The sequence below is a fragment of the Hippoglossus hippoglossus genome, chromosome 10, assembly GCF_009819705.1.
Source record: "Hippoglossus hippoglossus isolate fHipHip1 chromosome 10, fHipHip1.pri, whole genome shotgun sequence".
Taxonomy (NCBI): domain Eukaryota; kingdom Metazoa; phylum Chordata; class Actinopteri; order Pleuronectiformes; family Pleuronectidae; genus Hippoglossus; species Hippoglossus hippoglossus.
Window position 1 is genome coordinate 23,376,176 of NC_047160.1, and position 288,358 is coordinate 23,664,533.

General features: G+C 41.7%; 9 protein-coding genes across 29 annotated transcripts; 5 read left to right on the top strand and 4 right to left on the bottom strand.

The window, feature by feature from the left end:
• Window positions 1–23,984: 23,984 nt before the first annotated feature.
• ldb2a (LIM domain binding 2a) lies at window positions 23,985–109,351 on the top strand. Of its 4 annotated transcripts, none has more exons than XM_034598432.1 (9): window positions 23,985–24,274; window positions 44,118–44,220; window positions 79,167–79,339; window positions 89,389–89,511; window positions 93,898–93,981; window positions 98,104–98,227; window positions 100,616–100,681; window positions 101,383–101,531; window positions 108,653–109,351. In XM_034598432.1, exons 1-9 carry the CDS (start codon window positions 24,143–24,145, stop codon window positions 108,881–108,883), a joined length of 1,185 nt encoding a protein of 394 aa, XP_034454323.1. In that variant the 5' UTR covers window positions 23,985–24,142; the 3' UTR covers window positions 108,884–109,351. The 4 variants fall into 4 exon arrangements, with proteins under 4 accessions (XP_034454323.1, XP_034454324.1, XP_034454326.1 ...); XM_034598433.1 differs by having other exon boundaries at window positions 101,383–101,525; XM_034598435.1 differs by having other exon boundaries at window positions 100,628–100,681.
• Window positions 109,352–112,787: 3,436 nt separating this feature from the next.
• tapt1a (transmembrane anterior posterior transformation 1a) lies at window positions 112,788–132,898 on the top strand. 2 transcript variants are annotated; one of them, XM_034598337.1, is made up of 15 exons: window positions 112,799–113,003; window positions 114,686–114,816; window positions 116,153–116,271; window positions 117,685–117,717; window positions 120,589–120,751; window positions 120,868–121,003; window positions 121,621–121,718; window positions 121,919–121,988; window positions 123,263–123,343; window positions 124,128–124,237; window positions 124,353–124,412; window positions 124,536–124,604; window positions 124,730–124,806; window positions 126,064–126,236; window positions 130,026–132,898. In XM_034598337.1, exons 1-15 carry the CDS (start codon window positions 112,814–112,816, stop codon window positions 130,358–130,360), a joined length of 1,845 nt encoding a protein of 614 aa, XP_034454228.1. In that variant the 5' UTR covers window positions 112,799–112,813; the 3' UTR covers window positions 130,361–132,898. The 2 variants fall into 2 exon arrangements, with proteins under 2 accessions (XP_034454229.1, XP_034454228.1); XM_034598338.1 differs by lacking the exon at window positions 117,685–117,717 and having other exon boundaries at window positions 112,788–113,003.
• Window positions 132,899–135,976: 3,078 nt separating this feature from the next.
• Window positions 135,977–201,650, top strand: prom1a (prominin 1a). Of its 16 annotated transcripts, XR_004615171.1 has the most exons (30): window positions 135,977–136,598; window positions 159,194–159,252; window positions 159,881–159,907; window positions 165,806–166,011; window positions 182,629–182,749; window positions 183,349–183,412; window positions 183,693–183,782; window positions 186,032–186,261; window positions 186,512–186,586; window positions 186,725–186,788; window positions 187,146–187,305; window positions 187,674–187,826; window positions 188,141–188,264; window positions 188,601–188,704; window positions 189,513–189,597; window positions 192,110–192,256; window positions 193,142–193,213; window positions 193,676–193,768; window positions 194,425–194,442; window positions 195,288–195,341; window positions 195,428–195,508; window positions 195,592–195,660; window positions 196,083–196,172; window positions 196,769–196,884; window positions 197,511–197,534; window positions 197,938–198,006; window positions 199,276–199,367; window positions 199,556–199,606; window positions 200,284–200,309; window positions 200,841–201,650. XR_004615171.1 is itself a non-coding variant. In XM_034597981.1 (29 exons), the coding sequence occupies exons 1-27, from the start codon at window positions 136,364–136,366 to the stop codon at window positions 199,343–199,345; spliced, it is 2,700 nt and encodes an 899-aa protein (XP_034453872.1). In that variant the 3' UTR covers window positions 199,346–199,367; window positions 200,284–200,309; window positions 200,841–201,650. The 16 variants fall into 16 exon arrangements, 8 of the variants coding, with proteins under 8 accessions (XP_034453876.1, XP_034453877.1, XP_034453881.1 ...); XR_004615173.1 differs by lacking the exon at window positions 159,881–159,907 and having other exon boundaries at window positions 135,978–136,598; XR_004615175.1 differs by lacking the exon at window positions 197,938–198,006 and having other exon boundaries at window positions 136,364–136,598.
• A 4,553-nt stretch (window positions 201,651–206,203) lies between these two features.
• Window positions 206,204–207,385, top strand: fgfbp2a (fibroblast growth factor binding protein 2a). The gene is made up of 2 exons (XM_034597992.1): window positions 206,204–206,981; window positions 207,107–207,385. The coding sequence occupies exon 1, from the start codon at window positions 206,303–206,305 to the stop codon at window positions 206,972–206,974; it is 672 nt and encodes a 223-aa protein (XP_034453883.1). The 5' UTR covers window positions 206,204–206,302; the 3' UTR covers window positions 206,975–206,981; window positions 207,107–207,385.
• Window positions 207,386–207,803: 418 nt separating this feature from the next.
• Window positions 207,804–209,991, top strand: fgfbp1a (fibroblast growth factor binding protein 1a). Its single transcript, XM_034597993.1, has 3 exons — window positions 207,804–207,943; window positions 208,246–208,348; window positions 209,136–209,991. Exon 3 carries the CDS (start codon window positions 209,155–209,157, stop codon window positions 209,794–209,796), a length of 642 nt encoding a protein of 213 aa, XP_034453884.1. The 5' UTR covers window positions 207,804–207,943; window positions 208,246–208,348; window positions 209,136–209,154; the 3' UTR covers window positions 209,797–209,991.
• Window positions 209,992–215,896: 5,905 nt separating this feature from the next.
• On the bottom strand, window positions 215,897–230,527 carry anxa5a (annexin A5a). The gene is made up of 13 exons (XM_034597991.1): window positions 230,523–230,527; window positions 230,401–230,435; window positions 227,856–227,940; window positions 225,793–225,887; window positions 223,251–223,364; window positions 221,297–221,387; window positions 220,199–220,278; window positions 219,810–219,860; window positions 218,380–218,473; window positions 218,011–218,106; window positions 217,797–217,855; window positions 217,448–217,570; window positions 215,897–216,475 (listed from the first exon to the last, which is right to left on the bottom strand). Exons 2-13 carry the CDS (start codon window positions 230,401–230,403, stop codon window positions 216,416–216,418), a joined length of 951 nt encoding a protein of 316 aa, XP_034453882.1. The 5' UTR covers window positions 230,404–230,435; window positions 230,523–230,527; the 3' UTR covers window positions 215,897–216,415.
• A 5,247-nt stretch (window positions 230,528–235,774) lies between these two features.
• ccna2 (cyclin A2) lies at window positions 235,775–239,886 on the bottom strand. Its single transcript, XM_034598573.1, has 8 exons — window positions 239,280–239,886; window positions 238,285–238,543; window positions 238,059–238,165; window positions 237,720–237,943; window positions 237,410–237,614; window positions 237,197–237,310; window positions 236,496–236,629; window positions 235,775–236,399 (listed from the first exon to the last, which is right to left on the bottom strand). The coding sequence occupies exons 1-8, from the start codon at window positions 239,493–239,495 to the stop codon at window positions 236,348–236,350; spliced, it is 1,311 nt and encodes a 436-aa protein (XP_034454464.1). The 5' UTR covers window positions 239,496–239,886; the 3' UTR covers window positions 235,775–236,347.
• Window positions 239,887–241,468: 1,582 nt separating this feature from the next.
• On the bottom strand, window positions 241,469–246,963 carry bbs7 (Bardet-Biedl syndrome 7). The gene is made up of 19 exons (XM_034598643.1): window positions 246,487–246,963; window positions 245,939–246,004; window positions 245,770–245,832; window positions 245,494–245,669; window positions 245,222–245,408; window positions 245,066–245,138; window positions 244,858–244,965; window positions 244,542–244,672; window positions 244,261–244,345; window positions 244,074–244,176; window positions 243,757–243,949; window positions 243,587–243,661; window positions 243,435–243,503; window positions 243,079–243,218; window positions 242,770–242,934; window positions 242,454–242,563; window positions 242,260–242,363; window positions 241,927–242,050; window positions 241,469–241,807 (listed from the first exon to the last, which is right to left on the bottom strand). Exons 1-19 carry the CDS (start codon window positions 246,520–246,522, stop codon window positions 241,674–241,676), a joined length of 2,142 nt encoding a protein of 713 aa, XP_034454534.1. The 5' UTR covers window positions 246,523–246,963; the 3' UTR covers window positions 241,469–241,673.
• Window positions 246,964–247,685: 722 nt separating this feature from the next.
• tmem33 (transmembrane protein 33) lies at window positions 247,686–253,804 on the bottom strand. Of its 2 annotated transcripts, none has more exons than XM_034598534.1 (8): window positions 253,684–253,804; window positions 252,505–252,596; window positions 251,409–251,503; window positions 251,090–251,277; window positions 250,382–250,449; window positions 249,943–250,076; window positions 249,419–249,502; window positions 247,686–248,700 (listed from the first exon to the last, which is right to left on the bottom strand). In XM_034598534.1, exons 2-8 carry the CDS (start codon window positions 252,571–252,573, stop codon window positions 248,571–248,573), a joined length of 768 nt encoding a protein of 255 aa, XP_034454425.1. In that variant the 5' UTR covers window positions 252,574–252,596; window positions 253,684–253,804; the 3' UTR covers window positions 247,686–248,570. The 2 variants fall into 2 exon arrangements, with proteins under 2 accessions (XP_034454425.1, XP_034454426.1); XM_034598535.1 differs by lacking the exon at window positions 253,684–253,804 and adding an exon at window positions 253,090–253,162 and having other exon boundaries at window positions 247,692–248,700.
• Between the last annotated feature and the right edge of the window lie 34,554 nt (window positions 253,805–288,358).

Here is a 288,358-nt window from a genome sequence, read left to right on the forward strand (position 1 = left end):
TAAGCAGAGAAAATAGAACAATAAAAATAAATATGTATATATGAAATAAATAAACATAATTAGTTGTTATTATCAGTGTAGATAAGAGCCAATGTCAATCGTATGTAAAAGCTTTCATAAAAAGAAAAGTTTTGGAAGGGATTTAACACAAGCTATGGAGAATTTGTCTGAGTTCAATGAGAAGCAAATTCTAAAATGTTTGGGCTGCGACAGCTCCGTCACCCTTTTGGTTACGACTACACACAAATTCTAGTTTTTCAACAAAAACAATTGTTCCTTGCAAATGTATTGAAAGTGCTTCAAAGGGGCTTCAGAGATCATATCACAAACACATGGACCTCGCAGGTTGCTGCCTGCTGTGTCTGCAGCTCCATTGTATTCTGTGCTTGATCCTTCTAAACAGCAGGTTGTGAGTCTGTGAAACCAGAGTTCAGCATGAAACTGCTGCTAATTTGAGGTCAAACCGACTCCTGACTTCTTGCATATCATCATCTCCTTTAAGCCTCTTACTCTCTCTCTCTATATTTATGTATTTGTTGTACATATAAATGTATTTAAAGCAGAATAAACATGTCACAATGTTATTCACCCAGTTCAGCCACATCATTATCACAGGTAACTGGTCCTAATGTTGTGCCCGGTTGGTTTTGATGGTATTCTTCATATCAGACGCTGGTTTATGATTTCTTCTTTCTCTCCGCATGTCGCGTGTGAAACCCTTTAATAGATTGCACTGCTCACGGAGAGAACCTGTGATAGCATTAGCTTTGTTGACAGAGGATTGAGGCTTTTCAAGCACAGGCTGTCTCAGTGATTCATTGTGTGAAGAGAACAGGGAGAAGAGCAGCGTCCAGTCCGGCTAAGACGAAACCCCTAGAGGTGAATTTCCTGATTAAAGCCCCACACCCCCCACCCTCCATTCAAATCCATGCAGTTCTCTTTGTGTGTGTGTTTATGTGTGTGCATGTGCCGGTGTACCCACGTGCATGTGGTTTCACTCGTGTGTCGTGTTACTCGTGTGAATTATTGTGGCTTTATGTGCAGTCTGGGTTCATGTTAGTGTGAGTCCGCATGTGCTTTTACCTTGTACATGTTTGTGTATACATGTGGTGGTTGCATGCTTGCTTGTGCGCACTGTGTATGCATGTAGTCGTGTTTTATGTATCTTGTGTATTCAAGAAGCCATAAAAACACACCTTTACCTTATAGCTATGGGGTTTCCTTGCTCTTGACGTTTTATATTGTGATCTGCAGATTTATATTAATTGCATTGTTAATTTCCACTCTCTTATCACGTCTGTTAGGAATCTTGTAATCACTGTTCTAATAAGTTCTATATAAATTAAGACTAGATTGTTCTTCCTGTCCGGGCCTTTGTATTTGTGTGTATTGTGCTTCAATGTTTTAACGTCATATGTGCAAATGTTTGTGTTCATGCATGTTGACCTTGTGTCAGTGTATTTGTGTATACCTGGTGTGTGTGTGTGTGTGTGCATCAGTTTTATAAACGTGTATCCCCGTGTGTTTGTGTGTTGTAGAGGTTATGACTGAGATGGCGGGACGCCATGTGGAAGCCATTGAGACCTGGAGCGGCAGTGAACATGGAAGGTGAGGCCAGATGGTAGTGGTTATCCTTTGGCTGCTCTGGGTAACCTGACCTGCAGGGGAGGACCCCTCTGCCTCCCAAGGACCGGCCGCCACATGTGTTGCGTGAGAGTAAGTCGCCCAAAAACTCAGGAACCGCCTCTCGGCTTCCTGACGGCCTGTTCTCATAGCCGGGGCTGTTTTTTTAACCGAGGATCTAAAACAACAAACTAGAAAAACTGGATCAGACGGGAACAGTTCAGGGACAGGACCAGGAGGTCTGGAGAAGATGTTTTCAAGAGTGTTTATCTGGAGAAGCACTTTGAACAGTCAGAATTATATAGAATGCCCTCGTCATGAATTCTCACTGTGGACACGTTTACCTTTTACATTGAATGTTGATGAGTGCAGTGGTGGAATGGAAGTTCATTTCAGTACTTGAGTAAATTTTTCCATTTACTGCACTACTTTATCTACAAAACAAAGAAAAAAGTTAATTAAATACATTTTGCTGGTAATACTTGCGTTTGAATGCAGGATTTTCACTTATAATGGATCGTTTTCACACGGATAGTTTTACTTTTTGATCCCCTCAAAACTAATTTTAAGACATGAAATGATCTGCATGTAATAATAATGTGGTTTTCCCACCAAAAACCCACTTACCTCATGAGTCACTAACATCTGCTAACATCTAGAATGGCATCTTAACTACAAGCGGTATTCACCATCTTATCCCAAAAATATTCCTAAAATCCAATTTACTTCTCATAAAGAATAATTTGTAAATCAAAAGTGTGACTGCCGGACAGAAGATGTCCCCCACGTGTCCACTTTACGTTTCCCACAGTTTTAGTTGCGTATTGGACAATGATTGTCTCTAATTAAGTTGTGATGTGATTAAATCCCATTCATATGAACTACGTGAAGTAACAATAAGTAAAACACAGTCTGCAGCAGCTACACCTGTAAACAATGGTATCACAGGTTTAAAGACTATAAGAGGGAACAGTGCACAGAAGGAAAGTCGAATTCATGGAGAAGTTTTCCTCATCAGTCTATTTCTGTTAAAATTAAAATCATCCGGTGTATTAAAACATTTATAACCAGCTGTATTTCCACATAATGAATGTTTCATGCTCTTGTAAATCCAGTTCTCAGAGCTGTTGCCAGCTCGGCCTCTAGATGGCACTAAGTCATAAGTGAACCTGGGAGACATGGCAGCATAATTAAAATTTGAGTGATAAGTTTTTGATTTAATTAAATGCCCCTCAAGCCAGTAACTCACAGCGCGGGGTCGGGCGTGGATAGAGAATTTATTTTTTAAACGGGCAACATCAGGTCCAGTGTCTCATAAGATCAAGGCGGCTCGAGATGGTACTCAAACATCTGCTCAGTGAGAGGTGAGCCACTGCTTGAAAAATCCATGTCGATGAATAAATGATGGGCTGATGAAGACCTGCTCCAGATATTCGTTCAATGCACACAATAATGGAGCCTCTGAAATTACTCAACACAAAAAGAGAAAAGGCAAGAAAAAAGTGGAGGAGTCTGACAAATCCTGCCGCAGAGAGAAAACACAGAATGTAATCGCACACACGCAGGCGGGAAGCAGCCGAGGCTCCAGTGTCTTTGGCTTGTTTTGATTTGTGATTACACTGAAGTTGTGTGGGAACGTGTTTTTCCTGGTCTGTCAGGAACAACGACGCTTTCGCAGGAACGACGGCGACTGACAGCGAGGTTTCTGTCAAACCCGGACTATATGTACTGTATATTACAGTTTCCTCTCTGAGCTCAGTGTATGTGCCGCAGCAGAAGTTGCAGAATCTGACAGTTCACTGTACATTCAGAGGGAGACGCGGCTGCAGACTGTTTGTATGGGTGCTGGCTTTGTGGTGGATTTTTAACCACTTGTGAGAAGTGGAATCATTAGAAGTAAAACCTGCTGCTCTTTACATTCTGAAGATATTTAATGTACATGATCCAAACACATATTTACTACATTTTAACGAGTTTTATAATGTATTTACACATGCACTTGCAGTATCTTTGCACCACCCTGCAGTTTCTTATTGTTTTGCTCCACACATCTTCACCCTGTCACAGCTGTGTAATTGCAAAGTTTTGTCTCAAATATATATATATATATATATATACAGTATATCCTTTTTAAAAGCTATATTCTGAAAACCACACACTCATGTGGGGCAGAGCTGTCATGCTCGCTGCCGGTCGGGCCACTGGGGCAATTTGGGGGTTCAGTGTCTTGCTCTTTGACAAGTGAACAGGAGTCGCTGGCACTTAAACCACCAACCCTGCAATTAAAGAGGCACCCTCTGTACCTCGTGATCCTCGGCTCCGCGACAATATATAAAGCTCGAACGCCACTCAGTGGAGCGTGTACATCCACCAGGGCCCAGCAGTCTTCTTATGAAACCACATTTAAATTGACTTGATTCCGGATTTTTATCTGGATCTTCACCAAATTGCTTTCACTCATCGATATCTGTCCCCTCAACTTGCCTGTTTTTTATTTTAGATCAAGATCTATGAATTATTCTCTGAGAAATCAAGAAAAATGTTAATGTAATTGTAATAAAAAGATATAGCTGATCTATATCCACAACAGAATTGAATGGGTTCTTTCCTGACCCATAGTTCATCCTTCTACCAAGTTCCCTGATAATCCGTTCAGTAGTTTTTGCAAAATCCTGCTAAATATCAAACCGACGACCGCAGATGAAAACATAATCTTCTTAGTTGAGGTAATAAAATGTTTTTATTTCAGAGGAACTCGTTGGTTCTACCTTAAACCAGTCGATTCATCAGTTATTGGACGGACTTAAAATTGATCTACACATTTATTAAGGGGATCTATTAGTGGAAGTTTATTATACAGTTGCTCTGGGTAACGCCCCAAAATATCAATACAGGACAATGTAGGAATAAGTCATCACAGCCAGGACGTTAAAGGTATGAAGGCAGACCACCTTAAAAGGTAATCGCCTCATTATTGGGATGGTAGCTGGGGTGGGATGGGATGAATGGGCTGGGGTGGGCTGGGTGGAGGGTGGGCTGCCGTCACATGTGACCCACCTCATCTCATCTCGTCTCTTCTGGGACAGCAGACACATCTCACACAGGTTTTTGTCCCTGGTTGTTTTCTAGCCAATTAGAAAGCAGGTGGAGCGTTTGTCTTTCAGATGAGGGACGAGCTCGGCTCTGTGATGACGGAGGAAGTCGTTAGAAGAAGGGAAAGGTTTAACCAAAGCAGGTGAGCTGCTGCCTTTACAGTACATGTGATAATATAATGTTTAATGACATCCTCGATGTACGTGGAACGAGGAAGCAACGTTTTGATGTGTACAGCTTCTCCCCTGAGACCCCCCCACCCCCACCCCCACAAACCCACCCACCCTGAATATACTGAAGAAAAGCATTGTTACTGCACCGTGAAGCACAACCTGGTTATAGACTTTGTGTTTTCTGAGGTTGTTTATGCACCGTGGATGAACGTGGAGGCCTTTGGGCTCTCAGCATGTCGTCGAACTTCTGTTGAGTAACTTAGTCAAATACACGTTAGCCAACTGGGAACATAAATATTCACGTCTCAGCCCCGATCTGTAATTATCATATTCATGCAAAAATGATTTGATATGAAGGTCTGAAAAGTCAATCTGCATTTAGTAGGTAGATATTTATTTAGACATGCTGCTGTTTCCTGCCACTGATCAGTGATAAGAGTAATAAAGAAAACTTTAATTGTGGTTTAATTGTGGTAGTAGACATATTCACCAGATACTTCACAGGTTACAATTTTATAGAAGGAATCTTCAAAGTATCCAAAGGTAAAGAATGAAATATCATAAAATGTACATTATGATGCATTAAGGTTACATAGAACTATAGATTTAACTGCATGTAAATTATGTTTCTGTTTGAAAAAAGGAAATACAGTGGTTTCATGGCTCCCACATACTCACATCATCATTACCATAAATTTAAATTTATTCAATTTGGTTTTACACCTCAAATACAAATGTTTTCAAAATCTATACAAAATAATTATATTGAATATCAATATAGACAAAATGTATAGATTAAGGGAAGCATAGTTTAATAAAGAGAATTTCTCAAGTTTCAAGTCCATGCAGATGAGAAGTATTAGAAAATGTAAATGTTCAGGACAGTTGAGGAAACTGATGATGATGAGAACAGTGTGATTTGGATGAAAAGCTCCAGAAAAGACAACAAGAGCTGAAACTATCAAAACTCACCAATACAACTAACAAAGTCAGTTCTGATATTACTTCATACTCCTACAGCTTATTCGTCCAATATTACAGTTACTACTACTACTACTGCTGCCACTCCGGTGGTGGCACTAATACCTCAAAGTCTCATTTCGTATACTTTTTAATAAAGCCACTGGTTTTTACAGCTCATGCTACTTCTCCATTTATCTAAAATACTTCTGGTTCCAATAACGGAGTTTCCATTTATAAAGTGTATTAGTATGAGAGTTATTTGCCTCTCAGCGAGAACATCCAACAGTCAGTCTGTCAAAGTAGATGTGGGCGGATACTGCAGGCAGCAGCCAGTCAAATCCAGGTCAGCGGTGGTGGGGGGGGGTGGGTGTGTGTTTGTGTGTGTGTGTGTGTGCTTGTACAGATATCTTTGTGAGGACCATTTTGAACCTCCAACCTACAGATTGAGGACACTTTGGGAAAGTGAGGACATTGTTTCTCACTGTTTCTGGTTGTTTCAGGGTTAAGACTTGGTTTTAGAGTCGGGGTTACAACAAGGTTTAGTTTAGGATTAGGATTAATGGGTAATATTGGCATTAGGGGCAAGGGCTGCCAAGGAGGGTCCTCACTAAGATAGATGTACAAACGTGTGTGTGTGTGTGTGTGTGTGTGTGTGTGTGTGTGTGTGTGTGTGTGTGTGTGTGTGTGTGTGTGTGTGTGTGTATGTGTGTGTGTGTGTGTATGTGTGTGTGTTGGTTAGGGGAGGGGGGGGGGTTTACTATACACTGGGCAAACGATGTGACTGAATTGAGAGTTTTCCATACAAGCAACAGGATCTAACCAAGATAAGCCTCTTGGGAGTCGTGCAGTCCTCTCTCAGGATGGATTATGCACACACACACACACACACACACACACACACACACACACACACACACACACACACACACACACACACACACTCCTCTCACAGTCTGGCTGTGCACACATCTGTCCACATGTTAGTTTCCCTGTCTGTGCGTCTGTCTCTGTTTTCCCCTGTCGACTTCCTGGGATGGCGCCTCATGCAGAGAAACGGGTCCAAAAGTTCCCAGTTTGGAGATTTTCTGGTTCTCTCAGGTCTTTGTGGAAACAAGCCCCCCCCCCCCCCCCCCCCCCCGACTCCTCGCACCCTCCTAAACATCTGTTTCTCATTTACATCCTGGGTCTAAGTTCAGTTAAAGATGGGGGGAGGGAGGGGGTGTTAGGTAGGTGGGGTGGGGGGGCGGAATCAGAAACATCTTACGTCTCCACCAGAAGTTTTATTTTTTCCCTTTTTTTCACAAATAATTAAGAAGCTGTTTCCAAAAATGTCAAATGCAACTTTTTAAAAACTTTACGAAAAAAAAGAATAACGTTCACAACAAATGTGTGCAGCGTTTAAAAATTAATTTACATCTAATATGAGACATTTCTTACAATTACAATCATAATAGTCTGGAATTTATTAGTGACTGATAATAATATAACAACAACAACAGATGGGTTATTAATCAAAATTCTATATATCTCTACTTTGGATTTGTCAAATATATATTTCATTATAAGACAATGTTAGATTTTATGAACCCAAATGCTGTGACCAGTCAAACCTACAGTAAAGATTATGAATCACGATTACATCTCCGAAGTTTTACTGATTCTCATTGCTTTAAATTTAGTCCAAAGCCACACTAGCATCTTTGACCTACATGCTAACAGGTGCAAAACAATGTGCTTACAATGGCAATACCCATATAGAGAAATGAACATCAAAAACCAGCAAAAACTCTGAAATTGAATCAGGAATCAAGATTTTTTATTATAGTTTATGATTTTGTATTACTTTAATTGGGTCTAAATCCACACTAGCATCTTTGAACTACATGCTAACATCTGCATAACAATATGCTTACAAGGACTACGCCAACATACTTAAGTTTAGCAGGTAGCTATTCACTTTAACACGATCTATAGCTGAATTTAACTGATTCTGCAGGTATTTGTTCAAATTGGACAATAATATTCATATTTTACAGGGTGAGGGGAAATTTTGATCTGCTGCTGGTGTCGAGACCAAAAATGTCAAGGCAGCAGAATTTAATGTGAGCTCATCCAGTCGGCTCCTAACGCTGATCTATTTCTGGACCGAAAGGCAACGGGCTGACATGGCCATCCCATAACTAAAAGGTTAAGAAGATCTATGAATAATATTTGTGTACTCACTGTAAGATACAGACTTTGATTAGATTACAATGTGACATATTGGTCATTACTAAACACTGAAATAATACCAGCTGACACAGCCCGTATCTAAACTGCTGTCAGTCATATATAGTAATAAATTGGAGATGTCTGAAATTCAGTTTTGGACTCGTTAAAATGTCACTTTCACTTCTCGGACTAAAACAAATCAGCGGTGTGTGACCTGACTCTGATGCAAGACCCTGCAACGGACCCCGGCCCTGCAAACTCAGCCCACCGGTGGTTTTCCTGCCACTGTGGTGGTGTCTGACAAGAGAATATTACAAATGTCATTAAGAAACAAAAGCCACCATCAGTATTTTAGTCAGAGTTGAAGCATTGTGTATATTTATTGTCTGTAGATACGTCCGAGGAGCTGAGTTCCTGCGGGGTTCAGGTGGAGCTGACATGGCGGTCGCTGTCGGCCACACGGTTTTTTACTGCCTTTGTTGCACCGAGGACCACCGAGTCAGGTTCAGGCGGGTCGGAAATAAAACAAAGTAGAAACAGCAGCGAGACATAATGAGAATATTACATCAGCGACATGTTTTACAATATTCTTTTTTCAAATTAACATTCACTTACTGTATGTATCGCATGGCTGCATAGTCCAAAAACCCTGTAATGAAGCGCACTGCACCTTCTTTAAATTATAGATATGGTTAATATAATACAGTATCCACACTTTAATTTGACCAGTCCTGTTCATGATGCAGTATTTACAGTTGCATTAAAAGAATAATGTGTGGAAAGTGTGAAAATACAGATGTTTGGAACACGGAACAGATAATAAAAGCAGAGGTGTGCTACTGTAATGGAGGTTTACTACTCAGAGTGTAATCTGAGAGAGGTCTACTGTAAATTAGGGTTTTTATTATCATATTCTATTCTATCATATTATAAATAGAGAAATCTTGTTCACACATATGTGAAACCTATTTTGATATTTAAAAAAAATATATTTTAAGAATAGGTTAAAGGAAGAATACTGCTGATCTCAAGAAAAGACGAAAACCAACAACATGTAAGTTCACCTCTCTATATCTTTCCAGCTTCTCCAGCCTGTGTCTGTCACTGGGCCTGAATTCAACCTTTTCCCGACTTAACCTTTAAAAGTGAGTCTCAAATATATTTTAATTTTTTAGAAATAGGCAAAGTTACTTTATAGACCAAAGGGGTTCTATGGATTTGAGCTAAACTTTCCCAAACAGGAGTAAAAGGAGCGTTTGTTGGGGACTATTTTCAGTTGTGGGTTTATACATATTTGTACAAAGTAATTTTTTAAGTAAGGATTTCAATTGTCAAGAAGACAGAAGATATAATAAATGTGTTTGATTGTTATGAATAAAGTGAAGATATAATCGATATAGTAATATACAGTACCAATGGCCTGATGTAATATGAGACATCATTGTCCTCACATGGCTTTAAAAAGGTGTTTTAACCTGTACATTAATATTTGAAAATATTATAACTTGAATTATCATTCTGACTTGTGGGTTTTAAAGGTGTTGGCTCTTACAAATATTTTATAAGACTAAATAATTTCAGTTTATAGTGGTTTGGTAACATATAGAAGAAAAAAAAACCTTTTAACTTCGACTGAAGCAGTGAAAGATCAGAGATGAAAATACAATGATGCAGAGCAGCAGCTATTCAGAGTATTTTCAGTCGCAGCTTCAGTAAAATACACTTAAACATTTCAGTTGTTCTGGAGTCTTCGGCCTGTTTGACCGCACAAAGGCTTTTTTTCTTTTATTTTCCTAAATGAGGCGTTTCTTTGACTCGCGACTTTAAAGGAGCTCTCGTCCTTCATTATTCATGTTAATTTATGCAACAGAATACCCAACTAATAAAATTTTGGAATATATAAGTGTGTCTTGGTCCAGAGTAATGAGATATGCCAATAATAATATGTAAATTCAGTGAATTATTGAATAGGAATGACTGAGGATTTCTTATTAGTTTGCATGTTTATCTCTAAAATTTCCATCAATTTTTCAGAGTGCTTCTCGTGGCCCGGCCAATAAGTAAATCTAATCAAACACTGAAATCAATAATTCAGGTGTTTATGTGCTGTTGTGTGCGTGTGCACGTGTGTGCACGTGTGTAGTACAGTAGATTTAGTTTTGTCTGGTCTTCATTTAGAGGCTGACGTCCCCCAAACTTTGTGAATTGAAGCTTTTGGCGCCGACTCCACTCTAATAAACTCATGAATGATCTGAAATCAATGCAGCTTATTAACCGCTCACTGCTGATTATTGCTAAGTGCATATTTTAATTACTCTGCCCTGTCATTAGCTGTTGTAGCAGTACTGTAAAAACACTAGTGACTGTACACTGGTGAATGCATATACAGTATATATATATATATATATATATATATATATATATATATTTATTTATATATATATATATATATATATATATATATATATAAAAGAGCAGCCTGTGGTGATCTTGTTAAAAAAAACTGTGCCAAATGTGCTTTTTTTTTCCTTCTTCCTCTTCTTCTTCGTTCCCCTGCCTCATTTGCAATGATTATGTTATCAGGGCAGCCAGGCAAAAGGGTGGAGCAACCATAATTTCAGTGCGGGATTAGGCAGAAATAACGAGGTCACCAAGTTACAGTTGCCATGGCAACGACACATCCAAGAACACAGGATGCCATTGCTTAAAAAAAAAAAAGAAGAAACAGGGCCCAGGATTTTTCCTCTCTCTCTCTCTCTCTCTCTCTCTCTCTCTCTCTCTCTCTCTCTCTCTCTCTCTCCTCTTTCTCTCTACCTCTTTTTTCATACCCCTCCCTCTCCATCTCGCTCTCCCTCTCTCCCTCTCTCTCTCTCCCATCCTCTCCTCCTCCCCGTCTCCGTTTTTATTTTTTTTAGGCAGCGAGGAGCGGAGGGGAGCAGTTCACTTTCACTCCCCTCTGTTTTCCAGAGCCTTTTGTTTCTGAACATATTCAGAATAATAAATTCACTGTTGAGAACATTTGCATCTTTCTGGTATTCATATTTTGGGAGAGGGGGGGGGGGGGTCTGTGTGTGTTTCCTATCATTTTAACGTGGCTCTACCTGCTCTATAAAGCTCATTAGAGAAATCCCTTCCTCACTCTCCTCACCCCGACCACCCAAACCTCCCACAGTCTTGAAAAAAAAAGACACAACTCTGAGTTCTGCTCTTTTTTTTTTGGGCTGAATTTAGTTTTAGGGGGAAACGAAGTCAGGAAATTCAGAGAAATAAGAAAGAATGGCTTTTTTTCAGGGGAAACAATGGATGTGCAGCCCTGGTCCGAGCATTGATTTGGATTGAAGTTGCCAGAAGCTTTTGGGCTCCTGTTCAAACACACATCTATTCCCATGTTGCACCTGGTTGCTGGTAAGACCGGAGCCCAGCAAACCCAGTCCACGCCATGCAAAGTCCAATAATAAGCAGGCCTCCAGATAGCGTCCAGTCCGAAGCTGTAATTTCTGAAGCACTATTGATCGTCTTTTTGGGACGACGCCGATTACACAAAGCCTCAGAAAAAGAAGAATAGTTGCAGATGATACAAGGACACTGGCTGAAACTGGCAAAGGAAACTCTGGGGATGAAATAAGCAGTGAACCGTGATGTGTGTGGGTCCATTTGGCTGGAGACACTTAATAAGTCTGAATGATGAATAATATTGACAAAAAGGTGAGAACACAATCTGCTCAGAAACATTCTGCAGTTTTCTCTTTCATTTTACATATCACATTAGTCATAGAGAACAGTGTAGAATACACATCATTTTATAATGTAGAAGATAATATGAATAAATACAAATACATTATAAACTGTACATGGTTCAGGATGATTGTTTAGTTATGAAACAATGTCAAAAATACAAAATTACATGTAAAATATCCTGGTAATCTAATATTCTTTGATTGTTATTAATATGAATTCCTCTTTAGGTTTTGCATTGGTGGAAAATGCAAATGTAAAAAATCTCAACATATGTAAATTTGTGCTGGAGGTCAAAAGTATAACACAGCATTTAATGATATTATACACATTATCATTTAATGTAGATAATATAGATTATATGTCATATGGGCTATTTAGCACATTTCACACCTACACTGAAATAAATATCGTATTCTGTTGTACTTTAAAAGATTATATAAGATATAATATGGGCAGTTATTTTCTTTTATATTTAACATATATAAGCAGTAAACAAATATCCTGTAAAACAAACTATGATATAGTTTTTCCAAGTGATCATCAATGTGCAGTTATATATTTGTTTTTATATTATTACAACCATGTTTAACTGTTGTCGTTATTATTGTTTTACCCACCAGCCTCACACATAGTTCACACATATGTTACAAACACTTAGATCTGCTTAAACCCACATTATAGTGTGTGAATATACTGCTAATAAATGGTAAATATGGAAACTCAAAGCAAAGTATTGCCTACATATGTGTGCATGGTATTATAAATTGTACTTTATACATTGCAGGCTTCATATCGCATCAGCACACAGGAGCCTGTGGCCTGTTAGAGGTCAGCTGACCTGCATGTTATTGGACGTTGGGAGGAATCCAGAGCACCTGAGGAAACACACGCACTCAGCAGCAGAAGATACAAGTTCAAAACCTGAGTAGTCATAGTTGTCAACTTTTTGACACGTTCGTTCTCCTGTCATGTGTTCCAGTGTCTCGTAGCAATAAAAGTTACAAGAACAAAATAGGAACAATATTAATCTAAAGAAGCAAAAGTAGTGAGGTTGTTTTCTGAGTTGTACAACCAATATTTAGCCAATATTTGTGGTGGAGCCCGACAGATACTAATGTTAGGGTGGAAAAAAATTGCGACTCCGATATTTAGGCCAATGCTGTGTGTTTATATAATAATTTCCAGTAAGTTCTGTTGGTCTGGATTCGAACAGTCTGGCTTAGTCTCAGTAAAACACTGGTGAAACAAGGCACAGACAGTCCTCACTGAATCTGCCTCTAAACCTCATTATAGTTGTTTCACGTCATGGAAAAGAACTATTATGAATTCTGGATTAACTCTCTGAAAGAACACACTTGTGCTCAAAACATTTTTTTTGAAATTGAAGGAGAAAAAAAACAAAAAAATCTCCTCAAATCTCCAAGAAAAAAACCTTGAGCTTTTAAAAAATGACTCATCCCTGAGCTGCTGTGTGTGTTGTATTATAAAGGTGCGGGGCGGAGCGGCAGGACCACCACAGGTCACCACAGCTGCTCCCCGCCTTCAAACGCTGCTCCAGTCTGCCTCTTAAAAACACTTTACTTATTCAGCACTAAAACCCCAAACTTTTTCCCCCCCAACCCCTCTCCTCCCTTCTCCCTCTCTTTCTTTCTTTCTCTTTCTTTTCTTTTTTACTCTCCAGCGGTTTGAAAATTGATCCTTGAGACTAAATAGAGCAGCTTTAAATACATGCGTGGATTTAATTTGAATTAGGATGGTTGCGGCGTGATTCTCTGTGTTGTATGACGAGCAGAGAAGCGTTCATTGTGTTTGGTATCTGGAATATTCTCTGTGCCTCACGTCAGGTAGCAAAGAGAGATGGGCTGTGTGTGTGTGTGTGTGTGTGTGTGTTTATGTGCGTGTGCTTTGTATGCTTGTGTATTTCAGTGTATGTGTGTCTGTGAGCGATTGTGTGTGTGTGTGTGTGTGTGTGTGTGTGTGTGTGTGTGTGTGTGTGTGTGTGTGTGTGTGTGTCCATGAGCAAGCGTCTGTGTGTGTGTGTGCAGGCGCTTGTGTGCGAGGCTGCTGCCATGCCTACGAGATGGGGGATGGTAGCAGCACAGCCAGCTATTTTTCTTTCTTTCTCTCCTGAACATCAAGTTTGGTCTCCCATCAGCCGCGTCCTCCACAGACGTTGTTGCCGGTTAAAGACGTGGAACAGACATGTATCGATGCACAAGAATATTGGACACACGTGATTACTGATCAATTCTGCACGAAACAGATGTTATTGATCGATAAAAATACAAAACACAGCGATTAACCGAAATACGGTGGATGTGGTGGACAGTAAACTGAGCAAACTAATAATAACTAATACATACGTGAATGTTACCTGACTCGTAGAAGACCGGTGATGTTTCCTGACTGAAATCTGCTCCAAACATCAATTCACACGCTGCAAGAAACACACAGTTATCTTGTTCTTAAAAAGTATATTATTATTATTGTTATTATTATTGTGGGGCCTTTAAATAGCTGGGTGAAATATTGGAAATAGAGCCGCCTGTCATCGGCCCTGATAGAATACAGACTGTTGTTGTCTGTCCACCTCCTCCACATCGTTAGCTCTTGTCATCCTTCTCTCTGTACCTGTATGTTCCGCGTCTGTCAAAGTGCTGCACAGTAAATATCTCAAACAAACTGATTTGTACAAAATTAAGGCAAAACATGGAAAAATGCAACACTCACATTCAGCTTTTTTGGGAGTTTTGATTCTGAGCTTATGTTTCTTAATTTGTTACTTTCTTTTTTATGGTTAGTTAGACCGACACCAGATGGTGATTGGTTTTGATGACGGAATGTTTTTTGGACAAATGTAGAACAGTGCAGACGATACACGGATGAACATTATTCTGATGCCAATAAGAGAAAATGTTAAAAAAGTCTGGATTCTGACAATCATTTCTTTTCATTAGTTAGTGAGATGGTGAATGAGTCTGAAGAACAGACGTTGAGTCGATGAACACAGATGAAATGGTTCAGCTAACAAAGATATCAACACTATTTTTATGCTAATAATGGGAATTAAAAACAACGGGGATCTCACCTGCTGCTCAGACTCGTTGCTGTTCCGGTATTTTCTGAAAATTCAATCGTCATCAGAGTCAATTCAGGACTTTCAGACAGTTCGGAACAGTCTTCCAGCTTCATCCACTTCACAAGAGCTTAATCAACACTCAGAATAATTGTCACTGAACAATAAACACTTAAGAAAAACTGGGAAATGTGCTGTGTGGAGCTGGAGCCCGGGGAGCGTTATCCCCTGTTAGGAGCACAACAACAATTTCCTCTTTTCTGTATCTGTATGTGTGTGCGTGTGAGAAAGGTTTTGCACCTGAGTTGCTGAGAGGCCGTGGCACAGAGTGAAGCTAATGAGCTGGACCTGGTGCAGCCAAACTGAAGCTGAGATCCCATCAGTAAATGTTTGTCACATTGTGGAGCGAAACCCACAAACACTGGAGCCCCGCGCGTTCGAATCCAGCAAACCACCACACCGATGGACCCCATTAATGTTTGTTCGGCCGCTCGTTATGCTGCTCGCTCTAATCACCCATATCCCCTTGCAAAGATTCTCTTGAATATAGCCCACCAGTGCCCACGTTTTGCATTGGCAGCCATTGGGGCTAACCTCCACATGACCCCCCCCCCCCCCCCCCCCCCCCCCCCCCTGTCTGTGGAATGTTGGCCGCCATTCACGGTAGCGTCTCGCTCACCAGCCGTTGGCCAGCACCGCCGCCGCCGCACCAGCGGCTGCAGGAGACAACCGAGGGGCATTTTGTCGGCACTTGGCAGTTGGCGCAGCTTCCTCTCTAAGAAAACACATCCAAAACATCTGCAGCTGAGTGAGCTAGAGCGAGGAGAGGGGGAAGAGGTGCAGGAGGAGGAGGAGGAGGAGGAGGGGTGGTGGTTAGAGGGATGGGGAGATGTGGTTGAGGTGCTGGTGGTGATGGGGGAGCAGAGATGTGGGGGCGGCAGGCAGCAGAAGTACGTCTGCGCTGCAAATCTGACGAGGACTTTTGAAAGGCTAAATCCCAAAGAGAGCGCTGCTGCCTCGGCTTGCCGCACTACAAACAGCCAGAGCTGAGACAGGCGGGAGGTGCCTCACGAGAGGGAGGGGGGGGGGGGGGGGGAATCATAATTATGATGATAACCTCAGCGTGCGTGTTCCTGACAAATGTTGCTGAGGGAAAATATTTACAATGGGAAAAAGTGCAGGAACATTTCGTATGTAAAGTGTCGGTGTTATTATTTGAAATGTTTTCATGGTGTAAACGCTGCCGTGGCTTCAGCATCTCCTGGCGAGGCCCTCGTTGAAGGTTGTGGTTGTGTTAGGTGTGTAAATGTGTGTGCGTGTGTGTGTAGCTACATTTTATTTTTTCCTCCTGAACCGTTTCCACTGTTTTTCCACCACTGTCATGGTCCATATGGGGGAGGAGAATAACATTTAGTCAAAAAAAAAATCTCATTTACAATTAGGGTGTGTGTCTCCACATTAAACCTCATATCACCTCCCTCATGAATATGATTTCTGTTGATCATATTTCCTTGTTGTGGTGGAGAAGGTGCAGAGGAAAATGAAATAGAATTGTCGTGTGTATCATTGAGTCCAAACCGCACTGAACACAGCTTGTAATTGCCTGTTAGTCAAATGTGCCCTACGAGCCAAGCTCTCCCACATTTTGTGTTTAACAGCGAGAACCCGAGACGGGGGTCTTGTCTGTGAACAAAGCCGATCCTGCAGCGACACCGGTTTACAATCTGTGTGACTGCTAATCCCACTGGAACAGTGAGGGTAATCTACACATGGAGGGATCTCCCCTCACTCCGGATCCTCACATGCCGCGACCGCCGGAAAATGGGATTTGGACCCCCTCAGCTAAATCTCATCAAGAAGACAAAAAACGTCACAATCGCTAATACTGGGCTCACTCTTCACCTTCCGTGATTCTATGGATAGTTTGATCACATTGCTCTGCTGCGCCTGGGTTTTGTGAACATGTGGGCGCTCAGTATTGTTTCTGTTCATTCTACACAACCCTGTTGGAGGCTTGAATACTCCTCAGCATCGCTGAGTCATCAGACCTCTGGCATTTAGTCCTGAAACCCAGTCTCTGAATCTGAATGTGTCACGATCACAGTTATTTTGAATGGCACAAAAACGTTTAATGTGCAAAACCAAATTAAAGGTTAAAGGTCACCAAGAGAAAACATTCAGTCCTTTGTGTCCCTCTGCATCTGCTTATTCTCCTTATACTGCAAACATGTTTTCACCCACTCTCCTCATTTACAGAAAAACTTGTTTACGACCAACTCTCTTTAATTCACATGGAACAGTTGCCTGCTCGCCGGAAAGGTGATCACAGCATCCAAACGAATCCTTTCCCCTGGTTCAGTTTTGACTCTCCATCGCCTGCAGCCTCTAACGTGCAACAGGGACACCGATAGATGGAGCTGTGGGTTTGAGGAGGAATGGAGGAGGAGGAGGAGGAGGAGGAGGAGGAGGAGGAGGAGGAGAAGGAAGGGGGTGACTCTCTCAGTACTTGAAGTTAAGACAGAAGTGTGGAAAAGCCACTGTTTCCAAATCTGCGGGGCAACTCATTAGCGGCACCGTGAGCACTGATGTCCCTTCGTTCACAGCCGTGCCTGTTTACATTTGCAGGAGTGAGATGGAGGATCCTGTGCTACAGCGACTATCACGGCGTGTCCCCGAAGACTGTGTCACCATTACGTTAATGATGGCTTCTTGATGATTCAGGGGGAAATAAGTGTTTTTTTTTTTTTTCTCTTAGGTAGTGGTCACTTTACTTGAAGGGATGGAAAGCATCTCAGGAAACACACTCTTGGGAGCACTGTGTGTGTGTGTGAGGATGTTTGTGTGCTGATTTGCAGCACGTGTTTGCGTGCATGCTCGTGCACTTGTGTGTGTGTGTGTTTGTATGTGTGTGTGTGTGTCTGTCAGGTTTCCTGCTGCGCTGTGCGGCTGGGAGCCCTAGCAAGGGTAAAATTCCATTCTCTCGGCGGAGCAGCATTCTGCATGAGCCAATTCCCAGGAGACACTGCTCTGCATGTCCTCCAGACAGCCAAGCTGAGGCACAGGCTCAGGCTCGCTTATTAACTGACCTGGGGGGGGCGGTGGTGGTGGAGGAAGAGGAGGAGGAGGTGGGAGGAAGGAGGGAGGAAGGGGTGGAGGTGGTGGGGGGGGGGGGGGGGGGGGCAGAGATGGAGAATGGAGGAGGAGGAGGTGGTGAACGAGAGGAGGAGGAGGAGGAGGAGGAGGGGGGGAAGGGTGAGCCCAGGGAGGCAGGAGGAGGCGGTGGGTGAGGAGGGAGAGGGGGGGGGTGGAGGGTGTTGGGAATTATGGGTTTGTGTGTGTGCATGTGTGTGTGTGTCCGTGAATTTGTGCGCGTGTGTATGAGTGTGTGCGTGAGTCTGAGTGTGATCAGGGGTGATGGGTTGTGGGGATACGAGCGTGCGTGTGTGTGTGTGTGTGCGCTCTCTCGTGTGTGTGTGTCTGTGTGTGTGGGTGTGTGTGTGCGTGTGTGTGTGCGCTCTCATGTGTGTGTGTGTGTGTGTGTGTGTGTGTGTGTGTGTGTGTGTGTGTGTGTCAGAGGCAGAACTGGTTGAAAATATTAACTCTTTGCTCGCTGGGCTGCTTTTGCTGCAAAAAATTCAGCTTAAGAGAAAGAGCAGTGTGGATGTCTAACAAGCCGCTGTGTGTTTGTGTGAGTGTGTCTCATACGTGGACGTGTGTAGCCACCTTGTTAATCTGCAGGTTTCACAAAAGCCTGGTTAATCACTTTAAATATGTAAATTGGCATTTTCTGAACTTGGAACTGTGTAATTTAACCGGCTCTGGTAGCTCTCCCATCGTTTTCTCCAGTTTTCTAACCATGGGCTCAGTAATGGCTTCACGTCGTGTCACTTCACCACCAGAGTTTAGTTTATTGGTGCAAAACGTGATTTTAAACTCCACCTCTGCGCACACAGCCTTTTTCCTGAAGTGGAGCTAAATGCCTCCACTTCCTGTATTAATCTATTTACATTAATTTGTCATCCCTGCGTGCAAATATTAGTTTTTAGTTTTGTGTGTCTTCCCATAATTGCTTCACACGACTGTGAGACTCATTTATCACCAGTGTGAGGAAATAGCATAATTGAAAAGTGCTTTTCAATTACAATTTGTTTAACTTAAATAATGAAATAAAATATGGCGCTTCAAAGTTTTTACTTCTTTTTTTTAAATTTATTATTATTATTCCATCCAGCAGCAGAGAGGAAAAGAGAGAAAGAGAGAGAGAGCAAGAGAGAGAGACGGAGAAAAAAATCACTCACGGCAAAATGCAAATGAGCCTGGAAGCTATTACGATGCTAATGAGATTCTACCATAGAAGTTGCTGCTCCGGCATCCGGGGTTTATTTCATCCATATTTGGAAAACAGTTGTGTTCTCAAAATAGGGGACACACTTCCCGGTGTTCACGGTGCAGTTAGTGAGTTGTGACTCTGTCCACGTGACGCTGGGACGCGGTGAGACAGGAGAAGCATCAGGCTACTTTTAGTTTTTACTCAGCAGAATACAGGGGGGTTTATTTGCCGGCTCCACATTGTGTTTCACTCTGAAGCTCTGCTCTATTTTTAGCAGATCTGCCGTTTCATCATCTGCTTGTCAATCACCGGCGAGCTGCTTTTATTAATAACACTATCAAACTCTTCCCCTCGCAGCTTCAGAATATCACAAACATCCTGCGTGTCGGCACATGTTCCCTCTCAGAAAGAGAAAGGCAAATGAGTGTGATTGTTTACACCGGCAGCAGGCACATCAAACACGGCTACAACTTTATGTTTTCACGCTCCGCTGTGAAACAGGATAAGGCATGTTCCCGGGATCTCTCCAACAGGAGCGGCATCGGTGCGTTCAGGTGCAAAACCTGTAGCACGGCTGCCATGGGTGTGTGGTTTGTGCGCTAAAGGCAGGCAGGTAGGTACGTAGGGAGATAGGGTATGTTACCATAGTAACACCAAGAGGGAACCCAGCAGAAGCAGAGTGTCTATATGTGTCCTGACCCATTTCCATTCTCATCCACAAGTGTTTTGTCTCCCTCACCTTGCTGTTTCACAACTAAAAGCACCTCTCCTTCCTCATCCTTGATGCGTTTGCTGCATTTAACAAATGGTGGAGGCTGGAAACATGCTGCGAAACAGGCAGGATCCAACGCTGCGAACTCTCCTTGGTGCTTTTGTTTTTTCCCCGTTCAGTGCGATTCGATTCTATTCAACTTTATTGTCCCTGAGGGTACAATAAAAAGCGCCGATATGAACAGGAACAAAACTTGAATGTAGAAAAGTAGTGAAGTCGTCAATTAGGAACATTTTCTCACAGAGAACGCAGAGCGGAGATTCACTAATTATCAGCTGCAAAATAAAGGCTCACCTCACATTGTTAATTCTGTCACTTACTGAACTCAACCTGCTGCAAAAAAGGACAAAACGCACATTTGGCGATGAAGGTCAGAGGAGGAAACACAAAGCTGCAGTGAAAAGACGATAACTGGTCCGTTCAGTCAAAGATCATCAGTGATTAACTTGTAAAACAGCGTTAATAGGCTGAGCGGCATTCTTCAGATGTGAGCTGTGATCTGTGCCGGTTGAACTGGACCAGTTATGAGGAGGCGTCCACAACAGAAACACTCATTTTAATTTCTCAGTGGGACGCAGCTCAGTTCAGAACCCGACTGATCAGCTTTTAAAACGATTAACAGTTGAAAATAAAGCAGCAACAGACAAGTTTGAACCTCAAATTATGTTGTGACATGATTCCACCATGTTTGTGGTGAGAGGAATTTTTCTATTCCAGCCGCTGCTTTTGTTTTTAACTCTGTGTCCCGGAGCAACGAACAGTTTATGTGATTCAACGTGCTGAGACAACTCTCTCCTTTTAATTGCTGCTCTTTTAATTTCCTTTCTTTTTCTATTTCTGTTGAGCACATTGTTGCTTTGCCAAGGAAAGTGCCCCTTAAATAAAGTTTATTATTACCATATATATTTAATATATACGTTTGGCATCACCACAGATGGGATTTATCGTGAACATTTTACAGTTCAAGGTTTTTTACGACTTAACAAACATGTAAGTTCACAACATCTCCTCGTCATGTTAATAGAAAACGTAACGCTGATGCAATTGCACTTCCTGCAGAGCATGTTTCTATTCACTGAACGCTGGACATTTTCCAGAAGGGTTTTATGAAAGAACGCAAATGTGAGACCTTTTCATGAAGAGGGCGGATGTCGAGGTCAGGAGCAAAACTGTGAATTCATACGTTGCGTTCTGCCTCCTGCTGCTCTGCTCAGGCTCCACCTCTCGCCTGGATGTTCCGGACATTTCCCCCGTTGTTGTGAACACGTCGGACTCGGACCGTCTCCTGCTGCGTCCCTCCCATGTGAAAGACCAACTCCAGAAAATGTCCAGACCCAATTTTCCAGATATTTTCCGGAGCTCATGTCGGAAAATGGCTCCTGAGCCGGGGGATCTTTTCTTCTTGAGTTATTATTATTTTATTTCATCTGTGAATACTTTCCAGTTTCTCCCCCCCCCCCCGTCTGTGGCACCGCGTCCTGATGTAAATCTTTAAAAGCTACTCACAAACACAGAGCCATCGTTTAGAAGAAGCTCCATCATTTCTCTTCCACTCTTTTTAACATTAAGATATGGGGAATGTTTTCGGGAATATCTGATCTGGAATAATGAATTAATCTTTGCTCTAATTAAGGGATTGATATCTATGAGTTTTTTGTAATATGGTGCAGCTCGGGGGTGCTGGGCCTTGGTGAAGGTATCTGCCTTTCATTCATTATGTTTGGGTTTAAAGTGAATCGTCATCCGAGACTGAAAAAACCCTAATGTTCTGTTGGTCGTGGTCACAGAGACACACATGACACCACCAGCGCAGCCTCGCACGTGTTGTTCCTGTTTACAACCCTCTGTACAATGCAACCACGTTAATATTGAAATCTGTTAAATGAGCTGTTCTCTTCCATGTATTGTATTGCAGCCACACTCGAGTGGTAAGCGCTTTAGGCGGCAACCAAATCCTGTTAGAAATGTCAATTGAAAAGGTCTTGAGATATTAAAAATGTAGTTTTTAATTAAAGGTTTATTAATAGATTTTTCAAACTTTTTTTTTTAATTACCCGACCAGATGCCTGAGGCATTTGGATTACAACTTTTATCTCACTCGATTCAGACTGCCTCTCCCCATTCAGCCATTTTGGATTAAAAGTCAGACTTCATAAATGCTGTTCATTAATTCCCAGTGTGGGCAGTTAATGTGTGATTCGGGTTGTAACGTTGCGGCTCGTCTGAGTGTGTATTTATTTTTAGATTCTTGTGGCTACTTTGCAGCCCTGATCTGTCACGGAGGAGCACGTGGAGGAATCTCAATCAGTATGCACAAAGCGTCTGGAGCCAAAACTCTACATGTCACAGTACGTGTGGTTGTTGACATGTGTTGCATGGAACACACTCCAAATATTTAATGACACACAGGACATGACAATGTGTTATTTAATGCAAAGCTACATACAAAAATTCTGTTTGTGTTTATGTTCATCTAATATTGAATGTAAAAGCAAGACAATTAAATCACAAATGAATTATGGGCAATTTGTGAGAATTGATTCTACATCATTTTCCTCATTACTGGATTCAACACTTTCACCTCAATTAAAAGCGCAGGTAGACACAAGCAGTCCAGGTGTATCCTCACGGGGCTCCTGGAGGGAACCGCACAGTACGTAGAAGCACATATTATATAAGGTGAAAAAATACATATATATAACTGTGTCTTGTCGTTTGTTGTTTTTTGACACCATCGCTGGACGACGCTAAAAAATTGGAGATTCTCACGTTCTGCACACGGTGGCTTTGAGTCTGACGTTTAAAACGAGCACTTTGCATCGTTATTGAACTCAATAAAAGTCAATGGCACGTTGGTAAATCGGTGAAATTGTAGCATGGACTGAGACCGCAGCAGACGAAGCAGCGAGTATTTCCCCATTTTGCTTTAATCTGAAATGTTGCCTCTTGGTTTTCTAAGCAGCCTGGTATGAAGATGCTGTCATTAGCGCCATCGACCAGCGGCAACACAATCAATACGGTATTAGGAAAACATACTTAACATAAAATAGACTGTTTACAAGAGCTCAGCATAACTCTTCAGTTTTAGATCGTAGGCTGACTCCCAGGAGTGAGACCAAATTGTCTTTATCGCCCCCTGGTGGCTGGCTGCAGTACAGGTCATCCTCATTACTTTTTTCCCCAAACATGATTTCTGTCGTTTTAGATCGTTCTTATCACACAGATGTTTATTATACGTCTTCATGTTTCTGTTACGTTTGGTTTTAATGACTATATTTGATGCTATCGATACCTCGGCTCCGCCTCTGCGCCAGCTGGCTCCAAAATGACGCCCACAGTCCAAGATGGCTGCACCAGTATCCGGGATATTTTGACTTCAATGTGTAAAACAGTCGGAAGTAGAGAAGAACACCGAATATATTTATTTGTTTAAGCCAAGGTCAGTCTGAGTGAAAACAGTTTTAACGCTGAATATATCGACCCTCATCTGAAATCACCTCTTTGTATGAAAACAGGCGATGCAGCGTTGGCGTTTTATCTGATCTGCGTGAATTGTTCCATGCATGTGAACAATGGATGTGACTGGAGGGTTCCGTCAGTATTTGGGACGTTCGTGTTTCATATGATTAAAATATACACATGTCTACATTTGTCTTTATTCACATCATTCTTCATCCCACATTTACAAACCATCAGGTGGACACTGGATATGACAACAACAGACTTTCCTCATGGATCAGCAACTGTGAATTAAAACACACACATCAAAACAATGCATCAACTTTAAGGGCAGAAACACACACACACACAATGCAACACATGCACATGCACATGCACACACGAGATCTGACTTGAACTTTGCAAGAATGCACAACTGAGTGTGGGTCTTAAGGGAACAGGAAACGACTTCCCTCCTCCCCCCTTCAATCCTGCTCCACCACCACCACCACCACCCTTCCTCCCATCCTCCCCTCGCTTCCTCCTCCTCCTCCTCCTCCTCTTTGCTATAGCAGAGAAGCAGGCAGGCCAACTTGCAGAGTGCAGCTCAGCCTCGGCAGCGGCTGCTTCCCACTGGGGGTCTTTCGGAGAGCATCGCACTCCCATGTGCGCTGCCGTGCCCGCTGGATGTTGAGATCGCGCCGTGCGCCTCGCCAGGAGCCACCATGTCCACCCCGACCCAAGACCCGTTCTACTCGTCTCCGTTCGGACCCTTCTACCGGAGACACTCGCCCTACATGGTCCAGCCCGAGTATCGGATCTACGAGATGAACAAGCGGCTGCAGGCGCGCACAGAGGTGAGGAGACACGGTCCCGAGTAGAAGTCGCGGTGCCGGGCACACGGGAGCGGAGCCGGGAGGGGGGTGGGGGGGCCGTGGAGGTCCCGGTGCCGGGAGGTGGGCAGGGATGTGGGGCTGAGGGACGGGGCTCGGGTCGGTGTGAGGGTCCGTCGGTCCGGAGATGTGATGTGATGCCAAAGTGCCAAACATTCCAGAGGTGGAAGTAAACGGACTCTGAATATCCACCTCTGGTCCAGATGTGTTGGGATGAGTCTTTGAATCTCTCATTTGTGGGAAGAGATGATTTACACGTGGCCAATTAAGTTGTTTTGACTTCACGACTCGAGTCCCCTCCTCTGACAGGAGCTGAGGGATCCACCTGAAGTGGACCCGGTTGTTCCAAAAAGTCCCAAATCCAATGATTCTGCACCGGAACACAGGCAATAATCCGTTTTTAAAGGTCTTAATCTGACATTCACCTTGATATGAAATTAAGATTGAGACAGTGAGATGAATCCACATGATGAGTTAAATGTAAAAGGAGAAGCTGGTTCCAGTCTGACCAGGCTGCAGAGACTGAGGCAGACTGACCTTTTCTCTGTGCTTTCAATGCATTTGCACACATTTACATGTCACCTGTTTTTTTTTTTTTACACATTTGCATACTGTGCGTGGTTGATTAGAGAAATGCAACAGTTCACGTCGAACAAGCCCAACAGGAACACACAGAGTTGTTCCCCAGACACTTGTGTTGTAGAGCTTCAGGAGCTTCATCCGCATGATTCATCCCTCTGTGTCTGCATGAACTTTCCTCAATGAGAGTCATGATGGTGGTGATGATCAGAATGGGACTGTGAACTCACTTCATGACAGTTTTCCCTGATGCTTCACTGAGTGGCGTGCACGTGTCTCTCAGCCTGAACCCTTCTGCTGATCCCACTGGGAATCGTACAACAAGCATCTGTCTCCGGCATCTGTTCACGAATGTGTAAACTTGCAGATTAAAAAGTTCATTCATCGAGCTGCGAGACGTCTTTTCAGAGGAACGTCATCGAAATCCAGGAAATAAGCATCTTTCAACAGTTTTCCTGTTTGTAGCTTTTATGGCTGCAACTATAAGGATTATGAATAATTAATCTGCCAATTATATTCTCAATCAATTGATTGATCGTTTGATCTTTAGTGTCCCAGCAATTAACCAATCACCTCTTAACATGTCTTGATTTGTCCCAAACCTGAACATAGATCCACATTTATATAACAAAAGATGAAGAAAAGCAGATTATTCCCCTTTGAAAAGATGGAACCTGTAAAATGTGCTGTCATTAGTTTTAAAACACAGTTGCTTCTAAATTTTGTATCAATCGAACCCATCATTTCATCTCTAATATTCTAAATAATTGGTTGCTGTTGGACTCTTTTAGGAATTGTGCCCCCGTCTAGACATAAAAAATGGAGGAGTTTTGGAGGAATATGTCCATTAAATGATTTAATGAGACATTTTTTGGTAAATCTTATTCTGGAACCAGACTCCAGCTGAGTTACTGCGGCAGCTCGCCGAGCGATGCTGACTTTCCCGAGGAGAAACTTGCAACTTGAAGCAAACCAAGGCGATGTTGCTGAGATGCAACGGCCCGGTCTGATGCATTATTCATACACAGCGGTCCAGGCCCCGGCGGACCTCAACTCCCGTACCACACATACCCCGACACCGAGTGCAATCACCATGCACGCTCACACACACACACATGCACACGCACGTACACACACACAGACGTTATAAGACGTATGTGCTTGTGTTAACTTAACAGCAAAGAAACAAACACACCACATGGATAAGATACAGTTTAAACTATTATCTTCATCTCCTCAGTCTAAATGATATAATTGCATGATAATATAATTAGTTTTTTGTTCCCCTTGGTGTTCATGTCCTCGTCTCCCTCGTCTTTTCCTTTCTTTCCTCGGCAGCCACACAGTCCATCGTCTCCTTGGCGATGTGGTTATTGTTTGATTAAAATGCAGGTGGCGAATATAATGAGGAAGAAGTAGGGGAAATAAATGGCTGGAGTTTTTTGCAAATTGTTTGCATCCAGATGCACCGTGCAACCGAGTTCAGCCTTTTCATGAAATTATATAGTGATTATCCTCATGAATGCAAAGCTGCAGCCGTGAATTTACACAAAAAAACCCACTGTGTGTATAGAAACAGAGATTGTGAGGCAAAGAGAAAGTATTGTAGCAGAAATCTGCTCGTTGCAGAGCTTGATTGTACGTTTCCCCTGTGAAACAGACGTATTGAAGCTGTTTCCTTCCTGTAAATTGAGGTTAGGTGTTGGTCCCTTAATGATGATGTGAGCCTGAGGGGTCATTCGGCTGCTGCTTCTATCACCGAGCCGCTGCCGACTTTAAAAGTCAGCTCGCACTTAGAAACAAGACTGTGTCGGCATCAGCGCACGGGTCAGGATGGTGTTGTTATAAAAACAGGAAGTTTGGCCTGTTTCTTTACACACACACACACAGACAGACACTCACACACACACACACTTAAAGACACTCACACACACACACACAAACACACTAACACACACACACACACACACACACACACACACACACACACAGTATAGATAGCTGGACTCTCCTGCTGGATGGTTCTTTAATATTTCATCAAGGTTTTTGCTGCTAGCAGTGGTTGCAGATCCATATCCACGTTTTGTATTTGCTAGCTTGGCAGTGAGCTGATGCTACACGGAAGTATCAGTTTAACAAAGACAGTTGTGACGATATATTACAATAATGTTTTGTCGACAGACAGTATGATGAAAATTATTCCAACAATAACTAAATGTTTTTAATTTTATACTTTTTTCTGACCCCTTTAAAAACTCATATGGAGAGATGAACTAATGTGGTAAAAAAATACAAACAAACATACGTTATCATTAAGTTTTGTTCTTGCACAAACTAAGGAAATCGATTGATATGTTAACTGCATGAAAAAAATATAGTTATTTGTTTGTCGATAAGCAAGAGACCAACAAACAAATAGAAAAATCTACAGTATCTTTTCTTGCATAGTGATGCAACTTAAGTTTGATCTTAAACTTTCTATCCGACCAGTTATTAGCTAATTCTGCACTTTTTAGGATTCTGGAGGCTGTTGCTGCCTTAATATTTCTGTCAGCACCAGACACAGTTAAAGACTCAGTTCAGTTGTTTTTAGATCTCGAACAGAAGCGTTATTTTCTGTGTCAGACTCCTAAAGAAGTTTAAATTCCTACTTTTATCCCATTCATTCATTAATCAAGTTAAAAGTAACAACTTCCAAGTTCAAACAAGGTTTCATGTGTATAGGATTTAGTAGCATCTAGTGGTGACGTTGCAAATTGCAGCCAATAGACTCCATAGAGGAGGACCCACTTAAATAAAAAGGGTTTATTTTTAAGTAAAATCCTTTTATTCTTCGTTTCAGGTGATTATTCACAAATAAAAACATAATTATGAATATTTTATTCCATTTCTTCTGATGATGTAAATCCTCCTTTATCCAACACACTGGACCTTTAAGTTGTTCCAGCTGTTTGTAACGATGGCTGAGGCTTTGAATCTTGAAATCCTTTGACCTGCCCTCACGTCTTTTTGGTATTTAACTGTACAGAGGAACACAGAGAGCATCTCAAACAAATCCAAAGGAAATCACAACAACAGTGACTTCTTCTGTTGTGTTATTTAGTGTGAAGGGATGTAACAAAGCCATTATTCTACTGGGTTTGTTGTTACGTTTTGTTGATCCAGTCAGAACGATTTGAAGCCTGCAAACAGAAAGTCTTGTCAGAATTATCACCCGAGTAAAGATGCATAATGTGGTGAAGGAGCTGCCATTGTTGAGCATAAGAATAGCTCGCAGTGTACTTAACACGGTGCTGGCTGGCAGGCCATCCGAGCCAAATGACTCACTGTAGCTCTCGTCATTCGGGGTATTTTTCTAACAGGGGAGCTGACTAAGCCTCGATATGACACCGTGTTTTAGAAAAGTCGACTGAAGTCACTCTCCTGTTAGAGACTCCTCCATTTGTCTTATTCATGAGTGTGCTTTTGAATCTGCTTGGCTGGTGGTGCCGCTCGCACTGAGGCGCAGGACTCAAGGACTTGACACTTGCTGGAGACTGACTTGCCCCCAAGAGGAAGCTATAATCTGTAGGAGTTAAATAACAAGGTGTCGGAATCAAGTGTGCTTTCACTCTTTTTGATTTTAAAATATCTTGTACACGGTTGTTTGTGTGGAGAAGATACTTAATTCATCTCTTGATTCATTTTAAGAGTTTGAGAATTTAGCTTCACCAGGGCGGACACTCCCTCAGATGCTCCAGTGCCATTACAGACGGTTTAAAGTACAGTTCAGTGTATTACAGAGGTTGCTTATGATGTTTCGTGGTTCATTTGATCGTCTCAGACCAATATCCCCGTCCCACTTTCTTCTGAACCAAAGTCACGCCTATAAATGTCTTGTTTTGTCTGAGCAGCACTCGGAAAGCCAAACATGTTCCAACTACAATCATATAAAACAGAGAAAATCTTTAAATCCGCACTGTAGAGAAGCTGGTTGGAGTTTGTAATCTGCAGATTATTCTCTCCAGGAATCATTTAATCAGTCAAATGTCAAAAAAATACTCAAAGGTCATAATTTTTTCCTGATCTGAAATTCCTAGAGTCCAAGTTTCCTTTGTTACATGTCGTCAAACCGGTTGTTCAAAACTCAAAGACATGTTGAGATGTCAAAGACAGCTCCCACTTATTTAGAAAGAGAGAAATCATTTATTTAAATAGTTGCTGATACATTTTCTGAAGATTGACTCTTGGATTAATCACCTAATCCCCTCAGATGCACTATAGTGTCGGTGAGATCAGGGCAGTGATTCATTATTTTCACAGTTAATCTTTCAGATATATTTTCTCTAACAAATCAATGAACTCGTTTATCTTACGAAAGTCAGACAATATTCAAAAGTCGCACAATTTCCTGAAGATCAAGGTGAATTTCTTACAAAAATACAGACAATAGCCCAAAGACATGAAATTTACTGTCACACAGGCTGAAGAAAAATGACAAATCCTCACAATTAACAAGCTGAAAAAAATCACTCGATCATTATTGATAATTAAACTAACCGTTCATAGGAATATTGATTTAAGTTGTGCAATTCATTATTAATCTGAAGATTGCTTTTTCGCGAATAATCAATGAATTGCACTAAAAAGTCACAGTTTCTTAAAGAACGAGGTTTGGACTTTAAACAACTTGTCTTGTGCAACAAACATTTGAAAAACACAAAGTAAGAAAAGCAGCGAATTCTCACAACTCAAATCTGAAAATTCTAGAATGATGGAAAATTGTTTTCTGATTTTGAAAGTCAAGAAATCAACCATGTTTACATTTGAGAGAAGTCGATTGTGATTTAAATCATTAACACTGATGACGTTTTGCCTCCAGATTCCGCTGTAGATGGAAATGATCTCATGTTATTTACTTAAGACCCAATAGCAAAAGGATTAAGTCTATTTCTAGGGGCCTCTTTCTCTGAAGCTTGCTGAGGGAACCGGTTTTTTTCGCTCTCACCTGCCCTGCACTCAGAAATAAGAAGGAATAAAAGGACACAGTGGGACCTGTGTGTGTTTGTCTGGGATCAGCGCTCACCTTTGAACTGATAACTGTGCTGCAGCTTAAACAGCCGTGCCCCTGTCATGACTCCAGGTCTGTTTCTATCTCAACCTTATTACCTCGCTCCATTCATACTTATTACCTGCCCGGCTGTATTCCTGCACCGGGCTGACTGCTATCCCATTACCTTCGTTTTACACACGCGGACCCGCTGTGACCTGGCAATCTAAACAGGCTTCGATGTGGATTTGATGCCGTGCATACGGTTGTGACCACATTGTTTCTGTGCTGTCAATTGGAGAGGAGGCTAAGGGGGGGGGGATACTGGCCCCGGCGTACTCAGCTGCCGGCGTGCGGCGCGGAGATGATTTGTGGGGGAATTTGACACTTAAGCGTATGCAAATGAGACGGCGGATTAACATTCAGAGGAGGAGCTTGGTCGACCTCAGCCGGTGTAAGGGCCATTAGCATAGGAGACATTAATATTCAGCGGCAGAGAGCGGGGACACAGAATAACACTGTAAGTAACACTACAACACACGGGGTTGAAACAGAAGGAAAACAAAAGCATTTTAATGGAGGCACCGTAATAATACCCAGAGGGCCGCGGCGTTCAGGAGCCTCTGCTGCTGACAGTGTGTCTAATGGTCACAAGCTTCCTCAGCAGATACACACACGCAATCAGCCGCAGTGATTGGCGGCCCATTCATTGTATTCTCGCATCCACGGCACATAGTTAGTCTCATTCTCATTATTCAAATGGGCCCACAGACCTGAGTCAGAACTGGAGTGTTCATTATGGCACAATCCCTTGTTCCTGTCAGGGGCAAAGTGGATCTGTTCCCCCCAGCGCTACATGTCAGATTGACATGAATAGGCTTATGATGTAGAGGTCAAGTTGGCTCTGAGCCGTTAGGTTCGTCGAGGAGGATTAAAGATGAGCCACCGAGGCACCGGGAACTCAGCGGGAGATTCCTCTTCTAGTCGGAATCTGCGTTTAACTTCACAAGGCGTGAAAATGGACAATAATTATTGTTCTTGTCGTGAAAATTATCTAAATATGATTTCTCCCTTAATTGTCGGTAAATTGAGATAAATGTCCACAGTGACTCAGAGCCCGGGGCTGAATTAATTTATTTGTGTTGCACAACAAACTGAGATAAAGAAAAAGCCGCAAATCTTTACAGTTGACAAACGAGAACCAACAATGTTTTGGCCTTTTTAAAACAGTGAAAATAATAATAATGATAAGAATAAGAATAATATATTCATTTTTATGGCACTTCTCAGAGTTACAAAGTGCGTAACAAATAAAAACCCAGTCACAGAAGAATAACAATAAAAACATTAAACTAAAAGTTTAAGCATGACCAGCGATAACAATAATAAAAACTAGAATTAGGTCAAATTTAAAAATGCGTTTCCAAATCTTTTGACCATAACTTCCTCTGGACTCAGTAAGAGTTCATGTGTGTGAGTGCTTTGTAGCGTGTGGGGAGGGGGGGGGGGGGTTCTGCAGCGTGTCGAAGAGTAATTACCACACAGGTGTTGAACATCACGCCATCCTTATCTGAACCATTACTGATTTATCTAGCATCAGGGAACACAAAGCCACTGGAGGTTTGTCACTGAAAGGACTTCGAGTGCCTCACACCTCAGGTTTATTCACTTTTCTTGATAAATTACACTTTTTATATGAATTATTGGAAATGTTTTAAGCAGAATGTGGGTGTGGTCAAAGGGTAGCATCATTATTTGCAGTTTAAATCCTCCTCTGTGATGTTGCATCTCTATAAATAAGAAAGCAGCCGCTGACTGGACGGTGTTGACTTTAAGATGTCAAATACATTTGAAATTAAAGTTGATTTTCATTCAGAATAATGACGGTTACTTCATGGACATGTTAAATTCTTCTTCCCACATGTAAACAACACACAATAATTCTTAAGCGAGTCAATGTGTTATTAACGTGGATTCACTGACTAAACAGTGTTATTCCTTATTTGTGTTGTTTGTGTCTGTCGTTATTTACAGACCTGGCATACGTACAGACGTCTGGTTCTGTGGCGTGTGCTCGGAGCCCCTCACATTAAAAACAAGAAGAAAAAAAATACATATTTTCATGTTTTCATAATGCTGCCAGTCAGTGAAAGGACTGAATCACATTATCTTCTGCTTTAACTCCCTGCCAACATCCCCCACGCTAAATTAAAGAATAATGCTGCTAAAAGGTGAGCGGGCAGCCGGATAGTTTCAAAAGGGAAAAGAGAGAAACCTTATCCCCCAGAATGCTGTGGTCAGAGCGGAATATCTTTACCTGTTTATCGTTTTACTTCCTCAAAAAGCTTCTGTTGGGGGTAAAATAATTAAATAGAAACAGAAAAAGTGAAACGATAATATATTTATAATAAAGTATTTGCAAAAATTGCAGTTTTCTTGTTTAGAGGTAAATTCATTCCAGGACAGTTGCATATTCACAGGTTAAAACACTGGATGGTCTAATTCCTATAGTTTGAAATGACGGTAACTAGTGTTGATTTATACAGACCACAGTGACAGATATTTAGATAACACTATCGAGCTTCGTACCAGAGGTCATTCAGGTCACAAGAGACAACTTCAAATGATCACTGGCTCCACACCAAATGGCAGAAAGATGATTTTGTTTGATTTAGCAAATTCCAGATGTTTTCCTCAGGAGCTGGTGGAGGTAAAATAGAGTGAAAGACTCAATTGCTTTAACTTTTAGAGAAATAATCCAGCAGATGTAAAACTTGTGTCACAAAGTACAACCCGTGTCTCAGGACACTGTCATTCAACAGTTTCACAGCTGTCAGCCCGAAAAGACCATAAATCAAGGCTGGAGCATGTCAGCATCTCTAACTGGTCACATCGATGCTCCCAGACAACACAAGACAAGGGTCCTTCAAAATCGTCTGAACTCAACCTTTGGTTCTTTGTGTGTTAAAAGCTCTGAGTAGCCACCTCCTCCAAAGTCCCACCCCCCGTCCTGACCTGTGAGTGGGTTTTAATTTCAGGTATAAACTGGCGTACCTTTTTATTCTGTCATTTCACGAGGCTCCAGCCTTTAAACTCAAACTCACATATATCGTATTAATGCTATATTCCACATATTCAGTCCAAGAAGTATAAATAACCTCACACAATATAGTCTCACTGTCACTTTGTTGGTCCAGTAATGTCACACTGTACATGTGATGCCCTGAGAGGATGTTTCCATAAAACCATATGAAAAAAAAAAGAAAAGCAAAGACCACTGGTCAGACAATGAGCGTCAGTCCCCTCCAGCAGGAAGCCCGGACAATAGACCCACCTTTTTCCTGGCCCTTTCCCATGGTTCCTTCCAGGCTGCTCTGCGGCTCAGATAACAGGGAAGAGCGACGGGGCCTGTTGTCCGTCTATGTCCTGTTGTTCCCTCTCCCCGATGTGGTAACACCGTCTGTCCTGAAGCAGGGAGGTCACGGGCTGGACCCTCGCATCCAAACAACTTTCATAGGGTTGCTGAAACCCCCCCGGGCGATTGTTTGCATTTGGTCTATTTTAAAACCAGCGTAATGCCCTTTAACGGGATTTTCTACTTGCAAGACCATTTCCAAAGACTTATATTGAAGAATATCTGGTTTTAGCCTGTGTTAAGCGTTGTTTGAACTTTTTAATACACGTCTTTGATATGGTTTTACGATGTTTATGCTCTGTTTTGAATCTCTGTTGTTTATCTCTAATGACGTTTGCTATTTTCATTTATCTGGTTTTCATGCCAACAGTTGTTAACCAGTATTGAATAAATGCCATTAGCTTCTTCTTGAATTTGGTGATAAACATAGACTGTTTACAAAGAAGCATGACGCGTGTAATCTTCCTCCCACTGTATAAAATATGAAACCAGTCTCAGCTGTCAATCAGGATGTTTTTAAAGCATAAAATCACTAATTAAAACCAACTTACCAGAAACACTTGATCGTACATCGGTGTGAAAGGAACTGCTTAAAATGACGGAGACCATCTTTGGGAAGAATGTATGTTTCATCTGCTAACACGGAGGAGGTGGGGTTTATGATGTGTTTATGTGTAATGCCACCAGCCACTAGGGGGCGATTGAGATGATTTGGCTTCAGTTTTTACCACATTTCACGACAATCCATTCTATAGTTGTGGGAACATTTTGCACAAAACCTCCTGGTGTCTTGAACGTCTGTATAAAATACTTTACTGACGGTAAAGCCGGCTTCAATTCTGAGTAAAAACAAACCATTGAAGGTGAAGGAGCATTTTTACCGAGGAGGAAGTCCGGCTTTCAGGTTCCACTTAGCGTGCAGAAAGTTGTGTGACTCCTTACATGCAGCAGAAAAAAAAACAACATTCAAGCTTATAATATTTCATCATTGTGCAGGGAAAAAAAGAAGTGGAGCAGTGGATACAGTGCAGCCGGCGGAGGCACACTGTACTTCACATTCGTTACACCAGGATCCCTGCCTCCTCCGCTCTGAGCTGGTTTCTGGCTGTTTCATCATTTTCACTGATCAGCTGTTTCGCTGTGATGTGGCTTCCTGCGAGACGAACTTCACTGCAACTATTTCTCACCGTGTGGGAAAGTGAAGAGCCGAAACATCAGCAGCACCAGACTCTTTTTGTTTACTTATTTATTTTTAATGTAAGTTTAGTCAGAAAACTCCCGCTGAGCAGTCGTGCTCCTCCTCAGCTTATATGTGATCGTATCCTCCAGGCACGGCTGTGAAGTAACATCGCTTTAGTCAGTTGCAAGCTCTCTGCAAAAAAAAATACATCCTGCGTGTATTCAGGCATCCGCCTCACTGGATTGTCATTGAGCAAGGCACTGAATGCATACCAGCTCCGGGCATTGCATTATGGGAGACTCTGAGTTTATGGCTGCGTCATTCTTCTACTACAGAGAAGATGTAAGTTTACATGGATCAGAGAACATCAGAGTCACCACTGTCGTTCTCACTTGAGATATGAACTGAGCTCCAGATGATAAATAGATTTTACTCTTGAGTCAGTGAATACAACAATAAGAAAGGTTATATACAGTGAGGCAGCACTATAATATATCATAATTTAGATATTATAGCTTCAGTTAAATTCACCAATTATTAACAAAACATATTTATTTATTTGTCGGTTTGGTTCACAATTTTCAGATTTTCCCAAACCCTACCAATATTTAGTTATAATTAAAAACACAATGTGTGAAGAAACCATTAAAAGGTCATAAGATGAGTCGAAAAAGTAATTTTTAAAGTTAAATTTAATAATACTTTCTTCATCGCCTCCAATCAGTTGATGAAATAAAGTTAAACTTGTTAATTTTGCTTCTATTCATCATAAATTTATTCCACATTTTACTCAAACAAAAGTTAGTTTTAAGTATATTCAGACATTTGCAATATTACAAAGAAACTAATGAGGATATTTTGATAATACTCTGAAGCATTAATATAAATATTTGATGCAGCAATTCGATTAACACTAACCGTGGTTGTGTTCTTAATTACTCTCCTCACCTCGACCAGCGCGGCCCCATCCGTCACCGTGACGATCCACAGGTGAGGGTGGTGCTCACCCAGCGGAGCACATTCAGCCCAACTGAACTATATCAGTGGATTTGATGAAATCCGGTATTGATCGAGCTCCTTGTTAAGCTGTGGGAGGAAGTGTGCCATGCGCTGATTGTTTATTGGTCTAATTAGCCCAGCGATGGGGATACGGGCCGCGCTGGTAGAGCGGTGTTAGTGTGTCCGAGTCTGAATCCCTCAATTTCCCTTTGATTGTAATTTCTCATGGGAGCAGGGAATGATTGTGTTTTTGCTGCTTTGTCATTCATGCATTTTGTTGTTGTTTTAGTATTTTCCTCCTCATTGATATTTGTTGTCACTTAACACGGTGCCATATTCGTGTGTATCTGACGGTGATATTGACTCTTTGCTGTTTGTGTTCATCGAGCGGAGACACTTTTTAAGTAGCTGTGGACTTTATTGAACCTGTTCAGATCTCACATCTCTTTTCTTTTTATTGATAAAAAGGATGAAAAACCCAATTTAACCAATGTGCAGTTGTGCCATGTTTTCATTTGATATTTGTTTAAACATTTATTGTCGGAGCTCAAAGTTTCCAGATTCCAAGGTGACATCTTCAGAGAGTTTTTACTGACTAACAATCCTGAACCTAAATATGTTTATCATATAAAATAAAGAAAAGCAGTAAACTTCTCATGATCACAGATTAATCTGATTAGATCACAAGTTGATTAACTAGTTAGGAGAAAACAAGCGCGTAAAATAGAGAATATTATAAGAAATGTATGTTTTCTTGTAAAATATTGGAACGTTTTTACCACTTCAGGCCATAAAAATATTCTAAAACTTACATTTTATAGATTCCTAAAGAACTTGCACTGCATAGATATATTAAACTTTTCTTGAATGTATGGGAGTTCAATTTCTTTTCAAAGCGGTGCAACCCAGAGAGTCTCATTTGTCTGTGTGTATCGTGATCAAGGGCACTTCAGCACAACAATGATTTAATTGCTGTTGTGGGATCAGTCCTGCAACCTGCTGGGTGAGAGCCAGCAGACGGAGTGTTGCACACACTCTGCAGTCACTGCTCCTCATGCATGTTTCTCACTCAGCCGCTGTGTATTCACTTTGACCTTTAACCTTTTACTGGAACACAAACACTGCTCTCTGCCTGCTGCTTCCAACTTCTGACACTGAGACAAAGGGGAGAGAAAGTGGGAACGCTGCCCGAGTAAATTGGCAGACGTGAAATCTAATGTGTGGAACTTCTCTCCTGACTTCATTTGCACAGAGAAACTTCATCTCATGCGAACGTGCACGTGGCTTTTTTTTATCCGGCTGCATTCATTTCCCCTTATTTGCATAATGCCTGGCTGGTGGCTCCGCGGCCACCAAACACAGGAACATGTTACGTTTGCATTATACAAAAAAACACTTAGGGCCCAGGAGGATAAACCTGCGCTGATATGAAACATTAGTGTGCACTGAATCTGACATGATTAAAATGGTGTTATCTGTGTAGTCTACAGGAGCGGGTGCTGTACTTTGTCATCCTAAGGAGCCTTAAATAGAAACAGTACCTGGGGGTTAGGATAAGGGACCACCCTATCTCCGTATTTATTTAGCATGGGATGCATACTTTACTGAAAACAAAACTCCAGTTATAGATTGTGGTCTTTTATAACAAAGTGTATACGGCTGTCAGATTTATTCTAATTAAAGCTAGGGTTGGTAATCCTGCCAAAATGCAACCGATACATCCACCCCCCCCCCAAAACTGCAGCCAACTTTATTACAGTCGTGCGAGGGACAGAGACTCCAGCCTTTTTCTTTATTCATTGATGGTTAGTGACAGTAAGTGATTGTTCAGTTTAAGCCAAATTTAAAAGGGCCCTTAAATCTCCTAAAGAGCAATTTATCATCGTAAAAAAATTGCTTGTTTTGATCAATCAAGCGTCCGAAGATTTACAATTTACAATCGTAAAAAAGCAGAATTTTAAATAAAAATTGTTATCCGATAAAATTAGCTGTTGATCAAATTCCTGATGGATCACTTTACTGATTCTGGAATAATATAATAATTAAAGACTATAACAATTATGATTATGGCTTATTTGGCTTTTTAGATTGAGCCCGACTTCAAAATTGTGAAAACATTTTACACATAAGAGTAATTTCTTGGAGTCAAGATGCTGCTTAAAACTCTGTATGTCCCCGATTTTGCATGTGAAATGTGATTTTCTTAGAAAAAAAGTCCAGCTTTATTAAACTTCTAATAACCTTCACCGCACAATCAAGCCAGAGCTACCTTTCTAAAGCTCCTTTCCAGACATCCGGAGAGTCTCTCCTTCTGATAAGTTGCTCTGCTCCCCCAATAACCTGAAGCTGTTTGAATCTTTGACAACAGTAGAACTTCCTTGGCCCACCAGTCAGCCGGGCCGCGTGCTATTCAGGAGCTGAATGGGGTTTCAGACGCTGGTAATTCTCCAAGGTCAGGCCCCAGACACGCCTACACTCTTGGAGGCTTTCCTGCCACAAGAGGCTGGAAGCAGACAGACTAACAAAAAGCTCGCTGGGAAAATAGTTCATGTTATACATCGAGACATTAGTGGTTCATGGAGTGTTAGAGAGATGTGCGATCTTCTTTTTCTGTGGCTGCAGTTGTGTTGTGAATGCAAACAGTTTCCGAACAGTGATTAAAGGTGGTTGCAATTGATTATATCTGTGTGTACATACAGTGCACAGCAGTGTTGTGCGGTTGTATACACTGTAAAACGTATCTTTGTGTTTCTGTCGTCTGCCTGTATGGACATTTCTATATGCGAGGACTTAACCCCTCGGCTCTGTTGCTATTTACTGAGGATCCTCCCCATGCTGTCCCTCCAATCCTCTGGATTTCCTGTAAATCCCTGGGGCCCGAGCCAGTGCTGGTGATTTGTGGTTGGCTAGTGAGCAATTGACACATTGATAAATCCCCCTCCGATGGGCCGCGATCCGTTTGAATCAATAGAGCCTTATCGGCTGACGGCCTTCGCGCCTGCGACGGCGTCGGTTCACCTCGGGTCCCTCGGAGTTGGCCTGATTTGTTGCATTTGACAACAGACATCGTCACGGCACGTGGTTCGTCAGAGAGTCCGCCGGCATAATTGAAGGCAGGACGTTGTCTGTCAGTGAGCGGCGGCGGCAGAGAGAGGAGAAGAAGAGACGGGCAGAGATAAAACAAAGAAAGGCTGATAGGATATTGGAGATGGAGCAGTCATAGTCAATACGTGTCATTTACAATTTTATTTAACCCGCTGCCAATCACAGAATAAAAGTAAAGCTCCCAACATTTGCTGCTGTAGTCGAGGGATTGAAATTGAAGACAACATCGACAGCGCCATGAGCCTTCGGTGTGGTGGGTTCAGCTCCAGCCAGAGGATTCGTCTGGCTGGTGTCCACTGGCCAGGCTTTAGCTGTTCTGCAGCCCGTCTGGCTCCGGTCCACCTTCTCCTCTGTCTTTAGATCCGGGCCAAACCCGGCCTGCCCGTGGCCCAGCCAGCCGCGCTTCACAACTTGGCGAGACGCTGCCCGAATGCTGCACCAGCTCCAGTTTGGAGGATTAATGGTCAGTTTTCTATAAATTAAACTTTCCCTGGATTGTAATGGCAAAGTTTTGAGCAACATTTAGCTTCATTACTACAAAATAACGTGTGGTTAATTCACAAAATAAGTGATTTGAGAGAAGTGCAACGAAGCCGCCAAGAGCCTTTTGTCTCACTGTCATGGATGCTGCAGCTAAATACCGTTCACGTCACATGTGCTTGTTATTTTCAGATTCCTCTGTTGTCTGGGTGGGAGGTTTTTCAACAGAGATACCGACTTAACCGTATAATCTATGGTTGAACCCTGCTGGGCTGAGCAGAGACAAGACAATAGACACACCGCTGTCAGCTCTGCTCTTTGTCAAATACACGCTCTTTATTTATTATTTTTGCGGTGGTTTCAGGCGCATGTGAAGTATCAGTAAAATGCCAAAATCAGTAGTAAATATTATTTTTTTTAAATCACAAAGTTGAAAGAAAAATGCTTGAAAACAAGGAGGGAAAAATTGCACAGAGACTAATAATTGGAAAATGATAGAGTGAGTCTGACAGAGTCACCACAACAGGAAGCAGGAGGGAAGTCAGCGTGTGAGGAGGGAAATGATGTGGAGGTTAACTAACCCTCTTCTGTAACAGTGACTAACAGGGATTTTAAAGAAGAAGTGGGAGCTTAGGTAAAACACTTTTCATTAAAACAGAAAGAGGAAGTTTAATGAATACCAGAGTCTATAAAACACCAGAGATGGGAAGCCCTTAGGATGACAGCACTTGAAAAATTTATCTCGAGCACTAAATCCAGGCAGTTTATGTCAAAAAATGGGGATCACGCTTATTCATGAAATCCTTCAACCTTCTTCTAACAGCAGAGTTCAGCAGAGTCACTCAGGTGAAACTCTGTTGGTGAAGTTGTTTAAGTGCAATGATGAGGCTGTGGATATTCTGTGTTTTCAGAGTCTGATCAATCCTATATTCTTTGGTGCCACAGACAGTGGTGCAGGAAGTACACACGCAGTACTTGTACACAAAAGTACACATTTTTCATGAGGCCATTTAATCTCTACTGCTGTGGATTGTTTTAGGGGAATATTAATACTACGCCCTACGGATCAACAGGGTTCCAACATAATGGTTTTAACCCAGAGTCTCTTCATGATAGATCTGGCTTTGTAAACAGTTATTAAAAGAGTATGCTTCAATAATATTTTTAGATAATTTGTTGTTTTCACTTTAGATGTTTTCAGAAGCTCATCTTATTATTTGTGCATGTACTTACTGTTTGTTGGGGCTTTTATTTTGAAGGTGTAATGGTGATGCTTTCTGTTGATTGCAGCTCTCAACACTAGGGTGGTGGACGTATAGAGTAGCATGACATGGAAATATGCAAGTGAAGTATCTTAAAAGTTCTAGTATAGAAATTGACTGTGTGCAGCAGGTAACACGGTGACATTTTTAAGAGCTGCCATGTGTGTTTGAGTGTGTGTGTGTGTGTGTGTGTGTGTGTGTGTGTGTGTGTGTGTGTGTGTGTGTGTGTGTGTGTGTGTGTGTGTGTGTCTGTGTGTCTGTGTGAGTGTGTGTGTGTGTGTGTCTGTGTGTGTGTCTGTGTGAGTGTGAGCAGAGAGTGTCTTGTTCACCCTTCGCTTGACTGTCAATCCCCAGAGTCCCCGCCCCTGAACGGTACTGGATTATGTGTTGAACTCGATCTGAATGCTGAGCAGCACCAGAGTCCGTCTCTCTCTCTCTCTCTCTCTCTCTCTCCCTCTCTCTCTCTGTCTGTTTAGTCCCGGGGTGTCACTCCTCTCCGTCTCTCTCTCTCTCTCTCTCTCTCTCTCTCTCTCTCTCTCTCTCTCTCTCTGTCTGTTTAGTCCCGGGGTGTCACTCCTCTCCGTCTCTCTGAAATAGACGTACTCACATGAAACAGACACCACACACGTGCTGCCGGCTGTTCACACCTGCTGGTTCCCACTGTAACACACGGTTAGACAAACACACACACACACACACACACACACACACACACACACACACACAGAACACCAGCTGAGTTCCACAGTGCACAGCTGGTCAGTGGTGAGTGTGTTTAAAACGTCATATTTCTGTATCAAATTAAAATTTTCAGGCAGAGATTGTTTTGTCTGGATGTTGTGCTGCTGTTTATGATTCTCGTCACGACTGGACCCAGCTCCATGTAAAACACACACTCACTCCCATACAGCTCCCACAAACATACAAACACAACCTGGCTTGTATTCATACATCCATTTGTTTTACAGTGAAGCTTTTCTTGGGGGGTGCTATAATTACAAGTTCACTTCTTTATGCAAAACTTCAGATTTTGGTGCAATTGACCATATTAGTGATTTTGGCTCAGTTCCACGAAGCTGACAACTTCCTTTAAGAGAAATTAAAGCTAAACTGTACAAACACTGAGAGACAAAACAAAACAAAACTTTAATCAACTTTCAGCTCTTCAGTTTTATTTAATCAGCCATTTTGAAAATCAATTATTTAATCCAACATTTGCTGCGTCCGGCTTCTAAATGTGAGGATCTGCTGCTGCTCGCTCTTTGTCAATGTACAGAAACACAGATGACATTTGGAACATCGTCTGGACTAAACAAGCAAGTTCAAAATGTCAACTTGGGTTCTGGGAAATTGTGATAATATAATTAAATACTTAATTAATGAGATAATCAGGCTTGTGTTCGCAATGAACCAATTTGTTATATTAATTATTATGTTTCACTGAATCTATTAATCATTCGATCTGTAAAACGGGAAAAAACAAATCACCTAAAAACAGATAACAATATAGAAATAAATCACATTGTGTGTTTGAGGCTGGAAAACAGTATTTGTTTGATATGTTCCCTTGAGCAATGACATCAGCGTTATTGTTTAGCAACGGTTTTGATAATTGGACGATCAATTAATTGGCTAATCATCGCAGAGCTTCCTCTCAATGGTCTGAATGAAGGATTGAAATGTTGCAGCTCTAATTGAAACATGAATTCATGTGTTGGAATAAAGATTTGTGATTTATAACAGTTCACAGCATCATCTGAGGTTTATTTGAACAAAACAGATGCGACAACGTTGTTTGAGATATTTTCTTCCATAAAATGTGATTCTTTTGAAATAAGAAATATTAGATTTGGGTAAAGATGGAAACATTTAGCCTCAGTCTGAAATGCTTTTATACAATAAATCACGATATCAAAAATGAAATCTTCAGTTCAGTGTGTAGTCCACAGTTCAGTTTATTGGTGACCAGCCAAAAGATCACCGCACTAAATCCTGATCCCGTATTGATTGAGCAGCGGGATGGAGGTCCGGGTTCAGGTCCTCCTCGCCTCCTCTGTTCCTCCTTGCATCAGTTGCGTTGGGGACACGTTGACCTGCAGGGGCGACCTGGTCGCTGCTTATTGGGCTTGACGCTGCTCGATGGTGACAACGCTAATTGTCAACATCTGGGGAGCGCTCGCCGTCCCTCAGCGCAGCGCCGAGTGAAACGTGGTGATCTGTCACAACGTGTCAGAGGAAATTAGAGTCAGTTGAACGTCGTTGGGGGGAGCGTGGGGGAGGGTGGGGGGGAGCGGGCACAAGGGGGAGTGGGGTCATCCCACCGACATTATCAGGGGCATTAGTGAGGTGGAGGGGGGGGGGGATTAGAGGAATCATCTCAGGGCAAAGACATTTACATGAATTGGTTTCCTCACTGAGTTGTTACTGTTAATACTGTGGCTGTTACTAAACATCTGATAGTGTGTGAATACTATTACTACTATTACTAATACTACTGCTGCTACTACTACCATCAACATCCCTACTACTACTACTACAACAACAACTTTCACAATAATATTATTGACGACTGCAACTAATACCACTTCTATTACTCATAGCTTTTATACTTTAGCTAAGACCACTAGCCGACTGTAGCAATAACAATTTTAGATACTGTTATTATTGATATTACTACGACTGCCGCTGCTGTAACTACGATTAGTACTGTTACTACTACTACTACTAATTCTACTGCTACTGCTACTACTACTACAAGCAGTACAACCACCACCACTTCGACTCCTACTAGTATTACTACTACAAAAATAACAATATAATAACAATACTACTACTAATACTAATATACATTGACTGTCATAGTTGATGATGATAACAGTACTTTTACATGTTGTATGTGTCCTCACCTGCTGTCAGAGATACAAGCAGCAGTCGGATCTAAAGCTGCAGGACCTCAGCTTGTATTTCAGACTTGTAGGAGCCTCGGGCACGACTCCCCCCCAAAGTCTGAGCTTAAGAAAAGTGCCGGGTGTTACCAGACTCTGGCTTAACATCGACCTGCATCCGAAGCTCTTAGGCCAGCGGCCAGCGTTTCACTTTTTCCTCCTGATTTATAGACTCGTTTTCATACGTGTGTTATTTATTTTTGTAGCTGTAAGACCTTTGTTCGTATCTCTCCGCTGTGAGCTGTCGTTTTATGGCACCGTCATAATTTGTTTTAAACGTCTTAAACCTTTGACTGTTTTACAGTCGATCATTGAAGCTCTTAACTCAAGCGTAAACACCATGATTCATTTCAATAAAAATAAAAACAAACAAAACAATCTACAATAAAGGGATTACTTGCCCTGTGCTGCTGACTTCATATATACAAAAAGAACAATGTTCTTTTTTTATCTTGTCTCCGACAGAAGCCGCGCGGCCACAATATCTGCGTCTTATCACAGTTGATCAATATTGAATTTATGTAAAAAAAACGAAATGGCACAAGAGCAACAACCTGGATAAAGGAAATTCACTGGGTTATTAAATAACAGAAGAAAGTCAAGAGTTTTATATCAAACCTGTGGTTCTTCCTGAGGCCTGGAGGGGGGGGGGGATTAAAGGACGTGATTTTACACACTGCATATTTTAGAGATGCTGAGGAACTGAAGCCAATTATTCTTTATCTAAAAACAGTAGCTTTTTAAAAGAAATAATGACTTGTTTTTGTGTTTCTGTCCTTGACTCTGACCTTTGATTCTGTTCCTCTCCGACAGGAAAGTGACAGTTTGTGGTGGGACGCTTTCGCCTCAGAGTTTTTCGAGGAGGACGCGACTCTCACGCTCTCCTTCTGCCTGGAAGATGGACCAAAGAGATACAGTAAGACTCCTCAGTATTTCAGCAAATCACAGACCTTGTAATCATCTTATCTGTTGATATCTAAGAGTATTAACTTTTAAATTACTTAAGCAATTCAACGCTCGTCTATTTGGAGCCAATTAGAGGGATATGGACTTTTGGCAACAGATGTTATGGACATGTTTTCCTCGGCCCACCAATACATTGGTCCGGCTCTAGTTCAAACCAAATATTCTCAATGTGTATATGTGAGCAGAATATCTCAATTCTTTCACATACTGCTTTTTATTGCATGTTTATTTACACCATTTTACAGCACATCAACTTTCTCAGTTATTTGTTTTAATAGTTAATATGAAGTTGTGCCTCTGACTCATGTGTCCTACGTTCAGCTGAGCAGAGACGTTTTTCAGGTGTTGTCTTAAATCACTACCTCACTGCTCCTTCTATAAATTTTACCCTCACTATAATGGTAATATTCACATTTAACATTCGGACACCCAGCGTTTGATTGATGTTGTACACTCCGTAGTTAATAGGGAGCGGGTTTGACCGAAGCCACTGAGCTCATGAGGAAAAGCGAGCGTGCTCTTTAACGCCACATTTCCCTGACTTTGCCAGTCAGAATTTATCGTATTTTATATAAAACTCTGCTGTTTCATCCACGTTTTCCTTGAAATGTTCTGTCACTGAATCCTTGTTATTACATCCGTGGCTGTAATTGACAAACCATCATTATGTTTTTACAGAAACCTCAGACACTAGAGTATTTCCACTTTGTCTCGACCTGTTATATTTACTTAGTTACTCTGATTGATTACGTCTAACTTTCCCAAATTCCTTTTAACACCTCTCAGAATTGAATGTGTGAACCTTTTTTCTGCCAAGTCAAACATTTCTTGTTATATCAGTGAGAAAACTGATATCTCTTACTGTTATGACAATAGATTTTTTGTTTGTGAACGATGTACGTTGATGCAACAGGGTTAGGGTTATATTTTTAATAAAAGTCATTCACAGTATTTTATGGCATTTACTTAATTTTGAAGAAAAAAAGTAAAAGAATTCAGTAAATTTAGACAAAATGTCATTTTTACATTCTTAGGCTGCCGCCAGTTGTTTTCTTGATTAATCGATTCACACATTTAAACATAATAAAGAATCAGAAGTGAGTGAAAATCCTCTATAATTTCGTTTCGTCCATGGTTATCTCTTCAATAGTCTAAAACCCAAAGATATTGATTTTGTTGTAATGTACAAATATGACCAAGAATTGACCGTATTGTTCGGTTTTCTGAGAAATAAGGTCAATAAAGGTAAATAAAAGTATTCAGGTTAAATTACCAGTTTGATTTTTTATATTCTTATTAGCTCCTGTTTAGATTTTGCTTTTTAAAGCAGGTCTGAAAGGCTCGAGTTTCAGGAAACGTCCCTCGACACCTGATTGTGTGAACTTTGAACTCCACAGACAAACTGCAGCGACAGTGAATGTGGAGCTCGGCAACAAATGACAGATCACTGGCTCTTATTAAGTTTGTGATATTGTCCCTTTAATCTCATCTGCATAGGTTCATGTTTTGATATCTGAAGCATATTGAACATCACATGGACAGAGATAAGGATGTGGTGCTGTGAAACCAGCCGATGTGTGTGTGTGTGTGTGTGTGTGTGTGTCTTGTGTAGCTGTTTTTGTGCGTTTGTGTTTGTGATTCAGCTCGATCCTGGAGCAGGAAGAGAGGGAAGAGGGAGAGAAGGGGAAGAAGAGAGAGGGAGTGGAGGATTGTTGTGAGCTGGGCCTGGGTTTGCTTTTCAAATGTAAAAATAAAAATCCCCAGTGGTGTAGAGACGGTAACCCTGTTCCCCCGGGAACAGGAGGCTTAACACCATGGCGATGATGACTCACCGTCAGTCGCAAGCCTTCCTCCATTCTCATTCAGGTACTCGGAAGTTACACACACACACACACACACACACACACACACACACACACACACACACACACACACACACACACACACACACACACACACACACACACACACATCATCCAGGAAAAATCCACCTACCTAGCAACAGATTTGGCTCAAAAGAGAAACTAAGAAAAGACACACACATCCTTGAAGCCATGTTGGTGTTTGTCGAGGTTTCGCATCTGCTGCTTATGTATAGGAGACGACGGTAGAATGTTTATATAGGAACGCTGATTGAGATACGTCTTCTCTCCGAGGAGCTCTTTGGTCGTCTGTTGTTAAGTTTAGCCGCAGCTTCTGAACAAGTTGCAGTGATTCAGTCGGTTTGAAGGACTCCACTGCTCAAGACTCGAAGGTTTTTTGGGGGAGAATGAGTCTGTCGGTGAACAAGTGAACGACAAACACTCTGTTCAAACTGTTCAATAGGCTTTTATATGGATATTTGTCTTATGTATTGTGAGGAGATATAAAATGTAACTGATCTCCCTCAGATTAGTAACATGTTTTTAAGTGTTTGTAAATATAAGAGTTGGAACCACAACCTTCCCTGAGTAGCAAAAAAACTGTTCGACTTTTCAGTTAACAAGGAGAACAGATAGAAAACATTGTATTTTTCAAACATGTTTTCGGACATCAGGCATTTATCTGATGAGGTAGAGATAAGTGTGAAAAGGGGGGGAGAGAGAAGATGAAGAACATGTGACCTCTGCAGCAGGACACCAGCCTCTGTACATTCAGGAAAAACATAGACCATCAATATCTCACCTGGCTGAGCAGCGTCTGTTTGGATCAGGGTGGCACTAACTAGAAGGTTGTTGGTTCAATCCCCTCATCCATACAGAAGTCTGTGTCTGTTCTGGAGACAACGTCCACTTTAAATGAAGTTATATATATATTTCTAGAATAAATATAAGCTCCCACAGACGTTTTCCCCTGTTTCACTAAAGAATGTGACTATATAAAGAATATTATATATGTCATGTAAATATACTGATATGTGGCTCAGTCTCCTCAGAGTGTTACACAGAGTTTGAATTTGTGAGAACAACAGAAACCTCTCTACATTTTCTCCCAGGAGCTTATTTCTCCACCTTTTCTATTATACAGAATCATTCTTGTGGCACACGCATTTCTGTCCCATCTCTTATCAGGGGGGCCTTGGACTCTGGAATCCTTTGCTTTTTTTATTTTTTTATTTTATTATTTTATTGTAGGCAGCGGAGAAATGTAAGCTCACTGCTGCCGCTGCTCATTGTTAGTCACTGTTCGAGAGCGTCGGCTAACTGCCGAACATATAAAATGTAAATGTGACCCGCAGTGGCCCTCACTGTGAGATAATCCTCGCTCGCAGCTCCCGTGGAAAAAAAGCGCAGATGTATGTAGTTATGGTTGCACGGGTCAGAACAGTGCTGACCACTGGAGGTGTGAGGGTGGAGGGGGTGGAGAGTTGTTACCACTGGTTAAAAGGACCGTGCGTGCATGTCAGAGGAGTTACAGCTAAACAGGAGGTCGCAGCAGTTTACAGGGAAACCGAGTCTCTTCAGACACTCGTGCTGCTCAGGACAAGTTCTCAGCCGTGTGGATTTTACATGTGAATCCTGAGGCTGAAGTGGAGAATCATAATGGTGCACATCAGTTGGAAATAACACTTTCTATTTCTATTTATTTCTATTTTTAAAGCTCAAACCAACTACCTACAAACCTGCATAGCTTTATTTGTTTGGTAATCCTTTATATTTGAGGTTATTTCTGTCTAAATCCTTTATTAAATAATAATGTAATATGCAATAGAGGTATTGCCTGGTAAAACATGATTACTTCTAATTTAATATTGAGTTAAAACAGTCAAAATGTATGTTTTATTCATCTTAGACACTCTCTGTGTAATGCATTGGGGGTGTAAGTGTATGAACTCAAATCCTCATTGAAAGTGAATTATATAGTTTTTCTGCCATTCAGTAGCTTATAGGACAATTACAGTAAAAAAACAAAAAAACACACACAATCCTTTCACTCCAGTGTGAGGTGCTTTAATTTTATAACGTTCAGCGGGAGAAAAATTAGAAAAGCCAATTTACTTAATCTGTTTTTTTTTTCCTTATGGCACAGACCTGTGTGTAGGTGTTTTGTAACCTATCTCCTGCTGGTGCTCACTGAGGCTGCTCACAGGAAATACATGAGAAGTGTCTGTGTGTGTATTTATCGAAGGCTAAAACATGTGTGAGCACATCTGTTCTGATCATTAACATTATTGTTACGTGACACTATTGATTAATTAAACAAACTTGATCGTCAAATCTGTTAGTTTTGGAAACTGATCTTTCATTTAAGTGTTTTTATTCCATTTTTCTATTGGGCTTCTCAAGATGTGATGACCTGATACTTTTTTGTCTTTTTAAATTGAATATTTTTTAGGGTTTGGATGTTGCTAAGACAAAACCAGGTATCTAAAAACTTCATTCTGTTAGAAATTATAATCAACAGATTCATCCATATTGAAATAAATCCCACAGTTTCTTCCATTTAATATTATTGTTAATATAATTGAGTCTCTGGGAAGGTATGATGGACATTTTTCACTATTTTTCTACCCTGTCAAAGAATAAATAAATATCAACAACTTAATCAACAATGACAAATAAATCCTCAGTTTCAACTGTGATCAACAAAACAACATCTCCGCCATTTTTACTCAACTATGATTTGATTGAATAATAAGTAATCAAGCAGATTCCTTGATAATCAGAATGATAATTTGCTGCTAATCTCAAATGCAGTTTATTTGTTCGCAGGCTGCTGTGACTCGTAAATCTCACAAATTGACAAAGTGATCTCACAGTTTTTAACCAAACCACCTCAGAGTGAGATGTTAAAAAACCTTCAGGCGTCACTTTGCTTCCTGGTGGAACGTCTGAACCCCCCCCCCCCCCACCGCCCTGTGTCAACTAATGAAACGCAAACTTCAGCAGATCATGTGTTGTGTGTAATTCTAATCTACATGTATCAGTAACAATAACCGTGTCAGAAGATGACATAAACAGCTTATCCAGACAGATTGCATTATTGCTCTGCCTCGCCGTGTCCTCGCCCGGATCTGAAGAGCCACTAAACGCGCGCCGGGAGAATCTGCGGTCTCAAATATGTCGTAATATTTTATGGCGTCTTTGGCAATAGAACTTATTAAATTTTTGTACTGCAATGACTGTATATTGCTTTGATAAAAGAGAAAAGTGCACTTGTTGCTTTTATGTTTCCTCCTTGGGAGCAGAGGGTGTTTTGGTGCACGTTTGTGAATCCTAAAATCTGTGGAAAAACAATTCTCCATCGGCGCAGGGCAATTATTGTTCCCTACCTTGAATATTCAGAAACTCTGTCTAATTATACACCCAATTGCTGTGGCCTTAACGTTCGCCCCAGTACCTTGTCTGGCTCTGCAATCTATGAGGCATCTGATGAAAGCAGCGCTCCATGATGCAATCAAAGAGCAAGGCTCATTTCAGAAGTAGTTCAAACAAGAGAGGGAAAACTCTGCATGTTTAGTGGGGCTGGTTCAGGGCAAAACGCGAAAAGTGATTCACAACACATTTACAATTCATCTACTTATTCTTGCATTGCGGCGCGCAATAATTGCAGCGATAAAATGACCACAGCTAATAATCTTTAAGCAAGCATGAGGACATAATGAGGAGGAAGAAAACAGGGGGAACGGCTCTAATACGTGCGGAGGAAGGAAGACGACTGCCTCCGCCGTGAAGTAGAAGCTTAACAAGGAGTCCGCTCGCTGCTGTGAATTAAAACCGGGACATTTTTTTAATCAATAAACACATTATGTGCAGTTTTGCAAGCGTGATGATGTTTATGTCTTTTCTCCGGCCACTTTTCAATAACATCGTAATGAGCAATTTCAGCAATTCGTAGATTAGTCTTATTGTATTAGCTGATAGTATCTTTTTTTATATGCACAGTGCATTAAAACATTATTTTAGTTTTAGTGATAGACATGAAATACTTTTCATTTGCAGCTTAATTTATTCTTCTGGCTTTTATTTGGTAAAAAAAAAGCTGTTTTGTATCTGGACTGGTTTCCTCTGCGGTAATGACGAGCTCTTTGTACATAGTCATGGTTTTTTACTCCCATTTGTGAAGCTACGTTCGAAAGACACTGAACATTTAACTCAGCAAACTGTTTTAAATGGTTCCATCACAAACACAAAACCTTTTCGGTGGAGGTGATAATATGAATTTGGAGAAAGCTGATACGAAACTCTACCACCTCAACCACAAGCATCATTAGCTAAATGAATATGCCCATCTTGAGTTTGTTAAGTGGAAAATGTGCCCTCAGTTAGGTGAGTGCAATCCCAAAACCTATATATATTCTATTTATTGTCAGAGTATTAATTGCATTCGTTATTTGGCAGAAATGCAGACAAGCTCACCCACACAAATCTAAGTTACTGAAGTCCTTTATAAGACTTTGACTTCTTGTACATTCAGCAGACGCAGAACATGATCGTCTCTCTGGAGCCAAAACAAAGTTGTTCAATCGCCTTTTTAGTTATTTTTTGGTCTCCACCGTGTCCTGGGGGGGGGGGGGGCTCGGCTGTGCAGGTCGTACACGTTGGGTTTTTATTGGAGCTGCTGGGAAAAAAAACAGGTCTGCGAGGATGGAGATTTAAACTAAAAGTAAATAATCTGTGTGATTAAAAAAAAAAGAGGCTAAAACACCCTTGTTATTGGCTCATGGGCACAAAGGAACCCTCTTCTATCCCATGTAGTCAAATATAAAATTTAATTAATTTGATTACAAGCCCCTATGATGCGCCACATAGCCGTCACTGTCCATTCAGAAACACACAGTCAACAAAGCCGCGTAATAAAGTTCATTTCCAGCTTCAGCACCCGTCCTCCCAGTCCTCGTTATGTTATTGATATCCATCGTGTCCTTTTGTATATCGTTTCATAATGATGTTAGCGGCCGGGCCGAGTCGTGACCTTCACATATCTTCAGTGTTTACAGCCGGCGCCGTCTCACCCCCGGTGTTAAACGCATTATTCCTCGGTCGCATACATAATCAGAGTGGTGTTTATACAGACAGAGTTCATACAGTATCTGGGTGAAAGGACCTGAATGGAGGTCTGCGATGGAGGGATAAGTCTACTGCTGTGATCTGACTCCCTCTCCGTTGAATAAAAGATTGACAATGGAGGGCTGGGGAGGGCTTGTTGGATGGTTGGGGGTGGGGGGGGGGGGGGATGTATTATTGAATTGGGTGGTGCGATGAAGAGATGGAGAGGCGGAGTCCCAAAAGAAGGTAAAGGGAGTGGTGCAGTGTTGGTCTGCCTTGTCTGTTTGTGTGTGTGTGTGTGTGTGTGTGTGTGTGTGTGTGTGTGTGTGTGTGTGTGTGTGTGTGTGTGTGTATCTTTCTCCTCCGTATCTGTCTCATTGTGTGTGTGTGTGTGTGTGTGTGTGTGTGTGTGTGTGTGTGTTTTCGGTTTGAGCGACATGCAGTGTTTCTATGTGGACGTGCATGTCTGAGTGAATGTGTGTGTGTCCACGTTATATAGGCTCGGAGTTGCAGAGGTATCTCGGCGCTTCTTGCGGAGAGGGGTTGTTTTGAAAGGAGGAGCGTGGGGGTGGTGGTGGTGATGGTGATGGGGGGGGGGGGGGGGGGGGGGGGGGGGGGGGGGGTCGGAGGAGGAGGAGGAGGGGGTGGGGGGGTACGCCGGAGCTGCTTTACAGAGAGATGGATAGGATGGTTTTGAAGGTGCAGAGCGGTGATTGGCAGGCGGGATGATGCGGCCCTGGCTCAGCTGCAGCGCCGAGATGTAGGCTGCGGCTGATTGACAGTCGAGCCGAGCCTGGGAACCGCGGCGCTGGATCGGCCACAAAGAGAGACGGAGGCAGGAGAGAGGACGGGAAGGAGAGAGAGGAGAGAAATTATAGATTTAAACCCCAAGAAAAAAAAACTATATAGCCTTATAACTATTCTGCTGCTGGTGGATAGTTCGACACTGCCATCTATTGTGAACTGTGCTGGTGGCATTCTCACATTTTTCTATTTCTCCCGGTTGACAGTGTGCTAATCAAAGCTTCTGCCTGTTTAACCGGGATTGGGGGAAAGAGGGAAGTGGAGGAGTGCAGAGGGTTGGAAAGACGACAGACAAACAATGAGTGCAGAGAAAAGCACTGGGAGGATGTTTGAGTCTTTATGAGCAGGTACAATATCTCAAACATTTGAATAACAAACATCTGATGCAGACAACAGGGCTTCACTTGTGGCTACTTCTCGACAGTTTCTAAGCCCAAGGTAGCAATTAATGTTGAATTTGATTATTTTTTATTCCCTTAATTGATTTTTGTTAATGAGAAAAATAGTTAAACAACGTCCCAGTATATTTTCCCAGAGCCAAACGTGATAAGTTCAAACCAAACTCCCCCTAAATATTCAAAGTTGTGCTTATCAAACAAACAAACTAATCATCGAAACTGTTCTTTATTATTTTCTATCAATAACTAATTGATTGATTGTTGCAGGACTGAAAGAGATGATATTCAAATGTCTTTAAGCAGTAGATGGATGTTGTTGGAAATCCTCTATAAAATGAAACATGAATCCGTGAGGCCGTGTCAGGTGTTGACTCCATGAATCTGCGTTTTGCTCGTCGTATGTCTTTGCGTCTCCGTCCCCGTGTTGTGAAACTCGGCTCTCTGGCCCTGGACGCAGGCGGCGTCTGAGCGGCGGCCCCGTGGTGAAAACCAGCTTTGTGAAACCGGCGGCACACAGGATTTGATGAGGCTGTTTGACAGTCTGAGGTGCTCGTTTCGTTCTGTGCTAACACAAGAAAGTCTTTGTCTGTCTGTCAGTAAGTTCTGACCTAGAGGTCCACACAGGACTTTTTTTTCTATTCCTCAAACCACCGCCCGCCCGCTTGGTAGGCTGTCCGACCATTACTGCCTGCTCCCGCAGCTCCGCGCTCCCGCTCCTGTCTGCTCCTGCAGATATTCTGAACACTCCCACTCGTAGCAGTGCTTCCCTCTGAAACCCTGTCTGCTCCGTTTTGCAGGAAAAATAAAACACGCGTAGCCCCATGTATGTTCCTGTTCTCAATCGGAAGAAATGCAATTCATCAACAATTTTTAAAAAGCCACTTTTAGAAGCCTGCGTTGAAAATATGACGCAATTCATGTGTTTTTTTACGTTTAAACAAAAGACAGATTTCTGGTGTAAAGAAATAAAAGTTGCATCGTGTCCTTTGTCCTTTGCTGCTTCACTGTATGTTGTTGCCAATAGCAACAGATACAAACAAGACGCTGGACTGTTCAATGTCAGAGAACTGACCTTGTGTGGAGAACTGCACAGTGAATCTGAGGAGAGAGAGCTGAGGGGGTCTAATCACTGCGCCACAGTGGAAAACTAAACTCAAACCAAACTTTATCTGCTCTTTCATTCTGTGGCTCAGGTGTTAAAGCGGGACGGGCACTGTTTCCTGTGGTCGGCGGTTCGATACCTGGCTCCCGTGAACTCGGCATGCACAGGGCTGATGATTTGTTTTAAATATTATTGTTCGGTGTCAAAAATGTGCTTATCGTGCACAGGGCACAGGAAGCCACAGGTTAATATGAAACAGAACCAGAGAGCAGCGCTTACATTCACAGACGATATTAGAAAAATCCCTAAAACAAAGAATATCAGCTTCTTTCAGATTTCACACTCTCACACAGACCTTCAAATTACATAGTTAGGAGAAAAAAAACATTCAAGCAGCGGATTCAGAAGAGTTAAACATTTAACTTTTCCAAGGTTTCCAGCTCTTTCTGTCTTTAGAGACACACAGAGGAAGTTTTATACTAAAAAGTAAAAGACAAAAAAGTTCACTTCTTGTGACTCAATCTGCTGAAGCTTCACATTAGCTTTAGAAAAGAGTTTATTAACAGAACAAAAACTGTGGAATTACAGAATAGTTTCAATGTTTTTTATATCCAACTGAATATATATAAAGATAAAGTCGACATCACATCTCCTCAAAAGTGAAGCCGACTGGTGAACCCCGCCTCCTCCATGTAAGCAGATGGGACATGACACAAACATTTTTTAAACTACACGTCAAATCAATGTTTTGGGGGGTCGGGGCATCATGGATGTTATCAAACTGCATGTGCAACATTTGTGTTCCCCCTCCCATTGCTACTACTTATCTTAACTAATGCAGTTTGCCTAGTTGCCATTTGAAGTTTGATCAAAATGTAAATAAAAAGTAGAACTTTAATCTTACGAAACAAATGTTAAAGGCTTTAATGTCCATTACAGGTTGTGATTTCATTATGTTATAGACTTTCTAACTACAACATTTAAGACAGTGATTTTGCCCAGTTGGTTGTTTAATTGGAGCCAGATGAATCTGTTATTGTCGCCTTGTTGCTGCCGGCGTCTTCTCTTCTGACTGTGTAGTTAGTGAAACCAATCAGAATGGATACCACCAGTCTTATTGATTTAAAGTTGTGCAAAAAGTAAAGTTTCCTTTTGCTTAAACAGATGAATCCGTCTTGTCGAGAGTTGTGGTGATTTCTGAGCTATGCAGATGAAGGCATCTAATTCTAAAGGCTCCAACAATCATTAGAAACAGTCACTTGATCGTGTCTGTAGCTGACAACCTCCTATCGTGTCCCACTAATGTAAAGGGAGGACAGGAGGAAAAAGACATGTCCCTGTCACATGTATTTATCCATTTAGTACCTCATTTTACTGCTTGTAACATATAGAAGAAACTATTAAAACAGATAGTTTCTGTACTTTAAAACAATGGCTGCACCTTCACTACTACAGCAACGTCCCAATCATATATTTTAAGTGCATCCATCATCAATAATGTATTTATTTTATTGTTTAATTTCTTGTACAGTACATTAAACATCTTAGGATGATTAATATTTTAAAAGATTCACTTCCCTTTATGAATGCGTTTAGAAAAAAATCATTCCGGCTGCGAGTCCAGCGCCGACTCTCTCTGCGTTAAAGTGGAAAACAATTTCTAACAATGCCCCCCCCCCCGAGTCACAGAAACAACTGACGCAGTTAAAATGAAGTAGGAGTTTCCCCTGAAAGTGAACAAAAGACAGAACGATGCTTCTCCTGATCAAACCTGGTGATTATTGGTTCGTGACCAACGTGTGTGTTTGCACGGTGCACGTTTTTATCTGAGGCAGCAGCAGCAGCAGCAGCAGCAGGCGGGAGCAGCAGGCGGGAGCAGTGGTGCGGTCGCACTGTTTGACCAGAGAAAAGAGAGACGACCCAACGTGGTTCTTCTGGCTGCCGGGGGAACCGGAGCCCTTTTCCTTTCAATATATAAACCAAGTGACGCTCGCTGGCATGAGGGTGAAGCACTTCGGGAGGAATATGTTAAACAAAAACAACACAGACGACGCCGTGCTTGAAATGTGCCGTTACAATTTGTCTCCTGTGCCGTCACTTCACTCGCACTGAGTCAATTCTGCTCATTGAGTGCTTTCAAACAAAGTGCAGACAACGGAGGACGTGAAGGACAAATAATAATAATAATAATAATACAAAACACTAAATAAAAGAACAGACATCTTTGTTTCTATGAGATAGAATCAGTTTGTTTACATGTTTGTTAACTTAACTAAGAAGGATGTTGGAAAGCAGCACATTAAAGCTTCCTCGCCTCGACGTGTATCTGGAAGGGACGTGAACCCGACCTAGTTTCTATAGCAATAATATCCAGGAGGACCTTTCCTTATTGGGATTATGGGCATGACAGTGAAGCAGTGAGCTATGATGTTTAGCCGCTGGCAGGAGGGCCCATAATTTACCATAAAAAATGTCCTATTAAGGGTTCAGGACTTTTTTTTTCTGTTCTTTTTTTCTCACAAGATGGATGAAACTTTCCTTCATTGTGGATGATTTCAAAAGCACAAAGAAATTAGCAAGAAAAGAACTAAATATACAATTCAACTGCTTTTTTTGAACAGGGTCGTGTTTATGCCTGTTTTCATGGGTCAGACTCCAAACTGACACGGACCAGACTTCATGTAGCACATCATCTGTGTGGAGGGAAACATCTGACATATTGGTATCTGCGTTTATGTTTTCAGATTTGAAAACGTTTATTTGACATATTAGGAGTGTTTATGTTTACATTTTACATTAAAAAAAATCACATTTTCTTAATTGAAGTTCTTTATCTTTAGTTGCAATAATGGTTTCTTTTTATTCATAGTTATTTGACTTCATGGTTAAACTCTAAAATATCAAGCCTCCATTAAATTATATTTATCATCAGGGATTGATAACGACATCTTAGGAATCATTGCCAATTTTTTGAAATATATATAAATATAAATTGTTATGTAGCCTAGATTAAGCAAACACTTTTATTTAGGAGGTTAAGTGTTAATACTACCGATGAAGTTTTTCCCATTTTTCCTCTGCATGTTGCCAGTGAGAGTAACTTTATCTTTACAGTTAGAATTTGTACTCTCTCATTTAAAAAGTGCTCATGTGTACTTATTTAAATTTATTTGACAATCCATATGTGTCGCAACTCCTCCAGTTTTACCTTCTCTTTTGTTTTGGGTACGTTCACATTTCTGAGCACATTTTTAATGCGTCTGCAACATAAATATGCTAATGTGTGTGGAGGCAGGTGTGTAGCAGGGCTGCTGGGTGGTTTGCGATGCTGTATTGTGTTACAGTGTATTGTTGAGACCACATGCTGGCTAGTGTGGGTCATTCGGTGTCTCTGTTCATGGTATTAAACAACCACGGAGAGCAATTATGCAGCAGGAACCCTGTGATTCCTTCCTTTCTCTACAGTTGCAGGGATGTTATGCTGCTGACTCGCAATAAAGGGCTGAAAGATAGTCTCGGTGAGTGTGGCCCCTATATAGCACCAAGCACAGAGGAGGAATATAGCAGCAGTTTTTTTTATTGGAACAGTTTTAATCACCTCTAAATAACTGGTAGCGGAAGCGGGACCTATAGGCAGGCAGGGAAAACCCCAGCAACGCCAGCCCAGCTCACACGGCTCCTACATTCTGCGTTATTAGCAGGAATAAGACGCTGCAGAGAGTCGGGTTGGTTTCCAGGTGGCCTGCATCAGGGTGGGAACCATTTTCGAGCAGCTAACAGGAAGGGGGAACAGCTATCGCAGGGCACCAGCTGTCAGTGAGGATGGGCAGGTCCGCCGACTTCCTGTTTCTCAACACTCTGGGCGCCCCGGAGCAAAACAAAACCAGCTTCCCATTCCAGTCCGAGAAACAATAGATGCCGCAAACATCCCTCCTCTGCTCATATCGTGTGCTCTCCCTCCGTCCTTTCCTTCTTTCTCCATCTCTTCCTCTCCCCCGGCTTCTCCACTGCATCCTTCCCTCTTATCATCTCCCCATTCCTCTGTCCCCTTCTTCTTCAATCACTTGACACCTTCATCGTTTTCCATCTTCGTCTTCCTCTCTCCCTCTACCCTATTTGATTCCTTCATCCTCTTCCTTATTCCCATCCTCTTTCTGTACCTTAACCTCTTTCTTGTGCTGCCTTTCTGCTGGTACCCTCCTCCTCTTTCTCTTTTACTGCAGGTTTAGTAATCTTGCATGATAAAATGCACTAGATTTTGAGTGCTGGTTAAGCTTCTTTCAGACATGCACTGAACTCCGGAGAAGCTCCAAACATTCAGGAGATCCTCCGCAGGATTCACCACGAGCGGTGGGTGTGTTGATGACGTTTCCAACACCAGACAGGCGCAAAAAAAGAAAAACAGAAACCCAAAAGACTGCACTTCCTCTGGAGTTCATGTCTGAAAACGGCCATAGATTGTTAAAGCAGTCAGGAATTTCAATTCAATTTGAATTGCTTTCTGGAAAAATGGAAATAAAAGGTAAACATATATATTTTGTGCAAAAGTCACAATTTGATATGAGTATTTGAAATTCTGTGTAGCACTTTTTCGGGGGGTAAAATACAATTTCTGTTCTCGGTATTTGAGAAACGAATATTGCAGAATAATATTCAGACTTTGGAAATAGTTTCACCTGGAATAAGTTTCCAAATCACTGTGCACCGTACATTTTGTAACGTATGAATTAAACATGAAATTACATCTAAAGGGTCCAGGGACAGTCTCCCCCCCCCCCCCCCCCCCCCCCCCCCCCCCCTCCCATTGAGCTCTCTTACTCTACACATCTACGATTTGTTTTGCTGAGAGGGAACTTGTGAATGTTCCAGTCTTGATGATGAACATGCAGTTCATGAAAAAATGAAGAGTGAAGTGCAACACGAGCTTTTAACAGTGGAACATCCCAGAAAGGTCAACAAAATGGGTCTGAGCGAGCGAGAGGGAGAGAGTGAGGGAGAAAGTTTTATTAATAATGAATAGAGTTTTCATCCACACGCTGGAGAGTAGAGGAAGAATTCCACCTGGGAGAAAACTGGCTCACACACACACACACACACACACACACACACACACACACACACACACACACACACACACACACACACACATACATACACACTGTGGAAGGGAGAGTAAACTCAAGTCGATACACAACACGCAAACACAGCAAGCCAGCGAAAGAAGCACACACATATTCAACTGCACACACACACAGAGCACACATCTGGACTCAAAAACAAAGAAGACGTAGCAAAAAGGTTTGTGTGTGTATAAAACACACACACACACACACACACACACACACACACACACAGTTACGCACGTTCATAATGCAGAGTTATTGACACATGGAGAAATCCATATTTATATATAATACAGTGTGGCGGAGGCCCATCAGTCTCCATAGTCTATGAAAGGGTCTGCACCGCTTTACTTAAGGTATTAAATGTTTATGTGGCACTTTTTCATCCCTCAGTAACCTTTCTTTCCACACACACACACACACACACACACACACACACACACACACACACACACACACACACACACACAGACGCACACACACACAATGGCAGTAGCAGCGTCCCAAATCAGATGGGAAGTTCAGAAAGTCAAAATGAAAAAATGCATCTTGTTTCCTCCTTTTGTATCTACGGCATCTTTTTTGATAAGATAAGAATTACAAGATTTTTTTCCTCATATTGCCAATTTTTCCTCCTCCTCTATTCAAACTTCAAACGCAGTAACAATGAGTTACGTTCTTATGCAGCCATCGACATGTCGTGTAAAGAAATGGATGCAGACTCCGGGTCTCGAAAGTGAAGCCAATGTAGAAATGCCTGAAACCTGTAATCTCTCAAACGACCACCAGTTTCTCTAGAAGTCTGAGAGGATTTATATTGTTTATGAAGTCAGTAAACACTTTCATATGTAGCTAATGGTCTCAAACCCTCAGGAGGTATAGTGTTCTTCCAGTTAAAACCAGTCCTGCCAAACCTTTTTGGCTTGAAACCCCTCAAAATACTTTTCATTACTCGTAGTAGACAAAGTGAATCTTTGCCTCTTGCATTGTTTCATTTGAAACGTTTTTTTAAAGGCTCTGAAGGTTTTGTTCAAAACCTGCATGGGGAAGTGTCCTTGAGCAAAACACTGAGCCCCTGCGCCTCCTCCGTGCAGATGTGCGTGTGAATGGCTGAATGGGAACGTAAAACGCTTTGAGCCGATCGATAGACCAAAGAGAAAAACGCTGTAGAAATGAAGTCCATTTACAATTTTTGTTTGGTGAGCCAAGGTGACGGATTCAGTTCCTTTATAAATCAGCACAGCTTCAAAACAGACGGTTTATTTTCACATCCTCGCAAGTAGAATTATAATTTAGATTTTTTTTCATTCATACACTTTTTATATGTACAGTAATTGCATTCATCCATATTTACATCACTTACTTATACGCATAATGAAGCTTAACAAATATTTGCTCATATATGCATGGATGTATATCTCGTCACATACATTTTTATAAAATGCTATGACTGGTTTCTACATTGAGTTTTTGAGACGACCTTGTTACAGGTTTCAGAAAGTTAACCAATGGCAGCGTTTATTTAACTGATATTGTTTGAAAGATAAGTTAATATTTATGGGGAAATTATTTGTGGCAACTCGTAACTAAAGACTGGAAGATTTTACCGTACCGTTGATTAGCATTCGTGACTATGTTTGAATATATCATATCTTTTTTCTGTTTACAATCAGATTTGGGTCTTTTACGTATATTTTCTCTTTGACATGTTATGTCGTTGCCTTCACCTTTTTCCGGAATGTTGAAGTTATGTTGTTTTGTCTGGACTTCATGGAATTCATGCTTTCAATCTCGTTTATCATCAGATGTTTGATGGATCGCATGTGAGAAACTTGCGAGTCGTAGATTTCGCCGACCCTGAGAATCCATTTCGTTATTTCCTGCCACAACTCAGTCATTTACTCTTTGACTTTCTTAATTTTCGCACTCCGTTGTTTTGAATTCAGCTTGAGGTTTTTAATCTCTCTGCTGTTTCGGGAGATGAGGCTGTGACTCACTGTGTTTTTGTTGTTTTCTTTTGTCCAAATTACTAATGTTGTCTTGCGTGTTTCCCTGTTTATGAACTGTGCATCATTTGTGTCTGTAAAGACTGAACGTGTTTCCATGGTGGTGAATCGATGCTCTGCACAGCAGCTCCGCATTAAAAGCGTTTTTTTTCAATTTGAAGTGGAAAAAAGCAGATAAACAACATTCGGCAGGCAATGAATTGAGGTTGATTTTTCCCAATCGTTGATTTGTTGATTTGTTGCATATGTCTTTCAGCTCTTTATATGAAACTGTCAGGGGTCAGAGGACGTCAGATGAGTGGGTGGATCTTTAACGGCCACGTGTTTCCCCCAGACCACCTCCCAACGTGAGTGAGTGGATCTGAACTGTGTCCTCCAAGCATCCGGGGTGCGTTCACACCTGGGAGCTGTCCACTTTGTGATTGGATCAATCAAGACAGACGTTAACGCCACGTTTTTTAACAGGGTGCTATGGGGACATGTTTTCGATTTTATAGTGGCTTTACTTTAGGGGCTCAGAGGACGCCACATTCAACCTCCTGCCATTAGTCGCATGAATTGATTCATTCTATGTTCAGAAACAACGCCACCCCAAGATCCTTAAAGAATTGGAAACATTGTCTCTTTGTTTTTCATCTTACTCCCACATACACCCGGAAGTGTGTCAAACATAAAACAAAATCGTGCACAAAATGAACTCTCCAGAGGCTGAATATGTGAAGACACTCTGGGAACAAACTCCTCACATGCCCCCTAATAAACAAATTCATCCTGTGTGCATTTGCTTCCTCGACTTCCAGGAATCCCACATCGCCCGACCCCAACCTCCCCCTGTAGGTGAGCTGCTGAGAGCCTGGCAGATATCAGTGTCTCCCTTTAGATCAAGACTCGATTATCAGAGGCCAAACGGTGCGAAGCGATGCTCATTACCAATAATTCAGGCTCACCGGGAGTCAGAGACACACAATGGCTGCGCGTGTGTGTGTGTGTGTGTGTGTGTGTGTGTGTGTGTGTGTGTGTGTGTGTGTGTGAATGTGTGTGTGTGCGTGCGTGTGCGTGCGTGTGTGTGTGTGTGTGTGTGTGTGAGTGTGAGTGTGTGTGTGTGTGTGTGTGTGTGTGTGTGTGTGTGTGTGTGTGTGTGTGTGTGAATGTGTGTGTGTGCGTGCGTGTGTGTGTTAATTGTGTCTTTGAGGATCCTAGATCAAGTGGATATGTCGGGTCGAGCTCTGAACATCCTGCAGCAGTGTGATGCTTTCTCACTTTTGTTCTTTAATATGTGTGATTGGAGTTTGACTCGACTTATTGGAGAATTGATGAGTCTCACCTCTGAGTCGTGGTATTTTTTTTTTTACGGTGTGTTTGGTGGTGCTGGTGGAGGGGGAGGAGGAGGAGGAGGGGGGGGGGGGGTTGTCTTTGTCTCTCCCTCCTCTGCATGTTGTGTCTTCCCTGTGGAGCTGCGCCCTGGGGGTTGGTGCGACTGGGGGGTGCAGGCGGGTTTTGAATTATGGATGGAGGTGAAGAGGGGATGAGGGCTGGCCTCGAAGGGACATACCCCCCCCTCCTCGACCCCCAACTCTTCCCAACCCCCTACCCCCCCCCCTCCTCGACCCCCAACTCTTCCCAACCCCCCCCCCCTCCGTCAACCCTCCCCCATCCTCTCCTTCCCTCAGGCTCCCTCCTCCTCTGCCTAAACAGTCGCCATCCACGCGTGGCGTGAGGTTGGATGAGGGTGACTGGAGACGTGTCTCTCTCCCTCGCTCTCCCTGACTTTCTGCTTTGCCGTTTCTCTTTCCCTCTTGTTACACTTTCGCCCTTATCTCCCCCTCTCTCCCTCTCTCACACTCCCTCCCCCCCCCCAGATTTCAGCCTGGGAAAGTCAAAATGATAGAGGTCCATTCAGGTGAAACTGGTCTGCAGATCCCCAGAGGACAAGACAAAGACATACAGCGGTGGGATTTTATTACACTGTGATTTAACCAGCAGTAATCAGCTGGTGGTCAAACCGCTTCTGAACGCTGGTTGATTTACTGAATCTTCTTTAAAACCTGGAAACCATGATGTTTGACCAACACATAATTGATGCTATAGTATATATGTTCTATTAAGATGATGGGCTAAAATCAAATCATCAACATAACAAAGAAAAATGTACTAAATATGTTAATTTAAGTAAACAATGTGTTTTGTATTCTATGAACTAGCGATAGCAAATAAGTTCTCAACAATATAATGATTGTTTTTCCTGAGATATTTTGGGGCGTTTCACCTTTATTGACATAATAACATATAATGGAGAGAGAGAAACGGGAACGATTTTTTGAATGTCCCATATCTGTAAAAGATTCACTTCTATTATATTTCAGTTATATTCCCTGCATGTGGTCTTGTTTGAGCAGCTGCTGATGGTCAAGGGCAGGTTGTGTTCACAGTTAATGATTTAAAAAACCAACAGTGACTTGAGGCACATGTCAGGTTGAGTTTACTCTTAGTTATCAACCATAATCACAAGCTTTTAACCAAATTGCTGCAAAAATAAATCAATAAAATGGAATCACAAGATACAAATGATACAAAATGCTTATTTATTTTTCTTATATCAAGTGTTATACATGCTTCTTTTGGGGGTTAATCCAACAACCGTCCAAATAAACACAGGTTAATTTCAGTATCGATGTGGAGTCACGACTGACATTCACGACTGCACTGACTCTGCTGCTCGGAGGGAAATGGAATATAAATGATGATACGGACGCTGTGGGAGAACGTATGCAGAGGATTTACTGCTCTGATTCAGCACATCATCTCTCCATCATATACTGTAGTTGGTCAAGCTCTGACCCGTGTGGCCCTTGTTAAAATATTGATGGTGTTGAAATTAAACCAAAAGCTGCTCCGGACTGTGATGATGCAGCATAAACCTGCTCCTGATTCTCCTCTTCTTTCATATCGAGGCTTTCGGAATCGTGTCTGCGGTCGAATATCACAGTTTGAGTGACAATAACTTCGATAGCGGGGGACCTCTAAAAAGTCCGGTCTCACAGTATTAAAGGAGGACGGCTGCTCGCTTTGCCACCAGGCCGCAGCCCTCCGCTCGGAGAGGTAATTTTGAACTGTATGTGAACAGTGGTTTCCAGCATCTGAAACGAAGCAGCGTCTTAATGACGTGCTTCGGCTCATGTGCTTGGACAGTTGTGCAGAAGTTTTTTTTAATGAAATCTATTATTGTTTTTCATTGCAGGGGCAGTGGTGGTGGTGGTGGGGGGGGGGGGGTTACCTCGCATAAGTAGAAAACAGCAGCCCCCCCCAAAATGACAGGAAATACAGAGAGAGAGAGGGAGAGAGGGAGGGAGAGGGAGAGAGTGAGGGAGAGATTGAATTAAAGTTTTATGACTGATGAATATTTCATGTTCTGGGCAGTGATTCCCACATTCTGGTGTGTGTTTGTGCAAGTGTGTGTGTGTGTGTGTGTGTGTGTGTGTGTGTGTGTGTGTGTGTGTGTGCACTTATACGCACAGGCTCCAGTATATGTGTCCTTCCTGTAGAATATATGCAGGCTGTTTTTAACCCGTTCTCTTCAGTATGAGGAGAGGAGAGCTACTGTAAAGTGTTTGTTGTCAACATGTAAACTCACACTGGACTTAAAGGACGTTAAAGGAGAGGCTCAGGTTTCAGACTGAATACAACATCCACCATGTTGTTGGCCATGTTTACTCTGAGGGGGGGTCTCTGGCTCCTGTTCCTCTTTTCCACACTGTTCCAGCGTGGATATGGAAAATGATCTGTATTCATATGAAGCGCTTTACAGTACAGTGCATATATATGGGCAGCACTTTTTCTACGAGGGGCAATTCGGGGGTTCAGTGTCTTGCCCAAGGACACTTCGGTGTGCAGATGACGACCCGCTCTACCCCCTCAGCCGCAGCCGCCCCGATACATCTCAAATATCAAAATCCGCAGTCTCTCTTGTGCTCAGTGAAAACAAGGACACGCCATCACCCTGAGTTAACTGAATCAACTGGGTTTCATCGTTCTAAAATATCCGTAACTTTTAAAGATAACCTCCTTATTTTGCCGAAGCTTAATTGATGGTTGACATAAGTTTTGAATGGTAGAATCCCTCCATAGAAACCTATGGCTGCTGCATCACACAACGCTGAAGGGCTGTGTTGTTGAGATGCAACAGTTGCTCAGTTAACTCATTAATTAACAAACAGCTATGTTGAGAATCCAGTTGGTTTCTTTAAGTTATAATAAACTTTAGACTTTGGATTCTTCTGGAATATTATTCGTAAAACCCTGGCAACACTTGGATCGAAACCCTGAAACCCCTGGAAAAAACACTGTTTCTACCACCGTGACTGAACAACTTTCTGAATATCATCTTCTCTCTAAATAATTTCTACCAGCACCAGAAGCTTCTGGGAGTAAACACAAGAAGCTGAGGCTGACCAATCACAGTTCACCGAGTTATTCCCTCGTCGGCCACAGCTCTGACAGGGTGACGTTTCAGGTGAGCTACTTCTGAGCTAGTGGCTATAACCAAAATCTCAATATATAGATGGACAACATGACCGTTCCCTAAAAATCAAGTATCTTGATTGCCCCCTGGTGGCTGACTCCAGTATAGTTCATAAACCCTGCCTTCTCCATGTTAATGAATAGGACGTGGACCAAAACTGAAAAACGTTAAAATACATCTTTAATTAACCTTTCCCAAAGACGGTTTCTGTCATTTTAAGTGTTCATTATTTAATGCTATGAAAACAGACTTAGACATCATGACTTATATTTAGTTTGAGAATCATTTTAGGACGGAATGACGACTGGATTTTTTTTCATGGTGCAATAAATATAAATACTCTCTCTCTCTCTCTCTCTCTCTCTCTCTCTCTCTCTCTCCCTTTCTTGAGCGTGTTGTCAGTTTGTTCTCTCGCCGGCATCTTACCCGCGTCCTCTGTGAAGCACCGTGCCGTCTCAACAGTTAACTTGAGTTGACTTAATTAGTTTGCCAATGATCTAATACCCCTCCCTGTTGACCCAGTAATGGTAGCTCATGATGGGTATTTAGATGGAGATATGAGTCGATGAAGACAGACATTTGTTTGCCAAGTACTGCGGGCTAGCTCCCAGATCAATATGTCAGCCTGGTTTTCATCCGTGCATCTCTTCTCGCACCGATCAACAGTAGCTTACACCGAGGGGCTAATAATCGATTTCAATAGTATTTTTAGCTTAGCTTATTGATTGCAGCGCATACTGTAGGAGGGAGTGAGCACTGGTTTGTACACACGTCACAGGTTGAAAAAAAAAAAAGAGAAATCAATATTACCTATCTGAGGTTTATCTGCTCGTATCTGCAGGTCCCACAATCTGTTTGCTTTATCCGAACCCTATGTTTGGGTTATGAGGCGGGTGTACGTGGAGGGACGGAGTTAGTTTGTTAAGGTAGAACAAGTCACTCGTTTTTTAAACGCTTGGGACTGGATTCACCTGGGAGACGGCTGAATGTCTTCAAATGTAAAAAAAAACAAGTGTTAAGGACGAAGAACGTCCGCTGGGGAAAAACACGAGACGGTGAAGTGTTCAGATCCCAAATGTCTGCTCATGTTCGCTCTGTATTCAGCTTGACATGACATCATGTGTTTTTTACAACATAATGCATCCGTACAATACATCATCATAACTTAACATAACGTGACACAAAATAGGGTTATTATGGGAAAAAGATATCATCTCTGGAGAACATTTGTTTTAACTGTTTCATTATTAATTATAATGACTTTTTTTATCTCTTATTTTATGTCCCAAGGTGATTACTGTAATGTGAGTGTTTTCTTTTTTTTTGTTCCTGTGTGAGGATACAAACAAATAAGCTTCGTTAAAATGTCAAAAAGATATTGAATCTTTAGGATAAAATATTATGGATTTATTTCTTAAAAACCCAGTATTTTAATGTCTGGCTTCCTGAGCATCTTTTTTTAAAATATTGGATTTATTAATTATTGATTACTTCACTATAATGTAAATGTAATGCCACTGTATATTATTATACTCAAACATTGCAATTATGTATAAGAGTTATTTTACATAGGTTATAACTGAAGAAAGATGAGGAAACCTGAAAAAAACTGTAAATATGTATATATGTATATCAAATACATTAGATGTAACATAGGTAAATATGAATATGAAGTTGTAGACTGTAGAAATTATGTTTTTTTAAAAGTCAATATTTGAGTTAAGAGGATTTTTTTAACCAATTAGATTAAAGAAATTGAATTATGTTTAAATTCTCTGATTTAGCCAAAAACAATCGCTCACATTTGCTTTTAAACTTGCTTCCTTATTAAAATCCCAGAAAACTTGTTATATCCTGATACATACTGATACACATATTAAATAAATATATTATTATTTCATCAATATCACCTGTTCCTTATTCAAATAGGGAATTGAAACTGTATCCACATGAAGAACTACAGCCCCAGTCTTAGCAACATTAGCACCTTGATTTGTTTCCCATGAAGCCACACAGGGAATTGAGTCTCTCCCATTGTAAATGTTTGTGTCCTCTTTCCACTGAGCCACACAGGGAATTGAACCCCTAACCTTGTAAGTGCCTTGTCCTACTGTCTGATTTATATTTGCCAGATGCACGCATTATGGATCATCCACCATTTCTTCTTGCTCTCCCCGCCCTCGTTTCCGTCCCTTTTCTCTTCTGCACTGCAGAGAACTGCATTTGCTGCATAATCGCCCACCGAGTATCTCCTGACTTTCTCGCCTCTCTTTTTTTTTTTCTTATTCCACCCCCCCTCGCTTTTTTTTTCTTTTAATTTGGCTCCATTCTGCCAGCTGTACTTCACAAGTATGCGGTTTTAATCATCACCTAGCTTGGACGGGTTGGACGAACGGCGCTGACAAGTCTGAGTGGTCTGGGTTTGACTAGTCTCATTCCAAATTGAGATAATGTCAGTCAGAAAAAAAAGAAACCCGACAGCATCTTTTCATGCACAAAATGATTGATGGCACAAAATTAGACACAAATGGTGGTACTTTTCAAAGGGTAGAAGTAGCTTTAATCTGCGGCTCACAAAATGATTACCCTTCAACACGGTAGATTGTCTATATTTTGCAGATATTGAATGATGAACTTTAAGTAATGACTTCCAGGTAATGACTTTCCTTTGGAGCAAAACTCCTTTTGTGTTGGCCGCCACTTTGCGGGTGTTTAGTGACAGCCTGCTAAACACTCTCTCTGTTATACCTATTATTATTTCAACCGGCCGTGAATCCAGCCTTCTACTATATCAACTTCCTGTGGATGTTGGTGACGGGTTCAATCTGGAAGTTTGGAGCTGCAGAACCACAGTATTTTACTCTTCCCGGGCCACATTGACACATTTGACATGAAGTTAAGGCTACATCCACAATACTAAGTTTCTAGTTTGAAAATACATCAACTCTGCTACAGATACTTCTGGCGTCTTTTTCGGTCATGGTCATATCACATGACCATCATCCAAAAGAAAACCACCAGCATCAGACTCGGCTAAACCAGTTCAGATGGATAATCAACTCCGAGTGTTTCTGACCCTGTTGTCTTTGCTAACAGCTAAATTCTGCATTTTACAATGGTACAACTTTTTACATGTGTAGGAGACGAGCTATTGTTCTCTGCAACAATTCTACAGCCAACGACCACATGCTTCCTGCCACACGCATGTGCAGTGTATGTGAGCGGTCACATGGTTTGCGTTTTCAGGCGTGTTAGGATATGGACGAGGGATTAAAACTGATACAGAACCAAAACACTGGTGTGGGCAGAGGTCGTTTTAGTTTGAAAACACCGTGGTCAAATGAAAAACGTAGTAGCAGTTGTATAGATGGTGGAATATGTGCCTTGCTTATGGGCTTTTGGATCAGTCACATCTGTAAATGGACACACGGACATCATAAAGAGTGGCCCAACAATCTTTCTGTTTATTTATTCATTCTACTTCTTTCTCCTTTCATGGTGATAAAGCAGTGATTTCTTTGTATATGGTCTATACACGAAGTAATTGTAATAATTGGGTTTCAGTTTAAACAGTCGTGAATGGTCAGTGTCTTTACCCAGGAGGGATGGAGGAGGTGAAGCTGGAGTTCACTCATGTTTTCTGGCACATCTCCGTCTGTTTGTCTTTGTTCATGTATGTGGGTGTGCATATAGTTTACCTATGGCTACATCTGTCCTCCCAGCCAGGGATGTAGCTCCCTTACTCCCTGGGCGCATCATTACTGTACATGTGTATGTTGAACGTGTGAGTTTCTATATATATGTGTGTGTGTGTGTGTGTGTGTGTGTGTTGGTATGACTGTGGTAGTGGACAGACGTTGTATAGATCTTCTGCTCTGCTCTATGAAACACTTACAAGCACAGGCAGAATCACTTAGACTGACAGCGTGTGCAGTAACACACACTGAGAATCACAGGAGCGAGTGCATGTGGAGTAAAAAGCTTTGCATGTATATAATATAGTTTATTGTAGTGGAGATAAACCACTCGCTCCACCTCCTGCACCTCCTGAGCCAAAAAGGAGCAGAGTCGAATCACCTCCTGAGCCAATAAGGAGCAGAGTCGAATCAATATACATTTTTTAACGCTGATACCAATACTGATATTAGAGAATACAAAAATACCATAAAGAAATAGCAGCAGATATATGATATGTGTGTATAAATATTTGCCAATGATTCCTAAGATGTCGTTATCAAATCCTTATGATAGATAAATATAATTAAAGCTTCATATTTTACAGTTTAACCATAAATAAGTCGACATAGAATGAAAATCACAATTACAACCAAATATATAGAACTTGAATTGAGAAAATACACTTTTTTACCATTAAATGTAAACACACATGCACACTTTTCTGCTCTGTTTATACTGTAAAATAAAGGTTTTCATATCAGTCGCCGTTATTAGTGTCAAAATCTGGATCCTAAATACAGACAGTCTCTGAAACTGAAACTGTCGTAGCCATCAAAGTGGCAGCGCTACTGAAATATTGAAAGAGCCGGTCCTAACAGTTTAGAAATATTGTCTGTGCATCAGCCAGTCAGTCTGTTTATATTCTATATTTTCCTCACAATAAACAAGTTGCACAAAACAACAATGAAATGATCCCGTAACAATTATTTTGCGAGTTTTTCAAATCCCGACGTATTCTCTCCTTTGTGCGTTCCGGCTCCTTTGTTGTTCGATGCCATTAAAAACTCATCAGTGAGTCACACTGTTGCTCCGTGTGACCTGTTCTCTCATTACTATGAAAATGGGAACTGTAGTTTTATTTTTACTCAAACCTAAATACAACATCCTACCAGATCACCGGATGTGTATGAATCTGCAGCTGAAAATAGTTCCAAATGCACAATTTAGCCCATTTTTTGTTATGTCCGCTAATAACTCCACTTGACACCTGCTTAAGTAAATTATTTTGCCTTTTTTCAAAAGAGAAATCATTGGTTTGTGACTTGTTTTGGATCCAGTGACTCAGAAGTCAGAAAGTATCGAGAGACGTACTAATGCATTGTGGGTTTTTCAAGTTTTAATGGCATTCGAATAACGGTAGTTTTATACTTTAAATTATTTATATAACGTGTTTATCTCGAACATGAGCACATGCATCTGTGCATATTGTTAGTTGTTGGGTCCACGTGTAGGTGTGCACGTCCATTAGGGGGAGATGAAGGCTCCACTTGAATACGTGTAGCTGCCCGTGTGGAACGTGTGTGTGTGTGTGTGCACCAGCCAGCGGCCCGTCTTTCTTCTGATGCCCCGCGCTCGCTTCGGAGCAGAGAAACCGCGCTCGCCGTCTCGCTGGCTGACGCTGTTGGCAGGAGTCCTGGGGACCGACAGGGGGGAAACAATCCCGACAAAGTGGCATGAATTAATGTGACTAATTAATACCATGGTAATTATTTGTAAATTGCATGTTTGGGGTAACACGTTACTTGAGAGGCATATGCTCCTTGTCGTGTTCGCCCCCCCAAACGAGGGCCAGCTAATCTGGATCTCTGTGGAGCGCCCGGCGACTGAAGACGGGCCAATCAGCACAGTGCAGGAAACAGACACAGGGAAAGAAAGCGGGAGAGAGAAGTAGGGGGGGGAGGTAAAGAGGAAAGAAAAATAAGTAACAGCCCCAACTGAATGTTTCATCTCACGCGGGATCCGTGTGAGTTCTCTGTCCCTCTGCAGTTGTGTGTCTGAAGTTGTGTTTGGCTCGTTGCTCGGTTGGTGTGAAATCTTTCTGCCCATTAACACAGAAATAATAGACTTTTCAGCGTGGCTCTACAACGCGGGGCCTCCTTTTAGCGCCGGAGTGAAAGATTCTGCCGGAAATGTTCTCACCGTGGAGCTTCGCCCGTCCGCACTTCACACGTCTTCCACGTCGTCTTGTATTTTATTTTTAAACAGCGTCGTTTATTGTGTTGTTAGTGTGGAGCTTGTGTGTCTCCGACTGGCTGAGTGGCAGCAGCAGTTTCTGCTTCTCCTCTCTGGACTGAACATTGTTGTGTTCTGATGAAAATCTGGCGGATTGATCAATTAGAATCTAATTGATTAATTGGCTGATTTCTTCAAATTAGTAGATCATCAGCAGAAAGAAAAACGTTTTAATTTAATTAAAATGTTAGATTTTTCAGAGGTTCTCAATAAGTTTGATGTTCAGCTGGACCAACCGAACAATATGAAGATATCGAATTTCATTTTTTTCAGGGCTAGTGATTCTTTTCATCGATTACCTGGACGACAACTGTTCTTAAATATTTGATTAATCATTCAATAAATCATGATGTCGCATGTGACTTATTTTATTATTCAGAAGTTTCAAACCTAAAGATATTTACTATTCACAATGACATAAAACAGATTCAACAGAAGGTTTTCCCATTTGAGAAGCTGGACACTTTATTATTTGACATGTCTGCATCCCTGCTTGATTTTACAACCACAAAAGATCAATCCACCCAAGAACATATTGACTTTTGTTGGTAGACTATGAATCTATTAATTATATTTACCAAGTGTGTGATGGGTATTTTTCTTTAAGTTTGCAGACGTACAGTCGGTCCACGTATCACCAAGGCAAAACCTACAGTGACACACAAAACAAAATGTAGATCCATATGTGTATATCCATTAAAGACATGAGGGACAGACCCACTCTTTATTATCACGGTTCTTTATTTGACTCGACTGAGAGATGCTGGTGATATTGGATCATTTCAGGATGTGACAGAGCTGAAGCAAACAGAGCAGAAGTTTAACTGTAGTATCAGTACAGTTCATTCTAAGGGGAACATGCCCATTGAAGTTGAGGAGACATATCAAGTAGATCATTTATTTCCTGCATTTCATTCGTAATATCGAACTTTGTCCTGTGAACCATCCTGTCACTTTGTATTTGTCGCTTGATGGAAGTTAAGGGTTTTATCTTTGTCTCTAAAATATAATCTATAATCTATCTGTCTAACCTCAGGAAAACTTAAGATTAATTCAGACTTAATAAAACCTAGAAGACAAAACATTTTTTTTTACCTTAAACCTTTAAATATTTGAATATTTAATTTGAATTAATCGATCATTTTTCCGACGAGATAAAACTGTATTTCACCCCATCACTGTAGTAATGTTCTTAAAAGACATGGAGGCCTGCTGTCACGGGTACAACCCCCCCCCCCCCCCCCCCCCCGTTGCTGACTGGAAGCTAGTGAGTCAAAGTGTTTGCTAACGTTATAAATAGACGATGTAGAGCGTAGAAAATGTTTTAACCTCAGAAACTTTATGAGCAGAAACTCTTTGCTTGAACTGAGGCAGGACTTGCGTGAGCATCGGCCACTGTAACATGTTTATCTATTACACTGTCACCCCGGGCTCCTCACGCCGCGTTTTCTTTTACACAGTTTGGATTAAGGAGACGCAACCGAAACTCCTGCGTTGGGGGGTGGGGTGGGGGAGAGGCAGACCTGCATATCACCTGAGCACCCCCCCCCCCCCCCCCCCCCCCCCCCCCCCCTCTCTCTCTCTCTCTCTCTCTCTCTCTCTCTCTCTCTCTCTCCTGCTGTCTCACCCCCTCGCTCACTCATTCTCCCCCCGTCAGCGAGTCCTCGTTCCCTCCATTGACAAGCTTATTTTTTTTATTCATCTTCCCTCCTGGTTTCTCCCTCCTTCTCTCCCTTTTTTCATCCCTCGCTCGTTTCTTCGTCCCCCCCCCCCCCCCATCCCAATCCCCTCCACCACCTCCCTCCACCCTCCCCCTCGTCTCCTCAGAGCTTCTCCGCATTAGCAGTCAGCTCCACTCCTAGACGTACTTTGTTTTTCAACCGTGGTGGAGACCGAGCGAGCGAGCGAGGGAGGGAGGGAGGGAGCAAGATACAGAGAGAAAGAGAGAGAGAGAGGGAGTGTGGTGCAAGTAATAAAGGGAGAGAGAGAGAGAGAGAGAGAGAGAGAGAGAGAGAGGGAGAGAGCATCATTTAGACAGTCATCCACAGCAAGCGGACCCTGCAGCTCAGCCTCCCTCCCTCCTCTCCTTCCCTCAGCCACTGCTCACGATGCCAAACATTGTATGTGTTATTTAGTCATGCCTGACTTTATCGAATTTGAAAAACATGCCAGTCACGGGTACACCCCCCCCACCCTCCATCCTCTGCACCCGACTGCCAGCATCACCCTCATCCCTCTCTCTCTCTCTCTCTCTCTCTCTCTCTCTCTCTCTCTCTCTCTCTTGATTGAGACTCCACCATCTAGGTCTGACCTCAAGAGCCTCTCGAGCCACTGTCTTTGGGGACATTTCACTTCTAAATGAAGTTTTATTCCCAGGCTTCATCCCCCTTTCCTCCTCCTCCTCCTCCTCCTCTTCCTCCTCCTCCTCCTCCTCCTCTCCCTGCTCCACACACACACACACACACCTCCTCATGACCACCCACCCACCCTGGGGGAAGGGGAGAACGAGCATAATTCTAGCCAACAGAGTGTTGACTCTAAGATGGATTATTTCTGCTTGAAATCAGAGGCCATGTGCTGCTGGATAATGTGGCTGTCCCGATTTTTTTTTTTTTTCCAGCAGTGCTCTAATGATGGAGATTTGACGGGCAGGAAAATGCAGAGGAACAGAGAGCCTTGTTCCACTAGGCGAGGAACGAGAGGCTAAAGGAAATCCCAGCATGCTCGCCTTCGTAATCCCAAAGTCAGGATTTGTGCTTGTTTTGTTTTTCGCTGTTATTTAACAGTGAGGCGTAGCTCAGTGGGTAGACCGGGTCACTAACACTCGGCGGGATTAGAGGTTTGATTCCCAGTTATAGCGCTGATGCTTAAAAAAGAAACAAAGGACTAGAGGAAAGTCTTTAGTTTTAGGGTTTCTTACAGTGATTCTCAACCTTTTTCTGACCCGACGTCCTCCAAAGCCCTGTCAGACAAGATCAAGTACTCCAGCAAGGTGTCGTAATTCAAAATTCATCTGGTTTTAAACCCATATTTTGCACTTTTCACCTGTGATGGTGCTGGTTGCAGCTTTTCTTTCTGAAACTGTAAACGTGACTTTGCAGTAATAGAGACGGTGCAAATAAAGAGGAGGACTAAGTCCACGGAACCTGAAGCTGCTCCACCGCTGCTGCACAAACAGCTGTTCACTTGTCAGAGAGGAAGCTCGATTCAGTACGAAGAACCTGGACTTGGAGAATCGGTTTGCGCTAAGTTGTTACGTGTCATTTACATTGATGAATCTCAGCCGCCGCTGCCGATCACCTGTTAATTCAAAGTAACAGAAATTTCTAGAATTATCAGATAAATGGATATAAATGGATATTGTTACAGTTATTTTAACGGAAGACACAGTGATCGTGGAATAGTTTATATTTTAGATGAGGCTCTTCATTTTTTCAGTCGGGTCGGTAAAGTCTTGACTTCCTGGCAGAGGCGGATGTTTCACTACTACTTTAAACTGTTATTCACCTTTTCTGCTCACACTCACTCTCTCAAATGCAGCATGTGGAGTGAAAGTGATCAGGTCGGTGCGATTGTGCAGCAGCTTCGTAGTTTAGTGTTTTTTATTAAGATAAATCCTCCTGAACACAAATATTTAGATGTATTACAGAAAAAACAAGACAAATCAGAATCATTTGTTCAAATGAGCCGAGCTTCTCCACAATCCCTTAATGCCAGAGTTCTCCCATGGGTCCAGGTGCACCTCAGGTTGGGACTCACAGCGTCAGACTGACATTCAGCACCGCATAGAACAACACACATCAGCAAAAAAGGAATCACACAACAAAGAAGTTGTACCTGGCTCCGATTTAGCAGAATGAAATGTGACAACATCTGTCAAGGTGCTGCATTGGCAGCAGCACACTCACGGTCACTGCGTCAAAAAAAATAAAAAAAAGCTGCTTCCAGTTAGACTTACCGAAGTTGTTCAGTCCTGTCTCGTGGTGTAATAAACCACTGTGCAGTGTTTTGGCATCTAACAGTCCTGCAAACTCACAGACCTCCTGAATTGCATTTTATTGTCTCCCTGAAGCAGCAGCATGTCCCCAGCAACCCATTTTCAAAGCAGGGTTGTTTCTTTTGTCCTTCTAACATATTATATAATCACTGTATCTCGCTGTTGTCCTGAGAAACAAGGGACCTCGGTGTACTGTTACTGTAAACAGTGTTTTGTTACAGTGTCAGGTGATCTCTGTGGAGGCTGTCCATAAGATGTGTGGACGTAAAGTTAAGATATGACACTCAGAGCCCAAATAATCCTAAATATGTATGTAAAGTTGTTTTAGTTCCATGGATTATTTCCTGAGAAAGTGACAGAAATGTTGAGGAAGTGATAGAAACGCTGCAGAAAAAAGAGATGTGGGTAAAACACAACCTCCTTGGTGGAGGGAATGATATTTAAAAAGAAGACTCGGATAAAACGGGACATGGAAAGTTTTCAGCCAGAAGTAAAAAAAAAAACGCCAGTTACAGTCCAGACGGTTGCTGGTTCAGATCCCCTGTGCATTAGAGTGAATGAGTAGCACTTTCCCCTCCAGTAACTTCTGGCCCTGCCCTTGAGCAAGTCAACTCGCTCATGTGGAACTGCCCAGTGATATTTGGATGAAGCCAGCGGTTGCACTGCAGCTCAAAGGCGTGTGTGTCTGTGTGTGTGTGTGTGTGTGTGTGTGTGTGTGTGTGTGTGTGTGTGTGTGTGTGTGTGTGTGTGTGTGTGTGTGTGTGTGTGTGTGTGTGTGTGTGTGTGTGTGTGTGTGTGTGTGTGTGTGAGGCAGGCTGGAGCTGAAAATGAGTGTGTTTGTGTGTTCAGCAGAAATCCTAAAGCCGTAGAAATAAAAAAAACAAGGTCTTTAAGGGAGGATGTCCTGCAGGATGAGGTTTGGAGACGGTATGAGTTGTTCTGCTCAGCCGCTCGACCAGAAGCACAAACTGTAATATTGAGCTCTGCAGTTACAGGAAGAGGTTTAATATGTTTTTGTCTCGTATAAAAGCTGTTTGACGCAGCTGCTGCTCTGCTGCTGATGCTGATGCTGTACAATCCCTGATCTACATATGCAGTTGTGCACTAAACACAATCTTTCATTATATTCTTAAATACGATGCATTAACACCTCGTTTTCTCTTTGGACTGAAATAAAGCGGTGACAACACGACTAAATTAAATAAGTCACAATCTAGTCTTTAGACTGGAGGAAGCCAGAGAACCCGGAGAAAAGTCAGACACAGGGCGAACTTGCAAACTCAACACAAATTGTGCTAACAACAAAGTTTTGTTGGTTTAGTTGTTCACGATAATCCAACCACAGCCTCTGACCAGTCGGTGCCGCACTGGAACCAGTTGTCCCTGCTGTCGAAACACAAAGAACTGGTTCGAGCTCAGGAACTGGCTCCGAACCGGTCCTGGAACTATACCTAGATGGAAAGGTGGTAACACAAAGACCCCCGCCCAGTCTGAAACTACCAGGAATCTGCATTCTGTGAGGTGCTATCCCACTGTACCACTGTACCACTGTGCCACTGTACCACTGTGCCGCCCTGACACAATGAATCACTTTCTAGAATAAGGTGACTGAATCTTGGGAGATTTCTCAGTTTACACTCTTGTTAACAGAGTATTCTTTAATTTAAAGCACCTCAAGTTGATTTTTTTTGTAGATATCATGAATCTCTTGTCTATTATTAAATAACTGAACTTGCTTCCATCAACTGAACTTCCTTCCATCTCTGGTGGGTAGAGAGCGTTGCTAGATTTCCGGTTCTTAGTTACGAGGTGCAGTGGGATTTTCACAGAGGTAAAGAAGCTGTAAAGCTCAAATTTAAAAGCCGATGGTGTTGAAGTTGCCGAAGGAAAGACGCTCACAAAACCCTTGATGAGCCAAATTAAATACTGTTAATGTTTTCATCAACAAAAAAACATTATTTCATACTAAAAAGTATTCATCACAGTGCATCCATAATGTGATGGGGAACTTAGCCTCTCTCTGTGTATCATCCATCCTTCCTCTTGAAGCCAGCTAACACAGTAGAGATGGAAACCAGACGAAGCCCGAGGGCGATAAAACACCGAAGACAATCTCTCCCTCCCTGACTCCTCCTCCGGTTTTCATCATGCAGCCTCTTCATTGTCTCTTTAGGCTCCTGCAGAAAGTTTGCTCTGCAGAAGTTGTCCATCTTAATAATTCAGTTTAATACCTGAAACTCAGTCGTGGAGTCGTATTATTCTGAAGAATGTGTGAGAATATGCTCCGATTTGAAAGTGAGTGTGTTTGTATGAAGTGTCGGAGGAAGTGGATCGAGAGGCTGGAATTCTTGATGCTGTCGGTTGTTTTAAGAAAATCTTTAATCTTGGAAAGAAGTGAATTTACCTCCCTGCGCTGGAAAAAATGTATTTGACACTTGTTTCAAGGAAAAATCAGACTCAATCTCAGAATAAAGTTTTTTTTGTACTTCTTTCCTGAAGGCAGCTCAGTGTTCGGTCCTCGGGCGATCGATGGGCTTCAGGACAATCCAATAGTTTGTGTGAATCTGTTATGTGCCTGTTGCATTGAGGGTCTGGGTTCATGAAATAACCCGGATCATGAGGGCGGCTGCTAATCAATAACACACATTTAACAACAAGTTCATCTAGATTACATAACAGCCCTGCTTAAAATGATTTGGTGGTGAGATTATTGTTTTTTAACGGCCGAAAATGTCTGAACCAGTATGTTCCCGCAATTACAGTTGGACATATTGGATCATGCACCGTACCCACAATGCTTTGCAAATTGCGGTAACTAACTGTGCAGATGTTTAAAGTTTTTCCGACAGGAAAAAACAGAAATATCTTTGCTCTCAAATATTTGAATTTCAATCCCGTCCGTTTGAACATCTGATCAGTTTATGCCAATATAATGTTTATCTTGATTAATTAATCTGAAGCAGTTCTCCTTGTTGTGCAGTTTCTGTTCTTTCTCATTTTCGTTGACTTAAATTTAACTTAAATATGATATAAGTGTAATTATTAGGTATTAAATGCAACAAATTAGCTTTTGTAGAAGTTTAATGCTGCAATTGAAAGAATGTGAATTATTATTGGTTGTTCTCTACTCAGTACTTAATATCCTTTACCCTTTAAGGGTTTTTAGAACTGTCCAATGTTAGGGACTGAACTCTTCCACCGAATCTCCTCAGATTCATATTCATTCGTTTTTTTTTTTTTCTTTGTTTGAACTGTTCTGGATTTCACAGTTTTGCCAATTTAATTAAAAGGAAAGTGTTTGTACAACTCTCGTGTTAAAGTAGCATTTAACATTTGAGACATTCGACTTCACATGTTGATTAAAAAAGGTGATTTAGAAAATGTGTGTTTACTTAAAACTTGACTTTCCTCCAAAGAGAAATATTCCTTATTTTTTGGGAAGTGTGTAATTTCACTTTCTTGCCCAAAAAGAGAATGATTTTGACTTTATTCTCAACATTTCAAATATATTCTTGAGATCCCATCTTTTCTCTCCTCACTCCAACTTTTTTTTCCCAATATTTAAACTTTTATTGCTCTGAATTAGTTCGACATTGAAACATTTCAACTATATTTTTGACATTTCAACATAAATTCTCGACATTTTGACATGTCTTTCTTGGCATTCCGACATTATTTTTGGTATTTTAACATTTTAACTTGATTTTCGAAATGCAAAAATAAATAAATCTCATGCTCATGACCTCATATGCTTCCATACACGTGTCATACTGGCACCAGTAGCAATAATTTGAAACACCATACAGATGTAAATCTTAGCAGTAGCATTAGCAGCCTGTAGCTATAACCAGCAGCAGCAGTATCGGTCTTATATCAGTGGCAGTTTTTGAAGCTGTCACCCTCTCCTCTCCTATGTGTTGGCCACTAAGCCCAGTGTCCCCTCTCCACATCATTTCACATGTGCTCTCCTATATTTAGCAGCTGTGCCCTCTCCTTTGTCTCCCCGCAGCGATCGGCCGGACGCTGATCCCACGATACTTCAGCACGGTGTTCGAGGGAGGGGTCAGCGAGCTCCACTACATCCTCAAACACTCCAAGGAGTCCTTCCACAATTCCTGCATCACCCTGGACTGTGATCAGTGCACCATGGTCACCCAGCACGGGAAGCCAATGTTTACAAAGGTAACACCTGACCCCTCCGCGCGTCTCCCACCATGAATAATTGATCACAAGCTATGATAATGGACCAGACGAGGTGTTTAACTGGTGAAAGATCAAATCCATTCACAGCCGTTGATTCTCCTTTTTTCTGTTTCATCCCTGAGTTTTCAAGTCGTGGCTGGTGGCTCCACAGTCGGATATTAGAAGATCTATGTGTTATCTCATACGTCTGTTCACTATTTCTGAAGCAGTGGATCCTTTTGGGAATGACTGCATCGCAATTTAGTGAAATTTAAAGAGTAACTCAACACTAAATCCACTTTAGGTAAATGTGCATTTATTTAATTCATGTCCCTTTCTCTAGTTTTCATTTTTCCACCCTTTCTTAGAGAAAAGTGAGTTATTTTGTTCTCTAGACTCTGAAAAACACCCATTTTCATGTAATTCTCAGTTTGAATGCATTACATGAATTTATGCAGATGGCGTGTTCAAGCTGAAATATCGTAATCAGGTGCTTTATAAGGCCGTAAAAACGTAAAGAATTTAACGCTTAGCTCCTTAACTTCAAAACCCTCCTGTTGAAGGTGTCGACCGGCTCTTAAAGTCGACACCTGGTACTGAAGGACAGGGACACGAGTAAGATCTTCGGGATAGCACGGGTTTGGTTTTGCCGTACAAGTGATGCACAGACAGGAGCAGGAGAAAGCAGAGGAAACACAAGTTGCTCAGGTGAGATAATCCGAACCTGACACCGAGGTCTTCTGAACGCGCCAAAGCTGAGCTCATCTGCTTTTGACTTCGGGGAGCGAATCCCCCAGCGAGCGGGAGTGAATATCTGCTCCACTACAGTCTGATCCAGATGGCTAGCTGACTCTTAGTGTTCTTCTGCTGACTCTCTAAATGAATCTGAGGCCAGATACCTTGTCAGCGGCGAGCAGCCGAGCTAAAGGGATTCCATGTTCCCTGTACCATGAACCCTGAGCTACAGCACCGGACCGGATTGTTCTGACATTAAACAGCTATACGCCGCCTTGTTTTCAGGATTGACAGTAGGCTCTCACTTGTGTGTGTGTGTGTGTGTGTGTGTGTGTGTGTGTGTGTGTGTGTGTGTGTGTGTGTGTGTGTGTGTGTGTGTGTGTGTGTGTGTGTGGCGTGCAGAGTCTGAAATTAACTTTGTGGCTGACCTGCCAAGGGCTGTGAGACTAAAAAGGAATTAAAAAAACATAATTGAGAAAAAAAGAAAATTTTTAGCAAGTCATTTTGTCCTGTTATTAAGATCTGAAATCTGATTTTGTGAAAAGAAAATGATCAAAATGTGCCACTGGGTTGAGATCACATGACAAGTTTCCAATGCAAATGACCCTAATTCAAGAATTCCTTGGTATCGGGTGTCATTCCGGGGTCGTGCTTTGTCTTTTCTTGAAAATTCCTTGTGAAATAGAAAACAGCACCAGCGACGGATTTACTGCATATTTTGTTTTTTCTCGAGTTCTTTGTAAAAAAAAACGAATCTGAGTCAGAAATGACTTGACGCAGATGTTTTCAGTGTTAAGTGGTTCACAGGAAAACAATAGAGGATCTTTTTTTTAAAGGTACTTTTCGGCAAATGTCAGTGTGATATTCTAAGGATTGAATAAAATCTAAGAAACTCGATGTTGATATAGTCGCAGTTAATGTTTTAACGATGTCGTCTCGTCATCATCTCGTCTTAGTTATCGGGAGAAAAAAGTTATATTCTGCCCTGACGTCAAGATGACTCATCAAAAGTTTCACAGGAAGAGAGAATTTTATTAAAACAAAACCCATTGCATGTATTCTCGGATATACAGTGTATTTAGTAATAGACTGTTTGTCAATATAAACATATTTGGTCATTGAAGTATTAACTTGTATAAGAGATTAATATTATTAATCGTGATATGTAATAGTTTAAAGTCGTTTTCTATAACTAAAAACATTTGCATTACTACATAAACGTGCAAATGTGCCACTTTACCTGTGTTGAACTCTGACCTCCGTATATTAAACAAACAGCTGTAATTCATCACATTTCAATATGACTTCCTGAAGAAGCCCCTTTGCGATCGTTCACACGTGAGACGTCTTGTAGTTGCAGGACCTTTATTTAGCAGAGGCTCGGTGTCAGTTCACGTGAGGCAGGTGTGTTTACACGCTGCTGCATATTCACACGCATGAGCGCCTGCATGTGGGGATCCTGAGGTCACGTCGCTGTACATTTTCAGCAGAGGTGGTTTTGAATCCATGCAAGGGGGGGGCTGGAGGTTGGGTGGGGGATGGGCACGAGGTGTGTGTGTGTGTGTGTGTGTGTGTGTGTGTGTGTGTGTGTGTAAATTGGTAAAGGTGGAGCAGGGAAGCGGGGGTGGGGGGCTCTTTGTGTTATCATATTAGTAAATGAAAACGTGAAACATCCACAATAACGCACACAGGACATTTTTCTTTAAATGTTGCTGTTGTTGGATTTTTGTAAACAAGGCTCCACCTTAAAAAAAAAAAAGAACATTATATAAATATAACGAGTGTCAGATATTAACCGAACAGGAGCAGCAACACAAACGGTCGAGGCCCCGGTCAACAACACACACACACACAAAAAAAAAAAGAAGCTAAATTTGATGCTGCCAGCGCTGCTCTCTTTTCATCTTCACCTAAATTGGATGAGAAGAATTAATTCATTAGAAAAAGAAAGAGGGGAAGAAAAAAAAAAAAAGAAGAAGAAGAATTCCAATAACTGCGCGTGTTCTCCCTGAGCTCAGAGCAGCCGGGAGCCTGCAGCTCTGGAGGCCCGAATCTCAATCAGCTCTGCCTCGCCTCGCTCTCCTCCACCCACCCCCCCGCTCTCTCTCATTCCCCTGCCCGACTCGCTCATTCTCCCCTCGCTCTCTACTCCACCGCTCTCTCTCATCCTCCCCTCTTCTTCTTCTCTGCTCCCCCCCCCTCAACCCCCGCACCCTGCACCCACACACACACTCGCATCCTTCATCCCTAGAGAAATCATCCCCAGCTCCCAACTCGCTCTCTTGCTCTCCCCCTCACTCCTGCTCTCTCTCTCTCTCTCTCTTTCTCTGCCTGTCTCTTTCTTTGCTTGTCTCTCACCCTCTCTCTCTCTCTCTCTCTCTCTCTCTCTCTCTCTCTCTCTCTCTCTCTCTCTCTCTCTCTCTCACTCGCTCTCTTTCTCAAAAACTCTAATTCACATTTGCTTTACAGGCAAGAGCACATTTAACGAATTATTCTACTTGATTACAACTTGGGTCTCATGTTTTTTTGTTGTTTTTTTTTAGGCTAAAGCTGTTTTAGCCATTGTTGTCCGTCAGAAATAACGACACTAAAGTCCGTGTGATTTGAGACGCTGAGAAAAGACGGATGTGAAAACTGTGATGATTTCAGTTCAGTTTATTTGACATCAAATTTATAAATAACAGGATTAAAGGGTAAAACAATACAGATGATGAAAACATAGCAAATGGCCTATATGCTTTGTCTAGGTCACAGCTATAATACATGTTTATGTAAAAAACCTGCAGCAAATATATGTAAATTATAATTTATAATCATTATAAGGATGTTAAACCTACACGTCCATGTTTTCTGCTGTAAAAACCTCGCAATGACTTACAATTTTTTAGCAGAAATGAAACTGGATTCGTAACAATCGTCATTTCTCACCATCTTTTTGCTCTGACACGATTTCCCTGTGTAATGAAGGATAATAATAGAATTTGTGGGTGTTCTCAGTTTGAGTTTTACTTCCAAATAGCCTTGTTTAAATAAGTCAACCAGCAGCAACGAGCTGTCGTCAATCTCATCTTCAACATGGTTTTTAACTTGGTGTTTGATGTTATTATGGTTTCACGTGTTTATTGATAAATGTGACCTGAACAGAACAGAACATGCAGATGAATCTGTCCTTAAGTCACCTCAGGCTGCTGCAGATCTACCTGAGATGTGGGTCTGATCCCACTGAACCTCATCAACATGATAACACTGTGTTTTCTGATCCCAGCGATAAACCTGGTGACTTCAATGTTTATCATCACTGAGAGAATGATCTTTACCTCAGGTCCGACTCTCTGAACTGTGCAATATTCATTTCTGTCGGTGCAATCCAATGGAGCATCAATCCATTTCACTTTACATATATTCACACTGAGCATTTTCTATTTACACTGTATGTATTAGTTTGTATTCCATATGTATTTTTCTATATTTTTATATTTCTTACACATATAAGTATTGCATATTACTTATTACTTTACTGATGTCAAATTTGTACTGCCCTTGATGCTGTAACACTGCAAATGTCCCTGTTGTGGGACTGATAATGAATTATCTTATCTTATCTTATCTTATCTTATCTTATCTTATCTTATCTTATCTTGTCTTATCTTAGAAAACAATGGACCAAACTGCAAATATAGGGTTCAACTTGTAATAAGTTTAAAGGGACTAAACTCTGAGAGAATAAAGTCATAGTTTTATTATAATTTTGTCATGTGGTACGTCATCATTTTGTGGAGCATCTTGTTAAATTATACTTTAGTATTTGTCTCACAAATAGCAAAATACTTCATCTTTACACTAATCAGAACCACAATATCATAAGAATCAGGAGTTAGAAAATATCGTGCAAGAAATTGTCTTTTCTGAAGAAAGAACCACACGGACTTGGAGGAAATTGCCTCTGTTAAGGAAGAGGACATTTTTGGTATCGGTGAATATAGTTTTTTTTACATCTGCGTATTACTCAAGGTTTCGTAGTTTCTCAAGAAACAATGACACTAATGATCAAGATTCTGGATCCAGAAGGAGTGGATGTCTGGCGAGCAGGGATTTTCCTTGTTACTTATTCCTAAAAATATATATTTCTCATAAGCATGGCCTTAAATGTCAAAGCAGGTTCTTGCTTTTCTGAAAACAAAGAAACGATTGATTAACAAGTTGATGCTACAATGACACAGATGGAGAAAGTGAAAGAATATGATAAATAATTAAATGTAATGTAACAGTGACAAAACCATTTTTAGAATTTCAACACAGTTTCTTGTCTTCTGGCTCCATCTCCACCTCATCGCTCGGGTGCTGCACGCTAACGAATGGGTGGGGTTACGGCGAGGGGGTGCTAAGAGTGGGTGGCGTTCTCCAGGTGGCTGCGAGACAACGTGTGAGCGTTGGCAGGTCGGCGAGGTGTTGACAAGGTGACACGGGGCGCCAATTTGACCCGAAAGCCCAGCGGCCTCCCGGCACTTCTGTTCACTGCCCAGCAGGCCCCTCTTTCCCCTGACCGGTGTGTGTTGGCTCACAGGCCACGGCCCTTGTTACCGGTGCCCAGTCGGGGGCCGCTGCATGCTGGGAGGCGAGCAGGGAGCAAAAAGGCGAGGCAAGTTTGTGACATCGTGATCACAGCACAAGAGAATTTAATTCCCCGGGTGGATTTCTTTTTTTTACCAGTGGATGTGTTATCAGCGGCCTGAGGTTTCTGGGATCTGCTTGGATTCAGGTTCCTTTAATTGCAGACACAGTCGAGATGTAATTCTTATATTTCTGTGATTATAGATATTCAATTATATTGATGTTAGCATTGCATTGAATTGCCTCTATTACTGAACACGTCAATCCTCCTGCAAGGTGTGACAAAATCCTAGTTGTCTTAAGTGGTTTTATTACCAGTGGGACTTCTTGTGTTTATTTTGTGTTGTCTGTGCCCTATTTGTCTTCACATAAGGGTTTGGATTGCGACAGATGTATCATGAGATGTGCGATTGCTCTGTTTACTTATGCATTGATAACATGAATCAGATTATTGACTGGATATCTACTCGTCTCAGGTGCTCCTCTAATTTAACCCCACTTGTTTGATTTGTGTGATTGCTTATGGCCGCCTGCAGTTATTGCTGCAGTGTCTGTTTAACGTCTAACCGGGGACTCTGACATCCCTGCTCGGTGCCGACAGCGTGTGGAGGCACGTGTCTCACAGGTGTGCGTCACTTTATTTCCTGACTCTGAAATACTTGAGGTAGATTATTAAATGAGGTTCTCGGCTCCGAGTTAATTGACAGTTTGACTGATGAGTGAGTTTCGGAGCATGAGACGAATATTAATGCTTGAGACAATTAAAAGAAATCTGTTAACGATATAGCAGCAATATCATTGTTTATTCATATAAACCGTATCAATAAGGACGGTAAGATACTAAGATATGTCTGTGTCTATAGTTTATTTTACTTTTTGTTTGGCCTATACACAATATTGATGTATATCTGCTATAATAAGCCGATGTTTCCACCTGAGGTTCAATGTTTCAGTCGTCAACTGGACCCATTTGCTGTAAACACCATATTTATAGCATCCTTCACTTATTTATGTTTGCAATAACCATAAATAACAATTAATGCTGTGATCTAAATATGAATGTCAGGCTCCTCTCTCTGTCCCTGCAGCGGGCCGTGTTGAGTTACTGTGTTTATAAGACATGTCAGCACCTCCTTGCTATATAATTGAGGATATTTAGTCAACTTTGAACCTATTTATATGCACCGGAGGCGGTCATGAATGCTCACGATAATCGATCTAATGACCTTCGGCTCCTCGGCTGTTAATAGATTGTCATGTTAGAGTACAGTATTGAATAGTGTCTGAGCAGCGGGGCGCTGTTATTCTTTCTGGCTCTTTTGAGCCGGAGATCCCTGATCTCAGCCCCGATGGGTGGAAGATTTATGACCCCGCTCTTAAATCAATGAGGGACTCTCTGTGAGGGGCCGTACCGTTTAATGGACCACTTTTTTAATTTGAGGGGATATTCCTCCTTTTTAGTTTCCACGGGGGAACGGTATTTAGCTAAAACAAAATATGCCAGTATTCTATTTGAACCAGTTGGGGGAATAAATAGCTTTGTGTGATGGAATCGACACTGGAAGCCTCAGTCGCATCTGTGTGGTTAATATATCTCTGCAGCAGTTTGCCACAAAGACAAACTCCTGCACATTTGTTGCAATTAAAGTGATTCTTATTGCTGGTCTGATTCAGGCTGCGGGACAATTAATTCACCAGTTTCAGAGAGGCAGAGAGAACTAAGAGCTATAGTTGAGGCTATGAGACACAGTCGGTACTATATGGAAAACAGAATCAATAGTGCTGCGTGCTTTCACTGAAGTGCTCCAGCACCTGGAGAACATCAGGAAACGCTGGTTCACTGGTGAACACAAGTTATTTCACTGCTGCTGGGTAAGACCACAGAAGCACTAAAAACACACATGCTGGAATTATGTAAAGGATAATTTATTTCTTCATACATGCCCGAGTGTTTTGTCCTTTAATAGGTTTTAGTGGCTCAAGGGGGAAGAACCTCTAATGGCCATGATTTCATTCCAAGGAGGAAAAGAAAAAAGTACAACATGGGCTGAAAACCTGGGGGTCCATGATGATTATTTAACTCACCATACAGGGAATATGTATAAAATGCTCCTGTAAGAAAATGTAGCTTCATCATTTGGCTTAAGTTTATTTTCTTTGGAAAATAATCAACATCTTTGCTTCTACAGAGAGAATAAACTCTGGATAATGCCGTTATTAGCTCCGTGATAATGCTTCTTTTTCTTTCTGACATAATCCAGTGGGTTTTAGATGGTTTATTTATCTTAAGAAGTGGAGTTTAAACACATGAAGGAGAACTTAATCCTTCTGTCCTGCTCATAAATCCAGAAATCTCCGTCAGTCTCCGTCTGTCCTTCAATTTTTCTCAACAACTGCTCATCCAGTAAACGCCAAACTTGGCAGGTGTGTTGCTGGGGACTTGAGAAAGTGGAGTATTTTCCACTGGGAAGTACTTTGTCGGAACCTAACCCGAAACCATTAACCCCATTTATCACCTGCGGCAGCGAGTTTAAGCTTTCACCCCTTTGAACTTGGGACGGATTTCCATGAGACTTGGTGGTATGAGTATGAGCATTTACCTTTATGGCCAGGATAGTTGGGTGAAACGGGGGAGAGAGAGTGTGGGAAGGCATGCAGCGAAGGAGAACTGCCTCCTATTCACTGGGGAAAAAACTAGTTACTAGTTTATCTAAAAAACTTAAGATCACCAAATGTTGAAATACATATTCTGGTTTACATCCACACTAGACATCGTTGTGATTCAGATGTCGAGGTGTTACGAGTCTTTCTGTCACTTTCAGTCTGAACTCTGAGGTCAGCTGTCAGACAAACTGCTGCTGGAATTAGAGTAAATAAAAAAAAGATTTTCATTGTCCATTAAACACCAGGGATTATTTCTAAATATTGCTTTAGTCTAATCCACACTTATCAAGCTGAGACAAGCCAAACGTCCGAGCAGGCAGCAGAGCCCAGATGTGCTTGGATGTAAAACCACTGTATCAGCTCGGAGCTGAGTCACAGTGAATAGAGGTGTTGATTTTCCACAACATTATGTGTCTACTGGTAGAAAAAGTCAAATTACAACCAGAAGTCTCTCATTTATAAGTTTTCAAGATATAAAAATGTATTGACCTGAAGAATTATTTGGATATAAGAAGGAAAAGAGATTAAAAAGTTATAAATAACATAAACATTACAATATTTTATACTAAATAAGTGAATTGGGCAAATATTGATGTGACGTGTGTACGATATAGTTAGAATAGAAGTATTAATAATATATAGAGAGGTGTTCTGTAGTTTGTAGCACTACAATGATGGGCGGCCAAAATTAGAGAGACTCCTTCCACAATAATAAAACACAATTCAGCTGCACCACAAACTACAAAATGGTTTTACAGTTCAATCAACACTTCTATAAAAAGGCTGCAAAATAACAGAACATGACAAGATAAGATAAGAAGTCCTTTATTAGGACTCACTGTGAATTGTTAAAACCAAATAGAGACGTCCATGTAAAAATAATAAAAGAGGAACCAGTGTCTCCCAGAGGTTGCCGCTGTGTGTTTTTTGCCTATTTAACAACACCAGTAATAACTGGTGCCACCTTATTTCATGTGTTTCTTTAACCGTGGAACCAAACTCTCCCTCTATACGTACTCATTGTGAGCTCAGTTGAAAAACTCCGGAGACGCTCGGCTGCACAAAGACTGAGAACATTTTACATTTTCAGTCGAGGCAGCAGCTCCAGCCTCTATTTATTCGGCTTCTTTTTTTTTTTTTTACTCAACGTGTTGGAGTTAACGGTGGAGCACGTGACCAGCAGGGGTGGGGGTGGGAAGGGGTGGGGGGGTGGGGGGGTTGCAGTATGGCCGCTAGCCTCTTTCTTGTTGATCCTCAGGAGACCATCTGCGCTGGGGGCATTGATTAGAGTGTGTCTGGTGGGATTACATCTTTGCCGTTGCCATGCCAACTAATCAGCTGATTTTTTTCCCCCCCCTCTCTCTCGCTCTCTCTCTCTCTCTCTCTCTCTCTCTCTCTCTCTCTCTGCCTGTCTCTCCATTTCTCTCTCTCTCTCTCTCCTTTCTCTCCTCTCGCTCCCTGGTTGTCACAGCAACGAAATACGGGAGAAGCGAAAGGGCCCCGGCAAGCGCTGAATTCAGCTAAAGGGGCGAAAAAATGTTTTCTCCCCTCTCTCTCTCTCTCTCTCTCTCTCTCTCTCTCTCTCTCTCTATTTCTCTCTCTCTCTCTCTCTCTCTCCCTCTCCCTCTCTCCCTCTCTCTCTCTCTCTTCCTAATTGGCAACTCTCTCTGACCTGAAGTTCTTTTGTCTCTGGCGTAAACACACCCCTCTCCAGATTACATTTATTTTCACATTTTAGAAATAGCGGGATGGTGGAGAGGCCCAAGGACAGATGCTCTGAATGAGGGAAGCGAGCAGAGTAAATATTGGGAGCATAATAGCTCACTCCCTGCAACAGAGTCCTTGAACAAATTCCAAAACGGACACAAAACGCTTCCAGGGTTGTTGTTTTTTTATTTTATTTTTTTGTTCTGTTTTATTAAAATCACGCCTGGCCAATAAACGCTGATCCCTGGTCAGCTGACGGTGGCATTAAAAGCCAGTTAAAAGATCGCTGGGAGGAAACAAACGCTAACGACTTGTGTGTGATCTCTGTCCAGGTTTGCACGGAGGGCCGGTTGATACTGGAGTTTGCCTTTGACGATCTGATGAGGATCAAGACGTGGCACTTTACCATCCGGCAGTACCGGGAGCTCATCCCTCGCAGCATCCTGGCCATGCACGTGAGTGTGACATCACCAACACGCGACAAAGACAAACACCCGGGTTCTCGGGGTCTGTTTTTCCTGAACCCCAACGAGGGTCCCCCACTCTCGACCAAGACACTTTCTCTTTTCTTTTTTTTATCTCCTCCTGAAGTTATTCATGAGGATATGAGGTTTAAACGCCAACAAAGCAGTTTGGAAGGGATTTTTGCAAACCAATTTATTTGCAGACATCAAAGGGCACCGAGGATAAAAAACAGGGCCCTTGTCTGAAAAAGGAGAGAGAGAGAGAGAGAGAGAGAGAGAGGGAGGGAGGGGAAAAAAACAAGGTCGAATGAATAATCTGCTTAATTCCACTAAGTGTAACACACATTTAGTCACTGGAGCTGTGGAGTGCAGCCGGAGCAGAAGGGGTTTCTGCTGTCTAATGATTTTGAACTGAGACGGCACCATATAGCTCTGCTGTTAGGGAGAAAAACACATTAATGAAAGAATTAAAGAAGCCACATATACACTGGCCCCTGCATTACAATGTTATTCTGCTTCTCCCCTTTCAGACACACACCTCTTCAGTTAAATCGAGTAACATGTCCCCTCCACACACAGGGCTGAGAAATGAAATGTACGTATAGATCAACGGATTAAGATCAGGTTAATACATACAAGTGTTATGTCCTATTATGCTTAAAGATATAACATGTGAGAATCCTGCGTTAAAATGTCTAAAATGACTTGACAGCTTCGTGACACCATCAAACTGTAGGTCTTTTGTTCTTGTTTGGATTGAGAGACAGACGTTACACGTTGTACGTTTAAAAAATAGGAAATTAAAACAACTTATTGCTGTAGGGAGATTGTTCACATGTCAGAAAACTGTATATTGTTCATATACCGTTAATTAAAGCTTCAGATATTAGAGTAAAAGTAAAATGTGTGGTTTTAACAGAGAAGTCAGAAGGTTTTGGTAAGAAAACAAAAAAACAGCGACGGTAGAATATGCTCTACATGCATCTCCTCCCTTTTTGCTTGATGAATAAAACTAGATTTTTAACTTCAACATGTTCTCTTCACCCAAACGGAGCTAAAGGTGCGTGAGAGGCTGCTCTGCCTCCATCGCCATGTTTCTTTTTTGGCCAAATCTTCGTATGAATTTCACTCACCAATAAATTGGCCCCTGTGGGTATTCACACTAATTCCTAGAGAGTGGGATATTTCGGGGGGTATCGTGGGTCCTGGCCAGATCTTCAGTGATTTGTGTGTGTGAGTTCACTCTTTTGATCGCTGCCTGGACTAATGAAAGCAGAGACACACTCGGGAGCCAGAGTAGGAAAGTAGAAAATGCAGCTATACCAGAACACACCTTCTGATTCCAGCTGAACTACGGCTCTTTCTCTATTTTTACCATTAATTATTTTGGTTTTGAGGAGTTCATAAAGAAGAGAACTGTAGATTGTATTTACCACCAGTGACTCATGACACCACTTTCATGGTCTGGGCTGGAAAAATACATCAAAAGTAATTAACTGAATAAAAGTACAGGACTTTAAATGTGTAAGCTTCAAATTCAACAACAACATGAAACCTGAACATTTATTGGACCTACTAGAATCCTAATGGTAAGCAGAATAAAGTGGGTTCCTGTATTCAGGATGTACAAGCAGTATGCAGCATTTAAAGGTTTATTCCATAATAATATGGACAAGTTTAAATGTTTTTTAATGGACAGTATTTGTCAGTAGTAAAGTAAAGATTCTCCTATGGAAACATATTTCATTTTATTACAACATCTGTTATGTAGGACAAACATCTGTTATGTCTGTTATAACATCTGTTATGTGGACAAGACAGAGGCAGGTTAACACCTGCCACAGGAGATGATGTTAAATACATTAATACACAGTTAAACTGCTCTTCACTGCATTATTAACCATTTACATATTGTATGTATGTTGCTTATAAAGGATAAATATGGGCACTTTTGCTTTATACTCAAGTCAGTGCTGTGAGTACTGCAGTTCTTGTAATGGCCACTAGATGCTGACTTTAGAAATGTATCTGTATTGAAGTCTTTACTTATATTTAGTTAGAATCAATTTAATTTCTTCGACAAAACAATCTGGTCTGAGTCATTTCCAGTCGTTACAACGTGTTTTGATGATGCTCCACTAAGCAGAAATATGTTTGAGGGTGTGATTGCTTTGATTGACAGGTGTCTCAGGTGTTATTACTCCATGACAGTGGAGAAACTTAAACTTTAATACGTCCCTTCAGAAAACTCCCGGTAACTTTGTGTACAAGTACTCCAAGTTAAAGTCCAACCAAAAGTACTCCCAGCAAAATGTAATTCAATTATTAAAATCCTCTCAATATTGAGAATAGCCTCCAGAGTCACTGCTGTGAACAGCATTTTAAAGTTGTAGGGTTTTTTTTACACTATACTGTTCTATCACATGGGTTTTCTTTTTTTATCAGCTGATCATGTGTTGAAGAAACATCTCAATATGCAAATTACCTAGTACTGTAAAATAAGTAAAAAAGTTGAATAACCTATTTCCCTCTGTAACGAGGAGTAGGAGTACAAAGTAGCAAAAAAAATGCACAAACACAAACACCCTGCAGGAGCTGCACATCATTTCAAGTGACATTACGTCTCCCTCCCTAACATCTGCTTCACCCCCTCCCCTCCTCCCCTCCCAGCCACCCACACACACACACACACACACACACACATACACACACACACAGACACACACATACAAATCCCTTGTACACACACGGCGTGTCGAGCAGTCGTGTGCAACTCAAACCCTGATGTAAATATACATTAAAATTTATGGCAGCAAAACACAAAACAAACAAATAATACATCACGGTACCGATGTAACAGCTGTTACAGTAAACACAGTGATATTAGCTTAAGAGACGCATATACACTGTAATGCATCATATTAGTGTTTATATAATGAATCCATAGGGGGGTAAGACATCACAATCTTTTTACTCTAGGTAGTTTAACTTGTATAGTCTCATCTCATCATATAAAGTAAAGTATAACCCTGATTGAATAAGTTGTATTTAAAGTTCTTCTTGACTCCTCTTACATTACGTTTGATACGTGCACTATGGCCGCCTGCCTCTTATTTGGAATGGCCGCCGTGCATCTTGAATTCCGAGAGTGTGTCTCCCTGCAGCTTGTGCTCTGTTGTTTGTCTGCCTTCGGCCCCTTGAACCGAGCGTCTCTGTTGTCCCCGCGCCATATGTGCCAGTGTTTACTCGCACACTCTACAAATTGTTGACACGTCTCTTGCACCGTCGCTGCCAAGACAAATTTCTGTACAGTGCGTTTAGCCTAATTCCACTTGATGAGTAAAGTAAATTCAGATTCCGATCTGCCCGGGCTGCCAATAACGCTCGCTCGCCCGATCCCCCCCGTCACTCGCGTGGGGGCCTGCTGACGGTACAGAAGGGCTCCCTCGCTTTTCCTCTTGACTCTCCACCGCACAGAGAGATGCGAGGGGAGATAGAATTATGCATTTTTCATGAGGCGCTGAATGCAAGCGAGCTCTCTGCCTCGGCTCAGGCTGGGCTGTGTTTTGCTCCGTCAACACCTACAGCTTTTTCTATAAATTTGACTGCTTATTCCTGGAGCGGCAAACAAGCTCAGTGAATAATCATGTGTCTTCATGGGATTTTTTTTTCAATCAGATGTCTTCCTATAATTGGTACCTTTGCTTTTTTTCTCCCCTGCTTAGTTCTAATTTAATATTTGTTCTTCACTCCTACACGTTCTCTACAAACACACGGTTTCAATGCACTTTCTATTTCACAATTAATTGTGTCCAGTGCTATTTTCTAACGAATTTGACGTGTGAATAATACAGCTCACATATATTAATGATTTACATACATTAAGCATCAAACTGAAGGGTGGGTCACATGTGCAGATTTTTGTATTTGCTGGTTTTTCCACGAACTGAACGTGATTGAATTATTTTCCCCCCGCAGCTCAGACCCTGTTCACCGACATCATCGAATTCGGTCGAGATAAGAAAATCGTAAACGTGTGGAATTTTAAATGGGATGACAAACTAATATTGATTAATTAGCCCACAGTTTGACAACAGCGTGAAATGAAGGCCAGAAATACTTCCATTCAGATTAATAGAAACTGCAATAACCGTTAAACAGTTGCATTCGTGACTCGGGGGTGTGAATGTGTCGATTGTGCATATCCGATGGAATTAGCCAATTAGCCTTAATTGCCTGTAGACAATCCTTTAGTTGTAGTCAGTTGAATGCAAACATAACAACATATAGACGTGTTATGACACACGTGTTTGTATGTGCTGTGTACGTGTGTAATACTTTTCTTTATTTTTCATTTCTCTGCTGCTGACTTTACAGGCACAAGACCCTCAGGTGCTGGAACAACTGTCCAAAAACATCACTCGCATGGGTTTGACCAACTTCACCCTCAACTACCTCAGGGTAAAGACTCAGTGTGTGTGTGTGTGTGTGTGTGTGTGTGTGTGTGTGTGTGTGTGTGTGTGTGTGTGTGTGTGTGTGTGTGTGTGTGTGCGTGCGATGTCTATGACTGTCATTCTGCTTTTGTTTTGTTCTCGTCTTCTCACACTTACACACGGAGGAACAATTCCTGTCCATTTTTAAACCTATTGATTCATGTCACTGATGTTTTTCAAACAAAATCTCTGATTCTAATGTGTCTAGACGTCATGAAGCTGTGTTTAGTATGAGGAATATTACATTTCTTTGTCTTGGCTAATATGGTTCTTAAAGTGAATCGGTAATTCTTTTGTCAAAGTTTTTAAATAAACAGGTATTTTGCAATGTTTGAATATTCAAATTCCGTGTTTCTCTCCTCTCTCATTCTCTCTCTTTAGCGTATTTGAGGTCATATCATGACTGTGAATGTGACTCTTTGTCTCTGTCTTACAGGAATTGAGAGCTTATGTGCAGAATGCGTTTTATCACTGTTGGCTGTTTGAAAACTTGAGTGTATAATTTCCGAAGTGCACGGCATCAAAACAACAAATAAGCACTTATTTTTTTCTGCTTTGCTCTTCTGCATATACATGTTTTTCTACCTGACCGCAGCAATATAATTTACGGAAATGGGAAGTATAAGCCGGCTGAATACATTAGTGATTATTTCACAGGCTTTTATTTGTGTATGTATGTGTGTGTGTGTGTGTGTGTGTGTGTGTGTGTGTGTGTGTGTGTGTGTGTGTGTGTGTGTGTGTGTGTGTGTGTGTGTGTGTGTGTGTGTGTGTGTGTGTGTGTGTGTGTGTTCTCCGACGCCACAGTTGACTGACAGCTACGCTTTCCAAATGGGAGAACAAGAGCGAGCGCGAGAGAGACGGCGAGAGAGAAGAATTAATTGGATACAGAAAATTAGCATAACATTAATGAACGCTCCCTGTTGAGACTCATAATTGTGAAATGGCGCGCGAATCGGGGAACGGCACCTCTGCTGCTTATAATAACTGAGCGAAGAAAGACACACAGAGAGTGGGAGAGAGGGAGAGAGGGAGAGAGGGAGAGAGGGAGCAGGCGCTTTTTTTTTGTTTTCCTCTAACAATGATTTTTTCTATATGCAGAAAGCCACTGAAATGCCACCGACACGAGAAAAAGGAAGACACGTAATTCAAGTATCTGTAATTACACAGTGAAGATTTAGTGTTCGTCCTCTATTCCAGGGACTCAGATGGTCAGTACTCCGCTAATAAAACAATGACACGGGGATCAAGCCTTGTGTTTTTTGCTGTTCGCTGACAACGTTCGTTTTTTGAGAAAGAGGTTAAGTTGTTTGTGTCTTTGAAGAGTTTGGAGAAAATTACTTGCACCGCCTCAGTGGCCTCCTGAACCGGAGATATTCCATAGGAACCCCCCCGTGTGTTTGGTAAAATTGGTAAATTGGTCGACTTTCCCAGAGCAAAAATCTGGTTTAATTTTCATTTGTACAGAAAATATTCCTCTTAATGATGATTTAACCTTGTTTCTGTCTTTTTCATTTCACACCTTCAACTAGAATCTACATTTGAAACAAGACTTTGCCAGAATACGACACAGAAATTTAAGATTTAAAATTTTTTTTGGGCTTTTGATCGAATTTCATTTAACGACTCACACTTCAATTAACAAGTGAAATGTTCCTTTAAGCAGCATCCTTTTGAAACTATTCTGAGATTTTAAAGACATTAACTTACACTGTTGCACAAGAACAAAGCAAATATCACAAGAAAATCTGAAATTACATATTTTGATTCTAAGCAGAATGTAGATTTTTCTTATTTCTGAGTCCAGAGATCCCAGTTCCCCTCATTGGGAACCGCTGGAGTTTAGTCGCTGTTATTCAACATGTCAAACATTGTGCAAATGATACTTCCCCCGACTGTTATCATGGGTGTCAAGGTAAAACACACCCTTTCCTCACATTAAACTGGCAGCGACGTGTCTCTGGAAAAGGCCTTTCCCAGTGTTTACCAGTCCTTCCAAAGGAGACTGACAGTTTCCTGGCTGTGGGGTTACAACCGACCTTTCTCACACACGCACGCACACACACACACACACACACACACACACACACACACACACACACACACACACACACACACACACACACACACACACACACACACACACACACACACACACACACACTCACTATCTTTTTTTTTTCATTTGGAGTATTTAAGCCTTTCCATGTATCGGAGCTGCCGGCTTCCTACTATTCAGCCTGAAAATAGCCCTTGTTTTCAGGCTGAGAGCCAGGGCTTGTTGGCTGCGCTGTGGAGGGATATTACTGTGTCAGGAGGGAACTATCAGAGGAGAACACGGGATTAGTCTGTTGCAGGGATGTTCACTTTACCTCGAGCTGCGTGGCATCAAAACACAGCCGTCCTAACGGAGGGAGCAGCGGCAGACATTGTGTTTGTGTAGGGTAATTTGACGTAAGCAGCCCGGCCCACGCTTGTTAGCAGGACTGGTTTAAAAAGCCCCCCGACTGCACGCCAGAGCGTTTTGAACATGGGATTCCAGGTGTTGTGAGGTGATGAGCATGCTGATTAGACCTGACATCAGAAATGTGGAGGTGGCGCTGTGATGCTGAAGGTCGGGCGGGATCATTTGAGCATGCAGGGAATGATTAACAGTGTCCTCTCTCGCAGTAATGACTATCAAAGTGCCCTTGAGCAAGTTACAGCTTTGACCTCGCAGTTACGCTCACTTTGGGAAACACTAACAGTAACTTTTCGACGACCGCTCACCTGGTTAGACATTTCCCTGAGTCCCAGCTGTCAATCATGATGTTTCACACCGTTTCTAGATCGTCGAACTCTGGATTTGTTTCCTTAAAATTACGTTTTTTGACACTATCACCGATTCCCTAGGGAATAATTCATAAATCAAAAAGAAATAAGGCAAACTTAGGGGACTGATCTCTATGAGTTTGTGCAATTAGGTGCAGCTTGATTGATTGAATTGTTTATTATATTAAATTATCATTATATTTGTTTATTTGTAAGTAGTTGAATCTGACTGAAAGACAGATCACCATGTGTGATATTCATATTAAACCACCAGGAGGCACAATCCTTAACATTCTCACATTTGTTCTGTGGAGTTTGCTAATAGGTCGTCACCTCCGCCAGGGAAATTCTGTATTTGTTTGTCGTTGGTTTGAAGAAAGGGACTAATTTCCACTACATTTTCTGGAGGGTAAGAACCCATTCAATTTTTGGAGAGGATCCAGGCTCACTTTCTGAAACGTGCAGGGATCGGGGCATTGGCCTTGGCGGAGTTATGAACTCTCCAGGTTCCCTTTAGTTGTTGACGTAGTTTCGTTACATAGGCTGAAAAATGGTGTATTGATCAGCGGTCGTCCAATCACTGTCCTCTGACTGGATGATTTCTGCTGGTGAAGAAGTCGGGCTGACCCGCTCCTAACGTTATCCAGATGTTGAATCTCTGGATAAGCTAAGCCTGACGTATTAAAGATGACAGGCTGACCCCTGGTTCCTCTCGCCGCAGATCACCAGAGATTTACAGTTTTTTCTCCTGACTGAATATTGTACTTAAGGTCTTTTAGGTGGAGAATATTGTTGGAGCGCAGTGTGGGAATGAGGGAGAGCGCTCTGTGTGTTCGCTGTGTTTAAGGAGAGAGAAGCCAGACAAACGTGTGTGTGTGTGTGTGTGTGTGTGTGTGTGTGTGTGTGTGTGTGTGTGTGTGTGTGTGTGTGTGTGTGTGTGTGTGTGTGTGTCTCTCACATTTTACTGTGAGTTGTAAACAGCTCAACAAAGACAGCTCATATTAAAATGTATCGTCCTGCCCATCTTTCTCCTTCTATCTGTCTCCTTGTCCTTCTATCCGAAGCGCTTGACAATAAACCTGTTTTTTAAAGCTTCTTTATTAATAGTGTCCATAAAAAATAGATTTACTACAAAGCTAATCACTCAAAGTCAGCGTGCTGTGATTAATTAAGCAACAAACTCTGTGTCTTTATGGCCCCTGTTTCTGTTCTCTCATCAGATGTTGAGAGAATTTGGCTTTACACTGACACGCTTGTGTGGTTTGTCCTGTTGTGTCCGCAGTTGTGTGTCATCCTGGAGCCCATGCAGGAGCTCATGTCGAGGCACAAGACCTACAACCTCAGCCCCCGGGACTGTCTCAAGACGTGCTTATTCCAAAAATGGCAGAGAATGGTAGCCCCACCAGGTAAATACCTCAAATCGTTACTGTCTAATGAAAGAACAGGTTCACGTGGATCAGCTTTTCTGCTTTTCGCTTAAACTCCAGATAATTGTCTTGTCTCCCTCAACAGTTCAGGTCTAAAAATCTTTTTATTTGATGACCACATAACAAAAACAGTTTTAACCATTTACTGTAAATAAAGATGGACGACAAGTTTCCACTTCCTGCCACGATGGAGAAATGAAGCCAAACTATCCCAGATACAAGCGCTGCCATCTCCTGCATTTGGAGTCGGTGCATTAGCGATCGGGGGGGTTGGAGCCACGTTAGCGAGATCCCACCGATACACGCGCTCGACCAATCTTGAGTCAGTCTCAGCTGTCAATCATGATGTTTACACACCTTTTTTTATAGCATCAAAAAACGAATTAAAACAAAACCTATTAGGAACGTGAACACTTGTATAATAATCAATCAGTGTGATAAGAACTACACAAAATGACAGACACCATCTTTGAGAACAATTTATTTGACCTTTTAGTTTGGTCCGTGTCCCGTGCAGCGACATGGAGGAGGCAGGGTTTCTGACCTATACCGCAGACAGCCACCAGATGGCAGTCGAGATGCTTTGGCTTCACTTTTTATGTACAGTTTATGGTTTAAACAGACATATTTACATTTTCTAAAATGCTGTGAATTCAGTATTAAGTGTAAATCATTTCCTCGACCAAGATTTATTTTTAAAAAACTGTATTTTTCTCTCAGACTATGTTTCTATTGCGTCACTTATGTTTCCAAATTAGCCTTTAAATTTGTCTTAATCCCTGGAGTATGTTTTGTCGGTCAGGTATGTGAAATAAATCAGAATTCCGGGGGTCTCCTCTCGAATCTCGCCGATCTGAACGCGCCTCTCAGTTTTTTTTCTATGATTGATGTTTTAAGGGCGGTTTCTGAAAAGTACCAGGCTTAAATTGGCTGTGAGGTCTCAGGCTGGGAGAGAAAAGAGTAGGCCGAGTTTTTTTTTTTTGTTGGACACATTGGAGTGGCTGCAAATTACTGCAATGCTTAGCGAGCCGTGACGAGATGTCTTTAAAAACCAACACCAGTCAAAAAGCCTTTGACTCAGACCTGTGTAACTTTAATTAAGAGTGCCGGGTGTAATCAAACTAGTGGATCCAGCTCCCCGGCCAGCGGCTCCCTAGTGTCAATGACGTTCTTCAAAGAAAAGGAAAAATCATGGAAAGCATTTTATGAATATAAAGTCAAAAGGAAAAAAAAATTACTCCTGTACTGATGGTTAATTTTTCACATGGAAAGAGAACACATGAAATGGCTGATGCACGTTTATATCATACTCAGCTTTCAATGGTATTGTGGTGTCTGCAGTGCTTGTTACCCTCAGCTGCGTATTAGTATTTTTATTTTACATTCAATTTATCTCAGGTTCAATTCGTCCCTTAAACCAGAACTTAAGTTTGTTCGATTGTTTAAGACGAGTGTTTTTTCAGGGTCGTCTCATGTCATCCGTCTTTATTTTGACTTTGCAGTTTAGCTGGAATTGCAGTTTTCTTAATCGCGAGCTTGTTATTCCCCTTTTTCCTGCAATTCTTCTCCAGCCTGGAAGCTGGTTGGGATCTGGCCAGGAAGGAAGCCACAGGCGCATTTATGCTCCGATAAGTCCTTTTGGTGGAAATGGAAGTGATTTTAGTGCGTCACCGGCTTCAGCATTGAAGGAAACCGGTTTGATAACAGAAATGATTGTCTCTGACAATAGGCCCACTTTTATTTTTGCACACACGTCTGTCAAAGTCAGGAATCAAAAGAAGAAAGATGCTGATAACAACATTTTTTTTTAAAAATCCCCTTATTGTTTTGGCTCTGATTTATAGTTTCAGTTTTGTTTGTATCACCAGTCGCTGGTTGTTCTAACTGAATATGAAAGCATCTCCCTCGGTGTGATTAGTAAGAAAAATGTATTTCATTTTCAGACATCTGTTTGAAGATCACAGCAGTGTTTTCTTGTCTCACTTGAGATTAAAAGGAATAATGTTTTCTAACAAATGTTGGCAGAATTCGCAAAAATCATGTACTCGTAAATTATGCACTACATAAAATTCCTTTATAAATACTAGAATCTCCAAGATCTCTATTAACCTGTGTCATCACTTTATATCTTTTTTTTTTAATAATAATGACTTCACTCACGGTGTAATTGCACCTTTAGGAATTACATATAGCTCATAATTGGAAAAGCATAAGTTTCCCCTGGTGTTAAATTGCATCTGTATCCCACTGAATGCTCAATTATGTCTTTGCCTTTTTCCCTGTTGTCATCTCTGGGTCTCATTCTGTGTTCACTTGTTTTAAAATGATAATTATTCTACAACTTGGATTGAATTAAACTGATTCTAGCTCCGGTTTCAGCTGGACACCCACAGAACTTCAAAACGGAAATATTTCCCACAAATCACAAAAAAGGTATCTTCCCTCTTACAGTGTTGATTGTGCACGATTACCATGGATGCACGTTGGAAAGATATGACTAATGAATGAATGAATAACAAAAAAAAAACATGTTGCATATGCTGGTGTAATGCATGCAAAGACAGATTCTCTCCAGCGCCGGCTACAACTAAAAATGATTAAACCAATAACATGGTCATGCTCAGGAAATCGCAGCTATAGAAATGCAAGAAATGTGCAAGAATGGACGCGGTGGTGGGAAAGAAAAAAGCACATTCAGTAACACAGACGTGCTTCCTGCCACAGCAGAGCAGTTTTAATCTGGCCCGTGCTATCGAGGAACGTGGCAATTGGTGCAGCACTGAAATCATTAACAAATTTGCATTACGTCGAGCGTCAGGGTCCATTGTTGAGCATTTATGCAAATGAGACAGGGGTTATTTCTTACTAGTGCATGTCTGGGAAGATGCTAACGCTCCTGCGGTTTCACCTCTGCAGAAAACAAAGCACGGATCGTTGTAGTCGGTTCTGTGTTTGTGCGTTTGCTTTCTCTTATGAGTATTTCAAATTAAGTTTGTCTGCGCGTTTAATTATGATGTTGCATGTCCAAGCCTCTGCTGCATGACCTCACACACATACACACACACACAGCCCTACACCTTGTCTCTGTATGTATGCGTTATGTTCTTTGGCATGGCCTCTGTTTCTCCCTGCAGGTCGCGCCAAGGCTGAGCCCGCCCGACAGACGACCACGAAGAGGAGGAAACGGAAGAACTCGGCCAGCAGCGCCAACAGCAGCGTGGGCACCACCGCCAGCAAGAAACGCAGCCCGGCCACCAACTTCAGCCTCTCCAGTCAGGTACCTGTAAGCATCAGCTCCACTCGGTTTGCCTCCTCTTCTACTCTATATGTCTCCGCACACGCTTGTTTGCTGGGTTACACAAAGGCAGGAGAAATTCCTAATGGTATTGCAGCTATTAGGTTTGATTTATCTGCACGAATGAGAGAGAGAGAGAGAGAGAGAGAGAGAGAGAGAAAGCACCAGGAGGAGAGGGTAGGAAAGAAAGTCGAACCCGTGCAGTGAGACAAAGAAACCCCGAGGGACGTGTATGAAAACATGTCGCCCCACAAGACAAAGAGAGAAAACATCAAATATCATAAAAAGTGACACAACTGACATTAAAATCATCAAAGCAGAAAAATAGTACAAGAAGAGCTAAATTTATAAATAACAAGTGAAGAGGGTGAAATTAAAAGTGTTCCTCTCGCTGCTTTGTGTCAAATCACTAAATGGTTGCTACTCGCTTAATTTTCCCGGCAGTGTTTCTCGGAGTGAAACTCTCAGAATATGTACGTTAGAAAGACCCAGCTGACCCCCGGTGCTCGAGCAAGTGGCCGTAGCCTCCGGGCTCTTGGATAAATAAATAAATAAAAGGTTTGAATCTCAGGTCCAAGTGGGAAAATGTGGGCGGGGGAGAGGAGTGACACATTGCCCTCTCTCCGCAGCCACCGCGCTTGAAATGCCCCTGAGCAAGGCACTGCACTCACAGCAGCCCACAGGGATGGTAGCTTGTATTCAGCAACTATAGAACTGTATGGATGTGAAGGGGCGGTGCTGCTGCAGATATAAATACACAAACCAAGTAAAAATAACTACATATACAATCTGAAAATGTCCTGTTGTATTTTAGTGACATTGACTTACTTGATGAAATATTCCACAAATTTGTTAAGAGTACATTTTAACTCCCCTAACGAATATCTATGATTTGACCAACCAATAAAAAGTGCATTCAAGTGTATGACACCAGATTTAAATTCTCCTTATCTGAATTTTTGTTTGGATCTGCACCAAATTTCACACACACCAAATATGCCTGATATTTAACATCAATAACCATTTATATATTTTCTAAGTGCTGCTAAACACCCTCTTGCAACGTTAAAGAATGAGAATTAAAAAATCCTGGATCCGATCCCTGATCCGGATCTGCACCAAAAATGAAATCCTTCCACCAAGTTTCGTGGAGATCTGTCCAGTAGGTTTTTGCGTAAACAGACGTAACCTCCTGATTTCCCTTAGATTCAATCAAGCTGCACCAAATTGCAAACACAATCATATCAGTCTCGTAAATGCAGATTCATTTCCTAAAGATCTTTGAATTATTCCCTGGGAAATTGGTGAAAATGTAGAAAAAATGCCTCTCACAATGTTAAAGAAAGTAATAAAACATTCCTTGACTCATCCCTTTTGTCCAAATCAGCACCAAACTCTTATGGGTTTCATCTCATGGGCCAAACTCAAACTCAAATTTCACGAAAATCAGCTCAGTAGTTTTTGCATAACCCTACTGACGGACAGACAAACAGACATAACAAACCAATATCGATCAGTTATATTCCATCTATTCATTTTCCTTCTGCTCAGGAAACTTAATCTACATAAAGACATCTGTCCTTAAAACTGTGTGTCCTGTGTGTCCTGAGCATGAATTGTGTGATTTCCCTCCATGACTCCATAACAGGCCACTTGACACAGTCTGAGGTTAAACAGCCTCTTAAACAGACGAGTGTTGCACCACGTTTCCCCCCCGAGGATTCGCCCGCCGCCGCTGCTGAGTTTATTCCAAACGCTCTTCATTATACACATACTGTATTATATTTACACTACTGCATCCAATTTACTTATTTATCCTGCGCCCACTCGCTGCACGTCGCTCCATCTGCGTTAAAAAGTGTGTTGAAACCAAACATGACGTTAAAGGGTCGCTGCTCGGCGTTAATGTGTGTTCGTCTTCTACGCCAGGACTAATTCTGCTTAATGGGATATTTAAAGGGTGCTAATGCTTTTCTATACTCACACACCGGGTTGAGTAAAGCAAGCCTGTCTCCACAGAAATTAAGTGTGTGATTACGGTTTGAAGCACTTTGAGATCAGGGAAAAGGTGCGTGAGTGCGTGAGTGCGTGCGTGCGTGAATAATACAAAACACTTTATCCTTTAAGGTTCATGACGTCGGTGTGAAGTAAAACAAAAGCAACACAAGTACAGTAAATAAAAACGTCAGTATATGTTTTGACTTAAGACGTCGAGTTCTTCGTGAGCCTAAACTTAACAATAAAAACCACATGTTGTCGTCTAATATTGCAAGAATGAAAAGAACAAATGAAATATGTTGTTCTCTTTTGGCAGCTCCCGCGGTGATTGACATAATTTCCCTTTGATTAAAATTGTAAACAAGACTTTATTTTTAGTTTTTTTCCCCAAACATATTTGTCGTTTATTAACATGGCCTAATATTTCTATGTATTTTCCAGTCGTAGGCTATGGGGACACCATTAGGATGTGTCCTTTTATAACTGGATTGGACTTCTTCCTCTGGTACAGGTCGTTCTTCTCCACTTTTGCACCCTCACGGCTAGAAAATATCATTTACCTCACGTTTTTGAGCAGTTTAGAAGAACGCACTCTTTCTGCACACACCTATGCAACACACACACACACACACACACACACACACACACACACACACACACACACACACACACACACATTGTCCTGTCCCTCTATATTCTGTCCCGCAGTTAACTGTCCTGTCATCTTTTGAGATTTGCTGCCATCACTCTCTTCATGTATCTGCTTCTCTCCATCTCACACATACATAATGTAGATCTCACACACTCACACACACACACACACACACACACACTCACACACAAACACACACACTCACACACACGGCATGTGCAATTGTTTTCTCTCTAGAAGGCAGTTTGGCTCTATTCCAGCTCTCATTATCACTGATATCTGTATATACCCTCCACCCCCTGCCCTCCTTCACATGCACAAAGTATACTCCATCAACGCTCCTCCCTCCCTCCAGCCCCCACCCACCCACCTACCCCAACATGCACACACACACAGACACACACACACACACACACACACACACACACTCATGCCTCTTGCATTCACACGCCTCTTAAAGACTGGCAGCGGCGTGGCTGCTAACATGCTGGTTACATATGTTGCGCGCCTGCTGTCTTTGTCTGAGAAGTTGTTCGTTTGTGGCTCAGCACAAGCCTACGTGAGCCCAATGACAATAAGGAGTGGACCCTCACAAGGGGAAAGGGGTGGGGGGGGTGGTGGTGGTAGGATGGGGGGTGGGTGGGGGGGTTACCAGCGGCTGGAGGAGAGGAGGTGTGGGTGAGGGAGGCGCAGGGCGTTTATAGAATGATCAACACTGACCTCCAGTGGCTCAGATTGAGTGTTTTAACGTGTGTTGTTTCTCATTTCAATGTTGTGAGTTAACTCTGGTGGAAGAAGTACTCTGATTGTGTACTGAAGTAAAAGTATCAATACCACAGTGTAAGAAGTAATCCATTACAAGTAAAACGACTTGCATTGAATATTCTGTTTAGTTCTTTCTGTCCCTCAACTTTTTTGACAACCCTTCTTTCGATTAAGTTCAAACTTTGGTGTATTTTTCTGAGGAGCTCAACATAAAAACACTCATTTGGTTCTTCCACAGAAATCACATGACACTGGTGTCAAATTGTAACACAACTCAAAGTTTTGGGTTTTACTATTAATTGGCGAAGACATAAGTCTTATTAATGTTTAATATTTGTCTGTGAACTTTAAAACTTGGCCTTGTTTCTAAGTGATTTAATTTCTGCAGTGACAGAATTGCTCTTTAAACCGAGCACCACTTGGATTTGAAGCTTTAATGTATTGAGTATTATAGACCTTAAAGGATATGGCTTATTCCTGATGAATACAGTAAAAAGACTAAATCTGTCAGATTAGCATCCAAAACCTATTATATCTTATTATCGAGCTCAAGTTCTATCTAAAAACTATTAAAAACACATCAGTGAACCAAACTGTTGCATGAGTTGATTCCTTCTTTACCAAAAACACACACACTAGTGGACCAACACATTGTTGAATGTTGTCTTTTCAAAGGTTTTGATGTATGTTGACTAAAAAAGAAAATTATTCCAAATCTTAAGATTGCTGTATTTTGTGGCGTTCTTTTTTCTCTTCTTTTTCTTGATGAAATTGTCAAGAAACAGATCAACAAAAAGAAGAGTGACTTAGGAGACAGACGTACAAACAGATAGCAGGAACATGAAGAAGATGTTAGCATGAAGTCAGAAAACAAAATAGCACAACTAACTAGAAAAGAGGAATATATTCTTTATTTAAATAAGGACAAGATGAAGGGATGTTGAAAGCGTTGACGTGCATCAGGCTAGTTGGCTAAAGAATATTTTTTTATCATCTAAATTCTGTATCAATCATTTTTGTCCTGTTGCTGCACAAGCGACTGCTCCGTTCTCCTTTCCCGCCACATTGTGTTAATATTCCCACTTGTTGCCTCGGAGGCCCCGAGGAGCAGATATGTCCTCCAGGCTAACGCTAATGACACAGCAGTGAATGGAGGCGTTCATCATCGCCGCGTTGGCCCATTCATAGCCACACCGCTTAGCTAGCGCAGAGGCTAACTCTTAACGAGATGAGTAGACGAGTAGACAGTGTTAATTAGCTGACAATTAGCACACCCCAGTCCCGGGCTAACCGCCAGCTGTGATTGTCGGAGAGACGTTTTTTTGTTGTTTTTTTTGTGGACCCAAAATTGGCCAGAGGTGGGTTGACAGGCCTCCTCACAGGAACAGATGGCGAATGCAAGGCTTGTTGGCAATCAGTACGTTTTTAGCTAATGACTTAATTAGCTATGCAAATTGACAAATCAGTGTGGATATTGTCATTTAGTTGAAAAGCTCACCTAAATTAATTAGCCTGATTAAGGCATAGTGGGGTGTAGAAGTGGTCGCTAGGGGGGCTTCGGGGACGGCTTGAATACATAAACCGCTTCTCCCCATTGGTGGTCTTCTTCAGAGTGTGTGTGTGTGTGTGTGTTGCAGCGTGGGGGGGGCGTGTGTGTGTGTGTGTGTGTGTGTGTGAAGTTGTCTCGTCTTGTTTGTATGTTTACATCAACGCCTGCCGGATGTGATCATGCGTGTTTGTTCTGTGTGATTTTTGTGTACAAATCTTGGGTTTCGCGTGTGAGATTCCGCATCTTGAGGCTTATGATCGTTGTGTTGAGTGTTAATCTCTGTATGCATTCAAGTGCTTTTGCCTGCGTTTGTGTGCACGTGCGTGTTCGTGTGCTAAGGTGTGATTGTACAGTAAACTTATCTGGGTTTGTGTGCCAGTCAGCGCATGTGCATGTTTGTGTGTCTGTGTGAGTGTGAGTGTGTGTGTGTGTGTGTGTGTGTGTGTTGCAGAGGAGATGGTAGAGGCGAGCGAGATCTCCCGAGCCAGGCAGCGTTGACACACATGACCAGTGAAGCATGCGCTCCATTTAACTGTACAGCTTCTTCCCGGGTTGCGGTGGGTGGCGCCGGGGGCTCGCCGGCAGGGAGATGCTTAGTCAGTCACAGGAAGATGAGATCCACGGACGTGGTGTAAACAAAGAAATCCGGCCATGATTCAGAGCTGATTGACAAATATTAGAATTCACAAATTACTCTCCAGTGTGCGTTTATCAACAGAATCGCTTTGTGAGTGAAACGTAAAGGAATTAATCTCCAACGGAAAAAACTACACAAGCTTCTAGTCGTGTTTCTGCGTCTCGGAGGAATTGTCGGGAATCCTTCACGCCACAGATATCAGTGGATAATGGATAAATCTCTCTCCTCTCCTTCCTTGACCCGCTGTGAGACGACCATCTCTGTGAAATATGTCTTACATGATGAGTATCGATTGGGTGGGGGGTACCGAGCGCCGGGGGAATCCACTCTGTGTTCAGGAAGGTTTCATTTGCACACAGCGCTTCCAGAGGGGTCGACCAACCACACGGTCGGGTTCAGTGGATTTACCGATAAATACACAAACACGCCGAAACATGCACACACACACACACACACTCCGACTGTTGTTTCCCCACGAGCAGGGGGTCCGTGTCGATGCAGGGAAATATCCTGCCCCCCCTTTGTGGGGGTTTTGGACCGTCCCTCATACAGCTGGGAAACAAAATGGTAAACACACATAAATAGATCAGAGTCAAGAGGCGAGAACTGGTAAATATCTTTATGATAACGTGTGATGTCTCTATTTTAAAAGCCAACTAATTAAATTCACATTTTTCTGCCCATGAGGATGAAAGTTAGACAATAAGCATATTTACTTTTATTTGAAATAAAGTCAATGTTATCATAAAAGTATTTTTGGTTGGACGTGTGTTTACTTGATATTCAGATGGTAGTTCAGTGTGAGGACTGGATGAAACAGATTAATTTCTTCTCTTGCACTAACTTTAGCATATTCATTCTGAATCCGCCCAAGGCGAAGTGCGGACACTCCGGCAGAAATATAAAAACATGTCATGTTGGCCAGCGTTAGAATTGATTGTATGTTTATTCGTTTTTAAACTTTAAAACGTTTTAAACTTGGGTTTTAAGAAAGCACGACACAAATGTAATGAAAAATCGTCCTTTTTGTACGTGTTGCTAAATAAGTGTAGATATGTATACATGTATACATGTATACAAGTCAAATCAAGTTTATTTATATAGCACTTATAAAAGTCACTTTTACAATAAAGTAATAAAAAAAGTAAATACAGTTTTAGACTGTTTCCCACTCACTAAGGTGCCGTCACTGATTTCACTTGTTCACAGTGAGAAGCACTTTGTTTAGTTGAGAAATCCATTCAAAACTCCACTGGACAAACTCAGCTGCTTTCCACTGCAAAGGTGATTCACACCATGTAAAAGCCAACATTTAAATAGCATAAGAACGTAATTCATTAGTAAAATGTGAGCTTCTAAGTAGCACAACTACATGTGTAAAGAAAGGAAGCAGCTTGATCACGATGTGACCTTTTGAAAAGTCTGTAGCCACAAACAACAACATCACACGTTCTCTTGTTTTCCCTCTTTTCAGTTTGTAAACTTGTTGTCGGCCTCTCTCTCTGCAGGACGTGATGGTGGTGGGCGAGCCGACCCTGATGGGCGGCGAGTTCGGGGACGAGGATGAGCGTCTGATCACCCGTCTGGAGAACACGCAGTACGACGCCACCAACGGCCTGGACGACGAGGATGACTTCAACGGCTCCCCGGCTCTCGGCAACAACGCCCCCTGGAGCAGCAAACCCCCCGCCACCCAGGACAGCAAGCCTGAGAGCACGGCGCCGCAGCCCTCACAGTAAAACCAGAGAAGAAGAAAGCAACAGATGGACTTTTTAACCTCTCCCCCTTCCCCTTTGGGCAGTGCTTCTATACGCCTCACAACATTTTACAGAATCAAACCCCCAACCCCCCCCCCCTGTCTGCAAACTCAAAAATCTGTCCATCCTGGATATTTTCTTCTTCTATGAATCACTGAAACATCTGGGAGCACACGGAGAACTGGCAGCGTTGCACAGCAGAATCCACAGACATGAAATGCATACAAAGAAACTCAAAAAAATCTAAAAATACATTTTGTTTTTCGAGAATGCAGTGGAAAATTCCAGATCAAATCCCCCCACCCCCCCCCCTCCAAGCCTCTCGTCTAGTGGAATACCACAGCTGTGATTGGTTGACCTGCAGGTCGCAAGTCATCACGCCGTCAATAGACAGTGAAAAGAAAAGAAGAGGAGTAAAAAACAACAAACAAAATGTCTCAAAAAAAAAAAGAAGAAGAAATAGTGAGCTCAACGTGAAGAAGGTGTTTTTTAACCCGAGCCAATGGAGGCGTCTCACACCACAAGCGAAACACTTGTTTGAGGCAAATTAGCTTTTTTCATTGAGAAATTCTCGCGGCTGTTTGGTTTGTTTCTGCTGTTGCTGTTTATTTCCATTTCCAATTAAGAGGAAACAAAAAAGTTTCTCAACCTGCTCTCGACTCCCTTTTTACAAACGAGGGGGAAAATCACGTCCCGGGATTGTTTTCTCTCCACTTTGCTGCGGTCGTCACAGATTGTGATTTCATGCAAACCAGTTTGATTGTGTTCGTAGTCTATTGGTATTTTTGCTTCTCTCAGAATCCTTTGCAATCACGTTGTAATTTTGCCGATCAGTATGTGAACTTTGCCGACACGCGTTGATGCATTAATGTTGATTTAGTTTTTTTTGTCTCTCTCTCTCTCTCTCTCCCCCCCCCCCCCCCCCCCTCCAAATTGGACTTGGTTCCCTTTAACGACCAACTCCCAAACTGATACTAAAGCCTTTTTCCTGCATGATTTTATAGGATTTTTATTTTTTGTTTGATATATGTACTTTTTGAAAAATGCATCAGTCTGATTTTCCTTTTTTGGGTTCATCAGTTTGGGAACACTGTTACAATGGTTTGTAGCTCTGTAAATAGAAGTGGAGTCTCTTTCGTCCACTGTAAATCAGCCCCCTGAAACCAGTTTGGATATGGCAGCTGTTTTGTTTTTGTACAGGAGGTTCAGATTTCTGTTGGGTGGTTTGGATGGACGCTGGTTTGCCTCTGTCAAAAAAAAAGAAAACTCTTAAATGTCCCCCCCCCCCCCCCGGTCCTCCTTAGCTAGTGCAGAACCAAAGCCACAAATTTACTAAACAACCACAGTCACACATTCATGCTTTCTTGTATATTCTGTGACATAAGTGAAGAATTTTACATTTTAAAAACAGCGCACAGGTAAAGTCCCATCCACCCCACAGAAGTGATCCCCGTGTTTTGTGTTCACGATTGTTCTTTAATCTTTGAATTGAATTGATACTATATCCCTGATCTCTTTTGTTGGACTTTTGTTTGAAAAATGGGCAAGAACGCAACAGCGGACGTCTTTATACAATTGGATCTTATGGGTATTTATTTGTGCATTTGTAAGGAAGCTAACACATTTCTAAATATGTTTGAGCCTAGTATTATTAGACACCATTTGTACATTATATAGCAGAGGTGTTCAGTGTCATATCTGATGTCTGGTATGTATGCTTTACCATTATGTGTGCCAATAAACCGTGCTTACAAAAGGAGCTACATGATTTGGCCACGTGCACTAAGTCTGCATGTGGTCGACTCTTTTTCTGTCTCTTTTTGATATTCACTATCACCGATTCACTGTGATTGTGTGAAGAGTCAATGGGAAGTTCGTTCTTAACCTTGGAAACACAAGTTCGACAAAAACAGGGTCTACTTAGTGGCTCTTCAGAGCTTTCAATCAAACCCACCGACCTTCCTCCGCAGGTGAAGTTGCCCTGTTGTCGTTTTTTTTTTGTCTTGTCCAACCTGCGTGAAAAGTCCTTGAAGTGTTCAGGAAAAATCTTCAATCTATATTCCCATGGCAACTGGATGTCTACAGCACGACTGAAAGCTCCAGAAAAAACAAAGAAGTGGACTTGTGGAAAGTGATGAGATGTTTTTTTGTCAGATGTCAGGGAGATGTCACGCTGGTTGGTTCTGTGGAACAGAACAGTTTCAGCCCCACAATGGCATCTATCTAGAAAACCACATGTCTGGACTAACGCTGTATTTTCCTCTTGTTACTGTTTATATCAGGTGAAAGAAAACTATTGGAAATCACATCCCTATTATCTTAATAAGCGAAAACGATTCAGAAAATCAAAAGCAGATTCTGACGTTGCTCAGAACGATGACGCAAAACATATTTTTTCCCAAAGTTTGTGGTTCTTCAAAACACCAGAATGCATTGCAGCCAGTTTTCAAAATGATCATGTAAAGTATTCAAATACCAACTAACTCCCTGTGTCCATTTATATGCACTTACATTCATTTTTGATTGAATCATGCGTCTTCCTCTCGACACCTCAGAATGTATGAAAAGCATTCTGGGAAATGTTGGAAACCTCACAATACAAAGCATCTCAGTGTGGATTTAACCTTTAATATGTTGCCCATATTCAGAACCCTGCATCTGTTCACCGGCTAATCAAGCAGGTAAATGTCAGTGTTGGTTTAACAATGCTAAAAAATGTAAATATTAGGATTTTGAAAATGAAATGTTGACGCTAGATGTGATAAAAGTATTTTCTCTGTGTTTTTCCCTCGACATGTCGGAGCCTGCTTCAACCAGAAAGTTAGATGAGTAATTATTAAAAGCTGGAACATGAACATAAGTATGGACTCAGTCCTCCTCTGCAAAGTTCTGCACATACTCCTCATCTTCATCAGGAGAAATCAGCCTCAGTGCTGTTGTTGGGTAGAATTTAGATCCAGGGCGGTTTGATGGAACTTTGGCGACGCCAAGTGGAGAACATGGTACTGCAACAACATTCAAACAGTTCTCTGACTGTAGATCATCGTGTTACAGAGAAAATTCAAACAAGACAACAAACTGTAAATATCAAATCATTTTTTTTAAAAGCTTCATTTATTTGTGACCGGTTAAGTTTCACTGCAAAGCAAACAACAATGTTTATTATTATTATTAACATTATTATTAGTATGGCTTGAAATTAGGCATTTTTGCTGAAAAATAGATTTGGCTGTATAAATAATAATAATACAGAAAAAATTATAATTTTTATGCAAGTATTTGAAAGTAACTTTAGACTTATAATTAAACCCCTGAAGTTCATGATTTTGTTATTAAACCAATATTTTTACTCCATTTCACAAACTCTTGCTGATTTGTCAACATTTGTACACCAATAAAAATAAGTATTTATTTTTTAACCAACTTTTCAATCTTTATTTAAAAAATATATATATATATAATTCCTTCAACACGGTCGAGTATTTATTTGTCTGAAATAATAATTTGGTGATTATTCTTTATTATTTAAAAATTATTCAATTTTGATATATCTTTTTAAAAAAAAGACTTTTGAACATTATTTATTTTCTCAATTTTAATAAACCATTGACTTTTAATTTATTTTTAAGAGATTTTGATCTATTTCTGTTGATTAACATCTTTGAATGATTATTTTGTTTTATCTTTAAGAAACTGTTAAATGTATTTATGTTGTTTTATTATTAAACCAAATGATATTTAGATTTATTAAACCTTTACTTTTTTATCTATTAATAATTTTATAATGATGATTTTAAACCCAACCTGGTGTCACGTGACGCTGTTTACGCCGGTGACGCTGTTTACGTTGTTTACCTGTGACCGACGCCGCGATGACGTAACACAGAGCGACGCGGCGGGCCGGAAGTAAAGATGGCGGACGTATCGGGCAGCGAAGTGTCGGAGGAGAAAGAAGCAGAAATGGAGCCGAGGAGGAGGCCGAAGAGGCCGTGGGAGGACGCTCACAGGTCGGGCAAAGCGGGCCTGACTCCCGGGCTGCCGGAGACTCTGGGAGTTTACGACATTAGCGCTGTCAGGAGGGAGCAACGCGACATGTCTGCAGGTAACCCGACGTGACTCCGCGGCCACGGCTGCTGATAAACACTGAGAAATAACGCGATTTATCACGTTAACTCTGCGCGAACTTCCGGGTTTAACGCAGAGAAGAATGCTCCTGCGTTAAAAACACTGGATGCGAACAGCTGCTGTTGTTTACACGCAGACGTGTTGCTCAAACTCACTCAGAATGAAGAAACACACTTTAAAACCCACGTCCAGGTCTGATTCCTCACTTCAGCTCCTTCAACTCTGTGTTTGTTGTTTATCTTCTGAGACACTGAGGAAGTTAAGATCATTTAAAAGTTACATTATTAACTGAAATGTCCTTTTCTGACAAGTTCTGTGTATAAAAGATGATCAGAGACTTCAGGTTTGTTTACAGGAAAGGGAAACGTGGGTTTTATTTTCTAATTGAGGGACGGAAAATAAAGGTGTTTGTTTGCACTATAATGTAAGAAGTCATGTTTTTATAATCCATGACAGTTTGCATGTGTTTGTATGTGACACACAGAGTAACACACAGATGCAGGTAGACAACTCTCTCCACAATAGTAGTACAATCACCCCGAAGAGAGTCGCACACAGTCCTTTACGCCTGTTTTGTGTCCTGCACTCTCCTGTGATTCTCATCTGACCGTGCACTTTGTGGTTTTATCTAATCAACAACAAGGTCACACCTCAGGCAAACTCTACTAATCTACATGTTCGACAGTTGAAAGTACAAACAGAAGTAAACGTACAGTTGCTGAGATAAGATGCATATGTGCACAAGAAAAGTATGTAGATATGTCTTTGTGCGCTTTATATACTTGAAACTGTGAGATTGGACCAAAAAATCCATACGTCGATATTAATAATTATCTTGATGAATTCCACATGATTTATTTCTTTAAAGTTTTAAAGCCTGTGTAAAAGCACAGTGAGCTCATCCTGGTGTTCGGGTTTATGAAGCACGACAGGTTCTCACAGGATGAAGTCAAGTGGAAAGGATTAAAAGACCGTATGGGGCCATTTGATGTAAAACTCACACTGAGATGATTCAACAAAACCAGCAACTGTTCTACAAGTTTCCCACCACTCATTGGTTATGTTTATGACTGTAATTAATGAACTGCAGATTTCCATTACAGATTATTATTTCCTTAAATTAGAGCCCAAGGTGATGTCTTCAAATAATAATATTTACTCCCACATATGCATTTTTCTACAATCTACAATTGGTATAGATTAATATAGTCATTTTATCTCTTAATAATTTAACCTGTTGTTCTGTTTTAATCCTCCAATAATCCAATGATCCCTATGATCTGAATTGAATGATGTTACAGGGCAACAGACAAAACTGCTTTGTGTTATAAGTTTTCAGCCATAGCAGCATAACAGAACATTTATATTTGTTACGTTTCCCTCATTACAGATGGTTTAGTTTGACATGAGAAAAACCTTGTTACGTGACAAAGATCTTGATTTTATCATAGCCAGGTTTTACAAGATGTTTTCTTGATGCGCTGAATCCCACTGAGCTAAAAAACAACTGTCAAACCCTCAGTTTCTATCATCCAGAGAAGTTTCCCCCTCGTTCACGTCTCTCCGACGGCTGGCGCCCTCATTGTGTCGATAGCGGCGGTTGTAATTGTTTCAGACAATGGCCCTTGTGCTAACACCGTTGCTCTTGTGTTGTTCCAGATCCGTCGTTGACACGTTTCATCTGCACAGAGCTCACCAGAGGATACTTCCTGGAGCACAATGAGGCAAAGTACACGGAGCGCAGAGAGAGAGTTTACACATGCATGCGTATTCCCAAGGAACTGGAGAAGGTAGCGTACATTACACACCCCCGACCTCAGCTGACCCCTTCTATCTTCAGCTCTCTGCATCTGTGCAATGTCCGTCAGCGCAGACAAGATGCTTACAGACCACAACAATCTATCAAAGATACAATATTGATATTATTTTCATAGTTTGTTTATTAGTTGTTGATTTAATGAGGACCTTATAGATTAGTAAAAAAAATTAAATATGTGCTTTTGCATGCAGACACAAAAATGTGCCAATAATTGGATTGTGTAAAACAATATTATACCAAAACAAAAAAATATCACTGGTGTCAGGAAATGTTATGAGGTACTGACAGCAGTTTATTTTTGTTGTTCTTCACATCAGTCAGAAGGGGGCAGTGTTGACTCATAAGACGTGTGTATCTCATATTTCAGTGTGATCTCTCTGAATAACTGATGCATCTTAATTTACTGTCCTCAGAAAATTATAAAAAATGCCAATTTTAGTCTCTACAATCCAAGATAATGTCTTGAAATAGCTTGTGTTGTTTGACCAGCAATCAAAAAACACAATACCTGTATTTTACTATTATGTACAAAACAGATAATCCTCACTTTTGAGAAGCTGTGAACAAGTTTGAAAATGCCAAAAATGATTATTTGAATATCAAAATAGTTGTTGATTAACAAACAATGTGCAATTGTTCACAGAAACCTAATTTATGTTTCCAATTATGAAGACCTAGACATATTGAAGATATTGTGATCATGCTTTACGTTTACATTTAGTATAAAGGTCATATTTTTTAAGAGTTGAGTTTCTCTCTGCAAAAAAAAAACATCTAAATAGACGAAGCCCTCACTGACACAGCTCCCACTGGGTTGGGTTTTTCTTTTGGGGCAGCAGAGGAATGTGTGTAAACAAAACGGACCTCACTGATTTTCCTGCGTTCAGCGAGCTTCCCGTCTTCTAGGTACCTGACGAGGCCCCAAGAAAAAGTCAAACAGATTCCACCAATGAGAAACAAACCCTCCCTCCAGCTCCCACCAATACTCAGTCCCCTCATGTTTTTTTCCAGTGAGAAGCAATAGGACATTGGATAGATTAAATGCATGGCTTGTGGAATATTCCCTTTTAAAGATGTCGAGGCAATGACTCTTAGACTTTGGGCGACAGTGAAGGTATGTGTGTGAAGTTACTGGGTTTGGGTCTGTTTGTTTATTTAGTGTATTTAGGTCTTGTCCTTGTTAAATACTGAAAGACTTGTTTGTCCTTCAAGTCGAGTTATGTCCACTTTTCTACCGATGACCGTTGTGTAACTTGGAGGTTGGAGACCTTGTTTGACTCTGAGTTGTTGCTGTGCGACTTTTCCAGCTGATGACCTTTGGCTTCTTCCTGTGTGTCGACGCCTTCCTGTACGTCTTCACGCTGCTGCCCATCAGGGTGCTGCTGGCCCTGCTTCGCCTCCTCACCCTGCCGTGCTGCGGCTTCAGGTCAGAGCCTCTTCACGTACTTCTCACACTCTCCCCTGCATTCACACACACAAGAAACAAACATGCACGGAAAACACTGTCTGCATAATCACCTTTTAAAATTCTGTCTGATGCAAATGCATTTCTGTTTGGCAAGTAGGAAATGTTGTGGTCAGGGCACAATGTCGACACGAGAGAAGTGATGAACGTAACCTTGTTTGCTTGGTACAGAGTTCAGTGGCTCAACCTTGACCTGTAAAGGGAAAAGGATCATATGTCAATTTGAAAGGAAGTGGGAATATTAATGTGGTTTAACAATTTTATCTTTTGTACCTTTTATAACTCTGTTATGTTCAGTTCACACCAGCAGCTGAAGAGAAGGAAGCCGAGTGCGTGATAACACAGAAGTAGAAGATTGTTCTACATTGTTTTATCTGTAATGTATTGTTCGCTCGCTAGTTGAAGTTGGTTTAGGGGATAACATTCATGACCCTAACTACAATATTTAGTTGTAGAGTCCTGTTTTTTTTCCCATGTAATCTGAGCAAATTGCTTCTGGTCTGACTACAATTTATATCAGAGAATGAAAATACTTTAATATTATGATCGGTCAGAGAGTTTGATGTGACACAACCTGCACAATGTCACACACAATTGGGTTGAATTGATTGTGCTCGCCGAAATGATTAGAGTTGTGCACGTTAGCAAAAACAATACAGCCTGAATACACATGCTCAAGTACTTGCATGCTTACTTTGGCAGTTGTGGTCAGATAATTTTTTCATGGTTTGATTTTTGTTAGTAATGCATCACTTCTTTCTCTTCTCATACTTTTTAAATGATATTGAGATTCTTTTATTGAGCTAAACCCTGCATGAAAAGGTCACTCATGGTGTGGGCATATGTTCAGTTAAAAGAAAACTCCCATTAGTAAAGGTTGCAGTTCCACTTAGTCTCTGAATGTCAATATCCAGTCTTATTATACCAGTTTTACATGTTTACATGTATGTTGCTCCTCCATTCAGGGTAGAAATAGCCCCAAGACATTGTGTGTGTGTGTGTGTGTGTGTGTGTGTGTGTGTGTGTGTGTGTGTGTGTGTGTGTGTGTGTGTGTGTGTGTGTGTGTGTGTGTGTGTGTGTGTGTGTGTGTGTGTGTCCTTGTGATTTTTTGTGTAGTGAATATTCAGGCTTGGCTTATTGATGAACTGTCTCTTACCAGGATTATGTTGTCGTCTACGTGAAAGCACACTTGTTGTTCAGGTGCTTGTATGTTTAACCATACAATTTTAGCAGTTTTTACTTTAAACGCACAAATAAAAAACCAACATAATATTGAACTTAGATATTGATGGGCACAGCCTCTCCCCCCTGCCCGCCTCACCCTCTCTGACTCTCTGTCTGATTGTCCCCTTGCCTTCCTCCCCCCCCCCGCAGGGCACGTACATGCCCCTACTGCAGAAGAAGCAGGTACGCTCCCACCATCCTGTCATTGCTTCATGATTATCAGAACTGTCCTTCACATGTATTCACCGGCCTCTCTTCATCTCCATTGTGTCTGTTCATGTACAGCTTGGCATCGCACATCATGTCCCATTCTCCCAAGGCAAAGCCGCCATGTTGGTTCCTCATAAGACCTGTTTTTTTTTTCGGAGCTTGGAAAGGGAGGTTTTGCTGAGAGTGCATGCTGGTTCCCATCACTGTGCTGCTTGTCAGTGGTACGGCTGCACACGCTCAAACTGGAAGTTCGCCTCCTGAATCAGATCTCCCACTTCTGGTCACCGAGCAGCTTCTCTGGAGCAGTTTGGAGTTTGCTTTGTTTAAGCGCATCCCTCTGCAGCAGTTTTTAAGAGAAAACTTAAATCCGCAGCTGCTCGACAGAAGCAAATTGGCTGTTTTCTGCTCACCAGTCGGCTTCTCTAACACGGTTTTGTATCAGAAATGAAGCTTTCTCTTCTTTCTCTGGTCCTGAGTTTTAATCCCACGTTTCAGGCTAATACAGTATAAAAGGCACATAGATACAGCTACTTGAAATGCAGCACATAGCTGACTGCACTCAGGCATAATGTTCATGTGTGTTATGGAGATAACGTGAGCAGAATAGAGAGAGTGAGGACTGCTCTGTGCAGGATGCGGTGGCAGCTGGCTGCAGCAGCTTTGCCTCAGCAGCGAACCGTGTTCGGAATCAGATGCTACGTGAGGAGGTTTCTCTCTTTTAGCACCTTTAACATCTGAATACCAATCGTAAATGTGACATAGTCCATTAAAGCTGAAACAAAGAATTCAAATTTGAGTTTTTTATTTCATTATAAAATTAATCACTTAATATTTTAGGCCAAACAAAAGAAGAAATTTAAGATATGAACCTGGTATTTTTGTCATGAGATGCCTTGAACAAGTAGAATCGCTTTCAAGATGCACAAGATACAGAACAACACTTAATATATATCTTAAAATCACATGGAGAAAGATTAAGAAGTAGATGATATATATGAGGTTTTATTGGACCGCCACCTCTTTACATGATTGACGGACCAGTAGATGGAGCTGTAGCCTCAGTAAAACAAACCATAAAAACTATTAATATCACTGGAGCATCTTCCTTAAATTGCTTTTCAGTCTATTCTTGTATTTTATCCGTATCTTTTCTTTTGTCATAAGTATCTTAGAAATGAGAGAATCCATTAAGGGCTATGAATCGAGTCTTTAATGAATCGAGTGTGTAATTCTGTATTCAAGGCAACATATCTTTGGTGCAATCATTGTCTTTTCTTCTTGAGACAAAGCCACAGATGTTCACCTCCTCCTGTTCTCACAGCTCGGCTGATTCAGAAGACACTGAGATTGATTCAGCTAATTTACACATTTTTCTTAACTCTACTTGAAGTCGCCTCTTAAAATAGTTCACATATCTACACCTACCACTCCCCCCCACCCCCTCACATGTGGAGCATGGTTTCTTTTCTACCTGTCTCATGTTAAGGCTGAGGAGGAGCTCCATTGTTAATCAACAGCAGCTAAAAATAACGAAGGTAATGATGGCTTTTTAGATCAGCTCATTGTTGTGCTGCCACGTCTTGTGCACCACTTAGTTGTGATGTAGTAGAAAATTGTGGAGTCGTACTTGTGAATTTGTGTTAAACTTCGGTAATAATGGCATAGACTGTTATTATCTGTTATTGATGGCAATTAAAGTGTTGTCGTTTGGTAGAATCAAACCTTTGTAATTAGGCTTTATCATAGTGTAACATTCATATCAGCAGGTAAGAATCAGAGGGAACCTTTTCTTTATTATAATATTACAACAGCCCGTGTGGTGAGTAGTTGAAACGTGTTTTTACTGCCGTGCTTCGTGGTGTTTGCAGTCGCACAGACACGCAGCTGACATGGAAAATATGCAGGATGTGTTGGAATTAAGCTCTCCGGCTCTCCCCGGTTATCCCTGTCACAAATTTTAAATAACCGGTCCTATGGATTTGTCAGCCCTGCGCTTAACATGCTCCCAAGCTGCCGCTGCCATTAATTGCAAAAGCTGCACATGTTTGAAGCACGTTACATCCTGTGTGATTCCTTCCAAGTAGTATCGTTCAACACCATTTGAAACATTTCCATTTTATTTTGGTTAAAATATATATTTTTCCATGAAAACATGAAGACAGCCCCTCAGACTGATATGAAATGTTGTTGCGGTCTGTTGAGTTGATAAGAACGACAACGATTTCATCTTATCCGAGCAGGAGCTTTGACCAAAGACAGAAACTTATTAAAAAGAGATCAATCTCCGGAATGAGATAACTTTTTGAATAACTGAGACTCTAGCTTTAATATTTCATATCTTGTTTTCTTTCGGTGTGTTATCTCTACTTGTTGCCTTTCTCTTCATGTCGGTCGTCTCATTTTGAACAGAAATGAATTATTCACCTCTGTATGTGTTGTACTCCTGTTTCCTCATGTGGGATAATTTACAGGGATCATTCAGAGACTTTATAATGAGCAGTAAACAGTCGCACTGGTCTGGTAGTGCGTTGTTAAACCAGGGGTCCACTCCGTCTTCATTTGACTTCTTTGGTAAATTTACCAGAGGTGTTATGGAACTACATTACAACGTTTGTGTGTATATGCAATAATTCCACACTGCTGCTCTGTCAAAATGTGTGTGTTTCTGAGCATATACACACATTATACCAGACAGTGCATGTTACATGTGGACATACTGCACTGTGAATGTTGGCATGTGAGTCTGAAGTTAAATACCACAAATGTATTTAAAACTCTACACGTTTCTACCACAATTTGACGTTTTGTGTGTTTGTGTGTTTGTGTGTTTGTGTGCGTGGTCAGTGGGTCCCGGCTGCTGCAGCCAGCGCAGGTGTGTGACGTGCTGAAGGGCCTGATCATGGTGCTGTGCTTCTCCATGATGCACTACGTCGACTACTCCATGATGTACCACCTGATCCGAGGACAGTCGGTCATCAAACTCTACATCATCTACAACATGTTGGAGGTACTTCACAATTTATACATTCTATTCCACACAGTGTAAAAGATACCTATTAATATGTTTTCATGTTATGTATCTGTTGTTTACACGATGGTTGTGTCTGTGCCTTCGTCTGTCAGGTGGCAGATCGACTCTTCTCCTCTTTCGGTCAAGATATCCTGGATGCTCTCTACTGGACGGCCACAGAACCCAAAGAACGGAAAAGAGACAGTATAGGAGTCATCCCTCACTTCCTCATGGCCGTCTTTTACGTCTGTATCCTTCTGGCTCAAATCAACAGCAGCATAACAGCAGGTTTTAAATCCTTATATTGGAATATTTGAAGGTTTCTAGTAGAGTAGGTTCTGCTTTTAACAGATGATGTACAAGTGCAGCCTCGTGGAATGCTCATATTTCTTTGTGAGCTCTTTGTGACCAGCGGAGAAGATAAATAAAGTCTTTTAGAGGAAGTGCAACATAACTTGGCCAACAGACACGAGAATCAGCTTTGCTTTGATTTTCTTTCGGCTAGACGCAAACACTGGAGCTAAAAGGGAGGAAATGGATTATTTTCTGCTCAGGTCTGGAACTAGGATGATGAACTGCAGAGCCTTAGTCAGGTTCAGTGCACTGGATATCTATCTTCTTGTCTCATCCCACAATTAGGAGGATTAAAGACTTTGAGATGAAGTGTTCATACTGTACTTTATAAAGATTTAGGTGAGGGAATGAGCAAGGCACAGGGTCGTATTTTCAGTGTGCTTGTAGTTTTGGTTAGGAGGTTGTCAGTCAAACTGTTAGGTTCCATCCCTCGTGATAGGTTTTAATGGAGTGGTATTCAGTGTTAAATTGCCTTTTTAAATTAGTTGCTTTCCTGAGTGCCGGCCTCTCAGTCCTCCATTCCATCCTCATCATGGTCCAAGCCTCCACCCTCAACGTCGCCTTCAACTCCCACAACAAGTCCCTGCTCACCATCATGATGTCCAACAACGTCAGTGCACAGTCATACACACATAACAACACATGACATGCATTTGTGCTCATTAACAAAATTTTGCTTAAGTTATTTGTTAGCAGAAAAATTCAGGTAGCGACATTTGTGATGAAATGTAGCTGCAACATTATTTTCCATTTGGTAAATTCTTCCATTTACAATTCTTTCTTCATGTTCCTGTTCCCTCTCATGCACAGTTCGTGGAGATCAAAGGAAGCGTGTTCAAAAAATTTGAAAAGAACAACTTATTCCAAATGTCCAACAGTGGTAAGACACAGAAAAATATCATTCTTAAAATGTGATTGAACAACATTTGTCATGTTTTTATTTCCCCCCCATGTTGTTGTGATGTTCTCAGCCATAGAATTAGATATTCACAGACGTGAGAGTCTCACTCCGGGATAGAAAGGGAACAATTCCTCTAAAAAATGTGTCCTACAAACAAATGCATTTGTTCAGTACATTCTGATCCTCTTCTTCTTAAGATCCGTCGGCCGCTGTGCTTATATATGAAACTGTTTCAGGCTTAATTCCTCTTCCTTACATATGAAAGCTGTTCTGAATCCGTTCTGCTTTGAAAGAAGAGTGCAGACATGGCTGCAGAATCAGATGTATTGTGTGTTTCCTCTTATATCCCCACAGGCAGCATCGTTTTATCTCAGTCACACTAATTGTATTCTAATGACAGCAGAAGACAATGAGCTTAATCATCTGCCATTTTCTAAATTTTGTCTGATCGTTGCCTGTTTGTGGAGATAATCATCAGTCATAACTAGCATTTTATCACTAATGCAGATAATGCTGTGCTAAACATATACAGCTGTGCCTTTTATATTTCCATAGATTACTGTTTATGTTGTGCAGCACTGACTAGTAGCAGACTATAATTTCCACTTATTTCATTGCATGTTTTTTGAACCCGACACATCTGACAAATTTAAAACGTTCTATCACCTGTTTTAACACTTATACAGCTTTAGCGAGGAGGTTTATTTTTGTAGCTCTTTTTATACACAAGGTAAATGAAAGAGCTTCACACAATGTGTTTAAACATAAACAGCACAAAAAGCAGCAATGCCATAGAACTAATAAAATGCGAGAAAACATCCAGAAAATATAAAACTTACGAACAAAGATCGGTTCAAGTATTTAAAGTCATCTGCAGATATAGAAAGGAAAAAGTCCAGGAACAGGTTGCATCAATTTATTTAATTATATTGTTAGAGATTGTCGTTATACATATCCAGAAAGTAGTGAAAAATCAGATGTGGAAATATAATTCTAAGATGCACTGTGTCTGTTGGTTTTCCATCATACTTAAATACTGTCTGACTGTCTGTGTGGCATTAAAACGGTATTTAAAAGACTTAAAGTGAACCCTGCAGAAACCCTGATGAGAATGGAAAGTGTCTGTTAATGCAGCTTTAGTTCAGTTGTGTCTTATATGAAGATACAGTTGGTACTAATAACATTTTCGTTGCCAGATTGTTTTACAGTTGAATGACAGTTGTCATTTTAAATGTGATTATTTGATCCCGCAGACATCAAAGAGCGGTTCACCAGCTACGTTCTCCTGCTCATCGTCTGTCTCAGGAACATGGAGCAGTTCTCATGGAACCCAGGTAATTAGGTGTTTTCCTTCAAACTACAGTTGCATAGATTTTTTAAAATAGTTATTACAGTAAGTTACCCCAGGTGTATTCAGCATAGTTTTAAATCCCAGCACAAGGTGCTCGACATGGGGAAACATTTCAGACCAGTATGTTAAGCAGCTACTTTCCTGAAGTTTCCGACGACCCTCTGCAGCACCACGGGGCGTTGAACCTCCCACACACCTCAGTGAGTGAGACGGAGTGGAGCGAGGGACGAGAGCTCGGCGTTTGTGTTTGACAGCTCTCTGAAAACAATCAGCTCCTCCTGACAGGCTCAAAGCCAGAAACACAGTAGATGACAGACGTGGCCTGTCAGCTGAAATCACAACACTGACGTACAAGCACCAGCTGAGCTACAGCTCTGTGTTGCTAACGAGGGATTCGTGTCACAAGTCCCCAGTAGTTCACTCATGTTCCATGGTAACTGCGTTTCCTTGTTTGGATTATGCAGCAGAAATAAAGCACCTGCTCTCAGCTGATTGCTAATTATGAGCTAACCCTTTCACAAGTTCAAATTTTTTTACTTTGTCATCTGATAAATTAATATAAACACATAAATTATTGTAAATTTAAAGCTCCAAAGTTTGAATAAACAATTGATCACAGGGCTGAAATGATGGTGGTTGCTCATAGTGATAGAAGAGTTATTATTAAAGCAGTTCTCCTTGAGGTTTAAAAAGCATATTAGCCACGAGTTGATGAGAAAATCTAAATTTAATTTTAAAATATCATCTTGTGTTCCTTCTTTCCTCAGAGCACCTGTGGGTGTTGTTCCCTGATGTCTTCATGGTCGTCACCTCTGAAGTCGCTGTTGACATTATTAAACACGCTTTCATCACAAAGTTCAACGACATCACTGCAGATGTAAGGATAGAATCGTATTTAAACGTGTCACACAAAGTACACGTATAAAACTGTATATGGTCCTTTGGTTTCCTTCTTTTCTCACAGTCCGTTCTTTGTCTTGCCCCCCCTGCAGGTGTACAGTGAATACAGAGCCAGTCTGGCCTTCGATCTCGTCAGCAGTCGACAGAAAAATGTAAGCGACCCCCTCTTCTTCATATCACCATCCTTATATTTGCATAAAGAGCACTGAGCCTACGCAGCTAATCAATGAAGTTTTGTTGAGTGCTGCAATCTGTGCTCGTGTGTCACTGTGTAGGCTTGTACTGACTACAGTGACTCAGTAGCTCGGAGGATGGGATTCATCCCTCTGCCTTTGGCTGTTCTGGTAAGACAGGCTGCCGTCTGTTGCTATTCAGGAATTAATACCGGAAGAATTAGTCATTAACACATAAATATTAGCCAGAAAAAGTTTAAATTTGATATTCATTCTGCTTTGTAATGTTTTAACAGCTTATCCGAGTGGTGATGACTTCAGTCAAGGTGCAGGGAGCCCTGTCATATACTTGTGTTTTCCTCTTTTATCTTGGGTAAGTCTTAGGTTTTGTTTCACTAATGTTGCAGCAGGATTTTTATTCTTCATTACTCTGCCCCAGCATCCAGAATACAGCGAACCCTTGAGCCTAATGTTACTGCTCTTGATGTAACCGTACATGACATTTTCGTTTTGCATATGCTGCATATATTTTAATAATGTACAAAAGGAGAAGCTCAAGAGGAGATTTAAACGCTATAACTGATTTTACTAAGTTGTTCATGCAGATTAATATGGTGATAAGATATGTAGTAATTCACTCCCTTTTCTTATTGAACTACAGACCTTTGAAATTCAGCTCAAAGTCTAATTTCCATTTTTCTTTATCTGAACATTGTATTTATTTAGACATGTAGAAGTGAATATTTAAATGTTAAGATTTTCTAATTATTTATAGAGTCTCAAATATGCACAGACACTCTTTCTATAACACAGACTCATGGCCACTACACACAGACATGCTTGCAGTCTGTTGGATGCACACTAACACATGCACAGACTGTCATAAACCCACAGTCCGATTCAGACACACGCTGTTACATAAGCATCAACGCTGTGGCCTCACGTTCTCCCGTGCTGAGCCGCTGACGGCCTCGCTCACTCTCATTTGCCAGATCCCATTGGGCTCGTACCATTGAAGAGTTTCCCTCGGGGTGAAGAATACAATGTTGTCATCTCTAGTGCCATCTCTGGCCTTCCCCACCCCCAAGTTAAAAATAGCTTGACCAGAATGCTGTGCCATGGCAAAGATTCAGCTGTGCAGACACACTCGCAGTTCTAAACATCCTATTGCAGCGAGCGGTGGTCTACATACCCCAATGTGTCCGTCTCTCTCTCATCACGGTGTCAAAGTCTGGGCCTTATAGCAAAGCCCAGAAACACAGAGGGATGGTGCACATCAACACACTGGTGTCAGTGGTGGGAGATGAACAGTGGCGACTGAAACCAGATGGTTGAGGAGATTCATTATAGCTGTGGCCCAGATGAAGTTGTGACTAAATGACATTTCTCATTATGTTTTGATCCAGATGCATAAATTCATCAACCATAGTGGCAAAAGTGCCCAAAAAGAGGATGGGAAACCTTAAGTGACAGATTATTTGGGTTTAATCTGTATTTTTACAACATTATGTTTCTTTGATTGCTCTCTGCATAAAAAAATTACTTTTATCTCTCCAGAAAAAATATATTCAACTATAACTATTCTTGTCAGTGATGCAACCCTGTTAACCTCTGCCTTCTCCCTTCGTAGGTTGGTTACACTTAAAGTGTTGAACAGTATTGTGCTCCTGGGGAAGTCGTGTGTTTACGTCAAGAGAGCCAACATGGAGGACAAGCTGTTTGAGAAGCCCTCCACCCCCACTGCATCTTCCTCTGCAAAGACGCCCAGTAAAGCTGAGCCGGCCAGATGTCCCACACCTTCAGGTAAAACACAGATGCCTCTAAGGCTGTTTTTTAAAAAGCAAATGCACTTGTATCATTTGCATTTTGCTCTTAAAAGGTCAAGTGAGTTTTTTGCAAATTGTTTTCCTGAGGCAGTGGAAAGCAGTTGCACTTATGACCAACAAACACTTGGACTGAAGTCAGTGGTGCATTATGTTACTGTTGCACTGAGAATCATCATCTGAATTCACAGCCCTCTAAACTGAGAGTTTCAGCTCTTTGTGCAGTCGCTACTTAAGTGTTTTGGTTCAATCCCACCACACTCATTTAGGTCATAAACTGTAGCAGGCAGTAGATTTCAGAGAAAAAACTCCAAACCCTCTGTTTGCTTATCAAATAGCAAAGTGACTCAGCAACTAGTAGAAGTAAACATAGTGGAACATCTAGCAGCTAAATATTTCCATCGGAGTTGGTGATGACCAAAAGCAGAAGCTACCAACAAGTAAACATTTGTCACATGGTCAGAATCACAACTCGAAGTCCGAAAAAAGGTGAAACATAAACCCCACGTCTTGAATTTGAGAAGTTGGTTAAATAGATTCAGATGGTTTCTGCTTTCCCCAAGTGGCCAAAAACAAATAACAGAAACTTAGTGCAGGTTTAAGTTGACATGGACATGTACAGTATGCCGTCATGTTTTAAACCTGTTCATCAATATAATGGGAGCAAAATATCACCATGTCAGGTTGTTTAGGAAAGAGAAGAAGCACAGGTTGAACCAGAGTGTTTCCAATCACTTTACATAATTATTCAAACATCTCAGCTCGATAACATTCTGTTCCTCTCACTAATTGCACTCTGTGGAGCTCGGATCCCATGACCGAGCAAAACCAGACGAACTCCTGGAATCGTATAACCCTCATGTGTTGTGATTGATTTTGCTTCTAAATACATAATGTGTATAAGAAGATATGAAAAACGTGCAAGACCTTAAAGAGCCTCCTTCTTCTTTTCGGTAGTAAATGAGACGTCCTGGGATTTGATCCTGCTTATTAATAATGTTGCATGTTGCTCTCATGCCTCCTGCTTGAATAGCCGATGAATTATAAAACATTGAATAGATTTACAAGGTCTATGGTCTATGGTCTAATAGTCTACAAGCACTTCAGCTTTATAGTGTGGCTGTTGAAGCTGGTATAAATAATTGTTTAATCTATTTGTCAATAGATAGAAAATGTATTGGAAAGTAAGTCAAATCATTATGAAAGGACAAAAGTGAAAAGGAACCTGGATCTGAGGATTAATCTTATATGAGATAGCTGGACTGACACACAACACACTGAGAGAATAAAGTTTTTTTTTTTTTTCATGAACTAAAAAGTATGGAAATCTAAATTTTAAATGATCAGCTGATTAATTGATAGTGAAAACAGCCATCCTACACTTTCTGCTGTGTTTCAGTTACATGAAAGGAAAACAAAAACCCAAACCCTTTTTCCTACATTCATATATTTGATAAAGACTCATGTAAATATCTTGACAAACTGTTTAACAGGCCTCGTATGTAAAGTCACAGGCAAACACAATCAGACACACCGATTCGGAGGCGGCAGTATCTCCCTGACGTCCGTAGCCAAATCCCTGCTGATTGTTTTTCTCCCACGTGCCACAGACCTGCTGGCTGCGCTGAGCCAGGAGCTTTAATATAACAAAGATCCTGATGGTGCATCGTGTCACATCAAACATCAAAGCTCCTGCCACTGGAAGCTTAAGGCACCATGCTCCAACATATAGATTAGTGGAATGGCACTCAGCAGAGGGCATAGACCTCACACAACTGCTGGACCCGCCACCTTGTCGAGATCCGCGCCAGAATTTCTAATTTCTTGGTCAGTTTCCAAATCCCCAAGGCAAGTTTTGTGGAAATATGCTTGGTAGTTGTTTGGTAATCATGCTGACAGACAAACAAACAAACAAATATACAGGGGTGAAAACATAAGTCTCTTCTTCTGCCTCCCAAAATCTCAGCGGCTGCGATTTGAACCAGTGACCTCAGATTTCGTGCTCACTTTTCTTACATTGAACAACTTTGGTCGGCGGCTCCTGCTTCACCTGCTGCTCCAGTGGATTCATCGCACAAATTTGTTCATCTGCACGTCTTCGTCTTTACAATAATCTGGACTCACATAACACATGAGATCCTCCATCTGTCTTTACTGCATGCTTTCAGCCGGAGGGCAGAAACGGTCAGTGAGCAGTTTCAGCCATATGGTGGATAACTTTTATCAAGGCTCAGAGAACGTCCAGAGGAGAAGTGGGTAACTAGTGTGTGTGTATTCAGTGTAAACACCATACAGGTGTTTATTTACACATGTAAACAAGAAAAAACATATTTGTTATAAAAGACTTATGATGACAAATGAATGGTTAAAACTTGAATTAATCGATTTCTTTCGACCACTTGGGGAATGGCAGAACAATATTTGATTTAATAATCGTTTCTTAGATTCTATATCCTCTCGCTTTAGTCACCAGCCAGTCAGTAACTTTTTGTCTGTTGTTTGGTTCTGGGCATTTAGCATAAAGTCTGTATATCCAAGCGTTTTGCACTGAGGTTTAAAAGAGCTCTGAAACTAAACCTCAACTGTAAAGTTCCAGAGCATTAAACCTAAAGAATGAGCTGAGAGATGTGTTAACAGTCTGTAGAGGAGCCACAGTTGGGTGATAATTCTTTTATTTGTTTGTTGCATTTCACATTATGTTGTTGACTTAAAAAGTCCCTGTATCACAATATAACGTGGAAATCAGACCCAACACCTCTTCTTCCATCTTTTTGGTATAGAATCCAAGTTGTTTCCATGAATTACTCCTCAGTTGTCTCGGTGTCATGATTTCTCATCCAGCGCCACATGTCTGGTTCATGTCAAGTTCCTCGCACAAGTCAGTGCGGCAAGGATTTGACCCGGGAATCAGTTCATCTGTGAGTGACCATCTCAAAAGACAAAAGTCGATTATTAGATAAATAAATCAAAGAAGGCAGAATAGATTATACATCGTTCTCTGTGGCCTGTAATGTCTCTTTAACGTCCACTATCGTATTTGACACTTATAATGTATTTCTCAAACACACGTATTGTATATACACACTTTCTATATGCTCAGTGAGTTGCACTGTAAAGTGTTGGTTCAGCTCTGTCTACAGCAAGAACTGGAAGTTTGTTGTAGCCAGATCGCCCGCGGCTGGGCGCTCGTCTCTGTGGACAGGCTTGTTAATATCCAACGCTGCTTTGCTCGATTCTCTCTGAAACGATGAATTATTCTGTTTGGTTGATTTTGCAAATGTGAGACGCGGCTCCCAGTTACAAGACTCTGCAGTGTTTTCTCTTAACATAATGCAGTGGATTGTGAAGGAAGCCGACTGTGCTGCAGCAGCAGGCTCAGACTCAGCCTCCTGCTCTGGACACATTTCCCTGTCTGGGTTGTGTTGGATGTGAGCAGTGAGGGCGGGTGGAGGTTGTGTGAGTCGTTGACCCGGCAGGTCGAATCACTCCCTGTCACTCAACCCAGAACAACTCTTTAGAAGAAGAACACCACACCGCACCTCTTCTATGCTCTTCTTTCTTTAAACTCTTCTTTCATATACTCTCACTTCTCCTTTTGTTTCCCTATAAAACTTTTTTTTTTTCCAATGATGATTCAGGATTTAAAACCCGTTTGTGGGTCTTAGACACACTTAGACGCATCTCTATTTACAGTCTATAATGTGAGAGCCCATTTGCCACAATGTCCGGTGAATATGTCTTTACATTTTTTTCCATCTACTCTTTACAGGTGAATCTAAGGTGGATGAGATCCCTGCCACACCCTGCAGTCCACCATCCTCTTCCTCCACCTCCTCCTCTTCCTCTGTGACCACTCAGCCGGCTCCCAGGACTGACTTGTTTCCTCCCCTGCCCACTGACTCCTCTCCTGCTGCACCAACAAGCCGTCCTCCATCTCCATATCCATCTCCACCACCTGAGCCAGAACAACCCGCAGCCTCACTCTCCAAAGAAGAAGAGGAGGAAGAAGAGGCACAAGCAGCCGCTGAGCTGAAGCACAGGACTCCCAAGAATGACCTGCTGGAGGTCGACCGGTTCACAATCTGCGGTAACCGCATCGACTGAGCAGCAGCAGCAGCCGCGAATGTAGTGATGAACCACTCAGGAAAGACAGACAGCGGAGGCCTCTCAGCCCGGCTCTCCTGGTCAACAGCAGCAACAAGCTGAGTATTTATTCAAGTCAGTGGCGACACAGTGAGTTATTGTGAACAGGGAAACAGCCTGAGACCATCCCGCTGTTGTTGAAGCCTGAAGTCGAGAAGTTTGACGAAGAAAACTTCAGCAGGATTTTAACAGCAGGAGAGAGAGGGAGGGAGGCGTCAGGATAAACTGGTGTGTGTGTGTGTTTGTGTAGGTGTTAGGATGGTTCAGTGTTGAGATTGTGTGATCCAGCGTATGTGTGAGCACACAAGCACTTCCAGTGTGAGCAGCACTGGGACCAGGAGGAGAAAAGTTTCTCAGTTTTCTCAGCAGCCTGAAAAGAACCCAGAATAACTTCTAAACTAAACCCGGCTAACTGCATCAAGTGTTCCCTCTTCCCTCTAGATAAAACAAATGTCAGGGTATTTTATTCTGAATGTTAGTTGTATGTCTAACATCAAATCAATGTACAAGACAAACTTCTTTTTCTTTTAGGAGCTGCACCGATCTCATCAGATTTACTGAGTTTATTCACACTGGTCAATAAAGAGGATCTAGAGGAGATCAGAGGTTCCTCCAAATTGAGGGTCAGGTCCCTGTAGTGATGTAAGATACATTTAATTGGTCTTGAGGTGATTGAGACATAAAAGCAGAAAAAAAATATATTTTGCTGCACATATAATAAAGTTTAATTAGATTCCTCTACTATTTCTATCGATTTAACCTTTAGGCAACAGGAAAAGAGAAAGAATGAACTTTTAGAATTGGTCACAACTGTTTCACACACAGCTGGTGATGAGGGGTCGCTCACAGTTCAAAAACAACTAGTAAACACTGCAATTAACCGTCACACACTGTTGATATTAGAGTCTATGCTTCACTGCTCGCTTCATCCACCGCTGTGCTCAAACGAAAGTGAAAGTTTATACCTCGGTGGGGCTTGTTTGCATGGGTTTTAAAGAGCAGCTTTAAGTGGAGCCGCCACGTTCAGTCATTAGCAGCCAACACAGAAACCTTTTATTCAGAGGCCCAGTCAGCGCACAGCTTTATCCGAAGCTGCAGCTCTAATGTTGAAAGGCTCCGACACTAAATCTGTTGCTTCTCCAGCCACTTACACACAGAAAAAGAGCTTTTTGCTGAAGATAATCTCAGTTTCCTTCTTGCTAAGGTTACGTTTTTCATCACTTTGCCCCATGGGACTAATTTCTTTACATCTCACATCCTTCAAGGTTTAACGAGTGTGATTTTCGTTGGATACAAATTGTATTTACTTCTTCGTTACTTTAGGTCTGGAGAATGTTTGCACTGATGGACCACGTTGTCTTAAATAGGACAGGTCACCGTTTCTCATCGGACTCTCAAGTGATGTTCTAATGTTTACATCCTCAGAAAGAAAAAAAAGAAAAGCAATATTTCCACAACAAAATGCCTTGTTTGAATGCATGCTTCTTTTTCTGTTAACTGATCTTGTGAATTTTTTTAATTTAAACTGATTTAAACTTTTTCTTTAATTGCAATGAAAAAACCTATAAAGGCAATATATGTATTATATATATATATATATATATATATATATATATATATTATCGTATTTGCTAACATTTGTTACCCATGTTTGTGATTAAGCGTGAACAAGATATTATCTATTATTCCTAACATATTCAAATCAAAGTGCATACATTTCCTGCAGCCAGATCCAAAGTTTCAGCTGCAGAATCTCATCTCAATAAGTTGAAATCAATCAATCAATCACTAAGGGAACGTTCTGTAGCACGTCCTGGTTCCTGCCATCTGCACTTTGCATCGACAGCTTTGTGCATCAAGCTTTTTCTTTTAGCTGAATTATGAAGACAAATACACCCGAGTGGTACGAGATCAAAACATTAGTGCTGACAGCGATTTCAACAGTCTGAAAATAAAAGTGGGTAAATTGAATAATATTTAGAATGATTTAACTTCCTCTTTTTGTTCCACTCAATTAATTATGGAATTCAAAAGGTACGTATCTGCCTGGTTGACAAATCAAACATGAAGGTTTTATTTTAATGTTTTGCTTTGAGAAGAATGAAGATGTTTATGATATAGAATATAGATGTATATAAAGTTTACACATATCAGCATTGATTTAATTCTGTTTTGAAGAAGAGATTGTAATATAAGATACTTCTATTTTTGGAGCTGCCAGTTGTTGATCTTTTTCATTTTTGTGCATGAACTCTGACTCAGAACTTCATGTGGTTTTTGTCAAAAGTCTCGTCTCCTCTGGCCTGAGCTCAGCCTTGTTGTGATTGGTCTGAACCCGACCCCCAGCAGAGCTCAGGGCGGGGGTGGAGACGAGGCTGAAGTGTTCTTATGAAAGCTGCGATGGTCCAGTACACTGCCTGCTCTGTTTCATCAGTTTGGTTCCTTATTTAATTGTGTGTAAATTCTCTTTTTTTGGTTTAATAAAAAGTTGTTTTTTAAGTGTGTTGTTTTAATCCAAATGATGCAGCAGAATGATTAGGAAATATTGTATTTTTGATCGTCTTGGTGAAGATATTCATGTGTTTCTTTGCTGTTGGAGCCTCTTCATTTATTTGGAAACAGGTTTATGTGAAGTCATGAGGATGTGATGCTGCAGCTCAAGTTTCCCTCGGCCTCAGTGTCAGTCAGGGTCTTTTACTTCCCCTCACACAGTTTCGGGGGCGAGTGACTCGTGACTTGTCTGGATCCTCAACCTACAGATGCTTTAACTCACAAGTCTGGAAAACCAGGATCGAATGAAAACCTGCTAAAGACGTGAACATCTTATAAAACTGCAGAATTTTAAGGAACGGCTAAATGTTTCGTTCAGGTGCACAATTAAATGCCTGTTATCAGCAGTTTAAAATTCAGTCTCCTCTTTGGACATCTGGTCAGACAGTCTGGTTTTTCTTTACCATTGCACAAACAAAACTGACATTTCCTGTAGCAGATGTGAAACAAATGCAGATGTGAAACACTCAGTCCCACTTTAACAGCTTCACTCTGCAAAATCTAATTCAGTCTGATACAACCAGTGCTGCAGTAAATATTAAACTGTTTGAGAAGAGGTGCTTATTCAACCTCATGGTCATTTTTGAAGGATGACCGTTGTGCGGCTGTTTAACCGTCTCACATTAGAGAGAAGTGTTTTGTAGCATCACTCACTGATGATGGTGTGGGAGGACAAAACAACAAAGCACTTGTTAAACTGAACAGTATAACCGGGATGAAATGAAGATTGACTGCAGTGTTGTTACTAAAATATAGCATCTGCATCAATTCAACATGTGAAACACAAAATGTGAAGCATGTATTGTTTACATATGTCTGAAATATCTGAGAATGCACATGTGATAAACATGAAATGTGCCTGTCATATATCTACAGGCCTTTTATGGTTGAAACAGATTATGAGCAGTGAAGGAATCGTAATCTGTATCACATGCTGTCATTCGGCCAAAAGCTCTGGACAAAGCTCGTGAGTGCACCTTGAGTTTGTGTATTGTTAAACTATCTGAATGTGTATTTTCCGCTGTAAGAAACATGTGAAATACAGGATTACAGCTCCTCACTGCCTGTAAGCCGACGTGCTCAGCCCCCGGGAGTCTTCACCTGTTCTTAGGCAGAGCCGCTGCTCCAGTGTGTCTGTGGAGGAGCTGAGGTCAGGTGGAGTAAATCTGCTGCAGACATTCTTAGAGAGTTAATCTCCTTAAAGTGCCGAGGACGGAGACGAGCTTCAGATGTGTCACAGTGACCGGGAAGTCGTCTCCAGACAGGACCACAGTCGGAGTAGAACTTGGAGAGACTCTGATAAGTCACAGGGTCAAGATGATGTGATGCTACTTCTGATACAAGTGTAAACACAAAATGAGACGAGAAGAAAAGACGACGTAAGCACTTTAATAACAAGATTTATTTTTAAAGTAACATAAGGCAGAGGTATTAACACTTATTATTTATTATTGTTATCATCTGCTTTGCGTATCTGCATCTCAGGAACTTACATCTGTTATCTGTAATCTGTTTAAATGCCTTAACTCGCCTGGTTTGTGTGATCAAACATTTCCTAGTTGGTCCCAAATCGTGTAATTTCAATTTAAAGATTGTATCCTGGAAATTTGTGGCTACACTTTGATCTTGCGTTTGAGTTTTACCTACATTTTCATCACCTTATCAGGTAATTTTCTTTTGGCTCAACCAACAAAGTCCGTCCTCAGCAGTGACATTACTTCTTCCTCCGGTGCATGAAGAGCTTCTTCTCAGCTGAAAGTCCCGTCTGCCCCTGTGCAGGTCTAATGAGTGTGATCAGTGAGGGTCGGTGCGCAGAACCACTGACCAAAGTTTCCCCAAACAGGAGGGCCCCTTGTATCCAAGAGCCCGGGGCCCCATCTGCACCCGGGGGGAGAGGACAAGAGTCTTATTGTGCCGAGAGACAGAAGCAAAACGTCCACCTGATCGCTGCTCCACCAATCAGGGTGCACCTCTGGGCTGGACTCAGGTATCCTGTGTCTGCCCTCTGGGGGGGGTCAAAGGTCGGGGAGACAGAGAGCACCTGTTTGAGAGGAGACATGGAAAGTTCGTTTGAGGGGAAATGGTTCTGAAATGTTTCATTCACCACAGAAGATTGTAGATAAAACTACCAAACAGCTTGAATAAACTCTTATTTACATGGTATCAGTGACAATTATCAAATTATCAGTGCTGGGGTGTAATATAGTACATTTATTATGTAGCTGTACTGAAGTAGATTTACTTTTCAAGTACTTTTCACTTTTACTCTACTACAGGTATCAGCAAATACCTGTATTATTAGTGTTTTCACTCACATCATCTGCTGCATTCTTCATTAATACGAGAGTCTGTGTTATGGTTGTAAAATATGCAGTATACACATTTAATGGTGTAAGAAATAGACCATTGCATTAGAGAGTAGGCTTCACTCAGTAAGTATACGTTTACTTTTAATACTCAATGTATATTTAAAAGCAAGTATTTGTTACTCAAGTAATAATACATTGCATTTAAATAGCGCTTTTCAAAGTTCTCAAAGACGCTAAAGAAGGTCAATGTGGTACTTTTACATTAGTACATTTTGTGTATTTTTACTTTTACTTAAGTTAAATGTTTTAGTACCTCATCCACCACTGTCATTATTATTACACTTTGCATATAATCCAATGGAAGTACTGAGTTTTAATTTGGATGTTTAAGTAGATTTTCCATCACACTTTCTACTTGAGTAAATTCCAAATCATGCACTAATACTTGTAGATTATTTTTAAAGCAGTTGGGACTCTGCACCATTTGAATATGTATTTAATAATCAGGTTCCTTTAAATTGAAGCTTAATGAAGTACAGCAGATGAGTAAATGTACTTATACATCAATTCCACCGCTGCCTATTTCCTCTCAGTCTGAACATGTTTCAGTTGATAAATGTTTGTGTTCATCCATTTAAAACATAGAAATAGCAGCAGTTCTCCTCCTCTGGTCCCAGTCCTCCTCTCCCAGCAGGAGGAGCGCTTCCCTCCGGACCGGTCCTCCCTGTGCAGACGCCCGAGCGGCGGCGGCGCGCACCCCCGCCCTCTCCCGTGACGCACGGATGCCGGAGCGGCAGCGACAGGCGCGCTCATCTCGGTGGGACTGGAGACCGGAGACTGGGGGGGGGAAGAAGATCGCCCGGTTCGCGTCCATCGGTGGAGCCTCAGATCTGCGGGGGAACGATGCGCAGACAGAGCCTCTCCGCGGGCAGCGCCACTTGAGAAGCTGCGGTCCTTCATCCACCGGGACACTTTTCTACTCTCGCCCCTTTCCCCCTCTTCTTGATAGGGAACCAGGCGAGAAGCTTCCAGCGCGCACTCGGCTTCATTTAACCCCAGTTTGAAGACAGAGACACTCGGGTTTGTTATCTGTCGTTTGGACACAATGTGGAGGACCGGGATCCTCCTGCTGCTGCCGGGGCTGCTGCTCCTGGCGGCCGGTGAACTCCAGCTGGAGAAGGAGCCGCGGAGACTGCCACCCCCGGGAAAGTTGGATTTCGGTTATGTGCCCGCGGGACTCTACGAGACTCTGGCCCATTACGAGCCCGGGCCGATAGGGATCCTGTTCCACATGGTGCACACGTTCCTGTACGCGGTGCAGCCCAACGCGTTCCCACAAGGTAAGACTCCTCTTCCAGGTACATGGAGTCCCTGAGGGGGGTGTGGGTGTGGGAGAGATGGGATGCAACTGGGAATAAACACTTGTGATTGTGTTGGAACAAAACACTGTGAGGAGAGCGGGTCCTGTTGTGTTAATCCGTGAGAATAACGCATCATCCACATCCACTGTGTTCCGCTTAAATCCGGACGATTCCCTGTCAGATTATATAAAAACCCAGATGACTCCACACGCCCACACACACACACACGAGTCTAATTTGCTTTTCATGAATGATTCTCAACCATCAGACGAGCAGTGTCCTCTCACGGACGTGTGGCCCAATCCGTGCGTCACGCAGCAGCTCCACGCAGCGCGCGCTTTGATTTGCGCGCATCGGAGCTGACAGGAGTGTGGTGTCTGTGCCCGGGGCGCACGTTGTGTCAGGTTAATTACACTTAATGAACCTCTTGCTGACTGCACCGGGTTCTCGGTGACACACACACACACAAGCCACGGTTGTTGTTGTTGTTGTTGTTGTGTGTTTTTGGCCTGAACGAGGGAGTGAAACGTTCGTTGGAGACGCACCGAGCGCGTCAGGACGCACGGTTCCACATTTAACACAATTAGACCTGACTGCTTAAACCAAACACACAAGAGGTGTCTGCGTTTAATCGGGTCGTGGACGCTCAAAACACGCGTCTCCCCCTTCCATGCGTCACGGTCCCAGTGTCCATATACTCCCCTCGGGGACATTTTGCAGATTAACAGCTCCCTGAGTCACCTTGTTAATTGCGTAATCCCATAAACCCCTGTGCCATATGTTGTTGGCCTTTTAGTTTCCAGTTTGTCACCAGCACTTAGGGGCTCACGGTCTAATCCTATGGTACAGACCACTGCTCGACTGTTAGTGCATTCATGGGTGCATCTTCCAAATGATGCAACAGCCAGAATGGAAATCATGCGGAAACTGTCGGGTCGTACACAATAATTCAGCATCTTGTAAACAGTCCTGAACGGCTGTGCATATTCAGTCATTGGAAAAGGCCCAGAGGGATTCGTTCTTATTGTGTTCGGTTCAGAATAATGGCATAAAGAACGTGCATGTGAGGATATTTAGCATCCAGTGATCTGCCAGGTCTGGTTTGCAGCAAACCACTGGGAGTTGCCCAGCATGTTATTCGTGTACCAGAGCGTTACAGGAATTCCCTTGTGCACCGTGCCGTTTGTTGGGAAACATCATTTGTGAGTTACATTAAAATCTACAAGACACGTGAGGAAAAGCATCAGTGAATGGTTTCCACTCCAGTGGTTTTGTGACTGGAGGTGGTGCAGATGTCAGAGTGGAGCTCTGTTGAGACTGGGTGGATGTTCAGCCTGTGGTAAGCCACGGAGTTAACCTCCGTCCAGCAGACAGTTCAAGAATGAATCACAGAATACTCCAGCAAAAAAAAATGCAAAACAAATCTACTACTAATATCTTGTGGTCGGGCTTTAAAGAGACAGTTCATCCAAGAACACAACACAAATGGCAGATGGACTTTCGAGGTCTAGTGAAAAGATCAGTTTGTCTTTCCTGTGCAGAGATCATTATCATTATGATCACCTTTATCTTGTTTTCAATCCATAAACCACAGATATTGAATTTGCAATAATATAAAATAAAACAGCAGCAAATCATCACATCTGAGAGGCTTGAACCAGAAAACCAGCTACAACTTCAATAAATGAGCGATTCATCAATTATATACATTTAATTGATTACTTAAACCTCAAAAACACATACAAAAGTGTCTAACATCTCACTTTGTTGCTCTTTGTTGAACTTTTGCTCCCTCGGAGTGATTTCAGACTCATGTTGCCAAAACAGTTTGGTATAAAACTCTTTTTTATAGCTTTCTAAAGTTTGCTCAGTTCACCCAGAGGTCAATATTGTGAGATAATTTTCAAACTCCTTGACATCATTACCAATATTGGCCTTAAATAAATGCAGCATCAGCTGGATTCCATCCATCCAATCATTATCTATATGACTTATCCTTTGAGGGATGCAGTGGGGGGGGTGGAGTCAGTCGCACTGGGTGGAAGATGGAGTATGACATGGACAGTTAAACCCCCGGGATGGATGACATATAGAGACATGTCCCACCTACGGACAGTTTACAGTCTCAGATTAAGAAAACCTGGATGTGTTTGGACTGTGAGAGGAAGCTGGACTAACCAAAGGAAAAACCCCAGAGAGAACATGGCAACTACACACGTTGTAAATATCAATAACAATAATAATTGTGTTGATGTGCTCAGTTACACTCAACATCTACTGCACATCTGTCGATTCTGGGATCCCTCACTCGTGACTCTCTCGGAGAGTTAAAGGGTTTATTTTTGGTTTCTCCTCACTCCTGTCGAGGGGTTAAGGGCAGAGGATGTTGCACCATGTTAAGCCCCATGAAGCAAAATTGAGATGTGTGAATGTGGCCTTTGCAAACAAAATGTAATTGATTTGAAACAAAGCTGGCAGGGTGGTGCCTCCACCTCCCGCTGGATCGTGAAAGTTAAAAAAAAGCCTCTAAGTGAACCTGAAGTTGCCAAAAAAAGATGTCGCTGGTATTGAAGAGCATCTCTAAACCGCACCTGCAGGAAAGGGCTCATGACAACACATCCAGATTTCAGCCCTTATCTGCTGGTTAAGTGGCTCGAACCCCGAACGACTCGGCTGGACACCCGTTATGTCGCTGTACGATTCGCACCAACGCCCCATCACGTCTCCCTCTGTGCAGTCACTGTGTCAGTTACACGTCCATTGATCTCACACCGTGTGTCCGATGCCGTCGACCGACAAGTTCATCCTCTGTATCAAAGTGTGTGAGCAGCTCGTGGGAGGTGCTATTAGCGATGAAAGTAACAAATGTCTATCGCTGACACCCACACAGAGCCAATGAACAGTGACATATTCTCTCCAACATTTTCTAACGGCTTTTCACTGCAGTGTGGAAGCCCGCAGGAGCAGTTGACGCCCCCCCCCCCCCCCCCCCCCCCCCCCCACCCTCACCCCCTCCATCTCCCTCCCACACACACTCTCTCACCAACACACAAATGTAACATGCCGACACACACACACACACGTCCCCGTGTCCAAGATCATAACCCTTTTAATATGGGAATATGAAACACTGCTGTTTTTATGGAGCTGTTAAAGTAATGGCCTCGTGTCACTCAGACACAGGTGACTGTTACATAAACGTTCACATTCCCTTCGTACGGATACGACAGGACGTTAATGGAGAGCGCGGCGCTGCTGTGCGACATTAGGCACCTGATGTGCGAGAGGAGGCTGCTGGGAAACAGCTGCGAGTTGAAAAGTTTAATGACATTGAAGGGGAAGGAGAAAGTATTTTTCCGTTTTCTCACAACCTGCATCGCCCGACGGAGGCTGAGACTTAATTTGTTGTTGAGGCCTTAATTTGACAGGATATTAATTTATTCCTCCTGCACTTGGCAGAGAGGACAGTTTAAAACGAGGAGGGAGTTGGCTGCTCTGGTGGTTTTGGCTGAACAAGGTTTTTATATAATCCACAACGTACGTGTGGACTGGATTTTCTCAACACATACTGAATCAAATTGTGTGTAGACATTCATGTTCCCCTGAGGTTCAATCATACGAAGTGTTTTGCTCTTGTGCCACCAGAAGATGAAAGTTTTCCTTTATTTTGTGAAATATCCATTCATTGTATATAAAAATGGACGTAGACTCCGGGTCTGGAAAGTGAAGCCAACGAGGAAGTGTCCAAAACCTGTATTCTCTCAGATGATCAGCAGAGGGCGACTGCATTGGTCGTATATATTGTTGAAATGAATTGATCATGATGTTTATTGTGTAGAATTGACCATAAAGCAATGTATGCATTGGGGCGTGGACACCGTGTGATTGGCAGGTAGTACTGTCCAATGGGTGCAGTGTCCTCGAGCTCTGACTCCACCCCCCCGCTCCTGTTACTTATGGTTTTAAAAAACCAACATGGCGCCGAACAAAATGCCAAACATGGCATCACGATGGGTTGACACTTGGATCGGGGCTGACATTGAATTTCTTATTGGCATTCATGGTTTCCAGATGATATATCTTGTGTCTGAAAGGGACTCTAATGAAGCCGGGAGTGTGGAATCTGGAGGTTTTTCTCTGATGCTTGTGTCCAGCTCGACTCACAGGGACTGAGTTAAAAAGTGATGCCGTGTTTTGCTCAAGGACACTTCGGTGGAGAACGTGCCTGTGGGGGGACACACATCAGGAGCCTGTGACCTTCAGCTTCAAGGAAAAACCTCCACTACTCTGCTCAAGCTAATTAACACAAACAGTAAAGTTAACATATTTACGGCCTCCCGGATTCCTTGTTTTTTTCCGTGTCGTATAATTAATCTGGGTGTAAGTCAGCCATCACTTGAGAATAGAGGTGCATTCAGATTCCTCTGCAGATTCCTCTGTATCGTCTCCCGCCTGTGGGTGAGCGCGGCTGGGGAGACGGTGCCAGCCGCTGTCGTGCATCAGATCCCTGTTGGAATCTGTTTCCTCATTAGTGTCTGTGCTCCCTCTTCTCAAGAAACCTTCGCCTAGGTGCAACTCAGGCACCGGAGGACTGGTGAAAATCTGGCATTAATTCAAGGACAGCAACAGTTGCCAAGGAAACCCATCGGCCGGCGAGATTTTGGTTCTTCTCGCTGGTTTATGCATCTTGTGTTTCACTGCACCACTGTGATCTGAGGCGAAATATCACTGCGCAATCTGCAAGATGGAAACATGCAGGTCAGGTTATATGATCCCACCTCATGTTTGTTATTTAACACCCATCAAAAGATGTTTTTTCCTGTCTGAGGCGGCGTCATAAAGGACACGGAGACATGAAAGAAACCCGAGGAGAACATATCAAAAGATTTCTAACCAAGGACAAGGCAGAGATCCAAGCGCTTTGTGAAGTGCATCAGAGATTTAATGGAATTATAAAGCAGCAGACATTTTGTATTTTTGTCACTTTCATCCTCTGAAGAGGAAACAGTGACAGCACAGATCCTCTTAAGGTTAAATTCTGATGAAGCTCAACTACACACAAGAATAAGGGTCCAACTTTGCTTTGTTCTCGTGCTTTGGAATTTAGTTTTGATGTATGAGGTTGTTAGGATGCATTAAGATGTTGAGGAGTTGGGAGGTTTGCAAGAGACATGATGAAAGAGGAGGTTAGAATGGATTTACAGGAGTAAGGGAAGCAGGATTGTGTGATGGGGAAGTGAAGCAGCTCCAGTGACCCACTGTGACCCAACAGGTCAGACGGGGGTTGTTCTGTGTGGCTTCCAGGTGTCAATCTGTAACTGCCTCCACTGAGGAGATTGTGTTTGTTTGTGTGCAGAATTACGTGAAAACCACCGGAGCGATTAGCATGAAGCTCGTTGGGATGGTTCACGAAAGAATACATAAAATTTGGTGGAATTTGTGTGGTCTCTTTCTCTAATATTGTGAGATTTGGTGTTTTTCTACATATTCGTTGATTTGTCAGAGAATAATTCATGGATCTTGAAATCGATATCTAGGATAACTCGGTGTCGATCCAACAAAAAATCCAGATCTAGTGAATTTAAATGTGGTTTCATAAAGAGACTGTTGATCAATAGAAAACCGAGGCTGACAACAGCAAACCTGGAGTTAAAAACTTGCCTATATGGCACTTATATTTATATAATATGAATAGTTGATCGCTTTCAAGCTGCAGCTTTGATTTAAAATCATAAAAGTAAACGTTCTCTAACCGGAAGGTCGCCGCTCGAGCCCCTCGACTACGAGCACCTGCTGTGCTGAGGCGTCCTTGAGCAACAACCTGAGCGTCCGTCTGTCGCCGCTGACCCTTTGTTTAACAGGAAGTCAGGGACAAACACTTTAGGTCTGAGTCTGGGAAGAAAAACATGGAAATTAAGTCATGAGTCATTATATTTTATTATTCATCATTTTTCCAGCCAGTTGCAAACATTCTCCTAATTAGGGATTTCTTCAGCAGTGGGCTCGTCTGCAGAGATTATCATTAGATGCTCGGCCTTAAAATCTGCAATCATAACGTCTCAGATCTGAATCATGTCTCAAAAAAACATGTGGATCCACCAACGACTTGAAGAAACGAAGGTTCCATGTCCTATTTTGATATTTTCGTCAACACCCATGTTTTATTACATCACAGCACAGATCAAGTTAGTGCAGACGTGTTTTAATCAGACTGTGACACCTGGATCAAGCTCATTTTATTTTGAAATCCTAGACTTTATGTAACGATGGACAACTCATCCTCAGTTGTACAAAAATGTAAGTAAATGACGTCATTTGAATACACACATTCATTTGACGTGTACTTTGACTCTACTGTTTGGCCCATGACTCATATAAATATAAAAAAACAGCAGTGAATATCAAAATACTGGTGATCCACAGCTCGTATCAAATCTCAGTTCCTCCCTGTGCATGTGTGGCTGTGTGGGAGATTCCCTGCTGGTGCGGTGGGAGCTCAGATGCTCGGGGTGTGTGAGGGTTAAAGGGTCACAGTGACTTCAGCTGCACATACAGAGCCACGGACTTCGAGCAGTTTGTGGGACGGGGGTGTCGCAGATGGCAGTGGCAGCTCAGTGGCAGCTCAGTGGCAGCTCAGTGGCACATTCAGACAGACAAAGGCCACCCGGCGCAAAAACACCCGGGACAAAAATGACACTGAAACTGTGTCAGCTCTTTATTTAAACAATTCGGAAAAGTTATCTGACTGCGGCTGACTGTGGATAAGCAGCAGTAGAATAGATGGATGACTGAATAGACGGATGATGGTGGTAACAGCCAGCTCACAATCCTCTGTTCCACTAGTTACTTAATATCTGCTCTCATTCAGCTTTTCGTTCTTCAGTCTTTCTGAAAAAGCAAAACATGCTCCGGGGGTTTATCGTCCGTAACCAAGTAGTTACTGCAGCACCTCAGCACTTTTACAAGAACTGAAACTATGATGATTTTTAGTTTTAAAAAATAATTCACTTGTTGTTACACAAGCTACAACTCCTGTATCAGATTTACTAAAGACTAGAAGAAAATCATTTGGTCCAACACTCATTTTTAATCTAAAATCTTCAACTGATTAGAAGTAAATTATTTTATTTGAACACTTCTTCATTATGAAGTCCTCCGTGTCCTGCTGTCGTTATAGACAAGTCTGATGTCCAGGTTATGTTCCAGGACAGAATTTTTTGGGACGAGTAATGACGATTGTTTTTTCCTACGAAACCCAGAAGTTCTTGTTTCACTTCCTCTCTCCGTCCGTCCTGTTGATGTGTGGAAGTTGAACAGTAAAATTAGCTGCGACCCTGCTACAAGCTTTACGCTTCAACGTGCTCTGACATCGCTGTGATGGCTCTGTGGCGATTGCTGAACCAGAATCAACACTTTGGCTGAATGACCCTGAGACTCTCTGGATCTCTCTGCTGCTTCGCGCCTGCTTTACCCACAGAGTTGTCTCGTTGACACGAAAGAGGAAGCAGCACTTTGTGTTATCTGTGTGTTTAGTCTTTGTTCTGTCTGATTTCTAATTAGTGCTTCTCATTGTCATCAATCTGAACCACGCTGGTCCGAGCACCACCTGCTATGCTTAATAAATGAAGTAGCAGCTGTGCTTGGTAATATTAAAACACTGCCGATGTATATTTCATACTTCTGTTCCTGTCTTCAGGCAGATTCAAATATGGCCAGAATTATGAGTAATATTCAGCGGCTTATTAATTATCAAATCCTGAGAAACGTTTGTTCCATTTTCGTTTTTGTGCATTATGTTACAAATATTTGTTAAAAAGCAGTTTAGAGAACACGTAGCCAATGTTTCTCGTTTCTTACACACACAGAAAAACAGGGATCATGTTGTTTGTCAGTGGGATTAGAAATCTGCCCCGAGGCCCAACGGCACAAACAAGTCAGAGTGTGAGAGATGCATTCATCTCCTCCATATTTTAAACTTTACCGAAACTTCCATCTGTTATAAACAACCTCAAACAGGATGGTGAGAAGATTCATCGACTGGACTCCTACGATCATGTAATCTAATTATATAACCATGTAAACAAAGAGGTGTGGTAACGATCTTTACTAGGTCTCATGTTCTGTCCAAATAAATGACGTTGATTCACATAACAGGAAGCAGTCGTCGAACCGTAATTTTGCATCTCTGCCATATTCCCTGGCCCCGTCGTACGGTGGCATCTGCACAGCAGAGAGTGATGTACACGGCTCCTCTGCAGTGCTTCTGTGCTGCTGTCCGGTTCAGTCATGTCACGGCTCTGACAGTGATGGCCCTGGGATCTGGGACGCTTCAGGACACGGCCTCAGCCTCAGTGGCCCGCGGCGAAATGCCAGCTGATCGCCAGGGGCGACGTGTCACCGCAGCAGAGTTTAGGTTTTCATCAGGTGTTGAAGAGGCAATCGAGTGAATACGCACACATATGATATTATACAGCAAGTTTTTATCTTTCATAGAGACATAGAGAAACTATCTTTGTAAAAAATTGATTGGATGTGTTTTGTTGTCCCATCTGCTAACATGGAGGAGGTGGGGTTCATGACCTTTCCTGCAGCCAGCCACCTGGGGGCGATGGTTGTTTTTTTACTTTGTGTCGTCACATCGGTTATTTACTCACAGAGGAACATAAATCGTCCAATTACCATCTGAATTATTCAGACTTGCTGTTCTCAATCTGTGACACTGCGTCGCATCTTGTTCTCACTTGTGAAAAGACGAGACAAACACGCTTTTAATTTCTGTCCATTAGGGTCAAAGTTACAAACGTGGTAACGCTCTCATCGCTCACGACTCGTTTTACATTTAAGCTGCCGCCGCCACCCCGGCTTTGTGAGAGAAGATTAAGCTGCATAATAAGAACACAAAAAGTAATATTGTACTGCACTTTAATTCCTCGCCTGCTGCTCCTGTCCCGTGAATAGATAATCAAAATAGCCTCCAGCTACGTGTTGTTACTCTTGAAATGGATCCACAAATCTGGGATTAGTCTTTGTGGAGGCTCAGGCAGACAGACGAGGGGCTGTAAATGAAAACCGCTTCAACCTGAAGTAATTATTATGCCATTTAGAAAATGTGACAAACAGTTACAACATGAAAACCAGCTGAAGGTTAATGAGACGACAGCATGAAGCTACGAGAGCGTGAGCAGGACCAGTCGTGTGAGAGGAGTGGGTTTCCACGCTTTAAGAAATCGATACGATGAAGGAGCTTAACTTTATACGAGCTAATTAGAAAGTACAGACGTAAAACTCAAGGTGTTTATTATTGTCTTCAGCTCGGCTCCAAACTATAAAACTTTAACCTTTAACTGAGGCAAGTGTATTTATTATTTCATCTTACTATTAGATATTAATGAACCTTTGTCTATGACTAATGTGAATATGCCGAATCTCTTTCGATTTTGGGTTTGACCGATCATGTTTGATTTAGTTGCCGACATGTAAACAGATCTGCTTGGAGAACAAGAGGTGGAACATATTGACTTGAATTCATCGGCTATTCATTAGAATTTATTGATCTTGTGTAAATCTGGCACATTTTTGGGGACTGATATCTTTGAGTGTGTAATTTAGTGCAGATGCAAATGAAAATCTGGATCTAATAGATTTAAACACAGATAAGAGGTATATTTAGGGATTTATCTTCATCAGGCAACAGTAGAGGGCGGACACAAGAGAGAACAACATTATGAAACCAGGACGTTGCAGTTCCTGGTCAGGTGACCGTGTTCCCAAAACATAATATCTAACGCGTAAAGTGAACCTCAAGCACCAAAGGCTACTGCATCAGTTTGGAATCTCATTGACTCAATTATTTCAAGGTTGTCCAAAAAACATTGTTCACTTCATCCTGATTTTGTCAACACTACCACTGTTCTCTTCTCTTCTCTGTACCCGGTACGTGCGAGAGAAAAAAGCAGTTTGCCTTCAAAAGGAGAATCCCCAGGGCCGGTTGTCATCCAGACTCACAGCCCCCCCGCTGCTGCCGCTGCATCTGCACTTAAATAACCTACAAAAAAAGCTCTTTGTGTATTAATTCTGTCAGAACAGTAGTTACGAGGTGTTTGGTTACTTTGGCAAAGTCCCTGAAAGTACTTGTGCTTCAAAGAAGTGCTTTTATAATCAGAGTTGGGTCTTTCACCGATGCACCTTTTGTTTTGAGTTCTTCTAAGACAATTCAAACTGTTGAATTCATGACTCACTGCATCGCAATGAGCTGCCTGACACCCTTTGAAAAGAGGAAAGCCATTCACTCAGCCATTGAGTCTCTTTGTCGAAACGTGTTTGTACAGTATAAAGGGGAAGAAGTAGATCAATCGACCCAACTGACAGCTCCTCGATTCCGGGAGGGAAGAGATGCATCTCATTTGGAACGCGCGCTTCACCAGGGCCTGGCACATTAGCAGAGTAAGTGAGGGGAGATAAGAGCTATGGCATTAAGATAAGTTTGAGACATTTCAAGGTAATATTATAATGCCACCATCAGCTTAAGCTCCCAGCTATCTGACAGAGAGCAGTAGAGAAATACGGCAGAGGCGGACGCAGCGAAAGCACAAGTGGAGAAGAAAATCGAAAGATCACGGGAGCAAGAAAGGCTGAGAAGATATCGGCTTATTTAAAGAAAGGGGAGAACTGGGAGAAGCAATAAATGGAGGGAGTGTTTTTTGGAGAAAGAGCTGTCACTTCCCCGGGTGCTGCTAAAGCCGCGTCTCATTCGGGGACGTCATATTTGGGTCAGGCCTGGGTAGCCAAGCAGGAAGAGGCCGAGGCGAGCGGCTCAGCCCCGCTGAATGGATGGCAACTCATGCATTCTCTGTCTCTTTGTTCCGCTTCATTGGCGGCCGCAGTGGTGCCCGCTGCAAGTCGACTCTGGGGGCATGGTGAGTTTTTAATTGCAGATGTGTGGCATGGGGGGGTCAACCTGCCAACACCGGAGAGGAGGACTCCGAACGGCCGTCCTCGCCAACGTGGCATTTGGCCCCGCTGCCGCTCGTCACACCACTTGACAAGGTCCTTGTAGCTGTCGCTCAGCAGCGCACTGACAGCTCCCTTGAATGGGATGTGTCACGGGTCGGGAATGTGGCCGTGTCACAACTCTGGAGAGGAGTTTCAGGATGTGTAATGAAGCCTGCAATGACAGGCAGTGGGTCAACTGTGTACAACAAAGGGAAGTAGCGTTGACCCTTTGGGGTTAAGGTGGTGGGTGGGTGTTCCGGTCATTTTGCGGATGTTTTCCTTTTCCCCCTGGTGAAATAATACAAGAATAGAAATATCTCAGGATGAAAAAGAAGAACTTTTCACGTAGACAGACAAAGACATCGGCTTGGAAGGAAGGCGAGATATGTCAAAGTCCAAAAAGGATCTGGGCCCAATTTTTGGGACTTTTTCTGGAGTTAATTAGTGAAAACAGCTTTCCTGAGGAAATTCTTCTCCACAATCAATCAATCAATCAATCAATCAATCAAATTGTATTCCTATAGCCCATATTCACAAATCACAATCTGTCTCATAGGGCTTAACAAGGTACGACGTCCTCTGTCCTACAAGAGCAAAACTACCAAAATACCCGATAACAGCTGTGTGTACATCACCAAAACAACAGTATTTACAACATTGATTAGTAGAAACTAACATAATAGAAAAGTGTGTCAATGTTTAAAGTATTTAAACATAAGAAAATATTAGTTATTGTCAGTAATAGTATCTGAGGAGACATATTGTATATCAAGCAGTCTTGTTGTAATCATAGTCCTCGATCTACCACCACGATCAGGATCCACCATCTCACTCTGTGGCCTCCTTTCCTTTCTGTCATTGTCACCTGTGCAGCTCGGCCTCAGCCTTGATTAGCCGACGGTAATCTGGGATGTTGTTGGCCTGGGTCAGACTGCAGAGACAATCCGCTTGGTTGTCTAGTGGTCAGCTTGCCAAAGAGACTCCACAGCAGACCGACTGTCCTTTTGTCCCTGGACCGTCAATTACCTACTTAGCCCGTAAGGTCAGAATAAAGAGGCCTGTGGACAGAAGATCCCAAAACCTGCTATTATGAAACCAGCTCTCTTCAAACTTCTGGACAATTGTTGGTCTGTAGCTTTCTGAAGTTGTAGAATACCACAGATTTTTTTATTTCTGTAAATGTTCTTATTATTTTCATCTTGGTACAACGTCAAATGGGGTTTGCTGACGTGTAATTTAGAAATCCTGTCATTCTGTCTTGTGGCTCTCACCATGTTGTGAGAAAATACAAGGTTTAGAGCATTAGAAATGACTACGTTGGTCGACCTCATCTAAAGATAGTCTGGATATGTGGCCCGACCCAAAGCAATACTCTCTCCATCATATCCTCCTACGCTGCACCGCTCTGCATCGCTGATCCCCAAGAGCGTCTCTTTGTTGTCTCGTCGAAATAAATCATACAAATGAGGATAAGATGAACATTTTCAAACATCCACCTCGAAGGTATTTGTGGTGTTTCACTGAGTTTTACATCCATAAAGAGACAGAAGCTTGTTTCATCTCCAGGCAGCGCGCAAAACGAGGGTGTGAGTGTCAGATCGGCCGCCTGGGAAAGTCACAGGAATTGTTGGTGCAAGATGTGTTCATTTAAATGTAGTTTATAACTCTTAGAGATAAACTACAGCAGGTTAGACACTTTGCATACAGAGGAGTGTGTCAGCATGTGATTGGAAAAACGTCCCTGGGACACATTTTGTCGTTTTTTAATATTTAACAAAAAACTTCTCCTTGAAATACGTCGGCACAGTGTTGCCTGAAGCCTCAAACAAATATAAACTAGAATGGCACTCAATGCTCCTCAGTCCCCTTAAATTCAATCAGGTCTCATAGCAAAGCCAACAAAACAACACCCTGTGTGGTATTTATGGATCCGCACCAAATCCTTCATGTTCCTTTGGACAAAGCTGCAAAACTATTTAAGAAAATACGATAAACTGTTGATTCCCAACTGATTTCACATGATCTCAGCTACACATTGGTGGCAGTTACAGGTTTGTAGCAGTAAAGTGGCTAGAAACCTTATTTCCCTTCGCACCAGGAGCTAACTCAGAGAAATCAATCCCCCAAATGAGCCTGATTTTATCTGTTATTCACTGGGAAATCTAATATTTAAGAGGTTCTTTCTCGGCTCGTGTTCCATCTTTCCACCAATTTTCATGGGGTGTTTTATTATGAATACTACTACACTGCTATTCAAGTATAACAAACATACAATACAGCACCAACTTGCATGTCGAGGACAGTGTGTATTACAGACAGACAGAGTATTGTTGTGCATATCTCTGTAGTCACATCACTTGAGTTCATGTTTATTATTCAGAGCCCGGCAGGATTCATATCGTCATTCCTCTAAACCCGTGGATGAGATTGCAGCAAGTCCCTGCGCAATATAACATGCTTTATTAGTGTCTGTTGCCATGTCGCCTAGATTTATTTTTATCTCTGTGTGTGTGTCTGTGTGTGTGTGAGAGAGAGAGTGTGTGTTTGTGCTTCTACTGTCGTGCATCTCTAACCATCGGTGTGATTTCCACTGGAGGGGCGGCTGTCAAGTTTATTAAAATAGTAAATGTGCATTGCACTGGATCGTATTTACAGTCGGATGTATCGGTGCATGTGAGCTGATCCGAGCAGATTAGAGATGTGTGGACGCTTCTTTTCTGTATGAGCACGTCTCACCCATGGATTCATCCGACCGCTGTGTGAAAACAGAATTAAGTGGAGTGTGCAGGGACTCCAGCTGTTTACATGCAAGGCCACGGTGAAGTGCTCTCCCCACACACACCCACACGTGTACGTTTACTGTGTCTACACACATGGAACGTCTCTTAACAGGAGGAGGAAACAGCAGAAATATTCCTTTCTGAATTGAAATGTGAGGGATAACTTTGTCACGGCTTGTTAAGTCGTCTCTACGTGAACTTACACCGTGTGTATTAGTTACACCAGCACTGATGACAAAGAAGGAGGCGCTCTCCCTCTCTAAACCGCTCAGTTTCTGCATGTGTCAGTGGTGAGAGCGTTGTTACTCAGGGATCACGGTGAGAAAGATTAGCAGTTTTAAATTAAATGTCTGTCCATGCCCCTTGTAGGTTTGAGAGAGAGAGAGAGAGAGAGAGAGAGAGAGAGAGAGAGAGAGAGAGAGAGAGAGAGAGAGAGAGAGAGAGAGAGAGAGAGAGAGAGTGTGTGTGTGTGTGTGTTCTCCTCCCTTCCCTCAGTTGTGTTAAAAGCCCATTCTCCCTCCATAGTAACGATTCTATGGTAACAGAGTGTTTACCTTGTGCGGAGGTGTTTTTACACCGAGCTCATGGGAAGTCAGCTGTGATACAATCAGCCCCCGGCACACACGCACACACACAACCATTTCAGTTAAATGCCAAGTCCGTGGTGTGCTAACATTCACTGGAAGACAGCTGCCAAATTAGGATTTGATGGAACTATAATAATTAGCATAGTGTTTCAGGCATCACCATAATTTCTGTTATGATAATATACGGTAGTTATTGTTAGGTCGTGCTAGTAGTTGCAGTTAACTTTAATTTTTTAGGTTGGTTCCTTCATCACCACATGAAAATCTAAGGATGAATATTGTCACAATCGCGTAATGGATGTGAAACAGTTCAGTATCTTAATGGGGGAAAAGCACAACTCTTGCTGAAGACACTGGGAACAGACATGTGTGAAGAGACAGATCCAGCTTCAACACACATGTTGACTTAACACGTGTTAACACAGGAGCGGCTAAAACTGATGCTCACTGCGAAAATGATATATAATCAGATTTCCCGGTTTATCTTCATCTTTGTGAAGCAAAGCAAACACCAACCAGGCACTGGCCCAATATTTTCTCTCCCTATACTCAGCTCTGGGTATTTGCCCACTTTCACCCTCTGTCAATCAAATACCAGTGCTGTCTTCTCTCAAACTTAAAATGTAATGTGATTGGAATCACTATTTATTGTGTATGTGGACAGAATCTGCAGAATCCTACTTCAATGTTCATAGAGTAAAGGTTAAATATCTTGAAATCACCGAAGCCATGACTTGAAAATTCCTAAAATGTCATTATTCCGCACAGCAACAAGGATTAAACAGCCCTCAGATGTGTTTAGCTCCTGGTGTTACTCGACATTCACAGCGTGTGATCACAGAGCTGAGGCCCAGTGACGCCTCCTGGAGGCACCTGGAGGCGTCCTGGGTACCAACACGCCTTGACTGCAAGACATGTCACCACGTGTGCAAATCAAATCAAATGTACTTGATTGTCCCCATGGGGAAATAACACAAACAACAGTACACAAGGATGTATATGCAGAATAACAGTGAGTTGAATATTGCACCTGCCCTGAAAACACTCAAAGGAGTTAAAGATGTAAAACCTAAAAACCAGAGAATAAAATGTGCCAGACACAGTGTAAAGGTTGTTGAGATACACGGTCGAATCAACATGTTTCCTTATTGAGTAGAGTGATAGAAGTTGGGATGAATGAAAGCTTGACACTTATCGTCTCTGTAACATCGTCCTGAAGGTAACAGGTCAAAGTCAGAGGACAGGAGGTGTGACGGGTCTTTAAGGATCCAGTGAGTTAGTGTTACAAACAGTTCTTGGCTTAATTTCTCTACTTGTTTGGTTTGACTTTCCTTCTGTGCTGCGCTTTTCTTTAACGATTGTTTTTATTCCAAACGAACGTGTTAACAAACGCTCAGTTTGGGTCTGACCTCGGCAGCAGAGCCTCCTTTTTGTCTTTGGAAAATTGAAAATGACACGTCTGAAAAATGACTAGTCTGTAGTTCTGCTAAAATCAACAGTTTGTCCATTGTATGCGGAGCAGCAGCACTTTTGTGAGGCACCTGAATTAATTGCCTCTTACCTGAGGGGACCTGCAGAGCTGGGTGGTAACCAGAGGTGACCCCCCCTCTCACATTCGATCTCCAGTTAACACAATAACATCCATTACAGCTGCTTTAAACTGAAAACTGCATTTATATGTAAATCCTGCGAGTTATTACACAGGAGTGTGAAGGATGAGGGCAGGAGCAAACATCCTGTTTATGTCACCTCAGCGACAGAAAAACGCCAAGAAGACTCTCCTGTCTGCATTAGTGTTACAACCCCTTGCTGAATTTAATTCTCTACACAAAGCTCTCTCCGCTTCGGTGCGAGTGTCCTCAGATAACTTTGTCAGGGAGAATCCACGTCGTCTGCTACACCGCCCCTGTGTTCAGTAAAAAAAAGAGAAAGCATCCCTGACTGGTTCTGTTTTGTTGCACCACTGCGTCGTGGTGGTGTGGAAGCGGATCTCGTGGCCGGGCTTATTTATTTATATATGTTTTAATAAGCCTGTGAGCAGCGGGTGTTGTCGCAGGCGGCTGCCGGGGCTTAGGAAGGGCAGAAGCAGAGTTGTGTTGATTTGGCTGCTGGTGCAAGTTGATTAGAATTTAATTCTCCGTGCTGCAGTTCACTCAGGTTTGGCCACGCTGCCGTCAGTAAACCACGACATCAACGTTATCCCTCACCTGTCCATCCCTCCTCCACATTCATCCATCATGCATCCATCCATCAATTCATCCTTCTACTGCTCTCTTAGTATTCACATTCTTTCCCAGGATTCCTGTTTTTTATTCATCCATCTGTCTCCGCCTGTTCCACATCTTTGTTTTTTCCTGCTTCAGCGATCCTCCCTTCTGTCTTAAGCTCTTTTACACCTCCTGATTTTCAATTTCACTCGTTTAGTTGCTTGAATAAATGAAAATTGGCTCCTTTTCTTCAACTCCAGCAGCATTAACGTGTTTCTAGTAGCAGACGGTGCATGTCTGTGACGATCTGCTCCAATCACAGTCCAGTTCCTGCAGTGCACCTGCTGCATGTTGTAACTACGCTCACTACAAAGCATAAACGACTCCAACCTGCATTCAACAGCAATACAGAGTTAAGTGTCCAGAGCTGTGTCAGCTGTTAGTAGGTGCACATGTCAATTAATGATAGAAATGACTGTAAAGAAAAACATGTCCGAGGTTAGTTAGGAAAAATGTCGCTGTTGAATAGTTTGTCCATGGATAAATGGACGGATAGATAAATAGATAGATAGATAGATAGATAGATAGATAGATAGATAGATGTACTTTATTGATCCCAAAGTAGATCATTGTGTTACAGCAGCAGGTCAAGGGCATTGCACAGGTAGCAATAAAACCGATGGGAAGAATTAAAACAGCTCAAAATAGATATAATATAATAGAACAACGAATAAGCCTATAAACAAGAGAAAAAACACAAGAGATGTGAAGTTGCAGTAGTTGTTTGCATTTAAAGACAATGTAATGAGGTTAGGTAGGAATGGGACATACTAAAATACAATGTGAGTATAAGATGTGAAAAACATGTTTATGTTGCATATAGGATTTAAATATAGCTTCTAAAACTGTCAAAAATCTATTATAACTTAAACGTCTACAGTATAAAATCATATTGTGTGTGTTGTGTTGTGTGGTGTTGTCAACATTAGAGAGACAATGACACAGTTTCTCTATTTATCTTTTCAATTCTGCAAGTGCTTTCATTCAAACAGATCTTTCAAGTGCAGCAGTAGACAAAAGTTTTTATTTTCTGGTTCCCAACATTACAAGCGAAGAATAATAAGAGCCTGAGTGTCAAAGTCGAACCATCTTCAATAAAAGGTGAAGACGAGACACGAGTTTTTGTAAAAGACTAAACCAGAGATTCAATACAATTATATTTTATTTTCAGTACGTCAACACTCCCCTGCTCGTCTCGTCCCACCAGGAGCTTCATTGTTAACAAGACCTGTGGTTTTTTTCATGACATTTATTTGAGAAGAAAAAGCTGAGTCTCCCACAGGGACGAGGTTATTGGCTTTTCATAGAGCGTATGTTACGTGATATTCCTGAATGGTTGAAGCTGTTAGAGGCTCGGCGCAGCGTTTACAAAGGTCAGACATCTCAACAGCTCTGCCTCGGTAACAACCACAGGACGTCCTCTGGGTTACACTGACCGTCTCATTATAGAACCATCACTGTAAGAACCATTGTCAGGGGGTGAGGGGGGGGGATCCTGACTGAGCTGAGCTGGGGAGGATTCAATCCAATAATAAAAAGATTCAGAAACACAAGTATCACTGAAGAGGAGCAGGAACACTGACATCTACGTGACCTTATACAACCTCTTTTCTCTCTCTACCTTCATTAAATCTGGAATAAAAGAAACTCTCACTCTGCGTTTAATCTAAACTTAGATTATAAACTGACAAATTCATATATCCACACAACTGGGAACATAACTGAGCCTCCTCCTCCTCAAAGCCAAATGTGCTACTGTAATAAATACTACATGCTTCATTAAGTGTTCCACCCTGGTGAGGAAAAAAGTTCTGAAAGTGTTCAGCACCGTGACAAGTTTGTTCTCCCCTGTTGTTCCGATGCTGAGCAGCAGAACCAACAAAGAGCTGCAGGATTCCTCAGGGCGAGAGAAACCTCTCCTGTGAAACTGAAGAAACTCATCTCGCCTCTTTATCTTGAGCTCCATGCAAAGCTTCATTGAATCTGCTGTAAAGTCTCGATGCCGAGAAGCTACGGAACCCGTCTGCTGCTGTATTTACATTTACATAGATATATCTCCACATGTACATTTACATTTCTATTTTGAATCTGCATTTTGCTGAAAGCGCAGTTCCTAATCCACACACCTACACAGTTAGTGCAGACTTCTGAAAGGTGGACAAACAGACCACAGGTCAGTGTTCAGGTGTCAGAGGCCGCAGCGTCCTGACGGATACGTTCATGTTCAAGCAGACAAGACGGACAGGAGAGAGTTAAACGTGGGTGGAAACTCTCCCATCAAGTGAGCTTTTCGCTCATGGAGAGGGATTAAATGCCTCTCACTGGAAAACGGAGGTTGGATTCAATCCAGCCCTCCCTCCTCTCCGCTTTTCTCTCTTTCACCTCTCCTATTTTTCTCCTCACTCATCCTCTCTTTGTTCTTCCTCTCTCCTCCGTCTCTCTTTCATCCCATCCGTCCTCTCACTGCTTCCTTTATTTCCTGATGCATCCTCTCTTGGCTGATGTCCCAAACATCTATTCATTTATTAGCCTCAGCTTTCACCGCTGCCGCTCCAGGCGACGTGGTTAATGTAAAACTCATTTGCACCGACTAACAGGTTCCAGAGAAATCGTTCATGCCGCTGGGATTTCACTGAATTCTGTCAACCAGACCTTAGCTGGGTTTTTAGAAGTGTCAGGACTTGATGATTGAACCTGGAGTCGACATGTGAACCCCAGAATCCAGTCTTTACTCCAGCCTGCTTCCTGTAACGTTTCACTGTGCTGTGTGAACATCACTCTGGTTTCTACCAGGTGAAGATAAATCATTTTTCGATCTCTATGAGCTGCAGGTCGAGTCTATAACTTCGAAAGATGCAGAGATATTTGAACTAAGCATGATGTAATTTTCTGACATTATTGTGGTCTATTATTTAAAGAGTTGACCTTGACCCTTGACCTTTTTAAGATGACTACACATTATCAAAACAGGTGCTAATTGATTTTCTATCGATTGACTAATTGCTGCAGTTGTAATCTTCGTTAATCCTCTGTCTCTCAGTGAGAGCAGCACAGAACTGAACCATCTCTTCTCATGTTTTAAAATATCCCCCCACCCCTGAGGCCTGGTGCATGATAGTGCACTTCTTGTTTACCTCGGTTACAGTTTGCATCCTGTGGGGAAAAGGGGACTTTGAACACACCTTCACCACAAGGTCAGGAGCTTCTTAGAAACACACAAAGCTTCACTACAACAAGAGAAGATGATAGCTGAGCTCGGTGCTTTTTATTTTTCTCCCTAGAGGCCGGATTGTTTTACAACACAACCAGCGACACACAATAGTTGCTGCCGTCAGCCGTGTGAGGGCGGAGGGACTAACATGGGAGCTGGAAACAAACAGCACATTTACAGGCTGACCTACAACAGCCCTGTTCTTACTGAACACGGTGGGAACAGTGGATCACAGACTTCAGCTCTGACACTCAGTAGAGCCCATGCAGTCCCCTTAAATGTCACATCAAATATGTCATGTTCATTGGGATATAGTTCTAAAAGTGAAGACACATATCTAGAGCGGCAAAGAAGTGATTTCTGGTAGTGGAGCGACTTTGGTAACTGCATTCAAACCACAACGTGATCATTTCAACAAAGACAGCGAGAAGGATAACCGACAGACTTGTCAAGTTCCTGTTCTGGACCATCAACCCCTGACAAGCGAACAAACCAGCAAACAACCTCAAATTCAGTCAAGCTGCACCAAGTTACAGGCACTCGTAGATATAAGTCCTCTAAATATGCCTTGATATTTTCATGAAGATCCATGAATTATTCCAGAGGAAATTGGTGAAAATGTCAAGAACACCCTGTCTCACAATGTTAAAGAAACTTCCTGGATCTGTTTCTTTGCCCATATTCAGTTGTTTTTGCGTAATCCTGCTGACAAACAAACAAACAAACAACAAACAAATGTAAACTCCTTTGCAGAGGCGACTGTCAGACTTGTCTTTAGCGAGCACAGTAAGTAACTCCAGTTCTAGTTGTGCTTCCACCACATGTGGTTTTACTAAAGTGCGGATGCAGGACTTGATAATCCTGCATCAATAAATGTTTCAATAAAAAGGCAATTAGACGTGATCGCGCCTAACGAGGAGCTCTTCTGTTTCCTCACATCGGCTGATGTCTGACCCTGGAGCTGCCTCATGTTAACACACATCTCATGCTTTGGATTATAGGCAAGAATCATTAGTCTGTTTTGTGATGAATCAAACATCTCTTCTGTGGGATGTGTTCTTCCCTCAGTGAAGAAACGCTGCTGCTGCAGAAGAAAGAAACAAAAAAACCCAGAGAGTGTTTTCACATCTTATTTTTGGAAACCTCTCGCCTGTGAGAAGACTTCCTGCCTCTGTCATCTTTATCTGATGAGTCACAGCCTGAACTGCAGCAGGTGGAGACGTGGGAGGGAGCAGTGTCAGACCGGGTTTGATTTGTTGTGTTTCAGGGAATTCATCTTTTTGTTTTGATCGAACCGGATCAAAGTTCTAAAATAGTTTTAAACCAGCAGGAAACCTATGACTTCAGGAACTAGGTTTTATTTATATAAGTTATTATTTGTCTTTAGCTCAAACACATGCAGGTGTGAAGACGTGGACTAGAGCGTCAATGCAGTTATTCTTATTCATTTTTGATTCCACATCTACAGCTTTAATGGTCCAGGTGAAGCACATAATCTGCTAATTAGAGAACAACCGATTTGGACGAATGCAGATATTGATGTTAGGGGGTAAAACATGTCTGATTCCAATATATTGGCCGATGTTAAAAAACAGTTGGCAATGATTCCCAAGATTTTGTGACAGAGAAATCATGTAATTTCTTGTAAATAAACCCTAAACCTGAATATAAATACCAAGAATTAAAAACAAAATACAAATATATAGAACTTGAATTAAGATATACATTTTTGTGTGAAATGTAAACATAAATGCACATCTTTTCAGCATGGTTTACTCTGTTTTCATATCAGGAAACTTATAAACGCAGATATTGATGTCTGTGGAAGGCTCGTATTTTTATATAGATTTAGATTTTTATCAACCGATACATCGTCCAACAGCTGTTTTCATACAGTTATTCCCAGACATTACCGATGTTGATAGGAATTAGTTTTTGACATTTCATCATTCTAACAATAACGACGATGATCCTTCTCGTCATGCGGGACTTAATTAGGGTTCCTCCGGGACTCAGAAGGAACCAGGCTATCGACAGCATCCTAACACGATGTCAGTCCACTGATAAATAATGAAGGAGTTGCTCACACTGTCAGACTTGGCCCGGCCTGAAGCCCGGAGGGAAGAGCAGCGGATGAAGGGCCACTGCAGTGTCAGTGTGCGTCTGGATCTCCCCCGACACCATCTTGTCAAAAGTGTCAACTTGCTGCTTCAGCTTGACAGAAATTACTTCTCACAAAAACTATATTCTGCTCCTGTTGGCTCAGGGAAGTTTCCACACCACTGGACCATATATATAAAAAAGTTCAGTTATTATGATATAGATTATAGTAGGTAATAGATATAGTAGGTCTTAAATATGTTTAGGATGGTCGTAATTGCGTTAAAGTTCATTTAACGATTCGTTGTAATTCGTTGTATGTTTTAGAAGAAATGTCAGAATTGTCAGAACTGATCTCAGTTCACTCGACTCTGGATTCCGACTCTCTCTAGTCTGTAGTTTCCAAGATGACGTGACATTTCCAGAGTTATTCGCTTCTTCTGGGACTCGGATATTCCCTCATATCTGTCGGGCTCGTCATTGGTCTTGAATTTCCTTCGTTATGGTCTTAAAAAGTCTTGTATTTAACTTGTTGTGAAACGTGTAGAAACTCTCCAGCATGCGTGTTGTATTTTTATTACAGAAAAACACCAACAGTTCTCTTCACGTGTCTTTTCTTGTTTCTGTGTTGCTGCAGATCTTATCGTCAAACTGGCAAAGGACAAGTTTGGAGCCATTCAGACGGAATATCAAAAGGTAAGAGTGTGTGTGTGTGTGTGTGTGTGTGTGTGTGTGTGTGTGTGTGTGTGTGTGTGTGTGTGTGTGTGTGTGTGTGTGTGTGTGTGTGTGTGTGTGTTTTACAATCATTGTTCTGCTGCATCTATTTGTCTGCTTTAGTGCCTCATGTTTTTCTAATCACTTCTAGCAATATATGATGTGAATTACCACAGAGAGACGCTCTGCAGTCTGTGACTGTTCTGGTCTTAATAGCTTTTGTAAACCGAGGCGATCTTATCACCGGGACCCCAGAAAGGAAACGGTAATTGCTTCTGGCAAAATGTATGAATTTAGAGAACGAAACAACATCTGAGTTTTTTTATAAACAACAACTTTAACAACCTCAAGCTCTCTGTTTTTGGCTGAGACCTAAAGGAAATACTTTTTCCTAATTATGGAGGATTCTACCATCTGTCTGTGTGCAGTATTTTCAAAATGCAACTATGTGGATATGCATGCTGGGTTTTGAATACTTTAATTTCTTTTATTTTTGTTGCTTTTGTTCTATTTCATCCACGTGTTTCTGTTTTGTGGCTTTGCTCTTTCTTTGACGCTGAGTTGCCTTTGTCTTCTGCATGCCCTCTCCATCTGATCTGGCCTCCCTCAGCCAGAGAACATAGTGCTGACCCTTCAGGTAAAGTCTGCACTTCACTGGATTTACAGTCAAACCCCCCGTCCCCCTGTGTCGTCCTGCTCCATCCTGTCCCCAATGCGAGTCAGTGGGGCTGCACAGCTGAAGCAGAAATCCTTTACCACTTTGTGTCCTCTATGCATTGGCTACATTTTCATTATTGGAGAAGAGGAGATTAGTTGTGCAGCTCTACGACTTCCACCCATCCCTCACCATCCACCTCACAACCACCCACCCTTTGGCTTGCTCAGACTTTCATCAGCGGCACTGATGAAAACCCCCTTCGTCGTTTGTTCATCAAATGACTCCTCGTCACTGACTGTGATCCTCCTGCATCATCGCAATCAGGGATAATGCAACGGTCCATCTGAGTGTAGTGGAAACTCGACGTATAGTGAAATAAAAGCCTGTTTTCTTTCTTTCTCTGTTGAGCACTCGTGGTCCTGTCGGGGCAGAGGAGGATAGCGTGCAGCACAAACTGCCACGTTCCTCTCAGCGTCCTATCAAACCACATATAATGGAAGAAACACCAACATGGGTTTGGCGTGGTAAATTTAAGTGTCTCGTTTTACTGCTGAATCTGTGAATTCAATACTTTTAGTGTACTTTTAGCCGCACGCTCCCAAACTCGATCCTGCTCTTTGAGTTTTCCTGATTGTAATGACTGACAGGGTGTAAAAGTAGAGCAGAACATTAAAACTCTTCAGTGGTCGTATAGTGAATTCCTTTCGAAACTGCTGGTCGGTCGGCTAATTTGCGTCTCAGCAGTATTTCCCTCCCTGTTGTCCACACTAACCACAGCAAGTATATAAACCACATGTTAACACACACACACAGACACACACTTGATCTTTAGCGTGCTGATGTTGGCACAATTCTTTCTTCGACTGTAAATCTTCGCATACTGACCTGCACCACTGACGCAGCTTCGTAAAAGAGCATCTGTCCTATTAAGTGCTTCAAACAGATCATTCAGGAAAACATCAATTAGAACCTCTTCCCTGTGCAGATTATCCTGTTGCCTCCTCATCATCATATTTCTTTAGTTTTACTTTTGGATAAAGAGGTTGGGCACAGGCACGGGTCAATAAAGTATGACTGTGGCGATACCTCGATTCTGCAGTGGAGCGTTTTAAGACTGGATTCGATTTATGACTGTGGCTGGTCGAGTATCATTCTGGTCCGAGCTGCTACTGTTTTGTTCCGTTCTTTCTGATATTAATAATTAATAAAAGTTTGCCTTAAAAGACTGTTTTACCCCAAAGTCCATCCATCAGTGAGGAGTGGATATTGCTTATTTCTAGCCGGGGGGGGGGGGGAATTCGGTGAGAGGTCAGTTTACATACAGAGACAAAACAGCCGACTCGCCAACAACCACCACCTTCTTGGCGTGGGACGACGGTGTTAAACACTTGACCACCGTGACACCTGCACCCAGTGGAGCAGATAACTTTGCTGCCTTTAAACTGGTCACTCTTAAAAAGGTTCGCTAGTCGGTGAAAGCCCTGTGTAATCTTAGTCCGGATTAAAAGTATATTTAGCCCGTGGACAAAAGCTTTAGACTTTATAAATCACACACACAGAGCAACAAGGTAAACAATGACGTTCTTAGTTTTCTTGCTTCTATCTGTGTTTGTTTTATTTCCCGATTAACTTTATCGAATTGCAAAAGCACAGGTTAGAAAATCTATAAAAAAGATATATAAATACAAATAAAGATGTAAACTAATAAGTGCAATAAATATTTGTTGTCCTTTTGCTAGTGTGGAAATCATGTCACTGGGAATATCATGTGTCTCTTGCAGCTCCCAGTCCAGTTTAATAGCAACATGATCCCAGTCAGGATAATGAATCAAAATGGGACACACACACAAAACCAACAAAAAGGAATCGCATCATTAATTCGTTCACAGCGGCTCGTGTATCTCAGACATTTAGCTGACACTCAGTGACGGCATCTTGCTCGAGGACACTTCAGCAGAGCTTGTGGCCGCCGCCTTGATGAAATCTGATTTCTGAAGAAATGTCTTCGCCGCGCACACACATGCTGCCACCTCAACATCCAGTTCGCTCTCGTTAGAAGGTCATCTTCCTCTTTTGGGCACTTGTTAAGATAAAGCCACGCTCCAAAAATAGTCAGAGCTGCGGGCGCTTGAAGAGCGGTGGTGGGAAAATAAAACATTTTGTCCTTCTTTTGTGAAGATTCGCCCCAATAACAAGCGAGAGCCCAGAGGCCGGGTGACAACGCGAGCGCTCAGATTTGCACAATGCCCTCAACGCATGGGCTGACATTGGTGCTTTGAAGGCTCATTCATGCTGCCTTGATGTACAAAAATGGAAACCGTCAGTTTTAAACGACGTAACCGCCACTGCCCCACATACTTCCATTACGTTGGCATGGTTGTTAAGACGACGTCCACTAGAGGGAAGCACAGAGTCAAGAGTTATTGACGACAACGAACATGTCGATGGTGGGAGAGGTTTTGATAATTCATCTCTTAAGAAAGAGTCAAAACAGGAAATCAATATTAAGTTCCACCATTGTACAAATGTTCCTCCTCGAGTTCTACGGTCATCTCTTGAACTATTGGCAACACTGCCCCCCCACGATTTCCAGTGGTACTGCTCTGTTTGGTTTGTTTTGTCCGTGTCCTGAAGCTTTTTATAAGACGCAGACAAATATGGATGAAGTTAACGCAGAGTATGGACAGAGGACGCCGTCTGTTTCGTATCTAACAGATGTCCAATGTCTCTTCTTTGCTTTTCTTCTGCATCTTGACAGAGCCGTTTGTTCCGTCCTCTCCGTTCTCTGACCCCAAAATTGGATTCGGTCCGAAAGGGTGTGAGTGTCAGCTTGTAAACTCCTGTATATCCCTGACACAGCCCGAATCCTCTCTCATCCAAACGCCGGCTTTGGGAGTTTGGATTATTCTCACAGCGGGAGATCTCCCCAGTTTTCATAAAGATTTTCAAATCAAGTGGAGACAAGTTTTTTCTCTCTCTGACATGTTCACTTCTTTTCTCTCTCTCTCTCTCTGTATGTTCAGAGGTAAAAGCTGCAGGTCCCCGGAGAACGCAGGGTCACTGACCTACGCGGAGCGATTAAGATTAGTGCGAATCAGCTGGGAGAGCAGTTCGTCCGTTCAGGAGCACGGGTAGCAGCGCCGCTTTGATCCTTTTATAATGAGACGCTATTGAGCTTCATTGTGACAAGTTACATACGGTGTGGGAATTACCAACCCCCTATTCAATTTTGCCAATTTCCAAAGCCGGTGCTGAGTGCGGTGCAGATAGGAGCAGATTAAGCGGCGGCGCTGTCGTACATGACAAGGGGAGGTAGAGGAGCCGAGTCTGCCAACACGACAAGTTAACTCTCTCATCGCATCAGGAGAAATGTGTAAGAAATCGTGTCGAGTCACCTTGAATATTTCGAATATTCAATCAAAGTCCCGGCTTATTGAGACGTTGGGTTGAGGAACGAGCGGATTTCATAGATGACGAAGAGGAATCCTGAGTCAGAAGATGCAGCCGAGTTCATCCCTCCACTAACTCCTTGCTGACATATAGTCCTGGTGTTTTAATCTTACTGCCCTTCACCAACATGTATTAACTCTCTGACCTCTACTCACTCATTAAAGGAGACATAAGATGCTTTGTTCAGTTTTTCCATTTCCTCAAGTGTCTTTTAGGCTCTTTGTGTAAAAGTTTGCAAAGTTAAAATGTCCAATGTTTTCATTTTGACGCCTATAGCAGCTAGCCTGACACGCCCCTTAACGAAGCTTCTGTGCCTTTACAAGCTCCTTAAAAGTTCCCAGTTCACCGAGGTGTGAAGTCGTTGGAATATAGGGAAATAAAAACATTGACACTGCAAACAAAATATCTTGTATTTATGTGTCTTGACAGTTTAAACAACACCTTGACACATTTGTCCAATATTTGCAAAGTGACAAAGAGTAAAGAAAAAGAAACAGGTTTGACAAGCGAATAGGTAATTTGCATGTTAATCATAAAAACGTCTGTATTGGCTAAAAAGTGGATGTTTGTCAAGGATGTACAGTTAGTTTAATTTATATTAATATAGTTAATGACGTCAGCAACTCGACAACTCATTTACAAAAGTTTTCACTATCTGCCCGAGATGTTGTTCCAACTTGAGGTGGCTTTTTTTTACGAGAACTTTCCCAGTCATTACTAATGACATTTCATACATTGGTTAGCCAATCACAACAGAGTGGACTAGCTGGCCAATCAGAGCGTACACTAGGCAGGTGGGGGGGGGGGGCCTTAAAGAGACAGGAGCTAAAACCAAGTGTTTGAGACAGAGGCTGAAAAGAGGAGCTGCAGCAGTGGACAGTCTGAGGAAAGTGATGTGTTTTATGAACATAAGAGCTTTTAAACCTTCTCAAGTAATAACATCCTGAATATGAGCAGAATATGTCTCCTTTAACTGTTTATTAACCATCACAACTTCCCTGTCTGTGAACTTGTTTGACGTTGTTTTACAGGGGAAATGAAAATACTGAAGAATCAAGCTTCGATGCATTTTCTCTGAGCACATTTTCCAGTTTATTAGCTCCAGCTGCTCAGTGCAGTATATTCTCACCTGAAGGTTTAACGGTTACTTATAGTTTAAAGCGTCGTTCAGAGCTATTGATTCAACTTTACGGTCATTTTGGAGGCGAGTGGGGTTACCTCATACTGAGAAGTGTTTCTAATACTTGTTCTGCTTCATTGTTTTTAAATGGGATGTAACTAGCATACAGGCAGAATGCAAGGCTGTTATATCAGAGTGCATCAGTTGAATCTGGGTGCACTGGCTGTTTATTTGTCAGTTTATCATGCAATTCTTTAATATCAGCCATAAAGACGGAGTTAAGTGATTATACTGCCAAGAGATAATTTCACCTGTTTCATTTCTGCCTCAATTTCCCATGAATCCTCAAACCTCTTCCACTTCATCATCAGCTGAGCACATCTTCTTATTCTCCTAGCGACACTCTGCTATGAAATTATTAAAAAAAGGACGAACCTCACTGAAACAGTTGTAATTAATCATCTCAACCCCCGGGGGCTTATTTGTCTTCTTGTTTCCAGAAAATCAGGATTTCATGACTTGATGTGAGTCTAAAGTGCTTCTCATAGGGCGGAGCGTCGCTGCAGAGCACTAACTGCTGTGTAGTTCCTTCCTATTGAAGCAGGTTTTTCATCAGATATGCTTTTCCCCTTCATTAGAGTGAGAAAAAAGCTGCTCCACGGGGCTACGTAGACGGCTCTGACTCCTATAATCCTTGAGATGTTGTTATCCTCTCGGTGCATATGGCACTTTATTGGAAATGCATGTAAAAACAACCTTTAAGAATCGCTGTGTTTTCATCTCACAGCTCTTAGGAGTCTTGGCATCTGTCTTGAATAATATTGTATCTAAAGAGTTGATTATTGAATTTGCTTGTGGTATTTAAGAACCGGAAAGAAAAGGATTCTCCGGCAGTGATTAGTGTTATGCAATGTGTATTTTGTTTATCCACAAATCCCCCTTTGGACAAAGAGTAGAGAGAGAATTTCCTGCAGTGGGATCCTGCAAGATATTTTTAGATTTGTTGCTCGTTTTATCCTCAGCATCCTTGTGTGTGTCCTTCCTTCTTCTCCTTTATGTCGTTGTTAATCTATCCTTTCTTCTCTCCCTCACTCCCCGACTCACCCGCTCCCTTCTCCTGATACAATCCCACCACCACTTAATTCTCACCTCTTTTTATTTAATCTCTTTTCCTCCCTTTTTCCACCTCTGATGCCCTTTTCTCACCTCATCTCATTGCCGTGCTCGCCACTGTTATGTTTCCTTATTCCTCATCTCATTATTTTTCCCTTTTCATTCCACTCACCCCCCCCCCACGCTGACCCCAGGCCATCTACTACGAGATAGGCTTCCTCGTGTGTGCGGCGGTGGGCCTGCTGTTCGCCGTCCTGATACCGTTAGTCGGCCTCTTCTTCTGCATGTGCCGCTGCTGCGACAACTGCGGCGGCGAGATGCACCAGCGCCAGAGGAAGAACGCAGACTGCCGGCGCGGCCTGCTGGGAACGCTGCTCTTCTCCACCTCACTGGTCATCACGTGAGTAGGACACATGCACACGCACACGCACACACACACACAAGCGAAGATGCAAGCAGGCGTGTTTTATGCACTGGTATATGAATGCATACATATGCTGCAATATATACAAGCTACATGCACAAAGGCAGGCTACACACATCCAGGGAAAAACACACTGTACATACATCCCTTTTCATCTTGTGTGTCCTTTTCACACACGCAAACACACACACACACACACACACACACTCACACACACACTCACACACACAAATGTTGGTCATCACCCTGCCTTCCCCATCCCCCCTGCTGTTGGCTATATATAGCAAAAAGACCCCATATAGATATTATGTGACAGCACCCTTCATATTTGTGTTTGGTCTAATCTGCAGGGAATTCACACTTTAACTTACTGTGGCGATTTCATAATTATCATCATCATATATACACATATATAAAACAATAACAAACCATCATCATCTCAGTTTTGTACTATTCTCCTTGGTATTTTCTTGGTATACCTCCTGCTCCTGCCTTTCAGGTTCTAGTATATCACTGCTCCAGGGAAATGCAGTGAGCGTAGCAGCAGAATTAACTCCTAAGATTGCTCCTGGTGTAACGCAGTACTACTAATTGTAATTAACTGTTGCAATGTAGTAGTTGTGAATTGCGCTGCCGTGCTGTGCTCGTCTGTTTCCTATCACTGGATACAAACATCACTGACACTTTCTGACACTCGCCAGAGATCAGCAGCTGCAGCCGAGCGGAAAATACTTTAGATTGAGTTGCTTTTAACCATCATCACGTATGGACGATGTGTCTCCACCTCCTCCCGCTATCCAGACATGAAGCCAGAATATCCTGCGTACAAACACGTCCATCTTGCACATTTGGAGCCAGAAAGCGGAACTGAGGTCCCACAGATACACAAGCTCAGCCAATTGCAAGTGTCTCAGCTGTCAATCACATTTCATAGCAGAAATTAACTGATTAAAACCAAATTTACCAGAAAACTAAACACTAGTGTGATTAGAACTACCTGAAATGACAGAAACCATCTTTGGAAACAAATGATTTAACGTGTACTTTTTACTTTTTGTAGAAGGCAGAGTTTATGGCCTATACTGAAGCCAGCCACCAGGGGGCGATCATGATGTTTTGGCTTCACTTTCAGGGAGTTATCATGTCTTCCATCTTTAGTTACAGTCCATGATTAAGGATTTCAGAAAAAATTGTTTGGAAAAGTTCTAGATTTCCAAAGTTTGATTGATTCTTTGATTGTTTGCATCTCAGAATTTATTAGTTAGAACCTCATTAATCTGATCTAACCAGAGCTAGTTCTATAATAGTGACTACGAGTTTAAAGGCGAGTACAAGTCTGTTGACTGATCAACCCAAACTAAAAAGTCTTGGAGCGCCACCATCTTGGAAAAGTAAGTGACGGGTTTGTCTCAAATTAAACAAGATAATGGAAAATGATGGCAAAAGCAGTATTAGGCTTCACATGCTTGGGACTAAAGCTTTAGTGTGTTTATTCTATATATCAGCACATTACATCTCTGTTTGTCCAGTTTATCTCACTGAAATCGTCTCTGAGAAGCCAGAGGAACTCAATCCGCGCTCTGTTGTGCCGTCTCCGTGGAGGGAGCAGCAGTTGCCGTCGGGGATGTAGCCGCGGCACAAAAGGCTTAGGAGGGCGTCCTCGTCTTGTGCTTGACTGAAGGGATCCAAGAATGTGTTTAGTTTGATGTTCTTTGACTTTCGGTCCTCGTTGGAATGAAGCCCGGATATTAGAAATTCCACAGCAATATCCTAGCAGCCCAGACGCAGGAGTCTGAGAGCATCGCCTGAGCTCTTATTAAATCTCCCGAGCTACCAGGCGGAGACGCTGCAGAGGCTCTAATGAAGCAATTACAGGCAGGACAGGGATGAGTACCGAGCCCCGGACCAGGCTGCTTTTCACTGCCACTAAAAAGCTAAGAGCCGGCCACAGAGGAGTGGCAGGGGGGGATATTTATTTTCAGAGAAGTGTTAAAATTGGATTAAGGGAGTAGAAAGACGCTCAGGTACGGGTGAGGACAATACGACTATAGAGGAGGAGAGAGAGAAGACAGTGAACGCACCAAAAGCTAAGTAAGATGTAAATCCACAGGTTCCTTTTGACGTCTTGTTAACAAAGCTGCGTGATTCCGATGTGGTTTAATTCTGACGCACACGTCTGTTTAGTTCTCGTATTCATCCCAAACAAATTCGGATATAATATAAAATACTATCATAAAAATATAAAGCACCAGACTTTAACTTTAACTTCCAACTTGATGTCCTTTTCACAGGAGGTCAATTTACTTCCAAACTGCTCTTTAGATAATATTTTAGAGTGCGCTGCATTGAAGCAGTTCAATCTGCAATATGGATTTATCTGCTTTACTAGAAATGTCACGCTACCTAAAATATAAGCATAATGTATGAATGACTAAGATGAATCCCCCCCCCCCCCCCCCCCCCCTCACTGCCTCCTCTTAATTCAATTTACTATAATGCACATCGGCAGCAAAGTCAGAGGCTGCGAATGTAAATGCACAGGATCAATCGGCCTCCTGGTTTGATATCGCTTGTTCTTCAGAACCCTTTTATCTCATTTGTCAAATCCATGAGCGCCACTGACAAACGCTGTCTGGTTTTAACATCCAACAGGGACGAACCCCTCGTATGTGCAGCCATGTCGGTGTTTCCCAACCGGCTAGTTGCCTTGGTAACCTAGAGTCAATGAATTTGAGCTGCAGCTTTTTAAACTGTCTAAAGGAGATCGCTAAAAACAAACAGTGGTGAAGTGTTGATTCAGTCACACCGGATGAATGACCAATCTCGCATGAAGCAGTTCATATTGAATTTGCCTGGAATATAACATTCAACAAGTGAGCCACACATTTGTTTCCTCGATTATAAAATAGTGTAAATGTGCACATTATACGCTAAATTGTATTTCCCACTTTATAAACAATGAAAACATGTCTGCCTATATTGTTTTTGGCCTTCATGTGCAAAACAGCTGCAGTAAAACTAAAAATGAACAGGAGATGAGCAGTAAAATGTCTGTTTTGCGTCACGCTCTACTGTGAAGGTTGCTGGGTCAAATCCCAGGGGAGCTGCCGAAAAGCTGTGGTTGTAAACATGAATGAGTAATGTTTACTGGGTTAGAGTAGAGCTGCAGGGAGCCGGGGGTTTGATTCACACCGGTGACACAGTCATGCTCGTTGTGCGTGTGTGTGCGTGTGTGTGTGTGTGTGTGTTGTGTTATCAAGTTCAGCACATGAGTTCATCCTGTGTCACTGTTTGTCTTTATGTTAGAAGAAGCAGGAAATCAGACCCAATCAGAGTTTTTACATAAAACTAATTAATTAACCAGATCCAGATTAAGGTAAAGTACTCATTAGTGCAGCTGTATCATTAACTCTCTCACCAGGTTAAATTAGGTGAACGAAGATCGGAATCTAAATAAGATTAACGTGATTAATGAGCCTTCGTTATTTGTGAATCATTGTTTCATAATTACATATAAATAAATGAGACTGATTTCTCTTCGAGTTGTGAATCTGAGCACGAACTCGGATCAGGTTAATAATAAAACATGTGAGCAGAAGTGGAAAAACCACAGAGAAGCGCAGCAGCAGCCAATTAGAGGCAGATTTACAACGAGATGAACCGGAGTCGTCGTAATGATGCAGTGAGAACGAGTTTGTGTTAACAGCTTCGTTGTGGTTTCTGTTTGTCAGATGAAGCCGGCGCGAGAAAGTGGAGACGCACGTCCTCCATCTTTGTTTAGAGCCGATGGCGTGGACGTTTCTTCTAGAGATACGTCGATGATCATTTTTTACTTTTCAATAATTACAGGGATCGTTTGATCGTATATTACAAACGATCAGATCCACACTGACAGATTTGTTTGATTGAATAAAAAGAAAAGATCCATTTCAATATCCGTTCTCGTGAATCTGCAGCACAAACATCTCCCATCACTCTGCTGTGTTTGTTTGTTATTAACGTATCAAGGCTCAGCTCGTGCACGTGGGTATAGTAAAAAGTGCATTCTGCATTAAGCCCGTCTGCACGTTATCAAAAAGAACAGCAGCAGCTATTTCCGTCTCGGCTAATCAGCTCTGACTCCACGTAACTCCTGCATGGATTTACGGCGACGAGATGACAGACACAAGATCCGTCCCTCTGTTCCAGCCGAGTGGAAGACCCCCGCCTCGCATTGTTACCCAACATGCACCTCAGCGGCCTATTTCAGTCCAACGCTATTAACCTAAAAGTTCCAAACACGGCGACCTTAGACATTCGCGGGTAATCACGCAGGGTCTAATTAATGATAATGCAGGTGACAGTGAACTGAGCGTTCGGCGCCATGTGCTTCAGTCTCAGTCACTTTAGATTTAAGGAGTTTGCTCTCGTATACGATTTCAGATATGTAGGATTTCTGCAGGTTCTTTACCGAACCCGCCTCTCACTAAACTCTGGGTGGTGACTATTTGCATGTATCTATCAAAGTGTTGTGTCATTCTTCCTTATTTCACCATCAATTTAAGCCAAAAGTGCCAATCTTAAAAACAGCACACACAAACGCATGGTGTATTAAAAACACTGTAATACTGAATTGTGATAGCTGTTCCCAAAATATGTCACAAAATATATGCCAGCTGTAGCATGTATGCTGTATAAAGATGGATGACAAGACAGCTCCTCAAAAGTGAAGCCAAAAACGTCCAGATCGCCCCCTAGTGGCTGGCTTCAGGGTAGGTCACTAACCCCGCCTCCTCCATGTTAGCAGATGGGACACAGGCCAAACTAAAAAGTCAAAATACACATCTCCCTGTCGTTTCAGATCGTTGTTATGACACTGATGTTTGTTCAAGTGATGATGTTTCTGATCATTTTGGTTTTAGTTCGTTAAAAACATTGTTAAACATCATGATTGGCAGCAGCTTTCTGCAGGACCTCGATACCACGGCTCCACTTCACTTGCAGTATTTTCCCCCTTGTTTATGTGACAAGAGATATTATTAAATTGTTAATAAAGTGACCCAAATAAATCATAAAAACAAACTGCCCGTAACAATAACTGAAAATAAACCTCTCAAGTGACATTTAATACTTGGCTGAACTTTGCATTTGATTGCAGCTCTGAGGAAACAAACTCCTAATTGTAGTGAAACGCCTCACAGTCACTTAATTGCACAATTACAGGACCACAATCTCTCAGACTAACACACACAAAAATAAGCCCAAACTATTAGTCACTTAGGGAGACGCACAAACACACACTCCCACACACCCTCCTGCCGCCTGTAACCCACTCACCGCTCAGTTAATAGCCTCCCCGGGGGGGGCGTCGCACGTGCTGCTATTTTTAGAGGATTCATTAATAGTGCGAGGAGCATTAACTTTGCTCCGTCCTGAAGGAAAGGCACGGCGACTGTGAAGATGGCTGAATAAATGTCAGGCTGCTGGGACGTCCTCACAGGCAATTTATTTTCTAGTGGCAGAGCCGAGAGTTTTCACTCAGCAAAATGTAAAATTAAACTTTTCTCAAGTGCATTGTGGGGAAAGTGGGCACCAGCAGCAGCAGCAGCAGCGGCGGCAGCGGCAGCACCAGCAGCAGCGGCGGCGGCAGCGGCAGCACCAGCAGCAGCGGCAGTGGCAGCAGCAGCAGCAGCAGCAGCAGGAGAAAATAAATCACTGAACTAGAATCAGTGCATCATGGCTGTTCACCGCCACCAGCCAGTTAGTTTATGTCATAAATGTTGCATTCTTATGCTATATAGCAATACTAAATCATTAAAGGACCAATTACATGAACATATACTGTGAAACATTTCATTAAGTTTAGTTTTCTACAGAAAGTACAGGAGGAGGATTTTTATAATATCAAATACATTCGTAAAAGTTTTATTTATTTTACAGTTGGATCCTGAGAAGCTGCATCTGTAGGTGTGAATTATTTAGAAAGTGTCTTTGTCGATCTTCGATCTTTGACTTTGTCTGAGTCAATAATAAGTTTCTCTCACTTCCTGAATAATTCATATTTTGGAGAAGCAAAGTTTTTATAACGCGATGAACAGATGGAGTGAGGCTGCTCTTCTGTGCTTTTTAAAGTTTTGAGTTTTACTGTCCCATTTTGAGTTTTACTGATTTTGTCGTCCTTTAGTTCGGTAAGTTCATTGAGAGATAGTTTTTTTTAGGTAATTGGTAAGTTTCGTTGGTTTTAAGAGAGTTTTTATATGTTACTAAAATGAAAGTTGAAAGAATGACAAGCAGAGCAACTTGCCATTTGGTTTTTATTTGTTTTTTCATAAAAAATCCATGGTGAGAAACGTAAGTACAGATGTAACAGTTTTGAGATAGAGACGATTATTTAGTTCTAGAAACTGGCCCATAAACATCTGAAAAAACCCTCAAATTGTCAAAGTGAGCTCACACATTCGGTCTATAACTCTTTTTGTGTTTCATTTCTTCGTTTCCTCGCTTCTGATCTCGATGATTTTCTTTCCTCGGCACAATCTTCTCTTTTTTTGTGTTAAATTGAGAAACATAAGAAAAGAACGTACAAAACCACAGAAGCGTTTTCATTTCTGTATTTTCTAGCTATTCCCTCTGTCATTTCTCTTGCACACAGGAGGTTGACATCCTCACTTTGATGCTTCCTACAAAGCTCCACTTGTCTTGATCATATTTCCAACCAGGATGAGCACAACAGTTATTAAACCAGTGAAAATATCAAAGCATTGAATCATTAGCCTGAATCCACTCTATAGTTAAAAAGATGTAACAACCCCATATTCAGTTTAGAGTGAACAGTGCAATATCCTTCCTCTCACACTTTACATGGCCAATATAGTTTAATGGCCACATGTATAAATGTCTCCATCAGTTGCTGGTCACAGTGGTGCAGACACGACTTCGCCACTGGTGCAGTAACATGAGAACAGAGCTGACACAGCAAACACAGACTGAGCAACAGCACAAGCCCCAGTCACAAGGACACAGAGACACAGGAGCTGCTATTAATCCGGCTGCACTATACTGAGCTTTTATTTTTGGAAAGTTGTTAAAATACATAGAGCAGGAAACTGCTTTGTCCTTTCAAACTATCACTTGTGCCTGAAGTCTTATTTCAAATTAGAAATGATTTTTATTTGTCTGCCCGCTATTTGCCATCGTGTCTGTACTGTATTTTATTATATTCGAGTTTCCACTAACTGAGCCCCTGTCCCCTCTGTCCCCTCTGTCCCTGTGGAGGAGACACGATGTCCCCGCGGATGCCTGATCGCTGCCCAGCACGTAGACAACCACACAATGGCAGCTTCACGCAAACCGGTGCCAAGCTAATTAACTGGAGAGGGTTGTTGTCAGATTTGCTTTACATCCCATCATTTCTCACATCTCCTGGGGTGAACCTCACTTTTACTGGTTTGAAGCCAAAATCCACTTTAATTTTTTTTGTTTTACAGATTCCATTTTGTCTCCTCGTCCCGGCTCCTTTACGGTCTGTGACTTCTTGTAATGAGTGAAATATAAATCAACACACAAAGTGCTCCAGCAGGGAACTCCACACAGTGAAGCTTATTGATGTGCGCCGCTCGGTCAGGACTTTCTTTGGATTTATCGGTGCACATATGTGTTACAATAGTGATGATGTGGCACAGTGTGGCACCGGAGAGAGAGAGAAGCTGGTTTACAGCTGAGAGCTGGTTTCTATCTCAGGGGCGTCGGCTCCGAGGATTTATAACCACAAAAATAGTCGCATTTCTAACGCAGACAGAATCGTATTTCATCTCTTTGTCGCTGTGTTTTAACTTTATGTTCAACAGGGTTGAAGCGGCACCATTTTAAAAATGCTGTGGTCAGATTACAACTCGCACTGTACGAGTAAATCACCTGCGATGGAAAAGCCAAAGCTCACGATTTACGACTTGTGACCATATGTACCGTTCTGTGAGATGAAAAGTAAAAAAGAAGGTGAGAAATCGATATGTTGGTCGTGATAGGAGGAGGTGGAAACATCGAACAGGCAAATATACTGATGTCACAGCGCCACCAACCTGGCAGCCATGTTTTCTGTACATAGGATGTGTTGTGTCGCCACGTCCTGGTTTCACTCTCTGAGTTTTTATCTCAATCAAGGAGGCCGTGTTGGTCACTTGGTCGCAAACTACTGAAGGGATTTCGAAATTGTTTGACGGGTTGGAAAATGGGCCAATAAATAATCCGTTAAATTTTGGCGTGGATACAGACAAGGTTGTGGATCCAGGATTTTTTTTAAATCGCTCTTCTTTTGTCTGCGTTGTATTTTTGATATTTTCTCTGATTTCCCAGGAAATAGTCCTAAAACTTGAAGAAGAAAATCAGGCATATTGAAGGGACTGTTGTCTATGAGTGTGCAATTTGTCTGGTTTATATTTATCAGCACAGTTGGACGCAGGTATGCATTCCACTGATAGTTATTCTGGTCATTTGCCATTTCATACAGACACAGTGAGAAGAAACGATGCCGAGTTTAGGTAATAGCTTCTACTATGCTCCTGTGCTCCTCACTACACTACACTGCACGACACAATCTGAAAGTCGTGATATTAGATTTTGTCTCTGTCCTCGTCCATTGCAACCACGACTCAGCCATTACGAGAGTGTGAGATTCAGAAGTACGACTTCACTTCTCCGGCCGAGTCTTCACCGGTGTTTTCTCTTCACTCCTCCGCAGAATCTGTAGGAATTATTTTTTCTATCTCGCACAAGCCCACACAGACGCAATGAACCTCGCTCCTCTCAGCCGAGGTCTCCACAGGCCGACTCAGGCAGCGAAGATCTTGTTTTACTGCTGCGGATCCGTGCATCAATATGTTCAATACCCAGCGTAGGCGGCGGCGGCTCTGATCATGTGGAACATCACAATCACTGCAGGGGAAAAGGTGCGTTTGAGGCTGAGAGCGAGAACGGTGAGCTTCACACTTCATTTGTTGGTTTTCATTCTGGGTTTTTTATACTTTAATGTGGGTTTGAATTTTTTATTTCCCCCGAAAGTAAATGTTTTGAGTTGTGAACGGAGGCTGCAAGTACTGATGTTCAACACGTTATAAATAAACAAAAATCAGGTTTATATTTCAGCCCTTCACCATCATTGGTCATTCTGAGCACAGGTCCTGCAGACGGAGCGTCTCAGTGCACGTTGAACTCAGCTCTCACTCTGTGTTCGCTCCACGCTGATCCCACCTAATGACAAAAGGCTCACGCTGGTAGAACCAATCACTGGTCTCCAATTTCACACAACTGCAGGTCCCTTGAAAAGTGACTTTCAGTGCTGACACCAGAGAAAGTTTGAAACGCTTTCTCCAGAGTCTTTTGTAGTCGAGAGCTAAATAATTAAATGCAAATCTTAGTTGATGGGAAATTAAATCGGAGCTCACGTTTGATTGGTCAAGGATTAATGGAATATGTACTTTGTTATGGAGACATTAATTACAGAGTAAACACACCAGCACTTGGAATTTCTTCTTGATCAGTTGATAATTATTCTCATATCACATCGTTAATATCTGTTTGAAAGGTTAATAATTGTTTATTTTCTTTTTATATCCTCTGCTGCCTCTCTGCCAAATGTCTTAACTAGTATGTCACCACGATTTCTAAAATACTGACTGTAAATTAAGGTATTGCATCATGCACTATACCCAGGATGCCTTGCAAAATGCGGTAACTAACTGTGAAGATGTTTTATGGTATTTTTACTGTGTATTTAAATGTAAAAATACAGCAAAGGTTCAGTGATTACATGAGTTCCTGTTATAACATGACAATCACCAAACTTCTAAACCTATGTGTTCATATTTATGCTTTATTTCCCCTTTAGAAATTGAGATGCTGCGATTTAGTGCCTTGCTCAGGTGCTCAGGTATTCTGCCAATACACTTTAAAACAGTCATTTGCATCCGAAATCTGTACAAGCTGATGATTATGACTGAAAACCACTGGATAGATACATGTTATACGTCTTTATCTACTTGGAGATAAACCACAAAATGACATGAACTTCAGGCCATGTTTTTTGAATCTCTTGGCTCCTCTTGGGTTTTTTAAAATCCTGCTGAATTCCACTGACCTTCTGTGGATGAACCCTACAGGCTGTTTGGCTCAGAGTTTGTACTCATATCATTTCTGGACTGTTTACTGTCAATTGTCTTCTTGTGTCCCACCCACTGAACACATCATCCTTATGAGGACGGGGGGGGGGGAGAATAACACCGTCTTTTCTGGCTTGTGTTGCCCGGAGCTACGGCCCCGGAGTCACAACGCTTAGATATTCATTGTCTGGATAAATTCTTGTTAGGACACGATGCTGCTCTGGGAGGCCGGACTCAGGCTGTGACCTGGCAAAGCTCCGAGAAGACAAAATCAAACTGTGGATAAAAGGAACAGCGGCTACTTGAGGGGGAAAAGCTGTTTAATGGAATGAAAGCAGACTAACCCGAGGCCTGACTGAATAAAATGGTGGATTAATTGCGTTCAGCGGGGCCGTAATTGAATAAAGTAATTAACAAGACTCTATGGAATCAAACAGTGGCTAAAAGAGATCAAATGGAGGCTATGTAGCTGCATCTTTGACCTCTTAACATTAAAATATGTGCATGATGTGTCAAAAGTATTGATTTAAAGATTTGTCTCTATATAGAAATAAATGAATACAAGTAAAGAAGAGCCTGACCGATATGGATTTTTGGTTCTGATTCTCTGATACTGATATATTGGTCGATAAACAACTATAAATAAAAAGAAAACACAAATACTACCCAATATGTAGAACTTGAATTATGAATAAACATAATTGAATAACGATAGACGACAAAATAAATAAATAAATGCACATCTTTTCCACATTGTTTATTTTGTAAACACAAACGATGACGTGGATTTGTCTGTGAAAGCCTCAAATCTGCCGATATTATCGACTAACAGATAAATCGGTTTGGCTCTAAAATGAAACACTGGTTTTGATGCCAAACTTTTCATGCGTGTGCAACAGGTCAGCTGCTTTATTCTCCTATAAATAAACCATACAGTTTGTGTTCTGAGCCTTTGATTTCAGGTCACTGAGTTCAGCCCGGCACCAAAAACGACTGAAATGCTTTTAATAACACAGGAATATTCCTTTATTCACTTCACATTCCCTGTTTGACTCTGTTTCTCTGATTTCTTTTGCAAACATTGCAAATCAAGAGCAAGCGTCTAAATCGTCAGTTTGTTTTTCGGGGGAATTACAATGACAACAGTTTTTTCTTATTGAGAGGCAGCATAATAGAAGCCCAGTTCCAGCAGTGTGAAAGCGGGGACGGGCTGGGAAAGACGACTGTCCCAGCCCTCGCAACTACAATCACACTGAATGCAGCCCATTGTTGGAGTTTGTAAAAGCTATGGAGCCACCAGACCATGTAACACTCACTGTCCAGCCCCCCAGTATAGTGGCCTAGATTCTGAGGCACTGCACCAGTTTGATGCTCCTGTTTATCTGCAGTTGTGGGGCTTTCCACCCCGAGGGACGGTTTCATGTGTCATTTGGCTTCGGCTCAAACAGGAATTGCAGCCGTTTCTCACAGTGGCTTGAGGTGAATGGTCCTCCCACTGTGTTCGAATCGTCCCCTCTGGTCAGTAAGAGGCACACCAACAAAAAGCAGCCTCGCAGAGATCCAGTCATTAGCCACAGTTTGAGGTAGTACTCAGTGAAAGTGTCGCTGATACGGAGACAGTTGAGTTTGTCTCGATTATGTCGTCTCAGCCTTATTCTGTGAAAAGCTGTTGTGATTTGGGGCAATACAGATAAAATAATGTTGAATTCAAAGGAGACATATTCGGGTTTCTAGTATTAATTTGGGTTGTTATTGAAAAGGTTGTAGACAAGATAAGATAAGATAAGATAAGATAAGATAAGATAAGATAAGATAAGATACGATAAGATAAGATAAGATAAGAGGAACCTTTATGAGTCCCACCCTGGTGAAATTTGCAATATTACAGCTGGAAGAGTCAAAAATAGGCATCAGTAAGTAATAATAAGTAACATGCAATACTTATGTGTGAGGAAATATAGAAAATATAGCAAAATATAAATTGGAATAGTGTGAGAATACTTACAGTGAATGGATTGCACATGAACCAATGTATTGCACAAATGGAATTTGACTGTTGCTTAAATTTGGACATTAAAGATTTTACTTTAACCATATTTTTGACATTTGACACTAAAGAACAATCAATAAATCGCGAAAGTGCACAAATCATCTGATTATTCAACAACAATCATACAAAATAATGTTCAGCTGAAGCTCGAGGTTCAGTAGGAGTTAAGTTATATAGTTCTCACTTTCTGACTTTTTTCCAGAGAACATTGATATTCCAGGAGAAAATGCGTCCATTTGTGAGCGTGTGAAAACTGGTGAAAAGTTATGTTTTATGTATTTCATGCCGAACCTTCACATTCTAACTTAAATCCTCTCTTCGCTGCCGTCATGCAAAATTCATGTCTTTTCTACATACTAAACTCCAGTCGGTTTTATGCTGTATGGAATTTACAGCTGAATGGAATGGAATATATTTATCTGTTATATGTGATATTTCAGACACCATTAAATCTTTGGTAATGATTGACCCTCGGGGGGGGGGGGGGAATCCACATTGTCTTTGTTTCCTGTTGCCTGGATTCAAACGCTGAGAGCAGCAGTGAGAAAATAATCTTCTCCACATAAATTCACTCCACAGCGTCTCTCTTCTCTTTTCTGTTATCCAGCTCAGGCATGTGAGTTTGTTTGATCCCTTTAGCATTGCAACACAAATTTGTATTTTCTCGTCTTTACCCCCCAGAAAATAACTAGAAGTGAACAAAACTACCAAGCTGAGCCCAAACTTGATTTTTGCTGAAGGTGCACGGTCGTGTGCTACGCAGGTCGCTTGGAAAACCGCTTTGGCGTTTTTCTCAAAGAGTCTTTGTTTGGCTGCAGATTCCAGCGACCCTGCTGGACACCGAGCGCTGAGAGGGGCAGCGAGCGAGAGACAAAGAAAAAGAGAGGGAGGTGGAGGAGAGAGGGAACCGAGGGCAAAAGAGGAGAGAGGGTGCGGTCGGAAAACCGAGAGTGAAGCGTGAGCCTGAGAGGGTTGAAGAGTGAGAGAGGGGGAAACAATGAAGGAGTGAGATTGAGGAATAAAGGTGTTTCGAGTCGGAGGGAAAGAGAGAGAGAGAGAGGAAAACATGGGCTTTGGTGATAAAGAAGCACAGACAGACAGAAAGAGGGGAAGGTGTGTGTGTCGTTGTGAATATGTAGATATAGAAATGAAAGAGACAGCGTGTTTGAAAACGTGTGAGAGAGAGAGAGAGAGAGAGAGAGAGAGAGAGAGAGAGAGAGAGAGAGAGAGAGAGACTGGCAGAGAAAGTGTTGGACAAAAGGCTTTTGTTGTGAAAGTGGCCATTTTGAATCTTCCCCTGGTTCCGGATGGCTCCCCTTCACTGGGTCTCAGCCTAGTTGTTTGGCCTAGTTTCTCATCAAGCCTCCACGAACACGGCGACAGCGGCGTTTACTCTCAGCCCCGCTCGCTATTTATGGCAAACGTCACGCCGCACAATTCCTCCAGACACGGCGGCGAGAACAGCGTTTCTCTCTGGAGGGCAACACGTGACCCCGTAGACTATTTGTCCTTTAAGGGTTTTTTCTGATCATTCCACGTGTTTAATGTGCATAAACTCAACATATGTGCCGAGCACATCACAGACAAACTGCTTCGACATCTAAAGATGCTCCAACATCCAGGGTTTGAATGTTTCATAACAATTCTATATTATCACAGTGTTTGTATTATTATTTTTTTAAATTGTCAATTCGTTGCTTTTCAGTCGCTTCTTCTCCAAAGTTCAATACTGACGAGTTGTTCCAGGGCTGCAATTAATTATGATTTCCTTGATTAATCGATTAGTTGTTTGGTCCATAAATTGAAAACCAGAAATATTCAAACCGATCGTTTTATTATCAAGATAGTCGGTGACGAATTAAGTAATTAATATGTTGTCTTTACTGGCATGAAGTAGAACATGATGGGAGCATTTTAAAGATGCCGAGTTGGAACCTTCGAACTATTTTATTGGTCAAATAATATATCAAATAATCACATGCACATTACTCTGCACACTTTGTACCCCTGGTTGGACGCCAAACCTGCATTTCATGTCTCACTACTTTGAACTGTGCAGTGACAAAATTGAATCTAATCCAAAGTAAGAGCGCCACTTGGATTATGGAGGAAATTCTTCTTGAATTCAGAGATTCTCCTGAAGAGACACATTGTGGTGAATCAAATCTCCTTCACCCGACACATGAGGACAAGCCTGGAGCATGGCTGTGCAATGAAAAGTCTTTCAGGGTGATTCCCCTTCATGTACCATCAGGTCAACAACAGGTGCTGACCCCATGAGCAGGTAGATTCATATCAGTCAGACCAAAGAATCCCCTGAGATGATTCACCTGTAAGTCTAAAACAGAGAAAGTGACTTTTTTCTACTTTTAGGTCAGAAACAAACTGTGAAATTCCTAATGTGACAAAATGTGTGCTGCATAACTCAGGTTAGATTAGAAGAGATTAACGGGATTATAACCACAAAGTGAGACGGTGACTACAGCGACTGCACATCAGACTACTGTAGAGAAGAAGTACACACAAACACACACACACACACACACACACGCCACCGTCTCCATGCATCCACAATAAGACGGTGAACGGAGTGTAACCTCACTTTGCATGAAGTGTACTCACACACTTACTGTACACACACACACACACACACACACACACACACACACACACACACACACACACACACACACGCACACTGCTGCTGCTGCTGCTGCTGCTGCACACACCTACATGGATGCACAGGCCCACATGCAGATTATACAGTGAGTCACAACAACAGCCTGATTCATCTGCATTGATCTCAACCTCCCCGGTGTCAGGCCCTGACTCAGCCCTTCTGTTGTTCCTCTGTGTGAGTCGCCTCACGTCGTGGAGCTGCTCCTCCTCAAGCCTGTCAGAGATTTTCAGATACTAAACAATATGTTGTGGAGACGTTATTGTTTTATTAGATCAATCAAACCAATAACATCTTGGCACATTCATCTTGGAGAGCGTGAGGATCTGTTGTCAACAAGTTTAATAATATGTAAAGATATTTTACTCTCAGGGACGTGAGAATTTAAAGGATGTAAAAAAAGCTGCATGCTGTTTTTTAAGGCATAGATACTTTGCTCCTACTTTGTCCGTTCAGTGTAATTTGGGTTTGATTCCTGGATCAATAAGACAAAATGTGAGATGATGAGACCGTGGATCCTTTGGCTTAATTCGTCTGGAAACCGGCTCAGTAAGAACGTTCACATCACATAATTCTCTGTGGGCTTATGGGCTACGGAGCTTCAAACGTGCAGCTTGAACACAATTAGAGGAAACTTATTTAAGCTATTTAAAGAGAAATGGTTCAAATATGTCTCGTTAGAACCCAAATTATGAACGTATATTTAAAATCAAGCACACTTAAATCTAATGTTACAGCCAACATGTCAAAGGTTGAGAACAGGAATCTTTGCTCGATTTGAAAACAGGTTTTCTACATTGTGTGAATTAAGGTGACTCACATGTTCTTCTTTGTTGTCCTCATTAGGATGAAAGAAGAATATCTAATGAAATGTTTAATGCTTATGAGTTTGATACTAATTCTTCTCTATTGTTATTGATGCTGCAGCTCTGGTTTCTCGATAATCTTCCTAAATAAAGTCTTTTAAGCCGGTTTTAGACTGGACACGTAATGTGCACGACACAATAATACAAATCAATCAAGATCAATGATAAATCCGAACCCTGCTTTCTTGCACAGCCATAAAAACATACATGCAACACATGTAACACGCGTGATGTTTGCCGGTGAGGTGCAGACAAAACTCAGCCGTGTCTAGAGTGAGTCTGGGAAACAGCTTAATATTATGGTCTGTCTCTCCCTTGATGTTGCTCGAGCTAATTAAGCCTCGTGCCAGGTCTGTTTGAAGTATGAGAGAGACTCACTTTAATGATTCTGTGTTTTTTGCATTTCATTTGAATATGTTTACAAGCCCGGGACCTTCGATTGTGCAGATCGAGCCTCGGAGCTCCGAGTGGACTCACCTGCGTTTCCTGTTGTTATCTCAAAAAAACAAGTCATAATGTTTTATTATAGATGTGTAAGTAATGCGTAACTGCTCATAATCCAGTTTTAGAAATCATTCTGCATAGGGAGTACTTTTACTTTTGGTGCTGTAAGTTTATTTTGATTCTAATACTTATACTTCTTGTAATTTTACTTGTTTTTCTACACTTTTGTAGTTGTTCTTCCACCTCTGCTCATTCTCTGGATGTTGTTAAGAAAATGTCATGGTAAATTAGGTGGTGCACACTGACCCCTACTGTTGATGATGTGTTATCTCCTGTTTCTGCTGTGCACACCCCCCCCCCCCCCGCTGTGACAGATGTTGGAACAGAAAGGTCACAGTGATTGTGTTTGTGGTTTCTCTGCAGGATCGGCGTGCTGTGTGCATACGCTGCCAATCAGAACCTGAGCTCTCAGGTGAAGAACATCCGCAGACTGGTCAACAGCAACATGAGGGACTTGCACACGTTCGCCAATGACACGCCCATGGTACGAGAACAGAGTTAAACTGCAGCGCAAAACCACGTCGGCTTCACGCGCCTTCGTCTGAGCACGATTTCATTAAACTCCCACATTCAGAGTGTGTGTTGTCGAAAAGGAATGAGATCACAACAGTCCTAGAAATTAAATTATGTAACAATGCAGGCTCTTGAAATGCAACATTCAAATTATAAGAAAAGGATTTAAGTTCAGGCGACTGGAATAATTTGGGTGAAGCATGAGCGGAGGTTCAGTCATTGATGAAATTTTAAATTCATCCATCCAGAGGGTCGTGGGGGGGGGGGAACTGGAGCCTGGACTTGATCCCCAGCGTATCACAATATATTTGTCTGAGTGTGTTACAGTTAAAGGCGACGGTATAAAACAGCGTGTCTGTCAAAAACGTTCTATTTCAGTCATGCCTCCTTCATCTAATCCCTTTAACCCGAGAAAAGACCATTTTCTCACCTTGGCAGCAGCAACGATTACTCTGGGCCTCTCACCATTACCTGATTCCCATTTTAGAGAACATTACACATAACACTGTGCCTCACATTTTCTCTTTGCCTCCATTTCAACATGACAACACAACTGTTTGTCATTCGCAGCAAATCGATTACCTGATATCGCAGTACGCCACGGCCAAGAAGAAAGTCATCTACGACCTAAATCGTAAGTAGACGCTCCCCCCCTGGTGTGAGAGTGAATGAAGTGGAAGAGAAACTGCGTCTCCTCTCCGTGACTTGTTTTCCCAACACTTTTGTGACATAACTAGGTCTGAATATCTCCAGTGGCGACTGTTACACAGGATCCCTCTTTTCATCCTACTTCTCTCCTGTGTTACAGCTGCAGGCAGATATTTCCCTGAAAGTTTAAAACCAGCAGAAGCTATGATGCTATTAATATGAAACAAATACTTCTGCTCACGCTCTGATGTTGTCTTTCTCTGCAGATATAGGTCCTTTACTGGGTGGAAGGATACACGATCAGCTGGATAAGGAGGTCCACCCGGCCCTGGACAGAGTGCTCAACATGGCTGGAGGTACGTCCGCTGCTTTTTAATTTCCTCTTTCAGTCACGATACAATCAGATGACCGAGGTCTGGCAGCTGCTGAGTGGAAGCTGTGGCTGCAGCTGCTTCACCTGCCAATACGTGACATAGCATCGTAGTGCACTTTATGTCTCTAGGTTCAGTGAGATGATATCAATTGTAAATTAAATGTTTAAACTTTGTTATAACGATTCAGCGCCTTTTCCCCTCAAATCTTCCTTTTTATGCTTTTTTTATGAAGTGAAAATCGAGAGAGCCATCAAAGGTAACAGTGACTGAACAATGACCCACAATCCTTTGACCCCCCCCCCCCCTGACCCTGTGAACTTTGACCATGGTGTTGCCCCTGTGGTTTGTTCCCCTGTGACCTTCCTCCAGCTCCTGGACCCGTCAGAACCCCGAGTTACAACCAATTCATTTATTAAAACTGCACAACGCAACATCTCACCCCGGTGCAAGGGTGAAGAGCTTTAAACTCAAAGAGGGAAGGAGGTGGTGAACAGAAAGCAGCTTCATCTGTGGTTTCTGAAGGAGACATTTGATGCTCTTTTAGTTGTTCTTCCCTCTGGTGTGTTAAATAGATTATTATGTGAAATTAAGACATCTGCAAAGAGTTGACCAATTACAACACATTGGAGCAGGGAGGGGGGCTTTTCAGAGACAGGAGATAAAACCAAGTGTTTCAGACAGAGGCTGAAAAGAGGAGCTGCAGCAAAGGACAGTTTGAGGAAAGTGATTCTGAACGTTAGAGCATGTAAACATTTTAATAATAAACCTGAGTACACTGTCTCCTTTAAGTCTGGATTCAGTATTCATTGGTTGTGTAGGTTCACCACCTCCACCAAACAGTCAATTCCTCCCATTTTCAGACTTAAACATATTTTTCCGTTGATAACATCTTGCACGGTGCAGTTTTAAGTTAATGGCATCACCAGATCTCCCTGCACCTGGAAATCCACCGTTCAACCCCCTCATTGTAAAGTGAGCATAAAAAAGATTATGCGTCTGTGTAACCAGTCCTGTTTTATTTTTATTCTAAGCGTTTTTTTTAACCAGAAACATGTCGAGAATACCTGACGACAGATATGTCTGTGGTTACAGTTTGTGTCCCTAATGTTTGTGTGTTTTATTGTGTTACTGGGCCTGAGCAGAGTCTTCAAACAAACTTTAATCAGCTGCAGAAGTTAAGTGTTTAACTTGATAGTGAACAACACACTTTACTCCCTCTTGTGCTGCTGAGCATTTAACTGTGTGAGAGGAGATTCACCGTTTCCTCTCTTACCCTCTTGCATCTTTTATACCAGTGTTCAAGGATGCCAGTGTTTTTTTTTTGTTCATTCTTTATCCTGTGTGATTTAAGAATCTGCTGCAGGAAACAGTCACATCATTCATTCATTATTCATAGTGTTCATGTTTGATTATTGTTTCCCCTCAAACAATGATGCTCGGCAGTCAGAAGTCTAAATTTGGATGTTACAGAGTCGAACCACACGCTGGAAATAAAGATGGAAGACATGACAGCTCCCCTCAAGTGTCTTAACCGCCTCCTCCATGTTAACAGATGGGACACACATTTTTCTCAAAGATGGTTATTGTCATTTTAGGTATTTCCTATCACACAGATTTAAGTAGACTGTTAATTTGTCCAGTAAGTTTGGGTTGAATTAGTTATTTGACGTTAGAAAACTGAGACTAATTCATGATTGGTTGAGTGCATGAATGGACGGGGCGTCGCTAGCGCAGCTCCCTGTTGCTGTGCAGACTCTCGCTCCAACTGCTTGGCGTTTGTATCTGGGATATTTTGCCTTCATTTGTAGATAGTTGGAGGACGTGGAGATGCATCGTCCATCTTTAAAAACAGTCGTCACACCAGGACACAGACACATCATTTGACCTTGATTGCAAGTTTTATGGCTTGGACCTGAAACTCAGTGTGTTGAACTCGGCTCAGGCCCCTCGGTGCATCCAGTACGAATGTGTAACATTACATGAGCTGTCCCTTTTCACACACTTAATGAATCTGATTAATTAATTACATTCATAACTGTACCAGCTACTAAGATTTGAAGTTTGTCTCTGCCCCAGAAACTTCATATTCAAAAAGTTTTTTTAAAAACTGCTCTGAATATAAGTCTACATTTGTGCTATTCCCTGTTACAACAGTTTGACTGAATGTCCCAGAACAGAACTAACGGATCTCAATAAAACATTCATAACTCTTCCTGTCTCTCCGCTCACAGCCATGCGAGAAACCAAGGAGGCCCTGGAGAACGTCAGCGTGTCTCTGGAGGTCCTCCAGGAGGGGACGGGGAAGCTCAACTTCAACCTGAGCCTGGTCCGCACCAGCATCAACCGCACGCTCAACGACCCCGGCTGCCACGACGAGAGGTCCGACGCCACCACTGCCCAGCTGTGCCGCAACATCCGCCAGTCGCTGTCCCAGCTGCAGATCAGCGCCAACTTCACACGGGTAAATAAAAACTACACACCATACATTTAGGGATGTTTTTAGTCTGTTTGGCATGTGGTTTAAATTATTAAATGAATGAATTAAACTACAATGGTTTATGTTTGTTTGGTCACTGTTTAAAACCAGAGATTAGGGAGCTGGAGCCGTTTGGTTCAGTAAGATAATGTTGTGCTTAAATATGGAAAAACATATACGGAAAACAGCTCTGTGCATGTTTATTAGTGTCTCGTTGTCTTTTTTCATATTTCAGCTGCCCCGTGTGAACACTCAGCTGGAAAAGGTGAACGAAGTATTGAGGACGGACCTCAGCACCATCGTGCAGAGGGTGAGTCTGGAGCATTTACACTGTATCTGTGGATTCTCTTACTCTGCAGCTTGATTTATCACCGGACTTCTGCCACCAACCTTCACTTAGTGTCCTCGTCGACCCTGTTTGAGTTCTCTGTCCCTTCTCCTCCCACAGGGCTTCTCCTCTCTGAACGACACGCCTCACATGGTGATAGAACAGACCAGAAGTGTTGTGGAGAGTAAGTTTCTCTGAAAGCAAACACAAATAATCCCTCTGTTTTTATTTAATACCTCCTGCCATCTGTGGTACTAAACGTATTCCTTATGACTCACTGACATTTCTTTTACTCTGCTTACATTCTCCATGTCTCGTTTCTGGTCCTTGCACAAAGTTTGGTGGATTTTCACTTTGAATCCTAACAAACCTCCACATATTATGATATTGTTTTACATCAACAAATCACAAGCCAGGAAAACTGTTATAAATGAGAATCGTTCTGAGATTTCGATTTGAAGCTCTGCCTGTTGTTCCAGTATCTTTACACGGATCATTCTATTGAAAACCAAATGGATTCATTGACTGATGTGTCTCTCAGATGTACAGAACCTGGTGGACGGCATCGGCCACAACATCAGCAGCTTCTCCAAGGCGTTCCCAGTGCAGAACTTCCTGTCCAACTTCACCATCTTCATCAGCCACACCCATGCTAAGATCGAGGACCACTACCCTGAGATTGACAAAATGGACTTCTACAGGTACACTGAGCTGCACGTCCACAAAAGTGTCATTACATAAAATTAAATTTTTCAAGAAATGTTTTAAATCCAGAAACTACAAGGAAACAATGTTGATATACACGTCATGATATCTGTCTTGACCAGACTCGTTTCACAAGCTCCTGTATAATTAATGTGAACTGTATTACCCTGAACTAATATTTTGCATTTATATGAAATATTCATATCACTTCTGCATTATTCAGTTTAAAATGGAGAGAAAGCCAAGATGACATATCAGTTGTATTACATTTTCATTTTAGCGCCTTCAGCTGCTGAGACGTCAGCTGTGGAACATTATGTTCCAGTTGTGTTATTCTAACACGAGCTCTTCCTGCCGTTTGCAGGTGGATCGGCTGCATCGGTCTGTGCTGCATGGTGGTCCTGGTCCTGGCCTTCAACTACCTGGGCCTGCTGTGCGGCACCCTGGGATACGACAAGCACGCCTCGCCCACGACACGGGGCTGCATCTCCAACACGGGAGGGACCATGCTCATGGCGTAGGTCGACACATGCACATGACAACTTGAGCGAGTTACAACATCCACGACAACGATATACAGCAACTGTCACAGCTACTTCTACTTCACTATTTACTTTACAAACCACAGGACTAAGAAAGTAATGTAGAGCAGAGCGTGTAGAAGGATGAGGATTCACAGAAAAGACAAGCCCTGTTCTTCTCCTCTTCTTCCTATCGACAATTTTTTTGTGACATTAAACATTAAGCTGACACGGTTAGCTGTGACTTAAACCTTCTACTGCTGCTTCTCCACGTCCTGGTACCTGAGGCTCCGTCTGCTCTTCTCCGCAGCGGCGTTGGATTCAGCTTCATCTTCTCCTGGATGCTGATGGGGCTGGTGACCACCATGTTCCTGGCTGGAGGGAACATTGAGAAGCTTGTTTGTGACCCTTTCCACACCAAGGAGCTCTTCAAGGCAAGTCACAAGCCTGGATACATTATAAATGAACACCAGAACAAAATGTACAGTAGTAAATTTGATGTTTATGATTATAATATCAAGCCTCAATTACATTTATTCATCTTAGAAATAACTGACCACTCTTTTGTATATATCAGCAGATATAATGGTATCACAATTGTTACAACACAGTATTAAATGGAACAACTACAATGAAAGCTGCTTTCTTTGTGTCCGTGGGTTTGTCTCCTATTAAATTCTGCTTTGCATAATGCGAGTGACGCTTATTCAATTTACTGATCGATCCCATGAGAGTTATTGATCACGCGTCCTGTGTTCCTGTCCCTGCAGGTCGTGGACACCCCGTACCTGGTCAACCCGGAGTGGAGGAACTTCATCCCGGGATACATGTACAACGACTCCGAGCTGGAGCTGACAGCAGAGACGTTATACAGGCAAAGAAAAACCTATTCTTCTACAGTATTTAGGTGACGAGTGTATCTGCCACTTCTCAAAAGCAAAGCATGTTTACTGTTGTGTACAAAAACTGAGAGGATGTCGCAGCAAGACGAGATCTTTTTCAATTAGAGCCGATAATGTTCCTTGATGATGCCAATTTTCCCATTTCAGTCTTGTTTTGGTGCAGGCGCTGGATCCGGCATCTTCAGCGTGCAACAGAATATTTAACTTCCATTGCTGGGAATGCAAATGGAAAGGAGAGTTGCTATTAACATTAAGGAGCCAATTAGCATAGTTTATTTTTTCCTACACGTCCTCTGTTGCGTTTCTTCTGCCTCTTTCTCAGCGATTACATCAGCTTTCGTCATTTCCCTCCAGTGAGTCGCTGCACATCCCCGGTAAACTGGGAGGGGAAAACCCGCAGTCATTATGTTTCCAAACAGAGCAGAGTCGCGTGCATTAAAAAGCAAGCAGCGCTGAAGCTGTGTACATTATGAGAGTCTATATGGTTTTTTTATCATGGGAGACATTTATCTTTCATATCCCCGTCTGTGGAGGGAGATACCCTGTTTTCTATCAGGGCTCATGTCAGCCTGTCCTGTACTTCCAGTCCATTTCACTTGGTGGCAGCAAATGTTTTCACTGTGCCTGAGACTTTTTAAGTTTACATCCCTCTCTCGCTCTCTCTGTCTCTCTCTCTCTCTCCCTCTCTCTGTCTCTCTCTCTCTCTCTCTCTCTCTCTCTCTCTCCCTCTCTCTCTCTCTCTCTCTCTAATTGTGCGTTTGTCTTGTTGTCGTTCCTCAGCACGTGCAAAGAGAACAAAGGCATCTACTTGGCCATGCGTCTGGACAAAGTCTTCAACATCTCAACTTTCCTGAACACTACAGTGGTCAGTAGAAAAACTCAGGACACACTGTTAGTGCACATCGCTCTGTCCAGTGATGTGGTCACATACCGTCTGAGAGTCTTTGTATTGATTTAGTCATTCACCAAACAAACTGTTGAAGTTTAAAATCAACTTAATCCAACATTTTACTACATAAAAATCACATTCAAGTTAATTATTAGGATCCATTATAATTATCTGGGATGGAATATATATATATGATCTTTCACAGAATAAGACCTGAGCTCTATTTTCTAGGAAAGTGTTTTACTTTTATATTATATTATATTATATTATATTATGAAAAGTGCTGTATATTGGGGGAGGCTGTGGCTGAGAGGGTAGAGCGGGTCATCCGTTAACCAGCCCGGCTGTTCGATCCCCAGCTCCTCCAGTCTCCATGCAGAAGTGTCCTTGGGCAAGATACTGAACCCTGTATTTTAGAGTGAAGCACATAGTTGCACTGCATGAAAAGTGTATTATTAGTAGTAGTAGTATATTCAGAGTATACTGTAGCTGATACACACTAAATCACTGCACTGTACAGAATTCTCAGGGTGAGAATTTAAGCCATATGCATGTTTGACAAGTCGCTGTAAACGTTAACAGTGATGGAGACTCCAGACGTCTCCATCCTCGGCTGCAGCGTTTCATTAACGTGACCTAACAACAGAAGTGTGTGAGTTGACGGCCGACTGCTTCAGCACACGTCAGTCCGTACCTCAGCGTACGCCTGAGACGTTACACTGATTCTATTTCCTCCTGACCCCGAGCCAGACACTTCTGCCTTCCTGACACATCGGGTACTTTCCTCGCCAGTTGGCACGGAGCGTCTTGGCTCGTCTTTTAGCCCACAGCTGATACGAGGCCCTGCTGCGTCTGTACATTGGTCATTTTGTCCTGATTAGATTCCTGTGAATAATGCAAGTCGCCAAGAGTCTGTCTCTCTCTATCTGACAGTTCTTCAGTGGAACAAACTGTGGCTTGGTCATTATATCACCATGTATATGTATATATGATACGGCTCTGCTGAAACATTATGGAAAACACACTGTCTCACCGCCAGAACATTTTAAAATTCATATCCACATACCAGCTTCTCTTTAGTCTGAGTTAGTGCATGACTTTATACCCACAATGCAACATGATTCTCTACGGGGTCACTGTAGACGTGTTATTATCTGAGCTCAATGTTCAGGGAATTTTGATTTGAATGTAGTTGAATGTGTTATACATAAATAAATAAACAAAAGAACAGACAGGGAATTTTTAAACAACTGCTGTATTACTAAAATATGATAAACTGTATTATTACAGCCATAGACTGTATGTACATCGTGTATAATTCTGTGGGTCTTAATGTTTCTAGACCAGTGTGCATATAAATACTGCACTTTCCTACATTGCAATCACTAATTATACAATAATTATACAATTATACAAATAATTACTTTTTTCTACTAGTTATTTTTATTTTGTTGCTCTCAGAAACTTATTTAAAGTAATAATTATACTATTTTAACTATTTTAACATAAATCGCGATTTTTAAAAAGAAAAGAAAATCTTCATTGGGTGACCAACAAAGCATTTGGCTTGAACACACTGTCACTGGATTAAAGTTTTCTGGAACTGAGCTCTTGTAGTTAATTCCGTCCTTCTGACAATAACTTCATATGCTGGAAATTTCTCTGGTTTTTATGGGAAATGCGCCCGTGTGAACGTACAGTCAGTGCCACGTCGTCTGAGGAACAAACAACTTGAAAGCCAACTTTTCTTTTTATTGCGTTTCTCTTTGTGGAGCCACAAAAAACAGCTTCTGTTCTTCTGTTTTGATGGTTAAAATGAACATTTGTATTAAATACATCCTCTGTGGAAATCATGTTTATCTTTGCCTGTGGTTAGAAGAAGAAAAGTAAAGGACGAATGAGTTATTTTCACAGTGACACCTTGTTGTTTTCTGCCCAGTAAGAAATAATATTTGTCCTTTCTAAATTGTAAAATGACTAATTGTGTAATAGTTTGATGATAGAGACGTGTGTTGCACAGCTCTGCATCACAATCTGTTTTCTTTTTCTCTTATTACGAGGATTAATTGCACAAATGCATAGAAACTAGAAAATAGAAACTGGAGTTGACGATAGAAACAAGAAGCAAACGAGCAAACATTTTAGTGGGATTTGTAATCTTCTGTCCAAACCACATCTTCCAAACGTTCGGTCGGCCAAAGTGCCAAATTCAGTTTTGAATTTTTGAAGCTTTTCATTAAGTTAACCATGTTTATGTAAACTTATGGTAATTCCACGTCTCTACTGGACACAGACTTGAGCTTTTTTAACAAGAACTTTGAGGCTTAGCTGTATAAAATCCTTTAAATTGCCACACGACTGAATACATTGACCCTCGTTTCAGAAAATGCCCAAAATTGAACATATAACGGTAAAGAGTCCGGTTGTGTTAAACGGCTCCAAAGCTAATACTGGTCGTATCTAATGCTGCACCTTCCTTTGTCGGCAGTTCACTAAGGACGTGGTGAGTCAGCTGGAGAGCGTCAAGATCGACCTGCGAGGAATAATCCTGTTAGAGGCGGAGGGGAAGCAGAACCTCCTGGATTTCTCTGAAGCAGGACTGTCAGAGATCAACTACGCCGACTATCTGGAAGAGGTCACACACACGCACACACACACACGCACGCACACACACACACACACACACACACACACACACAAACACACACACTGAAGCACACTGACACATGTGAATGAGCAGGACAACACACAAACATCGTGGAAGAAGCAAGAACACACGTTAATGCACCGGTCAGATTAGATTAGCAGTTATATGGCTGCATGTCGTCAGTTTATTAGCTTTATAAATACCTGTTTAGCTATGAAAGATAAATGTTGCTACTAGATTGTTCTATACGTACACTAATATTATGGTATTGCAGTTGTGCTTTAATGGTGCGTTACCAGAAATAGCTCAGCCTCCTCCTCGGCTGTCGGCTGATGTAGCGCAGGCAGCCGTGCTTCACCTGATATGAGCAGCGACGTGACACAGCACAACGGGTTGTGTTGAGGGCCGCTGGAGCTCGATTATCCAGAAGTACGGCTGCCAAGGCAAAGAGTGCGCAGGGAACAAGCCGGGACTTGGCGTTTCCCCCGTCTCCTCCAACACCACCTGTCAGGTTCACTTAGATTTATTTCCACAGGGAGACAGAGAAAGAGGGAGGAAGAGGAAGAGGAAGAAGAAGAAAAGAGGTTTCAGGATTTCAAGTGTACCACCTGTCCTCGTGCACAACTCACTCACTCTCTGGGCCACAGATTTGTGCTTGGTTTGATTGTTCTTTGGGAGAAAATAAAGAAATGTCCCCGATTGTCACACATAACATAACAACATGACAATATAACATTAGTCACAGAAAGCTTCTCTAACCCTGCTCATGTGTCAGTGCCATCCTTCCATCTATCTATCTATATCATAAAGTTCCTCATTCCTACTGTGACCAGAATCTTTTCTACATTAGTCCTGTCTAATTGTCTCCTTCAGGTGAATAAAGGAGTGACTGTGGTCGACCTGCTGTCGTTCGCCCGAGAGCTGGAGGCTCAGACCGACCTCATGGTGAGAACACTTCAGAGCCCGGATGATACAAACCTCCGCTTCACTCAGGCATCTGATTAGATTTACAAATGTAATTTTCCCGATGTTACCAGAGCACCCGGTGGAGGGGTTCGACCTTTCTGCTCCTCAAGCTCTCGCACCAGCTCATCTTAAAAACACATGACAGATTCTCTCCCAGGGGTCAGACTGCTCTGCCCTCAGGCGGTTCATGAAACTCATTTATTCCAAATGACGGGTCCAGGAGCGTCCTCCAGAAGGACGGAAATTAGAAAAACATTAATTCAGAGGAAGAGTCTTTGGAGACAGTATTTCCTGTTGTTGTTCAAATTGTATGAACCAGTGCCTTTAAAGCATAAAATCAGACAATAATTCACCGGATTAATATTCACTGTAACACGTGAGCTTGAATTTCCTCCAGTGCTCTGATGGTTTATAATAAACTTGTGTGTTTGTCTGTTTCAGCCCAGGGGCCCTCTGCAGACGGCTCTGAAGGGCCACAGCGGCACACTGCGACAGATCCACACTCAGCAGATCACCCCCATGGAGCAGGCCATGGTAAAGCCCACTGTGTTTCTCTGTTTAAGTTCATGCTCCACCGGACTCTTGGTCAAATTAGTTGGTGGAGATCAAAACAGAGCTAAAAGAAGTGGAAATGTTGGACTTATAATCGTCTTGGGGCCAGAAACACAATCCTAAATCAATTAACTGAGTAAATATCCGTTACAGAGAAGTTATATAAGGTGGTAACATGTTTTTACAACTTTTTTCACTCCCCCTTTATTAATATTTAGAAAAGAATCTCCTCCAAAATGTATTTCAAAGTCACCGATGCTCAAAATAAAAGTTCTTGAGGTGGACAGTTGTACTGGTTTACCTACTGAATATGTGCCAGCACCATGCTAATTGTCTTATTGAAGAGAAAGGTATTGTGCTTGCTGGAGAGAAACACTGTTTATTTCAGCATCTCATTTAATATCATCAAAAGCAGCGTGTTGTTGATCCTCAGGCATGTGTCCTCAAACATGTCAGAGAGAAACAAAAGGAATATTCAGTTTTCCTTTCTCCGTCGAAGCCGATACGGTTCTTTTGAATAACGCCGGGGAATCTGCTCCAGCAGCTTCGAGCACTTCAGATGAGCGGTGACGCAGCTTTTCACAGCAGCTCTTTGTGTTTTTCTTTGTTTTGTTTCTTATTCCTCCGTCAACTTCAAGAAATATGTTAGAGCGAGGGTAAGCAGACCTGTGTTCATCCCGTGTATTTAGTGTCCCCATCCATTATTAGTAACACTTAGAGAGATGCAGAGATACTGTCACCTGAAAGAATATATATCTCACTGTGAATGGTGAACAATGTGCGTGTTCTTGTATTTACATCTACGTAAAAATCATACATGGTGTTTAACATGAAGGGTTTTGTACCAAAATATTAGAGCCTGACCGATGTGGACTTTTAAAACACAGATATATCCAGATAAATATATATATATATATATATATATATATATATATATATATATATATATATATATATATATATTTGTTATCAATCCCCTGTGACAAACAAACAAATAATCGAGTTGTGATATTATACAGTTTAACCATAAATGATTTAGCTTTATAAATCATTGTAAATAATAAATAACACAAATACAACCAAATATAGACATTTTGAAATAAGAAAATATGTCTGTAAAAGGCCAATTTTTATCGGCCAACCAATAAATCTGTCTGGCTCTGCAAAACATTCCAAAATATCCACATAAAGAAAATGAATATTGTTTTAATTCAGTCATTGCTGTTCATTTGTTAACGACTCTGTTCCATCATTGGTGGAAAAAAAACAATTGTGTTCGATTGTGACATACAGTGTGCGGCACAGTATGTGAGCAATTCTTTTCTTTGCATTGTGGATATTTAATTTTGGAGCAAAATTCTTCAGCATGTCCGAACTTAAAGCAAAATGTTGTTCATCGAGTGTCGGGTGGTTCTGTTCATCCCTGAGGTCCAGTTTGTTTCATCCAGAATCTTCGTCACCGCTGGTTTCACTTTGTGTTTTTTAAATGTTTCTTCTGAAGGGAGCATTGAACCAGAGCATGAGGTTCCTGGAGAGAACGGCCTCAGATCTACCAGTGAGTGAACCAGTCCTCCCAACTTAGTCTGACGTTTAGATTCAAAGTTCCAACTTCACACCAACACCGTCGTTTCTTTCCTGCAGAACAAAGTCTTGGAGGTTCTCGACGCCATCGAAGCCGCCCAGCACCTCATCTCCCACAATGCCACACATTTAATCAGTCGGGTAATGAGAGAACTGACTTCACTTTATTATCTTCTCAATTTGTAAATGATGTGCGACTCACATTATGTCCTTATCTTCCTCAGGAAACAGGAAGATACACAACGACCATAGTTGGCTACTTCCATCAATACATAGAATGGGTCAAGACGTCCGTAAGTGTCTGTGTGTGAATTTGTTAACTTGTTGGAGCTTGTGCGGTTCTCGCTTTCACTTCGATTCGCTTCGTGTTGACTGGGATTTTCTCGCCGCTGCTGCTCGTCAGGGACTTACTGGCATTTGCGTGTGGGGAGTAAATATAGCAGAGACAAATATAACAGTTACAGCCTCTATAAAGTTGAGGAATTTGCTTAGTGGCCCGGTTGGTTTCTCCTGGAGTTAAACTGAGGAATTCACAACAACGTGGGAAAAAAATACACAAAATGTCAGAGCTGTTTGGTCGATCACAGTCGGTACAATATTTTTATTGTGATGTTGTTTTCCATGAACACGTGAAGTTAAAGTACGTGGATCTGTCGTGCAGTGTAATTTGCATATTGCTTGTTGACCTCCTCTCTGTGTGTCTTGTTTTCCACAGCTGGCCCTGGAGGTCGCGCCCTGCAAACCCTTCAGCAACATGGTGGACACGGCGGAAATCATAACTTGTAGTTTCTTGGTGGACTCTATGGTAATAATGGAGCTAAAAGGGAAACTTACTGCGTATACATGCGTGTGTTTTTTTACTGGTGGAAGCTCATCAGCAACCAACAGCTTTGATTTGGGTTATATAGAAAACTGGATGTCTTATAAGAGCAATGATTTGATACTGTTCATACAAACCATGAAACACAAAGTGCTTTACAGATTCATAATGATTGATTCATGCACAGAGCCAAACAATATTAACAGGAACTGAGAAAACACTGTCAGAAATAATATTAACCAAATTAACCAAATATTAACCAAAAATAATATTAACTAAAAATGGTTAACCACATTATTTTCTCAGTTAATCAATTACTAATTTGATCTAATAAATTTAATTATTAAATCAAATTAAAAGCCCCAACTGACATATTTCAAATTGCTTGTTTTCTTTTCACCAAACTCAAAAGTGCAAATATGTTCACAACAGATAAAGAAAAGCAGCAAATCCTCATAATTCAAAAAAGTTGGAAGTGGAATTTTTTTACGATTTCAGCGATCAAGTGAAGCAGATGAATATTCTACCAGTTGATTAATGGAGTAATAATTCCATGTTTAATGGTTTGTCTCTGTGGTCAGAACACTTTCTGGATGGGCCTGGGCTGCAGCACCCTCTTCCTGCTGCCGAGCATCATCCTGGCTGTGAAACTGGCCAAGTTCTATCGCAGGATGGACACAGAGGATGTTTACGACGAGTGAGTAGTTACTGACGTTAAAGAGCAAGTTTAGTTTTCAGTTTATAGGAATATGAGATAATAAGTAAATCCACAAGAAAGTGTGTAGAAGTAGAAATCCTCCATTTTGTCTCCTCTCTCTTGAAATTGTATTAATTCAGTCACTTCAATAATATTATTTATTTATTTTCTGATGTTTTCAGATTCAGTAGAAGATGAATTAGCGTTTCAAGGTTTACTTTTCTCCCTGTAGCTGTTTTTGATTTGTGATTTCTTCCCTTTTCTCTCTTCCTCGTAGTTCCTCTGTTTCTGGGACTTGGCATTTTACTTTGTGATAACCATTTCTACTATTTCCATCTTCCCACATCTTGTATTTTTATTTCACTTTTGGTTTTGTTTCTCTCTGTCAAGCACTCGGCACTTTACAACAAAAGGAAAAAAAAAACATTGCGATGCATTTGTACATTGGTAGTTCTTCTTCACGGACCTTTCATTTGGTCGTGGCTTAACTCAAACACAGCAGTTGTTATGTCGCCATGTGATCTTCTGCTGGATTACAGGGACGTTCCTGCTGCTTTTTCTATTGCTGAACACGTCAATAACATTTTTATTTTGTTGTTTTATTGTGTGTGTGTTTATCTTTATAGCATTGAGACAATTCCCATGAAAACGTAAGACCACCTCCCTCTCTCTCTCTCCTCCTCGCCCTCTATCACTCTGTGCTTTTCCCTCTGGATCCTGTAAATAGAACTGTTTACTAAATTCTTGGTGCTGGTTGGTGTTTTTAAGCTCTTATGGGTGGATGCTGTGGCTTCTTGTCGTGTGCTACCTTTTGAAAAAGTGCCCCTTACCTTACACGAAGGGCTCGTGCAATCGTTACCTTACAAGTCCACCTGCTTTTCTTTTTTGTAAGTTAGTCGTGTAAAATAAAACATTACGGTTTATACTCCAATAAATAGAAATTGTGTATCCGCTAACATTCTTGCGAAGCGTTTTTACAGCATGCCATGTCTCTCACAGTTTTTTTCATCCCCCTTTTTTTTTTTTTTTGTACACGATATATTTTGTTTTCAGTATGGAAATTGGTAATAATGGTTATCATAGTGAGCGTTCACAAGGTATCCCAAACCCTATGATGACAAGGTAAATGTTATGTTGATCCTGTCGCCTGCATGTGAGTGGGAGCGGAGGCATGACCGGGGAAAAGGGAAAAATCACGTGGCTGCGCACGATGCATGGCTTTAAGGGAGACACATTTATACACACACACACACGCCTAGAGGTCAGGAAAATGAATAGTAATTGAAAGCTGGCGGGTAATGGTAGCTTTTATTTGCAAAATATCCCATGATAAGCTGTAATTTTCAATATGTTTTATCATAAAAGTCAAATTTAAAGTTTATTTTTAAGAGATTCATAGTCTATCCAATCCTCACGTTTTTTGCTACCATTACTTCTGTCACTGCCAGATCTTCTTCTATGTATTTTTGATGGGGGGGGGGAATCTACCATTGAACTCACTGCACGCTGAACGTACTCACTGGGATGATCGCGTGGAATGAAACAAACACGCTCCTGTCTCCTCTCGTTTAGAGTCAGCCAAAGTCCGGTGAATGTGCACCTGATCATTTTGTTCAGAGAGAGGCAAGCATGTGGAGCTCTGGTGTGATGCTGGGAATGCGGCTCCTTTTTGATTTTCTCCTCACTTTAACACGTCTAACTGCATGTGGCTCGTTTCCTTTTTAAATTGCGTTTGGACGGGGGGGGTGCATTTGTGCCAAACAACCTGCTGTAACTGAGGCTGCAGGCAGAGAGCGGAACAGCCGAGTCACCGGAAAAAAACCAGGCACCAGCTGATAGTTGCTTTTACACTACAACCACCAAATCATCTTTTAAATGTATTGAAGTTTACTTTTTCTTAAAACTGTCAGGATTTTGGAATGAAGATTGTAAATCACAGAAGAAGAATATGGATTTTAAAGGGGCACTAAGTCATCGATTGTCTGACCTCTATTGACCTTTCATTCTCTTAAAACACTTCATATATATATTAATAAAGTCATATTTATATCACAGAGGAAAGTAAATTAGATTCTTGACTCTGTAACAATCCAGCAGAATATACAGTATATCATATTAAAACTCACTGGTATCAATGAACAACATATTAAACTCTCATATATATTAATATTCTCACTTATTGCCCCTTTACCTTCTGCAGTTTATCCGTTTGAATCCCTCGGAGGATGCTGACGCAGCTGTTCCACTCTCTGTCTCCTCACCCGCTCGTCCTGCTTCTCTTTGCCCAAGAAGCAAGTAGCGGTTTCACATAAAGGTGACGGTTGAATTCCCTGTCTGTGCCGTTAACGCTGTGCCCTGTGTGTGTGTGTGTGTGTGTTTCTGTGCCGGTAGCATCCCAACCTATGACACTATGAACAGGTTCCCACGGGCCTCGGCTCCTCCGAGGCACATCGACTGGTGACGAAGAGCCGACTCTTCTTCAGGTACCGGAAAAAAAACAACCAATCCGAGCTCTTCTTCTTTTACTAAACTCCTTCCTCACACTTTTCCTTCACACAGCTGTCACCTGCCGTCATCGTCGTCTTCATCACCCGTCTCGCTCCTCTGTTTGTCTGCCTTCGTGTTTCTTCTGCTCCCAACTAACCCGACTCTCTCTTACGCTTCTTCACAGCTTGTTTTAGTCCCGTTCTGCTCACAGTGACTTTGCAGGAAAACCAGCATGGTGAGATTTCACTAACGACCCGTACATGTCTTCAGGATGTTTACGTCTCGTGTTTAGTTGTGATTGTTTAAGTCAGTGTTGTAGAAGAGAGATGTTGCGTGTGCGTGTTCTTCCTTACTCCTGTTTGTTTTTATTTACTTTGCTTGATGCTTATTGAGAATAACATCATTTAGTTTTAAAGTACTTTTCCTCAGTTGCCCTTTAATGTATTTGCAGTTGTCAAGAGGGAGAAAGTGTACTTTCATCTTTCAAAGGTTACACACTGTTTCTGTAAAGAATAAGCCGTCATTATTTTTGACAGATATGGCAATCTATGGTAATGTGAAATTATGAGATCATCTTATTTCTCTAAAAAGTTGAATTTTAGGTTATTATTATTCTGAAAGTCACATAACGTCACATTTCCTCCCAGATGATCTGGAGGGAAATACATGATTCCCAGTGGGTTTAATGGGAATATTGTGAGAACAGGGCATTGTTTTAAAACAGGAAAAAGCACAATATAGTCTTTGAAACGTCTGCAGCTCTTGAAAACTTCAATTCACAACTTCTGCCAGAGCTCCTTTAGTCCCCTGAATCATTCAAACAGAAACAATAACCACACTATAGGTCTTGAATTATTTACTTCAGTTTTAAGAAATACCTAATTCATCTTTCTCTGACATTTGTCTTCCCAGTGCCCTCGAAAACTGGAACTAAAAAAGTGAGTTTGGCCTCAGTTTTCCTTCTTACATGTTTAAAACCTATATTGTCTCATTTCAGTTAAATCTGCTGCAGCGAATCACAGAATGAGTTTCGATCCCCGGATCAATCATGAGCCCTTTTTGTTAAGATGCTAATTTAACTCTAACTTTCTCATATCGAGCCTCTAAATCTAATTTCCCCTTAAACAAGTGGGAAAAGTTTGCGAAATTAGTTTGGCAAAGGTTTTTTTTGCAAAGGGAGTTTCACCTGAATGTGGATTCTTACAATAAATTACAATATTGACAAAAAAGGCAAAAGAGGATAATGAAAAGTCTTGTTTTTTGTATATATATATTAAATTGTAAGAGTCACTATGAGGGTTAGTGCAGATTAATGCATGCAGTTTTACAGTATTTCAATAATCACCATGTAAGAGATCGTTAAAAACAAGCAGAAGTTGTACTTAAGCTTTTCCAAAATTGTTTATGTGCAATACATTTTTAAAATAGACGTTCACATGCACCGTGTTGCTCTTGTGTCTGTTGCTCAGCCATGTTTCACGATCCCTCGGACCAGACGAAGCTCACTGAAAGCTGGTTTCCTTACGGACGGAGGAACAAAACGAAGCCGTGCAGGTTTCTACAGCGATCACCTCAACCGGACTGATCACAGCCTTCAGTACGTTTACTGTACCTCCCCCCCCCACCCCACCCGCCCCCCACTTTGAGAGATTCTAACTGCCGGACCTGAACCTCCTCTCCCGCAGCATCAATCTGAGCCAGGCTTGCTCTGCATTTTTAAAAAGGACTGCCGTGTCTGCGTTTACATTTGTTCGGACACAAAACCCAAGCTGAAGACACACTGGGCAAGAGGACATGACGATAGAGGTGATGCCTGTTGGTTTTTATCTACTTGTTTGTGCTCGGTGGCTCCTGAAGGTCACGAAAACGGATGAATCACGTTCGACAGAAATGTGAAAGGGAGGAGAAAAGGTGCAAATTGTCGTGAAATTCAATGAAAAACTAGTTTTAATGAAAATGAAGGATCGTTTTTTTAACTGCAGGCTGTATGAGTGGTGAAATATATAAAGACAGGTTGTTGACGGGTGGGTTGTGGGGGAAACTAGGGAGGGAATCTTAGCATGACTTATAAAAATGTTTACAATATTACGAAACATCTAGAGTTTGACATGTATGCTGGTTTTGGAGCGATTTGCAAATGACTGGTTGCCTTTCAGAAGTTTGTTTCACCCTTTTGAATTATGCTCCGTTAGTGAAATGGGAAAATCCACCTTCTTACACTGTTAAAAAAATTACCCACCTATGGTTTAGTGTTTAAAATGAACAGCTCATCAAGTGTATTTTTATTCTATCTGCTTCATCTACCTCGGTGCCAGGTGTTGATTTCCCACATTTCCCAGAATGCCTCTAAACATCCCAGAAATTCTGGCCCACTAAGGCTCATATGTCTGCTTCTTCGCTAATCTCTTAAATATTATAACAGATATCAAACAGTGGTTCCTGATTAAATTTAGATTCAAAATTAAGAAATGTGTAGTTGCAGCCAGTCTTCACAGGTTGGACTGTAAATGTATTTTTTAAGTAGTTTAACCAAAGAATCATTTTCCTTGCACAGATCACAAACATGAGGGAAATCAGATGACAGAATCTTATGATATCGTAATCTTCTTAAATGTTTTCCCATTTTATTCCAATTCATTTTGTGACTAGGCCCAGAGCTTGAAAGATAAAGATTATAGATTGTATATATGCTTCTTATTTTATTGTTAAGTTTACAACATCTTGTCCAACAGTACACCACAAAACAACATAATTATTCAGAAAATATAACGTACATCAACAAATAGTGGGTTTTTTTGTAACAGTGTAAGTACTTTGGGTGGATTTTCCCTTTAAATCCCACAATAGACTCAGAGCATCCCATAATGAGAGTGTGAGGTTTTTAGATTGTTCCCTAGGTGATGGATTGATTAACTAAACAAACCATCGCACCGTATTTCTCTAACAGGACGTTTGTACCGAGATCTTTTCTTGCTTTCTTAGCGGTGATACTTTTACTGTCAAGCCAAATCCTCTTTTTTTTTTACTGTAGGTCTCAGGTCTGTAGTGAACTATCAGTTTACATGCTAGGTTTGTTCTTCTGCTTTTTAAAACTCCCACAGTAGCTATGGATACATTTAAAAGAAATCTACGGAACACATTGAATGTATTCAAGAGCTATTTTCTATTTTCTATCGCTGTTGGCTGAAATCTGTCTTTAACCTATCGGGCCAGTTTATCTCATCCGCCTCGCCTCCATGTTTACAACCTAAGAGTTGCAGAAGCTGTCGGTGTAGAAACGAAAGGTGGAAAAACTAGACAATCCGCTCATGGAACAAAGTCCGCACTGCCAATCAAACATCAGAAGAACGCGTTACGGTTCATGTGATTGAAGGTATCGATGCACACAGTGAAAAAAATAATGTCCATCTTAACATCGACATTCAGGATTTTAGATGCGTTGCCATTATTTGCAACAGTAGAATTTAACTTAACTAACCCACAATACCAAATGTAAGATACAGTAATATGACATAATTGTTTTATTAACTTCTTAATAAACTAAAGAGTGTTTGCATGTTGAGTAAGATTTCAGTCTAATCTCCGTATTTGAGAAAGTGTTAACATCAAATATATATATGATCTAAAATCACTGATTAGTTGATTAACATTGAAAACTAGTTGATAATTTCACCTCTTGTACCTTATGAATATATAATAACTTACATTTTAATGACTCCCCAGAACACAGCTGTAGCCACACTAACACGATCCAGGCTAGTTAGCTTAAATAGGTCTATTGCTTAATAATCCTATTCACATTTGACCATTTTTAACACGAGATTACTTTGACATTACAAATTAATCTTGTGTATTTAGAAATGAACGTACATCGTGGAAACTTTGTCATTATTGATCGTACAGAGGACATAATTATTATCGTACATCTGGCAACTCTGCGAAGCTCCAACAAGAAATTCTCTCTCGTCTGTTTGTTGGAGGCAAATTACGAAAGACTGAGTTGCCTTTAAAAAATCATCATAACATGAATAACACTTTACAATTTCATAGAATAATATTCAACTTAACATAAAAAGTACAATAACAGTTATAGAAAATCAGATTTTAAGTTGATTCAAGTTAAAAACGATGTTCACAACAGAATACAAACATTACATTTTTACTTAGAAGGAAATAACTGATACTAGTTATTTGTTAAACATTATTAGCACAGTGGAAATTGAACATCTTTCATGTTTGTCCACACAAAGACAATCCAGTTACCAGCTTTATTCACATTTTCCTGATGGTTCCCAACAAAATAAACTATGCTCTCATGAATCCCATAGTGAAGGTTAATATTTTTATATTCATAACGTTCTGGTCATGCTAACTTGCTGCTCACTGTTGTACATAAGCCTAGTTGATAAAAGCCCATATACTACAAACAGTATTATATTGAACTACCCACTGTGGTTGGCTGCGTGATTAAAACATCGGCATCAGACATTTTTAATTCCAATAACCAATTGAACTGTTAAGATGGATATTCTTAGAAGCAGCTGTGTGCAAACTTTGACTGTTTCTTGTCTGCTGGCGTCTGGATGTGACCCGACCACGAGAGAAAAAGGAGTTATGAATTTACTAAGTGCTTAAAGTAGATTTTGTGCGTCCCAGCCCTGGATGTATGCTGGCAGGACAGATGCACAGTGGTCACTGGTCTGAGCTGTGGTGCTCCCCAGCTCGGGCCCAGACGGAGCCACTGAAGAGGAACTTCTTATGTGGTGGTTGAAGAAAAGTGTATAAAATGTGAATAAACTTCAGATTTCAGTTTCTTGTCATTTCTCTGGATTTCTTTTTGTTTACGTATACTTATGTACTTTATAGGTTGTGTCATCGTGAGTGTTTTGAAAAGTGTGGGTTTGCTTTTTAGTTTATTCCAAAATAATTTAAGGGTTTTATTATTTGTGGTGCAGCAATCTTTGTATTTTTGGGCTCAAGAGAGAAAATCTAACATATCTGCCATGGTACTGGAAAGTACAAGTACACACATACATGTAAAACAAATGACGTATACCATGAGACATCCTGCTCATGGTATATCTTGAGACTCTAACGCAGGACTGCACATTCTTATGTGGTGCTGCCACTTCTGGCCACAACCCACTGGGTTGCGTTACTGGTCAGCTATTTTCAATGGGTGATGATTATCCAGTTCCATAGGCTTCGCTCTGAGGTTTTACTCAGGCACCAAACTGCATGTGGATAATCACCACCAGCAAAACCACAAGGCTTCTTCCAAATAGGCTCATATAAGTTACACGAGACCGGATCTAGTCGAAAAACAGAAGCAACGATTCAGAGGAAATGTTTTTTGTTTTTTTAATGTGTTTCCTTATACATCAGACACTGTCTCTTTCACAAATTGTCCTTGCACAAGTTGTACATTCCAGTTTGTCCAGTCCAACCCTCATATGGGCAGAGCCATACGATAACAGCAACAGCAGACATTCCAGTTCTATAGAAATATGCACTTGGTGGGGGGGAATGTATTTGTTCTGTATATTATTGGAGTATTTATCTTACCCTGTGTCGCCAGCTGCTGCACATAATTACTCCATTGGGAAATAAAGTTGTATTAGTTAGACTTTGCCTGCACAGCTGTGGACAACATATGGAGTTGTATTTATGTAAGAACATACTCACATCACACAGAGTCTGCCGGTGAACATGCTGCAGTCTCAGGGGAAGGGAAACACTCAGGGGGGAAGAGGGGAGCAGGTTTTAAACATGAAACACGGATAATTTGGTGTTTAGCAAAGGAAAGAACTAGAAAGAGAGAGCTTCCTTTCATCCCTCATCTAAAATCGGACTCGGACTAATAGTGTCTCTATCTTCAACCCTCTAAAAATAGAAAATGATCATTTTAAATGCAGATTCTTTAACAATAGGTGACTAATGTTGTGTTTTGCAACCGTAATAATAAGAGATCAGATATACCATGTTCACAGGACTATTCTGAAAACTGCTCGATTAAACACGGGTAATATATCCATTCTCTGATCCAGAAAAATGTCAAAAAAATCAACTATTCATGTTAAAGAAACAAAAAAGAAAAATCCCGGATCCACGTAGTTTGTGCGTAAATCCTGTTTATAAACAAACAAACCAACCCACATGAAAACATAAGCTCCTTAAATAACAATTTTAAAGATCCTGCCGTTATTTTCACTGTTTATTTTCACCCTTTCTGTTCCGGATACGTTGACTCGGCCTCACATCACTCACAACGGGACCTTTTTCTCCAGAGAGGCCCTGAAATAAAGAAACTACAGACCCGCCCTCGTTATCTGGCTCTCTCTGACTCGACCACCGCGCTCACTCCAGTCTAAAATAAGCATGTCTTGTTGCTCCTTAATTGCCATAACAAACAATTACCAGGTTCCGCAGTGAACTGGGTCTGCAGTGTGTGAGTGTTTCCTACCCGTGTTTGTCTGTGGTCGTTGGTGTTTGTGTTTGCAGGGAAATGATAGGTTTCCCTGCTCGGCTCCGAACTGCCTTTTATAACAAGGTTTACTTCAGCATATCCTCAGACACAAGGTAATTATCAAGAGGTCCGATGTTTTGCCTGATTGCTAAAAAAAACAATTGACATAATTGACTTCTGTAGAAAGTTGTGTTGACAGAATGTTTCCCTCTTTACAGAACACTGAGTTAAACACGAGCGTCACGGGCAACGTCTCAGCTGGTTTGACTTTCTCCACAGGGAACTAACCGATGTTGCTGTTCCCCTCCTCCTGAACACCCAAGCTTCTTTGAATCTGGCTGCTTTTTTTTTTTTTTTTGTATCCTGAATTCCCGCTCTACCCGCTTAGCAAATAAATAGCAGGAGGGCTCCTCAGCTGCAGCAGTTCCACTCTCCTCCTCCTGCACTCAGCATCCATCTGACACCATGTGGACCCAGGCCAGCGCTCCGCTGCTGCTGCTGCTCGCCTGCTGCCTCAGGCCGGCCGAGGCCCAGAGCGACGGCAGGAGGCAGAACATCTGGGACGATCCCATCAAATTCAAGACCAAGGCTAAGGACTCTTGCACCATGACCATCACCGGTCACGGGGATTACACCCGGCTGAGGCTGTCGTGCCGGAGCAGCGAGGGCTCCTACTGGTGCGAGTACGTGGGGAAGCCTTACAACTGCCGCACCTACAACAAAAACCCCCGACACTACTTTATCCAGATGATGTGGGGCTTCAGAAAACTCCACAATGCCTGCCAGGCACCAAAGACGATCAGACCTCAGATGTGCAGGAGGGCGACTGATGACTCTCAGATGATCTTTTCGTCCGCTTCGTCGTCCCATTTATGGCAAGACCATTCTCCAAGGCCAAAACTGGGACCCCAGCCTGCAAGACCTGAACCTCGACCTGCACCGACCAGGCCGGAGTCAGGGAGGAAACCCTCCTCGAAATCCACACCAGTCCAACTGAGAGAAAAGACCTCGGAGAGAACCACTCCGCTGCCAATGACACCTCCTGTGGAGAGCAACGCTAAGAGGATTGCTCGCCGGTACTGTTGGAGGTCACTTCACGGCATCTGCTCCTTCGTCATTGGGTTGTTTCGAAATTAACAAGAAAGGTACAGAGCCTCTTTCATAACTCACAGCATTTTATTACGTTTTACTGCTAATCCAATAATTCTGTGTTGGATTGAGGGGGTTGGAATCAAGAATGGCTAAATTAAATGTATTTGTTGTATTCACAGATTTACAGTTCTGATGAGGAGGTCTTCTAAACGACCCTCTGAGGGAAACTGCCGCTGAGGAACCGGAGAACTTCCCTCAGGAGAAGGGACGTTACTGCAGTGACTCTCAAACAAACCTTCCTCGCTGAAACTTGCATGTATCATCATCATCATCATCATCATCATCATCATCATCATCATCATCATCATCCACTGAAAGACAGATTTCAACCTTTTCATGGTCACAGCTGTAAGAACATCACTACCTGACTTCTTTTTGTAAGAACAAACATTTTGCGTGAAACTGTGCAAGTACTTCACTTCACTTGTGAGAGTTGAGTTTCACGAATATAGAGACGAACCTAAACATCGAAGCCAAACTTATTTATATTTGTTTGTTTACTTGTATATAATCTATACTTGCATCACTTTGTATTACTTTGAATATTACACTATTTTCAAAACAGCAAAGATTTGTGTACTGATGTCTTTGACAAATGTAATAAATGTGAAAACTTTTGATGGAATAAATACATTATTCTCAATATCTGTGTTTATCAGTTTCCATTTATGGATCGTTCCTACAGTGAACCTGTAGGTGTCCCTGTTGCTCAAGTTTCAGGAACTGTAAAAATTCAGTCCTGGTGATTTTCTCCTGCAGGGACATCCGGCATGTTTCAAGATATTTCAAGTCATTTTGTATTTGACTCACTGTAGCAGCAGATGGTCCAGTGAAACGTCTTTAAACGCCCAGATGCCTTCAATGTTATCATAAAGCTGTTGGGACTTCTTGCAGCGAGCGGCACAATCTGCCGCCACAGATTAGTCTGGGTCCTGATATTTCATCATATATCTGGTAAGTGCTCACAACTTTTGGACAAATATGGACGATGCATGTAGTCGACCTTTCCTAAATGTAAGTTAAGTTTGAGCAGGAGGTGAAAGTGCATGAATAAAGTATTTACTGTTCTGTTTGTTATCCAGATTACAGTTAAATATGTTTAAAAACTGCATTACAAGCTTGTACTCAACTCACCAACTCAAGTGTGTGTGTGTGTGTGTGTGTGTGTGTGTGTGTGTGTGTGTGTGTGTGTGTGTGTGTGTGTGTGTGTGTGTGTGTGTGTGTGTGTGTGTGTCTGTGTGTGTGTGTGTGTGAAGGGGTGGGCTGATCCTGCAGCAGCAGCAGACTGTAGCTGCAGGTAAAGAGGACTCGTCTCTCAGGTGTCAGGAGCTGAAGTTTTCTCTGAAAAGTAAAGTTCAGGTAGGTCAACTCTGATTTATCTCCTGTCTGTTAGAAATACTCTGATTATAGAGTATAAAGGTTTGTAGTGTGTGTGTGACTGCTTGATTTGTTTTACATCGTTTATAATCCATAGATTTGCCATAACTCTGATTCATTGAGGGGCACTTTGTAATATACGACCCTAATGATCCTCCAGTAAGTTAAAATGTCCTTTACACTTTTACTTTATTACATTTCATAGATAAATATTGTACTTTTCTATTGCACAAAGCGTTTGTAACTAATTACTTATACTCATATTAAGATTTTCCATGCGGAGAACATGCTGTACTTCTTCTAAACTAACCAGTCGTGTGTCATTAACAGAAAATATACACATAGATAGGTTATAACATTAAGTAACTGTATCCAATAATACTTAATAATGCATTATGGTATTTACAATGTAGTAGTTACATGAGTTTTTCTGTACAATGAGAACTTTTACTATTTAAAGTTTGAGTATATTTTGCTGATTGTACTTAAGAATAAGTACAATTGTATAAATTCTTTTAATTTATCTTCGATCTTCTATTTATGTCACATATGAAGGACTCTTAATTCCCTTGAAACTAAAAAAACTACAAAAGAAACCTTGCCGTGTCTTTTAGCTTCAGATTCAGTACCAACTGTGTGTGGATAAAGTTTCTGTGAGAAGCCCGGCCTCGAACACACAGGTCCAAGGGGATTATAATGATTCTTTTTAAGAAGGAAATGAAAGGGATTAGAGGTCAGATATCTAAATCCGAAATATATCCTCTTGCAGGGTCTTTTCCACAGGTTCCATGGCTTTCCTCACCAATCTCACCATCCTGCTGGTGCTGGCTTGTATTTCCCATCAGCTGATGTTGGGCAGCTGTCAGAAGGGTCGAAGGGGACGAGGGGGACGCGGGGTGGACAGAGGACAGAACAAGGACAGGTCAGGGGTGAAGGTCGGCCGCCAATCCAAATCTGTCTCCGCGCAGCCCATCAAGGGGAAACTGGTCACCAAGGACAAGTCTGAGTGCACCTGGGCGGCCACAGGTGAGGACGTCTTCGTCCTCGGTGTCACGTGCAGGAAGGGGGACAGAAGCTTCAGCTGTGAATACGTCTCCCAACCTTCCCTCTGTCAGCGGTACACCTCCAACCCCAAACTCTACTGGAAGCAGATAGCGAGGGCACTGAAGAAGCAGAGGAACCTGTGCCAGGACGGCAGTGCGCCGGTCAGGGCAGGTATGTGCAGACAAGCTGCCAGAGACGCTCATTTCAGACTCCGAGATGTTCAGAGGGAAACTGTCCTGCCTCCTCCTCCTCCCCCTCCACCTGCGGCCAGAGCTGTCAAATCCTGTCAGCCTGGAAACAAGCGGCTGGCGGAGGAGCACTGTAATGACTCCTGGTCGAGTCTGTGCACGTTCTTTTTTACTATGGTGCAGGATGATGATTGCTGAGACAGAGAAAAGTGAAGAATTAGAAAGAAAATCAGCTTTTTATGACGTCACATCTTATTATCTAACTCAAACACCTAACAAAAGTTAAACTAGTCACGAAAAAGTTTGCATTTATGTGCACATGCCTTTGAGATAGATCTTCCCAATGTTAACACTCAATAAATACTTTTGTATTTCTAACTACTTCATTTGTTGCTTTATAGTTTGTCGCTTTGTATGAGAATAACTTGTGTTTTAAGAAAATCCTACACTAAAATCTGACACCTGAGAATAAAACCAATTTTCTCTTTCAAACACAGAGAACTAAATCACAGGCCCACACATACGCTTTCTATCAATGTTCATTAATGTAATTTCATTCAAAATCATCTGTTTTTCCATCATCTTCATACAGAATGAGATTTCTTGCTCCATTCAAACAAGAGCACTTTGTCCATGTTCTTTTAAAACAATCGAGTTTACTGTAAATCCCCCGTTTTCTGTTTGGTTCTCTGATGTGTGTGCTCACTCCCGCTGGAGGTATTTGCTGGGAGATTAGACACTGGGCATGTTGGGTATTGACACAGTAATTTAACCAGAGGGAGTGTGATTTTTGAAAAGCATTACCCTGCATACTTTGGCACGAAGCATCTGACTCTGTGTTCTCAGTGTGAAAGAGTAAAAACCTCACATGTTCAACTTGCAAAATCAGAGTCAGCGGGGATCACGGCGTCGTGTTTGGCATTTAAACCTCGATCGGTGGAGCTTTCCACACTTCGACGGGTTTTGCCAAGTCGATGCGGCATTGAAATGAAAAATGTTAACCATTTTTAAAGAAGTTAAATGCAGCATTGAAGGAAAACACTGCCGTGTAACTTCTATGTTCTCATAGTTAAGCATTTTCATGCAGAAGTTCCTTTGTCACAAAACTTTACCACCGTCAGATCACCTGGCAACCTGTTAAATTAAGATCTGTTCATTCAGAATCCTAAAGTTTAGAAGGAATTGGGGCAAGAAACAACAACATTTGAACTGTCTTGTCCTGTAGCACTTGCTCTGTGCATGAAATAGCTTTTGTATTCAGGATAAAGGATTTTTCCCACAAAGCTAAAACGTCGGCTGCAACATTAGAGAGATACATATCTTTCCCGAGGCACTTTAACACAAACTCCTTGTTGTTTTTTAGATGATATCTTTGTCTTGTTCTCTTGGAAGTTGTGTGCAAAACTAAACTAAACAAATAATCACGCAGCAAACAGATCTGCTCCCATCGGCCTCGAGGGAACGACTTCCCTCTCCTTGATGATTCGAGCTTGGTCTCCCGCTGTAAACTAATGCATCACCCACAGCTGAAATCCATCACGCTCAGACTGCGCAGCAGGTTGCATTGTGGGCCATGTAGGAAAAGCCCTCGTTGGTAGATAACGCAGAATGAAGCAATGTGGCTGCAACTAAACGTAAATTAGAGGGCTGTCGCACCAAATAGCAGCAGGAACACAGAGAGCCAGTGGAGGCAGGGAGGAGAATTCCTTCAAGGGAAAGTTTACAACGCCAGCTGCCGAAAAAACACGAGACTTTGATTCTGCCTGTAAAATGCGATGCAAGGGACTATTTCAAGAGAAAGTGTGCACGCAGTCCCTGTAAAAGCCTGAAAATACCATGAGAACACCTGTTCACTCCTAATTTAAATACATTGTAAAGATAATAACAAGGCTAAATAACCCTGAGACCATCTGTCTTTTCAAATGTAAGAAAACCATGAAAACACATATTAAAGAGAATAAAAACATCATTATTAGAAATGTTTTAAAATTGCAGTTTTGTATTCTGATGTATAATCATGTGCCTGACCCGTCTGTTTTAACTCAGGTACATTTCACTGAGCTCCTGCCATGTTCTGCTCCCTGCAGGCATTAACTGAGTTGCTGTTAGCGTACAGTCTCACTCAGTGGACAACAGGGGTCGCCCATGCACCGTGACACCGGCGCACATTTTAGATAAAAGCAACAAGCAAACTGTGTCTGGTTTGTTCTGTTTGCAGCTCAGTTAAAAATCCACTAAATCATCAGCCGGTGCAACAACTGAAGGTTATGAAGATGAACGATTCCACGAAGACGCACAAACAGAAGAATTTAGTTTGTAGTCTGAGCTGCTGGTTCCACATCTCCATTCTCCACCACTCAGCATCTTCTTGACATGTTGCATTTTGGTAAAAGAGCTAAAATGAATTCTTTGGAAAATACCAGTGTGTATTTACTCCTGTTGTGACAGCGAGGTCAGAAAACACAGTCAGCTGTTACTCGTTCACTAAGAGCTGAGAACCACCAACGTGAGCCAGAGAGTTTCAAGTGTCAAGTTTTATTTGTCATGTACAAGTTAACACAGGGTCGACAGAACAATGAAAGGTGTCTGATGAGAAGGAACAGGACTGCAATTAGTGCAATGATTCAATTAGAATAACAGCAAAAGTCAAATACGATACAAAAAACTATATATATCAGCTCCACAGGAATATGTATTTATGCTTCTTGCACATTCTCCAATGGTGAGTGAGGAAAAGAAACAGACAGGTAAAGAGATATGCAGAAGGTTGATGGACATGAAGTTCAGAAACCTGACAGCCTGGTGATAGACACTGTTCTCAGGTCTGTTGGTGCGTGCAGCGCTGCTCCTGTAACATCTGCCCAGAGAGAACAGTCTGCTTCCAAAGTCTGATTCACACTTTCTATGTGCACTGATGAATTTTATCAGATTTGATGAAAAGCGAATCTTAACTGCAGGTCTGTGTCGGGACAAAAACTCTGCACTAAATCTCTGATGTGTGATATTTATGTGTATGGACAAACCCAGGAGGACAAAATCATCTAAAATAAAACCCCAGGGCCCAACAGTCAAAAATCAATCAAGCTGCATCAGATTTGAAACGCTCATAGATTTCAATTTAATCAAGATCCATGAATTAATCTTGGAAAATGTCAAAAACTACAGCAGTTTTTACATAACTCTGCGATTTTGACCTCTTTAAATTTAAATTTACCCTTATTTGTCCAATTGCAGCATTAGAACTGGATTCCTTCAACTCAGCAGGTTTAAATGATTTAAAGTAGAAGACTGCTATCAGCAGCCAAAAGAACTCAATGCTACACTGGATTATATAATTGGATAAATGCAAAAAAAAAACGTCCTCAGACGACTGCATACGCAGAGGTGGCCTGACTGCCAGCGGCTCCTGATTGGCTGAGACAAGTGGGCCTTGGTCAAAGTGAGAGTACGGAGAACACACCCACTGCTCCACTGACTCTAAAGAGATTTGGCCCCAGAGTTTGTCAGTCCAGATTACACACTTGCATGAATGAGCGTTTAGTTCATAAAGAGCTTTACCTAGATTACAAAGACCTGACGGGGGGGGGGGGGGGGGGGCGAAGGAAACAACACACATATCGCATTGTTAGCGTGAAATGAGAATTGATAACTGAGCAAAAAGAAAACTCGCAGGTCTCTGAGTGCAGCGCTACAACTGAAGAACATCGTAAAAGTCACTCCTTCAAGAATAGAGATAAAGGAAAAGGATTAAATCAGAGCTGAGACAGAAACACAGAGCAGGGAAAAGATACTTTCTCCATCTTGTGTTGTTTGAGGAGGAAATGTGACACTGGAGGCTTGTTCACAGCGTCTTCCTGTGGAGGAAATGAGCACATCCTGCGCAGCGAGTGATTTATGACGTGCTGAGCTCACCGCCACCGGCCACATGAAGTGCACAGTCATGATTAGCAACAAGCAGCCGACCAACCCGCAGATGGCGATTTTTGTACATTAGCACAGATGAGATCTTAGAAATTGCACCAGCAAGTTGCAAGAAGCAGGAACAAATAATTGGATATCAAAGATCACACTGTGTTTATTGTTTGTTTGGTGGTAGTGTTGACTTCTTAAATGATGCACTGTACAGCACAATCTTACAGTGTGAGTATCGCATCTCCACTTCCTCCCCATCCATCCATCCATCCATCCATCCATCCATCCATCCATCAATCCATCCATCCATTATCTCACTGCTAATTCTTTGATGGTTTCGGGGGGCTAGCCGGTTGGTTTGAGGCTAGGTTCGGGGTTCTGGTTACGGCTATATGGTTAGATTCAGGGTTGAGATAAGGGTTGAGGTAAGGGTTGAGATAAGGGTTGGGTTCAGGGTTGAGATAAGGGTTGGGTTCAGGGTTGGGGCTAGACTCACTGGAAAGGTCGCATGACATACAGACACAAATATCCATAAACTAATTTAGCCATTAACCATTTAAAAAAGAATTGAACTCTTAATTTCTTTGGATTGAGGGAGTCAAAACATGCAAACTCCAAACGGAAAACCACCAAGTCGAGATTCAAATCTGGAACATTTGACATGTTCCCTCTACTAACATGTAAGATCCATACTATAGCCAGCCACCAGGGGGCGATCAAAATGTTTTGGCTTTACTTTTGAGGAGCTGTCACTTTGTCAATCTTTATCTACAGGGTACCAGCACAATATCCTTCAGAGTGTTTATCTGAAAACATTTGTTTTTCCATTTCTTAATGGATCAAATCATTATACATTTTGATCAAACTGCACCATGTTGATTTTTCGGTGGCTTAATTTTACGGTTCTGTGATTTCAGTTGGTTTAATTAAACACAAACTTTTTTACCGACACTGGTTCAAACCTCAGCAACTTTTACAGCCAACATCACTAAATGCTTAATGATTAAAAATGTAAAAATCAAAAACCAATTTCCTCTGATATTGAGGTTTTGGTTTTTAATATTTAACGTATTTCTCTTTCTTTTTCCTGTAGTTTTGGTTGAAGACATATTTTACTTGTTTCTCTTTTCTGGTACGTTAACGACATTTCCATTTCTTCTTCTCTTTGCTCGATGTCTTTTACTGCTCAACACAGATCTGCCTGTTCAGACAGTCCCCAGAGTTCTTCTGTACATTAAGTGTAATAATAAAAACCTTGTGCAGTGATATGCAATTTACACAAATGACTGTAACTACAGAGTAAAGGTGAGATAATTGTCTAATTTGTCGCTCTGAGGTGAGTTCATGTCTGCAGACGGAGGAACAACATGCCAACACATTCTCAAACAAACTCTGAATCCTCATGTGGTTTCTGAACAGAACGTCTGGAAGACAGTGTATTAAACATATATGATATATATATAAATCATTGCAGTTTGTCTCAGGGATCATTAGGATGAATGTAAGAATCTGATCTTTATATTTCCATGTAGAAAACAGTGAGAGAGTAGAAGGTAAACAAGTTTGTACTGTTCTAACTCCTCAAAGCTCGTCCGGCCTTGAGGGGAGTAATAAAACAATTTCTACATCTTTAACCACAGAGAAACTTTGAGGGGCTCATGTTATTGCAAATTCCTGTTGTGAGGTCGACTTCATTTATAATTCAAGTTCTAATTTAAAGTTTCCATTAATCATTTCTTAATTTTCATGCCCATATTTACAAAAACTTCAAATGAAGGTAAATACAGTTTTAAGACTAAGAAATTGAATCTATGAAATATTTAGTGACTCAAAGTTTATTGATTAGTTTTCAGTTAAACAACACATTTAATGACTAATTGTTTAAATTCACATTTTATATATTGTTAGATGAATCAACAATATATCAGACTATAAAAGCTGTTTATATGTTTTATGTACAAATTTCAATTCTAATCTGAATCTGAATCTTCTGCAGAGTTAAAGAGACAAGTGCACATTGTGCGTTTTCCCTCTGATGATATAGAGAATCCATACAAACAGAGCCCTGTATTTATCATTCTGTACTGGAGCAAGCAGATATTGAATATCACTACAGTAAATGTGAAGTTTTTCTTCACAGTTACAAGCTGTCTCATTTCATAGAGCATCTTCTCAGCTCTCACACTGAAAAACAACGAGGAGCAACAGTGTGCTCGTTCTGAACTCTGCTGCCATCCTGTGGTACAACTCCACCCGAGTCGAGTCGAGTCCCATGGATCTGAGCAGCCAACGTGTTTGACACCAGGCCTCTTCATGCAGGGAGACGTGGAGGCAGTAGATGTCTTCATATGACCAATGTCTCACAGCGTCCCATTACTTATTGATCCCTGACAGCCGCACTGCAATTTAGTCAGGATCAGGAGGTCATTTGTAATTAATGAGAGCAGCAGCAGCGTATGTAGGTTTTAATAATTCAGCAGCAGGATTGTATTTTTGTAAGTTGCATTTAACACATGCTGAGAGCACCGTGTAGGAATAAGGTAAACAACTGTGTGTAACAGGACAAGTGAGTGACGCAGAAACATTTATTTCAAACGAATCAATTCATTTCAAACAGAACACGCGCTATTCTCTATACTAAAATCAAACCTACACATCTATTAGTTCAGATAATGTCACGGAAAAAACACAAAAACGAAATAACTTTTAAGTCAATGTTCTCCAACTGCTGTTCCTGCAGTAGACACTGTTATAAGTCGAAAAATACAGGCGAGTAATTCACAGTAATTCAATCAATAGCGAGCTGAAGTCAGAAAGAAGCCGTGGATCAGAACTCCTCGTCTCACGTGTTGCTGTGTCTGGCAGCAGCTCATCATTCAGAGCGGCTCAGCTCCATCACAACACATTAATCATTCCCCCCACAGAGGTAGAGCAAAGCCCTCTGGTAGTCTCCACTCGTGTCCTCCTGCAGAACAACAACACATAGAATAGAGAACTTTATTAGTTTCATAAGATTCATTAGTTCTTTTTTTTTAACTATTTCTTTTCAAATAAAAACACAGTCATAAAAAAAAAATTAAAGCACCACCCATAATAATAACAAAAACTAGAATTAGGTAAAATCAGGGAATACAAAGCGATAAAAGTAAGTTTAATAAGTAACTTAATAAAATTTTACCTCCACCAAGGATTTGTTTATTCCCCTGTCCAATTGTTTGTTTGAATGGTCGTAAACAAGATTATATAAAATTACACGGGACAAAAAAGAGCCCACAAAATGTTGGCGTAGATCCGGAAAAATTATTTTCTCTTTCTTTGACATTTTCATTCACTTCACAAGGAATCATTTATGGATCTATATGAAAAATAAATCCTGCATATTTAGATGCATTAAGATTTGGTGCTGATGTGACAGATTTACATGTAGTTCCATAAGACTGTTGGTGGAGGTAAACACTCAAAACTACTGCAAACTACTTACAATCTAAAGGAATACATGTTGGTTCATGTTTATGTATTCATAGGTTATTTCATAATGTCTTATAAAGCAATTCAATATCTGTCATTTGGGATTTTCCATTGGAGGCAATAAGTCGTCTCCGCAGGAACATCTGGTCCCAGGAGAAAAGATTAATTCTCTTCAGCCTGTGTGAGAAGCGGTGGAAGTCTCATCCATATACAGTCTATGGTCTCATCACGCTGAACAAGGCATTTAAAGTAAATCACTGAGCTGCGCTCCATCACTGCTCCGACGTGAATGGTGCAGACGCTGCATAAACACCGTGCATTGATCTGACGGCCTGCAGAGGCACGGATGAGTGTGTTTCGCAGCAGGAGGAAACATGTGGAGTCAATTACATCTTACTGCAAATCAGTTTTTCCTTCTTCTTCTGAAGACTATATTGAGTATGTGTGTGTGTGTGTGTGTGAGCAGAACCTGGATGGTGGAGTACAGAGACGCTCCGTGCAGCTTCTTGAAACTGGCTCTGATGTCCAACATGTCCACCTCGCTCCTCGACACCATGATCCGCATCAGGGCGTTGTCGTCAGTTCCGGCGCGCTGAAAAGAAGATTCCTTCACTATATATCCATATCAGAAATTTGTTTTTAAAAGAAATTATGTGACTAAAATCGACTAAAACCATGAAGGATCTCTCTTTGCAGGAGCATGTTTAGTTTTTTCTCTGTAGTTACGTGCTCTCTCCTTCTACAATTAAAATCTCCTAACAACAAAGACACATGTTAAGATATGAAATACAAAGAAGGGACATGCAGGGGACACTCACCCTCATAGATTTATACAGGACTTCAGCAAAATACTCCGGGACGCTCCTGACACATTTCACTGTAGAGGAAATTAAAAAAGAATATCTGATTGTTTGTCAAGTTAATTGACTTCCCTGTCAAACTGCTGTGTTTCATTTCATCATCAAAAAGAGAAATGTTGTCACTTGTCTTTGTCTCCTGTTTATGATCAAGCTCACAAACTGTGGGTCTCACCGACAGCCAGCAGCAAGTTCTCTAGATTCCCAGTGGTCTCTCCTTTAATGCTCTCCTCAATGTCAGAGCCGCACAGCTTCTTGTAGACGTCGAATACTGGAGAGGACAAAACAGACAATCAATCCATCTATCTATCTATCTATCTATCTATCTATCTATCTATCTATCTATCTATCTATCTATCTATCTATCTATCTATCTATCTATCTATCTATCTATCTATCAATCTATCTATCTATCAGTCTATCTCTCTCTCTCTCTCTCTCTCTCTCTCTCTCTCTCTCTCTCTCTCTCTCTCTCTCTCTCTCTCTCTCCAGCAGGTGAGTTCCAACATCCACAACAATTCGAATGGATCTAAAACAAACTGACCTTTCCTGAGATGCTCTGGGCTCCTGTTGCCAAGAATTGTGATGAATTTGTCCTCATCGGTGCCAAACTTGCCTTCACCAGCAGCGTACAAGTCCTGGAACGGCAGACACACACTTACACAATGACTCACACACACACACACACAGCAACCTTGTGTTGACATGACAGAGCTGATGTTCGACCTTGTTCTCTGTCAAAACAACAAGAAAACATGTTTTTTCTTTTTCCTCAGATTGTCTCTGTCGGGTTCAGATCATTTCTGGATTCAGTTTACCAGCACTTCAGTGTTGTCATGAGTCGACTGGTATCACGAGCGTGGGCTGTGGATCTAGACAGATCCCAATTCACAGCACAATACCAGTAATGAGAAATGTTCCAACCCCGAAGGTTAATGAATTTATTCCATCGACTGATCCCCTGAGAAGATTCGGTCAAAGCTTTGGTGGCCTTTAGCTTCGCTGCACTTCGGAGAATCTTGATCAAATCCTCAACACGATGACATTTGAAAGAAGCTGGTGAAATTAAGATGAATGTGTTTTATAGTAGATCTGTTTTCTACCTGAGGAAAAGGATTTATCTTGGATTTTCACTGTTAAACCACTGCAGAGGAGGATTTGTTTTCGATTGTTGGTTGGTTGGTTTGATAAAAGCAGGATTACGCAAAAACTACTGGACGGATTAACATGAAACTTGGCTGATGGATGCGATATGGGTCAGGGAACAACCCATAAAATTGTTTGTGTGGATCTGGATCAGAATGCGGATCCAGGAACTTCTCTTTTCTTTGTCATTTTCACCAATTTCCCAGGAAAAATGGATTGTATTGAGACGAAAATTAAAAAACTAATCTCTATGTCTGTTTCTGCAACTCTCCTCTCTAATTTGTTCGCTTTTCAGCAGCGATTACTTGAATATTTTTTAACTGATTTCCATGAAACTTGGTGGAAGAATGGGACAAGGACATAGACAAAGGGGCATTTGGTTAATTTTCTTTGTACCAATTGGCGTTTTGATAATTTTACTGATATTGATGAAAATATTCAGGTTTGATTCCGGGACAGATATTTGTTCAATTTGGTGCAACTTGATTGATTTGAATGGGACTGTTGGGCTTTGGCAGAGTTATGCATTCTAATCAGTGTCATTCAAGTTTTAATAAGCAATTTTATGATTTTGCAAAGGTTAGGTGCCAGACTATGACTGGGAGCAATCCACTAGCGTAAAAGATCACATTTTATTAGACATTACCACAATCTTTCCATAACCTTGTCACATCACTTCTGGCTTTTTGAAATGGTTTCTCATTGGCTGTTAAATCATCTTTGAGACATGGGATTGCTGATGAAATCCCTCGTAAAATAAAATGTCTGACATAGACACAAGCTGTGTGAAGCAAATATTTGTCCATTTCTCATGTTCTGGCTTCTCACCTTGGCATCTGTCTCGATTTTGCTCTCATCTACGTCCTCCTGCCTGCTCCCCTGAACAGCCGGACACACCATCGAGCAGACAGACGGGGGGGACCACGGACAGACAGGTGGACAAACAGAAAGACAAAGCAGGAAACACTGTGAGCTCGAGCTTCTCTCTTAACCCCCTGCAGATTAAATTAACCACAGAGTGTCCCTGAACCACGAAGATTAGGTTTCTGTCTGTAAACCACAAACACATTATAGAAGCAAATTGAAGCGTGTTGTCATGTCAGCCCCGTCCCTCCTCCCGGTCCCCTGGCTCACACCTACACCTCATGACTTTGTAATGGCATCACCAGAGGTTCTCATTATCAGGAGAGGAAACATTGGTCCTCCCCCCTCTGTACCTGGAGCAGGATCACCAGCAGTCTCTGATAGTGCCCCGAGGTGTCTCCGCAGACGTCCTTCTCCAGTTTGCCACCAAACTCTGGGGGGGGGGGGGGGGGGGGTAATAATTGAAGAGAGGCAGAAGATTACTTACGTTACCTGGTCACAACACGCACTAATGGCTGCACTCGACACCGGTGGGGGGGGGGTCGTCTGTTTTGCAGGAGGATTTATGACAGTGGAGATTTGATTAGTCGGCTGAGAGGCCGTCTCTCTGCAGATCAAACAAACTGACCCCTCTGCCTTTGGGCCTCTGTTGTCACGGATCATTTTCCAGTGTGGTTTAAAAGACGGTATTTTAGAGACATTGCAGTAGTGACACTAACTAACTGTAAGTGTGAAAGGGAGTTAAGAGAAGTGCAGCGTTTTCATTTCTCAGACTGAACTCCAGAAGATAAAACAGTCAGAAACCAGAGGGTGCAGCACCTTAGTGTATTCTGTGTATTCTGGAAATAGGCGGGTTGTGGGGAAATACTGTAGCTATTAGAAATCTATGTATTACACCTGCCACTGTTTAAATTCTGAATTATTATTCAATGTAGTTTTCTTTTTACCTTGACTGTGACCATTTGCTAAATTTACCACAAAGGTCCTTTACTCTTACACCATGATGTGTTAGCAGATGGGAAAAGTGGGCACCTGCCAAAGGCCCTGGAGCCAATAGATTTTGGACTTAAGATTTTGTGTGTTTTGTTTGTTTTGGAAATATTGGAGAAAATATGATTTTAGAAAATGTTGCATGACAATAAAATAGTTTCAATGTTAAATCACATGACGTGACAGCGTATACATCATGTTAAAATTGTATCTGACACTTTCCCTCAGCAATTGTGAGGGAGCGTGATCATTTCTCTCTACTGTCCAGGTTTGAAATTGAACAAAGGAGTCTCGAATCAGAAAACTGTTTGTAAAAGTAAGATGTTCACAAAGGCTCAGACAAAAGACGTGTGTGAGGTTTGAAAACACTGCGATGTCTCTTTCTGGAGGGCAACACAAAACACTTCAACACAACAGTCTCAGTAAACAAAGGCTTCTGTCTTTCCCTGGGTGGAAATCACCTTTCTTATACACTTTGATGATTTCTTTCATCTGGGCGCCGGTCCTGGAGGCCAGGATCTCGATCAGCACGTCGTCGTTAGTCCCTGCGCCCTGGGAGCCAAACACAATGAAGTCGATATATGAAACAACATGGAGGTAAAAATAGTGTGAGTCCTAAATGCTTTGGCTTCACATTGATATAATGTTTGTATTTGCACCGGTATCACAAAGGTGAATGTGTTTAAAGATTAATGAGAACAAAAAAGGTTCTGGTTTAACGTTTAAGACGATGCAGTTTTCCTCCAAATTTATGAGACTGTGTGTGACACCTAAGAGCCGTACACAAGATGGATAGGAAGATAAATATTATACCCAACGCTACTTCCAAGCTTTTACCGAGAACTGAACAATAATTTAACATGTTCCCATTCGTCCCAACTGTCCAAAGACATTAAGGAGGTGTCATGTCTCCAGAGAGGCTCTAATGAGAAATATCCTTAACCCCTGACCTCATAGAGAAGTGAAGCAGATACAGAGACAGGTAAGAGTGGCCACTTGAAGATAATGACACTACATGACAGACGGTTTTCATCATGGAGCACATGAGCCCTGCTGAGCATCTGGATCACATGAGCATGAAGTTTCAAAATCTAACACCACAACGCTTCCACTGTAGATTTATTTTGTTCAATAGGTGAGAGTTAAGTTTCTTTAAATTGTTTTAAACTAATGTGACATAATGCAAACAACCAAAAACACAAGTTTAAAACCTATACTGCCACCAACCACCAGGGGGCGATCAACCTCATTTGGCTTCAGTTTTTGCATCTATCTTTAATAACAGTCTAAACGGAGAGTTTCATAAAGTCTTATGTCATTCTAAGTCTCTTTCAGGAGCAGATCCTGTCACTGGGACATGTTTAATTATAATGAAATTAATCTTTTGTGCATTGACTTCATTGTCTTGTGTCCTTGCCTTTGTTCTCTGTTTCAACTCAATTTTCTTTGTCATTTGCGATCTGCCAAAATCCAACAATAAGCTGTGGCTGTTATACACTAAGATATAAGATATCAGTTTCTCTTTTCCAAAATGATAAAAAGTCTGAAAATCATAAAGTGTGCCGTATGATTACTTTTGGTCAAGTGGGAACAGACGAGCTCCAGACAGACGGAATTAGCAGCTTATAAAGTTGTTGTGTTTGCAAAAGACTTCTTATTCAGACATCCAGCAGGTATTTGTAACATTGGATTTAATGTGGAGCAATGATTGAGAAAATTGAATTACCACTTTACTTAAAGCTCTGCACTTTGTCTGTCATTTAGTGCTGGACAGGCAGTGTAAGGTGGGTTCATCACAGGTTTATCCATCTATTATCAATCCTGATGAGTGATGGCTGAATGACTGATGACACCATGTTTATGAGAGAACCATAGTCCGTTTATAAAGATGGGCGACAGGACAGCACCCCAAAAAACAAAGATAAATCATCTTGATCGCCCCCTGGTGGCTGGCTGCAGTGTAGGTCATAAACCCCGCCTCCTCCGTGTTAGCGAAAAGGTCATGGAACAAACGAAAAAAAGAAGAAAGCCCAAAGAGATAAAGTAGAGCAAAGGCAACGGTTTCTTCTTAGATCTCATTTTCAAATCGTTTTAACGAAATGTTTTAAATGTCTTATCAAAATGAAATGGCAGACATTATATATTTGTTTAACGAATAGCATCACTAATGGCTCTGTCCCATTTATAATGTGGATGTTAGTATTGTAGATGCAGGTTTATCGTCAAGGCTTAAACAGATGGACGCCTTCACGTGTGTTTTTCCAGCCATGACAAGTTGAAATGGTCGACTACCAGATGGGGTCCATCGCTCAACTCCAACATCTGTGCAAGAAGAGAGACTAAACCGTATCGTCTGAGGGTTGCGACTCATTTGCAAAACGACACCTGCCGTCTGAGGACCCTTCCATCTGTTACCTTGATGGCCTTGTGCAGTTCAGAGGCATCATATGAGATGGGCGGGGTCATCAGGGCCACGATGAGACTCTCGAACAGACCCCCGAGCTCCGATTTCAGGTCACTGACCAGGTCCTGCAGTCAAACGGGGACAAATGACAAAGAGGAACAAAAACAAATACTGATTGTGTTTGTACTGAGCTAAACTTTGCATCATTTACATTGTGCGACACTTAAGAAACCACGAAGACTGTTGTGTTGTTGAGTCAGTTCGGACCTGAGGCCTTTAATTTCATGAGAAATGTAATTAACACCATCACATGAGCATATCGACAGGAAAAATGGTCGACGGCTGAAGGCAAAGTTGTACTTTATGTATTTGTGTAGCCTAGTTATTTATTTTAAAGACATTTTAAAGACAGAAGAACTTTCAGCTTCCTGTCATACGTCATTCCACAGTGCTGCTGACGTGTTGAGGATAATCCTGCGAGCTGATAACCTGCAGAGGCAATGAAATATTTCCATAAACTAACAAGTAATCAAACAGCACAGGCAGCATCGTCTGAATTGATTTTTGCGTGTAATGGATCACGTAGTTTGGCGAAGCTGTGAGTGCCACAGGAAATGCATCGATGAAAAGACTGAGTGATGGCGCATTTCTTTGTTATTTCAGGGAGAGAGTGTGTGTGTGTGAGAGTGTGTGTTTGTGTTTGTGTACTAAACATCCACAGCTCCTCAAGTCCAACAATCGTCTCTTTAGCCGAAAACCATCTTATTCCCACATAAAACACAGAATCATCTCCTCCCTTTCATTTTTTAACATCTGATAAAAAGACAGTCAAATCAAATCCCCATAACACGCTCGTCTGAATAGATGAAGTTGTAGAAAATGAGAAACAAGGGGATGCATTTCTGAGACACACGGTCACACCGATGGATGTCTAACTTTCTGGCTCCAGCTCTGGTTTCAGCTGTTACTGCAAATGAGTCGTTTCTCTTGCACTCATTACATTTTATGACACATAATAAAAACCGCACTGCAGAAGTGATAAAAGCGAATGGGCTCATTCTGCGGCTCTGGTTTTTTCTGATAAAACGTTGTGATATTCAGAGATATTCCACTGAATAGTATTAGACTTTCTGATGTGCTTTTTATCTCACAAGCTGCAGCGTCTGTCTGTACTTCAGCTGCAGATTACATTTGCCAGAATGCTTTTCAATAAACGTCACAAATAGCAAATTAGGTTGCTGCTTTCGATCCAAAGTTTTTATCATAAAATTCTTCTGTTCGTTCTGAAGCAAATGGAGCCTGTGGGTGATGTATTATTATATAGGACATTATTAGATATTTAAATATTGATGTGTCAGTGATTAAGTCTTCTTTATAGCTACTCGAGGTTTGAGCTAGTTTTAGCTACTTTATAAAGTGAGTTTAGTCCAGTGATTCCCATTCGGCCCCTCCGAAGGGTCACATGATGAATCAGAGCGGCTGTGAGTTGATTAATGAGAAAGAGAAGAAGAAACAAAACAAAACTCAAATAAGATATTTTGTTCTTTTCTTGAAAATATTGTATAATTTTATATCTCTGGTCCTGAAACATTGATTTAAATCAAACCCACAAGGTTAAGAGGAAAAGTTTCTCTTAGAAACAGAAGTCAAAGCTACACTGTGATTTCTTTTCTTTGGGGTTTTATACATAATTTACTCCTTTTTTGAAAAATGTTTGCCAAACAATACAAGGCCCAGCTGTCTTTTCCACACCTGAGAGTCTGAACAAAGATTCATGTCTTGTTTACATTTCATCTTGTTAGTTCTGGTTTCACATTGTAACTCAGGGAGAATTCTGTGTGACATACACACGTCCTGTCGTCCAATGTCAACTTGACATTGATTGGTTTGTAGAGGGGCGTCGGCGTGTGGTCATTTCAGCAGGTGGTAGTTTTTCCGTTTGAATGGAGAAGATGAATGAACCTTATCATTTCCATCATGGTACAAACATCAGGCGCAGTTCTCCACAATAGTTCGAATGCAAATAAACGTCCCTGTTGTTCAAACACTACATCATTGGAGGTGAAGACTGCAAACAATCCTGTTTCTTCCTCAATTGTTTAATTCTGTCTCACCTTTCACACCTGTTATTTTGGTTCAGACTAGAATAAAAACTCAGAAGGTCTCGACCAAACAAGGTGTCAAAGCCCCTGAAATATATATATATATATATATATATATGTGGATTTAATCTCTCAGTAGGAACTAATAGTCTCTGGACTGAGTGTCCGCAGGGTTGGAAAGTGGGAGGTAATGAAAGCCATACTACTGGATCATTTAGAGGAAGAGAAGAATCATCATCAGCCTTTAAGAAACAGAAAATGATGAGGAACTGGAAGAGAAACTGATGAACTTTACTGATCTCTGTGTCATAAGTGCTCTGGTACCAGGTGTCTGTCAGGCTCATGTTGGCAAGTGAGGAGGACGCAGGTGCAGATATGACCAGAAACCATCCATCAGTGTGACGGCTGCTCGTCATCAGCTCTGTGTTCCAGTCCCGGCGGCTCGCCTTACCTTTCCGCAGGCCTTTTTGAACGCTGCCTTAATTTGCTGGCGTTGATCGTTGCTGCGTGCCGCCAGGAGCATGAGGATGGCATCTTCGTCCGTACCTGGACCAGAAAGCAAATAACTTCAGCTTTGGAATCATGACAAAAACTGGCTTTTTACTCGGAATTCTTTCATTTGCCTCAAAGAAAAGGGCCAATGAAGAACTTTTCTTGTGGCACCAAACAGAGCAGGAGCTTTCTCCCACCAACAATCTGATCGATAATGCAGCTAGCGATATTCTCCCATGTGAGGAGCTGACCCCTTAAAGCCGGGGATCAGGATTCACAGGGCCGATGATCCCATAATCAATCATTTCCAAAAGGCACCGGCACCTCAGAAACCCCTCCGGCTCAAATAGACAAACAAGAGCAGCAAGTGGTCAATTTCTAAATGCTTTTTCCAAGGAAGGCTAATTATGGCAAAAATGCTTTGTTTACCTGGGCTTTCTTGGGACTTAATTATTCTCCTCGCATTGTTTTTTTTAATTACACATAAAATAACCAAGTTGATATTTCCTGTTTAATATTATTGAAAAAAAATACTAAATTGTCAGAAAGTAGGAGATGGAGATTAAAGTGGGGGAAACGGTGCTGGTGGTTGCAGCAGTAACTTGTAGCAGGGGAAGCATCAGTCGTAACACGTATGTAGAAAATGTTTATTCAGTGGTTGTCATCGGACCCATTGGTTCACATTAATGGCTGCAAAAATTATTATTTGATTGCAGTTTCCAAAATTAAGCAACAATAAAAAAAACAAATCAAGCTAAACAGCTTTCTGCCCAAATCCAAAACTGCACGTCACAAGTTGATTATTTTGTAAAGGTATTCACATTAATTAACAGAAGTTAACATTTAGCTTGTGTTTTAAGCGTGCTCCCCCACATGCATGTTAAATTGCGCATGTATGCTTGAATGTAAGATGCCAATGGGAGCTTTAAACCTAAATTAAAACTGAATGGTCAGTGTGAACAGGAGCAGCACAACCATCAGAAACTGTTAGTGGGCACATGAGCTTCCGTTTAGGATCCACTTGAAACATGTGAACACAAACGAGAAGACAAGGCTGAGTTGCTGCAGGTACTGGAGAGAAAATGAGAAATGTGGATTTGTTTTTCTGTGGTTGTTGCTGAAGCCTTCTGCATCAGGACCCTGCGGTGAAATGGATGAATTCTTGTGATGCTGGCTGACTGAACATGGTGAATGACAACCGCAGTGTAATTAAAAGCTGTTTGGAATTAATAATTATGTAAAATCATAGCCGATTGAGAACGTGGATGAAATTTGAGTTGGAATAATGAGCCTGGATTGGAGACATAGACCAGAAACACACATGTGACTCCCGTTTAAATAGGTTTTCCTATGTTTTGCATCACTTCAGATACTGTCAGAAATGTCACAAGTTTATTTAACAATTAAACCCATTTCAGCTTGTTCACTGACACATTCTCTGCTGCTGGCATCACATTACACAAGGTTTCTTTATTTGTATGCTTGCTTGTGGCCCAGTAAGCTCATTACTGTGTTTTTTGCCAAACATTTAGTGGAAATAACTCAGAACTGTCTCATAAGTTTGGGAGTTTTTATATAAAGTTTGACTTTACAACCTCAGTTCTCCTCTAATTGGACCAAACACACGAGAAAGGACAATTATTCCCCACATTCCAGAGGATGTCACTCATTATGAGAGGCACAGGCCTGAGATTTTCAGTTCTACTGTTGGTTCAGATGGAAGCAAAACAAACTGCACAGTAAAAATATTATATTTTTATACATAATGACACATAATGTCACCTGTAGATAAAGTGGTGATTATGTTGAGGGACTGAATAACAAACAACTGCCACAACTTAAGATGATGAATTAAAACGATTCCTCCAGAAGGTGAAACGACCTCTAGCATCTCGCAGCCACCTGCCCTCGAGAAATAAAGCGTTCCACTGTGCACAGGGTTTAGGTTATGGAAATATACGAAACCCTCTCGTGTGAAATATTGTGTTATAAAGCACATTAGAGTGGGAAAAGTAAACTGACCCATTCCCTTCATCGCTCTGCGGAGGAAGTCAGCGTCGTTTTTGGCGTTGAAGTTGGCGAACGGCCTTACGCTGCCTCTGTGCGCCTGTGGGAACATAAACAATCAGCATATCAGTAATAACACCACGTTAGGTTGTGTTTTATATACAGTTCATTTCTTTCACTGTTCATTATTTGCATATTACTTCTTGGTTCAAAAGCAGTAAATCAGGCCCAGTTTAATAATTAAAATTTAATTTCAATTTGTTGTTCCATTTCAAGCTATTCTGAGCACTAATAAGAATCAAACTTCAGTTTAAAAAAGCTAAAATAGTTTTGCTGTCTGGGGCATAAAAGATTAAAGACACTGAAAATCATCTGCAGCTTCTCTGTAGAATATTTGCTGAGGGCCATTGAAATCCACCTGGGTTTTAAATGTCGCCCCTCTGAACTCTGAGGTGAGGAAGTGTTACACGGAGTCTGGCTCCTGCTTCGTGTGATGCAGATAATTAAAAAAAACTAAAAAGTGCTGTGCCTCAGTTGTTGTTGCGCTGATTGTTCTCCAGGGAAAATTTCATCTGAAGCAAAAGCAATAAAACATCTGCCTCAAAGCTGCAACCTTGTTTCAGACTCCACGCAGGTGGGAGAAGTGAAAGAATATTGTCTCCCCCGCCTCTCTCAAAGATTCTGTCTATTACTCCTTTTGTTGGTCATTTGTTTTCAGATTGATTCTGTGTGTGTGTGTGTGTGTGTGTGTGTGTGTGTGTGTGTGTGTGTGTGTGTGTGTGTGTGTGTGTGTGTGTGTGTGTGTGTGTGTGTGTGTGTGTGTGTGTGTGTGTTAAGATGTATTCAAGAGAACATCCTCTTCCTGCAGCGCGAGGATGTTTACCTTGAGGTGTCACAGCCTCGATCCTGAACGCATGCATCATAAAAACTTCAATTTGACATCACGGTTTCTCTTCAGAGACAAACGCGACAGTTGTTTCTGCAGTGAAATCAATCACAGGATATTTTTAAACCCCTTCATTCACTATTTGGATGTGAATTGTTCTTTTCAGTTTCAGTTCTTTTATAACGACATTTTGCATCCAACACAAAATGAAGACACGATGTTTAATATTCTGGTTCTATACAGTTGGTCCGTCACTTTCATCCAAAACAAAATATCTTTGCAATAACTGGATGGATTCAAATCTTATACAGACATTTGTGGTCCCCAGAGGATGAATCTCAGTGAATCTGATGATCCCTGTGCACTGACGACATAAACTATTGCATTATAACACTGATGTATTTTGTTTGTATGATTAATTATGATTCTTTAAACATGCACTTCTGCAATGAGCCAATAATATAATAATATATGGGCACTTTTCCCAGATGTGAGCGTATGACTCTGATACTGACATGAATTTATCCATATAGGAAACTGCTAATTAAGGTCACTGTCACATGAGTATATCACCACAGAGCTGCTAGTGTGGCTGTAAACATGCTGCTATTTGCAGAACAATGTAATCAATGGATCATAAAAACATTATATTTTTGGAGATGCAATATTTTCAGCAACATTAAAATACTCAGAACTCCTAAAATAGATTTTTCCTGATGGTCGTGATTATGTTCTTTCTATTTACTTTCCCAGTCAACTTCAAACTATCACCAATCAACAAATATGAGATGGGCCGACTGATGAGAACAGCGTCAGTGCTCCGGCTTTTAATTCAGTATACTTTATAGACATGTGTGTTTTCTATTGTTATTATGGCTTTTAAAACGCTGTTGTTTGTTGGTTTTGTCTTATTCTTGGTTCATGAGTCAGTCGGGACCCACTTTGACCTGCACCAACCTGAAGGAAACAACAGGCAGTCAAGGGGCCATCAGGGAGCTTAGTCTTCTAATCATGCTTAAATGAAATTGTAACCCGGTTGGGACACAATAGACACTTGCACCCGTAGTCTCTGTGCACAGGGTAATTCAATACGGCACAAATTAGACCCACGTCCTCAACTGAAGCTGAGCTCCTGCCATCGCTTTGCTCCTTGAATTAACTTATCCTCATCAGACAGTCGGAGGTCTCTCAATAAGCCGCAGAGGATAAAATCAAATCAAGGATATCAAATGGAGCCTTCTCCTTCTCCTGCCTCGGTGAGCGTACTGCACGACTCATATGTTTTAATGATGAGTGCAACTTCCCACAAAGTCCTTTCTCTGAATAAACGATCATCCAGGAGTCAAGAGTATCACGTTTTCAGTGCGGATGCAAAGGAGGATTAACCGAAAGAGGAGAATTTCGGTGTGATGACAATTCAATTACACTAATGGGAAATAAAGGTTTAGGGTTGTGTGCTTCTGCTGACAGCTTTTTTCTAATGTGCATTGTTTAAGACTGATCAGGCAGAGCACTGGGGCTTGAAGAGGCAGTGACCTTTCACACACTCCATTACACAAACACACTGTGTAGGTTAGAGCTGCGGCTCTGGCTGAAAACACATTTGTCATCATTTCAAACACAACATTTTAAAAAATATGATAAAACAGTGGCGAGAAAAACAAAAGGACTCACCATCCTGTTTGCTGATGGAAGACAAGCGTCGTCAACTGAAATAGATTGAAACAGATTCTCTTATAAAATTCCACCTGAGTTAATGATTTAAAAAACAGAACAGCTCATGTTTTTGCTCTTACCACCAGGTGTGTGTGTGTGTGTGTTCCTTCTCTCCACAGGTGAGTCCTCCAGCTCAAACTCCTTCTGGCAGCAGTGTGGCCGGGGGGGAAGCTGACACACAGCACACACTTCCTCAGCAGCGGTGTTTTCTTTCACTCCCTGTCAGTCAAACCGGAGATCGTGACTCCCTGTATCCAGTTGCATGTAGGTCACCTTCAAAAAAACGTGAGGGGGGTTAAATGTTGAGGTGTCACCAAGGTGTTGTTTTTATAGATGTTTTTACAGTTAAAATGTGTTAATTATCCCCAAAATAAACATTTATCATATATATCACCTCTTTAATAATAACTGTACAGATGGAAAATAAAACTCATGGAGACACACACACACCCTGAGATCACATTTTCTTATCTGTGGTCAATAACAAAACAAAAGTTTAATTTCCTAATGCTTGTTATAATATATTTATGTATATTACATTTAAACTCATTTTCTGAGTTGTGGAATAAGTATTTAGATATTTTAAATAAAACACCAATACAGCACAGTATTAACACAAGACAATGCTGAAAATACTATTTACGTATTTGATTACTAATTAATTTGCGCCTAACTATGTATTTGTTGTTGTTATAAACTGTTGGTTAGTTTAGAATAACGTATTAAGGGGTTCAAATGTAGGCTGCAGTATAATAATATAAATATAATATATTTTAAAAGCTCAAATATAAAATTTAACTTATAAAGTGTTAAATAAATAAAATATTTACCTACAAGTAGCTTCAGAAAATGTTATATATGCTAATTTTGAGCTTCATCATCATCAATGTCAACATAGTTCAACATTGTGAACATAGTTAATCATCGTGTTGACTTCATATAAAGTGTAATTCTTAATCAGGTGTCCGTTCCCTTTTTGCTCGTTGTGTTGTCCGAGGTGTCGTAGAAACGTGTGTTATGACAAACAGGAGCCGAACAGGAGCTGTTCAGCCGAGCGGAGCCCTGATGCTCAGCTCACATATCATCAGTGCCGTCTCTCATCACTGCAAACCTTAATTAAAGTGAGCACTTGAGTGGAGGGGAGTGTGAACACGGAGGGGATCCGCTTACGGAAGCTCGCTGTTTCATCTGCAGTGGACGGCTGGTGGAGCCAATTTCCTTTAATAAACAAATACGAGCAGCTGATAAACTCGTTAAATTAAACTGAGAAGTTTACCCACATGAGTGAGAAGCGTGTTAGTCCATCAGCATCGAGCCTGAGCATGTTTAATGAACCATGTAATGGTTTGGATTTTCAATATCATGAACCTATAACCACTCAAACTGGATTTTCTTATTCCTGTATGTAACTGCTTCTTTTAATCCTAATATGTTTGGTTCCTTCTACATAAAGTACTTGATATGACAGATGTGTGGTGGTGGTAAGAGCCTCCGGGCAAGAAGGTTCCTGGTTCAAATCCTGGCTGGGGTCTTTCTGTATGCAGTTTACATGTTCTCCCGGTATTTGTGTGGGATTTTGTCCAGGTTCTCTGACTTCCTCCTCTCGGGGGGGGCCTTCTCTCAGCTCTGGGCCCCAGGTAATTTAATACTTTGCAAAAAATAGCTAAAAATGATGATTGCAATGTACGATTTGAGACCCCTTAAGATATTCAGTGAAAGTGAATAATGAAGAATAAATATTAAGTTACAGGTTGAAGTTTGTTCAGGTGACAAAAGCAACAGTATCAAGAGATTTCAGGTTATAAAGGCAAAGTCTGCCCACCTGCAAACTGCTGACTGTTGGATTCACTTCCTGCTACCAACCAGCAGTTGTCAGTGTCAAACTGAATCAGGGTGAGATTTTCATTCATGAGCAGAGCGCCGAGGGACATCCTGGTATTCAAACCCGCGGACAGCTCGATTTGTCAGGTGCTGACTGACAGAAAATAAACTCCATCATTTATCACAGGTGGATCCCCAGCCAGCGCCGATCGGCTCCGTGTGCTTCCTCTCCACCGATGGTTGAGACACAATATTTAGCATGAATAACAAGTGGATAACCGTCCATGACTCTGATGCATGTAGCCGACCACATGGAGCTTCTTACTGACAACAAGGAACTTTGATGGTCCCTCTGCATTCTGAAAGGACGTCGCATTCAGGAAACTAACTTCAAGATTCTAAAGAGCTGATATTGGCCAGCAGATAGTTTTATTTTAAAACATATCGGCTGTATGATGCTCACATTAAGACCTCATCTTAACACTTTCGTACAGTGTTGCCAGATGTACTTATCGTATTCGTACGATCATTTTACCCTCTGTACGATGTACGATCAATAACACATTTTGTGACACTTAGTATTATCAGTTGTAATCTGGATAGTAAAATATGATCACGTGTGTATTTACGTATCTCTTCTCACTTGAGCCTTGTGCCTTGAAAAGGATTGTTTCTGTACAGTAAATCGCTTCAGAATCTCGACACAGCTTTGAAACGTCGGTATTGAACGTCTTATCCCTACTCTGGTCAATTTTTCCTCAAAATACGATAATTTTAATCCGGCATCTGGCACATTTCATATTTAGCCGAAGCCATAATTTTGTTATCACAACACAATCGTTGCGGTAGGCTACATATGAAGTCAGTGGTTTGTTAGCTTAGCTTTGCAAAGATTGGAAAGTGGGATAAACAGTTAACTTGGCTCAGTCCACAGGTCACAAAATGTCCAAAAGACCTTGTTTTAATATTTCTGTTTTTAGCATTGATAAGTTATGTTTCAGTAAACAAACATTAAAGGTCCTGCTAGTTTGTTTCCTTCAGACAAATCCCTGCTACCTGTTTCCCCATGTTTTCCATTTTTATGCTGCCAGGTTCTTATTGAAATTGAGAGTCTAGTATCAATCTTTTCATCTAGCTCCTATCTGAAAACAACAAAAAGTATAAAATGCAAAATGGTGGAGACTGTTGTTTTAATAAGAGCTAAAGGTTTCCTCCCCGCAAAGACATTTCAGTGATGATGGCCTTTAATAAAAGGGTGTGAGTACACTGTAAACATGGAGGCATCAAGTAGGCCAGAAGGACTCATAAGGAAATAGACTGTCGAGGTCTAATTAACACTCTCCCCTCGGGGCTTAGAGGCTATTGATCCCTTTCACACAGCCCGGCCTCCTGTGACTTATGACTGAAGAAGAATTAAACTAAATGACATCATGAGTTAGATTTACCAAGTCACACGAAACGAAAAATGTCTCCAGGTTCCACAAAATAATACCATTTTGAATCCTGTGGGAACGAGGGGTTGATTTTAGCCTTTTCGCCTCAAGGGCCTCATTTATATTGTCCCCTGACGTGGACGCGGGAGTTTAAAGCAAGTGGCTTCACAGGTTCTTTCATATTTTTTTCATCAGCGGCATATCCTCAATATCCCTCCTGCCGAGTCTCCGATGAGATGAGACGAGTGCAAATTGCCCTCCTGAATGTGTCGCTTTAATCAGCATGAATCGAGATGCAGATTTAATCTTGGCTTCGGCAATTCACATGGTTTAGCTCGGCTGAGCAGATTCACACAGGAGATGAGAAGAAATAGCTGTTGCATATAAGAATGACGTTTTTTAATTACTCAAGGGAACATAGAGAAGACTCCCTGTTTAATACCTGCAAGATGACACCAGAGCAACTTAAAAAGCTGTTAAAAGAACAGACGATAGTTTCTATAAATAAGAACCATGAGTTTTTATTATTTTGTGAATGGATATAAGCACTTCTGTCCATAACAAACCATTTTCCAAAAACATTTTCTTACATGATTCTGCAAATGCACATTCAAGCACTCCATCAAGCCTCAGTCCTGGCAGTGTTTTGGTAGGTTTTGTGCCATTTTTTCCCAATTTCTCACAACACGTGCTGAAACCTCTGTTCAATGCCAGGCTTCCTGAAAGAGCGCACTGGCTGCATCATGGATTTTGCCACCGAGTTACTGAGCTGCTTGAGGAGCATCCAGAGAAGAAGCATCATGAGAATCAGGAGTCCAACGAGCATCCCCACGTACAAGCTCAGGTTCCAGCCCCAGCCCAGTGCCAGGGGCAGCGAGGTGGAAGCCACCAGAAATTTTCTCGGGGCAGGCATGGGGTTAGGCAGCAAACCACCCTCCCCTGCCACTTCCAGAAACGCTCTCCTCTCCCACTTGGATCTTCTCAGGGGTTAGAAAGCTGCTGTGCTGCAGCAAGAGGAGCCATTCTTCAAGCAGGTATCCAACTGGTTTAGTTATGGTATAGAAATCCCATCAGCTTCCATGGTTTAATCCTCCAGTTGGTCACAAGAGTGTGCAGTCAGTGATAAAGCAGACCTGTTGCGAGTGTGTGCACAGTCCTGGAGCTTTCCAGCATCCTCCAGAGATGAAATGGTGGAAATCTCAGCGCAGCCGGGCTCTGCCTCCCTTCTGCTGTCACACTCCTCGCATAGAGCCAGCCTCCCAATCTATCATGAGGGGGGAGAGGCAGAGCGATGCCTTCGACGCCATTGGCTGCCTTTAGTCCACTTTAACAGGGATAAATCAAGTCACTGAACAGAGGACATTGATTCTATTGTCATTTGGTATGTGATCAGTGTACAGGTTACACAAAAGGCAACACTTTGGCCAGGAATATCTAAACTCAGACATTTGGAGGTTCTAATCAAAGTTCATTTATTTTGTTCTTTATCAGGCTTTAGGTTTTATTTCCTTGTACCATTAGCACAAACTAATGCAAGACAATAAATCCTACAAATTCAATGTTAAACTGTTCAGCTAAATTTCAGACAGTTACAGGGTTTGTGCTACAGTTGAAATGGTTACTGTCCAACTTTTTTAATCCAGGATAAGCTTAAACCTGCAATACAGCTCTAGGGTCATAATACAGCATCTAAAATGATAAAACACCTCAAATTGTTAAAATTACCTACATGAAAGTAAGACTTACTGCAGGATTGTTTAATATGCCAACTGAGTGTTCTTCAGTTTATTAGATCTTCTCAGGTTAAGAAATAAAACATTTAAAGCACAAGAGTATAGGTTTCTTCCAATAACAACCCATAATGCATCTAAAGACTCATACAGTATTGTCAAAGCTGATAGTTACCTTTTCTATTCATGTTAGGTGTGTATAACCATTTAGAGGTTTTTAGACATCTGCATCTTAAGTTCTATGAAACTTAATGTTTTTAAGTCTGCATGAAGAAATCTACTCAGACCAAATCTGGTCCTCTGCTGCCCCCTTGAGTCCAACGTGACCATAAAGATGCAGACATGAAGTCTTACTTTAAATGCAATTTTATTTACAAGAGCCATAGTTTACAGTGCAGAAGATGCCTTGAAAAGCTTTTAACTGCCAAGACACCAATGTAATGAGACAGCTGACTCCATCATGACAGACAAAATATACTTTAATCTGCATCATACGAGGCCAAACATTTAAGTTACACCACTTTTAAAAAGGCTGTAGCTTGTGTGGAGCCAACCTTGTATAAATGCCTTTTTAAAAAAGTGTGACCAGCAACAATAACTCAACCATAAAGTGAAAATTGCTGGGTTTGAGTACATTTAGACATTTGGTGGAGCAGAGATGCTGCAGATCAAAGCATCAAGTGGTGGTGACGACCTCTAAATTTTGTCTGTGATTAAAAAGTCAACATTAAAACTGCTTGATCAACCGACACAACTTGGCACGAGCGTCAGACTTTATATAAAAATATCAGTAAAAACTCTAAACATCCAGCACGACTCCGAGAAGAGCAGGTCGGATTGTTAAACTGCGTTACATAAGAAAAAAATTAATTTAAAAAAAGACTGACAGGGGGTACAACTCTACACGGACAAGGGAAGAAGTCAGTTCAGCTGCAACTTTGCTGGAGGGTCGATGCCAGAAACACTTAGGTACCTGAGAAAAAAAACCAAAAAAACAAGTTATTAGGCCATTTATACAATACAAAAATTTCAGACAATGCAAATGATGCCAAGTTTGTAGTCTACTTACTTTGGGGTCTTGTACTTTTCCTGGACAGACTGCTGGGCATGCTGAGGGGCAGCGATGTACGTTTGGTGCAGCTCCTCGACACAGGGCATCAGATCTTCCAGGGAGTAGCCAGACATCTCAGTCAAAGACTTGGGCTGAGGAAGCGACAACTGGGTTAATTTGACACGTTTGTATAACAGAAGCCAATTGGTTCCAGTGAAGATAAACTGGCAACAGCCCTAAACAGAAGCTTTCACAAATAACCAGAGTACAAACCTGGCATCATCTGTCCTGAGAGATCTGATCACAAGTATGTGTGTTCACACCAGGGATTAACATGCGCCCTTAATGAGTCTCCTGTGACCACGTGTGATCGGAGCTCACTCCCCCACTCTACATGCAAATTAAGACTCATGCCCTTTGTTTTAATTAAGACCAAACAATGTTTTGAGCCGGTCAGAGTTTAAAGATGTCTGGAGTTACTGTGTTGGTGCGATCAAAGAGACAAGTGAGGAGTCTGAATGAATCTCATGCAGCTGTGACGATAGATTTGACCAATTTAAGTAAAGTATTGATATTGTGGTGGTTAAACAAAATCAATGATTAAATTAAAAAAAATATATCCATGTCATAGTGAAACTGCAGCAGGTCAGAGGATGTCAGCTGAGCAGGAAGTCATTAATTTGTGGAATTTGAACCTGTTAACCTTTGACACTACTCACCCATGAGCCACCAGTCAGTGCGTGGTTGGCCAGGGTGTAGGCTGCAGCAGCCGTGTGTGATGGCAAGTACTTTAAGAAGGAATCCGAGTCAATCAGACTGAGCTCTCCGAGGTACTGACGGGGGGGAAGAAAAAGCAGTTTGAAGATTTGGTTAAGAGCAACGTTAGGGATTTGTCTGACAAAGCCAAAGGGATAAAGGTGCTGCATGCTCACCATTGCCATGCTCTCCACCTGTTTGCTAACAGACTGGCGCTGGAAGTACTGGGTGAGAAACTGGTTGATTGTTGGTGCTGCCAGATCAAAGGAGAGCACTTTAAGCACCAGATGCTCCATTCGCAACACTTGCTTCTTGGTGTATGTGTCGTCTGTGATGTAAACAAACTCGGCCACCTCAGGGGGGTAGATCTCTTCAAATTTTCTGCAGGGGAAGATTTAAAGTCACATCACACAGAAGAAAAGGCTTGCATGTACAATTGTGTAGAGAGAAAATACTGAATAAAGTTTAGATTTGAGAGACACATACGAAGCAAGCAGCATAGCAGCGGTGCCGACCAGCTGAAGCTTCCCCCTCAGGACAGACATGGAAGAGAGGAAGCGGTCGATGTAGTTTACGGCCAGATAAAGTGTCTCGTTCTGCAGCTTGTACTCTTCTCCCACCTCGACCAGCCAGTCGACCAGGATGGCCCTCATACTGTTAGTGATGTCTGGCTGCTTTTTCATGTAGCCGGCTTTAGGCCTGGATTTTACCTATTGGGTGACAATATAAAGCATTTAATGGCAAACTTGACATCTTTACTCATACCGAGGGGTGGGCAGCAAGGTTTTTAGTGAAGTGAAGATACAGGAGCGTTTGCAATCTCACCTCCACTTCCCTCAGGTACGTGTGGATTTCAGCAGCATATTCTGGGATGTCATTTACATTAGAATGCTTCTCCTCCCCCTCAACCACAGACATGTCCATGGGAGAGTCTAAATCAGAGAGTTTTACATTTAGTGCACATTCAAAATCATGATCTGATGTCTGTTTATACAAATAAGATTTAATGTGAAACTGAAATTCAAGAGATTATATATGAACCACAACGCACCGAAGCTGACATCCATTGCCGATGGAATGTCAATGGTGGCGAGGGGCTGCCGGAGCCGTCCCACAGCATTGTCGATGTTGATCTTTGAGTCTTCAGCAACGGCCTTGGCTTTGACAGCTTCGACCACCTGCTGTGGCTTTTTGATGCAGGCGCCATCAGGCTCATCAAGGTGGACCTGGAATGAGGGCTGCTTGGCAGCGGGCTTCTCGAAACAGCTTTTGCTGAAATCTTCTTTACAAGACAATTGCTGTGATGACTCCTGGAAGAATTCAACAAGGTTCAGTTTAGAAACAGGGTCTCATGAGGGATTTCTCTGCAGCAAGTTGCATAAATGTATACAAGACGAGTGAAAAGGTGCAAGAACTAGCTTGGTGATAAGATGGTGGGATGCAGGTTTTGTATGAAGAAATTTAGCAATTTTACAGGGATCAATTTAAAGTGAATCTGCTAATGTTTCAGAAGTTTGTGTTAAATGTAGGTTAAACTATTTAAATTACCAATATAAGCTTGCAGTTGAAATACAAGCTTCTGATTGGACATAAGCATAATGTGATCTTTGTGTGAAGGACAATAAATAAAAGTGCATTATACAATTTGGCATTTTATAAACTTACCAGTGGATTAACGGGGGAAATAATTTGCTGCAGTATTATTTAAATACAACACATTCATTGTTCCCGTCACAAAGGCGGGACACACACATTAATGCTGCAACAAAAAGTAAACGGTGCACACAATAAGTGACATTAAAATGGCGGACAACCTGGCTCCCAGGAGTCGCTGTAGCTCTATAGAAGCTGCATTTAAATCTGCACATTAGTGGGAATGAGAGGATGCATGTAAATGGCAGTGGATCCGCGGTGTGTAACATCAACTGGCTTCCTGATAACCGGAGCGTGTTGGCCCCAGACAACCCCACAATGCCCCCTTATCACTACGGTTATCATTAGCAAACACTAGCAGCAGCAGCTAGCCGAGCCACCTAGCATCCTCACCTGCTTTGTGCCGCGCTGGTTCTGGGCTTTGCTCCGCTGGTTGTTCTGCAGGGCTCCCAGCACGGTCCTGCCGGCCGCCTGCTTCGGGGCCAGGTTCTCCTGGTTCTCGGTGGCCCCTCGGTTCTTCTGCGAGCCCCGGAGCCTTGACAGCATGTTCTCCTGGTTGTGATGCTCGCTAGCCGCCTCGGCGCCCGCTCCCCTGTTGGCCCCTGACATGTCTGTGCAGCCGCCGGGTGGTTCCACGAAGCTTCCCGCTGCTGCTCGGAGCTTTTCTCACCCCCCGTGGAATAAAACAAACAAAGAAACGACTCGCAGAGAGATGCACTGGAGCTCGAACGGAGGCTAGCGTTAGCTGTTAGCTCGCGGAGGGAAGTGCTGCAGCAACGTTCACAAAAAACAACACGATGCGGTTGAGATGGCAACGGCGCAGGCGAAACGCGGCGAAACAAACAAAAAACACGCACAACCAGCGGGTCAGTATCTGCGGTGCGGTGGGAAATTAAAGTGTCATTAAGGCGCCATACTCGTCCAAGCTCCGCGAAGTGACCACCGACCTGCAGGAAGAGAAGCGAACAGCTGAGCTCGGTCCATTCACACCCTGACGACGCGTTCTCCCAGTTCAAGTAGCCCGCGAGGATTGAAACGGACCAATCAGGGGCCGCGCCGGTAGTGACGTCCGGGAGTGTACGGGAGCCGGAAGGGGGACAATTCGCGTGATTAGAAAATTCAAAACCGGTTTGAAGGAAAAAGTCGCGCACGGAGGAAAAGAGTCAACAGCAAAACAAATTCAAAACAAATCATTTATCAGCTCAATGGAGGAGGAAGTGATTGAGTTTAAATAAAAATAACAATATTACTGTTAAAGTATTGACATCAATATATAGGGTCATATAAGTATTTATTATAATAATATAATAATAATAATAATAATAATAATAATAATAATAATAATAATAATAATAAGCTTTATTTATATAGACGTTTACAAAGTGCTTTGACAGCAAAGCAAGAAAAAGTAAATATAAGACAAATACTAATCAGCAGGATGCAGGAGCCCAGACAGCCACGTTTAGGTGGTTGGCAACAAGGTTGTGTTGAATTTAAATGAATAAATATAGAGCAGCTGTGTTACATGAAAACTTGAACACAAATATGACTTGGCAGAATGACTGATGATTTTACAACTATGTGTATTTCACTTAAAATACACTAACGTGTCCAATGTCGTCTATCTGCAGGAAACTCCTCGGCTCTGATTTATATATTTATTGTTTTATAACTTTATAAGAGTGGAACTGTACAAAGTACAGATGAGTAATTATACCAGATGATGGTTACATAGACAGTATTTATCAATAGGATAAATTCAGTGTTTGTTTGGTCTCGGAATTTGGTGACAATAAGAGGAATATGGATTATCGCCACTCATATCTTTGTAATATTACAGCTGGTGAAGATGAGGGCTAATTGTAATAATATATATCTTGGTTATATTTTTTATTATTAGTCTGAAACAGAAGTTAGAGGATAAGAGTGAACATGTTTCCCTTTTGAAATGATTGAAAATGCAAATACTTGTACCTCACAATGATACTGACGTACACTACTGCTTCTGCCTTATATGAATTGGCAACACAACACACTTTAAGTTTGCTACAAGCCTTAAGTAGATTTTATCATTTGGTGCCTTTTTGACTTTAAAGTTTCAGATCTGTTACTTCCTTTATTTTAGTAAAAGTAAGAACTGCACAACACAATTCGACTGCATTACATATTAATGTTCTGAATTAATAGTGTGATGTAAAGATACAAAAATATTATCAGCAAAATAAAGTGCTCATCATTGTGCAGTGATTTATTATTATTTTGTCACTTTTTATGTGTGCATTAACCTTGATGATCAATATTTACAAGCACATCTTAGAAATTTACATATCACGCATTTGTAAATGTGATAATTTATGAATTCAATTTGAGTTTGTTGTATGAAAAATATAATCACACATCTGTCATATGAGAAAGATGAATCCTACAGTGATTAAAAATACGATGACATTTTTATGAATTCACTCATGATATTTTTGATATAAAAATATACATGCATGTGCTTTAAACTGGCTTATATTTGGCAACTGAAATTCCAAACCTAAACTGAAGCTACAACTGAAAAGAGAAACCTGCACCATGTGTGAAACCTTGAGCAGTTTATTAATCGCCACTCTTGTTTTTAGATGCTATCAAAATACATTATAAATATTTAAATATTGTACACAACATTTAGGACCAACAGTTTCTAAATGACAGTATGACAACAGGACATTTTGACACGTGACACATCTACCATAAAACAAAACATTTGTATTGACTGTACAAAAATAGCTCAACTCTATGACATCATGCCTCACTGAAAAAGTCTAACAGAGAGTTTAAGTCATAATTATCGAGTATCTCCAGTAATGAGGAGACTTTGGTTTTCACATTCTGCCCTTTGAATTTGAACTTGTCAATGAAGAGGTCTGTGATCATTCCTGCAGGAAAGACAAAGAAACAAAAAGTTATGAGTTATCATCATTCTAATGCTCTGGATTAGATAAGCTACAGTGAATAATACAATGATGATTTTAAATGTGCCAGTTAAACACTGCACCATAAAGCCTCTCGAGGTGTGCCGGCTGCTTCTTGTACTCCTCGAGGAGATCCGCGGACTCGTCTAAGATGTTGCGATACTCTGGGATGAGGAAGTCGGCGTTCCCCTCGTGAACCTGAAGCTCCTGTCAAGAGAGGAAAGAGAGAGGTGAACATAGAGAATGGGTGCGAGCTTGTTGCTTCAACCAAAGGAGCAAGGTAACAGGATAACGTTAGTTTAGGACATTTGCGTTCTTGCACATAGCTCCTCTGGATAACGTTTAGATAGGTTCAGAGCTGCAGTGTTCAAACAGACGGCGAAACTTTATTCCAAAAACCATTAAGCTATACTTACTTTAAGAGCATCAATAAGCTGAACCTTTCTAGCCAGTAACAACTGGCACTCCAGCTTGGGATGGATCATTTTGAGGGTGTGGCTCACAGAGTCGTCGTTGATATCTGGAAGATAAATCATCAAAAAGACATTTAAACAAGATTAAATACTATAATACACTAAACATTAGAACATGACTATGAATATAAACCTACCATATGAAATGTTGAGATTGATTTTCCTCTTGGTAGCTTCTTTAGACAGGACATCACTTAGTATGGAGATGGTAGAGATGTTGTCTGACCTGAAGTGACCCTCTCCTTTGCTTTATTATAAATACAGAAAAAGCTGATTAGATCCAAGAAGATAATAACACAAATCCCCACTGAACGTTTTAAATTAAAATAAATATTTTTTAGGGTATTTGGCAGGATATGAAATTTTATAACCCCTGGTCAGTTATCTCATTATTTCTACACACACATATATATGTGTAATCATTGTGCCTTTCTACTGTGAGCTCGTGTTTACCAGTAATTGGCTTCAAGCTGTGTGCCGAGGAAAGTGTTGTGGAAATGAAAAGTGATGCTCTCTCCTGCTGGTGTCTTCTCAGGCACCTCTGGCAAACAGAAGACCACCCAGGAGTGGATCTCAGCAAAACTGAACTGTCCCACCAGGCTGAGCCTGTTCATGGGCCTGTAGGACAGACACACACACACACAGACAGACAATATCATTTGTAATGCTCTAAATCCAGCCTGAATCCAAATGAGTGACGTTAACCTTTTCAATATTAATTTCAGTCCAAACTCCACAAGCCAATTCCTCAGCAGTCTCTACCTGTCTTGGTCTATGCTGTGTGTGCGCTGGTGGAGGGACAGAGGTTTGATCTGATACTGGCGGACCTGGCAGGTCTTGGGTTGCAATCTTGGGGTAATGTAGGCCTGCAGGGTGCCATACTGTCCCTCAATGGACCGCACCTGTGAAAACAATTTATCATAGATAAAAACACATTTTTCAAGAACAAGAATGTGGCAGCACAACTAGTATAATACACAGCTTAGCACTGTCTGTCAAAACCCAAGCTCTTATTGTGATATTATGTTTTTGTACAAGTGAATGAGGTCTAAGAAACACTAACTTCAGTAAGTAAAAGAAAATTCCCCCGGATACACAAGTTCTGATGCACTTGTTACCTTGAGCTCAAGTCTGGTTGTGTTCGCCTGACATCTGTACGTGGCCAAGAGGAAGTTCCCATTGGGCTGCTGCAAAAGTCAGAGGTAAGAGTTAGAGAGAGAGGCTTCTGGTTTCTTTCTTTATTTTCACTGCATGTTTTAACACGGCTCACCTCAGAGTCACATTCACTGAAACTGACAACAGCTGAGTTTTTATCCACATCCAGCAGGTCGATGGGGACGTCGCTCTGCAAAGTGGATTCATCTTTATCTGACATTTTGACTTAAACTTAAAGTTGGACTGTTACTAGGGGTTAGAATGAAGGTTTGTTGCCGAGAGTACCTGGAGCAGCAGATTGTCGATGGCAGTCTGCACCTCCAGAGTGAGGCTGTAGCTGGCGTCGTCCTGGCAGAGGGTGAACTTGTCGTTAATGCTGAAGACGGGCACAGCGGAGACGGCCGTGCTGGACTGAGACGTCTGCTGGTACTGCTCTCGTCCCTGCAGGACTTTGACCTGCAGCTGGTCCAGCTCGGCCCTGATAATGAACCACATACTGACCTGAAGAATGGATTGATTTTGAAATCATGCTCTAACTATTGTATACATCTTAAATCAAGGCCCAAGAACATACTGTATAATTAGAAAGGAAGCAGTATTACCTGAGTGCTTCTACCTTGGACTGGGTCTCCTTACTCATCTTGACCTCGTCTCCGGGGCCGGCCTCTGCCTTCTGGGGCTCAGTGGTTAAACCAGTCACCCATCCTGGAAGAGGGGATGGCAGTTATTCAGAATATGCCTCTACTACAGTTCTAACACTTAAGCTGTTGTGTTTTATTATTTTTAAACCTGTGTATGTGGCAGTCAAGACTTCATCATAAGACTCCTTCCCCACGCAGCCACCCTGGATGGAAGTCACGCTCTCTGATAGAACCTGAAGGGAGAAAAACCTGTCCGTCAACAAGGGAGTGCTATGATCAGGATATCACGTTATCCTGTAAAAGACAATGGACTTTTTAAAACGTTTAAGAAAAGGCAACAAATGATTTAAAGTGATTTCTATTTTTTTTTCACAAATTGACGAATGCCTTAACTTTTAGTTTTTGGAGTGAGTAAATACATAAACTTACATGATCAAAACGTAATGTGGGTTCACTGGAGCTGTCGAAACCGTAAACTTCCACCGTCCCGTCATCCCTTCCCACCAGAATGTCATTCACTCCATCTCCGATAATGTCAAAAGTGTCAATGCAAAGAATTCCTGATGGGAGACAGGAAAACTGTGCTGTGAAAGTTACAACAAGAAGGAAAACGTACTCGTACAAACCCACGTATTCCAAGTATGGGAATGAAGCAGCCATGATTATCAGTTTAGATTCTTGGACAGACCATGATTTACCCATTTCACATGTATCACTCTGATATAGTCCCATGAAAAAAACATACCTCCTTTCTTTTTGTCATTGTCGATCTCCCATTTGGTCGCAGCTGATTGCTCACCGATCTGGACCAAACCAATTTTACCGTCTGTTGTTCCAAACAGAACATCCTCTCCTGTAGAGAAATCACAGACATTATGTTGGGTCTGTTCCATATAAAACAATGTGGTGCCTCTTCCCCCAATACACAGAGCAAAGAGAAGTTAATAACTTACCTCCGTCTCTGTTGTACCTTTCTAAGACCGATGGAGGGCCGGGGACTTCAATGTCATAAACAAGCTCAGATCCCTGCAGTAAAAAACATGTCGGAAACAATTCTCCTCTGATTGTCGGGGGTAGAACTACAGAGAAGAGTAAATAGCTTGGTTTACCTGAAGGACTCTGAGAACCCGGTCTTGGCATGCGAGGACCGGAATTTGGCGCGTCAGGTTCTCTGAGGACAAACATGCTATATCATTGATTTTGTCTCCAGACAGATAGTAGTCCTGGTCCTTGCAGTCACAGTAGTGGTTGTAGATGTAACTTGCACAAACAAAGAGGTCAGCGCCTGAGACGTGCCTGGGAAAGAGAGAACCAAACATCAGCCGGCAAAGTAAAAATCACACAGCTCTGACCCAGTGAATTAAGCAGAGGAAGGTATTACATGGCATTAATGTTCTCAGTGAGGTTGGCATCAAAGGTGAGGAACTGTTTCCCTTTCTTTGTGAATCCTCGGACCTGAGAACCAGAACAAACAAAGATCTTCTCCTGCGGCGTCCCCGCAGCTCCGCCGAGGTCCATTCTGGATATTTTCTGCCCAGGGAGTGTTTTAAACACAGGCTGAAACAGAAAGTCAAATTTCTTACCGTTAGAAACTAGAAATCAACCCATTAAGATCCAAAGGGCTTAGTGAAATAAAAATCTTAACCAGGACACACACCACAGCTTCTCCCTTCTTCATCCCAAAACATGTCACGATACCATCATGATCAGCTATAGCAACCTGAAACAAGGAAGACACAAATCAAGCATAATGAAGTTGTGATATCAAACTATAACAAGTTCATGTTAGATGTTATACACTTGTTTAACTCTGACAATATTATTACCTTTTGAGAGGCCTTCTTTCCTAATGCTGGCAGCAGCCTCATAGTTTTCTGAGTGGTCACACCGACCTGTGAGGAGACAGATGACCACGTATTGAAACAGAGGAGAAACAACTGACTGCACACTGGGGGAAAATTTCCTAAATACACTTGATCTATTTATAGGCTAGTTGAATTGTCTCCCAGAGGGATACAAACTCTCTCAGATTAAGTAAAACTGCTGAATAAATGACATTTCATAGAAGACATATAAAATAAGAAGTTAGATAAAATCAGGAACGGCTCTGAGATAACGAGATAAGACAGGATTTAAGCATCTGAAACTACAAACTGGCTCATATGGTGCTTAAAGGTCTTAAATGTAAATGGGGGTAAGGCCATAGAGAAGAGCCTTAAAAGCAATTAATAATAGTATTAATATAAGTGTTGATTGTTTGGAAATCAATTAATAATATTGAGTGATAGTCAAAGTGTCTCAAACACATTTCTATTTACATAACTACGAACAAACCAAAGAGCAGCTCAACACAGAAACTTCACATGATCTTCACCTGGATATAATCCACTCGATTCAGGTGGAGCTCCATCTTCCTTCTCCACCGGGGATCTGAGAGCTGAAACCTGGGGGCAGATCTGACAGGTGATCCGACTGATGAATCTACATGGATGTTCAGTGATGACACTCGCAATGTGTCGGCCACACACCAGCAACACACTTCCGTCCGGGTTACAAACCAAGAGAGGCTGGGATTATCCCGAAGCGAGGAGATTAGCCTGGTGGGCTAACGTTAGCTAGCAAAGCTAATTGGCTAACGCGATTTATCCGCACGACAACTGTGTGTTTTTAACTAAACAAAGAAGAGAAACTCACGAACAACATCAACCAACGAACAAGAAAACAACGCAGGAACAAAGCAGACGCCTCTGTTTGGTGTAATCTGGAACCGGAAGCTCCTTAATATCGAGATTATTCGGATAAAAACTGAAGCTGCTGAGACACAGATCAACCAAAACAGATGTCTGTTGCCAACAGCAACGCTGTGTCCGCCAACAAGCTGCGACGCCATTGGATGAGGCTGGAGGTCGGGAAGTTGAAGCTGCGATCTGATTGGTGGACGCGCTCCCTATAAATAGAGCAGGATTTGTTCTATTCTCCAGCTGTAAACTAAAAAGTGTTTACTGCTCAATGTCGCTTCATCTAATATTTCCTAAATTAATTCATGTTGTAATGTGAAAACTCTATCTTACATATGATTTAATCAATCATCACATTTTATTTGTATGGCCCATATTCCCAAATCACAATTTGTCTCATTGGGATTAACAAGGTGCGACATCCTATGTTCTTAACCCTTAACAAGAGTAAAACTAACAAACCAACTATTATCTGCAGAGAAAAGAGAGAGATTTTAACAGACTTCAACACAGAAAAGAGTGAAGTCAAGCGTGACACCAGAGTTAATGTACGACAAGAACATTCAGTGTAGACAAACCACAGATCCATGAACATGTTTTCTGTCTGTGGAAACTACACTGTCTTTTGAGAGCTGTGTGGGTGAGAGTTTCTGGAAGGGTTGGTGGTTCGATTCCTGCCTCAAAGCCACACATAGAAGTCTTCTTGGACAAGACACTGAACCCCTATGAGAAGGTGCAAGTGCTGTAGGATCTGTAATGTAAATCAGTTTGCGTGGCAGTGAAGACTAGAAAAACGCTTTACAAACACAGTACATTTAATAACCACAAACCCACATGACTATACTTTCATATTTTATTGGTTTAATAAGAGATCAATTCATTCTTGTTATAATAAAAATGTGGTTTTGTCTGTAGGCAAATAAACATTGTACATGGCAGAAAAAAAACCTTGGACACAATTAGCGAGAAATCTACAATAGCAACAAATAAATGAACAAATTTTAAACCGAGAAACAAGGTGAGAATGCAGCCATTCACACGACATGCATTGTGCAATTCATTTCACACAGAAAAGTATCTGGTACCTTAAAATAGTCTATAAAATACAGCAGATATCTCTTTCCTCATTTTGACATCATACCTACAAAGATCCTGCATGTTGTTAAAACATAAGTTGATGGCATTGATAGAAAACATAATTCAGGCATTAAGACAACATTAGATGATTTGCACATAAAAAGAAATTAGACAACAAATATCTCCCACCTTCCATCCTATTATAACTATCTGTAAGAATCATTATTAATTAACTTACTAATCTCTGAATGTTAACGCTTCATCACAAGATAAGCAATTGTCATGAATAAATAAGGACATAATAGGAAAGAACAATAACAGCTGATAAATAGAGAACACAGCTGATGTTTCCTGTGCTTCGTTCAGTGAACGCAACAGGGTGCTGGGTGTCCAATGCTTGAATGAGGTCACATTAGGAGGATGGGAAAAGAAATATCACCGCGAGACTTCAGTGCATTACTGGCTGCTCTTCAACTGTACTCAGATATACAGACATGTTGGAGCACAGACCGTAAAGCTGACATTCAGAAAACAGTTCCTTCTGCTGATGGCATTGTCTGTCCCCATCAAAGTTTAAGTCACATCCTAAATGGTGAAAAAAACAAAACAAATATGAAGAAAACAGGACTTTGACGTGGTGCGATCAGACGCCCGTGGGGGCGAGGCGGCTGATGAAGGCGATACTGCTGAGGCACATCCTCCTGAAGAAGGCGGGACAGACAGGCTTCATGATGAAATGCTCCAGAAGAATCCGCAGCTCAGTGAACAAGGTGCTGGAAGAGGAAAGACAATGTGTTTAATGCTCCACTCTTATAGGTAAACTGAGGTTTGTCATTCGTTGAATCAGATCATACTTGTCAGATTTCTAGTACATTTAATATAAACGACAAAGAAACGGAAAAGACACGTTTGCTTGGTTTTCTGGAACAATTTAAATTTGATTTAATAATATTTATTTATCAATTCAGGGAAAAAGAAATGCAGTGTAATCTGTGGCCCCCTGTTTACCTTAGAGATCCAGCAGAAATCTCTGCTCTCTCTTCTTGTTCTCTTGAATTATTGCCCGACTACATGTCTGCATGTTTCCCAGTTTGTCAGTTTGATCAATACTGGATCTGACAGTTTGAAAATGAACAGTGAACCCTCATGGACAAACTGTACCAGTGACAGTTTCTGATTTACCTCAAACATACGTCTGACATGTCTGTACTGACATCTCCTGTTAACTGTATCTGAGATGAGTTGAGCTGATGTGGGACAGTAATAGCAATGCAGCCACATTATTGGATCCCATACATGCAAGGTCAAGACGTCCCTGTTGCTTTAAACATGTCCAACCTTTTGCTGTTTTAGTTTTGGTTTGTATAAACTTTTTCTGCCAAATGATAAATGTCTAAGATTAGCAGGAGTTTATACGCTCTTCAACCTGGATGCTGTTTATCATCATTAACATGAGATGTTATGATAATATTCTATTATTACACATCTTACCGGCAGTATGGGTTTCTTCTGGATGTGTAGCGGAGAGTGAGAAATCTGTAGTAAATGAAAGGTAGAAGCAAGCTTCCCTGGCCACTGTAAACAAGAAAGGAAAGACATGAGTGAAACACAACATTACACAACTATGGATCGTCCAATATTCCAACAACAAACACATTTTTTAAATGTTGTGAATATTTCTCTTAAGTGCAATAACAGGTAAACAAATGCAATCCATTAAACAGACTGTCTGGACCAGTAGTTCTTTCGGCTGCAATGGAAATTTGCATATGGCAATACTGAGTATCAGAGCACTGGTGGCTGATTTATGTGGGTACTTTGGAAACTGTATTTACAGGAGCAGTGTCAAAAATCTAAAAATTCAAAGTACTTTTGGCAATAAAAGATTAACAAACTGATGAATGTGTGTGACACCAATCAGCTCTTCCATCACAGTGTCACTAATCCAGGTGCACATACAAGCAGAATCTCTCTCGACAATAAATAACTTTTCAACCTCAGTTGTGAGCAAATACCTGAAAAGCATGAACACAGTGGCTGGCATCAAGAAGATCTCATTGCAGGCGATGAACTTGAGAATGTTCTGCTGATTGGCTGTTAGTTTGTCCAGGAGGTTTCTGATGAACATCAGGCTGTTGGGGCCCACGGACTGCGAGAGAAAGAACAGAGTCAGAGGTTGACAACAGAGCTGTTGGTAAGTTTTCAGTGAGGTGCAGTGTTTACTGATACAGGGAGGTGAAGGTAAAGGAATTACATTATCAATCATCCCTTTTATTAGATTTTTGGGTGGAATTGGGTCCCTGAGCAGTGGCCGTTTGATTGAGTAGATAATTAAAACACCATTTGGCTGCTGGTAATGTCCCCCCCGGGTGTTAAATAATATTCAGCGAGCTGTCAGACATTTTAATAAACAGAATTATAAGTCACAGCAGGTGACTGCAGCCTCATACTCACATCCAGCACTTTCTTTGTGTAGGTAGTCGCATGAAGCAAGGAGAAGAGGAAGACTGGGAAAATGCTCACTGGACACAAGAGTTAAAGATCAACAGAAAAAAGGAATAATCCACCCACACACATTAGTCTCTGTGGCTGCATGACTGTTAGTTATGGTAAAACATATTATACATTAATGGTTGAAATCGTGAGAAAATGGAAGCATGTGCTATATGGTGAATCCTCCTGAAAGCCTCAATGTAATACACCATGTACTGTCATGTGATATTCTGAGGATCCACTAAATGTGTAGAGAGCAGTCGTGTTATTGCAATGGCTGAGATTTAATTCACTTCAGTAACCAGATTATTCAGAGAAATCTGGTTACGCGATGCAGTGCTTTTTGGCCGTGTCAGAGCAAACTGACAGTGACCAACAGGCGATTCTTTAAACAAAGAAACTTCCACACACTACTCCAGTTTAGCATTGTAGCTGCATCTTTAGTAACAATGCAATACATGTATTTAAACCTTTCACTTAAGGACTATAGTCATGCAGTCCTTGCAGAAATCTTTTAGATTCTGTTATCAACTCAATAAAAACCTCGAAACAAACTGTCTTGTATTCAGTATCGCTGCATGCTTTCCTTTAGTTAACCAAGTTACTGTAAACGACACTATGCATGTGTTACTTCCGGTGTATTTCCAGAATAAAAGGATGAAAGGATACTGGTGATGGGGTAGGAGTTGACCAGGATGAGTGAGTAGAGCAGGTAGTGGCAGCTGTCCTCTTGAAGAGCCTGTGCCAGGAACGCTCTGCTCAGCTGGAAGCGTGGAAGTCTTTGATGCAGGCGAAGAGCACTGGTGAGGGCGTTCGCTAACAAGGCTCTCTGATAGAAGTTTGCTGCTGCATAGGGTCTGAAACACACAAGCAAATGTTATAGATATCTTTTCAGGGTGGAGGACAGGAGACTGAGGCATAAGCAGTGCAAGGTTGTCAGTCAGATTTAATGATGTTGGTACACTATTACAGAAACAAGTTCACTCACCCCAATACTGGCAGAATAAACATTACGGAGCAGTAGACGGTGAAGAGTCGTGACAGCCACATCGCAGTTTCAAGCTTGTTGCTCATTAAAAATTGCTGAGGAAGAAAGAAATACACGATTCAGGCATATATATGTAGAGCGGTAATGTGATGCTAAGAGTTGAACCTGCTCTATCATTTATAATAAACCACCATGTGTGAAGGATGTTCAGTGTCTCTGAGAACCAGGCTAAGTGCTGGATTGTATATTTTAACTGATATAATGTGCTGTTTTATAATTTAGATATTTGAAATGACAGGAGGAAACGTCTTTTCTCTGTACTAAAAACAAAGTCACCGTTTGGTTCAGTCTGGTTCACTCAACTCCCGGCAAACTCAAACAACAACTTAATTTAATCTAAGACTTAATTCTACCACCCTTTCATCAGAAGTCAGGTCATGAGATGCAGCTGTAACTCATCAAAAAAACCTTCTGCGTCAGCTGACATTGCAAAAGTTTGACTATATATTTTAAAAACAGGTTCTACATAAACTGACTGGTTCTGATACAAAGTTTGAGGAATAAATATTCACATTAATCATAAGAACTGTGGTGAGTACATGCTGACTTGCAAATGCATAAAACCTTATTATAGAAAAGAAACTGTGTGTTTGCATTAAGTGGACAGAAAAAATACCTGCACACTATAAAGCCCTCTGGATTTATGAGGTCACAATAAACTCACAATGAGAAGATTGTCAAGCTTGTTTACCCGCATCATACTCATACTGTGAGCAAACATTAGAAAAGCCAGTGCTGCGAGTATGGCAGGAGAAGTTTAAGGTTTACAATGAGAGACTCTAATAACAGTGTGAGAGGCAGATGAAGATCAGCACAGTCAAAATCCAGATATGCAGCTATGGGTAAATCTCTAGAAACACTGTCTTCCAGGATGCAACTAAACAGTGTGTGTTGTAATGTAAACAGAGAAACAAGAGCAAAGTCCCTTCAGAGCCACAGAGAACACAACACAAACAGTTTACCCTGACAAGTGTCTGTAAACGTGTGAATTGGACATTAAAATGTGACAAATAGCTGCGAGCAACTGTGAACTTACCAAAGGCCCTAACTGAGGAGGGGGGGGAGGAGGAGGAGGAGGAGGACTTTGTTGGTTAGTGTCAGCCATCTTTGGGAGAGTGGGGGGTGTTTCTGTAGAAGAGTACAGGCACATTACAAAACAACACTGACAACACATATCAACAAGAGTTCATTCTTCAGTTTCATCACTTGTGTCTGTGATAATAAAGCTGAAAGCAACCAAGCAAGCAATGATCGATTCAATATAAAATTGATAAGGGACAATTCATGACAGTAGACTTTAAAACACAGATTGGAAATTAGGTTGAAAATGTAGTTTAGTTTACAAGTTAAAGATCAAATAACGATCTCGTGCATTTAATAGCTTCTCTGTTCTCAGAGTCAGGGATGTCAAGGGGTACAACTCAGTATCTGTTGAGCTCCTTTGATCTAGAATAGATTAAAGGAGCTATGATGTATAGACAAATATAAACATCCTGAGTTTGTGTGTTCAAGGGACTGAGTGGATTTGCAAATGATGATGATGGAGGAACACAGGAAGTGACCTCATGGAATAACTACTTTTATCATCATTTCTATATTTGACACTTAATACAAAACCCACTTTAATTCAGTATCTGCTTCCAGTGAAAGAACCAGTGGGAGAACTGTGGCCTTGAGGTGCTGGTGGTCTCCTGCTGGTCTGGTGGTTAAAAACTAACGTTACTTCCACTGGAGATGAAAGAAAGCATTCAAGATTTCACCCTTTTTACACGAAAACCCGTTTTAAAACCTTTATATCCCAGTTTTCAGGGATTTTAATCCACTCACTGGTGCGTGCACTGATGGGGATGTAGCTACATTAGCTCAGCTAGCATCCACTAATCTGAGTGAATTCAAGACTAACGTTGTTTCATTCAATCTGGAATGACGGAATAAAGTGACGTCTTACTTTAAGCGACGTGTTGTATCATTAACCAGTGATTCGTGAGTTGTCTGGATCTAATGAATGGATGCTAACGCTGTTAGCGGCTAGCACAGCAGGTGACTCTAGAATATTCTGTTTCCATCGTTACTAGCATGTGAGCTAACGTTAGCTTCCTAGCCTCTCGCTTCTTTCGGCACCTTTTTAAAAATAACGTTCCCTGTCCCGGAGGTTCGAAGGAGGCGAACCGCCGACGCTCCCGCTCGGTGCGTGTCAGAAGAGAGAACCACTCACCGGGGTTACAGTGTCGAGACGTTCCGTACCGTGCCGGGCTAACACCAGGCTAACACACACGATACAGGGACTGTTAGCTACTGGTGACAGGATGGAGGTCAGCTGACCTTCCGCTGCGAGAGCACGGGGAGGTCTCGCGAGATCTGTGTAGACTTCAAAGCTTCAAAGGACACGGTGTCCCTCTAGTGGACAATAATGATAGACAGACAGACAGACAGATGCATACACATGTCACCTGACCTATACAGCTGTGTTATGAGAATATAATAGTTTATAATAATTTATTGCAAACTCATAGGTCCATATATCCGTAGATAAGAAAATAAAAGCTGGAAACACAATAATCACACTTTACACATCCACAGGTTTTACAACACATACACACATTTGTTCCAGTGTTTCCCAAAATAATATAAACATACAAACATGTGGATTTTTGTTATGGGGGCAGGATGTTACAGGGATGAATCACGCAAGAGGAACAAGTGAGTCTCTTGAAACGTTTTGGAAAATGTTGCTTGATCCAGATCAAGATTGCCCTTTGATTTCCACAGAGCTTTATTGTGCTCTATTCTGCAGCCAATGATTCCATCGCCTCAACCCGAAAACAGGAGGAAGAAGACATGTGCAGAGTGCGCCTGCGCGAAGGTCAACGCCCACATGCATCTGTCAAAGAAGGAGAATTTATGGCTGCAGAGTATTTGGCCTTTTTATATGTTAAGAGTCGATTTAAAAAAAAAAAGCAGAATTGAGTATTTGCATCTTTGCTTTTGATTTTATCCAAAATGATCCTCTGCTGTACTCAATGTAAATGTCCCTTAGACTGCCACAGGAGGGCGCCCTCCACCAAGGGAACGGCCCTGGTGCAGTTTTGGCGTGTAGCCTGCGTGAGATAATTATTTTACCTTTAACTTACCTTATTCGGTCGCAACATGTTTTAAAACCTTACATCTGACTTCCACTGCGGAGCGTCTATCCGCAGATTGTCTGCAGCGGTGTCGCGGGCGCTGCTGTGTTTGCTGCAGATGCCATTTGAAAATATAGGCAGTGTAAGCACTGTAGAATCTAATTATTTCTTTGCAAAACCTAATTAGGCATTAAAAAAGGTTAACGCCAGCGCCTGAAACGTTTTTGTTTAATAATCCCATTACTGACGGCTCATCATGTATAAAATGGTGCAGGAGGACACTAAGTTTCCACTTGTTAAAGGGAAACCTCTGAGAAATAGTCGCAGAGTTTTTGACACTATCTGCGGTGTGGAAATGATTAGTAATTAAACTGCGGAGACTCAGCTCAGCTCACAGAGTATAGGTAAGACTGCGGAGTGCATGTGTTTTCTGTGTTTCCCTCGTGATAACAGTGTGTTTTCTGTCTTTTCCGTCTTTATTCTGTGGTGTAATCTGCTGCATTAGACAGTCCCAGACCCTGTCGCTCACTGGGAGCAGACCTTGATGGGTTTTTTAAGCGTCAGCTCCTCTCGGACCATTAACAGTCACCAGAGAGCTCAAGGTGAGAATTTAAATGAGACAACATTTTGTGCCCGGCTTTTAATTTGGCCGAGATCCCGAGGAAGCACCGACAGAAGCTGCGATGCGTTCGTCAGACAGATGTAAACCCTCAGAGCGGTTAGAGGATTCAAATACAGATGTTTTTACACAGGAATAAGATGTTAAAGAGTCACATGAGAGCTGAGCTGCCACAGAACCTGTTACTGAAGGAATACCACAGGGAGATTATCGCTTATGTTCATTTTAAAATATGGTTTCTCTCGTAAAGAAATCCCATTTATTGCCACCTGAACTAACACACTTCAGAGAAAAGCATTTTTTAAAACTCATAGCTTATAGTGAATACATTGTGAAATCAGTAATTATTATGCTATTAAAAAAGATTTAAACATTTAATATATACACCATCATTTTATTTTTCTTTCTTCAGACATTTAAAATGGCAGAATTGAGGAGAATTTACGAGATTTTCTTCATCTCTGTGCCTCAGTCGGTTCATACAGACGTGTTTACTGCAGCTTAAAAGATAAGATTACTTTAAAAAAAATGTTTTAATATATATATATATACCTAACGTTATATTGGAAATGAAATGAATAGCATGTTAACTGGATATTTTTTACAATACAACCTTCAACAAATGAAATAAATTCAAAGTCAGATGATATGACTCGAGTATCATGGGAATAATAATTTCAGTAAGATAGATAATAGTTTATTTTTATTATTATTTATAGTTTTTATCTTTATTTTTATTGCTGTTATTATAATTATTATTTTTTAAGTACAACAGCTTTCGGTATTATGATAATTTTAATAATATTAACTATAGCAGGTATACTAGCACACCTAAAATATAATAATAATAATACATAGTTTTCCCCTGATCTTTCTTACATGGGTTTAAATGAAGAGGTTTTTCCTCCTGAACGCACTTTATTCCTCCTTCAGTCTTTTCCCATCAAAGCTTCTGCATCAGCGGTTTTCAAAAGGCCGCAGAAGAAAAGTTGAGTGAGAGACTGAAGAGAAAAGAAAGAACAGAAATAAAACGCTTGTGTGTGTTTGTGTTTGAAATGAAAAGCGCGTGTAAAAGTCCATTGGGCCAAAACAAACAGGCGGTGGAAGGGGAGGGAAATCGGGACAAGCGAGGAAGACGAGTGGAAGAAAAGATGAGTTTGATGTGGAGGAAGAGAAGGACACGGTGGATTTCACCCAAACTGGTTCAAGAGACAATATCCACAGGCTTTTAAGTCTTTGTAGTTCTTACACAAGGAGGCGTTTCACAAGCTGATCAAGAGGATTTCATGATGTCGATCATTATTTAAGGTCTTTTGCAGATGTTTGTAGCTTCATTGTGTTTGAGGGCTTTGAAATAGAAAGAACAAAATATTAAGAAAAAGTAGAACTAAATTAAGATAAATTAATTAAGTAAATAAAAATACAAAATCGAGGCTGCTCTTTTTTTTAAGACAGTGTGCAAAAATATAAGACATTTTATTATTATTATTATTAGTAGTAGTATCTGCCACTGTCATTCATTTTTATTGTCATTCAAATATTATTTCTTACAGAATGGAGGTCGAGGCTGATGTGGTTTGAATTCTGCAGCAACATTAGTTCTTCTGGCTTTAGTGGCACATTGAAATCAGCTATATTGAATTATTTTTGGCAGATTACAAGTTTCAAAGAAAAATCGCATCAGGCAGATATCTGACAAATATTTTGCAGGAAAGAGGAAAAAAAAACTGATTCCTATTTCTGCAGAGATATTATTTCTGCAACTTTAATATTTTAAAATTCACAAAATTACATCTTTATTATGCAACATTTAAATATCATGAGTATCACTCATCCCTGTATCAAGCTGCTAAATGTGCAACAAACAAAAACCCACATGTTGACTCTGAGTATTTGGTTATTTCAACTTCTTTGATTTGTGCAGAACATCATATTTTCATCCTGTTTATTAATGTTTTCTGGCTCAAATTTGTCCTTTTCTCCAACATGGCTGTTAAAATGCATGAGACCAGATTCGAGCAGGCGCCTCTCAGCTCCCCTCACACGCAGGTTCATCCATTTTACAGCACAGGCTCCAGGTTATGAAGCAGCACCGTCTTCCCTGTGCGCTGCAGCATGGACTCAGAAACCATCTTATCCTTCTTCTCTGCGGTGCATGTGTGCAACAACAACACTGAAATCTCACCTCTCAACAGGAGACGTGTGAACCCTGCACAAACACGGTAACATATATTGTCAGAGAAAAGCTGTCCTGTAAAATTTAAAACGAAAAAGGAAAATGTTGATGCTTTTAATTTAAAAACGGTACAATATTGCAAAAAAATATAATGTAATATTTGGTGAAGCGATTATTTAAAGGCTGGAGATAATCTGATGTCCTGAGACAAAAACCACTGACGTCCCCAAAGCAAAGAGAATCCACCAGAAAGCAGCCTTCTCGCTCCTTTTGGGGCGTAAAGCTATGTTTGTTTCTGGGCTGAATGGGGCCCTATAATGGAACTGATGGCATCAGGATTGTCACCACAAATGGTCTGGGCGTTTTGCAAGGCTGTTTGACAGAAGCCCATTATGTCATTGGTCACGTCCCCTCCACTCCTTGCTCGCTTGGGTTTGAAAGGGAGTGAATTAATCAAATGGTTTGAGAGAGATCAGCCAACTTAATGCACTTTGTGTCCGGGTCTAGGATCCGAGACCCCCGGCCCACCGCTGTACCTGCACTGTTCTCCTCTTTGTGCGAGCAGGCTGATTGAATGTGGGACTAAAAACTGACTGTGACCTTTTATTCACTGGATCTTTAAAGATAGAGACCACTTACTGTCAGTTTAAAAATTCATACGCAGACTTTCAGAGTTTTCAGTTTGAGTTAAAGTGAAATAATCCACAATTTTCTGTATATTTTTTCACATCAGTTTAACAGCACGTTGAACCTTTTCACGAGGAAAACATCCTCTGATATTATAATCTGCAGAAGCTGTGAAGACGTTAGAGAAACAGTTATCGGACTCGTTGTTTTATTCCAGAAGTCAAAGGTCATTTTTAATCAGCTAATTAGAAATTGATGAATTTGTAAAACATTAAGAGCTGATTATTTGAGATCAAAATTAGATCTCTGTGGAGCCTGAGGATCTTTCGTGTGTGTCAGCTGTGATTACACGTCATTTATAATTTGGATAATTGTGTGTTTAATTCTCCCTTTGACTCCAACTGGACAACAAAACAAAACAAAAAAAACCCTGTATCAATGAATATCAGAGCTGCCTCCATCATATTTGTTTTCCAGGAGGGAAAATGGTCCAGAAATCGTGCGCTGTAACGTTATTGCTTTATCAAACACAATCAAAACGTGAATTAATCAAAGCACTCTGCGTTGGACTAAGTATGCATGCATGCGCATTGTTTGGCTGTAATGGATGGCTTTAAAATTTGACGTTATTATTTCCCGTCATTTCTGGAAACAAATTGAACATTTATTGCATATATATTAAAAATTACACAGTCGTCGGGAGAGGCTGATGTCTCTGTTATTGAGGCGCACGGAGAGGTGAGGTCTCCCCGGATCAATTTCCCTGTCTTGTTACTCCCGCAAGAGGATGTTTGGAAAATGCCTGCACCGCTAAATTGATTCAGAAACGAATTCATAACTTGGGGGGTTTAAGCAATTTTGCAGCGCCCAGTTTATTTTTTTTATATTTTTATTCCTCATCTTTTCTCTTGTTTCGTGTTTTGATTGCTTTAAGAATCCAAACTAAGTTTTATTTTATTTTTCGTACCTTTCTGCTTCTCGATTGAAACCGGCTCTGCTGCAGTGACGCCACGTTGGTCTATTTTTCATTCTCTGCAGAACAGAAAAAAGGAAAAAAATGTATTTAATAAACTGGGTTTTGGGTGGCTTCACAAACATAGCCATTAGGCAGTCACAATGCTTTTATTGTGCACTTGATCTCAAAATAGAGGCTGGTCTGACTCCTCGGTTCCAGACGAACCTATGGAAAAGGCCTTGTCTTTGTCTGCGTGCACGGAGATAAATGGCCCGTGTCAACCAGATGATTAGTTTGCACTATTAAATTGTCAAAAAGGAAGGATTTTTCCCTAATAGTGCCTTTTCGCGAAGAATTATGGAATTCAGAGTTGTCTGCGGCTGCCGGGGAACTGGCAGGGCTTCGCAGGGGCGAGGGCGAAGGTCAGACAGAGTTCTCAGCTGCGTCCAGTGGTCAGAGGGGCTGTGGAGACAAGTGTGGGCCTATTTACTGCAGGGTGGGACGGTTCATCTCTGCATTCAACCAGAAGACAGATATCCGTGCAGTGGCATTGAGATTCAACAAGCTGGAGTTGGTTTTTTTACTTCACAAAATGCGTAAAAATCCGTGCGTAAAAGCGAAACAAAAACTCCTCCTTTAAACCACATGTGAGGAAGACTCGTGTGAAGCAGCGCGTGTATCAAACTGTCAACAGATTATATACTTTCAAAGTCAAAATCAACCTTAAATGGGATTAACGATTATTCTATTTCACAACAGTTTCTGCTGCATCGGTGCGTAAAGGCACGTCCACGAAAGGTGCCAGGTTAAGCGCCGGATCGGTCCCAACACATGAGCTCTCTCCGCATGTCATGGCCGCCCTGCTCCCCCTTCCATTCTGCTCAACCTCTATTCTAGTGCCAACGTTTTGTGTTAAATGTTAACAACTTGGCCTAATCCATTTAATCACCAACAACTAAATCTGTGTTGACTCTAACACTCGCCTCCATTGTGCCCATTATGCGCCTGCCCTCACTTGAAGATTTATGTATTTTTGATATTAAATTCCTTCTGTCATCAAGACTGCTCTCTTGTTGACTTTTCTTGACCCCTCGACCTCGTTCCCCAAACTTTCCCATATTTAACGCGGGACCCTCCTCCTCATCCCCCCAGCCTCCCCCCCCCCCCAGCTTCTCCTGCCCCACCGCAGCTGAATGCTCTGTGGCTCCTTTTGTTGGCATGTGCTGTTTGCACTGTTCTTGAACTTCAGTGCGCTGCCCTGTCCCCGTCCTGTACTTTGAACCCTGCGGAATCATCTATCCCCCCCCCCCCCCCCAACCACACGAAAATAACGACCCATTGTGCACGAACCCATGAAGTCCGCTCACCCAAACTCTTGCAGACTGCTTAATTTGCTGGAAACCAGAAGGATGTCGTGGAGCCAGAGCATCAAAATCCTTGTGATGAATTATGAAGTGCTCCTTTAATGCCCTCTAAACGCCGAGACTTCCTATACAAGCTCCACTGGGTTCCTGCGCTTCGGTCACATTCTGCAAACTGCATCAATGCTCCGTTGACGCACAATGACGGATGCCCATATACCTTTTCCATATATGACGTCCATGTCGCCTATACAAGCCTCCCTCTGGCGGCCCAGCTTGCTAATTAGTTAAACAAACGCTCATACTAATGATCCCACTGGCCTGGCGAGCTCTGGGGTTTTTGTTCGCCGACTCGGCCCCAGCTTCTCCTGCTGGAAACTTGGCCCCGCTGACCTGAGCTACCACGGCGCTGTGGAGACGGCTGGACCGCCCTGTCCGGAGTCCAACCCCCCAGGGGCCAAAGGCCAGCGTCCGAGGCCCGGGAATGCCACCACCAGCTGCTTGTGGTGACACCACTTACAAAAGGGGCTTGGTGAGCCATCCCTCTATGGGCTGTCAGTGTTGTGACAGTGCTGGCCTGACATTTATTTACTCTCTCATAGGACCTCACTCCTTTGCTCCAAGCTTCGAGGAACCAAGTTTACTTTGATTCTTGTGACTGTAAATCAAACTTTGATGCCACTTTATAATAATGAACTCTTGATAAAAGCTTATACAGTGAAACTAATGACCAATTGTTAATGGTTAATGAGGCATAACGCAGCTATAAGACATTTATATTGACACATTTTGGGATGTCAGGTGGTGAAAACTACATTTGACAAGTCCTGCAGATTATCTGGACCACAAACGATATATTTCTTTCTTCTCTAACAATTTCAACTGTTAAAATTACAATTAAAACCCCATATTAATGCCCTAATAACGTTTAACAACCACATATTGTTCTTATAAATGGCTTATAACTGATCTATAAAGCATCAAAACATGATTTATTAATAAAGGCATCAGTTTAAACCCTTTATAGTTCTGCAGTTTTCAATAAGTCATTCATAACAGGTAGAATAATCATCAAGTCTGAAGTCGAAAGGGATGATTACAAATTCAAACCCTTTATTAATGATCTGTCAGCAGACATGATTTCTCATTAGAAATGCACGAGTATATTTTAATGTCAGTCTGCTGCCAACATCTATAAAAGCATAAACAGGATGAACACCTGCCAAAAGGATTTTATCATAATTATTAATAAATAGTCCTCTAGTAGATAGTGGCACAATTAAACCTTAAGTCTGTAGTTTAGTATGAGTCATAAATAAAAGGTTTTAATCACAAAGTGTTGGTTACTGTTTGGATCTTGGTTCAGATAATCTGAAGTGAGTTTAGGATGATCTCCACCAAAATCCAGTCATTAAACTGTTTTTAATTACAAATTCAGTGACTCTATTAATGATCTGTTAACATGCATAGCTGCAGACGTGATGGCTCATTCATGTCAAAGCATCAACAGGATAAACACCTGCCAAAAGGATTTCATTAAAACCTGGTGACCCAACCAGAGAGGTGAGTATAGGTCCAGATATAAACTAAAACCCCAACAGGCGATAATATAATTCTTCCTCCTCATCCATGTGCATCTATCAGTGATAATATCAGTGATAATATGAGTGGAGCCATGTTTGAGGTTGGTGTATCCTTCCTGGAGAAACCACCCCGGGTTCATCTTCTCCTCTCCCTGAATTCAAACGTTTGTGTTTCCCCTCGACTCGCGGTTAACACGGGCCCATTACGCGTCGTCGTCTGTGGCTCTTGGTGTCATTCGGACAATGTTTGGCCATTTACGCGCCCTGTGTCTGCGCCGCTCCGAGGAGGTCTCGACAGAAATGGATACTAATTGCGGGGACTGTACACTGCTGGCTGCCGGGGCGCCTGCAGGCAGCCGGAGGACCTGCTTGTCACCGCCTAATTGACAAGGGCCTGTCTGTCCTGGGAGCAGCTGGTCCTAAACACTGGCGCACAATCGCAATCTTGACACGGCCTCCACTCGCCTGGAGGAGTTTGGAGGGGAAGCGCCGTTAAAGGGAGATTTATTGAATCTCCCTCTGGGTGACGCTGTATTAAGTACGCAATATAGGCTGATTTGCGCGGGTGCAAGAGGGAGCCACACTCCCGGTATTAATAACAGAAGGTGCCAATTAGGCCAGACAGGTGACATTTCTCGTGACATTATGAATCACCGCAAACAAGACAAGCGCGGGGTAAATAAAAGCTGCTCTGAAATCAGTTTTAAGGGAGAGTTATTTTACTTTTACGCGGCGACATGACACACAATGAGGCCGGGCTCCGTATGCGCAAATCGGATGAATGCAGGGGGATGTTGTTGCCGCAGCCATTCAGCTGCAGAGGCGAGAACACAAATAACATCAAGCCTCACAGTAAAATAATCAATTCATTATTCGGGCCTGTTTCTATTAGGCCGTGTCTTTATAGCTGAATGCGTCAAGAGGGAAAGAGCCGAGCAAGTATTGTTTTCGTGTGCAAGTGGGAAAAAGGGTTTCCTCCACTTTCCCACTGCCTGTAAAGAATCGCTGCTTTTCTGCCCCTTTTGAACTGGAAATCGTGATTTTTTTACCCTGGTGTTCTCCGGACGCGCTCCTTTCTTTCTGCGGAACAATGACAACACTGGAGCACCCCGCCGGTGCGCCACAGTTGGGGATCCCCCGGATTGTTGTGGACATCTTTGGATTTCATCAATCAAAATGACTGCAGTTTTCCATAAAAATGCTGAATTTGGTGCTGGAACCGAGCGGGCAAGGTAGCAAATACGAGGCTGTCTCCCTCGATGATAAATGGCCATCCTTTGATTGAGCAAATAGAGAAAAACGTGCCACAGGAGTGAGAACCGTGGCGAAGATCTGCGTCAGATCACGCACTGGAATTAATCGAGCAGAAAACATTAGGATGTGAAACCAACTGCGTTTTCCCAAAAGCCTATAGTGAAATGGTTTTTGGTGCAGATTTGGCCCAAATCCGACCCAGACACCACATGGGATGATGGCACTCTGGCTCCTGTTGGCCAGATCTGGGCCACATGTAAGATACCACAACCAAAAGTGCTTTAGATGGCCCAAATTTGTTTTGTGCTATTTGGGCCATATTCACAATTTACCACATGGGCCACTTTAGGTTCCCGTCCAGATTCCACCTTGCAGCGAACACCACGTTTGCCAAAAATCCCACAATTGTTTTGGGATATTTGGGCCACATTTGCAATTTTAGTGGGCAACATCAGCCTCACATCCATTTTGTTCTAGTGACAGTATTTGCAGAATTATAAGTCTTGTGCCTTCGTCTTTTTGTTGACAAATATCCTCTGTGACTGCAAGAGCATGAAAACCACCTCCTGAGCTACTGGTGCCAGATCATCCAGCAGTAATACTGGTCTTTCTTACCAGGTTAGGGGCTGTAACCAACCAGATTAGGTCCCATAAATCTATGGGAGCCTTTGCAGGAAGTGGATCCAGTATCACTCCCACCAATACATCGCCCTGTTAACATGGAAATAACAACATCCATTGACTAAAAACCAAATGTCTCTCGCAACGGCCCCTCGTTGGAACGGACCCGGAATGAAATTTCAAAACAAAAATTTTAGATTTCCTGAAAAGAAAACCCCTCAGTTATGATTTTAAAGGCTGCACCCACACGCCTCTCGAGATGACCTCTCTAAATGGCCTTAATGCTGCCGCTGATTATCCAATATTGACATTTTGTCCCGCCTCAGGTCAGGGGGCCAACAGTTGGAGATTAATGGCACCGGACAGACAAAAAAACCCTTATATTACTATAATACTAATATAAGGCCTTGTATTTTCACTTTGTATTGGTTTTAAAAATCAGTCACGAGGCTTGAATAGTGTCTCCAATCGCCGTTATCAATGTGTTGACCTTATTGCACTTTGATTTTTTGAACTATCCAACATCATAATAATAAAACATTTACACGTGATTACAGTAAAGATTTATAGTCGGCAATCGGTAGTTAGTAGTGACCTTATCTAGGCTTTTATTCCTTTTCCCATTAAGTTTGTTTTTTCATGCTTTTTATTGCAGGATGGTTCCCCTCTTCCTCCTCATCCTCCTCCTCCTCCTCCTCTTTCCTCAAACATACAGCAGAGTTGTCTGCCTTGTCGTGCTTGAAGAATTGTTTAATTTCAGGGTCGCGGCGTTTCCTGAGGTGAGGTCTGCATTGGCTGCTAATAGAGATCTAATTGATGGGCACTGTCCCGTTTCCGTGCTCTCTCTCTCTCGCTCTCTCTCTGCCTTTATTGCGCCCCAGCGTCTGCTGTAAAATAGGTCTGTAATCAGATTCCGCCTATTTCTCCTGGAGCAGGATGAGAGAGCTCAGGGCTGCGGGTTGAGAGAAAGAGAGATGGAGCAGAAAAGAAAAGAGAAAAGAACAAGAAAAAAAAGAAATCGTTATTAAAAAAGTTAAGGCTTGAGAAGAAATTGGACACGCTGTTGAGGGTTGATGAAAAAGAGAGGAGTGAGCTTTTTAAACATGAACCAATTCACCTCTTCTTTTCACGTCGACTTCTGCTTAAATAAACCCACATTATTCTATATCATCAGTCAGTTTTCAGTGACCTTATCTGCTTTGATGCAACACGATATTCCTTTATTCCTTCAGGGATTTATAGTTGTTCTTTAATACTTTGTACACCGAGCCCCTCTTCCAAAATCCAACTATTATCGGATTAATATAGATCTGTCATAAAAAGGCTTTGTTATTGCTGCCAAATGCCGACTGTAATTATTATTCTAACGTGGTTATATGTGCTTTCATGACTCAGACTCTCAGTTCATGATCTAATCAAGTGCCACACAGGCCAATCTGCACAGTGTTGTCATGCACCCAGAAGGTACACGAGATGCCAATCAAATCGGACGGGGGAGACTGGCAGCAGCAGAAACAAACTGATTCTGTGTTTTCTCCTCCTCTCTGCTTCTCTTCTCCATCTCCTATAGAGCTTCCTGGAAGGCCTGTGATTGGCCGCCTGTCTGGGCAGTGATAGCAGCCCTGGAGCCGAGGATGATTGATGATGGCGAGGGCAAGGCCGAGCACTGGCAGCATAAAGCCCCATAGACGCCTCAATAAAGAGCCTGGCTAGTGGAGAGCCAGGGCCCCGCTCAATAGGGCCCCTCCGCCTCCGAGGACCCACGGCTATGAGGAGTGCATGGAGAGACAGGGAGTGAGGGAGAGGAAGAGAGGGAGAAGGAGAGGTGCTCTGTTGTTGGATAATCCGTTTAAGCTATCGAGCCAGCAGCCGTCTGAGGCTGGATAAGTGCAGCGACGGATGTGTGTGGGGTGAAAATAGCAGGGGTTGGCTGGTGGAGTGCTGGAGGGGGGGATGCAGGGACGCAGGAGATGGAAAGAGAGAGAGAGGGAGAGGGAGAGATGGATCATCCAGTCTCAGGATGCATAATGGGGGGGGGGGGGGGGGGGGGGGGGGGGGGGGGGGGAGTGGATGAAGCAAACTGGAAATGAGATCTGCAGGTTGCTTTTCACACATGCAAGAGATGACCACAAAAATAAGTGATTAGTGGCTGAAGTGAGTGATAAGGCCTCTGTGGTGCAGCTCTGGTGGCCATCACTCAGCCCACAGATGCATAGCTGCGCTGACCTTTGCTTCAGCAGTTCAATGAGACCCTGCGAGGTTGGATTCCTTCAGTGCTGCGTCCACTGCTGTGGCCCCAGACCGCATGCAGCCCTGTTGTAACCCCCAGTGCACAGCAGCTCTGAAAAGCACAATTAGGCAGCAATCTGCTCCCACCAAGCCGGCTTTCAGAGACTCCAGCGTGGCTACACGGTGTCCTGCAGACCGTCCTGGCTGGAGGCGGCCGGATGGAGGCCGGAGCGAGCAGAGGGGACCGGAGAGTGATGGCCTCAGCAGCGCCCTTTGGTCCGCAGAGTCCAGAGAGATGAAAAACGAGGAGTCATTACAGCCCCTGCATGTTGCACTAAAGTCAAGACAACGAGAAACAAGCTGAATGAAAGCAGCAAATATCTGAGTTGTTTATTTGAACTAAAATGAGCTTTAAATGAAAATGTATTTAGCTCTAACATACTTGGGACATATTCCATTTGTATTTTATTCTAAAGTTTTCGTATCATATGCAAAGAAGGATGTTGATGCTATTTCTTTGTTGTGTCTTCAATGAAAATAAATCTACCAAAGTTTCAACAAAACTTCTGCTCTTTTCATTTCTTCTCTTTTCTACACTGATTGTGCAGATGTAGTAGATACAAAACTATTTTGACCCTTTTAGGTGAAATTCAAGTGAAATCTCCAATCATCTGAGAAAAATCCAGATAGAATCCACATCCAGTGTCTTTTTTAAATCGACACCAAAGGAAAGTGGAAGAAGGAAAATAAACGTGTAGGTTTTGCTTTTATTGCTTTACAGCTAGAATCCAGACGACAACATCCCAAAGTAACACCGGCCTGAGGTTTGGAGAATTATATGAAAATCCATGAGAACTGGGACAAATCATTAAGAAACAGTTATTAAAATGAGACGTGTATCAATGAACACGTATTGTTTTTAAATATTAATCATTTTGAACAATAAAATATAAATTCATAATGAGGAGGTTTCAACAAAACAAGTGAGAGACTATACAAACATATCCTAGACACAAAGTTGCCTTCAGATTATATATATATATATATACCTGTATCCTCCAAGATCAGAAATGAATCTCCTTCTTCAAAGTTATTTAAGAATTGAGCTGTAGCCGTTGGTTCAGAACAAGAAGCAAATCTGTCAGGCAGCTTCAGACTGATCATCCAAAAATGTTCATTAAAGTCAAATTAAGGAGGATTTGCAGTAAAAAGTCTCGTCAGAGCATCAGGGTGTTTGGATGAATGATAAACCTGCAAAGAACTGCAGACCTGCAGAAAGAATAAAACAGAACATCAGGAAATGACAGAAAAGATGAAGATTACAGCAAATAAATCACGATAAAAGATTCAAGATTCATAGATTTGAGTTTAAACCGGAGACCCAGACTGTTCAGGCTCAGTCTCACGCGACGGGCTCCTCATCATCCCTGCGTTTATTTGCCTCATTATTAAGTTCCGTGATTCGAATCAGTGACTTACACCATTTACTAATGAACCTAAAACTAACAACACATTACATCTTATTGCTTTACAGCCAATTAAAGCCACGGAAAAAATCTGCAGCAGCAGTTCAAACGCAACGGGTTAATGAGAGCGGAGCAGTCAAACGTGTCCTTATTGATTTGTGATTAGTGTGGGGGCTTATTCATGGGGTATCCATAACTTGATTCTGCCTCAGATTCTAATTGCCTAATTGGAGTGATTATTTAGCAATGGGGAAACATTCCACCTGCTCCTCCTCCCTGATACTTCTGGAATCAACAGTCTTTAGATCACGTTGACGTACACAGCTACAACATCCCCAAAGGTGGAAGAGGAACTCTTTGTCTAACAGAGTAAAAAATACAAGTAATTTAACCCACAGGTGTATTATCTGCAGGTTACACCAAAGTTTCATCAGTAAAAGTAAATACTCCTAAATTGTGTTATTTTAAATCAACCTTTTCCTGCTGTAGCTGCTCAAAGGGAATTTGGTTTTCTTTATTTACAGCAGGTAGTTCCAGTGATTCTCAATCTGTGGTGTGGGCCCTGCAAAGGTTCACGAGAAACATCAGATTCAATCACTGTTTATTCATCAGTGAATACACTGAGGATGTTTCTTTTATATCTAAACATCATAGTTATTAATGGCATTATGAAAAACAGATATGTAAGTTGTGATATAATTGCTTTACATGTTAATACACTGTATTATGTTTTAATTGTTTTATTTGTTTGTATAAATAATGAAACCATATTTTCTCACAATCTTGAACTGCTCTACAAAATGATTTTGAGTAATTATCATAAACTGCAACAGTAAGATGTATTTTAGGAGATGATCACATTCTCTAAAATGTAAAATCCTAATAATAAAACTAAATCTGTTCAACAAATGCAAATACTTTGTCCTTCAACATAAAGTGATATTCTTCTCAGTTAGTAACATATATTTATAAATATGCACTAATAGTTTTTTGCGGTGTATTTCCCTTATTCAACTCATTCCCCTGTAGCCTACATTACCCACGATGCAACGGATGCAGCCTCCAGCTGTTCAGGAAGAGATTTGGTTGTGTTGCATCAGCAGCGACTAATGGAGAAGCTCACTTCTTTATAACTTCACGTTGTTCTCGTATTCAAACTCATCGTCTTCCGCCCCAATTGTATCTGCCACTAATTTCAGAAATGACTCGAAAACACTTTGAGGTATTTTTCTAAATAGGTGCAGAATGTATGTTGATATATTTAGTTACTTTCCCCCACTGCTCCTCTGTTCATGTTTCAAAAAGGATGTATGAAGTTAAAATTAAGCCAGAAAACACAGATGTAAATTACAGATCTATAGATGTATGTATCTGAAATGATTCCTCTGTGTGACTGACGTGGAAAATGTCCGTTCATGTTCAACGTGAACAGATCCAGTCCTGCGTGGCTGCTCGGGCGGAGCCATTATCCCGCTCTTCATAATTTCATACTGCGCCTGTTGTTGTTGTTGTTGTTGTTGTGTTGTTGGTGGGCAGAGGTTAACCAAAGGCCGAGACCGATCCCAGCCACCGGCGTTGGCCACATGGGGAAATGTTGGCAGGCGAGCCAGGGAATAATCATAGGCTAATCTGATTTCCAGCTCTGATAATGGAGGCCAGGCTAAATAAGAAAAATTCCAGGCAAATTTGTGCAAATGAAAAAGGATTCCTCCTGACATGATGGTACGGTGCAAGGCAGCCTCTAATGAGCAATAATCTGTCTAAGAGCTTCTCTCTCGGTTTCTCCCTCCATCTTCTATCTCATCCCGTCTCACCCTCATCCTCCTCCCCCCCAGCTCTCATCAGCTTCTCCTCCTTTCCTGAGGAGGTGCTTGTCACAGCCGTTATGACACAGAGACGGAGGAGAGGGTGGAGGAGGGAGATCCCGACAAGAACCGCTGGGTTTTATAATGGACACTGCTAAATAAAACACAAGGTCTTACCAAGCATTTACTTTATAGGAAACATGTGGAATATGGCAGAGATGAGAAGATTGATATCACTTTTATATTTTTGTGATTGATGGAACATAAACAAGCATTTTCACAAACTTTCTAAAAAACAAGGAGGAAATGACGATTCAACTTGAGACAGACGACTAAGATATAAATGATAAAAGGAGAAAAGATGCTGCGTCACAATGGAATCGTAAAAAACCAAACTATTAAAACAATTCTATGTGATTCAACCTGTGCTGGTTAGACAGACCCAGATCAGTTCTGTGTCTTTGTGTTGTGCTAAGCTGACGAGCTGTAGTGGAGATATGAGAGTGTTGACTCTCGTCTCACTATGTAAGAAAGGTATAAGGACATTTCTACAATATTATTTTGAATAAACTTATTCAAATTACAGCTACAACCAATACAACCTTCTACAGATTGTATGAAAATGCCTCATCAGCGTTCGAAACAGACTTAAAGTCGTGTTGAATCAATGTTGTGGTCATTTTAGAAGGTGCACAGTTTGTGGTGCTGTTGGACTGTATTGTGTTTGGAGTATTTTCTCTGTCCTCACTGGTAGTAATGGTTTGGAAACTTTCAGGGGCTGTTAATGCGATGATTCTTCGCAGTTTAAAGTCAAAGGTCAAAGGTTAAACGTGAACATATAGTGATGCTTTTTCCTGTAAGTCTCTTCATTTATGAAACAAACAAACAACACAAGATCACCTGTTTCCCTCAAGTTTTATTTGTGTAGCAGTAAATCACAACACACATTATCTCATGGGTCTTTACACAGAACGGACGAAAACCTGAGAAAATCCAAACAGGAAGAAACCTCCAACTGATCCCTACTGGACGCAGGTGGCCGTCTGCCTCGACCGGCCGGGGTGAGGGGAGGAAAATGGGGGAGAGAAGAGAGAGAGACCTGGAACAGCTGTAAATACCTGTGTGTGTTTTTGTACACTAGGATTTAACTACAGCTCGAGAAACACACAACTGAAATGGCAATAACACTGAAGTATTTCTTCTTCTCCAGCACCAATAACCAGCAGTGTACACTGAACTGTAATATGTGTTATAACATCACAGTCCACAGCAGCAGCAGCGGCAGCAGGAAGACAATTTTAACTCCATAGAAAAATAACACCCCTCTCCCCCGCCCTCCCCCCCTTCGGCAGCAGAAGCTTGGCTCTGTGTTCCTGACAACTTCCATAAATTATTGGAGATTTTCATATTTCAAATTTCATCTGCATTCATGCGCAGCGGCCAGGGCCCAGCGGAGGCCAGCGTGGGGGTGTCGGGTGTGGAGGCAGCAGCGGCGGCAGCAGCAGCAGCGGCAGCAGCAGCAGCAGCCCCCTCGGTAGCAGCGCTGCCACCGGCTGCCTGGCTCGGTGGCCCCAGAGACCCTTGGCTAATTGAATTGCATCCCCTGATTAGATTATCCTTGCGGCAGCTTGCTGCCAATCTGAAGTATGGGTGCCTTCTATCCTACTTAACCCTTCTGCCCCCCACCCGCTGCTGCTGCAGGCACATACACACACACACAGTCACTAACGCACTCACACACACACTCACACTCACACACACACAAGGCAGAGTGCCCAATATATTCAGGGGCCATCAAAGTTGGCCGGTTTTGTTATTTTTCTTTTGCATTGTCTTGCCTTGTAAAAGTGGCCATCTTTCAGCGCCTGGCCCTCACCACCACTCGCTCTTTGCCAAACAGCCGACTCTGGCAAACTGCGAGTGTCATTACTCCAAGTTAGTTTTTTCTGTTTGTTTTGCGTTTTGTTCAGCGGCTGCGACGCCAACTTTCTGTGGGAATGGATTTAACTGTGGAGACGAAGCCGCTGCTTCACCAACGTGCAGCTTCAGACTCAACAGGGATCAGTGACTGAAGCTGGGATTTACTGTTGATTCCATTTCTCCAGTTAAATTTAGTTTTATACAAATCAAAACTTAAGTATCCTCTGACTTTGTGGTTGTGTTTTAACAATAAACTTTCATTGTTATTGATGGATGGCACATGTAGTGCATATAATCTGTGCTTTTCTTGAATTTGCTAAATGCTCATGACATATTCTAGTTTCTAATAAATTTCTAAGTATATTCTATATTGTATCTTTCACTATGTGCTTGTGTTAGTGTGTTTTAACTTGAAAACCTTTTTGTGTACATTTTGTAATAAATAGTTTTGTTATAAACTGATCTGTAATATAAAGAAATTAACTTTTGTCATGTCAAATTATTACATTAGAAAATAATTTGTAGATAACTGATAAGGTCTGTTGTGCATATTGAATATGTAATTTGTGATATTTGAGAGACTTTACTCAAGTAAGTAAGTTGTCAACAAAGGCATTTGAAGAGGTGTGATTTTACAATGTACTTTTACTTTAATATTTTAATCTGAATACAGCTTTCATAACTGTACTGAACACCAAGAAAAACACATTATAAATGAAAATGTAAATAGACCTCAAACAACAACCGTGATGATTTCTGATGCTGCATGTGTGTAAACGTTGTTAAATTAAGATCAGTTGAGAAATGCACATTAATGCTGATTTTAATGATCGGTATCAATATTAAAAAGTGCCACAAACACGTTTACTTACAGAAATGTTGTCTTTTTAAGTGAATCTTGTAATTTTCTATAACTGTGGATTAAAGCTGTCAGGGTAATTCATCAATCCGTGTCATTAAATACACATTGTGTTGTTATCTTTGGACAAAGAAATCCAAGCAAACATCACAAATGGACTCTCGCCTCATGACCCGGCAATGACTGCAAACGCCGCCTCAGCCCCCCCCCACACCCCAGCCCCCCCGGTCTCTGGGACTCGCAGCCCATGTCATCTCGTGCGTTGCCACATTTCAGTTTTGGGCCGATGCATAACCCAGATGAATATAAGTGTTCGCTGAGGAAAAAGTCATGTTCTGATGTAATTATCATCTATTGCTTCCTGTAATCACATCAAATCTCTTTTGAACAATAATCTCATGGTGAAAGTCTGGGATCGGAGCCCTCCTCCCTGTTTATTGTTCTCCACTCCGGTAAAACACAATTCAATTGAGGACTCAGCTATTAGATTTTTCGCTCTGTAGAATAAACTGAAATCGTATTCTTGGTGGAAATTATCAATACGTCTTGGAAGAGCGAGAGTAAGAAGACGGAGCAAAAGTATATAGAGGCCGGGGCGGAGAGAGAGAGAGAGAGAGAGAGAGAGCGAGAGAGGGAGGGAGGGAGGGTGAAATAGATGAAAGATGAGGAAGAGTGGATGGAAAGACTTTCACCAACTGGAAATTTATTGACATACTGAGGTCAGATGTATAAACTACCGTTTGCAAATCACATCAAAAACTGCAAAATACTGCTGCTTCACACAAGATACTTTATTGTGCGCCCGCTAAACCCATGAAAGGAAGTACGTATTGAAATGTGGAGCAGGCGTCCTGTACGTAAAAAACACAATTTTAATGTTGCAACTAGTAAAAGAAATTAAGCCGAAATTGCCTTTTTTTTGTCGTGACACAGAAATTAAAGTTCTCAGAGAGCACTCGGCCTGAAAAGTTTCAAAAGATATGAGGCTCATTTATCAGATCAATTACAGCGTCAACAAAAGAACACAGAATATTGCAGTGAGTTTTTTTATGTTCTTACACTGAACAAAAAACAATAACTGTGCACCAACATAGCTGCAGTTCAGACCCATATTAGATCAGTTTCCTTTCTTCTCTAAGTGACTGTGACAGAATCTGAAGATAAAACAAAGTCCTACTTACAGATTTGGAAGCGATTGCTGCAGTGTTCTGCATCTGTCCTGTGACACATTGATGACATGCAGAGTTTGAGGCAAAGCAATAGCTGTAATCCGATCAGTGGAGTCCGACAGTAAACATGGACAGATGAAGAAATGAGATTTTTTTTAAAAGCCAGGGATTCTGTGTCTGCTAATAAGATATTTAAAAAACAGACAACAATAGCAGAGCTACCTCAGGCTATGGAGGTCAAAGGTCAAAGATCGGTCCCCCGATGGATCAAACTCTGTGGCTCAAAACGCTGGTTTGGTTTTCTTGTATGAAAATAAACCAATTTGACTGATTGTGTCCGTTTCTTTGACACCTAAACTAAAAACATGTTAACTGATTGACAGCAATTAATCTAAAGAAAGAAAATCCACTTATAGAGTTTGAAATTCTATACATTTATAGTCATTAATAAGGGGATTATGGGTAATTTCAGCCATCATTTTTGTCTTGATGGCGAATTTTGACGACGGGGACATATCTTCAGTATCGATTGATCAGGATTTGGGGATTTTTAAAAGCAAATGAGGTCGATACACACTCAAAAAACAAAATTTACACATGGTAGGAATTTAACCTGCAAAAACATTGTAGATATCAGAATAAAATGTAGGGAAATCTGTTTGCTAAACTCCTCCAGTGAACGGAGATCGTCTGTCACCAGCCTGATGAGCAGCATAAAGAATATGAGGTGTGGCGTCTTTTATTTTTTAGCTTTTTTCGAAAAATAAAAGCAAATCAAGGATTGAACAGTCTTCTGGTTTCAAAGCATTAGCATGTGTGGCTAAGAATATAATCCTAGATAAATAATGCTCCACAGTCAGACCTTCACGGCGCTGTCAGTGCAGGGGGATGGTCAGATACTACATTACCCATGAGCCTCAGCTGGGGAACAAAATGCCATAGTCCCTGAATTCATCCAAAATTGTTCCAGGATCCAAACGTAAATCGGTTCCAGCAGCAGATTGTTGGTTTTCTGAATCTTTAGCATCTGCAAACCGACAATTTTAAACACGCTGATAGTTCTTCTTCCTGTAGTTTCTATGTAAAAAGGCATCATGATACAAATCACAGAACAAGATACAAAGACCTGACGTCTCAAATGGAAGAGTTTCATGTTAATTGCTGATTTTGTCCTTGAGAAGAATAAATGGGACTTGATGTGCCCATTATCACTAAATACAAGGTTTCTCTTCGTTTCAGAATGAGGGAGAATTTTGAAGTTATTTCAAACTACGATGTAGAAATGTGTTCACCTGTTTGTGTGGGACCTGGAGGCTGAGGATGCTCAGGCACGCTCAGGTTGGCAGCCTCCCTGCCTCCCTCGCTGGCCCTCCGACCATCCATCCGTCCAGCCGGCTCTCCTGAGTCACTTTTCATAATTATTGAATTACATTCCTGGCAACCCATTAAGCAGGACATTCTCTTCTTAACCACCTGCTCTTCCCCCCTCCTCCGCCCCATTTTACGCCATCAATCTTTCAGCGTTACCGGAGCCCCTAAAAGCTTTCTGACTGCTCTATAATGGGGGACAGCGCGGGGTCAGGGGGTGCTACAGGACTGTGTGCTCAGAAGCAGTGATGCCTCAGCATTCGGGTGGGGAGCCGGGGAGAAGGGACGGGCGGTGGTGTGAGGGGGCAGCAGGGGTCACTCTGTGTGGCCTGGCTGTAAGAGGTCACTGGCTGGACCTTTGGCTCCAAACTAGAGGGAGAGAACACGTTTGTATGTGTCATTATTTGACTGTGCGTGTGTGTGTGTGTGTGTGTGTGTGTGTGTGTGTGTGTGTGTGTTTGTGTGTGTGTGTGTGTGTGTGTGTGTGTGGAGCCTGTTCAGGTGCTTCACAAATAGAGCTCATGTTAGATCCCATAAATCTAATGTCCAAATACTTTAATTGTTTCTATAAAATGCAGTTATTTATACTCTTGTGATGAACCAACGTTTCCTCGGCCTCCCTGTGCTGATTTCCTACATTTCCCAGAATGCACATTTCACATCCTCCAAACACGATGACAACATCAAACACTCACACTACAAAGTCAAATCAGTAACTGATCTGGAGCATTTTATTGTTTTCTCAAGTGTTGTTTCGAGGAGCAGGAATACATTTTCCCTTTTCAGTTTTTAATCGAGCACGAACGAGACGTCCACAAAGTGCTCAGACAACTTTTAATTGGAACTAAATTAAACAACATTTAATGTAGTTAGAGAAAACACTGAAGATGATGTAATCAAGAGCTCGATACATTGCTATATATTATATAATATAATGTGGAAGATAGTGGTAATATTATACAGTGGTAGTACATTATGTTACATTGTGAAGCAGTAAAATGATAGAGAGGAAAAAGTCACTCCACTTTGCGTCGTCATGAGCAGAGGAGCATTAAGGAAGTTATGATTTTACCTCTCTGTACATTTGTTTATTTGTTTTTCAGCATAATTTCGTACTGAACGGATTTACACTTGCAATTCTTGATCATTTTAAATTGCACATCGGAAAACATCATTGGGTTTTATCACTTAGTTTTCATCATCCACGTGGTTTCCCTTAAATAGTATAAACTATAAATATAAATAGTAAATCTGATCTGATCTGTTTCTTTCATTGGATTATATAAGATTTAAATACACTGTAAATTCTGAGATCCTCTCTGGTTCCACACATTCTAAGATGCATCTCAATTTACAGTGTTTACAGGCAGAATGATAATATTATACTGTTCAGTGTAATCTTGGCATCATTAGACACGTTGAGACGCTGAACACATGAACAACATTTTGAGCAACATTTTGACTCGCAGGGCATTTTGGTATTTTAATGCACGCTGCTCTTTTCATGTCCAGGAGGTTCCAGTCGAGTCAATGTTAAGTGAATAGTAAGGTCGGGTTTGACTTTACCCTGCTGCTGTATCGACCCGCCTGTCAATACGACTGCAGGGGAAATCTATAAAGCGGGTAAATGTTATCACAACATCCGTTTGTGGGCGTGCACGTTCACTCATGCACGTAAGGCTTTAAAGGGCTTGAATAATGTGCATTGTCGTTTACCATTCACCTCCTCTTACATGGCTGTGTGCTACAAATAGAGAATTGTCCAAGATGGAGAGTGACACAATGTTCAGATGTTCCTTTGTTTATGTTTTCACAGCTGAAAGTCTGAATCGTGGTCCAAACCAAGGTTCCTGTGTTTGCTTTGTTTAAATTTGATCTCCTAAATTTCCTACTGATTGCTTTAATGGCCGTGCATCTGACATTGGCGGGCTGTCAATTCACAGGTATCTTTTTGGTTGAATGGAGAAAATGCATGAACCAGTTCTCTTTGTTTGTCGTTTAAACTTTATATCGTAGGAGGTGAAGACTGCAGCAATCCATCCGGCAACTGGTCTGACAGTCTGAGCAATCCAAACCAGTCGGACTACATTTATGTCTGGATCACGGTCCGAGAAGCCAGAGGGTCCGGATCCAACAAGATGGGTGTGGAAGTGTCCTAAAAAGCTGCAGAGTCGATCTCTGTGATCGCATCTCTACGAGTTTGAACCACTGGTCATGTACGACATGTGAATGAGCTGCAGGTCCTGACAAGTGTAGCTGAACAAATGCGTTCGAGGAGTAAACAGTATCAGTGCAGATGGAGGGCTCATGCCTCACCTCACAGCATGCTGCTCATTACCCAACGCTCAGATCCCAACACATATTATTCACCTCTGACAGCTCGCTGTGCTGCATAAAACAAACACACACTTCCACACACATGCACACGCTAATCTGTGTGTGTCGCTGCACACACACTCGAGAACACGTGTACACGTAAAGTAACAGGCTGCTGTGAATACATACATACTTCACAGCTCCTCAAATCCCTTATAACCTACTGTATGGATACTGCATACAAAAGTGACCTTGCAGAATATTCTTAAACATATGCTACAGACACACACACACACACACACACACACACACACACACACACACACACACACACACACACACACACACACACACACACACACACACACACACACTCAGTGAGCATATGAGTAATGAACAACCTTAATAACACCTCCAACTTTTCCTCTTCTTCTCTCTGCTGGCTGTTTAAATTCACATCCCCCTTTAACGTCGCTCTAATCTCATTACTGCCGGCTAATAGCTCTCCTTCTGCTCCTCCCAGACGCTCTGCCCAGACCTTGGATAACACACACACACACAGACACACACACACACACACACACACACACACACACACACACACACACACACACACACACACACACACACAGACACACACACACGTTCAGAGTGTGCGTGCTGCTGCTGCAGAGGAGCTGCATCTGCAAAGTGTGGCCCAGGGAAAAGAGCTGAGAGGAAGCGAGAGAGGGTGAAGTTGGTGTGTGGTGTTTATATGCATGCGGGTGAATGTTTTTGTGGGGGGGGGGGATGGGTGATGGTGGTGGATCAGCAGCCAACTCCACTCTCTCTCTCTTTCTCTTCCCTGCAATACCAGCGCCTCCCCCCCCTCCTCCCCTCGAGTGAATCTATAGGGAGGGAAGGCAGAGACAGGTGCATTTCTCCACAAATTGAGTTAGCCAAGACATGCCACATCCAATTGGGCCAAATTGATGTGAGAGTTTGTGATGTCTGCCGTGGGTATTACAGCAAAGGTCAGTGTGCCGAGACAATGACATCAATCTGGTCCACGTGGCCGAGCACTCGGGCCCCCGCCAGCCCCCTGATTCAGATGCAAACCTGCAAACAGAGTCAGGGGAAGGAGAGGGCGGACGAACGCCGGTTTGCAAACTGGTGGGCATTTTGTGATTGCTTTTGAATGGGAAGCGAAAACAAGAAGTCGACACACCCAGGTTGTTGCCTCTGAATGACACATGCAGCTGGTGTTGGTCAGTGAATACTAAAGAAATCCATGAAAACAGATGTTTGGATTGTAAAGCCCAAAAAGTGATCAAGGCTTCAAAAAGGGTCTGGATACTGGGTTTACTGCAAAACTTCAAGAAACCAGTTGACTGAATGTTATTCTCCGTCTGTGATGTGGCTCCATCAGCAAACAACTTCAGTCAGTGGCTAAATTTCCCAAGTGGCAGCAAATCAAATCACATTTATGCAAAATACTTTTGACATCGAACATCAAAGTGTTGTATTTCCCTATAGCATTGCACGTTAGCATTCATGGCGGCCATGTTGTGTGTCCTGAGAAATGATTGTTTATAAACTTTATCCCACTGTACAGGTTTGTACGATTTGGAGCCCGCCCACACACATGATTGACCCATTGTGAGCCAGTCTCAGCTGTCAATCATGACATGTCACCCCATCTCAAACTAAACTCACCAGAAACACGAACACTTGAACATCTTTGTGATAAGAACTACTACTACTACTTTGACTTTTTGACTCTGACCCATGTCCTATCCACTAACATGGAGGAGGCAAGGTTTATCATCCACACTGCAGCCAGTCAACAGAGATAAGGTACTTTGGATTCACTTTATGATTTTTTTACGGGTTTTTTCTAGGTCCATTTCTCATTCTTCCACCACGTTTTGTGGAAATCCGTTCTGTAGATTTCATCAACCAACCAACCAACCAACCAACCAACTAAACAAACAAACAAACAAACAATCAATCAACCAACCAACCAACCAACCAACCAACCAACCAACCAACCAAACGCCCTGCTCAAAGGTGCCTGGACAGCAGATTCTAACTCTCCTCTTCCTTGGTTGTGGGACTACAACCATTCTTTACTAAATCATCATTAATAACATCAATAATAATCTACGTCTGTTTCTGCAGGTCATGACGTCCATACAGCTACGAGTTCTACTCACACATCATTACTCGCTCCACTGGATGTTTACGCCACATCGTCTCGAGTCCACAATCTTACAAATTCTGCCGGCGTAATTTTCCCTCCGAACACACTCTGCCTGTCAATTTCAGGTCCAGCACGTGAGTGGCAGTGGTTTAAGGCTCCTCGGCCTCTACTCTCAGGAAATCCAATAGAAACTTCATCATGCTGTCACCTCTGCCGGGCCCTGCAAAGCCAGATCTAAGGGGTATGGCTTTCATCCCACCTCTATTCAGAGAGCCATTCTCTTTGATCACATTAGCGTTATTGCTCCTCTTACGGTTCCCTCCGTCTTCTCACTGCTACTCTATATCTGCCCAAGGCTATTGGTTTTTTATTCTGCGGCTTCAATCTGGACTTGGACCAGGCCGAGCTCGACCAGCTTACACTGACGTTAATTCATATAAAAGCTATATGAACAGCCCAGTTCGACTCCTTGCTTCACAGGCTCACTCAATCAACGGGACATAACTCTTGACGGAGAGTATTAAGAGGTAAATAAACAGCCATAATAATTTACGGATGAATGTAGCAATAACTACCGAGTGCTCCCGTGTGTTCAGGTTTGTTTGACCTGAAATTTACTTTAAGCAAACATCGAAACTTTGTTGATAAAAGGTGGATGTTTTTAAGTGAAGGGCTCCCTCCATCTCCCACAACCCACCGGTGGCAGAACCAGGGAAGCTGCTGCGCTGTTCACTTTCTTTTAATTTTAACTTTGTTTTTCACCAGGTGACAAATTTTACAATAAACTATCTGCAAATCACCGGTCGATTAAGGACAAGTCATCATCTGCTCGGGTTTTTCTGGAGCTCACGGGATCCACGAAGAAGGTTTCAATTCATCCGCGGTCACCAGAGTCCCAGACTGGAGATTTGTCTGAGAGGCAATTTACTGTCATTTGCTGGAGAGCGCCGGCCTGATGCATAAACATCGTTCTTAATATGCCAATTCATCATCGGGCAGCCAGGGGGATTCTGGGTGTGTTCTGATCAAATTTGCACCCAGCGATGATGAGGGGCATGTTGGTTTTGCTGCAGAAAAGTGCAGATCCAGCTATTTGTCACGTCAGGCTCACACAGGGGAGGGAGGATACTCAGCATAGAAATACAAGCGATAGAAAAGAGGCGTACCTCAGCAACCTTGCGGTCTCCTTTTGTGCAGCTAAGACAGATGGAATAAATTTGCCGTCGTGCTGGTGACTATAAATCGGTCAACTACTTTAGTTAAGACTGAAATATCTCAACAACTAGAGAACAAAAACTATTTTACAAACATTAATGGTGACTCACTGTGGTGATCCCCTCACATTAGCCTCACCATGAGGATGTTGTTGAGCAGGGGCGTTGCAACAGGGTGGGCAAAGCAAGCAATTGCCCGAGGCCCCCGAGCTGAGAGGGGGCCCCACAAAAATGGCTGATAATGTTAGTCCACAGCGACTGTCTCAGAAAAGTGGAAAATACAGACATGCTACAGCTGCAGGTCCTGATTTCATGTCAGAGTTTGTGCCTCTCATCCTAAAAACCAATAGATTTTGAAACCATTACAACTAGACAAATGTATAGATTAATTAATTACATATTTTCAGCCATGGTTTCATATTTGGTAACATTTGGTTGTGTTTTTGGAAACCAGTGGAGCACAGAAATAAGATATATTGGCTTTAGATTCACAAACTATTGGTTTGGCCCAAACTATTTGGGATTTGTTAACAAGCAAAAGAAAGAAAAACATAGAAGATCAGCGACTTATCCTTCAGAATTTCTGTCATTACTTTCCTTAGAAATTCAATATACTGCTGTTGAAAGTTATTGAAGCAACATATGGGTTTTCTAAGCCACAAGCAGCGCAGCTCAACAACACTTATTGAGAAAAACACCCATTATCTGTGTCCCGGCCAGTTCTCGACCCTCGTATTGATTTCAGTGGAACCGTCGAATCTACGTCTTCCAGCTCTGCGGCGCAGCCTCATCCTTCAGCGCTCAGAGAGCTGCCTTCTGGGAACAGGAAGTGAATCAGAGTCGGCAGTGGACAGGCACACGCTGATGACTCCCATCTGGCTGTTCTTTAAGTATTCCATCCAATCAAATTAGGTTTGATTGATCAACAGGCGCTGCCATTGGACGGTGGTCATGGCGATATATAAATCACGCTGTGCCATCAAGGCTTCTCGGAGGGAGAGCAAGAGCATCCACGAAGCCCAAGGAACCTGACTTCCTCCTGTGTGATGTTGATCATTTGAGGTTTTCTGTGATGGGAGTGACGATGGTTTTCAAACACGGATGTGATGCAACAAAACATAGAGAGATTCATGGTATTAAGGTGGAGAGATCAGAAATCAGTCACCTGGTATCATCACATCAAACTCTGGATTATATCAGATGTTGTTGGGAAGTTTGTTTATCAGATAACAAAACTTTTACATCTCGATCGTTCTTAATTAAAGGTCCACAGTCTTATCTGTCAATTAATCATCAATACTTTTCACTTTAATTCATTTCAACACCACATTTCTCCTTTGTGTTTGATGAGCTGCACAATAAAAGCTCAAGATAATGATTCTATCAAACTATGTTGGGATTAATAACTTACTTTTTATTCTTGTAATCGGAAACAATTTGGTGCTTTTGCTAAATTATGTTGTACTGGGGATAAAATAAGATAAATAGTTTGTATATTTTACCTTCAAAGTTGGTTATTAATCTCTAAAATACAAGTAAATCCAAAGCAAAATATGATAAACGCTAGTATTAATTAAAACTGGAATAATAGTCTGGCTTCTCCTGTTTAGAAACACAACTGATCTCCAGTAACATTTACTCAAGTATAAGTACAATTATCAAGTATAGCAGCTACTGTAATTGAGTATTTCCATTTAATGTTACTTAATACTTTTACATCACTACATTTATATTTATATCACTACAGAAAACAGTTATAGTCACTGTTTTCTTTGCAGATCCCACCAGACATGATTACAACAACATTTTATCAGCGAATAACTTCTGACACAGCAGCAACGATAAGTACTTTACCTCTGTACTTTTACTTAAAGGTAAACTTTTGACTGCCAGACTTCACTGTGGTGTTGCTACTTTCTGCACTGCTGTCGCCCAATGGCAGGATTTGAACATGATTCTAGACAAAAGGGAAGGTCAAGCAAAAACACTTCATTTGATACAAGACCTAAATCAGTCTGACCTCAACGTGATAGAGTTCAATCCCTGCTGATTTGTGGTGTATTTAAAGTGTCTGTTTATATACTTAGACATATCTACTTTGGGCATTTAACTTTCTTTTTTAAGTGCTTTCATCGGAGGTGTTTTCAGTGATGGTTGGTTTGCTTGGAGCCTGCAGCTGAGTGGATGGAGCTCTACTGGACGTTTGCTGATGTCAACAAACTCCACAAGAATCAATTAAGATAAAAACCTTGAAGTGGGACTATACCCTAACAGCGGCAACAGAACTACAGAGGTTATTGTGACGTGGACATCAGTTAGACACACAAACACCTGAGTGGAGTCGGTCAACCACAGCAACTCAGACGGTGCCTGGATGAACAATGGAGGCTTCAAGGCACTGAAGCTGATTCAAGGGATGTTGGTCCTCAGTGATTAAAGCTTTATTCTAATATTAAATCATCACAGTCAACATGCAGCCTAATCTCTCCCTGATAGATTGTTGTGTTTGTGTCTCCGCGGGTCCACGGGGTCTGTGAGTGTCCTGTTGTGCATCTAAGTGGATGTGAGGCCCTTGTTGTGACTCTTTTGACTATATGGAAATCATAATTCACACGGAGCCGCCTGATGGTTTATGCAGATGGGCGGCTGGGGGCTAAAATAAAAGAGTCTGATATGTACAAGTGCAGGACGCGTGTTCGGCCATAACACATGAAAAGAATATGAAATTTGGGGGGGGGGGGGGGCTGTGGGAGGCGAGACAAATTAGCAGCTTTACAAAAGTGATAGCAGGTGTTTACATGTGGAATGTTTTGCATATTGTAATGTTGGAGTAGGGAGAAGTGTTGGGGGGGGGGGGGGGGTAATAAACATCACAATGCGTCGGACAATAATCAATACGACGCACAATGACCTTGACGTTTTATGATGGATTGGGAGACGTGGCCTACTGTAATTGCTGCAGCCCTCCCTCCTCCGTCCTTCTCTCCATCCTTCCCTCCTTTCACCCGGACGCCTCCTCTCTCCTCCTCTCTCCCTCTTTCTCTCTCTTGGACATTAAAAACCGCTCCATCATTCTCGATGCGCCGCCTTGTCGCCTGCCGCTCAGATGACCATTAATCGCTTAATTCCAGTAAACCTACGTGCGCACAAAGGGCCGCTGTCTGCCGCTTAATGCATGTGTGATTAAGCTTTTAGGGCCGACCACACGGCATTATTAGCCAGCAGGTCCTTGTATAGAGGGGCCAAATGCCTTCAGGGGGCCCGAGGACGGTGCTGGGGAGGGAGGGGGGGGTGGATGTGGATGTGGATGTGGAGAGGGGAGGCAGGGAGTGTGGGAGGGGGGGGCAAGTTAATGACACTGACCCTCACTTCCCCAACAGCTATTCAATTCAACAATAATAACGGGTCACGCAGCTGATTTATGGAGCAGGGGCTAATAATTGTCAATTGCTAATGCCCGGGTGTGTGGGGGTGTGTGCGGGGGAGGGGGGGGGCGGGGGCGATGCCAGTGAAAATATGGTTTGACCCCCACATGGGGGGTGAAATGCAGGAGGGAAGAGAAAAAATTGACAGATGATGTAGTTTTATCCCCTTAAAGCTAAAACACAATGCAGGTTAGGAAACATGCAGCAGTAGAGTCGGTGTGTGTGTGTGTGTCCGTGTCTGTGTGTGTGTGTGTGTGTCTGTGTGTGTCTGTGTGTGTGTGTGTGTGTGTGATAGTGTGTGTTTTTGTGTGTGTGTGTGTGTGTGTGTGTGTTCGCATGGCTGCGATAAATTAATAACAAACCAAACAATGTGTCGTGGAGAGGCGGATTCAATTACTAAGTTTATTTACAGGGGGAAATCTCATGAAGGCCATTGACCAACGTTAAGCAGCAGCGCGGGATGAAACGATGACAAGAGCCCCGATAAGAATTTAATTCCATCTCATTTCGGACGATTTTATGAATCAGATTCTTGAACACTGGCAAGAGATTTAATGATCACATCTTTGCGAAATCTTATTTCAGAAGCGGTCGATGGCATTTCTCTGCGTTAATGTCGACTTAGAGGTTGGAGTAATTTAGTAATTGATTCCTTGCCTTGGCTCGCGCTCGTGCCAAGGCCGCGTTCGAGGGTAATATGTTTCCTAATCTTATCCCCCGGAATAAGATTTTTATGTTAATCCGCTGGCTGCGCTCTCGGTCACTCGGGGAGCTTCGGATAAAGGCGCGGAGGGGCCGGAGAGGCCGGAGAGACGAGGCGGGATCTGCAGGAACCGCAGGCTGCAGCATCTGGAAGAACAACAGGGCGAGTCACTGGGAGACAACAGGGAAGATTGAGACTTTAAATAACATTGAGAAGTAAATATTTACCTTATTTAACTGCGTGGGAAATAAATATGTTATTTCCACATTTATAGGCGAAATTAAAAAAGGAGAAACTGACCAACACAGTCTTTCCTCCACTTTCATATCAGTGCTTCACCTTATTTGTCAGTTTAACATTTAAAATGAGCTGCAAACATGCAACCATTACATTTAAGTATAACATATAAACGCCATGTGACACCAGCTGATCACCAGCACAAGACAGATCGGTGCCAGGGACAGAACAAAAAAAGACCCAACCAGCTTAAAACGCGTAAAAACACCAGTCTCCTTCCACACAGACTGAAACACTGACGTCTTTTGTGCTGCACGTTTTTTTTTTTTTTATTCCTCGCAGACACAGAGCGAAGGCACCAGCTTCTAATTGAATTTCGTCTCTTCTCCAGATGTCACTTTCCATCTGTGCGCTTGGAAACGCGATGCGCCTTTTTACGCACCGGCCTGGAACACCTTAAAGTCTGCTTTAGTCCCCCCCCCCCCCCCCAACATTCAGCTGTGATGACTTCAGAGATCTAACAACTGCAGCATCACACAGAGCAGATATAAAACACTGATTGGTTTGTTTCTGGATAAAAAAACGTGATGTCTCAGGTCTCGTTCCAACGGTTTTTACAGGTGAAATCTAGAACCCTCGCCTTCATCCATTCCTGCCAAATTAAGACATCACACTAAATCGTCACGGGAGCACCCCCCCCTACCCCCCACCCCCCCACCCCCAAAATGATTTGTTTTTTGATCTGCTGGCGAGCCCCTCCCCTGCAACACGCGGCCTTATTAATAACCGTTTTGATAAGCGTAGGATCTCCTCGGGCGGAGGAGTGAGACATTGTCGGTGCAGTGTGACAGCGGGACCCTCCCATCGCTCGCTCGCTCTTTATCCTCCTCTGTTTCTTTGCCTTTTCGGGGGAGTGGATCCATCCAATCCATCCAGAGACAATGGCATTTTGTTCCTCTTTTTGTCCCTCCTGTCGACCCGCATTCCTATATTGCTGAGCAACGATAGTGCGCACTAAATGGAGAGGAGTCGCTCCTGCACACCGGCTATTGTGCGGCACTTGCCGGGAGAATTTAGGGTCTTGCACACATCGCATTTCCCTGATTTATTTAAGTGAAGGCACATGGTTAAAGCTCTTCATTTGCCACATAATTGCGAATTAACTGCAGCTTCCCCTTCAATTAAAGGACCATTATGTTACTGTAAATCACTGGTTTTACGCAGCGCTCCAGTGCCACCAGGCCCATGTGCACGTAAACTGCCTGGACGTGTTGCATCTTGCAGAAATATCTCAAACAAAAAGAAAGACAGTTGAATAAGAAACATATTTTATTGCAGCTCAGAGACGCGCCTGTCGGATTTAATATTCTCGCATCAGATTCTCCTCCCGTGGCTCCTCGGCCCACCCGAACCAGCTGAAATAATTAAAAGATGTTGAAACTATAAAAGAGGGGGCGTCTCAATAGCTGGTGGAGCATGGTGCGGGGACTATAGAGCGTCAGGATAAAGAGCGGCCTCAGTGAAAGAAACCGATGGCTAAAAGCTATAATTGTATTTGCCTCGGCGAAATATCAGAAAAGACTCCTCGTTTCTTTGAGCGTTATTAGATTAATTCCCAGAGATGGGTTCTTTTCTCGCTGCCAGACGCGTGGAGGGAGGACGGTGAACCATTTGGCTCTTTGGTTTCAATAATCAAATTAACCATTTGGTACAACTTTTGGGTCCCAGCTCGTGTGTGGAGAAAAAGGAGGGGGGTGGGGGGGAATAAAAAAAGAAAACATTTACATAATAGGAACCGGGTCGTCTCAAGAAAGAATTAACTTTTTCCTTTTTTAGTCTGGTTGATCTGTGAGGAGACAATGTGAGAAAGAGAAGAGGCAGAAACACACTGCAGCACGTCAGCGATTGTGGAGGCAAAATAATTGATGGCGAATCTGCAGCGGGTCCTTGTGTGTTCTAACAGAGAACCTGGAGCTGCACCTCGAGGCCACATGCACGAAACGCCCGGTGCCCTATTCTGTGTTTGAGGGTAAATTATAAAGCAAGTGGACATTTCATTAGATTAAAGCCACATTTGAGTTTTGGAGATGAAAATTAAAACGTGAAACTGAGGTGAAAGGAATATCTCAAACTTTTCTAATAATAAGATTTTAAAACTAAATCGACCTCACAAGCTTCTATCAACATCATTCGTTTTTAACATATAAACTCTCAATTATAAGGAATAAATGTTTTATGTGTTTAAATGGGGATTTTTTTTTCTTTTTTAACTCCATCCTTCCTCAACTGTGATGAAAAATAAGATCAATACTGTGAAGGACAAATCAAATCAAAGCCAAAGAATCTATAACAACACTACAATAAATAAATCTAATAGGTTGCGAGACAAACGTTGATAATATCCAGAGTCCAAACCGATGTCAGTGTCAGGTATGATGAAGAAATCCTGAAGCAAACACTCACACAGGGAGAATTAAAACTCAAGTCCCTGTAAGAAGATGAGGATTTTAGAGCCTGAGAAGAAGAAGAAGAAGAAGAAGAAGATGAAGATGAAGATGAAGAGCAGAACACAGATCAATCACTGAAACACGACCGGAGGTGAAGAAATTTAAAAATCAAACACTCATCGAATAAATCCAATTGCTGCGCCATCATTCAAGTTGCGCCTTTTCGCGTTTGGATAATTTGGAAGAAGAAGAAAAAGAAAAAAGCTTCAAACGAGGACTTGAACTCGGTCTCGGTGAAAAAAAAGCCCGAAACACAGAGAGTGTGTGCGCGCCATAGAAAACGCTTCACCTTATTACACAAACCGAATTAACCACTCAGCCAATATAGTGCAGCCTAAGAGGTCCGATGAAAGCCTCACCAGTTCGTTACTTTCATTACAAAGATGTTATTTGCCAAATAAACGAAATAATGAAAGTAATAAAGACAATTACAAACTCATTTGAATCATAAGAAGAAAAAAACCCCACAGTTTAGCAGAGGTGCAGGAGGAGATTCAGGAGAAAAAAACCTGAATGAAGCCAATAAATCTGTTTATTACTCTGCGTAAAAATGTCACAAGCAGGGTTTGAAAACCCACTGAGACACTTCCTGGGTTTCATTTGAGGTTTAGTTGCTGCACAGAAATTGCAATGTGCTCATTTAAATGTTTGAAATCCTAATTAAAGCAATAACAAGTCATTAGCGTGAGGTGAGATGAAACAAACAGAAATCAATGGGGAAAGCGTGTGGCACTATATCGTTTTGGATGTGATTGGTGCGCATGAGGGGAAATGAACCCGGAGAAGCCGTTTCTCTGCACGTTCAGTGTTAAAATTATATTTCTGTCATATGAGAAAAATGAAAAATGAAATAGTGACATGGAATAATTCACCCACATGCAGATTACGTGAGTGTTTCTGTGGTAGAAAACGAGCCTCGTGAACTTGATTGTGATGAAACTACATATTTTCTGCTACCAGTTCCCAACGAGTCCTCGTATGTGCTCGATGATCGTGCCCGTGTTCCGGCTGCACTCATCGGGGGGGGGACCACAGTCAGGAGCCGCAGTGAAAAGCGCCGGAGCAGACGGACGGAGAGAGGAGGCACGAGGGGGGGAAAATACTCTGTGAAATCCTGCCCAAGGTATACGGTCGCTTAAAAGGCTTAAAAGCTTGGAGAAAATTGGATCAGG

What these genes read in the sequence shown, in the direction of transcription:
- ldb2a (XM_034598432.1), top strand. Translation starts at nt 24,143, where the DNA reads ATGTCCACCCCGACCCAAGACCCGTTCTACTCGTCTCCGTTCGGACCC. An exon ending in TCACCCTCAACTACCTCAGG is followed by an intron (nt 93,982 to 98,103) that starts GTAAAGACTCAG and finishes TTGTGTCCGCAG; the next exon opens with TTGTGTGTCATCCTGGAGCC. An exon ending in GAGAATGGTAGCCCCACCAG is followed by an intron (nt 98,228 to 100,615) that starts GTAAATACCTCA and finishes AACTGATTCTAG; the next exon opens with CTCCGGTTTCAGCTGGACAC.
- tapt1a (XM_034598337.1), top strand. Translation starts at nt 112,814, where the DNA reads ATGGCGGACGTATCGGGCAGCGAAGTGTCGGAGGAGAAAGAAGCAGAA. An exon ending in GCAGTTCTCATGGAACCCAG is followed by an intron (nt 123,344 to 124,127) that starts GTAATTAGGTGT and finishes TTCTTTCCTCAG; the next exon opens with AGCACCTGTGGGTGTTGTTC. An exon ending in GTTTTCCTCTTTTATCTTGG is followed by an intron (nt 124,807 to 126,063) that starts GTAAGTCTTAGG and finishes CTCCCTTCGTAG; the next exon opens with GTTGGTTACACTTAAAGTGT.
- prom1a (XM_034597981.1), top strand. Translation starts at nt 136,364, where the DNA reads ATGTGGAGGACCGGGATCCTCCTGCTGCTGCCGGGGCTGCTGCTCCTG. An exon ending in TCAGCACCATCGTGCAGAGG is followed by an intron (nt 186,587 to 186,724) that starts GTGAGTCTGGAG and finishes CTCCTCCCACAG; the next exon opens with GGCTTCTCCTCTCTGAACGA. An exon ending in GAGACAATTCCCATGAAAAC is followed by an intron (nt 197,535 to 197,937) that starts GTAAGACCACCT and finishes TTTTGTTTTCAG; the next exon opens with TATGGAAATTGGTAATAATG.
- fgfbp2a (XM_034597992.1), top strand. Translation starts at nt 206,303, where the DNA reads ATGTGGACCCAGGCCAGCGCTCCGCTGCTGCTGCTGCTCGCCTGCTGC.
- fgfbp1a (XM_034597993.1), top strand. Translation starts at nt 209,155, where the DNA reads ATGGCTTTCCTCACCAATCTCACCATCCTGCTGGTGCTGGCTTGTATT.
- anxa5a (XM_034597991.1), bottom strand. An exon ending in AACTGCACAAGGCCATCAAG is followed by an intron (nt 221,388 to 223,250) that starts GTAACAGATGGA and finishes TTTGGCTCCCAG; the next exon opens with GGCGCAGGGACTAACGACGA. An exon ending in GAACTTGCTGCTGGCTGTCG is followed by an intron (nt 217,856 to 218,010) that starts GTGAGACCCACA and finishes TTTCCTCTACAG; the next exon opens with TGAAATGTGTCAGGAGCGTC.
- ccna2 (XM_034598573.1), bottom strand. Translation starts at nt 239,495, where the DNA reads ATGTCAGGGGCCAACAGGGGAGCGGGCGCCGAGGCGGCTAGCGAGCAT. An exon ending in CGTACCTGAGGGAAGTGGAG is followed by an intron (nt 237,944 to 238,058) that starts GTGAGATTGCAA and finishes GTCACCCAATAG; the next exon opens with GTAAAATCCAGGCCTAAAGC. An exon ending in CACTGACTGGTGGCTCATGG is followed by an intron (nt 236,630 to 237,196) that starts GTGAGTAGTGTC and finishes TCGCTTCCTCAG; the next exon opens with CCCAAGTCTTTGACTGAGAT.
- bbs7 (XM_034598643.1), bottom strand. Translation starts at nt 246,522, where the DNA reads ATGGAGCTCCACCTGAATCGAGTGGATTATATCCAG. An exon ending in CAATGACAAAAAGAAAGGAG is followed by an intron (nt 244,673 to 244,857) that starts GTATGTTTTTTT and finishes GTCTCCCATCAG; the next exon opens with GAATTCTTTGCATTGACACT. An exon ending in CTTGACTGCCACATACACAG is followed by an intron (nt 244,177 to 244,260) that starts GTTTAAAAATAA and finishes CCCCTCTTCCAG; the next exon opens with GATGGGTGACTGGTTTAACC.
- tmem33 (XM_034598534.1), bottom strand. Translation starts at nt 252,573, where the DNA reads ATGGCTGACACTAACCAACAAAGTCCTCCTCCTCCTCCTCCTCCCCCC. An exon ending in CTCCTCAGTTAGGGCCTTTG is followed by an intron (nt 251,504 to 252,504) that starts GTAAGTTCACAG and finishes TTTCTTCCTCAG; the next exon opens with CAATTTTTAATGAGCAACAA. An exon ending in TTTATTCTGCCAGTATTGGG is followed by an intron (nt 251,278 to 251,408) that starts GTGAGTGAACTT and finishes TGTGTGTTTCAG; the next exon opens with ACCCTATGCAGCAGCAAACT.